General features: G+C 37.3%; 2 protein-coding genes and 1 non-coding gene across 17 annotated transcripts; 2 read left to right on the forward strand and 1 right to left on the reverse strand.

Moving 5' to 3' along the window:
- Positions 1 to 36,013: 36,013 nt before the first annotated feature.
- PICALM (phosphatidylinositol binding clathrin assembly protein) lies at positions 36,014 to 183,970 on the reverse strand. Of its 15 annotated transcripts, none has more exons than XM_037840954.1 (23): positions 183,743 to 183,970; positions 146,688 to 146,830; positions 141,960 to 142,035; positions 136,901 to 137,003; positions 107,000 to 107,093; positions 97,899 to 98,010; positions 96,543 to 96,649; positions 94,383 to 94,424; positions 86,529 to 86,614; positions 76,454 to 76,577; positions 76,085 to 76,221; positions 74,235 to 74,338; positions 68,170 to 68,298; positions 64,735 to 64,794; positions 60,407 to 60,514; positions 58,563 to 58,694; positions 58,439 to 58,469; positions 58,157 to 58,256; positions 55,994 to 56,017; positions 54,528 to 54,587; positions 52,517 to 52,621; positions 38,646 to 38,748; positions 36,014 to 37,378 (listed from the first exon to the last, which is right to left on the reverse strand). In XM_037840954.1, exons 1-22 carry the CDS (start codon positions 183,870 to 183,872, stop codon positions 38,656 to 38,658), a joined length of 2,100 nt encoding a protein of 699 aa, XP_037696882.1. In that variant the 5' UTR covers positions 183,873 to 183,970; the 3' UTR covers positions 36,014 to 37,378; positions 38,646 to 38,655. The 15 variants fall into 15 exon arrangements, with proteins under 15 accessions (XP_037696882.1, XP_037696881.1, XP_037696879.1 ...); XM_037840953.1 differs by having other exon boundaries at positions 58,563 to 58,679; positions 68,170 to 68,319; XM_037840951.1 differs by having other exon boundaries at positions 68,170 to 68,319; positions 183,743 to 183,969.
- LOC119538165 (FUN14 domain-containing protein 2) lies at positions 153,312 to 154,174 on the forward strand. The gene has a single exon (XM_037840968.1). It carries the CDS (start codon positions 153,327 to 153,329, stop codon positions 153,780 to 153,782), a length of 456 nt encoding a protein of 151 aa, XP_037696896.1. The 5' UTR covers positions 153,312 to 153,326; the 3' UTR covers positions 153,783 to 154,174.
- An 89,013-nt stretch (positions 183,971 to 272,983) lies between the features above and the next one.
- Positions 272,984 to 273,085, forward strand: LOC119538967. Its single transcript, XR_005217744.1, has one exon. It is a non-coding gene; the product is annotated as a U6 spliceosomal RNA (small nuclear RNA).
- Positions 273,086 to 288,358: the final 15,273 nt, after the last annotated feature.

The following is a 288,358-nucleotide window of genomic DNA, read 5'->3' on the forward strand; positions in this document are numbered from 1 at the left end:
AAATGTCCTTCAACAGATGAGTGGATAAATAAAATGTGGTATATACACACGATGGAATACTACGCGGCAGTAAGAAGGAACGATCTCGTGAAACATATGACAACATGGATGAACCTTGAAGACATAATGCTAAGCGAAATAAGCCAGGCACAAAAAGAGAAATATTATATGCTACCACTAATGTGAACTTTGAAAAATGTAAAACAAATGGCTTATAATGTAGAATGTAGGGGAACTAGCAATAGAGAGCAATTAAGGAAGGGAGAACAATAATCCAAGAAGAACAGATAAGCTATTTAACGTTCTGGGGATGCCCAGGAATGACTATGGTCTGTTAATTTCTGATGGATATAGTAGGAGCAAGTTCACAGAAATGTTGCTATATTAGGTAACTTTCTTGGGGTAAAGTAGGAACATGTTGGAAGTTAAGCAGTTATCTTAGGTTAGTTGTCTTTTTCTTACTCCCTTGTTATGGTCTCTTTGAAATGTTCTTTTATTGTATGTTTGTTTTCTTTTTAACTTTTTTTTCATACAGTTGATTTAAAAAAGAAGGGAAAGTTAAAAAAAAAAAAAAGAAGAAAAACAAGGGAAAAAAAAAGATTTAGTGCCCCCTTGAGGAGCCTGTGGAGAATGCAGGGGTATTCGCCTACCCCACCTCCATGGTTGCTAACATGACCACAGACATAGGGGACTGGTGGTTTGATGGGTTGAGCCCTCTACCACAGGTTTTACCCTTGGGAAGACGGTTGCTGAAAAGGAGAGGCTAGGCCTCCCTATGGTTGTGCCTAAGAGCCTCCTCCCGAATGCCTCTTTGTTGCTCAGATGTGGCCCTGTCTCTCTAGCTAAGCCAACTTGAAAGGTGAAATCACTGCCCTCCCCCCTACGTGGGATCAGACACCCAGGGGAGTGAATCTCCCTGGCAACGTGGAATACGACTCCCGGGGAGGAATGTAGACCTGGCATCGTGGGACGGAGAACATCTTCTTGACCAAAAGGGGGATGTGAAAGGAAATGAAATAAGCTTCAGTGGCAGAGAGATTCCAAAAGGAGCCGAGAGGTCACTCTGGTGGGCACTCTTATGCACACTTTAGACAACCCTTTTTAGGTTCTAAAGAATTGGAGTAGCTGGTGGTGGATACCTGAAACTATCAAACTACAACCCAGAACCCATGAATCTCGAAGACAGTTGTATAAAAATGTAGCTTATGAGGGGTGACAGTGGGATTGGGAATGCCATAAGGACCAAACTCCACTTTGTCTAGTTTATGGATGGATGTGTAGAAAAGTAGGGGAAGCAAACAAACAGACAAAGGTACCCAGTGTTCTTTTTTACTTCAATTGCTCTTTTTCACTCTAATTATTATTATTCTTATTTTTGTGTGTGTGCTAATGAAGGTGTCAGGGATTGATTTAGGTGATGAATGTACAACTATGTAATGGTACTGTAAACAATCGAAAGTACAATTTGTTTTGTATGACTGCGTGGTATGTGAATATATCTCAATAAAATGATGATAAAAAAAAAAAGTAAATAAAACAGAAAAAAAAAAATGTTGCTTATGAGGGGTGACAAGGGGATTGGGAAAGCCATAAGGACCACACTCCACTTTGTCTAGTTTATGGATGGATGAATAGAAAAATAGGGGAAGGAAACAAACAGACAAAGGTACCCAGTGTTCTTTTTTACTTCAATTGCTCTTGCTCACTCTAATTATTATTCTTGTTATTCTTGTGTGTGTGCTAATGAAGGTGTCAGGGATTGATTTGGGTGATGAATGTACTACTATGTAATGGTACTGTGAACAATCGAAAGTACGATTTGTTTTGTATGACTGCGTGGTATATGAATATATCTCAATAAAATGAAGATTAAAAAAAAAAAAAAAAAGACATAATGCTGAGCAAAATAAGCCAGGCACAAAAAGAGAGATATTGTATGTTACCACTAATGTGAATTCTGTGAAAAATGTACAATGTTTTATACTGTAGAATGTAGGGGACCTAGAGATACCAATTAGTGGAGGGGGAATGATAATCTAATAAGAACAGATAAACTATGGAGGGTAATCTCAAGGTTATGGGAATGCTCAGGAATGATTATGGTTTGTAAACTTTCTTGGATATAGTAAGATCATGCTGGAAGCAATAGAGTTATTTTAGGTTTTTTTTTTTCTCTTATTCCTTTGTTTTCTTAGGGGTTGTTAATTTTCTTGGGGTATGGTAGGAACATGTTGGAAGCAATGTAGTTATTTTAGATTATTTGTTTTTCTTACTCCTCTGTTTGGACATGGTTTATTAATTTTCTTGGGGTATGGTAGGAACATATTGGAAGCAAAGTAGTTATTTTAGGTTATTTGTTTTCCTTAATCCATTGCTTTGTTTAAAATGTTGTGGGGTTTTTTTGGTTGTTGTTTGCCTGTTTGTTTTTAATTTTTTGATAAACAAAGTTAAAAAATTGAAAAAAAATCAGTAGAAAAATGGGAGTAAAAACTAAATGACAAATAGGGTGGGATGGGGGATGGTTTGGGTATTCTCTTTTCACTTTTATTTGTTATTCTTATTCTGATTCTTTCTGATGTAAGGAAAATGTTCAGAAATAGATTGTGGTGATGAACGCATAACTATATGATCATACTGTGAACAGTTGATTGTATACCATGGATGACTGTATGGTTTGTGAATATATTTCAATAAAACTGAATTAAAAAAAAAAAGAAAGAAAACAAATAGCAAGAAGGAGTATTTAAACCCAATAATGTCAGGAATTACATTACATATAAATGGAATAAATACTACAGATAAAAGACAAAGATTTCTGAGTAGATGTTTTTAAAAACCAGACCTACTTATAAAGCTCTTTACAGGAGGCTCAGTTTACATTTGATCTTAGCCAAAAGGCCGAGAAGTGATACAAGAGACCCACTTTAAACATATGGCCACAGATAGACTGAAAGTAAAAGGATGCATAAAGATAAGTCATGCAAACATTAACCAAAAGGAAGGTGGTGTCTAAACTAATATCAAAGAAGGTAAGAAAGTTTTAAGAGAAATAAAGAGAAAATGAAGAGAAGCATCTCATAATAATAAATGGGTCAACCCATCAGGATGATATAACAATACTAAATTTGTATGCACCTAATAAACATGGCCTCAAACTACATAATTCAAAAATTTACCGAACTAAAAGATAAAGAGAAATTCACAGTAAGAGTTGAAAATCCTACCACACCTTTCTAAATGAGGGGCCAATCAGGGAAAAACCAAAGCAAAACAAACAAACAAAAATTAAGGATATAAAATGTTGAACAACTGCAGAGTACAGATTCTTTTCAAGTGCACAGGAAACATTACCAAAAATAGACTATATATCCTGCCCTGTTCAAGATAGTTGAGCAAGATCCTTCAGAGCACAGTCCACCCATTGAAACTTTAAACCATCAGGAAGAACTGGCAGAAACATCTTTCTCAAAGCTCTGGAAAACAATTAAAAGACTGCAGTAACAGGGCAAGCACTGAATCAAGAAAAAGGCTACTTAAAAAAGGTAGGATCAAATGGTGTCCTGGCTGGCCTTTCCACCTCCCCTCACTGGCTGAGCACAGAGGGAGCAGAGTAACTTTTGTACACATACTGGGAACATACATATTTGGCTAAATTTCTCTGGTGGTGATTCATAGAACTGTACTACAGAATTCTAAGGGAGAGCAGTCAAGTCATGCTGCCTGGGGCAAGGGATTGTTGGCTGTAGGACATCTAGTGCAGTGCCCAGAGCCATGAGGAAATTGTTTGCTAGGGAAGAGGGGCAATTCAGAACTGGGTAAACGGGAATTCCTAGGGCCACATACACATACAAAAAAAAAAAAAAAAAAAAAAAAGACACATGCCCAGAAAGGACTAGAGGGGCCCCTATGGCCTGACCTGGAGCTATTCTCTAAACTCATTGTAAGAATAAGTTCTGAAGGAGAGCACTTGCACAGGTCAATTTAGAATGACTGGGAAATGTTTCTTTTTCTTTTTCTTTTTTTTTTTTTTCATCCTTCCCCTTTGTTTTTGGTTAGTTGCTGGCAATCAAGGAAAGTTCTGTCATAATACTAGCTGGATAAAACCTAAAGAACAGACATCTCAGACTCTAAATTCCAGTGATAACACATTAAAATATCAAAATATCTAGGTTTCAATAAAAGGTTACAAAATATACAAAGAAATAAAAAGCAGTTGCCTTGGCAAAGGAGAAGATTAAAACATTAGAAACTATCAAGCAGGAGGACCAGACCTGGGACAAAACAGACTGAAAAAAAAAAAGGTCCTAAATATGGTCAAAGAGCTAAAGGAAAACATGGACAAAGAACTAAAGGAAATCAGGAAAAGGACAGATAAACAAAGAGACTATCAATAGAGAAATGGAAATTGCTAAGAGGGACGAAACAGAGCCAAAGACAATAGTACAGAAATTAAAAATCCCTAGATTGGAGCTGGCACAACAAAGAATCAGTGAGCTTGAAAAAAAGACAATTGAAATTGGAGGGAGGAAGATGGCAGATTAGGAGAGATGGTGCAAAAAAACATCTCCATGAAAAATACTAGATAAAAGAAACTGCTCCAGAACACCAGTTCCAGTGAGGCACCACCTGGACAAGGTCTGCTAAATCCATAGGGACCATGCACTTGGTGAAACTAGGAGTCTGTTCTGAAATGAGTGAGTGAGCCTGCTGGAGAACCCAAAAGCAGCTGTGAATCCAGCAGCAAGAGCCGCACAGTGAAGTGCAGCAGGAACTGCTTCCCCAAATACCTCAATATCTGGTGTGGATGATAGCCTTTTGCACACCCACAGCTAATTGTCCCAGAGCTAGAAAGGTGGAGGTCTGTGTAAAGGGGGAATTTACCACATCCCATACAGCCATCTTTTCAGCGGGCTGGGAACACCCCTACATGGCCGCATGGCCCAGAACTTCCCTTGGGGGACTGTGCTTACCTGTGACATAGCACAGTCTTCCCTCAGCAGAGGCCATAGGAGGGCACAGCTTAGAAGAGGGACCCACTTGGAAATCCCAGGGACCATACACCAATACCAAGGACTTTTGAGTCCATGGCAGAGACAAACTGTGGCGAGACTGAACCAAAGGTTTAGACTCCTGCAACAGCTTTAAGTCTCCAGGAACACCTGGGAGTTTTGATTATTAAAGCTGCCCTCCCTCCCTAACCACTCAGACACATGCCCCACATTCAGGGCAGACAGCACCAACAACACACCCAAACTTGGTGCACCAATTGGACCCCACAAGAATCAGACCCCCACTGACCACAAAAAACAAAGATGGGGAGAACTGGCTTGAGGGGAATAGGTGGCTCACAGATGCCACCTGCTGGTTAGTCAGAGAAAGTGTACTCCACCAAGCTGTAGATCTGACAAATTAGAGATAATTGTTCAAATAAGTCTACATATCCTAAAAGAACCCTATCAAGTTAAGCAAATGCCAAGAGGCCAAAAACAACAGAAAATTTTAAAGCATATGAAGAAACCAGAAGATATGGATTACCCAAACCCAAACACCCAAATCAAAAGATCAGAGGAGACACAGTACTTGGAGCAATTAATCAAAGAACTAATGATAAGCAGCAAGATCATGGCACAGGATATAAAGGACATGAAGAAGACCCTAGAAGAGCATAAAGAGGAATTTGCAAGAGTAAATAAAGAAGTAGATGATCTTATGGAAATAAAAGAAACTTGATCAAATTAAAAAGATTCTGGATGTTCACAGTACTAGATTAGAGGGAGCTGAGTAGTGAATCAGTGACCTCAAAGAGGATAGAATGGAAAGTGAAAGAACAAAAAAAAAAAAAAAAAAAAAAGGAGTATAGGGAAAAAATTTAAAAAATTGAAATGGATCTCAGGGATATGATGGACAATATAAAACACCCAAATATAAGAGTCATTGGTGTTCAAGAAGGGGAAGAGAAGAGTGTTCTAGTTTGCTAATGCTGCTAGGAATGCAAAACACCAGAAATGGATTGGCTTTTATAAAGGGGGTTTATTTGGTTACATAGCTACAAACTTAAATCCATAAAGTGTCCAAGGTAATGCATCAACAATTGGGTACCTTCACTGGAGGATGGCCAATGGTGTCTGGAAAACCTCTGTTAGCTGAGAAGGCACGTGGCTGGCATCTGCTCCAAAGTTCTGGTTTCAAAATGGCTTTCTCCCAGGACATTCCTCTCTAGGCTGCAGTTCCTCAAAAATGTCACTCTCAGTTGCTCTTGGGATGTTTGTCCTCTCTTAGTGTCTCCAGAGTAAGAGTATGCTTTCAACAGCTGTCTTCAAACTGTCTCTCATCTGCAGCTACTCTCAGCTTCTGTGCATTCTTCAAAGTGTCCCTCTTGGCTATAGCTCCTCTTCAAAATGTCACTCAGCCGCACTGACTTCCTTCTGTCCATCAGCTCATTTATATGGCTCCACTGATTTAATTTAGACCCACTCTGAATGGATGGGGTAACACTGCCATGGAAATTATACAATCGGAGTAATTACCCACAGATGGGTGGGGCGTATCCATGGAAACACTCAAAGAATTACAATCTAATCAACACTGATACCTCTGCCCACACAAGATTATATCAAAGATAATGGTGTTTTGGGGGAAATAATACATTCAAACTGGCACAAAGCGTAAAGGTCTAGGAAGAGTATTCAAAGAAATTGTTGGGGAAAACTTCTCAAACCTTCTAAACAACATAAATACACAAATCATAAATGCCCAATGAACTGCAAACAGAATAAATCCACATAAACCCACTCCAAGACATATTCTGATCAGATTGTCAAATGCTGAAGAGAAGGAGTAAGCTCCGAAAGCAGCCAGAGAAAAGCAATTCACCACTTACAAAGGAAACAGCATAAGACTAAGTAGTGACTACTCAGCGGCCACCATGGAGGTGAGAAGGCAGTGGCATGACAGATTTAAAATTCTGAAAGAGGAAAATTGCCAACCAAGAATTCTTTATCCAGCAAAGCTCTCCTTCAAATTGTAAGGAGAGTTTAAATTTTTCCCAGACAAACAAATGCTGAGAGAATTTGATAACAAGAGACCTGCCCTACTTGAGATACTAAAGTGAGCCCTACCAGCAGAGAAACAAAGAGAGGAGAGACAGAGATATGGAGAAAGGCTCAGCATTAAAGAGATTCAGTATGAGTACATTAAGGGACATGAAGAAGACAATTTAAATCAACCAGTCTGAGAAGGAAAAGGAAGAAAGAATGATGAAAAATGAACAGAGCCTGAGGAACCTGTGAAACACCATCTAGAATACCAATATATGTATTGTGGAGTCCCAGAAGGAGAGGAAAGAGAGAAAGAGGTAGAGAGAATATTTTTTAAAAAATACCTGAAAACTTACTAATTTAATGAAATATGTGAAAATCTATATCTATATCTACATCTATGTATTTCCAAAACACTCAATAAACTCCAAACAGGATAAACCAAAATAGACCCACACTGAACCATATTACAATCAAACTGTGGAATGCCAAAGATAAAAAATTCTGAAAGCTGCAAGAGAAGCAACATGTCACATACAAGGAAGCCTCAATAAGATTAAGTTCCAATTTCTCATTAGAAACCATGGAGGCAAGCAGGTAGTGGGATGACATATTTAAAGTGCCAAAAGCAAAAGATTGCCAACCAAGAATTCTTTATCTGGCAAAATTGTCTCTCAATAATGAGGTAGTGATTAAGACATTCCAGATAAAAGCTGACTGAGGCTGCATGAAGAAATAAAGATCTCTGGAGAGGGTAACAACACAGGTAAAAATAAATGCCAGGACTATTGTATTTTGGGGTTGCAACTCCATTTTCTTTTTAAATTCAGTTTTATTGAAATATATTCACATACCCTACGATCATCCATGGTATACAATCAACTGTTTACAGTATGATCATATAGTTATGCATTCATCACCACAATCTATTTCTGAACATTTTCCTTACATCAGAAAGAATCAGAATAAGAATAAGAAATTAAAGTAAAAAAAGAACACCCAAACCATCCTCCCCATCCCACCCTATTTGTCATTTAGTTTTTGTCCCCACTTTTCTACCCATCCCTCCACACACTAGACAAAGGGAGTATGATCCACAAGGCCTTCACAATCACACTGTCACCCCGTGTAATCTACATTTTTATACAGTCGTCTTCAGGAGTCCAGACTACTGGGTTGGAGTTTTGTAGTTTCAGGTATTTACTTCTAGCTATTCCAATACATTAAAACTTAAGAGGTGTTATCTATATAGTGCATAAGAATGTTCACCAGAGTGACCTCTCGACTCCACTTGAAATCTCTCAGCCACTGAAAGTATTTCATCTCATTTTGCATCGCCCTTTTGGTCAAGAAGATATTCTCAATCCCATGATGCTGGGTCCAGATTCATCCCCAGGAGTCATATGTTGCATTGCCAGGGAGATTTACACCCCTGGGAGATGGGTCCCACGTAGGGGGGAGGGCAGTGAGTTCACCTGTCGAGGTGGCTCAGTTAGAAAGAGAGAGGGCCACATCTGAGCAACAAACAGGTACTCAGGGAGAGACTCTTAGGCACAATTATATGCAAGTTTAGCCTCTCCTTTGCAGTAATGAGCCCCACAAGGGCAAGTCCCATGATAGAGGGCTTGGCACATCAAACCGCCAGTCCCAGTGTGTAACTCCACTTGTAACTTCCTACAGGATCTAGAAGAGAGATGCATAAAATATAATAAGAAATTAGGTTTTGGACTCATAATGTATAAATATATAATTTGTGATAAGAACTACATAAAGGTGAGGGGACGGAAGGGAATAGGAAAAAAGTTTGTGTATATATTGAAGTTGGGTTGGTATTGGAACAAGCAAGATTACTGTAGATTTAGAATGCTAGGTTTCAGTCCCATGGCAACCACAAAGAAAATATCAGTGACTATGCAAGCTCATAGAGACAGAAATTAAGAGTACAGGTTTCCAGGGATGTGGGGTTAGGGGGAATGGGAAGTCAGTGCATAATGGGTGTAGGGTTTCTATTTGAGGAGCTAGGAAAGTTTCAGGAATGAGAGGTTACAACATTGTGAATGTGATCAATCCCATTGAATTTTTTGCTTGGGAGTGGTTGAGACTGGAAAGTTTATGTTGTCTATATGTTCCCACGAGTAAAAAAAAAAAAAAGACAAAAGGGCAACTTAAAATGTAATGACAGAACTGACATCATCAACATGGCAACATAAAAGGGTACTGAAAACTTCTCTCCAGAGGTGCAATGTGAAAAAGGACAATTCTGAATTGTTTGACAATCTGGAGGAGGATATAGACTGGAGAAGGACCCAGAAAATGTCAAATTGATAAAGAGAAGAAATATCAGGTAGGATCTTTTGTCCCAGACCAGCTGGTCCTACCCCCTCCCCCTCACTTGGTCACAGTAGGGGAAAGGCACAGAATCACCAGATGGAAACCCCCACCATGGACACAGACTACAAAATCACAGCAGTGAGACATACCCCCACTGTGTGAAGACCCAGGGGACAGGGGAGGACATCTCAAAGCCCAGCTCAGTGAGGGACAAAGAGACTGAGAAAACATGGACAGAGACAGTGTTTCCAGCCCTGGGTCTGAAGGCCCTTCCCCACCCTTGAAGGAAGCAGCAGATAGTGGGCATTTCCTTGCCTTGGGGACTGCCAGAGTACTGGGTCAGCTGAGGGGGTACTTTGCCATATTTTGTTACAGGGAGCATGGTTTGTTGATTTTTTAAACTGTATTTTTCTAGATTAACTGCTGTATATGAAATGTCTAATCCAAATAAAGAAAACTATAAAAGGTTTAGAGATTTTTCCATTGGAATGTATATTTTTGCTTTTCTATTTTTTTTTTTTTTTTTTTTTTTTGCATTTACTGGCTACTCTTATACTCCATTTTAAAAAATCAGCTTAATCCAATACTTTGTGGCAAATATGGTTTCCTCATTTCATACCTTTTCTACTCTCTGCCTTGCCAACCCTTGCTCTCCACATACACACACTTTTGATTTCTTCAGTATTTGGAAGTGAATTATTTGTAACCAAGATTCTTTTTATAGGATGCATTTATAATTTTTTTTTTTAAATCATCATTTTATTGAGATATATTCACATACCACGCAGTCATACAAAACAAATTGTACTTTCGATTGTTTACAGTACCATTACATAGTTGTACATTCATCACCTAAATCAATCCCTGACACCTTCATTAGCACACACACAAAAATAACAAGAATAATAATTAGAGTGAAAAAGAGCAATTGAAGTAAAAAAGAACACTGGGTACCTTTGTCTGTTTGTTTCCTTCCCCTACTTTTCTACACATCCATCCATAAACTAGACAAAGTGGTGTTTGGTCCTTATGGCTTTCCCAATCCCATTGTCACCCCTCATAAGCTACATTTTTATACAACTGTCTTCGAGATTCATGGGTTCTGGGTTGTAGTTTGATAGTTTCAGGTATCCACCACCAGCTACCCCAATTCTTTAGAACCTAAAAAGGGTTGTCTAAAGTGTGCATAAGAGTGCCCACCAGAGTGACCTCTCGGCTCCTTTTGGAATCTCTCTGCCACTGAAGCTTATTTCATTTCCTTTCACATCCCCCTTTTGGTCAAGAAGATGTTCTCCATCCCACGGTGCCAGGTCTACATTCCTCCCCGGGAGTCATATTCCACGTTGCCAGGGAGATTCACTTCCCTGGGTGTCTGATCCCACGTAGCGGGGAGGGCAGTGATTTCACCTTTCAAGTTGGCTTAGCCAGAGAGAGAGGGCCACATCTGAGCAACAAAGAGGCATTCAGGAGGAGACTCTTAGGCACAAATACAGGGAGGCCTAGCCTCTCCTTTGCAGCAACCGTCTTCCCAAGGGTAAAACTTATGGTAGAGGGCTCAACCCATCAAACCACCAGTCCCCTATGTCTGTGGTCATGTTAGCAACCATGGAGGTGGGGTAGGCGAATACCCCTGCATTCTCCACAGGCTCCTCAAGGGGGCACTACATCTTTTTTTTTTTTTTTTTTCCCCTTGTTTGTCTTTTTTCTTTTTTTTTTTTTTTTTTAAATTTCCCTTATTTTTTCAAATAACCTGTATGAAAAAAAAAGTTAAAAAGAAAACAAACATACAATAAAAGAGCATTTCAAAGAGACCATAGCAAGGGAGTAAGAAAAAGACAACTAACCTAAGATAACTGCTTAACTTCCAACATGTTCCTACTTTACCCCAAGAAAGTTACATAATATAGCAACATTTCAGTGAACTTGTTCCTACTACAACCATCAGAAATTAACAGACCATAGTCATTTCTGGGCATCCCCAGAACGTTAAATAGCTTATCTGTTCTTCCTGGATTATTGTTCCCCCTTCCTTAATTGCTCTCTACTGCTAGTTCCCCTACATTCTACATTATAAACCATTTGTTTTACATTTTTCAAAGTTCACATTAGTGGTAGCATATAATATTTCTCTTTTTGTGCCTGGCTTATTTCGCTCAGCATTATGTCTTCGAGGTTCATCCATGTTGTCATAAGTTTCACAAGATCGTTCCTTCTTACTGCCGTGTAGTATTCTACTGTGTGTATATACCACATTTTATTTATCCACTCATCTGTTGAAGGACATTTGGGTTGTTTCCATCTCTTGGCAATTGTGAATAATGCTGCTATGAACATTGGCGTGCAGATATCTGTTCGTGTCACTGCTTTCCGATCTTCCGGGTATATACCGAGGAGTGCAATCGCTGGATCGAATGGTAGCTCTATATCTAGTTTTCTAAGGAACTGCCAGACTGACTTCCAGAGTGGCTGAACCATTATACAGTCCCACCAACAATGAATAAGAGTTCCAATTTCTCCACATCCCCTCCAGCATTTGTAGTTTCCTGTTTGTTTAATGGCAGCCATTCTAACCGGTGTTAGATGGTATCTCATTGTGGTCTTAATTTGCATCTCTCTAATAGCTAGTGAAGCTGAACATTTTTTCATGTGTTTCTTGGTCATTTGTATTTCCTCTTCAGAGAACTGTCTTTTCATATCTTTTGCCCATTTTATAATTGGGCTGTCTGTACTATTGTCATTGAGTTGTAGGATTTCTTTGTATATGCAAGATATCAGTCTTTTGTCAGATACATGGTTTCCAAAAATTTTTTCCCATTGAGTTGGCTGCCTCTTTACCTTTTTGAGAAATTCCTTTGAGGTGCAGAAACTTCTAAGCTTGAGGAGTTCCCATTTATCTATTTTCTCTTTTGTTGCTTGTGCTTTGGGTGTAAAGTCTAGGAAGTGGCCTCCTAATACAAGGTCTTGAAGATGTTTTCCTACATTATCTTCTAGGAGTTTTATGGTACTTTCTTTTATATTGAGATCTTTGGTCCATTTTGAGTTAATTTTTGTGTAGGGGGTGAGGTAGGGGTCCTCTTTCATTCTTTTGGATATGGATATCCAACTCTCCCAGCCCCATTTGTTGAAAAGACCATTATGGCTCAGTTCGGTGACTTTGGGGGCCTTATCAAAGATCAGTCGGCCATAGATCTGAGGGTCTATCTTTGAATTCTCAATTCGATTCCATTGATCTATATGTCTATCTTTGTGCCAGTACCATGCTGTCTTGGCAACTGTGGCTTTATAATAAGCTTCAAAGTCAGGGAGTGTAAGTCCTCCCACTTCGTTTTTCTTTTTTAGAGTGTCTTTAGCAATTCGAGGCATCTTCCCTTTCCAAATAAATTTGATAACTAGCTTTTCCAAGTCTGCAAAGTAGGTTGTTGGAATTTTGATTGGGATTGCATTGAATCTGTAGATGAGTTTGGGTAGAATTGACATCTTAATGACATTTAGCCTTCCTATCCATGAACATGGAATACTTTTCCATCTTTTAAGGTCCCCTTCTATTTCTTTTAGTAGAGTTATGTAGTTTTCTTTGTATAGGTCTTTTACATCTTTGGTTAAGTTGATTCCTAGGTACTTGATTTTTTTAGTTGCTATTGAAAATGGTATCTTTTTCTTGAGTGTCTCTTCAGTTTGTTCATTTCTAGCATATAGAAACATTACTGACTTATGTGCATTAATCTTGTATCCCGCTACTTTGCTAAATTTGTTTATTAGCTCTAGTAGGTGTATCGTTGATTTCTCAGGGTTTTCTAGATATAAGATCATATCATCTGCAAACAATGACAGTTTTACTTCTTCTTTTCCAATTTGGATGCCTTTTATTTCTTTGTCTTGCCGGATTGCCCTGGCTAGCACTTCCAGCACAATGTTGAATAACAGTGGTGACAGCGGGCATCCTTGTCTTGTTCCTGATCTTAGAGGGAAGGCTTTCAGTCTCTCACCATTGAGTACTATGCTGGCTGTGGGTTTTTCATATATGCTCTTTATCATGTTGAAGAAGTTTCCTTCAATTCCTACCTTTTGAAGTGTTTTTATCAAAAAGGGATGTTGGATTTTGTCAAATGCTTTTTCAGCATCTATTGAGATGATCAATTGATTTTTCCCTTTCGAGTTTTTAATGTGTTGTAATACATTGATTGTTTTTCTGATGTTGAACCATCCTTGCATGCCTGGAGTGAACCCCACTTGGTCATGGTGTATGATTTTTTTAATGTGTCTTTGGATTCGATTTGCAAGTATTTTGTTGAGGATTTTTGCATCTATATTCATTAGGGAGATTGGCCGGTAGTTTTCCTTTTTTGTAGCATCTTTGCCTGGTTTTGGTATTAGATTGATGTTAGCTTCATAAAATGAGTTAGGTAGTGTTCCATTTTTTCAATGTTTTGAAAGAGTTTGAGTAAGATTGGTGTCAGTTCTTTCTGGAAAGTTTGGTAGAATTCCCCTGTGAAGCCATCTGGCCCTGGGCATTTATTTGTGGGAAGATTTTTGATGACTGATTGGATCTCTTTGCTTGTGATGGGTTGGTTGAGGTCTTCTATTTCTTCTCTGGTCAGTCTAGGTTGTTCATATGTTTCCAGGAAATTGTCCATTTCTTCTACATTATCCAGTTTGTTGCCATACAGTTGTTCATAATATCCTCTTATAATTTTTTTAATTTCTTCAGGATCTGCAGTTATGTCACCTTTTTCATTCATTATTTTGTTTATATGGGTCTTCTCTCTTTTTGATTTTGTCAGTCTAGCTAGGGGCTTGTCAATCTTGTTGATCTTCTCAAAGAACCAACTTTTGGTGATATTTATCCTTTCTATTGTTTTTTTGTTCTCTATGTCATTTATTTCTGCTTTAATCCTTGTTATTTCTTTTCTTCTACTTGGTTTAGGATTGGTTTGCTGTTCATTTTCTAGCTTCTTCAGTTGATCCATTAGTTCTTTGATTTTGGCTCTTTCTTCCTTTTTAATATATGCGTTTAGTGCTATAAATTTCCCCCTTAGCACTGCTTTTGCTGCATCCCATAGGTTTTGGTATGTTGTGTTCTCATTTTCATTCGTCTCTATATATTTAGCAATTTCTCTTGCTATTTCTTCTTTAACCCACTGATTGTTTAGGAGTGTGTTGTTTAACCTCCAGGTATTTGTGAATTTTCTAAGTCTCTGATGGTTATTGACTTCTAATTGTATTCCATTGTGGTCAGAGAATGTGCTTTGAATGATTTCAATCTTTTTAAATTTATTGAGGCTTGTTTTATGTCCCAGCATATGATCTATTCTGGAGAAAGTTCCGTGAGCACTAGAAAAGTATGTGTATCCTGGTGATTTGGGATGTAATGTCCTGTAGATGTCTGTTAAATCTAATTCATTTATCAGATTGTTTAGGTTTTCAATTTCCTTATTGGTCTTCTGTCTGGTTGATCTATCTATAGGAGAGAGTGATGTGTTGAAGTCTCCCACAATTATTGTGGAAACATCAATTGCTTCCTTTAGTTTTGCCAATGTTTCTCTCATGTATTTTGTGGCACCTTGATTGGGTGCATAGACATTTACGATTGTTATTTCTTCTTGCTGAATTGCCCCTTTTATTAGTATGTAGTGGCCTTCTTTGTCTCTCAAAACATCCCTGCATTTGAAGTCTATTTTATCTGAGATTAATATTGCTACACCTGCTTTCTTTTGGCTGTAGCTTGCATGAAATATTTTTTTCCATCCTTTCACTTTCAATTTCTTTGTGTCCCTGTGTCTAAGATGAGTCTCTTGTATGCAACATATTGATGGTTCATTTTTTTTGATCCATTCTGCGAATCTATATCTTTTAATTGGGGAGTTTAATCTATTTACATTCAACGTTAAAACCGTGAAGGCATTTCTTGAATCGGCCATCTTATCCTTTGGGTTATGTTTGCCATATTTTTCCCTCTCTCTATTAATATCCTTTATTGTACCCATACCGAATCTCTTTAGTACTGAACCTTTCTCCAAGTCTCTCTGTCCTGTCTTTGTTTCTCTGTCTGTAGGGCTCCCTTTAGTATCTCCAGTAGGGCAGGTCTCTTGTTAGCAAATTCTCTCAGCATTTCTTTGTCTGTGAAAAATTTAAGCTCTCCCTCAAATTTGAAGGAGAGCTTTGCTGGATAAAGTATTCTTGGCTGGAAATTCCTCTCTCTCAGAATTTTAAATATATCGTGCCATTGCCTTCTCGCCTCCATGGTGGCTGCTGAGTAGTCACTACTTAGTCTTATGCTGTTTCCTTTGTATGTGGTGAATTGCTTTTCTCTTGCTGCTTTCAGAACTTGCTCCTTCTCTTCTATGTTTGACAGTGTGATCAGTATATGTCTCGGAGTGGGTTTTTTTGGATTTATTCTATTTGGAGTTCGCTGAGCATTTATGATTTGTGTATTTATGTTGTTTAGAAGATTTGGGAAGTTTTCCCCAACAATTTCTTTGAATACTCTTCCTAGACCTTTACCCTTTTCTTCCCCTTCTGGGACACCAATGAGTCTTATATTCGGACGCTTCATATTATCTATCATATCCCTGAGGTCCATTTCGAGTTTTTCAATTTTTTTCCCCATTCTTTCTTTTATGCTTTCATTTTCCATTCTGTCATCTTCCAGGTCACTGATTCGTTGTTCAACTTCCTCTAGTCTTGTACTATGAGTGTCCAGAATCTTTTTAATTTGGTCAACAGTTTCTTTAATTTCCATAAGATCATCCATTTTTTTATTTAGTCTTGCAATGTCTTCTTTATGCTCTTCTAGGGTCTTCTTGATTTCCTTCATATCCCGTACTAGGGTCTCATTGTTCATCTTTAGTTCTTTGAGTAGCTGCTCTAGGTGTGTCTCTTCTGGTCTTTTGATTTGGGTGCTTGGGCTTGGGTTATCCATATCGTCTGGTTTTTTCATATGCTTTATAATTTTCTGTTGTTTTTGGCCTCGTGGCATTTGCTGTCCTTGATAGGGTTCTTTTAGGGTTTGTAGACCAGTTGAAGTCCTTATCTCTAATTTATCAGATCTACAGCTTCGTGGAGTACACTTTCTCTAACTAACCAGCAGGTGGCGTCCACGAGCCACCTGTTCTCCACAAGCCAGATCTCCCCTGCTTAGCCTTTTTGGTGAGTGGGGGAGTGAGTCTTGTGGAGCCCAATTGGTGTCCCAAGCTTGCGTGTGTAGTTGGTGTTGCCTGCCCTGTATGTGGGGCGTGTTTCTGGGCAGTCGGGGAGGGGGGGTGGCCCTAACAATCAAATGTCCCTGATGATCCTAGAGTTTTAAAGCTGCTGCAATAGTCTAATCCTTCAGTTCAGTCCAGCCACAGTTTGTCTCTGCCACTGACCCACAAGTCTTTGGTATTGGCGTATGGCTCCTGAGACTTGCAAGTGGGCCCCTCTTCCAGGCTGTGCACCCCGGGTCCTCTGTTGAGGGATGACTGTGCTATGTCACAGGTGAGTGCCGTCCCCCCAGGGCAGTTCTGGGCTGCTGGGCTGTGTTGGGAGGCTCCCAGTCTGCTCAAATGATGGCTGAATGGGGCTCTGTTAATTCACACTGCTCCCCCTTCCCAGCTCTGGGACATTCAGCTGAGGTTGCAGGGAAGGCTAATGTCCACGCCCAGTTTTGTGGTGTGTGCCTGTTATTTGAAGCACTTCCGTCACACTGGGTTGTCTGGGGCAGCTCTGGGCTATGGGGCTGGCGATGGGCAGGAGTGTTTCCTGTCCACCAGGATGGTGGCTGTGAGCGGACACCCCCCTTTTCTTGGGAAGTTGTGTTGTTTAGTGAATTTCTCAGCCACTGGATTATTGCCTTTTGTCTCAGAGCTCTCTTATTTCTGCTCTTGACTTGACGTGCCCAAATTTCAATTCTTTGAAGCTTTCTGTATTGAGCTTCTTAGAGTAATTGTTTTAGAAAAAGCAAAAAGGATTTAAAAAAAAAAAAAAAAACAAAACAAAACAAACAAAAAAAAAAACGGCCCTCCTCAGAGATCTAATGGGTTATTGAAATGCTAATAGACAAAGCAACCAGGGCCATTAAGGAAAGGTGCCCTGGGCAGAGAGATCAGCCTTGCTTCGGGATTTGCATATGCGCCTCAAGGCCTGATCTCCGCCCTTCCCCTTTCTGTGTTCACCAGAACTCCAAAAATCCTCTGCTTTTACTTTGGAGCTTCTCGTGTTGTTTTCCTTCTATGCCCGTCTCCTCTCTGCTGGGCTGGCTGCTCTCAGAGTCTCTGGTGTCTGGCCTCAGTCTATCTATGGTTGGAGTTTGAATCAGTAGAATGAGTTTCCGATGAGAGCAGCCACTGCAATTCTCCCTTCTCCTTCCTGGAGCTGACAGCCCCTCCTCCCCCGGGACTGAGCCTGGCAGGGAGGGGCGCGGGTCCCCTGGCCGCAAAAACTTACAGATTTCGCTGATCTCAGTAGTTCCACGTTTTCATGAGTGTTGTATGAAGTATGCCCAAAGACAGATTGCTCTGTGGTGTCCAGTCCACGCAGTTCCTGGCTTTTTACCTACTTTCCTGGAGGAGTAACTAAAACATACAGCTCACCAGTCTGCCATCTTGCCCCGCCTCCTATGCATTTATAATTTACAGATTGCCTTCCTTGGGGAAAGAATATTTTTTGTATCTGTCTAGAAACATCTCACCTGAGTTTTGTGGTAAAAATAGTTTGTTATGATCTTGTTAAATTGATAACAAACCAAGCCACTTGACAGCTATAGGAGGGCAGATTGTTTTGAGCAGGGAGAAAAAGCCCCAAATCACAGTGTTTGTTTTGTCTAAAGATGTCCTTAACAACAAACTATGCTTTAGGACTAGACTCTATAGTGAGTGTATACAAGGAAAGCAATTAGATTCAAATTAGTGATCATCTTTCTCTCAGTAATCGTGGAAATATCAAAGTTTAAAATTGTCCCATGTTTCTTATTCCAAAGTACATATGTGTGTATGTGATGACTTAAATATTTTTTTAGTCTACAGCTAGTCAGCTTGTTCTAATAGATCAATGTCTTGTATTTACTTCTTTTGTAAATTAAAAATTGTCACTTGTTTTTGTAATAATAAGAACCGTAATATTTTCCTGTCTTGAGAGCTTGGTTTTTTAGTAGAAAATATATTAGAGGGAGGGAAGGAGGGAGGAAGGAAGGAAGGAAAGAAAGGAATGAAGGAAGGAAGGAAGGAAGGAATAAAGGAAGGAAGGAAGGAAAATCAGATGTCTAGACAGCAAAAGTCACAAGCCACACCAGGAAACACAAAGACATGGCCAAGTCAAAGGAATAAACTAACACCTCAGGTGAGATTCAGGAGTTGAAACAACTAATTAACAATATTCAAACAAATCTTCTAAATCAAATCAATGAGTTGAAAGAAAATGTGCAAAAGAGATGAAGATATAAAGAAGACACTGGATGACCATAAGGAAGAATTTGTAAACTTGAAAACACAAATGGCAAAACCTATGGGAATGAAAGGCACAATAAAAGAGATGAAAAACACAATGGAGACATACAAAGCAGACTTGGAGAGGCAGAAGAAAGGGTCAGTGAACTAGAAGACAAGAAAAATGAAATCTTACACACAAAAGAACAGTTAGGGAAAAGAAAGGAAAAATATGAGCAGAGTCTCAGGGAACTGAATAACAACAAGCACATGAATATACATGTTATAGGTGTCTGAGAAGGAGAAGGGAAAAGGGGCAGAAAGAATAATAGAGGAAATAATCAACAAAAATTTCCCAACTCTTAGGAAAGACATGAAATTACAAATCCAAGAAACGCAGCGTACCCCAAGACACATGGAATCAGATTGTCCAATGTCAAAGACAAAGAGAGACTTCTGAAAGCAGCAGTAGAAAAACAATCCATCAGATATAAGGGAAGCTTGATAAGACTAAATGCGGATCTCTCAGCAGAAACCATGAAGGCAAGAAGGCAGTGGTATGACATATTCAAGATACTGAAAGAGAAAAACTGCCAACCAAGAATACTATATCCAGCAAAACTGTCCTTCAAAAATGAGGGAGAGTTTAAAATATTTACAGATAAACAGACACTGAGAGAGTTCATGAACAGGAGACCTCCTCTACAAGAAATACTAAAAGGGATGCTACAGACAGGAAAAGACAGGAGTGAGAGGTTTGAAGAAGAGTGTAGAAATGAAGGTATCAGGAGATAGAGGGTAAAGATTGGGCATTTGATGCTGAAGGAATATAGAAGGTTCAAAAGGACTGATTGTAAAGATCCAGAAATGGATAGGACAATGCTGTGTGATGGTAAGCACAATACTGTAAATACACTGAACAAAGATGACTGTGAGTACAGTTGAAAGAAAGTTAGGGGTATGAATGACACCAGCAGGAAAGACAGAAGATAGACTGGGACCGTATAACTTAGTGAAACCTAGAGTCATCAATGATTGTGATTAAATATACAAATATAAGAATGTTTTTACATGCAGCAGGAGAACAAATGAATGCCAAATTTGCAAGGTGTTGAAAATGGTATAGTACTGGGAAAAAATACAACCAATGCAAACCAGAGTCTATAATTAATGGTAACATTGTAATATGCTTCCATTAATTGTAACAGAGGCAATACACCAAAGCTAAATGTCTATAAGAGGGGGATATAAGGAAGAGGTATGGGATTCTTGGTGTTGGTATTGTTGTCTGACCTTTTTATTTAATTATTTTATGTTTTTAGTTGTCATTTGTTTGTTTGTTTTTTTGTTTTTTCTTCTCTTCCCCTTTCTTTGTGAAAGAAATGGAAATGCCCTCATATATATTGTGGTGGAGAATGCATAACTATGTGAGTATATTGGGAATGGTGTTTTAAAACATAACTTGTGTGTGAAACCAAAGGAAAAGATGTTTATTTGGTGAAAATCCATATTTTCTGTAGCACACTATATAACTTAAATTGTATGGTCAGTTTATTCAAACACCTTAATTACACGGAATTTTGAATAGGGAGTGAGATCTGGTTGGCTTGTACAGGTTAGTGTGAAGCCCTGATACATCCCAGAGTAATTTGGGCAGAGAATTAAAATGTACTTGCAAAGCCCCCTTGAAAGACAGGGGGAAAATGTGGAAATATTAAACTTCCCCATCTGGGGAATTACCAATATTCTCACAAGCATTGGAGACTACCAATTTAGAAGATCGAGTCCTCGATCTTGGGGCTTGCCCTTATGAAGCTTGTTACTGCAAAGGAGAGGCTGAGCCTACTTATAACTGTGCCCAAGAGTCACCCCTAGAGAACCTCTTTTGTTGCTCAGATGTGGCCTCTCTAAACCAACTCTGCAGATAGACTCATTGCCATCCCCGCTACGTGTGACATGACTCCCAGGGGTTTAAATCTCCCTGGCAACACTGGACACGACTACAGGGGATGAAACTGGACCTGGCCTCAAGGGATTGAGAAAGTCTTCTTGACCAAAAGGGAGAAGAGAAATGAAACAATAAAATAAAGTTTCAGTGGCTGAGAGATTTCAAATGGAGTTGAAGGGACATTCTGGAGGTTATCCTTATATATTATATAGCTATCCCTTTTTAGTTTTTAGTGTATTGGAATAGCTAGAAGGGAATAACTGAAACTGCTGAACTGTAACCCAGTAGCCTTGATTCTTGAAGACAATTATATAACTATATAGCTTATACAGTGTGAATGTGTGCTTTTGAAAATCTTGTGGCTCACGCTCCCTTTATGCAGTGTATGGACACATGAGTAGACAAATGGTGATGAAAAGTAAATGAATAATATGGAGGGATGGGGGGAGATGGGATGTTTTGGGTCTTCTTTTTTACTTTAATTTTTATTCTTTTTTTGCAGTAATGAAAATGTTTAAAAATTAATTGTAATGATGAATGCACAACTATATAATGGTACTGTGAACAACTGATTGTACAACTTGAATGACTGTATGGTATGTGAGTACATCTCAATAAAATTGAATTTAAAAAAAAGAGAAGCAATCAGGAAAAAAAAGATGTGATGACAATTAAAGGCAATACATGATCCTGGATGGAAGCTAACAAGGGAGGAGAAAGGGCTCAAAAGGACATTACTGGGACATGAAAAAATTGGAATACAGATTATAAGCTTTCTATAAATGTGAAATTTCTTGAACTTGATAAGTGAACGTAAGGTGATTACATAAGTGAATATCCTTGTTCTTAGGAAATGTACATGGTGGTATTAAGTGATCATGGAGCATGATGTATACAACATACTCTCAAGAGTCTGGAAAACAGTTTGATAAATAGACAGTTAGATGGATGGTTAAATAGGTATGTAGGTAATAGTTGATAGACAGACAGACAGACAAATGGAGAGATGGAAACATGGATAGATGAATGTGCCAAAATGTTAAAACTGGTAGGATATGGGTATCGGGGTTGGCAGGAGAGGGGGTAGGGTATGTTGGAATTCTCTGTATGGGATGTGTTATTTTTGTAACTGTCCTTTAAGTTTAAAAGTATTTCAAAATAGAAAGTTAAAAAAAATAGAGCACATGTTGGGCCACAGAGGAAACCACAACTATTCAAAGAACTATCATAAGAATGTGTTCTCAGAACACAGTGAAATCTAAACTAAAAACAAAAACAAAACCCAAAACAGCTCCAAACAATTTGAAAGTAAGCAACACACTTATAAAAAGAAGAAGTAATATTTTGCATTGAAAAATAATGAAAATATGACTTATCAAAACATGGGCCCAGCTAAAGTAGTGCTTATAGGGAAATTTATAACTTTATATTCATATATTGAAAAACCAATGAGCTAAGCTTTTATCTCAAGAATCTAGGAAGGAAAAACTAGCAAAAAAAAAAAAAAAGACAAAAACAAAACAAAACAAAAACCTGAAAGAAAGTAGAAGGAAGGATATGAACATAACAACAGAATTCAATTAAATAGGAAGCAGACATACATAGAGAAAATCAAAGCCAATTTATGATTATTTGAAGGGTTAATTAAAATTGATAACATCTAACATCAAAAGAGAAAGAGAGGGAGGGAGAGAGAAATGGAGCAAGAGAATGAAAACGGGAACATCATTATAGATTTTACATTTATTACTAAAATGGTAATAAGAGGAAATTAAGAAAAAACTCCTACAGTAAATTTCACAACTTGGATGAAATGGGATTTATGAAAAAAGGTAGTACAGCAGGATATAAAATTTCTGAATAGTCCTAAATCTGTTAAAGAAATTGAGTCTATAATTTAAAATTTTTCTACAAAGTAAACTTCAAACCAGTGGCATCACCCTTTGAATTTTAGCAAAATTAAAAAAATAATACCAAATGTGTACAAACTCTTTCAGAGAACAGAGGAAAAAGAAACACTCCCAAGTTGTCATATGAGGCCAATATAATTCTAATACCAAACCTGACAAAGTCATTACAATAAAAGAAAATAAAAGGCCAGTATCTCTCATGAACATAGATGCAAAAATCTTTAGCAAAATATTAGTAAATCAAATCCAGCAACATATATAAATATGTATAAATATAATATTTCATGAATAAGATCAGTGGATTGCATCAATGCCAATATCCAGATTGTGATACTGTACTAGTTTTTACAAAATGCTATACTGAGGGAAACTGGGTTAAGAGTACACAGGATCTCTTTGTATTATTTTGTACAACAGCATGTGAATCTACAATTATCTCAAAATTGAATGTTAAAAAAAAACAAATAGCATAATTCTTCATAACAAAACATAAAGTAAAACCCATACAATCATCTCAATAGATGCAGCATTTGACAAAATCCAATGCTCTATTATGCTAAAACTCACAGCAACCTCAGAATATCTACGAAAAACCCGAAACACACATCCATAACTAACACTAGACATAATAATAATGAATTGTAAACATTTCCCCCCTGAGGTCAGGAACAAGACATGTATGTTCACTATCACAATTCTATTCACCAATGTTGAATAGAATTGGAGGTTCCTGTCAGCTCAATAAAGGCAAGAAAAAGAAAGAAATGAACAGCATAAAAGTTAGAAAGGAAGAAGTAAAACTATCTTTCTTATAGAACTCATTGTTTTGTATGTAGAAAATCCAAGATAATAAATTTACAAACAAACTGCTAGGATATAAGGTCAATTTAGTAAAGATCCATTATATTAATATATACTAGTGGGGAAACAACTGGAAAATAAGACTTTAGTACAATATAATTTACAATAGTATCAAAAAACATCAAATATCAAGGAATACATTTAATGAAAGACGAGTAAGACTTCTATGTTGAACATGTCAAAACATTGCTAAGAGAAATTAAAGAAGATCTAAATAAATGGAGAGATACATGATCATGGATTGCAAGACTCAAAATTGTTACGATGTCAGTCTTTTTACAAAATTGACCTATAGATTCCATGCATTCCCAATCAAAATCCCAGCAGTTTTATTTTGTTGAAATTGACGAAGTGAGAGAAAATAAATTTCTTTTCTTGTTTGAATTATTGTTAGGTTTAGTTTTCTGTTATACACAGTCAAACCTGATCCTATTACAGAGAATAAAAGGAACATTTACCTTTACAAGATGGTGGTCTCTAAGACACTAAGTCTGGGACGTCCTTTTTTCTCTGTTAAAAACAAAAAGGGGCTCAAAATATTTAAGAAAGTATTTTGCTTTTCCTGTGGACATTGAAAACTGCTGTTCTAAATACTTACATATGTGGGGCTGACTGTTCTCAAAAAAGTGCTCTATCACTTCAAACTCTTTATAGTATTATTACCAAAGCTGCCTCGGGACCAAGAACTCATGCTTGTGCGTGGGCATGTGGAGTCGGGGGTGCAGGGAAGCACCTCTTGGGACCTCCACCAGCACAGGGCTGATGTCAGCTATGCAAACAGAGAGCAGAATGGACAATTCCAAAGAATTTTATTTTAAAAGACCCACTGGCAAAACTAATAATACCAAGTACTTAAATGTGCCTATTATATGCATTTTACATATTATCTTGTTTGATCCTTATTATAATCCTATGAGGTAGAGTCTATAATTATCACATTTTACAGATGAAGAGAAACATGCAGAGGGAAATTTAGTAACTTTTCTCTCCAAAGCCACACAACTAGTAAATGGCAGATCAAGGATTTCAACACAGGTGGTTTGCCTCAAGTCTACACCCATGACTACAAGCTATTCTGAATCCCACAAAGAATTATTATGTATTGAACCTTTACCATGCGCCAGGGTTTTCTGAATCTTTCTATTCATTAATTCATTAAATACATCAGCCCTATGTGGTAGGACTATATTATGCCCATTTACAGACAAACTGATGCACAGGGAAAGTAAGTTATTGCTCAAACTAGGATTCACACCCATGGCGTGGCAGAGTCAACACTATCACCAGTATGCTTCACTGCCTCATCAAGCAGCAGTTTTCCTTAACAATGGAGATACTATGAGAAGGTAGAGAAGATTGCTCTCCAAGAAACAAGCACCTGTAAACTGTCCTGTGTATGGGTCTGTATTCCAGCTTCTCAATTTGCCTTTCTTCCATCTCCTACCTCATCTCATCTCCAATCCTAACACTCAGCACTTTCTTTCCTTCCAGTGATTTTGTAGCCTATCTGATTCTCTTATTTTTGGCTAATTCCAGCTACAGCTCCCAGGGTCTAAACTTCTGCTCATGCTGGAGGACTATTACAATAGTCTCCTGGCTGGTCTGCCTGTTTCTTCTTTTTTCTATCTACAGTTCATTATCAAGACAGCAATAGAACTATTCTTTTAACAAGAAAAATTTTAAAGAATCCTCTGCTCAACCTTTCCAGTGACTTCCCAGCTCAGAATGAAATCCAAGCCTTGGCCTGGCCTTGCCAGCCATATCCCACTGCCACTTCTCCCACCTCAGCTCCCACCACATTCCTTCTTGCTCACTCTGCTCAAGCCTCACTGGCATCCTCACTGTTCCTTAGAGAAGCCAAGCATAATCACCTTCAGGGCCTTCGCTCTTCCTTCTGCCTGTGTACGTGGGGGACATTCTGTACATCATGCAATCTTGCTCCCTCATTTCATTCAAATCTCTCTGTTCAAGGGTCACCTCATCAGAGGCCTTCCTTGACACCCTTGGCACCAGACTGTTCACATCACACTCTATCCCTTCACCCCAGTTATTCTTCATAGCACTCATCATCACTTGTCATAAACTATTTGTTCATTGTCTATTCCCACAAGAAAATTAAGCTCCACAACAGCAAAACCCATGTCTTGTTTGATTCTAACAACTACAACTACGGGCACATAGAGAGCACTCAATGTGTTCTGCAGATGAACAAATAAGTGAATTTGTTTTCATCTTAAAGAAAACGCTTCCTTGACCTGTATGCTCTTTGCTTATTGTCCTTTACCTTTTAGTTCATAGCTAAGCTTCCTGATACCTCTACATTCTCCCCATTCCCTCAAGTCCATGCAATTTGGCTTCTGCCTGATAGGGATGAGTAAGATTCAAATTCCTAACTGCCAGATCCAGTAGAAAGGTTTTGGCCTTTATTTCACTTGTGCAGCCCATTTTCTACTTCTTCAACTATGCCCTTAGACTCTTTCTCCTTGTTCACTTTTTCTATCTCTGTCCTTTCTTGGTCTCCATGAATCTTTTAATACTCCTTAACTGAGGTGTTCTCCAGAGTTCATTCTTTGCCTTCTTGTTACTCCAGTTGTTCCTTTGGTAGTCTCGATCACTGTGATGGTATTCTTCTGCATAAAGTATTTTCCATACTTTGGATTAAGTTTTTTAGATTTCTAGAAATGGGATTTCAGGGCAAAAGATACAACATTTTAATGACTTTCTAAAAGGGCTGTCCAGTTTACAGTACCCATAAAAATAGCTCCTAGTTTTACCTCCCAGCAGTAATAGGATTAGAACAGGCAAAATAAGATGAGGAAAGGTATACACAAACAAAGGACAGAGAACACGAGTTTTCTCTAAGAGTCAGTGAAGGGACAGAAGAAGATGGGGGCATAGAGAGGAGTGGAAGCTACTTTGTCCCCCTGGAACAAGTAATAAATAACCAGGAACAACTAGTAAATAATCTGGAATAACTGCAGGGGGACAAATGTGACTGTCCACTCATCATACACCAGCCTGAATTAGGAGGAATGCCCAAGATTGCAGAATAAAATCTGTAAGTAAAAACTGCAGATCCAAGCCAGGAATCCCTTCCCCCATGGCCCAAACTGAAAAGCCTCACGGTGCTAGAAAGCAGCACTCTCCCAGCAAGCGAATACAGTTCAGCTGAACTCCAACTGGGGTTTTAATCAACAAACGTGGACTGCTCGATACAAGCTGATTCCCTAACAAGTAGACAGAGGCTTTGGGTGATGACTGACCTTGGAAAGCCAGAGGGTTGCCGTGGACTGGCCCTGAAGGGGGATTTCTGTCCCTTTTTGGCTCAGTGGAGAAAGCCTCAGCCATTTTCAGTTCCCAGCACTCTGACCCAGACAAGGGTGGAGATAGCACAGGCAGAGAGCCCATTCAAATGCTAATGACCTCTCCCTAGGGGGTATATCTTCCCTAAGAAGAAAGAGGTGGGGCCCAGCTCTACTACCCACCTTCCATTCAGAACCAGACCCCAGGACCTGGGGGAAAACAGCCAAGGGCCGCACCTCCTTATACAGTTGGGAGCTACAGGCTGACAGGCACCACTTGCTGGGCAGAAAAGCACAGTGACTTGAGGCCTCAGAGAGTGTACCAATCTTCTAAGACACCCTCAGGGAAACTGGGGATACTATTTCCTCCTTCCAAGACCTGAGCCCATTCTGGTCTGGGAAAACCTGACTGGGGTAATGAAGGAAACTAGATGCCTAGACAATTGAAAACTATAACCTACACTAAGAAAAATGAATTTATGGTCCAAAGGAACAAACTTACACTTCAACTGAGATACAGGAATTTAAACAACTAATGCTAAATCAATGCAAAAAGTTTAGGGAAGATATGGCAAAAGAGATGAAGCATATAATGAAAACACTGGGTGTACATAAAGTAGAAATCGAAAGTTTGAAAAACCATCTGGTAGAATCTATGGAAATGAAAGGCACAACACAAGAGATGAAAGACACAATGGAAACATACAACAGCAGATCTCACGAGGCAGAAGAAAACACTCAGGAACTGGAGAACAAGGCACCTGAAAGCCTACACACACAAAAAACAGATAGAGAATAGAATGGAAAAATATGAGCAACGTCTCCAGGAACTTAAGGACAAAATGAAATGCAGAAGTGTACATGTTATTGGTGTCCCAGAAGGAGAAGAGAAGAGAAAAAGGGACAGAAGCAATAGAGGAAATAACCAATGAAAATTTCCCATCTCTTATGAAAGACATAAAAATTATGGATCCAAGAAGTGCAGCGTACCCCGAACAGAACAGATCTGAATAGGCCTATGCCAAGACACTTAGTAATCAGATTATCAAATGTCAAAGATAAAGAAAGAATCCTGAGAGCAGCAAGAGAAAAGCAGTCGATCACATACAAAGGAAGCTTGATAAGACTATGTGTGGATTTCTCAATAGAAACCATGGAGGCCAAGAAGAAAGTGGGGTGATATACTTAGGATACTGAAAGAGAAAAACCACCAACCAAGAATCTTATAGCTGGCAAAACTGTCCTTCAAATATGAGGGAGCGCTTAAAATATTCTCTGACAAACAATGAGAGAGTTTATGAACAAGATACCTGCTCTACAGGAAACACTAAAGGAAGCACTGCAGACAGAAAGGAAGAGACAGGAATGAGAGGTTTGGAAAACAATTTTGGGAGACAGCAGCACAGCAATGTAAGTACAATGAACAAAGATGACTATCAGTATGATTGAATGAGGAAGGTTAGGACCATGTGGGACACCAGAACGAAAGATGAAAGATAAACATAAACACTGGGACTGTATAACTCAGTGAAACCTAGGGTGCTTAATGGTTGTAATAAAAGGTACAAATATGTTTTTACATGAGGTAGAACAAATGAATGTCAACATTGCAAGGTGTTAAAAATAGGGTGGGATTGGGGGGAAAATACAATCAATGCAAACTAGAGACTAAAATTAACAGAAACATTGTATTATACTTCCTTTAATATGACAAAGGCAATATACCAAAGCTAAATGCATATTGTGGGGGTGGGGTGGGGGAGGAGGGAGGATAGGGTAAGGGTATAGGACTCCTGACATTGGTGATGTTGTCTGACTCTTTATACTACTTTAGTTTAATGCTATCTTTCCTTTCGTTGCTTTCTAGCTGTCATGTTTGTTTGTTTTTTATATTCTTTCTCTTTTGTCTCTCTACCTTCTTTGACTCTTCCTCCTCCTTTGTGGAAGAATGGAGATGTCCTTCTGTAGATAGTGGCGATTGTGCTGAATACATAAATACGTGACTATACAGGGAACCAATGATTGTTTAGTTAGGACAGAATGTATGGTGTGTGAACAAAACTGTCTTAAAAAATGGGTTGATGAAGAAAACTTGAGGGCACTATATTGAGTGAAATAAGACACACAAGGACAAATATTGCAGGGTCTCACTGATATGAACCAATTATAATATGGAAACTCATAGACATGAAATATAAGCTACCAGGATATAGAACAAGGCTAAAGAATGGGGAGTGGCTGCTTATTATGAGCAGAATGTTCAACTAGGGTGAACATAACATTTGGAAATGGACAGAGGTGATGATAGCACGTTATTGTGAGAATAACTAACAGTGCTGAATGGTGTGTGAAGGTGGTGTAAAGGGTAAGCTCAGAGTCACATATGTCACCAGAAGGAAAGGTGAAGGTTAAAAGATGGGAATGTATAAAACAGCGAATCTTGTGGTGGACAATGTCTGTGATTAACTGTAAAAATATTAGAAATCTCTCTCACGAACTACAAAAAATGTATGGCACTATAACTAGAAGATAATAGTAAAGGGACATATAGGAAAAAATATATACTATATACTAACTATATACTACAGTTAGCAGTATTTTAACCTTCTTTCATCAACAGTAACAAATGTACTATACCAAAACTATGAATCAATAATGGAGGGGGGGGGTGGTTATGGGTATGGAAGGATTTGAGTTTCCTTTTTTGTCTTTTCTTCTGGAATAACGAAAATGTTCTAGAATTTGAAAAAAAAAAATTAACTGTGGTAAGGGAAAAAAAAACAAGGCAGTAAAGAGATAAAAGTTGGGCTGAGCAAAAACTTCAAGAATGGAGGTATGAGCAAGGGTGGAACTGTTATAGGCCCTGAGTAGTTGGATGAGCAATGAGCCACACAGACATACTGAAGGATTCCAGCAGTTAAAATGTGGGACTGAAAGAGAGGGGCTGGAGCCAGTAATTTTTCTTGGGCAAGATACTGGATCCCAGACAAATGAATCCACCATTTAATGGATAATTTCAGAAAGCTACAGTTGGGCAGAAAATTATCAAACATGGGTACTCTGTTAAACATGTATGCTAAGGCTTACAATCAAGAAACTGCCTGAGAAGCTGCTTGATAAGTATGAAACTACAAAATGCCTTGGGTCCCATGGTTTCCCATACCACAAAAAAAAAGGGCCTGTGAAGACCCACTTATTTCCTAAACCTTACAAAAGATAAATGTTGATGGGTAAGACGACTTCTCTCTTGGGTGACTAACAATGAATCTTGTTCTCTTAAGTTGTTGGACAGTAGTCCTCCTGTCTGCTGTGATGACCCTCTTTCCATCCCATTATCAGTATACTAGCTCTCCCCTGAAGGGGAAAACATCTTTTTCCCCTTGGTTAGCCTGGGAATTAGCAGTGCCTGATAGTAGACTGGACTCTAATATGGAGGTAATAGCAAAAAGATCTGTAATTGTCTATTCTCTGCTGAAGCAACTGACCTGACCTGTGAGGCTCAAGCTGTTTTGTGCTAGAGTGATGGTCTCAAGAGGTGGCTTCAGAGAGAGATGCTCTCCCCAGTCTAACCTTCTATTCTTTGACAGGGACAATTCTTGTTTTTAATTTTACGTGCTATGCAATATAATTCAAGGCAAGTCCCCTAGATACTCTGCATTCCCAGATAATTTCCCTGGGTAAATTTTCTATAAGTGGAATTAACCATTGCCAATTTCCTTCCCCAGAAAGGCTGTACTGCTTTTATACTCACCTCAGCTTAGACAAGCAAGCAAGCTCTGTGCACTCTGCCTTTATTGTATATATATATAAAGCCTACCTGATAGGCAAAAATGGCATCCCACATGCCAGCATACAGCAGTGTTTAGGAGCAGACCCGGCACCAGACCATAAGTATTCAGGGATCTCACCTAGACAACTCAGTTGGATCAAGATCACACAGCAAGTAACTCATCCATAACGAGGTATAACAAAGGTGCTTACTTCATAGATTTGATTAAATGTGCAAATACATAAACAAGTACTCAGAACAGTACCTTAAACTTGGAAAGCACTTGTTTTCATTTAATTTTGTAGTTACTAGAAAAGACAAACTTTCTTCATAGGTTATTTGTATTTCTTCTTTGGTGAACTATTTTTTTTATCATTTCCTTTCCCCCTTACATGACTGTAGATATTATGTCACCTTTATTTTTTTCATCTTTATAATCCTTCCATTTACTTTTTTTTTTTTTTTTTTTTTTTTTAATTTAAAAAATAATTTGATTACTCCCCTGGAAAAAAAAGTTGTCACAATTTAATTTTTAAAGCTTGTGGCTCCAATTTTTTTTTTTTTTTTTTACATTTAAGATTGTTTCTTAAATGTTTGAGAAACGACAGTAAAATCTCCTGAAATTTAGAAATTCAAGTTAATACCTGCTGTCCCTTTCAAAAAGTATTTCTTAGACTAAATCTGTATCCTGGGATTTGCCAGAGATACATATGACAATAGGATATGATGAGAGACTGGGGCATGGACTTGATTCTTTATAAATCAATAACTGGAGGAGGGGTGAGGGACTGTTCACTTTGGTGATTTCATTTTCAGCCACAGCTGGCCAGATTGTTTTTTTTTTTTTAATCATCATTTTATTGAGATATATTCACATACCACGCAGTCATACAAAACAAATTGTACTTTCGATTGTTTACAGTACCATTACATAGTTGTACATTCATCACCTAAATCAATCCCTGACACCTTCATTAGCACACACACAAAAATAACAAGAATAATAATTAGAGTGAAAAAGAGCAATTGAAGTAAAAAAGAACACTGGGTACCTTTGTCTGTTTGTTTCCTTCCCCTACTTTTCTACACATCCATCCATAAACTAGACAAAGTGGAGTTTGGTCCTTATGGCATTCCCAATCCCCTTGTCACCCCTCATAAGCTACATTTTTATACAACTGTCTTCGAGATTCATGGGTTCTGGGTTGTAGTTTAATAGTTTCAGGTATCCACCACCAGCTACCCCAATTCTTTAGAACCTAAAAAAGGTTGTCTAAAGTGTGCGTAAGAGTGCCCACCAGAGTGATCTCTCGGCTCGTTTTGGAATCTCTCTGCCACTGAAGCTTATTTCATTTCCTTTCACATCCCCCTTTTGGTCAAGAAGATGTTCTCCATCCCACGATGCCGGGTCTACATTCCTCCCCGGGAGTCATATTCCACGTTGCCAGGGAGATTCACTTCCCTGGGTGTCTGATCCCACGTAGGGGGGAGGGCAGTGATTTCACCTTTCAAGTTGGCTTAGCCAGAGAGAGAGGGCCACATCTGAGCAACAAAGAGGCATTCAGGAGGAGACTCTTAGGCACAAATACAGGGAGGCCTAGCCTCTCCTTTGCAGCAACCGTCTTCCCAAGGGTAAAACTTATGGTAGAGGGCTCAACCCATCAAACCACCAGTCCCCTATGTCTGTGGTCATGTTAGCAACCATGGAGGTGGGGTAGGCGAATACCCCTGCATTCTCCACAGGCTCCTCAAGGGGGCACTACATCTTTTTTTTTTTTTTTTCCTTGTTTGTCTTTTTTCTTTTTTTTTTTTTTTTAAATTTCCCGTCTTTTTTAAATCAACTGTATGAAAAAAAAAGTTAAAAAGAAAACAAACATACAATAAAAGAACATTTCAAAGAGACCATAACAAGGGAGTAAGAAAAAGACAACTAACCTAAGATAACCATTTACTTTTTAATCCATTTGAAATGGAGGGATTCCTCCCCATTCCCAGATACATACATAGTACTGGTAAAACTGGCTTACTAAATACTCCATCTTTTCCTTAGTCTTTTGAAAGGCTATTTCCTGTCAGTTATTAGGCTTACTATTCTATTTCATTTGTGCTTCTTTTAGATCAGTAATCACACCAGTTTAATTAATTATACCTTTATAATACAAAGTCAACCCTCATTCCTCCATTTCTACTTTTGACCTGTACATGCTGTAAATTCTGTCCATCACCTATTATAAGTTCTGCACATCAGTACAGCTGTTGTAAAAGATTAGCTCCTAGTGACAACCGTCATGAACACCAAGTCACAATAATAGCAGCCATCCTCATACCTACCTCATAAAACCTGCTTGCTGGGCTTCCTGGATTTCCCTACTGAGTCTTTTCCCTTCTATGTAGTGCCTGTGTCTCCTCCAGCCCTTGAAGCCTCCCTTCAATATGTGAATTAAATGGAAGTGAAGAGCTTTTCAGTTCCTACCTTACTTCAGAATAAAACAGATCAGAAAAAAAACAGATTTCGCTTTGCACTTTTTAAGATGCCTCTCAGATGTCAGTGTCAGTGTGTTGTATTTGATGATTCCAAGTTATCTTAAAAGGCTAAGGGAAGCCAACTTCCTGGACAGCCTGGGGCCCAAGTGTATGTGGCAATCCAAGTATTCTTTTGGTATTTCCTTCCCAACAGCCTCACTCAAAGGCAGGATAACTCGACACTTGTTTATCACGAGTACAAGGCAGCTGCTAAGTGTCCCAGGCTTAACGTTCAAAGAAGGTAAGGTTTATCTCCCAAGGTGAATCTCACACAGCAATTTTTTCAAAACCAACTTTAAAATTAGCTTTGGTGGCAGATAAAGGAAAAGCTATTTTGAATGAGAGTTTACTAGGAAAACAGTTTCCCTAAAACTTTTCCTCCTACTCTTTCTCATAAGCTGTCAGTCTACAATCAGTTTAGCTACTCAGCCTCAGGATAGCTACATTTGCCCCAAAAGAAACACCATGAAAAAAACTCAACACAACTTTTAATGTTGGGGGTAGTTTCTTAGAGCATAAATAACTACACCTGCATACTATGTCAACAACAAAAGGGACATTTAGTAAGAGTTTACATCAAAATTAAACTAAAAATGTAGCTTATGAGGGGGTGAGAATGTGATTGAGAAAGCCATATGGACCACACTCCCCTTTATCTAGTTTATGGATGGATGAGTAGAAAAATGGGGGAAGAAAAAAAAAAAAAGGCACCCAATGTTCTTTTTTACTTTAATTGTTCTTTTTCACTTTAATTTTTATTCTTATTAATTTTGTGTGTGTGGTAATGAAAATGTCAAAAATTAATTTTGGCAACGAATGAACAACTACATAATGGTACTGTAAACAATTGAATGTACACTTTGTTTTGTATGACTGCATGGTATGTGAATGTATCTCAATAAAAATGAATTTAAAAAAAAATGACCCATGTAAATGAAACCATTTCCTCTAGAAGCCAAAGAGACCATTTTCTGGACCTCTTTGTCCCCCTGCTGAGGGATTTCCAGAAATGGTTTGTATTGCTGCCCTCCAGTGGTTGTCAGACTGGGTTCCCTGTAGCCCTGGGGTTCTGAGTCAGCACTCCAGAGGCTGCTAAAAAAAAAAAAAAAAAAAAAAAGAATTTAAACTAGAAAACTAGCTAGAGACTTAGAAAATATTTCTGATTAGTGTCAATAGAACATCACTTAATAGCAAAGAATCAGCTTGAGGTCTTCTGAAAGAGTGCAAGGGAAGATAATATTGTAGCCTTTCCTTTCAAAGACTGTTCAGCCAGAGGAATTCCAGAAGTGTTACGCAGAAACATGGAAGGCAGCAAGTCTGACAGAGCAAAGATCTAAACTGATTGTGCAGAGGTTACTGATGGCAACTGTGGAGCCATCTTTTCTGTTAAGATAAAAGTAAAGTTCACTTGGCTGAGTGTTGTGACCCATTTATATACTTGGTGACCCAGTCACTGCTGAGCACACAGGAGCCACTCTGCATTAATTTATTTTTCTCCATGAAGCTTTGAAAATATGCATTTGTATCAGTATTTTGAATTCTTGGAGTTTGGAAATGTATTTTTTAATTGATGATGAAAAAAAGAGCCTTGAAATTATTTTGATATTAGTTAAAGGACATACTTATTCCATAAGGGCCTATTTTTCAGGGGTCATTCTGTTGGCTTACAGAGAAAAAGCAAGATTCCCAGTCTAACATAAGGCATCTTCCTAAAAATGGACTCTTAAGGTCACTGGTTAAGAAAGGGCTGTCTTTAAAAAAAAAAAAAAAGGTGAATGCTAATAATGAAATGTTAATGCAAAAGCAAAATGTTAATTTTGAAAACTATTTGAGGCAGGACATCTGCCCTCTGCTAATAATTATCTTTCTTCTGAAGCCACTACCAACTTGCTAGTTGGGCAGCAAAATGGTGTGGGAATGTATGGGTTTATATTCTGATGTAGTTATGCATTCAGCAGCTAACTTACCTTAGTCATTATATTTTGGTTAAGGTTGATATTATCATGTGTTTGCATTTTTCCAAGTCAGTGATATCTATGCATCAGAGGCAGGAGGAAGCAGAAAATGTGCTTCCTAAGAGAAGACCAACCTGGGATTAAAGAGTGGCCTTCAGTCTCGTCCACAAAGGAACACTATCTCCTTTGCAGTTTATATCCCCGGTTTAACAACTTCAGGTCACAAAAAAGAGCAATGGACCATGAAACCCAAGACCTGACTCTACCACCTGTTAGCTTATGGATCTGAACAAGTTCCTTTTGGATAAAATGTGGTTAATGTCTACTGCATTTAGTCCAAAAGCTGATTGAACAACAAAATGGAAATGTTTATGAAGCAACTTCACATAATGAAACATACTACATTAAAAAAAAAAGGTAAAAAAGAAACAAGCCACTGCCTCAAATATAAAACTCATTCATACACCAAAAAGGACAAGTCAAAATCTATGATAATGCTAAGGAGACTAATTTACAGAAGCACAATTTCCCAGTTTATATGAAAATGGTTTAATAATAAAACTTAAAAAACTGGTAAAATTAACAAAGTATATTGGCTAAAGACTATATATTTTTTTCCAACCATGGAAAATATGCAGACATTTATCAATTCAAAGCTTTTAATTCTTCTATCTTCATGTACTGTGAATCCTACTTATTATTCAATATGAAATGTGAAACAAAGACTTCTTTGAAAGACATAATCATATGCACCAATATGTCAAACTCAAAGGCATTTTTTCTTTTAAACTTACCTGACCAAATCTGACCAAAAGACAAAAGTGAACAATTTTAACAAGTTTTTCAGGAAGAGTTTAGAAGGTAACAAAAGGGCAAAGATAAATATTTTTGCAAATTAAGTTAAAACAGAAAAATCATGATAAAGATAAGAAAAAGAAAAAAAGGAAAGAAAATGCACCCAGACCAGAATACCATAATAGAAGTTTTGTGGAAGCTGCATTTTATTTGAAAATCCACCCATTTTCGCTAACATACATTTTAATATTGTAAACAAAAATAGAATCTGCAAAGACAATGCAACAAGTATGCTTAAACTCATGTACAGAATTGCTTTCCTACAATGAACTGTCCTTCTTAAGGCCCCTCTCAACCCAAACATTAAGATGTATTTACACAAAGCACCGATCAACAGTGCAGTTTAATTCTTCGTTAACTAAACTCTTGGCTAGACATTAACTTTAAAGATACTATTTCCCCTTATTTAAAAGGTACATGATCATAACATGGAATGAGCCAAATAAAAGGTTTAAGGATTTTGTCCCCCTCCCTCCCCCCATAACACCTCCTAAGAGTTTTACTGAAAAGAAGGAAAGTCTTGAAGTGAAAGCAATTCCTTGCATTCGTTTTGGAAAGGCCCTAATATCAAATGGAAAATGACATGCCAAGCACAAAGCAGTAAAGTTCCTTCCTGATGCACTAATGCTGAATTTAAAATGTAGTGCTTTTCCTAGTCAGTGAACTGTTTCCTTGCAAAATCCTAGGCACAGAATTGACTATAAGGATTAATGCATTTATGATGCTTCCCTATTGCCATAGCGATCAAGAATTCTTAAGAGATTCAGACCTATAGACTTGCCTTAAAATATTTAGTGCTCTGAATGTCAGCTGAAAAGCATTCTGAATCAGATTCATTCTTGTGGATAAAAATCAAACATACTGTATACATCCATACTCATTTTCATAAGGAGGTTTGATACAATATTAATGTTATGTAAATTGATAATCATAAATAAATACAAATACATAAGGAATGTCTACTACAAACTGAATATATAATTTTTTTTTTTTAAAAAAAAGAAAAGTTAATTTCAGTTACTGTTTCTATATCTGTGAGGACTGGAGAATAGATTCTGCATAATTAAGAATTGTGATTTTGATCCCCAAAAAAGAGTCCTGGTGAATTACAGTAAAGGACAAAACTCTTCTCTCCAGACAGCTTTTCCAAATACAAATTTCACACTTTCCAAATAAGGGCTTCTCTTTGTACATTACTGATTATGGTATTAATAGGCGTTTAAAGAACTGAAAGGTTAGTCACCAAAAAGACAGACCTTAGTCTTAAATCATGGCAATTCCTGGCTTTATAAATTGTATTGATACATTTTCCTATAACCTAGTCCCAATTTCCTTCATGGGCCTTGGCTGGGTTACTGTAGCATTCTAATGGAAGAAGAGAGTTTAAGAGACAGCAGTTTGGATTTTGCTGGAAGTAAGGATTCGCCGCTTGAGCATTTGTCTTTTTGGAATAATTCCATTCTCTTCCATCTAGTTACATAAACTGTATCTGGAAAAAAAAAAGAGAAGAATGTAAGTTAATTGATTGCACTGTAGGTTGTTTTCTCACAAATAAGAAATGCTTTATGGCCTTTACCATCCAACTGGCTCAGAAGTGTTCATAGCATACTTCTCACAAATCCTGATTACAAAACAAAGTATTATCTGCTTATGATGTGCCAGAATTTAATATTTGAAACATAATAACAGTGTCTTTCAAACACCTTTCTAATTACTAAAAACCGAGGCGTAGGGAACAGGGAGGGAAGAAAAGACGAACAAGCTATTTTTCCATGACAAGATCAGAAAAACCTCTCTATAAGCACAAGTATTCTACAGAAAATCTAATTTGGCAAAGCAAAATTTGAAATATTATTTCCAAATTAATATAAAATTAGAGATAAAGGGAACAATAATATTATGATTCCTATTTCATTTCTAAGTTACTTAAAAATCAAAATCTGAAGGATCTATAAAGGAACACTTCAAAAGGGTGTCACTGTTCAAAGATACCTCACTTAAGATTTCCCTTAAAATGACCATCCAAAGATATTACTGAAGCAGATGTGCTAATAAACTGTTGCCAAATCAGAAAAGTACAAAATCCCAAAGACCTACAGGTATATCTAAACTGGAAACTGGCATACCAAGAAGAACAAATTATACTGTCTACCAGCAAATAGACGCAGTGTGGATCATATGCAGGATCCTTCTACTGAAAAGGGCTTAATATTTGTTTGCCCTTAAAAAACAGAACAAAACTGATTTTTGAAAACGTTAGCATTTTTAAACAAAAAGGCAAATGTTAAAAGGTATTAACATTTAATAAGATATCACTGAAATGAATTCTTCGCAAGGAACCCTGGCCATTACACTAAAACTAAAGTAACAATACTCCTAATCAAACTCCAATCCAATGTGTAAAATTGTGTTGTTCTCTACCTTTAAGACTGACTAAAACACCCAGCAATTAAGGGTGGCATTTGACCTCATCCATCTGCTGTGTGCGGTGGATGATCATATATAAATGCAAAAGATGGCCCTTTGATTTCACATCTTCCAATTATATTAAAGACATTTTTCCAAAAGTTGCTTCTCCTCATGTCCTATCTTGACCTATTTTTATTTATCACCTAAGGAATAAAGGAGGAGGTGGAGAGAGAATCTAAAGTCCTTTAAAGAAACAAAGAAGAAGAAAGAATTGTGTTTAATGTTTGGTGATTTTTTTTTTTTTTTTAAGTATTTAAGTCCCCATCTCCCCCAACAAGCGGCAATACCTAAAGTGATTTATAAGAAATCCTCCAAAGAGAGCTCTGCAAAAGGGTCCTTTCCTGAAGCTCTGTGAGGACTGTGACTGGAGGGGCTGGATGCTGCCGAAAGCTGGGGGAAAAGAAGACAGAGAGAGGGAAAGAAAAAAAGATCTCAGAATGACAGAACATGAAAGCAGAAAATGTAATGAAAGAAGAAGTGGTTTTGTTTTGTCATCATTAATAAATATAAAGGCAGCTTCTGTAGAAAATGGAATTATTAAAACAAAAGGAGTAGTCATATGTCAAGTTAAAGGATATCCAATGGCATGTGCTTTTCAGAAAACAAATCCTTGCTTCTGAAATTCAAAGAAATAAAAATCTTTTGCCCAAAAAAGGTAGCTATAAGGGTGAACCATGGTTAAGACTTTTATGGGGGGGTGGGGGTGGAGCGTTGGACAGGGAAGGCATTGTGTGGCCTATTTTCTTTTTTAATCATGGGAAGATGGGTTTCTGTGCCTAGGCTATCTGTCAAAAGCCGTGCTTGTTCTGCCCTCAGTCCAGATTTAGCATATCTAGCTGCAATATTCTTTCCTTCCTATCTTCCTTATTAGAGGTGGAAAGCCTTCACACCTCTTACACATGGGTTGATCTCCTACCTGTTTATCTGAACATGTTGCAGCTGACTCGTATAGTCTGTGAGGTCACCCAGTCTAATCATCCAGACACTGAGCTAAATATGGGGAATCCTCACGATCTTTGTTTCTGCTTCTTCGCTTGTCTCTTAGAATTTGCTCCCATAATTTAATTTGAATATACTGTAAGGCAGGCAAACTGTTGAACTCAGTAACAAACTAGTGTTCCTCCAAAGAAAGACAGTTCTTGAAGAACCATGAGTTCATTTTCATATATGTATACCCTCTACCGGGCTGACTTAAGAATATTTCAAAACAGACATGAGCCATCTGAGTTTGGAATAAACTTTTAATTTATTTTCTCTCCCTGAATAAGATTATAGAGGAAGATAAGCACTGAGCTATTATGAAATATAAGCTGTCCTTTCCAGGATATTCACTCTGGCCTTAAGTCAGAGTTGACTAAATGGAAATAGTTTGAAGACATATTTCAACATTCAAATCCTACAAAGAATTTTAAGCCTCAAAATCTGTCTTTGCTGGTTCGAAGTGATATAATTTCTTTCTACCTTTTTTAAAAAAAAGAAAGAAAAGCCCTACTGAGAATAAACAATGATTTGCAGCAAATATTACATCACCAGTATATGTATTACTTCACCAGTATATGGCGTCCTTGTTTTGGACACCAAGGTCGATTTATAGGTTTAGAAGCCATCTTCAGTCATAATAGTGGTTGAGTCATTTTTCTAATTGATACCCTGTTCTCAGGAATAAATGTTAAAGACAGTGGGAAGACTGTGAATGCAATGCCTGCCCGGCCTGAGAGAGCCGTCATGATCTCTCCACAACTTCTCACCCTGTAAGGAAGCCCTGAATAAAAGTTCATGTATCAGTATATACATAAAAAAAAAAAAAAGACACTGGGAAGAGACAGAGGGAAGGAAGATGGAATTATGCAGGCAGCTACAGATGGTAAGGTGGGCAGCATGTCAGGGTTTGGAGTTTCAAATATCATCCATTCAGAGACAGATTAATGTGCAACTTTATTGGAAAGATGCGCCCTTTCCTTCCCCTTCAGCCCAGCCTTGGATGACCATTCAGAAGCAGAATGATTTCAAGTGAAGTGATCATCAGTCACTGAGCTGAAGGGAGTCCCGTGTTACATGTTTATCGCTATAAAATTAACTGAGTTTCTTTCTAAAACAGAGAAAAGTTTTTGTTTTTCACTTGTAGTTAAAAGAAGCAAAAACAACAAAAACTTCCCCTATTTATTACAGATAGACTGCATCCAAAATCATGACTCTCCTAATGAGCACCCCATCACGTATTCATGAGGGTAGTAGTCTGAATACCTACAGCCTCAGAGCAAAATGCCCCTGAAGAATATATCAAAGCGGCAAGGAGACACTTCTATTCTTCTCAATTTGTGAGAATATGGCTAGAGAGAAGTGCTAAAGTCTTAAAAACAATGTTGAAGAGGCTCAATTTTCCTTGAGGAAAAAAAGTGCTAGTTTCTAATAAGACTCTTGGCCTCTTAAATTGGTAAATACACATACGTATGTCTTTAGTAAACAGATACCATCAATGAGAAAACAAGACTTAATATCCCTGCACTAAGTTTCACATCATCAATATCCATCACAAACAGATGAAACCATGGTTCAGATTGGCTTGGGTGATGCAGAGGGCTGCCAAGGATGGGGCCACCTAGCAGCCCTTGACCATCTGGTCCCACCCCTTCCTGGCATAGAAGCACAGTTATCCCTTGGCACTGGGCCCTGATCCTGCAAGAACAAGCGAGAAAACAATCAACTCAGGGAATAAATAAGGAAACAGAAGGAAAGGAAAGGAAATGTTGCAACAGCCCAACTACTGCTCATGGAAAGCTGGATGAACAAAGGAGTGTAAGGGGCAATGAGATCCTGGTAGGTGACAAGCAACAGGATTTCAAAAGCCTGAGAAAGTCACCTGAAACATTCTTGTCAGTTTATTCAAGAACATGTAAGGCTACTAAGGAATAAAAAGCCAAGTTTGAAGCACTGGAGGATAAAGAATTAAAACAAAACAAAAAGCAAAAACTCTATCGTCAATTGCAAAATCACCTAATTTTACAAGCCATAATAAGACAAACCATAAATGACCATTCTAGGCAAATTCTACTACAAATACGCTATCACCAGAAATCTATACAATTAAAATTAAAGCAAAGCACAGCAAAACAAAGCAAAAAACACAGCCTGTAACCCATTTATTTCAAATACTCTCTATACCAAAATTCCCACAGAGCTAAAAAAATTATAGTACAGTTATCAGTTTGTTCAAATGAAAAAGACCTATAAAACAATTGATTTTAAACAATGACATACTTGGCCTTCCTTTCTCATTTGATAGGAAAATGGAATACTGAGAAGCAAGAATAGCATATAAATAAAAATACAACAATTTACAAATAACTGATGAGGGCAACTCAGCTGAAATTCCTACACCACTTCCTCCACTCTCAAAAACCTTTAAAAAATTATTTTGAAATGGGAAATAAAAAATTCTAACATTATCAAAAGAAAAGCCTTTGTATTTATCCCCAGAGCAAACATATTTTGGTCGTCGAGTGTGTTTAATATAGTAAAGACAGAGTACAGAATCGTAAGTTAACTTTAACAAAAGAGGCAAACATACCTAGAATAAAGTTTTTTAAAAGAATTCTATTGGTACACTCAACATTATAAAACAAAAATGGTTACTCCCTCATTATACTTAGTTTAATGAAAGAAAACTTCAGGTTAGTACAAGAAAACAGCAACAATCTCAGAAGGTGATGCAAGTGCAATTAAAATCTTATGGGAGAATAGGGATTGGATATTTAGGGGAAACCTTCTGACATATCATGAATATTCTCAAAATTCTTAGAGAAGCAGCAACTTTGCTACATCTTTATATTTGAATTTTTCAGCCACCCAAAACCCTGGATAGCAAATAGCACTGCTGTAGAGACACATTCTGCCTTCTTTAATCTAATCCTGGCTCTCAAATAAAATGGTTTAGAATACCTAGACCCAATACCCAAGACCTGTATGACTGCCTTGAGGATTAAATGAAAACACATATAAAGCACCCAGTACATTGCCTGGCACATATTAGCTTCCCCACCGCCTACTCTCTTTATATGAGGCCCAGCTAAAATGTCATCAAATCTATGTTGTTCTTGCCCTGGTGCTATGCACTCTACATTTCTCTTAAAAAGGTTCTTATTCTGCCAGCAACCAGTCATTTGTGCTTCCATATTATACTTACCTGGGCTAAAAATAAACAATAACTTCTATATATCAGAAGAGCTCCCAAGGGTAAGAGAAGTCCTTTTTTTAAAAAAAAGTTTTATTGACACATCATACAATCCATCCAAAATGTACAATCAATGGCTGTCAGTATAATCACAGTTGTGCATTCATCACTACAATCAATTTGAGAACATTTTCATTACTCCAAAAAGAAAAATCCCATACTCCTTATACCCCTCTATTATTGACACTTAGCATTGGTATGTTACCTTTGTTTCAACTGATGAAAGAATATTACAGTATTACTGTTACCTGTAGTCCATAGCTTGCATTAGGTGTATTTTTTCTCCATATACCACCCAAAATTAACACCCTGAAATAGTGATGTACATTTGTTCTAGTTCATGGAATAACATTCTTATATTTGTACTACCAAACACTGTCACCTTCAACAACAGGGTTCACTATGTTATATAGTCCCATGTTTTATCCTCTAGCTTTCTTTCTAGTGCCATACATGACCCTAAACTTTCCTCTCAACCACAATTACACCCATAATTCAGTGCTGTTAATTACACTCATAATAATGTGCTACCATCACCTCTATCCATTTCCAAACATTTCCAATCAACCTTATTAAATAAAAGAGAAGTCCTTTTAAGGTTCCATTTGATGGATGGGAATCATGAAAGCTGGCACAGTTTATGTGAACAAAGTGATTGTTACTGATTCCCATTAGATTTTTTTTGTTGTTGGTTTACGTCTTTTTTTAAAATTCATTTTATTGAGATATATTGACATACCATGCAGTCATACAAAACAAATTGTACATTCAATTGTTCACAGTACCATCACAAAGTTGTGTATTCATCACAAAATCAATCTCATTAGATTTTAAATTCAGATCACTCAAAATCAAAGAGAATGATAAACCAAGGTTGATGCCAACTGTTTCCATGAGGAGACAAAAAAACCTAAATGTATCTACAATGAGTCACTTATTTGTTATTTATTGGAAATATTTCAGTTTTGCTTGGTTTAAAAAAAAATTCTAAACTGTCCCATATATGAGCTTGAGGCTACCTGCTTTTATCCAATTTATATATTGTGCTTCCACTTAAAAGTGTCTAAGGAGAGAGTTTAATGATTTTAAAAGAAGATGCTGTCAGATAACAGAGACGTAATTAACATTTCATAACAATGGACTATAAAATTATTTACAACCAAGATGATTTATTGTAATGCAAGGAAAAATATAAACTATATTAGGAAAAGGGACAATTTCCAAAAAAAGAGCAAACAAAAAATGTTGTTATCACCAAATAAAGAAATATAACAAGCCTCCACATTCCTAAACTAATTTCAAGAAATTTCATTTGCTCCTTATACCAACCCTGTAAGTATGCAAAGTAGGATCAACATTTTACCAGATAAGGAAACTGAGATTCATCAAAATTATGTAGACAACTTGCCTTGAAACACATGGTTAGTGAAGAGTCAGGCTGAGACCTGAATGCCACTGCTGACTTCAAGGCTCGAGTTTTTTTTTTCCTCTCTCTCTGTAATCTGCTATCTGAATTAATTTCAACTTGCTAGAATTTATGGTTATATTTAACTTATAAGAAAAAGTCAAAATGAGAATAAAAAAGTAATTTTTTTAAATTGGGACTTCTCCAGTAACGTTACACAGTCAAATACATTCCGGCCCTTTCCATAGATAGATAGATAGATAGACAGACAGACAGAGACAGGGCTATACATGTCTAGGATGTTCATCATGAAGATTTTGCAGGACTTTACAATTACCCAAGATTTTAGCTTTCTGGCTTTGTTTACCAAGGCAAGAAGTGAGATACTCTTTTTTAGAAAGAATGTCATCAGCAAAAGCCCACTTATAGCAAGGCTGATTTCTAAAGATTGTCTTATTAATAATAGTGGTCAGCAGACTATGCTCCAAAAATTCTTATTTTCACTCATTCAGATGTGCACTTGGGACTGAAGAACCAGTTCTGATCTGTGGTACTAAATCCCAGTTCCCCAAGTAAATGGTATCCTCTAGTATGCAAGGATGAATGAGCACAACACACTGCTAACAAGGCAAAAGGCCTTCACAGAAACACAGCTGGGCTGATCAGCTGGCAGCTGAGGCACTGCCAACATCCACAATTAACATACCAAGTAAAACAAACAATCAACCACACAAAAAACAAAAACTGAGCCTAAAAAATCAGAGAACCATTAGTTCTTACACACAAGGAAGTAAAGGCCATTTTTAAAGACTCCAATTATTTCAATATCTATAGCCAACAGTGCTCCCATTTAGAAGGGTAAAAAGCACTCACAACAAGCCATTGTTTCCTTTCAGACACTTAACTGATGTCAGACTTACTTACAGTTGGCCATTACAAACAAACAAACAGCAGTGCCATTTTGCAACTTTACTCATATCCTCTAAAAACAAAACACCTGGCAATCCTCCATAAAAGAAATGCCTGTAACCAATCAAGAAACCAAAAAACTTAAAAAATGCTTATCTTTTAAAATTAAATGCCAAAATGAAACACTATAGTTTTCATGTTAATATTTATTTAGGAAAATAGGCAGATTAGTGTGGGATCACTGTGAATTTCTCATTTCAGAAAGTGATAAGAATACAAGGGACAAGGACAACAAGGACAACTAAATAAACACTCATTAAAAGAAACTGTTACTTAACATTGGAGTGATTTTCAAAGAAATTTGAAATTAACCAGGTTAACTGTCTAGATTCTTGCTCAATAACAGAAAAGCTGCATAATGCAAACATGTAATGAGTTTATAAACTATTAGTCAGCAACATTCCAATTTATATAAATATGCACCAGTAAGAGAAGGTGTAAGAGTCCCCATCCTACTCAGGTTAATGAAAAACACACTAGAAACATGTAAAGTTAAATATTGAGCAAGACTGTGAGAAAGCTAGGAAGAGGAAAAATAGTATAAACCACAGGGACCTAGTACTTTCCATGTAGTCAAGCACAGAGGAAGATGCACTAATGTAGAAAATATTTAAGAAACAGCTACAATTTTAGGTATGAAACAGAAGAATATAATGCCCATCTTTAAGCAGTTAACAGTTAACATGAAATATGTGAAAAATACAGAACAGGGAGCCAGCACAAAAAAAGTGGGGAAGAGAACAGACAATTTAAATGCTATACTACAGTCTACTAAATTAAGGCTATAATGAAGCCAGTCTCCTAAAGAATAAGAACAAATTTTGAGCTAACAACCATCTGGAAAGTATTAGCTGCTTTCTCACTAGCAAGAATTAATGGAGCACTGAGAGTAAGCTAGATACAATGTAGAACACACAACACACTGTTTAAAATGCCTCACTAAATGGCAATAAGATAGATATATCTAGAGAGCTGAGGTACTCTGGAAAATATCAGCTTAATTTAATAATGTCAGGCAGGAGACCAGGAGCTATAAGTTAGCATCTAGGTGAGTGATGGCTCCCAACAGAAATGCTTCAAGGGGCAGGGAGGATATTTTTGGCAGTAATTGTAGAATTGGGATTTGATTAAAAGATTCCACTTTGACGAGATTTTTCACTTAAACTACCACTTACTTTACAATGTACAAAGGTATGTTCACTGCATTCAAAGAATTTTGAGCCCAATAGAAAAAAAGAAAAAAAAAAAGAACAAAATTAATGAGAAAACAATTCAACGGTAATTCATTAGGAAAAATTATGCTTAGAGCTTAGCATTGAATGGACTGGCTAAAAATCATTAAAAGCTGAAGCATAAGAAAACTTCATCTACTTCTAATATAAATAGTTTAATACTTAGCATTCTTAAAAAATAATCATGAAATCAAACATGTCTTCATTCATCAGGTAAGAGTCATATAATATTTCAGCTTACAGTAACTATTAGTCAACAAGTCAAACCAATTTTGAACACTGCTATAAATTATATATTACAATGGTTATAAGCAGGTGAAATGAGAGATCAAAGAGGAACAGAGTAAATTACCCAACTGACAAAGGTATGTTTTCAACCAGATTCACTCATTTGATACTGTTTAAAAAAAAAAAACAAAAACAAAAAACCGGGATACAAAAGTAAACAAGCCACATAGATGCCTGCTTCCATGAAACTTACAATCTAGTAAAGGAATCTCCGAGTAGACTGTATGTATGGATGTCAGGTAGCAGTAAGGTCTATGAAGAAAAATAATTCAGGATAAGGAAAAGATCTCATAAGGACTGCAAAGGGACTAGAGATGGCTGAAAAATGAGTAAAGAGTAAAACCACTTTATGACAAATAAAAGGCCTGGAAAAGAGACATAGCAGCAGAACACCTGATATTGATTGAGAGTTGTAAAGCCTGTGGAGATTGAAGAATCTGAAGATTAGTTTATTTTTATTACTCTTACAAATAAGGAGACTTCATGTGGTAGTTTTAAGATAGAAGGAAAACTGATGGAATGCCTTAAATGTTCACCTGTATTTAAAAATTCACCTCCTTGGAAGGTATTAATAATAGAGTAGTAAATGGGTACTCTGTACTTTATGCATGATTTTTCTGTAAACCTATAACTTCTCTAATTAAAAAGATCAATTGGCAAAAAAAAAAAAAAAGAAAAAGATTTTACCATATTAAAACAAAAACAAAACCCTCATAATATATAAGGTTTCAAGGTTGAAGGCATTATCCAAAACCATAGAGGATGTTCTTGCCAACCACAGTAGTTATAGCCTGAACATGGAAATGTGGTTTATATTCAAACCCAAGGAATGTGCTGAATGGGTCACTGCTGACTAAAGGAAGACAGTACTGTAGCAGCCATCTGGGCTGAGTCCCATCAGCAGAAAGGCACTGTGATACAAATGAACACTGGATCAGGAATCAGAGATACCCAGGGATATGTTGCATTTCATCCACTTACAGTTGAAAAACCTTTCCAAGCCTCGGTCTTCTTCATTTATAAAATGTGGGAGGTCATACTAGACCCATCTACCTTAAAGGTTATTTTGAGAATGAGGTGACATAATGATGTATGTGAAAGTGCTGGAAACTGTCAGGCACTATCCAAGCTTAAGGTAACATTATATTCTGTTTCTAAGACAGACCAGATTCAGGGTTTAGTTACATATCAGAGAAAAACCTTTTGTAGTCAGTGGTTCCTAGTTAAGTTTATAGCTCTGGAACATAACTCTTTTCTTAAATATATTTATTTAATAGATTTAAGTTCTTGTCACATTGTCCCTTAACACAGAAAACCAAATTAATTTTTTAAAATACATGATATATACCAAATTAGAAGTGTGAACACCACGGAAAAAACTAAAGGAAATGAAGATAACTTATAATTGTATAATCTCAAGAAAACAGCTATACTAATAGAAAGGAAAATTATCAATATACTTTTAAAATTATTATCAAAATCTAATGTTTCTTTAGCAAGTTAAACCAGTAATAACTAATGCTAATCAAAGATGAAGAGAAAGATAATTATAAATTAATACCCCTAATTCATTTTATAAAAGCAAATTCATACAAAGTAACTGACATACAAATAATTATTGAATCAAATATCCCGACTCTCAGCTATGCTCATTATAAATACTTAGCTGAAAAAGAAAAGACACTTTAACACAGACAAGAGGGAAAAAGGAGGAATCTGGGCAAATACATGAATTGTGATCAACAAGGATTTTACCTCTCAGCTAAATTTACTATCTATCTACTCCTAACCAACAGAGATGCCGGTTTATTACATCTTTTCAATGCTCAAAAGGGCTGAAAAATGAAAGGCTCTCCTGTGCCTCACTAGTCTATGAAATACATGTAGAAACTAGATTCAACTGGATCAATATAAAATAATTTTGGCAATGTAAACTATATGCATTAGCAAATATAAATACTATATACATTCAAGTGGAAAAGGAATAACAAGTCCGTTACCAACAGCTTTGCAAATGTTTTTAAGCAAGCTTTAAGTATGTAAAGTAACTAATCAGTTGGCATCAGAAGCAATTAAGAAAAGAAGGTGTGCTTTAACAATGACAACTAATTATCTATTTCTAACCGTCAAATAATATAAGCAAAGTCACTGCCAAAGGATAAGCCATCTCATCACTTCAGAGGGTCTCATTCCATGGTATGCCACCAGAGAAGTAAAAAAGTCATTTCACATCTCTTCTCCTAACCATAATGAGCAAAATATTAAAAAAAAAAAAAAAAAAAAATCAATTTCTTCTAATGCCAACAATGGGATGAAAAAACAAAGACTGAATATTGTTTAAATGTATTAAGGGTGGGGGGGGCAAGATGGCGGACTGGTGAGCTGTATGTTTTAGTTACTCCTCCAGGAAAGTAGGTAGAAAGCCAGGAACTGCGTGGACTGGACACCACAGAGCAATCTGACTTTGGGCATACTTCATACAACACTCATGAAAACGTCAAACTGCTGATATCAGCGAAATCTGTAAGTTTTTGCGGCCAGGGGACCCGCGCCCCTCCCTGCCAGGCTGAGTCCCGTGGGAGGAGGGGCTGTCAGCTCCGGGAAGGAGAAGGGAGAACTGCAGTGGCAGCCCTTATCGGAAACTCATTCTACTGATCCAAACTCCAACCACAGATAGACTGAGACCAGACACCAGAGAATCTGAGAGCAGCCAGCCCAGCAGAGAGGAGACAGATATAGAAAAAAACAGCACGAAAAACTCCAAAATAAAAGCGGAGGATTTTTGGAGTTCTGGTGAACATAGAAAGGGGAAGGGCAGAGCTCAGGCCCTCAGGCTCATATGCAAATCCCGAAGAAAAGCTGATCTCTCTGCCCTGTGGAACTTTCCTTAATGGCCCTAAATTGCTTTGTCTCTTAGCATTTCAATAACCCATTAGATCTGTGAGGAGGGCCTTTTTTTTTTTTTTTTTTTTTTAAATCCTTTTTTCTTTTTGTAAAACAATTACTCTAAGAAGCCCAATACAGAAAGCTTCAAAGACTTGCAATTTGGGCAGGTCAAGACAAGAGCAGAACTAAGAGAGCTCTGAGACAAAAGGCAATAATCCAGTGGCTGAGAAATTTCACTAAACACCACAACTTCCCAAGAAAAGGGGGGTGTCCGCTCACAGCCACCATCCTGGTGGACAGGAAACACTCCTGCCCACTGCCAGCCCCATAGCCCAGAGCTGCCCCACATAACCCAGTGTGACTTAAGTGCTTCAAATAACAGGCACACTCCACAAAACTGGGCGTGGACATTAGCCTTCCCTGCAACCTCAGCTGATTGTCCCAGAGTTAGGAAGGTGGAGCAGTGTGAATTAACAAAGCCCCATTCAGCCATCATTTCAGCAGACTGGGAGCCTCCCTACACAGGCCAGCAGCCCAGAACCACCCTGGGGTTCTGGAAGAGGGACCCACTTACAAGTCTCAGGAGCCATACGCCAATACCAAGGACTTGCGGGTCAGTGGCAGAGACAAACTGTGGCAGGACTGAACTGAAGGATTAGACTATTGCAGCAGCTTTAAAACTCCAGGATCACCAGGGAGATTTGATTGTTAGAGCCACCCCCCACTCTCTGACCGCCCAGAAACACGCCCCATATACAGGGCGGGCAACACCAACTACACACGCAAGCTTGGTACACCAATTGGACCCCACAAGACTCACTACCCCACTCACCACAAAAGCAGAGCAGGGGAGAACTGGCTTGTGGAGAACAGGTGGCTCGTGGACGCCACCTGCTGGTTAGTTAGAGAAAGTGTACTCCACGAAGCTGTAGATCTGATAAATTAGAGATAAGGACTTCAATTGGTCTACACATCCTAAAAGAACCCTATCAAGTTCAGCAAATGCCAAGAGGCCAAAAACAACGGAAAATTATAAAGCATACGAAAAAACCAGACGATATGGATAACCCAAGCCCAAGCACCCAAATCAAAAGATCAGAAGAGACACAGCACCTGGAGCAGCTACTCAAAGAACTAAAGATGAACAATGAGACCATAGTACAGAATACAAAGGATATCAAGAAGACCCTAGAAGAGCATAAAGAAGACATTGCAAGACTAAATAAAAAAATAGATGATCTTATGGAAATTAAAGAAACCGTTGACCAAATTAAAAAGATTCTGGACACTCATAGTACAAGACTAGAGGAAGTTGAACAACGAATCAGTGACCTGGAAGATGACAGAATGGAAAATGAAAGCATAAAAGAAAGAATGGGGAAAAAAATTGAAAAAATTGAAACGGACCTCAGGGATATGATAGATAATATAAAACGTCCTAATATAAGACTCATTGGTGTTCCAGAAGGGGAAGAAAAGGGTAAAGGTCTAGGAAGAGTATTCAAAGAAATTGTTGGGGAAAACTTCCCAAATCTTCTAAACAACATAAATACACAAATCATAAATGCTCAGCGAACTCCAAATAGAATAAATCCAAATAAACCCACTCCGAGACATATTCTGATCACACTGTCAAACACGGAAGAGAAGGAGCAAGTTCTGAAAGCAGCAAGAGAAAAGCAATTCACCACATACAAAGGAAACAGCATAAGACTAAGTAGTGACTACTCAGCAGCCACTATGGAGGCAAGAAGGCAGTGGCATGATATATTTAAATGTATTAGGTTACTCAATCTTTTTTTGCTGCCTTTTATACTGTTTTTTAAAACAATCCTATAAGAGGAAATTATTACTTTTTTTAAAATTCAGTTTTATTGAAATATATTCACATACCATACAATCGTATACAATCGTATACAATCAGCTATTCACAGTACTATCATATAGTTATGCATTCATCACCACAATCTATTTCTGAACATTTTCCTTACATCAGGAAGAATCAGAATAAGAATAAAAAATAAAAAGAATAAAAGAACACTCAAACCACCCCCCCCATTCCACCCTATTTGTCATTTAGTTTTTATCCCCATTTTTCTACTCATCCATCCATACACTAGATATAGGGAGTGTGATCCACAAGGTTTTCACAATCACACTGTCACCCCTTGTAATCTACATTATTATACAGTCATCTTCAGGAGTCCAGACTACTGGGTTGGAGTTTGGTAGTTTCAGGTATTTACTTCTAGCTATTCCAATACATTAAAACCCAAGAGGTGTCATCTATATAGTGCATAAGAATGTCCACCAGAGTGACCTCTGAACTCCATTTGAAATCTCTCAGCCACTGAAATTATTTTGTCTCATTTTGCATCCCCCTTTTGGTCAAGAAGATATTCTCAATCCCACGATGCTGGGTCCAGATTCATCCCTGGGAGTCATATCCTGCATTGCCAGGGAGATTTACACCCCTGGGAGTCGGGTCACACATAGCGGGGAGGGCAGCGAGTTCACCTGCCGAGGTGGCTCAGTTAGAGAGATGGCCACATCTGAGCAACAAAGAGGTACTCAGGGGAGACTCTTAGGCACAATTATATGCAAGTTTAGCCTCTCCTTTGCAGTAACGAGCTTCGTAAGGGCAAGTCCCATGATAGAGGGCTCGGCACATCAAACTGCCAGTCCCAATGTTTCTAACAGGACGCTATTTAATGAAAAACTAACATCCACAACTTTCTGGAGACTTGCAGAAAGTTTTACAAATATTTCATGGGCAACACCCCTGTTATAGCATCATTCAAACCATTAGGAAAGGAACTGGAGTTTTGAGTTAATGGTTTCTAGCGTTTACAAAGGGTGGCATACCAGAACAACGAACAGAAAGCAGGTTTCTTAACTCAGACAAACTGTCCTCTGGATCACCAATGATATGTTATCAGGAGTTTTCCATCATTAATATCTGTAATTGGCTTCTTCTTTTCCACCAATAATCAGTAATCCTAAAACCTTTTATATAAGATATGAAGCAAGTAACATCCACAAAGGGGGAAACGCACATAACTTATTTCTCAAGTTGTATAAAAGGATTTTTAATATTATATCCCTTTCAAATCAAGCATATTAAAAGTTACATATAGAATGCAATACCTGTGCTCCTGATACAGGGCCAAAGGGGTTTGGTGGTCTCATGACAGGCTGGCTGTATATTAAAGTTGGTTGTGTCATTACTGGTACACTTCCCATTTGAGGAGGCTAGAAAAAAAAGAAGAATATCAAGTTAAAGGATTTTGACTCATATCTTACTTATTATGAATAAGAAAACAAGAAGGACAACAGGATGAAAAGTACTAAGCATCTTTGCTTTGACTCAAAGGGAAAATTCCTCAGACTACAAATAAAACTGACAGCTACAAATTTTCTTTAAAATATTTTTAAAGGAAAGTCTTTAACATGCTCATTTTAAAAAAAGATGAAATGAAGCCCAATAAGTGTTTCTATTCAATGAGTTGTAAAATTTAAACTTTACTACAGTACAACAAACAAAAATGTTTAGATCCAATACTTCAAAAATTTCCAAATCTGCCAGCTCTGGATATAGAGAAAACTTGAAACTACAAAACTGCTAAGACATTTCAAAGTAAATTGCCTTTGTATATTGAATCAAGTTTTTATCCCATTATGCAAGTGATCACAACTGAAGATAACTGATTCTTTGAAGAAGTTTATTCTCTATGGCTCTTTCATTTTATTTCAGCCACTTGGAAGGAGATTCAAGAAGGGGCCTTAGATTACACACAAAGAGGTTATTTCATTCTTGAGTAACAAAACAGAATCCTAATCAATTATCTATTTTTTTAAAAATCACTACTCCATGGGATAAAATTAACATAATAAGTGACAATATTTAGAGTGAAAACAGAGCATACAAAGACACTACATTATTTTGGTTAAAATGCAGCACTCTAAAATCTTATCTTTCTAGAAATTCTAATTAATCTTTCAAGTAGACTCCTGCTATTCCAAAATTATACTGGCCATTTAGGTAATTATTTGTAATTTCTGGCCAAAGACACAGAAAGCTCTGAACTCATCTTCAGGATAACAAGGAAAGCAGAAAATACGGATGGTAATAATTCTGCAATTTCCAAATCTCTTCAATTCCAACAAGAATGGTTCATATAATCTTAAATTTTAGATATGTGTCTTCATTTATAATGCTTAAGTTATTTTTAGGACAAGACTACAAATAATCTGATTTAATCTCTTTATAATGCGCCTCATTTTCCTTTTCAATACAATTCATTTTTCCCAAGCTGATGAGTGGCCCTACCACCACTGTTAGACCTTCCCTAGCAAATTAAACTTGAAAACAGATGTGAGGTCCACTTTAAGTTTATGGCCTGAGATTTTATGCACAGACTCCCTTTTTAAGGCAATAACCATCAATCCAAAAGTTGTGAAACTTCTTCACATGTATGAAATGAGCCACTTCCATACAATGTACATGAAGAAGTAGCAACATAGCCATAGTAGCAACACCATGGTACTTAGTATTGCCTTCTATCAGCAACAGTTCCTCAAAGATGTACCAGTGGGTTGAAGCCACTACCCCTACTACTTATCTAAGTGAGTTTATATTGAGAGAGTTGGGAGAGTAAGGCAGTCTAGAATGTGGATTGTGGGCAGCCTAAAGGTTAAAAGGGTGTTTTTGTATGATAATAATCATTGTCAAGAGAAAATTTCTCTAGCTTTTACCAGACCAAATTTACTCCAAGACAATTCCAGAAGTGTTAAACCCTCATTTCCCCTACAGTAAGGTTTTAAGACTTCAATGGCATTTAATTTAAGGTCACAACACCAAGGGCTCAGAGTTAACATTAATACTTCAGTGACTTTGTAATGAAGTATAAAATGCCTCGCAAAGTTATAAGGAAAATAATAAGCCAAGAAATATTGTGAACATTTTAAAAAAGTGGTATTTGTTCTATAATGACAATTCTAGAAATATTTATGGAACCATTACTATGATACCAGGGAAGGTGTTAAGCAATAGGGGTATGTGGAACACTAAGTTCTTCTTTCAGTTGAGCTTGTAATAAAAACATGTTAAACATGAATGAGCCTATTTTCAAAAAGCTGTACCTGGAAAAATACTTACGATTCCATATCCTATCATGCCTGTTGGTGTGGTAGCAGGATAGGCCATTACAGGGGGTGCCTGACATGGTGAAAGAAAAAATAAACAAACTATAACTTATGTGTGTCACCTGAATTTAAGGAATCATTAGCTGTAGTGCCACTAAAAAGAACTGCTAAGACAGCCGTGATTAAATGGTAATTGTGATCATTAATAACTGTGTCAATTAATGCCCAATGAAAAAAAGTGTCTTGAAATTAGCAGAAAAGCAAGAATTATTAGAAGGGGAAAATACCACCTAAACTTAAGTAAAACAGCGATCTAAGATTTCAGTGTGCTTTTACAGCTTTAAAAATATTCGGATTTTAAAAAAATGATTAAATTCCTAAGATTTAAAATCTATCATAAAAAATATGTACCTAGAAAAAGTAATAATGCCAAATATTTTCCTAGGTACTGCACTTCTTTAGCACTCAAAGGAAAAAAAGGAAAGATCCCAAATCAATTAATAACCTGGTCTTCCAAAAACTTAAGTTTCTCAGGACCTTACTCACTCTTTTCAAAGAATCTCAAAGATTTCAAACAACTATAGAGTATAACTATTTCTATGAACCACAGTTCTCATAAAACAAGCTCGTATGTTAGCTTTCCTTCTGATTTATTCCATCATATTTAAACTATCTTCTCTAAAGCACCAATTTGGAGGAAAAATAAATTTTTAAGTTTATGTTTCATGTGAAGTAGTTAAAGCAGTCTTGGTTTAAATATTAAAAAGGACGCATCTATCACTAAGAAAGTTTAAGGTCCCTTCCTCCTCCACTTTAACTCATGCTGTATAAATATATAATTAGAGCACAGAATCATTTTAGAGATATCTGCTGTCTTAACAATATTCCTTCTGTGTGTTATAATAAAAACTGAAACTGAATACAGGTGAAAGACCAATAACACTGCTGAAACACAAAATTTGAACATATGCATGAAGAAGTTAAGTGAAGCATAACTTTTAAAAAATAACACTAACATGAATAGTTAAAAGTTTAGTATTTGAGTGAGCAAATAAGACTTATTGGTCTCTCCCTAATTAAAAATCAAGATCTGCAAGAGCAGTAGACAAACTGCCAAGTACAGCAGAAGCCTGTAAGATTTCATGCAGCTGTTATTTTAAACATTACCACAATCAACATTTCCCTTCATTCAGAAGTCATCAAGTGCATAGTGGCAGCACAGATACACACACAGACACCCAGCCATCTGGCAGAAAATGGCAGAATGTTAAGCGAGAAAAAAATTGATATTTTCCATGCTACCATCAGAATCAATTCTGCAACACACCCATGAAATCAGTAGATGCTAGGAAGAATTTTTGACACATTGGAAATCTGAATGTGAAAACAAGTAATAGCTGGAAGGTTATGAGATTCTGCTACAGCAGTGGTTAATAGCATGCCAATTTATAGCAAAAAGGCTAGCTTTTGGTCACTTACGTATGGTGGAAAATGCATGCCATTCTGTTTTTCCCAGGGAGAACAATTACATAATGCAATAACACTGGATTAGAACAAGTACTTACACAACAAAAATACAAACAGCATTTTAGTTCACACGTACATTCACTAAATACCTAAGTCCCTTGTAATTCCAGTATCTACAGAATATCTGTACTAAAACACTATCAAGGTTGACAAGGGAAATACCATCTTTGGCTTCATCCACTTATACAAATTATAGTTTACTGATTACAAGTGTCATTAAAACTTAAAATCAGTCATATCAACAATGCAAAATTTAGTGTAAACCATAAATACGTTTGCAACAGATAATGTCCACGACAGGAAAAAAGCAAGCAGTAAATTTATTAAAATAAATTCGTAATATAACATCACTATATTTTTTAATAAAATCCCAATTTGTTTTAAACTAACACAGACACACAAACACACGCACACACAAAACACCACATTTAAAAACCTTGAAAATGTTTAAGGATTAATTAAAAAGTTAGAAATGTAAAGAAATGTCAGAAGCAGCAGTTTAGTAAATCACATTATCAGCCCTAAACCATTAAGAAGAGATCCTTTATAATACAATATATACAAATATATTAATAAAATCCTTAAGAGATGATCGACACTGCCAAATAAAACACAGCACCATATACTGCTATTACATCATCAACATATAAATTCTACATGGTATGATGCCTACTATATTCTAGCAGTCAATCTTAACTTGAGTGCTGTCTATGAACTAGTATTTCACATGAATGTTAATTTACTATAAAATAAGAAAACATTCATTGTATTTTCATATTAGCATATGTATTTATCTCATTCCTCATACATTATCAATGTATAATTAACATTTAAGACTATAAAACTCCACTACCTATCTACCATCCTTGTCTGTGAGGTGTGTTACAGTGGGGAAAATACTGGATTCAGAGATAGAAGGGATGAATTTCAATTTAAATCTGCTATATATTAACTGCTTTGCTCTTGAAAAAAATAATCACATAATTTCATCCTTAAAGTTGGGATAATGATACATGCTCAAATGACCTCAAGAATATACCATTTACAGGTTCAAGATGCATGTGCATATGTAAACTATTTAAATGCAAGTTTTTATTATTAGCATTGGTAATGACTGCTATCAGTGAAAAATTACTGCCTTAAAAGGTGGCTAAATCTCAATATTTTCCATTTATGAAGTCTGAAGCTAATAAAACTCTTTAGAAAATGTAGCACAAAATTTTATCAGCATACCATTTTTAGCCAGTCCTACACATGATTAACCCACAGAAAAAAAAGACAACGCTCTGAAAAAGATTTAACAAAAAAAATGGCCTTACCAAGGACAATGGAGGTCTCTAACAACAAGGAGGCTAAAATGTGTGGTCTGTGTAATCAAAATACTGCTACTAGCACATTATTAAAAGAAGATACATTTCAAATTTTTTTAAGAGAAGAAATGGGCTCTCTCTGACCCAGGGAGACTTGCTGGATTGGCAAAATAACACTGGCCAAGGATAAAGGGCACCGCTGCAAGGCTACTCTGGGCCAACCATGTTTTAAAGCAATTAAAATCCTGACTAGAACCTCTTCAGTACTAGATGCTAACTAATGAATCAGCAAATATAAATTATATGAAAATATTAATAAGCAAGTATAGTTCCTTTATCAATGGCAAGATAAAAATGTCTTTTAAGATTTTATATTCTAAACAAGTAATTAATAACGTTTAGACCAATGGTATGGAGTAGATTATAAATTATGCTGCCTGAGCTTTAAACACACCCAATCACTTAAGAACTCTGTGTCTATGAGCATACTACTTAAGTACTCTATAGAATGGGGATAGTAATAATTACTATCACATAGGGTTAATCCGAGGATTATATAAAACAATACCATATATTATTTAGTAGAATGATGCCTGGCACAAAGTAATCACTAAATAAATATTAGCTACTAAAATGTACCTGACAACTGTAGTCAACCAGCTTTCTTTAAGAATACAAATTGCTTATAATTCCAAAATTCAATAGCAATTTTCCCATTTATGCCTATCACTTTTAAAATGTTTTGATGTCACACATTTAACTTAATTATTCATGTGTTAGTATATCATGAGCTTTTCAGACTCACCATTGTTGCAGCATTCCAAGCAGTTGTTGGTGCAACTTTTGGTTGCCAGTTAGATCCTCCAGTTAACTTTTTTTCACCTGGCTGACTCCAATTTACATCACTTCAGATAAACATAAAGTGAAAATATTAAACATCTCCAGTTATAAACCTTTTTTTACTACATACTTAGATGGAACAAAACATTAAAGGTTCAGACTTTCCATCTCTATATATACTTTCAAGATGAAAGTCAAATAGAGCTCTAAGTGACACATGGAGAAAGAATACAAATAAAACACTTACTTCTTAGTGGTTCCATTTCCAATGCCAAGATCTAGGACAGGTGAAAAAGAAAGTAATTTAAAACTAGACTCCTTTTTATAAAACAACTTCTTTTAAAGAAGAAAAAAATCCAAAGAATACTTACTGCCCACAAGGTTGGCTAAGGATGAATCCAAGTCATCAGATACTAACTTGTTAGGTGGGAGTTTGGCAACAGGAAGACTCTGGTTCTGAGAGGCCACTGTTGGTTTGAGAAGTCCACCTAATTCATCAAAGCCTTAAAGTTACAAACAGACGAAACAGGATTTGTAAGGAACTTTGTGGTGCTACAGCTTTCTAAAAGGGGTCTCTGCCTTTTCTCCTTGTCTGTTCACTGGAAAAAAAAGTCCTCCAAAAAATGGGTACTAGTAAATGATCTTAAAAGAAAAAAGGAGAAATTATCCATTTCATACTGAACTGATTTGAGAAGCCTATATTCACTTTGACATAAATCACTTACGTCTTACCTCATGACAAAATACATTAAAGTTAAAGGGTAAGATGAGAGAAACATTCAAGTAACCCATTCTTAAGTCATGAAAGAGAAGGGAATGTAATATGATTCTCAATCTTACCCAGAAAAATTTTCTGAAGACTCACTTGTAACTGAGGCAATACAGATTAAAAACAAAAACAAAAACAAAAACACTTCTGTAACTTTTTTTAAAAGTTCCCTTTACTTAAAGAAATAATATTTTATAGATCTTTTTATACTCTTCAAAGTGAAGAATATAAGGTAATGTGAAATAGCACATTACAAGTAAGTGAAAACAAACCATTCTATTATCTCTTTTCTTCTGTCTAAAAAGAGCTAACCTAAATTATACACAGAAACTCTTAACTACTTTCCAATTGCATAAAACCATCTAGTAAACTAGAATATTGCCTGAAAATGGAAATAAAATAAAATTCCTTAAGGTTCTTTACCAGAAGGTAGAAGGCAAAAGTAAAAGCAAATCCAATCAGTCCTCTAAGGAACTTATTAGCATGATCTAGTAACTAGGTTCAGAGTTTGAAAAAGAAAAACGATGGTTTACAAAATATGAATGGTTGGACTCTATTTCCTTTACCATTTTCCCAAGCAAGACAAATTTAAAAGGCAAAAAATAAAATGCATCAAGAAGCATAATTATAAACCTACTAATCTTCAGGAAAAAATAAATTCTCAGTATGTGCACAGTCTTTACCAGCTTGCTTCTTTCTTTTTCAATAACTCATTATGTTATGAAATTAAGAACACTTCAATATAGTCTATTTAGATGGCAAATTTAATTACTAACCAAAATCAAAGGCAATAATAATAGAATTACTGAGTGTCAAAATTTTATAGGAAATCAATCTTTGTAAACTTCAAACTAATACAATATTAAATGGAAACAGTTAAGTGGAAACTTGGCTCTGCAGATTTATAAAGTTCTTTTGAGACAAATGAACAAGCATACTATAATAAGAAATAATCCTGTAAAAGCCCCTTTATCCACAGTTCTGATATGTAATACATTCTAGTTGTTTATATAAAGATTAAATAAGTCAAGGTACCACAGGTTATACTTTCCTAGTTTTCAAAAACAGCTAACTTAATACTTTAAAATACAGTGAGGTTATTATTCATTTTGGTGAATATTGTGACTAAAAAGGCACAATATTCTATACACAATCACAAGTAATTTAGCATTCTAATTCCTTAGCAAAATCTCCTCCTCTTATTTAGTTCTGGGAGAAACAAAATCTTCCCAGAGTCAAAACTGCCACTAAGGAAAGGGTAAGAGTTAATAGTCCCTTGACGTTCTCTTTCAATAGTTGGAGAAGGGAGAGGACAATTCCTTTGGCTACCCTAATTTAATCTACTTATACATGTTCAAAGTACATTATTATTCCTTACACAGAATCAAAATTAGAACATAAGAGTTCTGTTACTAAAAAAATAATTTTTAAATAAAACATTCTTACCCCCAGAATCTACAATAACGTTTGTAGATTTATTTCCAAATACAGATTCAAAGTCAACATTAAGGCCAGCTGAAGGATGTGGCTGTGCAACTGGAGAAGGAGAGAATCCTGAGAAAACCAAAATGGAAAAAAAACCTCAATTCTTTAATAAGTTTTCTAGGGTGTTTTAAAAAACACAACCTACTTAGTATCCCCAAGATAAAGTCTCCCTCTCTCTATCCACCCACCCTCCATTTCTTCCTTTCTCTAAAGGTTAATCAAAAGCTATACGGTTTAAGTTCATTTGAGAAGTGTCAGGATTCTGAAAGTTACAACTCACTAAATCTTACGTCTACTTTATGTCTAGGTCCTTGTAGAACATCAAAGAAAAAACCAGGCATATCACTTTTAACTGCCAACCATCTTCTAACTGCAACTTTCTACTTTCAACAGCAGGGCTGATAAGTATACAATAAAACATGCGAATTTGCCCAACTCGAGCCTGAAACACCAGAACATAAAAAGGTAACCTAATTGTTTCCTGCCCACATTACACTAACACCAGTGGCCTTAAGCAAAGAGAATCAAGCTCATGTCTTTGAGACCAGCCTATGCTGAGGTAACAAGTGTAAGATTTTCAATTGCATGAGATTTTCATTTTTGTGAGGTGAGGTTCTGAATCCCAGGGTCTGAAAATAATAATCAGAATCATCCGAAAATATTAGGGCTGTCACATGACTTGAGAAGCTTTTAATCACTGAGTATATATCTCCAAGTAGGAAACAGTCTAGCAAGGATCACAAAGAAGGGGTTTTTTCACCTTGTGGAAAGTTGTAATAAATGGCTCCTAAGGTCCCTTCCATTTTTAAATTCTATGAAGTCAGAATATGTAAAAATACAAACAAAACAAAAATAAACCTGATATTAGAAGATTAGCAATTATACCATTAGAGAGAAGTTAAACTTTTTTACATTTTTAAATTAGAGAAGTTGTATGTTTACAGAAAAATCATGTATAAAAAATAAGAGTTCCCATATACCATCCTATGAAGTTAAACTTATTAACTCCTAAACATAAGTTCTCTCACTTTTCCTGCCAACTGTCTGCTAAAAGAACCTGTTTGTCAGAATCCCACTCTGAATTCTTAATGTACAGCATCAGAATATAAAGAAGTAAAATGATGTCGTTATACCAGATTGACCTTAAAGAAAACTGTAATAAAACAGGACAAGATTTGGTGAGAAGTCCAAGAAAGTTCTCAAAAAGGGGTCAGAAACTGATTCATTATTAACAACAACTTACAAAAGCTAATAGTTGTGCCAAGAGTGAGCCTTTTTATGCAGAGTCTTTTAAAAGGGATCTGTACTGGCCATCAAAAATATTACTTTATCTAGGTGGGGACTGAGTTATATTTTGCTGCTGTAAAAGCTATTAAGTCATATAAGTGACTACTTTACTATGATGGATTTTCATCTATTAAAAGAATTTAAGTGTTTAATTTTACCTGTAAAAACTGGAAACAATAAGAAAGTATAAGCATGTGTCTAAGTTCAATAATTATTCATATTTTTCCTAAATAAACTAAAATTTTTAAAAAGTACCATTTTATATTATATAATGAATATTTCATAGTAGGGCATAAATTTTTTGAGAATGTACAAGTTGACTTTGTTCCACAATTGCTTAATTCTCTTAAAGACACTGGTAATATGACAAACCACAAACACTATTTTTTTTAATAGTACATACCCAAACAATAATTTAGCATATAAATCTCCTGACAACTCACCAAAAGGTTTCTACAATTATAGACTTACCAATTTTAAAACATTTTAAAGTGTACAGGCTGTTTAAAATTTTCACCCTGGATTTACCAGTTCTTTACAAAACTCCTTACAAAAGACCTATTTTTCTACTCAAGAAAGACAAAAATCTATTGTAATCAATTATATGCTCATGCTACCTTCATAGTTTAAGAGGTATACATATTGTTCTTTCAATCATTCTGGTAACAATACTGGCTATTTAATATCATTTACCTTTAGAACATACACAGAACAAAACTTTATAACTAGGGCAGTCTATCAAATTACTATTTTCTCCTTCTATTTTATCTGAGCTTTCTAGAATTAGATCAATATCATAGAGATAAGACTATCCTTTACAGTAATACTAACAGAAACAACTTCACTACACTTTCCTTAGAGTGAAGGGCCATCTCCTAAGGTCCTCTGAAGGCACCAATCTGTGAAATTACAATACTATCACTTAAAAGCATAAAAGATTAGTAAGGATGTAGAGTAATCCAGAGGTAGTATTTCAAGTTTTAAAAAGACTCTACATAGAAAGGATAAACACTAAAAAGGGAATTTTTAATAAATTGCATTAACTGATTAACTATCAGGAAAGCAAGCAGTTATTATTTTCAAAGTAACAATCTTTTACATAATGCATGAATGCCTGTAACCCACATACTTCCAAGGTAAGAGTTTTGCATCATCATTTGAATGTACATCATCAACTAAACGGCCTTGTGCCCTCTAAGTCACTTTCTGGGAGACTGTCAAGGATGCCGACTTTTAACTTTTTTAAAGTTAAGACAAAGAAACAAATCTAATACCACCATTTCAAAATGGAAATTTTAGATTGGGGGGGGGATGGGAGGATGAACAGGCTCTTTAAGTTAAGTTTAACTCTATGATGATCACTTCAATGTCCTAACCTCTCATTTCACCAGAGCCCAGCAAAAACTTTGTCACTGTCCAGCATCAGTTCACAGATAAACATTTTGAAATCACTGCCCTGTGTGGCAAATCTCAAGTGGACAATAATAAATTAACTATAAGATATAAGATTAACAAGTTGAGGGAAAGGGAAAGAAAGGCATTCCAAATACATTTTAAAAATTCAGTTGGGATATTAATGGATTTTGGTAATGGTTAAGTAATAAATTAAGCTTCATACGTTATGTGAAAAAACTGCTACCATTTGTTAAACTCTATTAAACACTATGCAAGGCTTTACAAACAGGATATTATTTATACCTCAAGACAACTCTACGAGATAATCATTATTATCCGCCTTTTACAGATGAGGAAACTGAGAGATTAAACAACTTAAGCAAAATCAAAGATCTAATAAGTGGCAGGACTAAGACTTGAACCTCAAACTACTTGATTCCAGAACATATCAGGAGTTTTAAGCTTATCCTCAGTATTTCACCTTACATAAACTAGTAGGTAGAAAAATAAGTGTTTAATAGTATAGCTATAATAATATATCCATTCATCAATTCTATTTAAGCTTTATAAACTTCTTTAGCTCTTCATAGCAAAAGCTGGGCAAAAATTAAAATCTATGCAAAAAATATTTGATGTTTAAACTTGTATTGATGATCAAATTATACTTTAATAAGAAGAACATTAGAAATATGAAGTAGTCCATACATATAAGATAGTGTTTAACAGTAGTAGTTTCAGTACTAGTTTTATGTGTCAGGCCAGTGCTAGATGTTATACAGTTACATAAGTAAAGCCTCATGACAGTCCTGAAAGATTAATAACCCAATCTATCCTGATAGGCTTAGAAAGGTTAAATACTTGGTTTAAGTCACACAGTTAAGGGAGTAGTATGACTAGAATTCAAACTCAAGTCCATTAAACTCCAAAAGCCCATATTCTTCCCATCAAATGCCCTTGTAAACTCAGTTGTTAAATATATTTAACAGTACACAATTCTTGATGGCCAAAGTAAAAAAACCTCAATTCTTTAGAAATGTCAAGCTTAGTTTTTAATGATAATTTAACTAAGGTAACCAAGTAAAATGCATTAAAAAAATGCTGATCTTATTTGTGCCCTTATTACTGCTGAACTGGCCTAGAATATATTTGGAGAGATATAGATAAATATCAAATTGGCCATGCCTTCCTGGAAACTGCTTCCCATTTCGATGGTCTTTTAAGCAAGGCTGGGAAAGCCCACTTCTCCCCAACAGAATCTCTTTATACTCATGCCACAAATACTGAAGTCAAAATTATCTACTGTACTATTAATAAGATCTATACAAAGAGCTTTAAATTTTGTAAGTTTATAAAATTCAAGTGTTTTAAGCTCTTCTAACAATTTAAAGTCCTGAATATATATGTTAAAGTAAGAAGATGGTGGGCTTTTTTCACAAAACCACCATATGTTTAATCAAGGCAAACAAAATTAGGCAAAAAATAGTCAGCTCTTCAAAAGAAAGTATACATATTTTTTTACCAAATTAAAAATAATTCATACTAAGGAAAACAATCAAAATATCTCCTGCATAAATAAAATAATAAACTTTGGAGATAACATTACCTACCTCCAAATAAACCAGCTACAATAGAGGGCTCATGGCAGATAAGAGTAGTATTAGGATAAGCTTGAGGGCCACAAAAAGAATCCAACAAAGCATACCAAGAAAAAGAAAGAAAGAAAAATGAGAAAGATGAGGAGGAAGTTATAGGAAAAGCAGGATGGAGTAATTGAAAGAAACCACAAATAAAATAGAAAAACAGGGACATTCTTCAAATTACAACTTACTAAAGAAAGAACTTCAGACTCCATCATGACTATTATATTAAAAAAAAAAAATATTGTATTGGCAATGAAATTTAAGAAAAAAAACAATACTACATCTCTTTAGAAAAAGAAATATGAGGTAGTTGGCTTTTTAGCCAATACTAACCTATCTTTCAATGTCTTCCTTTACAGATGAGGAAGCAGGCCTAGACAAGTTCACAGATATGGGAGAGCTGGGGCCACAATCCATTATTCTTGACTTACAATTCATTATACTTACAGCTTCAATGAGAACAAGCTGCCTATTATACTGAGCAATTCTTGATGGCCATCAGATAAATGTCTTCCTTTGACAGAGTCAGAGGGTATCTTCATGACTATTCCCTAAACTTTACTTGGTTGTTCTTATTCTTATAGAGCAGGGGTTGGCGAACTATAGCCTGTGGCCTGTTTTCATATGGCTGAGTTAAAAAAGGATTTTTTAAAGGGTTGTTAAAAAACAAAACAAAAACACCCCCCCACACCCCCCAAAGAACATACTGTACACCAGAGGCTCTACAGTCTAAAATATTTGCTATCTGGTCACTTATAGGAAAAGTTTCCCAACCACTATTCTAGAGCAGCACTGTCAAAAGAACTCTGCAATTATGGAAATGTTCTATAAATCTGTGCCATCCAATATGGTGGCCCCCAGTCATATGTGGCCTTCAAGCACTTGAAACGTGGCTAGTAAAAGTGAGGAAGTGCATTTTTAATTTTAGTTTAAGTTTGAATGACCACATGTGGCTAGTGGGCTAATTCGATAATCTACTGTAAGAACAGCACAACTTGCGTGGTCCTTGTATGTTCTTATTTCCTTGGGTAGGAAATTATCAGACTTTTTATTACACAATCCTACTTCTCAGGAATTTTTAACTTGGATTGAAAGATTTCTTATTTAAAAGCCTCTTTTAGGCCAGGGGTCAGCAAGCTACAGCCACATATCTTTGTAAATAAAGTTATATTGGAATATAGCCAAGTTCATATGTTTACATATTATCAATGATCTATTTTAACATGGTAATGGCAGAGGTGAACAGCTGTAACAGAGACAGTGGGACGACAAGACAAAAATATTTATAATCTGACTTTCTAAGAAAAAGTGTGCCGATCCTATTCTAGGGTAAAGCCTAATTGGCTGACATCAACAGTTTTTATTTTCTCCTCCGTACTCATTTCCGTAAAAGAATAAGTATTTAACAACAGTTTTTTTCTCCTATTAAGGATACAACTTAAAAGATTTTTCAAATAAAGTATACTTTGTACTTTGATTTGTACTATTTCGCCCTGAAAAAAGAATATGTAGGGATCAAATGAAAGTCTGCAAAAGAGAAAGAACACTGTACGAGGTAAGTTACAAGTCTGCCCCCTCTGGCTTTGTTCCCACTAACTGGCTTATCTTGGACCTAACTTTTCTGCACATCAGCTGATCCATCCATAAAATAGCCATAGTATTCTCTTACCAGCAAAAGAGATGAGAGGTGGACCAAACATTCTCTGGAGGTCTTCACAAACTCTAAATCACCAATTCTATGAATTTAAGCTTCAAATGCACCTCCCACCTTGGAATATTTGACCATCAAATTTACTAATTTGCTTTGCTTTCTAGTCTTTCCCTTGCTCCTACCCACAGGCCTAAACTTAAGAAAAGTTAGGAAAATGATACGTATAGTATATTCTTCTTGTTATATCCCTTCCTTGAAATGATAAACTCTCTCACAATGGCTCCCATACATTTTTACTCTATTTCTGTTTGAATGTAAAGTAGTATAACCTCTAGTTCTTAAAGAAAGCTTTCTGCTCTCCATTCTGCCCCTCTTCAGTGCATATAGATTTGACAGTGTGAAATCTATGCCCTGCTCTGACCTAAAAGCTGGAAATAGCATAGAGACAGAAACAAAGGCTAATCTGTTTCATAATCCCAAAATAAGACAACTGACTTAAAAAGACACTCTCATCTGTATTTATTAAACATTTACTGGTTTATATTCACAGTAAATATAAAGACAACATAAACCTATTAAAAAAAAAAAAAAGGGAAAGATCCAGAAAACCACTCATTACCTAGCAAATAAGGTACAGGTAATTGAGAAAATGGACAAATTTTCTGAAGAGTAAAGTAACAAAAGGGTGAATTTAATTTCAACCATTTTTATATAAAAATTTTTAATGTATTACAATGACACAAAGGAATTCTTACAATCAGTTACTATACTTTGTGCATATTGATGGTTTGTGCTTTTAGATTAGAGACGTATATAACTAGAACATCTGCCTTGGAACTTGAATTGCTGCTATTAACTTATATGCTTTCTAGCTACCTGCCTCCCACTTTCTCTCCCCCTCTCTCATAGATATCTAACAAAATACTCAGAGCAGTCACCTGATCTATTTAGAGTACATAGATGACTCCCTGCTACCACTTAATCAAAAATTTAAATTCACATCATCTTAAGCTATTTCTTTGAATTGAATAAAAAGTTTCACCATATTTTAAGTGAATTTAGCTTCTCTTTAGCAGATTCAAGAAACATTTATTTCAGCTTTAAAATATACTTAACTTACTCATCCCTCTATAACTCTAGTGTGAAATTTTGCCTTTGTATGGATTCCTATGCTGCAATTAAAGATTACTCAAGTCAAGTTGCTTCTCCGCTTCATTAACCACATATGCCCTACTTTTCATTTTCTCTTCAGTCTAAGGATGAAGTAAGACCTCAAAGAATGGGACGGAAGATATGTATGGATTTTAGACAACTTAAAATTGTACTATGTAACAATTTTTAAAAAATTAAGTGATAACCACCCTCTCTCCCAAGCAGAAGGAAAAACACACATATGAACACACAAGTTTAAGAAAGGATACTCTCAAACAACTCTTCTGAACTAATAAACAGGATGCTGTACATCATGCTAGGCAGTTAGCATATTATACAGAACAGCACACAGAACAATACACTAAAAAGTAAGTTCAAACTCACAGGAAAATTTCTTCCCTAAAACTTGCATTAAATAAAGTTAGGGACAGCAGTATCAACTTTAAAACCTCATACATTATTGATGTTAGTTTATTTCAATTTTGATATCAAAATCCAAAGTAATTATTGTGGTGCTTTAAAAATAATTAATGGCTATGTAAAAAATACTTAGGCAGTATAAACATTAATTGGAAAAAAAAGGTTAAATGGTACTTTACCAACAAACATTTCATGAGTAGGTGTCCTAGTAGTAAAAGTGGATACATCTGAAGAAATGGGAAGGTGAACATCACCACTACTTTTTGTGAGGAAAGGATTTAAGCTTGGAATGGCATCATCAACAGCATCTACAGTAGCAGAGAAAGGATCTGTGCAGTCCAAGTGCATTACAGCAAAATGAAGAAAGGAAGTAAATAAATTAGTATTGTAATTAATCAAAAGACGCAAAGTGAAAAGTAGTAGCTATATTATGTTTATTAACTTAAATGCAAAAATACCAAATTATCAAGATTGGAAGAACTGCATTTAATATATTTAAAAATTAATCCTTAGAAAAAATATTTGTGCATATAATAATAGCAGCACAATAAGGACAGATCTGCTCTTCAACTTCAGGAAGCCAACAGTGAGACATCTTTAAAAGGAATAATAATTAAAATGTTTCTATAAAAGAGCCACCTACTCTATACCCACTGTCTCTGCCCAAGGCAGGAGTGTTTTGGCTTTGGTGGCAAAGCTATGTTTACTCAATTGATGTGAACAATTGATATGTGTGTGTTGTAAGTAAAATTTCAAAAAACAAAGGGATAATGGCAAACTAGAGGCAAGAGGCTGTTTCTAGCATGTGCAGTAACTCTTGCATAGGTTTAAAGGTAGGAAATAAAAAGTAAAGGTGAAAATAAGATCTAATGCTAGGGAAAGGGATTTTAGAAAATCAAGAACAGAGACAAAAGACTGGCTATTAAGTAAACTGGGAACAGCTTTATGGTCTAGCTAAGAGTTTTAGATTCTTTAAATGTTTTCCTGAAGGCATAACAAAGGTGTTCCTTAGAATGGTAGCAAATGTGTACTATTATTAAATCTTGTATTTAGAGTTATTCTAGAATCAGACATTCACTGTACCTATACCAAATTCAAGATAATGGTCATTCTAAGAATGGAAAATCCTCTTATTCTACCTTCTTAAGATTTAAGGTGTTAAGTAAATGGGGAGGGAATAAAAAGAACAGTAAAAATACAGTGTCATAATTGTTTCTCTTACAATACAATTAAAAATGAGAAGACATTCCTATGTTAGTTCTCAATTCTCATTCAAGAATACTGAAATAGGCACAGCTTCCTTAAAGTCTGTAAATTCAAGGCAAGTGTTCCACAAACCCAAATACAACCATTTGAAAAAGGGACATATCAAGAAAATACTGTGATCATTGGTTCAAACAAAACAAAATTCTTTTTAATAAAACTTTAATTTTTGTATCAGATGAGAACCTTTCTTGGAATTAAGTACTCCTATGAAAGATCAATTCACAACCCCAAAATAAAATCCTAGATATGCACCCAAATACACTGATATACTATTCATGCTCAAATGACCAGGTTTTCAACATCTTTCCCACCTCTCTACTCCCTAATAAATGGAACTATGGAGAAAAGGAGTTGGGAAAATTAATTCAGAAATAAAAAGCAGAAAATGGTCAGATACAAGGACTTGACATTTTGTACTAAAATAAAAATGTAATAATGGCTACCATAACTAATGCTTGCCTATGAAGGTAATGTATTAAGTTTAGAGTTGACCACTTAGATTCAAAGTATTGTTTTTAAATACTGAATAGTGGCACAGAGTTTTTAAAGTGCATTATACTTTGTGGAGCAAGTAAATAAGACTACACATCTCTTTAGAGTTCCATACAAAAAAAAAATTCAGGAGAGAAGTCACTCAATAAAAAGGACATGTATTCCTATAACAGATCAATTGGTTTCTAAGAACAGAAACCATGTTCAGGAAAGGTTATGAGCTATTTTACTGATTGGTACTATTTTATCCAAGCACCTAGTTTCAATAATTTCCTATTATGTGAAACATTCTAAAGAATATCCATAAACATGTGCAAGCACATCTATACTCAGCTAGATCAAGCAATAAGGAAAAGCAGCTTCAAATTTACTTAGTAAATCACTATAGGTCATCTAATTGTTATCAGGTAATCTAAATGAAGTTAACCTACTCATAGACAAAGTCACATTAAACTACAAATGTTAAAAACAAATTCATTAAAATATAATAATAGGTTCTAGCTATTCCATCTTAAACTTTACCTAAACTGGCAACTCTACGCTAAATCCCTTAATTTTTTAAAAATATTTTTTCTCATTACAAAGTTTATTTTTATATTCCACGAGAGTCATTTAAAACTAATCCTCCCAAAATTAAAACAAGAATTGAAAGAACACCAGTCATTATTAAAGTCTTAAGGTCCTAAATACATGATACCTGCTTTTACACTCAGAAAACTGAATGCTTTCAAAGTGTTGTGTGCATCATGCCAGCTGAGGGTAAAGTAAACTAAGCTTCAGAATGGATGATTCCTTTTCACCGAATTTAAATTTTGAAATTATGTCTAAAATACCTAATAATGCACAGAGCTCATAATACTGTATATTTTTAGATCCCTGTAACTCCAAGTTTTCAGGGTGATAAAAACTTAAGTCTTGCAGATAATAAAAAACATATTTACAGCCTCCCCCTCCCCAGCCCCGAGGATCTGGGGGAAGGTGCGGATGTGTTGGACATCCTCACCTGGACTGGTGTTGATGTTGTCATAAACATTGGGACTGGCGGTTTGATGTGCTGAGCCCTCGAGCAAGGGACTTGCCCTTATGAAGTTCATTACCACAAAGGAGAGTCTAAAGTTGTATGTAATGATGCCTAAGAGTCTCCCCCTGAGTACCTCTTTGTTGCTCAGATGTGGCCCTCTCTCTCTCTAACTAAGCCATCTCGACAGGTGAACTTGCTGCCCTCCCCACTATGTGGGACCCGACTCCCAGGGGTGTAAATCTCCCTGGCAACGCACACTATGACTCCCGGGGATGAATGTGGACCCGGCATCGTGGGACTGAGAGTATCTTCTTGATCAAAAGGGGGATGCAAAATGAGACGAAATAGTTTCAGTGGCTGAGAGATTCCAAATGGAGTCGAGAGGTCACTCTGGTGGACATTCTTATGCACTATATAGATAACACCTCTTAGGCTTTAATGTATTAGAATAGCTAGAAGTAAATACCTGAAACTACCAAACTCCAACCCAGCAGTCTGGACTCCTGAAGACAATTATATAATAATGTAGATTACAAGGGGTGACAGTGTGATTGTGAAGACCTTGTGGATCACACCCCCTTTATCTAGTGTATGGATGAGTGGAGGAATGGGGATAAAAACTAAAGGACAAATGGGGTGGGATGGGGGGATAATTTGGGTGTTCTTTTTTCACTTTTATTTTTTATTCTTGTTCTGCTTATTTCTGATGTAAGGAAAATGTTCAGAGATAGATTGTGGTGATGAACGCATAACTATGTTATCATACTGTGGACAGTGGATTGTATATCATGGATGATTGTATGGTGTGTGAATGTATTTCAATAAAACTGAATTTAAAAAAAAAAAACAAAAAACAAAAAACTTAAGTCTCCTCAGATACTAGTATTCAACCCACTGCTTGTTTAGAGCCCAGACCATTTTTTTAAAAATCAAAGGTTCATTAATAATGCAATGAGGGGGACAGGAAAGCTTGTGTTCTCTCTCTCATGTTCATTTTTAGGTGAAATCTTAAATGTCTTTCATATAAGCAGGAAAACTGTATCTTCCTTTAACTCTACTGCTACCTCATCACCAACCTATCTTTGATTGGGAATAAACATCATCTCTGTGGTGCTTATTATAAGTATGATAATTAAATTAAGTAAAATACCAGGTCTATGATTAGCATTGGTTTTTAGCAAATGAAAGAAGCACAGAACAAGACATCGGGATTACTGAAAATATCACATCTTTGCTTTGTTGATGATCAGCATGATATAAATGTCAGAATTTAATGTGCTTAGGTAAATGTTTAATTTCAAAATGCTTTTAGGAATATACTATTCTTATAAAAGCTTTTTATATATAAGATGTATTAATTTATTTTAGTCTAATTTTAAAGGTATGATATGAACAGTATGTTGACTGAATTAGGAAGTACTGAAAGTACTTTGGCCTTAAAAGAATCTTCAGTTATATATCTTGATATAGAAGTCAAGGCAGACTTTAATCTTCCTTAAATTGAGGGGCTCATAGTAAAGATCACATTTCTTTCCCCATATGTAATGAAATACTTCTGGAAAAATAATGGCCTAATTGCTATTGCCTGGGCTCCCATTGCACTTTATTTGTACTTCTAACACTTAAAAATTTCACTTATATACAGCAAGATGAACGTTAAGACATGGGGAAAATCTTGATGGAAATAGTGCATAAAGCAAAATAACCTAAAACAGAAAACTAAAACATGATTAAATGTATCCCAACATTTTCTATTCACATAAAGACTGCTAAGGAATAATTTCTTCTACTAACGACGTAGAAAAGTTCTTACAGACTGAAATTACTTAAAATTATTTTCCCATAGGAATAGTCTATCTGCCTTTGTATGAGTTCAACAATTACAAGCAAAAACTTTTTTCATTATTAGAATTAATCGTACATGTATCCAGGATCCAGGCAAAACATTTAAGAATTTCGTGGTTTAGTTTCTTGAAATGTTAAGTATATTGTTTCTCATTAAGTCTTCTGTAAAATGTTTAATCTGTTTAGAAAAACAACTTTTCAGCCTTCAAGTTTGGAAAGATACTACATTTAAAAAAAAAAAAAGGAAAAAAGCTAAAACTGCTTAAGTGTCCATGTCAATTCTACCAACCTTTTCTAAAGCAATTCACAATAAGGCAGAAAATAAGTATGTAAGTTTGGGCAGATTCAAAATCCTATAGTCAGGACATATCATTAGGATATTAACAAAGTGCTTTCTTAACCTTAATTTGAAGGCTACAGTTCATTCTGAAATAATTCAAAAGTATTTATTTACTTTAAACTGTCATATCATCTTTAGAAATGTAACTCCCAGATCTCAAGATGATAGCTATCTTTAATTAAAATAACCTTCCCAAGTCAGATCAATTTTTATCAAGGCTCATAAAATTAATCTAAAAATTCAGTGTTTCCCTAGTGTTTCATCATCCCTGTTTCCTTTCCCACCTTGAAACAGAAATAACCCTTCCAGAATAAGAGAAAATGTCCATTCATTCAACAGACATTTACAGAACACCTATAAAAACTCACTTGAATAACCAACAGTTTATTGTTGCTATGTAAGTTAAGCCTATCAAATTCAGATTTTACATGTGAATCAATATTGATTTTAAGGTAGCTTGCCATTCTCTATTTAGATAGTGTCCTTTTTCAGAATATCAGCTTTCCCTTCTAACCAATTTCTGGGTGATTGTTTTTTAAATAATATATACATACATATAAACATAAGTACCAAAACCAACCAAAAGAGAAGTTTTGAAAACATATTAAATATCCAAGTAAAACTGCTTTAAAAATCTATACAAACTGGGCTCTTCTGCCTTCAAAGATGACAGGAAACTGACATAGTTACCTTAATATCAAAGAACTACTCAAGGACAGCAAATATTCTGGTTGGTACTAGAGAAAAATTCTTTGAATAACAAAATCTGATAGGTCTGAATTAAATCAACATTTTAAATACAGGTAACATGAAGTTTATCATGAGATTCCTTGATAGAACTCAGTTTACAGCCTGATAACACAATCTGAGTTTTACTAGAACCTTATTATATATTTATACAAGAACAGATTTTTCCCCTCAAGTGAAGTTTTTTTCTATACCAAAAGTAAAATAACCAATATGCATTATATGATTATAGAGTAGGAATACAACATTGAATAAATGATTTCATACCTAAACACATATTTGGTTCTTCCTCTTACATTTAATTTCATCTTCACTAAACTTCATTTTATACTTTAATCTGAACATAAATTCAAAAATTCCATTTATACATAAATGAAAATATCTTCAAGGGACAAAATTACTTCACTCCCATTTTAATATTTCCCAAGTTCTCCTGTATCAAGTGTAACCAAAACTCTACAAATAATGAAAACACCAAGAGTGGGGAGAGGAGCTAACTATACAACATCAAAATAGAATTCATTAATGCTTACCTCCCCATGTACTTGCTACCTGAGAAGCAGTTGATATAGAATGTATAGGTGGATGAAAAGTTGGCTGTTGCAAATCAAGCAGATCATTTGGCAGCTTTGATGTGCTAGGAAAATAATTTTGAAAGGATGTATCATTTATTAGGTAAACTAGGATACATTTGTTCTCTCCCTCCTCAAAATTAAAACTTTAAAAAGACAAGTGAGACAAAGAACCAATAATGTAAACAGTTGCAGCAAGGAACAGATTCAGCAATGTAACAACTGCATATCCCTTCTATAACAGAATTATTTCTAAGGCAGCCAGGAAAAACATTCAAGCACCATTTCATTCTCATTCAACATTCTCTTCATGTATCTCTCCTAAAACAGACTTGCCCCTCAGTCAAGAACCTGCCCCTTAACATGGGTTCAATGTTATTTTATTGAGGATTAGAAGGCTGGATACAAGAAAAACAACACCAACAATAACACCCACCACCGACAACAACAGACAATGAAAAAAGTGAAAATAAAAACTCAAAACTAAATTTAGCAAACATATACTAAGACTTCAGGGAGTAGGTAGCAATTGCAAATTGTACGGGACAGGTAGCAGTTGAATTAGTAAAACATACTGAAATGTGAAAGGAGTCAGTAGGTGGGAGGGAAGTCCTTTTGAAGCTGAGTAAATAAAATAAACAGCACAACAACAAAGTCAAAGGGAAAAACTCAGCACTCTCTTGACACTTACCATGTGCCAAGCACTGTGCTAAATCCTATACTAGTCACCTGTGAGTTTATTAGAAATGAAAATTCTTGGACCCCACTCCAAACCTACTGAATCAGAAACTCTGGGGATGGAGACTGAAATCTGTTTGAATGATAAATCCTACAGATGATTCTGATCTTGCTAAAGATTGAATCACTGACTAATAACCATACATTACATATAAAGGTTATACATAAAGAACTGTTACAACTCAACAACAAAAAGAAAAATAACCGAATTAAAAACTTGGCAAGACTTGAACAGACATTTCTCCAAAGAAAAGATACAAATGGCCAATAATGAAAAGATGCTGAGCATCATTAGCCATTAGGAAAATACAAATCAAACCCACAACAGATACTACCTCACACTCACTAGGATGGTTATTAATTAAAAAAATTAGAAAACAGTAAGTGTTGGTGAAGATGCAGAGAAACAGGGACCCTTATACATTGCCCTTGGCTTTGTCAAGTGGTTCAGACACCGTGGACATTGATGACAGTTCCTCAAAAAGTTGAAAACAGAATTATCATATGACCTACAATCCCACTTCTTCATATATACCCAAAAGAACTGAAAGCAGGCACTCAAACAGTAAAAAGTGGAAGCAACTCAAGTGTTCATCAACAGATGAATGGGTAAACAAAATATGGTATATAAATACAATGGACTATTATTCAGCCATAAAAAGAAATGAAGTTCTGATATATATGAAAACATGGATGAACCCTGAAGACATCACACTGAATGAAAAGTCAGACACAAAAAGGCAAATACTGTTATGATTTCACTGACATGAAATAATTAGAATAAGCAAATTTATAGAGCCAGAAACTAGGATATAGTTCATTAGGGGCCGAGATGAGGGTAGAGAATGAGGCATTAATACTTAATTGCTACAGAATTTCTAAATAGGCAAAATATAAAATCTGATCACTTTATATTTAGGTATTATATCATTACCACCATTTATCACCACCTCTTGTGTGTTTATTTATGATTACAAAATCATAAATCAAAGTAAATCTGAAAAGCTCTACAAAATTTCTATTAGAAGTCTTTCAACCCAAATACTTAAACGTAACTTTAACTTCTCTCCTACCTGTTTGAAGAACTAGGGGTAGAAAATATGTCGATGGCTGCTGCAGTCATTATACCCCCTGCTGAGGTGGACACAGGAGAGGCTGCTGTTGTTAAAGAGGTATGAGGTTTCTTTGCAAGTTCTTTTAGGCGTTGTTCCTGTTGAGAAAGGAGCTAGCATAAGAAATCCAGAAACCAGATTTCTTTATATGACCTCTGAAGAAAAAACATTTTCTAATTTTACTTCGCTAGCAGAAAGGTATTCTCTGATTTTTTCATTCAGTTTAATTGCCAAGATAGTCATACCCTAAATACTGTCTGTGTAGAGAACCCATTTACATTCTGAACACTTGTACTTACTTTTCCAAATAGAGCGAATACATACACCTACCTTTAAAGCTTTTAAACGAGCCTGTTCTTCCTCTAATGCTGCCTGCTTTTCCCTTTCATCCACTTTGGTTAGAGAAAGGCCAGTGCTTGCCAGGGAAGAAACTGCATTGGAAAGTGTTGTTGCCCTAAGATAAATGGAGAGGTAACTTGGCTTTTTGTAAAACACTTCACGTTACAAACAGGTCATAAAATGGTCTGGCAATCTTGCACTGGATAGGTACTATAATTATGAATTTACAAGGAATGAAACCAGTACTTCAGATAAAATATTCTACCTATTAACCTAGAGGATTATAGCAATTAGAACAATGCTGATTTACACAAACATTCACTACTTTTTTTTTTAAATCTTCATTTTATTGAGATATATTCACACACCACGCAGTCATACAAAACAAATCATACATTTCATTATTCACAGTACCATTACATAGTTGTACATTCATCACTTAAATCAATCCCTGACACCTTCATTAGCACACACATAAAAATAACAAGAATAATAATTAAAGCATTCACTACTTTTTAAACAAGTGTTAGACTTTCGAAAGCGTTCACAATTAGAGTGAAGAACACTGCTTCTTTCAATGCCAACTGAGAGAAACAATGCAACTGAGAAAGAGCTCACATATACCCAGGAAATCTCTGAAGGCTAAGAAGTACTGAGTTTCTCATAGTAAAGACCTGTTGCTAATTCACGGCCTTGGTTTTAGCAGTGGTACTACATGGAAACCAAAGCATGAGTACCAGTAATACAGTGTGTGTTTGTCTAAGTATGTTTCCCTATAATAAAACCCAAAGATGCCATCCCCAGAAGACCTTTCCTTCAGAGGAAAATTGGTTTTATTTTAGTCACTAGTCCATCTGGCACTTCCTTTCTACCTGTTGCCCTCTACCAAGATGGTATTTTCTTTTCAAACACTGTACATGTACAAAGCATCATCTCTCATTGGTAGGTTCACAGCAAGCTACTTCCTTTCCTCTATGTCAGAGCCTTATCCATATGAGAAACCTGAAACATTAAATTTCCAAACTTCAATTAAAATATTACTATTTCAGGCAAAACACAAACATGTGGTAAAGAACTCCAACTTTAAGATCTACTCAGTGACCCGTTATTCATTTTACTTTTATCACACATCAAACATCAATTTCTAGTGTACACACATGAGTGGCAACAACAATTAAAATTTTATTTAAGATCAATACTATAAGTGATCCACTATAAAGATATACCTCAGAGGATAAAGGAAGAGTAGTACAGCTGTGATAGAAACGCAAGAAGCCCAACCAAATTTATACTAAAAGCATTTGAGGAAAATTGGACTTGAACTTCTTGGCTATATTTTCAATACTTTCTCAAACAAACAGGCTTTATAATTTTCATTTTTACTTCTAAAAATCTCCTAGAAAAATTCACATAGCAAATGTGGAATTAAAAATGAATATTAAAATCTGGTAACAAGATCAACTGGGAAAGCCTTTCCCCAGAATCAACTAAAAAAAGGATAAAACCCACTTGCTTAGAATTCTGTAGCACGGTAGATACTGGAGAAGGACTCCAAAAATGCTAAATCAAGGAAAAGTAGAGTAATCTCCAAGATCAAGTAGGGGATTTCCTTCCCAGGGCTGTCAGTCTGGGAAACCTCCCCCCTCATTCAGTCCTGCACAGCTTGGAAGTCTTGCAAAGGCAGCACAGCCCAGGACCCTCCTGCGGTGGATACAGACTATAGAGATACTCACCAAAGTGAGTTAGAACCCCACAAATATCCAGGTACAGGAACCCAAGTCCACAGAAGCCCAGGGTATAGCACAAGCCACTGAGGAGTACCACATACAAAAGGGTCCCAAGTGAGAGACAGAGAGAGAAAGAGAGAGAGAGAGAGAGAGAGAGAGAGAGAGGGAGGGAGGGAGGGAGAGAGAAACTGACCGACCGACCATGGCAGAACATTGGCAAGCGGTGTACTCAATGAATCCAGTCTCTGTTCACTAGACCATCTAAACACAAAACGGACCTTTCTGGGTTGACCCCATCTGTGTCCCAGAAATGGGGGAAGAATACAGAAGCAAAAAGCCTTACAGGAAAAAAAAAAAAAAAGAAGGGGGAGGTGAGAGGGACTGAGCTACTGTAAGACAAGATAGGTCCCAGAACTGAAAAGTGTGAGGAAAAGGCAGAGAGAATTTAAACAAATCTTAGGAGCTGGGAAGAAAATTCTGTAGAAACAGATCAGAATTCCTGGAGAAGGAAAAGAGGAAAGGAAGCTTTCTACTGGGGGTAAAACAATTGCACAAAAAGTACTATCTTGAAAAGTGTACCACCTATCCAGGGTAAGAAACTGATGAAGACAACCTGATAAAATCTGAACAGTTAAAAGGGGAGGCTAAGCCCACCTATAATTATGCCTAAGAGTTACCTCCAGAGAGCCTCTTTGATTGCTCAGGTGTGGACTTTCTCTAAGCATAACTCTGCAAATAAATTCATCACCCTCCCCCCAGCACGGGACAGCCCCCCCCACCCCAAAAAATTCTGAACAGTTAAATACGGGCTACTCTAAAGGTTCAGATAAAATTGGACCAAACGTCAAAGAAGAGCCTTAATATTACACCAATCAACAACAAAATTCTAGACAAGAGGGAAAAACTGATCTTGAGAGTTAACACATCTAAATAAGCAGGTGCCCAGACAACAGCAAAAAATTACAAACCATACCAAGAAACAGGAAGATATGGTTCAGTCAAGGGAACAAATTAAAACTTCAGAGGAAACACAGAATTTGGAACAACTAATGACAGAAGTTCAAAAAAATTCTCCTAAATCAACTCAAGGAGATGAGAAAAATATGGATATACAGCTAAAGATATTAAAAAGCTGATGTATGGGCATAAAGAATAATGTGAAAGTATAAACGAAACAAATTATGGGGATGAAAAGCACAATAATGGAGATTAAAAATACACTAGAATAGAGAACAATTAAGGAAGGGGGAACAATAATCCAAGAAGAACAGATAAGCTATTTAACGTTCTGGGGATGCCCAGGAATGACTATGGTCTGTTAATTTCTGATGGATATAGTAGGAGCAAGTTCACAGAAATGTTGCTATATTAGGTAACTTTCTTGGGGTAAAGTAGGAACATGTTGGAAGTTAAGCAGTTATCTTAGGTTAGTTGTCTTTTTCTTACTCCCTTGTTATGGTCTCTTTGAAATGTTCTTTTATTGTATGTTTGTTTTCTTTTTAACTTTTTTTCATACAGTTGATTTAAAAAAAGAAGGGAAAGTTAAAAAAAAAAAGAAAAAGAAGGGAAAAAAAAAAAGATGTAGTCCCCTTGAGGAGCCTGTGGAGAATGCAGGGGTATTGGCCTACCCCACCTCCATGGTTGCTAACATGACCACAGACATAGGGGACTGGTGGTTTGATGGGTTGAGCCCTCTACCATAGGTTTTACCCTTGGGAAGACGGTTGCTGCAAAGGAGAGGCTAGGCCTCCCTATGGTTCTGCCTAAGAGCCTCCTCCTGAATGCCTCTTTGTTGCTCAGATGTGGCCCTCTCTCTCTGGCTAAGCCAACTTGAAAGGTGAAATCACTGCCCTCCCCCCTACGTGGGATCAGACACCCAGGGCAGTGAATCTCCCTGGCAACGTGGAATATGACTGCCAGGGAGGAATGTAGACCTGGCATCGTGGGACGGAGAACATCTTCTTGACCAAAAGGGGGATGTGAAAGGAAATGAAATAAGCTTCAGTGGCAGAGAGATTCCAAAAGGAGCCGAGAGGTCACTCTGGTGGGCACTCTTACGCACACTTTAGACAACCCTTTTTAGGTTCTAAAGAATTGGGGTAGCTGGTGGTGGATACCTGAAACTATCAAACTACAACCCAGAACCCATGAATCTCGAAGACAATTGTATAAAAATGTAGCTTATGAGGGGTGACAATGGGATTGGGAAAGCCATAAGGACCACACTCCACTTTGTCTAGTTTATGGATGGATGAGTAGAAAAATAGGGGAAGGAAACAAACAGACAAAGGTACCGAGTGTTCTTTTTTACTTCAATTGCTCTTTTTCACTCTAATTATTATTCTTGTTATTTTTGTGTGTGTGCTAATGAAGGTGTCAGGGATTGATTTAGGTGATGAATGTACAACTATGTAATGGTACTGTAAACAATCGAAAGTACGATTTGTTTTGTATGACTGCGTGGTATGTGAATATATCTCAATAAAATGAAGATAAAAAAATACACTAGAGGTATATAACAGCAGATTTGAAAAGACATTAGAATTGGTGAATTAGAAAACGACAGTGAAAATCATATAGTCAGAAGAACAGATAGAGAAAAGAATAAAAAGAAATTGAGCAGAGTCACAGGGATTTGAGTGATAGCACGAAGCATGCAAATATATGTGTCATGGGTGTACAGGAAGGAGAAGAAGGGAAAAGGAGCAGAAAGAATATTTGAGGAAACAATGGGTGAAAATATCCCAACTCTTATGAAATAAATATATAAACAAGTCCAAGAAGTGCAAAGTACTCTAACAGAATAAACCTTAATACATTCACTTCGAGACACATACTAATCAGAATGTTAAATGCCAAAGATGAAGAAAGAATTCTGAAAGCAGCAAGAGAAAAGTGATTCATCACATACAAAGGATCTTCAATCAGACCACGTGCCAATTCCTCATCAGAAACCAAGGAGGCAAGAAGGGAGTACTATGATATATTTAAGGTAATGAAAGAGAAAAACGAATAGCCAAAGTTTCTTTTTCCATCAAAACGTCCTTCAAAAATGAGGAAGAGTATAAAAAAATTGCAGATAAAAAAACTGAGAGAGTTGGTCAACAAAAGACCCACACGACAAGAATTACTAAAGAGAGTTCTGCAGTCTGAAAGGAAAAGACAGGAGAGAATGGCTTGGAGCAGTGTGAAGAAATTAAAGAAAAGGTGAGATAACTACAGTAAAGGTAACTAAAAGAGTGAATGCAAACCCAACAGTACCGTATTTTCAATCATAACTCTACTCTCTAATTCTTATAAAAGTCAGAATACAATTGAACAAGAAATGGCATCATTTCCTGATAATGAGCATGCAAAATATAAAAAGGTAATGTGGGACAAATACAATATACAGAGGGGAAACTGAGGAATATGGGAGCAGAGATATGTATGCTATTGAAGAGTAATTAATATATTTTCATACTAGTAGCTTGTGGAAGAAAGTTGTGTAACCACAAAGAAAATATTTTAAAAATAGATAGAAACAGAAAGGAGAAAGGGATCAGTCAGATACATCGCCAAAGATCAACTATGCAGGAAAGGAGGTTGCAGTGATGGAAAAGAGACCAAAAGAAATGATATGACATATAAAAACCAAAGGACAAAACGGCTGAAATAAGTACTGCCTTTATAGTAATAGCACAGAAAGCTAATGGATTAAACTCCCTAATCAGAAGAACAGATAAGCAGAATGGATAAAAATGCCTGATTCAATATACGTTGTTTACAAGAGACACACCTTAGACCCAAATACACAGATTAAAAATGAAAGGATGGAAAAAGAGAAGAACCCAATTATAAAATGGAGAAAAGACTTAAATACACATTTTTCCAAAGAGGATATACAAATGACTAAGAAGCACATGAAAAAATACTCAACATCACTAGCCATTAGGGAAATCCAAATCAAAACCACAATGAGATACCACTTCATACCTACTAGAATGGCTACTATTAAAAAAAAAAATTACATATTTGCTGTCCTTACTAGTATATTGTATTGTATGACATGTTATTTTTCTTTTTATCATTTTTTTCTTATTGCTAAAAAAAAAAACAATTTTTCTTGTAATCAATATGTTCAAGTGCTGATTGTGGTGATAAATGTACAACTTTATGATGATACCATGAACAACTGATTGTACACTGTGGATAAATGTATGGTATGTGAATATAACTCTATAAAATTGTAGGAAAATACATATATAGGACTAAAAGTATTGGAGAAAACATGGTGAGAGGGATGATGCCTCACCAATATGGACTAACTACAATGTGTAAACTCAGAATTGAATCTTAGAACATAGCCTAACGTGAACATAATAATTGTAATAGTCCCTAGATTGTAAGCTCTTACAGCAGTTAACTCTATCCCTGAATTGTAATGCCTATCTCTAAACTTTGAGATGCTGATCCCCTAGCGTATAACCTGATTGGTCTCTGGAACAATGCATATCTCTGAGACACCTGAAACTCAGAGCTAAAGCTCGGCAGATATGAATGTCAGTATTAGTGCATACAGCCACTGCCAAAAAAAAAAAAAAAAAGCTGAAAAAGAGCCCAGACTTCAATTAGTGATATGAATGAAGCAGGTCTGGTTAAGACCAGGGCAAGCCAGGCCAAAGGGTAAAGGTTGAAACTGATTGTGTTTTAAAACTTCAACTTCCCTATGAGACCAAGGGAAGAGATATCTATTTGGTACAGGATCTAAATTTTCTAAGCGGTACAACTCTACAGGCGATTTGTTAAAACACCACAATTTCATGGAACTCTGAATAGGAAGTGAGATACGGTAGGTTAGCATAGGCTGGAGTGATATAGTGACACATCCCAGAGTAATTTGGGCAGATAATAAAAAATATATTTACAGCCTCCCCCTCCCCAGCCCCGAGGATCTGGGGGAAGGTGCGGATGTGTTGGACATCCTCACCTGGGCTGGTGTTGATGTTGTCACAAACACTGGGACTGGCGGTTTGATGTGCTGAGCCCTCAATCATGGGACTTGCCCTTATGAAGCTCATTACCACAAAGGAGAGCCTAAACTTGCATGTAATGGTGCCTAAGAGTCTCCCCCTGAGTACCTCTTTGTTGCTCAGATGTGGCCCTCTCTCTCTCTAACTGAGCCATCTCAACAGGTGAACTCGCTGCCCTCCCCCCTACGTGGGACCCGACTCCCAGGGGTGTAAATCTCCCTGGCAATGCAGAATATGACTCCCGGGGATGAATGTGGACCCGGCATTGTGGGACTGAGAGTATGTTCTTGACCAAAGGGGGATGCAAAATGAGACGAAATAGTTTCAGTGGCTGAGAGATTTCAAATGGAGTCGAGAGGTCACTCTGGTGGACATTCTTATGCACTATATAGATAACACCTCTTAGGCTTTAATGCATTGGAATAGCTAGAAGTAAATACCTGAAACTACCAAACTCCAACCCAGCAGTCTGGACTCCTGAAGACAATTATATAATAATGTAGATTACAAGGGGTGACAGTATCGTGAAGACCTTGCGGATCACACCCCCTTTATCTAGTGTATGGATGAGTAGAAAAATGGGGATAAAAGCTAAAGGACAAATGGGGTGGGATGGGGGGGATGATCTGGGTGTTCTTTTTTCACTTTTATTTTTTATTCTTGTTCTGGTTCTTTCTGATGTAAGGAAAATGTTCAGAGACAGATTGTGGTGATGAACGCATAACTATGTTATGATACTGTGGACAGTGGATTGTATACCATGGATGACTGTATGGTGTGTGAATGTATTTCAATAAAACTGAACTTAATAAAAAAAAATTACAGAAAATTACAAGTGTTGAAGAGGATGTGGAGAAACTGGAATATTCGTTCACTGCTGGTGGGAACATAAAATGGTGAAGCCGCTATGGAAGACAGTTTGGCAGTTCCTCAGAAAGCTAAGTGTAGAACTACCATAGGACCCAGCAATCCCTCTACTAGGTATATACCCAAAAGAACTGAAAGCAGGGATTCAAACAGATATTTGCACACTGATGTTCACAGGGGTATTATTAACAATTGCCAAAAAAGATGGAAGCAACCCAAGTGTCCATCACAGATAAACAAAATGTGACACAGACATAACATGAGATATTATTCAGCATTAAAAAGGAATGAAGTTCTGATTCATGCAAGAACATGGATGAATCTTGAAGAGATCATTTTGAGTGAAATAAGCCAGACAGAAAGGGATAAACATTGTATGATCTCACTGATATGAAACAATCAGAATAAGCAAACTCACGCAGCCAGAATCTAGCATATACATTACTGGAGGCTGGGTTGGGAGTACAGGATGGGGAGCTAACACTTAATTTGAAGAGAATTTCTATGTGGGTTGATTGTAAAGTTTTGGAAATGGATGGTGGGAAAGGTAGCACAACATTGTAAGTATAATTAAAAGCACTGAATTATATATGTGAATGTGATTATAAAAGGAAAGCTTAAGTCATACATTTTACTAGGATAAGAATTAAAAGATAAAACACAGGACTGTACAAGACAATGAACCCTATTAAAAACAATGGACTATAGTAAACAGTACAATTATAAAAATGTTCTTTTATGAATTCTAGCAAACACATCACCGTAATGGAAGGCATTGATAATAAGGTGGTATACTGGAAAACCAATATACCCTAATGTTAACTATGGGCTACAGTTAATACTACAATTATAATATTCTTTCATCAATGGTAACAAAGGTACCACACTAAAACAAAGTGTTAAAAATTTGAGAGGGAAGGTATCTGGGACTGCTGTATTTTTACATGATTTTCCTGAAAATCTACAACTACTCTAATAAAAAAAATTTTTAATCTGGTAACAAAATTTTAATAAAGATATAATTTCCTTCACAAATTACATAAATTTCGTTACATAAAAAACAAAACAAAAGAAATCTGAGATGGATCTGAAACAAAAAAGGTTAGAAAAGAACCAAAGGAAGATTCTCATTATAATTTATATGAATCCATTCTACTTTTAAAAGGAAGTCTTCACCCAGGGGAGTGACTCTCCCTGGCAACGTGGAATATGACTCCCGGGGAGGAATGCAGACCCGGCATCGTGGGACGGAGAACATCTTCTTGACCAAAAGGGGGATGTGAAAGGAAATGAGATAAGCTTCAGTGGCAGAGAGATTCCAAAAGGAGCCGAGAGGTCACTCTGGTGGGCACTCTTACGCACACTTTAGACAACCCTTTTTAGGTTCTAAAGAATTGGGGTAGCTGGTGGTGGATACCTGAAACTATCAAACTACAACCCAGAACCCATGAATCTCGAAGACAGTTGTATAAAAATGTAGCTTATGAGGGGTGACAAGGGGATTGGGAAAGCCATAAGGACCACACTCCACTTTGTCTAGTTTATGGATGGATGAGTAGAAAAATAGGGGAAGGAAACAAACAGACAAAGGTACCCAGTGTTCTTTTTTACTTCAATTGCTCTTTTTCACTCTAATTATTATTTTTGTTATTTTTGTGTGTGTGCTAATGAAGGTGTCAGGGATTGATTTAGGTGATGAATGTACAACTATGTAATGGTACTGTAAACAATCGAAAGTATGATTTGTTTTGTATGACTGCGTGGTATGTGAATATATCTCAATAAAATGAAGATTAAAAAAAAAAAAAAGGAAGTCTTCATTTAAAAAAAAAAAAGGAATTACTCAGCTCATTACCCAATATAAAAATAGCACTACAAGGTTGATATGAGAAGATTTTTGTCATTTTCAGTTTGGCACGTTAACTGGTCTCATTCTTGGAAATCAGTTCAAAGCTTATCAGCTTAAAGTGTACTATGTCAATAATTAACCCCATGAACTGGCATTAGGAAAAAAAGATGAAATTTGATGTCAGAAAACCTTAGGTTTGAGTCCCAGAATTACCATAATACTTCACAGGCTATCAGGGGGTTAATCAAATTAATGCAGAGATATAATTATAAAGTACCACACCAATCAATGGATTATTATCTTCAGGAGAAATTTTGACACTATGAACACAATCCTAAAGGCAGTGTGAATACAATTATAAACCAAGTAGTCAATATCATCATCAACACAGGTTGACATGTATTGAGAGTCAGGAATTACTGCAAGAATCTATATGTATTAACCCATTGAATCCTGACATCAACTCTATAAGGTTGGTACCATTATCAACCCCATATTGTAGATGATTAAATCAAGATAAAGAGAGGTTAAATAACTTGGAACTTTAACTGGATTTATCCATTCCCTCAGAAACATCACTACTACTCCTTGTCCTACCAAAAATAACGTACCTGCTTGCAGCTGTAGAATCTTTGATTTTCTTTCCTTCCAAAGAGGCTAAATGTTGTTCCAAAGCATCAAGAAGACTGCTGGGGGCCTGAAATGGTAAAAATATTAATAATATTATGATAATCAGGTTACTGGTTAATATAAATCAGATATCCATCTAACATAGAATAACAAAAAAATTCAACTAGGTATGTTCCTCATGTACTAATTAATGGTATAGTTCTAGCTCCATAAAAGAATGAAAATCTTATTTTTATTCAATAAGCATGAACTATTAAGAGGTATTAAAAAACATAATGAAAAGTATAAAAACTAAAGACTATGTAAAAATGCAACATTGAGAGGGGCCTGCAAGTACTTAAATAATTTGAATTTTAAGTGGAATCATACTCCTACAAGCCAGACATAACTGCTGGGCATGCAGGAGGTACTTAATAAGTACTTGCTGAGTAACTGAAGGTGAGCAAACACTACTTTTGAGTAGTTATTGATAAATGAAACTGAAAACTAGCAACAGGAAAATGTAAATTAAAATCACAATGTGATACAACTTCTCATCCAACAGAAAGGCTAAAATTAAACTAACTAGCAATATCAAATAAGGATATGTAACAATTGGATCTTTCATACATTGCTGGTAGGAATGCAACCACCTTGCAAAATGATTTGATAGTTTTTTTAAATCATTTTTTAAATTGTAGAATATAACATATATACACAGAAGTGATGAATTCCCAAGTGCAGTTTAACTAGTTAGCAAATTTCAAAGAATATTATGGGTTACAGTTTCACAGTTTCAGTTATTCCCTTATTGTGAAATATAACATACATGCAAAAAGGTAGTATCTTTCAAAATATGACTTAACAAGTAGTTATATAGGAAATTTCCAACAATGTTATAAGTTACAGTACCATAGTTTGTTATTCCCTTATTGTGAAATATAATACACATACAAAAAGGTGATAATTTTCAAATTACAATTTGACAAGCAGCTATAGAACAAATTTCAAAGGATGCGATGGGTTACAGTTTCACCATTTCAAACCTTTCCTTTTAGCTATCCTAATACCCTAGCAACTAAGAAAAAATTATATATAGATTCAGTATTCATAATCCTTTGTTAAATTCCATCTTGTCTGTTGCTACCCCTTCTTCTAGTTTAATCACTTTCCCAATCTTCAGGGTTGTCCAGGCAGTGACCACACTAACTTGTTCATGTTGAAAAGGGAGGTGGACATTATAGGAAAGGGGGACACATCTAGTTGATGTTCCTGAAGAGGCTATTCCTCTGGATTTTGGGACTTAGCTGGCATAGGAATTCTCTGGAGGATTTACGTTTCTGAAGAATAAACTTAGTGAGTGAAACTTCTATAGTCTCAGATAAGGATTCAGGTATTCTTGAGGGTTTTCAGGACTACTGTTGACTTGGGCTTATCATACTGTGGTCATGTGGCATATCTAGCTGAAACTTGCATAGGAGTAACCTCCAGGACAGCCTCTCGACTCTATCTGAATTCTCTTACCCACTGAAACCTTATTTTATTGCTTTTCTTTTCTCCCTTTTGCTCAAAAAGGCATTCTCAACCCCTCGATGCCAGGGTCAGGCTCATTCCCGGAATCCGTGGCCCCTGCTGCCAGGGAGACTTATTCATCTAGGGGTTCCTGTCTGGGGGATGGTGATGAATTTATTTGCCAATTTAGGTTTAGAGAGAGAGAGTCTACATTTGAGAACCAAAAGAGGTTCTCTGTAGGTGACTCCTAGGGCATAATTATAGGTGGGCTTAGCCTCCCCTTTACAACCTCAAGTTTCACCAGAGCAAGTCTCAAGATTGAGGGCTTGAATTATAAAGTAAGAGTTTCCTAATTCCATAAAGCATACATTCTGTCCACAATAATCAATCAAAAGCTCACATTAACATCACTTGTACACTCATCATCACTCTCCATTTTAACAATTCTCATGACCCAAAACACCTTGCAGCTCTCTTCAGCCCTTAGTTATTTGTCCTTAGTATTTGTGTGTTACTAGTATGATATTCCTATTAATTATAGTCCCTATCATGCAATAGGTAGATTCTTCCCATATACCGTTTTCTTGTCAACTCTCTGTACTAGTGTCATACCTTAGAAGTATATCATGCAAGCATCTATCTATATTTGCAGTGCTGATATGTGGGATACATGCCTTTGAACAACCCCTTTCAATCCTTCTCACCTTCAATACAGCTCTGATACTTAAAATCCTGTTAACAATCATCACCCCTATCCATTCCCATACCTTGGAATGCACCATCATTAACATATCTGAACATATTAGATTATCATTCCCCCTCACTATATTCTGTATATCACTAGGAAGCCAAAATTCTACATTATAAGACATTGATTTCACATTGTTCAGTGAGTTCATAAAAGTGGTAACAATATCTCTCCTTCTGTGTCTGACTTATTTCACTCAGCATTATGTCTTCAAGATTTATCCATGTTGCTAAATGTTTCAGGACTCTGTTCCTTCTTATGGTTGCATGGTATTCCATCATATGTATATACCACATTTTGTTTATCCACTCATCTGCTGGACACTTCGATAGTTTCCATCTCTTGGCAATTGTGAACAATGCTGCTATGAACATTGGTGTACAAATGTTTGTTCGTGACACTGCTTTCAAATCTTCTGGGTTTATACTGAGAAGTGGAATTGTCGGATCGTAGGGTAATTCAGTATCTAGTTTTCTGAAAAACCACTAAACTGTCTTCCACAGCAGCTGTACCATTATACATTCCCACCAGCAATGATTAAGAGTTCCAGTTTCAGTTACAGAATTTTGTTGGTTGCTTTTTTCTACACAATTAAAATAGTACAATTTAAAAAAAAAAGAGTTCCAATTTCTCCACATCCTCTCTAGCATTTGTTGTTTCCTGTTTGTTTAATGGCAGTCATTCTTATTGGTGTGAGACGGTATCTCACTGTAGTTTTGATTTGCATCTCCCTAACAGCTAGTGAAGATGGACATTTTTTCATGTGTTTTTTAGCCATTTATATTTCCTCTTTGGAAAAATACCTTTTCATATCTTTTGCCCATTTTATAATTGGGCTATTTGTACCACTGTTGTTGAGTTGTAGGATTTCTTTATATATGCAGGGTATCAGTCTCATCAGATACATGGTTTCCAAATATTTTCTCCCATTTAGTTGGGCTGGCTTTCACATTTTTTATAAATCTTTTTTGAAGCATAGAAGCTTTTGATTTTGAGGAGCTCCCATTTACCTATTTTTTTTCTTTTGTTGCTTGTGCTTTGGGTGTAAGGTCTAAGAAGCTACCTCCGATTACTAGGTCCTGATGTTTCCCTATATTATCTTCTAAGAGTTTTATTGTGCTGTCTCTTATATTGAGGTCTTTGATCTATTTTTAGTTAATTTTTGTATAGGGTGTGCGTTAGGGGTCCTCTTTCATTCTTTTGGATATGGATATCCAGTTCTCCCAGCCCCATTTGTTGAAGAGACTGTTTGGTCCCAGTTCTGTGGATTTGGAGGCCTTATCAAAAAATCAGTTGACTGTAGATCTGAGGCTCTGTTTCGGAACTCTCAATTCAATTCCACTGGTCAATATGCCTATCTTTGTGCCAATACCATGCTGTTTTGACCACTATGGCTTTACAGTAGGCTTCAAAGACTAGAAGAGTAAGTCCTCCGACTTCATTCTTCTTTTTTAGGATGTTTGTTGTTGGCAATTTGAGGTGTCTTTCCCTTCCAAATAAATTTGATAACTAGCTTTTCAAAATCTGCAAAGTAGGTGTTGGAATTTTGATTGGAATTGCATTGTATCTGTAGATCAGTTGATAGCTTTTTTTAAAGTTAAATTTACACCATCCCTATGACCCAGTTCTGCTCACAACTGTTTACCCAAGATAAATGAAACTGCCAATGGCCTAAGTTTGTCATTAGGAAAATGGATACACATATAGTAGTAAATTTACATAATGGAATCCTATTCAGCAATAAAGAAGAATAAATTAAGGATACATTCAACAACATGAACAAATCTCAAAACATTATTAGCAAAAGAAGCCAGATACAGAAGTAAATACTGTATGACTCCATTTATATTAAGATCAAGAACTGATAAAACTGGGCTATTAATCAGAACAGTGGCTGTGTATGGAAGGGGACAGCAAGTGACTAGTCGTAAGGAAACTTTCTGGGTGATTGAAAGCTCTATATCTTCAATGGTGTGTTGGTTACACAAATCTTTACATCTATCAAAATTCAATGAAATGAATGTTTACCTCAATTTTTTTTTTTAAAAAGTAACACTAGTTTTTAAACTCTCAGGCATGAAAAGTTAATTACTTTCAAAAGGATACCTTTTCAACGTGCATATCCTTAAGTGAAACAAATGCCATCAGTGGCATTTACTTACCTAAATATTTTTGAAGATTTGAGATAGCTTCTGGATTAGAGGGATTTGTAAGAGGCAATGTCTAGCTAATAGTCTACCAATGATAACCTGAACAACTTCCTTCATACAGTATTTTCTCCAAGACATTGGCACAGGCAGATATAGTCGAAAACCATTTAAAAGCAAAAATACTAGCTTTTAAGACTTACTTCTTTGATGGTATGATTATTTCCTCCTTGTTTTGAGTGTGTTTGTATCTGTACAAAAAGCAAGTATCTTTGTTTTCTTCTCTATCCTATCCCCTATGACATAAGTTGTACTGTTCATTTCACAGTATTTAAGTTATAGGATAACAAGTTTAAGAGTGAATGTTACCCAAGGATTTGCACCCTATTATGGAAAGATTTTAGTGTGCTTCCAGTTGTACGCAGGACAGCTGAGTATTGTTTGGAAAAACGTATGTCTGTTATTGTGTTCTATTTAGAGATTAAGTATTGTTTATGGTGATGTGTATAGCTGCCAAGTTGACAAGAGGTGGACTGCGATGGTTAGGTTCATGTATCAACCTGGCCAGGTGATGGTGCCCAGTTGTCTTGTCAGGCAAACAATGGCCTAACTGTTATTGCAAGGACATTTCTGGCTGGTTAATAAACCAGAGGGCTGGTTTATGAAATCATAAGTCATTTGATTGCATCTGTGGCTTATTATATCTACTATCAACTAAGGGAACATCTTCTGCAATGAGAGAAACCAATCAGCTGGATTTAATCCAATCAACTGAAGACTTTTAAGGGAGAAGAAAGAACTCTCACTTCACCTTCAGTCAGCCAGCCTCTCCTGAGGAGTTCATCAAGGACTTTCATCAGAGTTACCTGCCCACAGCTTGCCCTACGGATTTTGGACTTGTGCATTCCAACTGTTGCGTGAGACACTTTTATAAAATCTCATATTTACAGATATCTTCTGTTGGTTCTGTTTTCCTAGAGAACCCTGACTAATACAGCTTGAGATATTTTGGAGACAGCTGTTGAAACCAGTCGTTTGGAGATGTTAAGCTAAGCGATGAAGCCCAGAGTTTGCCTTGGAGAAGCTAAGTGAGAACCCACAGACACTTAAAGAGAAAGTCACTGGAATCAGAAGCTGAAAGCAATACAATCTGAGAGCAAAGGCCCAGCAGATGCCAGCCACATGCCTTCCCAGCTAAAAGAAGTGTTCTGGATGGCATCGGCCTTTCCTCAGTGAAGGTATCCTCTTGTTGATGCCTTAGTTTGGACACTTTTATGGTCTTAGAACTGTAAATTTGCAACTGAATAAACCCCCTTTATAAAAGCCAATGCATTTCTGTTATTTTGCATTCCAGCAGCATTAGCAAACCGGAACAACTTCTTTAAGTGGGAACACGTGCACATTTTCTCCCAATAAAATGTTTGCTAAATTAGTAGGCAAAGCTCCGTTCCAAGAGCTATTGGCAGAGATGATGATGATGACGACGATGATGACAGTGACTAACATTTAAAAATCTGGTATAACATGACATTGAGCTAGCAACCTTGTATGTTATCATTGAATCCACGAGATGGACTACACTAGTATACTCATTTTACAGATAAACAACTTGAGACAGTGGAAATTAAGTAACTTATCCAAAATCAAATATCTGAGACACAGCAAGAGCCAAGATAAGATCTAAGGCACAAATGACCTCAGAGACTACATATTTAAATTAGGATCCTTTACTACAGAATCCTAAATTAAAACTGTGGTCATTTAAACTTTTTCCTCAAGTTCCTTTTTTTCTGAAGAGTTTAAGCTATAGGCTTACAAAAAAATTAAACTACCAGGTTATGATAAAGATAAACCATTTCCAAAACCCCTTCTGAATATTCTTTAAAAGTCAAACCCACATAGCAAACAGTATAGGAAACGAGATGTTTCACATGTTTAAAAGAGCAATTTATGACAAAGAAAAAGAATAATTTCAAATTTCTACTCTTCTGCACTACCACCATTTTCCTTAAAGTGTAAAAACAGCTGTGTTTCAGTTCACTTTTGAAAATTTTCTGAATCCTCAAAGAATGTCTGGCAATTTCCCTTTACTCAGGTATTATCAATAGGGAGAGAGGGGAGGAAGAAGAGAACAAGGCCAAACCTACCCAGTTCCAACACTACGAATATTAAAGGACAGACACATGAAGACAGCCTGTAACTTCTAGGTCTGGACTGAAGCAGACGCTTTTTTAAACAAAATACAGGGGAAGTTGACATGAGAAATGGGGTGGGCAATAAAGAAAAAGCTGAAGCTACCAATTGGTTTATATTCACGCAATGACTCTCCACACATTTAGACCAGAAAAATGTGGTCAATCTTAATGGGGCCAATTTATCTCAGATGGACATATACAGGTGTGCTTTACTTACTTATAACGCATAAATAGATCTACTGCACACACTTAAGTCTTCAGATCAGAGGAATAAGCCAGAACAATGAGTACAGAGAAACACAGTAAGAACCATTAACAAGAAAGTATTTAAAAGATGCCCCAGAATAATTCAAACAAGGTAAAAGAGATATTTACTATTAAAGAGAGGATTCATACGAGTGTTAAATGGATACTTTATATGGTTACTTTAATATTCAGTAAGCAAAACACTGATAATAAGCCATAAAAAAACGCAGATATTGTTCTTTCCTAAAAATTTTTTGAAGATGATGATAAAGATGACATAATAATAGCTAACATTTATTGAGGGCTTAATGTTCAACTCATTTACACATTAACTCATTTAATTCCCAGGAACTACCTTAAGAGATAGGTACTATAATATCTCTATTTTACAGGCAAGAAATGGAGGCGTACAGAGTAACTTGCCAAGTTACAGGCCACCTAGAGGCAGCCACAGGATTCAAACTTAGGGAACTTTGCCCTTAAGCCTGCTTCTTAACCCAATATTTTATTTTGACCTTTACCTCTATCTAATGATCCTATTAAGTCAAAGAACCAAAGCAGAAGGTTCAAATGGGGGGATAAAAATAATTCTGCATAAAATAATTCTGTACCGATAGCATAACGAAAAAAATTGTTTTTTAAATACCATTCTGTAAGTTCAATTCTTGAAAGTTTGATTTTTGTTTGTTTGTTTTTGATGGTGGGAAAGAGAATAAAAGGGAATACAAACATATATAAAGCATTACAAGCCTCACACTCTTTGCTTACAATTCCAATAAACTAAATGAAATGGTACGGTAATAGCTAACTTCACCAATGTAAGAGGTGATTAAGTTATGTTGTGGTTATAATGTTAGAAAAATCTTCAGCAATATACCAAAATGTCAAAATCTGTCAAGAAAAATTACAATGATCTCCTTGACTTCAGAGGCTATATATTATTCATCTTTGTACCCTTCATCCCCAGTAGTATGCAACAGTGAATTGATATTATAATAATACACTTGCCTGTGAAAGATCTGGTATATCACCTCTGTCAATTCCAACTTGCTGTAATAAAAAGAAGCATTGTATTTAATAGAAAAAATTAAGATAAATGTCTTATAAATAAAATACAGGATAATGACCTGTATGGCTGGTACTATGAATAATATTTTAGATAAAACAAAAATCAGAAGAAAATTTAATCTCCAAAGATGACATTCATTAATTCCAGTGGCTTAAATGCTATTTCATCACTCTAAAAGTTGTAGCAGAAGGGCAACTGAATGAAGTTGGAAATGCAACAAGACTATTATTAACTTTGTCTACTAAGTTTGACTTAATTATTAAGAGATTACCATGTCCTCTGAACACCTATAAGCAAGCTACCTTATCACAATATAAAAAATCCATCTCTTCAGATCATATGATAAAATCACTATGGCAGGAATGGGAAAGGCTGACCACGAACAAGTTCCTTATGGCACGAGAAGCAGTTAAAGAACCAATCTGATGGCACTGACTTTCTCTCTCCATAAAGTATGCTTTCCCTGGCAATCATTGTAGGTAACACTTTCTAAAACCTGAAGTTCTGTCAGGTAGACCAGGTTCTTACATAAACGGCAAGTGATACCTAACCAGGATGTAACTGTCTCCACAAAGCAGTGCCAACTCACTTTTATGAATAGCCAGGTACTATATAATTTCCAGGAACTAAGATAAAAACTGTTCCTACCTATTCTGGCACCGAAATTAGAAAACTCTTTCCCTCCTGTGGGTATGATTTATTCACTAATCATTCTCTCTTCCTTTTCCCAATCTCTCAGGACCAGTCCAAGAATGATGCCTGTAGAAAATGTGATAACCTAATTCATACTAAGATGTTAGTAACTAATCACTGTCCCCTTCAAACCTATTTGAAGATGTTACTCTTGCCTTGACTCCAAGAACTAAGGTCACAACAGAAAATGTAAGTTTCAAATAGCTCATAACAGAAAGTTTTATGGCAGGGGAGTCATATTTCTGAAATCACATGAGATAGATGGTCTATTCTATCTCAGAGTAAGATAAGCAGATCTGGAGGTAAATGTAAATAAGGGCTTAAAACTTAAGGAGGTAACTGTAACTACCAAATATAAGAGGTCAAAGGGAAAAGTTAAATTAAAACTTGTTTAAAGAATTTACTGGAGTCATAGCAAAATAATACCTTCTTATGGTTTAAATTAAGTATGTGACTGATCCTATAGAAATGGAAAAAACCCACTGGTTTCTCCTTGAGAGATATTTTAAATCCAAATTAATTTCAGTAGACCTTAGAAAACTGCTGATTAACAAATCTTTTTTCTTCAAAGGTTTCTTTATCCAGTTCCATCTTATTCCATCTACCATAGAATAAAATGAAATACTGCTATAGCAAAATAGAGCCTAGAATCACAAACTTACTAGTCCCAGAATAATGACTTTGATATAATTAAGCAATCATAGCCTAATTAACTTCTAGAATTATCCTACAAAGACATCTCTGGGGGTGATATGGGAACACGGTAGAGGAAGAAAATCTTAAGAGCTGCCTCCGTGCTATCAAGATAATGTCTGCAAACATTACCACAACTGCCCTCTGCGACAATTTCAGAAAATTATTTCTAAAACAGAGTTGCAAAAATAGATTACCTTATAGCCTTCATTCATGGTTTTCACAATCAATGGCACTCAAACACTAAGTACACCAAACTCATTTCCATAAGGGAATGAAAACATTTTGAACCATGTGGCACTAGTTGAAAGTGCCACTGGAAGAAAGGGATTTGCACTCACATTGAATATTCTCTACCACATGTAACACAGTAAATGTCCTAAAATACACTGTTAATTCCAAACATAACATTTCTGCCACCACTGTATGCCACCGACCTAACTGTATAGAAGTAAAAGGTTTAAAAATAGATTATCTTTCAATATTCAGTACTGAATTCATTATCACAGAATGTTATTTTACTCAATATTACATCATATTCACAGTACAGAATTCAATACATAACATTGATACAATTCATTATATACTTTACTTAAATTAAAGACATTTCTTTCATTTGGATACTGAGTGTTTTCTTCAAAATCCACATTTAAAAGCTTTTAAGAAAAGAAAAAAGGCAAGTTAGGAGGTAAATTCACTTAAAGATAGTTTACCTCTGCAACTTTGAGAAACTCTGAGATTCTTGTCATCCTAGTCAGGAACTTCTTATATATGTCAAGACCTTCTTTGCACTGGTTCTTTTTCATATCAAAATATTTTTCTGCCATAAAGAGATTTGAAAATACTTTTACTCACATCAAAATATATCAAAAATGAAAAAGATTAATAGCTCCTAAAAGATTGTATAGGTTTCTCAAAAGAACATACATATTTCCCAGGAAAATACCAATGTTAAATTAACTTAGACATTTAAAGCAAATTAGTATTGATACTATCATATTAAAAGTATAAAACTTATTTGACTTTAGTTATTATTACTAGTTTGTTCTACAATGCTTCTTCCCTCAGTTCCTTAAATATGTATTTCCATGTAAGGACATACCACAACTTACTCCATTTAAACAGCACTAACATCTATTTCCAAATGTTCTTATTCTAGTAATACTTTTAATAAAGACGGCAACTTTACCATATCCAAATGTCCCTTGGTAAACTCATGTAAATTTAATATAAAAACAGCAGTAATGATCTTAATTTATATCAATCATAGGATGAAAAACTATGCCTTCCAAAGCTTTATAAAAAAGAAAAATCTTCATTTTTCACTTGTGGAATAAGCACAATTTCCCTATTCCTCTGGATTAAAACAACCCTGAATGAGTTTGTGTTAACTAGCCTTAAGAAAAAAAAAAAAAGAGAGAGATTTAAATAAATAAAGGAGGGAAAGAGGGGAGGCGGTAAGAGGTGCATGAACGAATGAGTACATCGGAGTAAACATATTTGACACCTGACACTTAATATTCAGCATCCTTTGCAGTTACTTGTCTACTTCATCCAAATCCCACTGAAATAAATGAGCATATTCCAGGCAAATTTGACTACATTCTATAAATACCAAACGTACAATAAAGCACACGAATTCCTAAAATGCCTCAAAAGTAAAAAGCATCGATAAAAATAAATGCTTAATGCATTTAAAATAATTATAGCTTTAAAAATTAAGTTTAGAAATATCAATTTTACAGTCAATCAAAGTTCTTTATAGAGTAAATTATGAGGAAATAAGGTTTTTCTGGGTCAGAAAAATGCCAACATAATTTTTATGGGTTTTCATGTTTCTAAAATTAATAAAAATGATAAGTTCATCTAGCTGAGCATTCTGTAAAAATAAGTATTTGATTACTTAGAACATGTAACCAGGTATAAATTTTTTTCCAAATAAACTATTACAAGGGAGGAATAAATCTCAATTACTTTTTAAAGCAGCTTTAAACAACAACTCAGTCAATATTATTTACCAATGACACAAGAAAAGAAATAAAATGTGTTTAGGCTCCAGTGGTATTTACCCAACAGGTTAATAATTCCTTCATTGTATGCTGCAAACAGTCTAATGGCATCTTTGAACAGGAGCATGAAAGCAGCATTTATTACCCCATTTGTAAGTTCGTTGCTATTAACCTGTGAAAAATTGGAAAATAAGATTAGCTAGTCTTATGCTTTAAATGGCACTAACATAAAGACTTCCTCCAAATTAAAATACAGTAAATTCAAACATCTAGCCATATTACAGGAAAAGGACATTTATTTCTTACAATCAGAGTTATAGCCAAATAGTACAAAAATCTTTGTAAAATGGTTCGAATTTATATAAAAGCCACAGCAAACAAAAATCCTGCAGCATTCTTCAATGAAGCTAGAAATAAATCATTAAAGACAAAGATGATGCCATTTGCCCTTTAACTCTTTAAAATTCCTAGGCTACATCTATTCATTTCAACTTTAAATACTTCTAATTGCAAAATGAAGCCCATTTCTAGATGGTAAGTTCACCATGATGAATGAAAGATTTTTTAATATTTTTAAATCAATAAGTATTGACTAAACCAGCTGCTACAATCACCAAGGCTCTGAGCTGAACTATGTAGAAGATACTTATTTTTAAAAATACACCCTTTCCCAATAGGTGTATCTTTAAAATGGTAATAATATCTTGACCACATACAGTAACTGTGAGAATTAAATGATATGATCTGATTATAAAGAGACTAGTGTATTTCCTAGCACATAAGTGACCAATATTTATTATTTTTTAATTATTTGGTAACCAAAAAGTAGCACTCATTTGTCTATCAAGAAGACTGGAAATATCTTAAATTTTGTCTCAGGGAAATAATAAAATGTCCAAACAAATTAAGTTCTTTTTAAAATAACAGAAAAATCTACATGAAAATTAACATGTCATTAGATATATCAAAACATAAGTATAAAGCTGAAAGGTAAACAAGAAATTGGTAAAAATTACTTACAGAATATGTAACAGGGTTGAATTCTATTTTATAAAGAGAACCTTACTTAATAAACCAATTAACCAAATGACAAAAAAGTCACGTAATAAAAAATACATATGGCTAATAACATAAGAAAAGAGGTTCAACTTCACTAACCAGACAAATTAAAATATAATAAAAATAGTGAAATATTTATTCTTGAGCAGAAAATAAGCAAGTATCAAAATAATAGATAAAAGTTAGTGCCAAAAAAGATGAAGAAAAACAGGTACTCTCATACCCTGCAGACAAATGAGTGGGCTCAATCCTTTTAGAGTGTAAGTTGGCAATATTTATTAAAAATGTTAACATTTATATTCTTTGAATTACCCAATTTGTTTTCTAGGCATCAACTCCATAGAAATGGGTTTACAAATGTCTTGACAGGCACAGGCACAGGCACAGGCACAGGCACAGACACAGACACAGACATACGAAAGTATTTACTGTAGCAATGTTTAGGGTCAAAAAATGGAAAAAAACTCTAAATATTCTAGGAGGAACAGGTAAACTGTTACTATGAGGTACAATACAGACAACGAAAAGAATACATAATTCTATAAAGACGTTCACAATATATTAAGAGAAAAACATTCAAAGTTGAACCCTCTGAGCCTCTATACAAACCAAAATAATGTCTTATAGTTACATCGATCCCCTATGACTTCTAGTCAAGAGGTCCACAAACATTTTTTTGGAAAGGGCCAAATATTTAGTCTTTGCAGGCCACATGCTCTTTGTTACAACTACTCAACTCTGCTGCTGTAGCATGAAAGCAGCCACAGATAATATGTAACCCAATAAGCATGGCTATTTCCATAAAACTATTTATGGGGACAAATCTGAATTTCATATAATTTTCATGTGTCACAAAATATTCTTTGATTATTTTCTCAAAATTTAAAAATGTAAAATCCATTCTTAGCTCACAAGTCATACAAAAACAGGCAGTGGACCTGTGGTAGCTTCGAGCTGTATGTATCACAGAAAAATATGTTCTTAAACCTAATCCATTCCTGTGGCTTGAACTTATTGTAAGTAGGACCTTTTGATGAGGTTACTTAGTTAAGGTGTGGGCCACCTCAATTGCAATGGGTATTACTCCTATTACTGAAGTCCTTTATAAGTGGAATGGAAATTCAGACATAGAGAGAAAAAGCAAGAAGGAGCACCCAGAAGCTGAACATCAGCGGAATCCGGAAGAGAAGGGAGAGAACAGGAGACCCACCATGTGCCTTGCCATGTGACAAGCTAAGGACCACGGATCACCAGCAGCCAGCCTTAGAACACTATAGTCTTCTGGGAGAAAGCTTTGCCTTGATGATGCCTTCTTTGATTTGGACACTTTCCAATCCTCAAAACCATGAGTTAATAAATTTCTACTTTTTAACCCGACCCATTTCATGTATTTGCTTACATAGCCAAGGAAACTAAAATAGGACCAAAGTTTGATAATCTCTGTTCTGGACTATGAAGCACCTTAAAGACTCATTCACTGAATGTTTACTGCCATACACTACTAGCCACTGGGTATGTAGTAGAAAACAAAGCAGGCCTGGTCCATGCCTTTGAAAGCTTAAAACTACAATTAACAGCACAAGTTAAAGGAAAACTCAATTTCAATATGAAATTATCACAGTTCCATTCATTAACTTGCTCTTACAAATTCTAAAATAAAATGTTTTAAGAGAAATGCCCCTAAAAAAGAAATGATTTGAAAATATCAACAACTAACATTTTACAAACAAATCAAAGCTGGCAATGTGGTTCAAGTAACTGCCAGTAAAACAAAAATCCCTGTTGTTTGTTTAATTTTTCCGTAAAATTTTAAAAATTTTAAAAAAATCCCAGAAAACACACTTTTGAGCAATAGCTCCTGTGCTGCTTTGGATGTATTATGTCCCCCAAAACGCCATGTTTTCCAATGCAGTCTTGTGGAGGCAGACATATTAGTGTTGATTAGGTTGGAATCTTTGGATTAGGTTGTTTTCATGGAGATGTGATCCACCCAATTGTGGGTAATACCTTTGATTAGATTATTTCCATGGAGCTGTGACCCTGCCCATTCTGCGTGAGTCTTGATTGGCTTACCAGAGCCTTATAAAAGCTCAGATAGAAAGAGCTCAGTGCTGCTGAAGCTTAGAGAGACATTTTGAAGATGGCTGGTAAAGCCGACAGTGACATTTTGGAGAATGCCATTTTGAAACACAACCCAGTAGCAAGCAGACACCAGCCACATGCCTTCCCAGCTAACAGAGGTTTTCCGGATGCCACTGGTCATCCTTCAGCGAAGGTACCCTACTGTTGATGCCTGTGTTTGGACATTTTTATGGCCTTAGGACTGTAACTTTGTAACCAAATAAACCCCCATTATAAAAGCCAATCCATTTCTGGTGTATTGCATAACGGCAGCATTAACAAACCGGAATAGCTCCATAACACACTAATAAATGTGTTATTTGAACTTCCTTTAATTGTTGTGCTATGAGACCTACAAAGCAGACAAAAGTGAAACATTAAGTTGGCAATTCATAAACTTCTTATACATTTTAAAAATCTAAAAGCCACTGTATTGGTCAGGGCTCTCTAAGGAAACAGAACCAACAGAAGCTATCTGTAAATATGAAACTTATAAAAGTGTCTCACGCAACTGTGGAGATGCATGAGTCCAAATTCCATAGGGCAGGTCTCAAGCTGGCAACTCTGATGAAGGTCCTTGATGAACTTCCCAGGAGAGGCTGGCTAGCTGAGGAAGAAGTGAAAGTTCCCTCTTCTCCCTTAAAAATCTTTAACTGATCGGATTAAATCCAACTGATTATATTATCTCACTGCGGAAGACACTCCCTTAGTTGACTGTAGATGCAATAAGCCAGAGATGCAATTAAGTGACTGATTTATTAACCAGCCAGAACTGTCCTTGCAGTAACAGTTAGGCCAGTGTTTGCCTGACAAGACAATTGGGCACCATCACCTGGCCAGGTTGACACATGAACCTAACCATCACATTCTACCCCTTGGCAACTTTGGAGCTATACACATCTCCGTAAACCATATTTAACCTCTAAATAGAACAAAGTAACAGATATGTTTTGCCTAATGATACTCAGCTGTCCTGCGTACAACCGAAAATGCACTAAATCTCTCCAGGATAGGGTGCAAGTCCTTGGGTAACATTCACTATTAAACTTGATGCCCTATAGCTTTAATACTATAACATGAACAATACAACTTATATCATATGATAAGGGGATAAATAAGATAGAGAAGAAAACATAGATATTTGCTTTATGAACAAATATATACTCATAACAAAACAAGGAGGAAATATTCATGCCATCATGGTCATCCGGTCGTAGTTCCTATATATCACTATATTCTCCCACTACCCATTCTGTATTCCCTTTATCCCCAGCAAGCACTTCAGCAGGCCATGGTTCTTTGCCTGGTGGGGAAACTAAAACTTTCATTCCTGAAATTTCTGGGCCATTGGTAGTCCTGCCTGGATTGGGTTGTTGCAGTTTTCCATTGACTTAATCACAGGGCATGGTAGTACTAAGAGACACCCTAGGGGATCTCCCGTATTCCAGAAAAATTCTCTTTTACTTCCATTGTGTAGCTACACTCCTATTTCTCCTTGATAGTCAGGCTGTCACCCCAGCCAGTACAGTAATACCCTTCCTTGCCTGTTGATTTAGAGAAATGAGAAGCACACAATGGCCAGGTGGTAGTCTCAATTTCCAGTTTAATGAAATCATTGCTGTGTCTCCTGGTAGGAGCACTCCTCCTTTTGAAACTAAGATTTGTGGACCAGCAGAGCTTAAAGTTGCAGGGACAGGAAGCAAAAATTTTCCTGGTGGATCACTAGGGGTGATAGTGAGTGCTGCCACTCCTATTTCCACCCCTTGATTCCTGGACCCGTGAATCCTGGCTATGGGAGAAACAGCATCATAGAGTGGACGTTGATTCAGAGCACACACAGCCTCCTGGAGAACGCTGTCCCAGCCCTGCAAGGTATTGCCACCTAGTTGGTGCCATAATTGAGTCTTCAAAAGGCCATTCCACCATTCTATCAACCCAGCTGCCTCTGGATGATGGGGAACATGGTAAGAGCAGAAAATTCCATAAGCATGTGCCCATTCATGTGCTATGAAGTGGGTTCCTTGATCAGAAGCAATGCTGTGTGGAATACCACGACAGTGGATAAGGCATTCTGTAAGTCCATGGAGGGCAGTTTTAGAAGGAGCATTGCTTGCAGGGAATGCAAACCCATATGCAGAGTATGTGTCTATTCCAACAAATCGCTGCCTCTTCCATGATGAAAGTGGTCCAATGTAATCAACCTGCCACCAGATAGCAGGCTGATTACCTGGGGCAGTGGTGCCATATCGGGGACTGAGTGTGGGTCTCTGCTGCTGGCAGATTGGGCACTCAGCAGTGGCTGTGGCCAGGTTGGCCTTGGTGAGTGGAAGTCCATGTTGCTGAGCCCATCCATGCATAACCTCCATCTCTACCACCATGACCACTTTGTTCATGAGCCCACTGGGCAATGACAGGAGTGGCTGGGGAAAGGGGCTCACTGGTATCCACAGAACAGGTCATCTTATCCACTTGATTATTAAAACCTTCCTCTGCTGTAGTCACCCTCTGGTAAGCATTCCTATGGGACACAAATATCTTCATATTTTTTTTGCCCACTCAGAATATTTCTATCCACATCCCTCTTCCCCAGACCTCTTTGTCACCAATTTTCCAGTCATACTCCTCCCAAGTCCCTGACCATCCAGCCAAACCATTAGTAACAGCCCATGAATCAGTATACAAATGTACCTTTGGCTAGTTCTCCTTCCAAGCAAAGTGAATAATCAGGTGCACTGCTCAACATTCTGCCCAGTGAGAGGATTTCCCTTCACCACTGTCCTTCAGGGACATCCCAGAAAGGGACTGCAGTGATGCAGCTGTCCACTTTCAGGCAGTACCTGCATATCAGCAGAACAACCTGTAAACCAAGCCCAAGTCTTCTCTTCCTCAGTCAACTGATTGTAAGGAACTCCCCAAGAGGCCATCGATCTGGGCTGGGTAAGAAAGTGGATTACCATCAACATGAAAAAGGGCATTTATGAAATACCCAAAGCTAACATAATTCTCATTGGTAAAAGACTAAAAGCTTTGCCCCTACGATCAGAAATAAGACAAGGATGTCCATTTCACCACTGCTATTCAACATTGTACAGTGAGTTCTAGCCAGAACAAATTAAGAACAAGAAAAAAACATCCAAATTGGAAAGGAAGAAGCAAAACCATCTTTATTCACAGATGACAGCTCTTTATATACAGAAAATTCCAAAGAATCCACAAGAAACCTATTAGAGGCTATTAAACAAACTCAGCAAAGTTACAGGATACAAAACAACACACAAAAACCAGTTCTGTTTCAATACACCAGCAATGAATGATACAAAAAGGAAATTAAGAAAGCCATTCCATTTATAATAGCATCCAAAAGAATAAAATACCTAGGAATAAATTTAGCTAGCAAAATACTTACACACTGAAAAGTATAGAAAATTGCTGAGAAGAGTTAAAGACATAAATACATAAATTGAAAGATTTCTCATGTTCAGAGACTGGAAGATTTAAAATTGTTACGATGCTTGTATTACCAAAAGCAATCTGCAGAGTCAATTCAATCCCTATCAAAATGTCAACAACCTTTTCACAGAAATGAAAAAACTAGATCCTAAAATTCATGTGTAACTGCAAGGGGATTCAAACTGCCAAAGCCATATTGAAAAAGAAAAACAAAGTTAGATGACTGACATTTCCCAATTTCAAAACTTACAAAAATTAACAGTAATAAAAACAGAATGATACTGTCATAAGGATAAACATATAGCCAAATGGAATAGAATTCAGAGCTCCAAATAAAACCACACATCTATAGCCAACTGATTTCTGATAAGGATACCAAGTCCACTCAATGGGGAAAGAAAAGTTTCTTCAAAAATGATGCTGAGAAAACTGGATTTCCTCATACCAAAGAATTAAGTCAGGACCCGATATCACACAATAGACAAAAATTAACTCAAATTTATCAATGACCTAAATATAAAAACTAAAAACATAAAACTCTTGTAAAACTCCATGGATGTGGCAATGGATTCTCAGATATGACACCAAAAAGCAAAGCAACAATAGAAAAAATAAGTAAAACTGGACATCATCAAAACTAAAAACTTTGTGCATCAAAGGACATCAACAAGAAGTGAAAAGACAACCTACAGAATGGGAGAAAATATGTGCAAATCATATATATGGTAAGGGTTTAATATCTAGAACTCCTATAACTCAACAACAAAAGACCAAAAAAACAAAACAAAACAAAACAAAAACACCGAAATACAATAGCAACAAAACCAATTTAAAATGGGAACAGACTTGTACAGACAATTCTCCAAAGAAGACAAACAAATAAGCACATAAAAAGATGTTCACCACCATCAGCCATTAAGTAAATGCTTTATTAAAATAAAACGTAAAATAAGTGTTAGAGGGCATGTGGAGAAATTGGAATCCTCGTGCATTGCTGGTGCGACTGTAAAATGGTGCAGCCACCGTGGAAAACAGTTTGACAGTTCTCAGAAAGTTAAACATAGAATTGCCAAATGACCCAGCAATTCCACTCCTAGGTATGTACCCAAAAAAAAATGAAAACAGGAACACAAACAAATACTTGAATGCCAATGTTCATTCACAGCAATTTCACTCACAAAACCCAAAAGGAGGAAGCAATCCAAGTGTCCATAAATGGATGAATGGCTAAACAAAATGTGGTATAGCCATACAATGGAATATTATACAGCCATAAAAAGGAATGAAATTCTGATGCATGCAACAACATGGATAAACCTGAAGACATCATGTTGAGTGAAATTAAGTCAGACAAATATTGCTGATCTCAATTATATTAAACAATGAGAACATGCAAATTCAGGGAAAGAAAGTAGAGTATAGGTTACCAGGGGCAGGGGGCACAGGGAGAATGGAGCGTTGATGGATAATGGGTACAGGGTCTCTGGAGTGATGGAAAAGTTTCAGTAATGGGTGGTGGTGACAGTAACATAGCCCTGTGACTATGATTAATGTCACAGAAATGTATGCTTGGGAATGGATGAGATGAAAAATTTTACATTGATATGTTTCCACAACTTTTTGGGAGGGAGGGAGGGAGGGGGAGGGGGAGGGGGAGAGGGAGAGGGAGAGGGAGAGGGAGAGGGAGAGGGGGAGAGAGAGAGAGAGAGAGAGAGAGAGAGAGAGACCCTGTCTCTAAAAAGACAGTGACACTTAAACGTAATAGATGATCTTGGACTGAATCTAATAACGGTGGAGAGAATACCCAAAAGGACATTAGAACAAATTAAAAAATTTATAATATAGCCTGTATACTCTATAGCAATATTAAATTTCTTGAACTTGATTATTGTACATAATGTGGTCACATAGTGGATATCCTTGTTCTTAGAAAGTATTAAATGGTAAAGGAGCATGATGTTTGCAACCTACTCTCAAATATTTAGAAAACGATAGATTAGATAGATAAGTAAGTAGGTAGGTAGGTAGAAAGAATGATATAACAAATTGTCAAAATGTTAAAAGTTGGTCAATCTAGGTATCTGAGTTGGGCAAGAGGAGAAATCATAGGAGATATCTTAGTATAAATATTGTCTTTGCGTGAATTATATATTTATAAATACATAATCATTTCATTGAAATTCTGAGGAAGAAAAATGCCATAAATGTTTTAGCAGAGTAAAATTTTTAAAAATAAAGTAGATTCTCAGATCAGTCCCTTCACCTCTCCATCACTTTCTTCAGCTTGTACATAAAAAACTCTAGAACTAGAGAAGAACCACTTAGAGAAGTTAAGAGTAAATCAAAACAAATACAGAATAGAAAGTGATATAATTTGGGACCATATTTATAGAAAATTCTTAGTCAAACAGGATATTAGCGTGAAAAATAAGTGTTTATGAAAACTTTAGAATAAAAACTGCTGGTCAATTATAATGACCTAACTTTTCAAAATCATTAAGTTATAAAAAGAATTGGTGCAATCAACTTACATTAAAATCAAGAAGTGCATCCATCTGATTTTGAATAATTGGTACAGTTTTTAGGAGTTTTTCTGTGTTCATTGTTCTCATCACTCCATCAGCCCTGTTTAAAAAGAAAAGAAGAAACAATTACATTTGTTATATCTACCTGTAGAACTCCCATCCGGTTTTCTGTTTAAACAGAGAACAAAGTTGCTATGAAACCTAACATATTTTTAAATTACTATTGAACCTGAAACCTCAAGCAGAAATCATAAAGGGGAAAAAAAGAAAAACAGTAAACACTATATCCCCAATATCAAGGCACTCATTTACAAGTAAAAAGAATACGAACAAGAAAATGTAAAGCATCAGATATAAGAAAAGCTTACACTATACAGCAAGGTCTACAGTGCACTTTTTAGATAAGGAAATATCTGATCCTCACAATCACTTGCGTCTGAAGGATAGTGTTTTTACAGATTTTTACGAATTACAAATAAAATAAATTATTTGATTCAAATCACTGAAAACAGGAGTTGAACTCAAATCTTAGAGCATGGCTTTATAATACTTAAGGTGTTTTATTAATGACTCCAATAGTAATGACTTGTAATAAAGAAAACTGTAACTGAAATCATTACCAAATAAAGGTAATTTTCCAAGGTATTCTGTCTGGCCATTAAAAAAAACGAGACACTCAAGAGAAACACTTTTAATAATATATTTTGTTCAATATTTCCAAACAGATATTTTTGGACAGACATTTCTAAAAATAGACAAATATTTGCAGTACCAAATAAACTAGAATTTTACAAAACTGCTATCCAAAACACCAGACAAGAGGTACTGGGCACCAAGGTCCACAGTTTACATTAAGCGCTTATTATATATCAGTCTCTGTATTAAAGGTTTAATGTATGTTTTTTCAAATCCTTACAAAAATCCCATAGATATACTTGTTCCATTTTATAGATGATGAAATTTTAGGTTTAATGAGGCTATACGACTTGTCTAAGGTTAATGAACTAATCAGTGGTATGGTCACTATACAAACCCAGATGGTTTGGATTCCTAAACAGTATTTTTCATAACGTTTTGGCAGCGTAAAAAGATCCTCCCAAAAGCTGTGTAGGCCTTTCCTAATTTATAAATGACCCATAGTTATAAACAGTTGTTGTACCCTGGGCTACCTCCATCAATCACAAGCCCAGAAACAGGAAAAACAATTAAGCTATGAAAAGCAGCAAAGGCTTTGATGGACACAACAGCTTAATGAACGAACTCTGGACTACATTAGGTAGGCAGCTATTGACCAGCTTAAGTCTAACTCTACTTAATAAGGTATGTTAATCAATGGATACCTGTTTCCTCACACAACTGAGCAAACTGGTATAGCTATAAATTCATGATGATCAATCTCAAATGGTGACTGAACATCAGCAATTCTCTAAGCCTCTTCTAATAAACACTCTTCTAAGTACCTCCTTCTTCCACTCTTCCTCTCCTGACTCCCCCATCCACCAACACACAAACTCTCAGCTCATAAATCTCAAAATATTTCATTCAGAAACAGGAACCAATACAAAAGAGATTTCCAGTCTTCAAACCACCCAATCTACGTCCATCTATTCTGTTCCTGTTACAATGGAGGAAATGTATCTTTCTACAGAAGTTAAATCCCACTCATGCAGGTCCTCTGGATCCCACCTTCTCTCAACCCTTTGGCTGTCTTCCCTTTCTCTAACAGGGTGCTGTCCAATAGAACTATCCGCAATGATGGAAACGTTCTATATATACATTATACAAAATGATAGTCACTGGCCCACATGTGGCTACTGAGCTCCTGAAACATGGCTGATGAGACTGAAGAAGTGAAATGTTTAATATTACTTAATTTTACTAAATGTTAATCAATTGAAATTTAAATTTAGACACGTGGCAAAAGTCACTATACTGGCTAGTCTCTTCTTTTATACTAAATCAATACCATAAGCATGCAAACAAAGGCTCTAAGAAGACCAATCTTGAAAAAACAACCAACCAAAGGATCCAATATGGCTGACCAGGGAGAAGTTGGGTTCACTTCTCTCCCAGAAAAACAACTACAGAACAGAAAGAAACTGTCCAGAGCACCGTTCTGGAGCTCTGGAGATCAAGAGAGGGTAGGGATTGGGATGGAAGGTGGGGTGGGTGCTGTGCGACACCCAGAAAAGTGCAGGATGAAGAGACAGAGAAGCTATGGTGAGAGAACATGAGAAACCACCCTCAGCACCCCCTCCTGGTGCCCTCATCCTGCCTCTACCCTTGGGGCAGAAAGCTTGAGATTGCCGATTCCTGAAGGGCAGTTACCAGCAAACTGAAAGGGCAGCAGAGGTTCACTCTCCCAAGAACAGGGTGGGATATGATCTAGCACTGTTCCAGCTTTTGCAAAGCATATTTGAACTGCAAGGGCTGGTGGTTTCAATCCTGCTGACCTGGCTGGCTAGGCCATTGTCTGGAGTCCATGGCTAAGAATGGCCTGCCTACTGAGAGCTGAGGGGAACAGGTTGCTGAAGAATGCCATCTGCTGGAAGGCAAAAAGCACACCTCCAGGAAGATGTCTAAAAGGCTTCTGGGCAAAGAGGGCCATATGCACGGCTGGCCAGGAAAGTGCACCACTGGAGAGTGGAATTAGAGGCTTTTTGGGAGTCTTTATCTGACCTGCTCCACAGGGCCCTGTAGAACTGATGTGTGCTCCCTTCAGGGGTCCCTGGCCCATCCCTGGTTGGGTAATACTGACAAACCAAGTGTCAAAGGAAAGTATTAAAACAAACCCAATTAGCAACAAAATCTTTGACAAGAGAGAAACCAACCATCAGAGTAAAGTCACCAAGATATCCAATGCCCAGACATCAGCAAAAAATAAGCCATATCAAGAAACAGGAAGATATAACCCATCAAAGAAGCAAATAAAAACTTCAGAAGAGACACAGAATCTGGAACAACTAATCAAAGATGTTTAAACAAAGATTCCTAAACCAAATCAAGAGTTGGGCTAAAGAGATAAAGAATATTAAGAAGACCCTGGGTGAGCATAAAGAATGAGAAAGCATGCAAAGAAAAAAACAGATCTTATGGGAAAGAAAGGCACAATACATGAAATTAAATATACACTAGGGGCACACAACAGTAGATCTGAAGAAGCAGAAGAAAGTATCCATGAGTTAAAAGACAGGGCATCTGAATTCAAACAGACAAAAGAACAGATAAAGAAAAGAGGAAAAATTGAGCAGGGTCTCTGGGAACTGACTGACAACATGCCACACACAAACATTTGCGCCATGTTTATTTTTATTTTTCCCAGAAGAAAAAGAGAAAGGAAAGGGGGCAGAAGGAGTATTTGAGGATATAATAGCCCAGAATTTTCCAACTCAAATGAAAGATATTGATATCCATGTCCAAGAAGCACAGCGTACTCCAAATTGAAAAAATCCAAATACACCTACTCCAAGACACATATTAATCAGAATGTCAAATGCTGAAAATAAAGAGAGAATTCTGAAAGCAACCAGAGAAAACCGATTCATTAAATACAAAGGATGGCTAATAAGACAAAATGTGATTTCTCATCAGAAACCAAGGAAGCGGGAAGGTAGTGGTATAATATATTCAGATACTGAAAGGGAAAAACTGCCAGCCAAAAATTTTTCTTACGGCAAAATGATCCTTCAAAAATGAGGGAGAGTTTAGGATACTCACAGAAATGTAGAAGCTGAGAGAGTTCATAAACAAGAGATCTGCCCTACAAGAAACACTAAAGGGAGTCTTGAAGGCTGAAAGAAAAGGACAGGAGAGAGAGGCTTGAAGGAGAGTATAAAAATGAAGATTATGAATGAGGGTAACTAAAAGGGTATAAAAGAGACAAAAATAAGGTACAACATATAAAAGACAAAGGATAAAAAGGTTGAAGTAAGTATTACCATTACAGTCATATAATTGAAAGTTAATGTATTAGACTCCACAATCAAAGGCACAGACAGGCAGAATGGATAAAAAAATATGATCCATCTATATACTATCTAAAACAGACTCACCCTGCAACCAAGGATACAAATAGGGTGAAAGTGAAAGGCTGGAGAAAGATATTTCACACAAACAGCATCCAAAAAAAAAGCTTATGTAGCTATACTAATATCAGACAAAACAGACTTTAAATGCAAAGTTTTTTTAAGAGACAAAAGCATTATATATTAATAAAAGGGGCAATCCACCAAAAATAAATAACAATCATAAACATATACACACCTAACTAGGGTACCCCAAAATACATGAGGCAAACATTGGCAAAACTGAAGAAATACATGTATTTACAATAATAATTGGAGACTTCAATACACCACTCACATCAATAGGTAAAACATCTAGACAAATAATCGGTAAGGAAAGAGAACTTGAATAATTTGATAAATGATTTAGGCCTAACACACATCTATAGAACACTGCATCCACAAAGAGCAGGATATATACTCTTCTTAAGTGCTCATGGATCATTCTCCAGGACAGACCACATGCTGGAGCAGAAAGTAGGTCTTAATAAATTTGAAAAGACTAAAATTATACAAAGAACTTTCTCTCATCATAATGGAATGAAGCTGAAAATCAACAACAGGCAGAAGACTGGGACATGCACAAATTTACAGAGGTTAAACAACACACTCTTAATCAGTGGATCAAAGAAGAAATCACAAAGGAAATCAGTAAACATCATGAAACAAATGAAAAAAAGAACACCACATATCAAAACTTATCAGATGCAGCTAAGGCAGTGTTGAGAGAAAATTTATAGCCCTAATGCCTAAATTTAAAAGGAAGAAAGAGCTAAAGTCAAAGACTTAACTACATGCTGGAAAGAACTAGGAAAAGAACAGTAAATTAATCACAAAGCAAGCAGAAAGAAAGAAAAACAACAAAGATTAGAGCAGAAATAAATGAAACTGAGAACAAAAACACAGAATCAACAAAATCAAAAAATGGTTCTTTGAGGTCAACAAAATTGACATACTTTAGCTAGAAAGACAAAGAAAAAAAGAGAGAAGATGCAAAAAAAATCAGAACTGAGAGGTGGGACATTACTACTGACCCCACAGAAATAAAGATTGTAAGAGGATACCATGAACAACTCTTTGCCAAAAACTAGACAACTTAGATGAAATGGACAATTTCCTAGAAACACACAAACAACTGACACTGACTCCAGAAGAAATAGAAGACCTCAACAAAATAATCACAAGTAAAGAGATTGAAACAGTCATCAAAACCCTCCTAACAAAGAAAAGCCCAGGACCAGATGGCTTCACTGGTGAATTCTGTCAGTCATTCCAAGAAGAATTTATACCAATCCTGATCAAACTCTTCCAAAAAACTCAAGAGGAGGGAACACTATCGAACTCATTCTATAAAGCCAACATCACCCTAATACCAAAGCCAGACAAAGATGTTAAGAGAAAGGAAAATTGCAGACCAATTTCTCTAATGAATACAGATGCAATAATCCTCAACAAAATACTTGCAAATTGAACAAAATGGCATGTTAAAAGAATTATACACCATGATCACGTGGCTTTTATCCCAGGTATGTGAGGAATGTAAGAAAATCAATTAATGTAATATACTACATTAACAAATCAAAAGTAAAGAATCAAATGATCATCTTGATCAACACAGAAAAGGCATTTGACAAAATCCAGCATCTGTTCTTGGTAAAAACACTTCAAAAGACAGGAATAGAAGGAAACTTCATCAACATGATGAATGGCATTTATGAAAAACCCACAGCTAACATAGTACTCAATGATGAGACTGAAAACCTCCCCTCTAAGACAGGAAACAAGACAAAGATACCCACTGTCACCATTGTTACTCAACATTGTGCTACAAGTTCTAAGTAAAGCAACTAGGCAAGAGAAAGAAATAAAAGGCATCAAACTGGAAAGGAAGAAATTAAAACTTTCACTATTTGCAGATGAAATGATCCTATACATAGTAAGTCCCCCAAAATCTACAACAAAGCTACTAGAGCTAATAAATGCATTCAGCGAAGTGATACGATACAAGATCAACAAGCAAAAATCTGTAGTGTTTTTATACAGTAGTAATGAGTAATCTAAGAAGAAAATCAGGAAAAAATCTCCATTTACAATAGCAACTAAATGAATATCTAGGAATAAACTTAACCAAGGATATAAAAGATATGTATTGAGAAAATTACAAGGCATGACTAAAAGAAATCAAAAAATGCCTAAATAAATGGAAGGACATTACGAGTTCATGGATTGAAAGACTAAATATTGTTAAGATGTCAGTTCTACCCAAATTGATTAATAGATTCAATGCAATCCCAATCAAAATTCCAACAGCCTACTTTGCAGAAATGGAAAAGCCATTTACCAATTTATTTGGAAGTGTAAGGGGCCCTGAATAGCCAAAAACAACTTGAAAAAGAAAAATGAAGTTGGAGGACTCTCACTTCCTGACTTTAAAGCATATTAAAAAGCTATAGTGGTAAAAATGGCATGGTATTACAGAAAATGGCCCCAGAGGAGCTGAAAGAGAAAGCCCTGGGAGAAGCAAGCAAGGGCCTACAGAAACTGAAAGAGCCAGAACCTGAAAGCAATGAAATCCAGGAGAGAAGGACCAGCAGATGCTGGCCATGGGCCTTCCCAGGTAACAGAGGAACCCCAGACGCCAGTGGCCTTTCTTCAGGGCAAGTATCATCCTGTTGATGCCTTAATTGGGACATTTCCATGGCCTTAGAACTGTAAATGTGTAAACTAATAAATCCCCATTGTAAAAGCCAACCCATCGTGGGATAGAGAACATTTTCTTGACCAAAAGGGAGCTGTGAAAGGAAATGAAATAAGCTTCAGTGGCAGAGAGATTCCAAAAGGAGCCGAGAGGTCACTCTGGTGGGCACTCTTACGCACACTTTAGACAACCCTTTTTAGGTTCTAAAGACTTTGGGTAGCTGGTGGTAGATAACCTGAAACTATCAAACTACAAACCAGAACCCATGAATCTCGAAGACAATTGTATAAAAATGTAGCTTATGAGGGGTGACAATGGGATTGAGAAAGCCATAAGGATCACACTCCACTTTGTCTAGTTTATGGATGGATGAGTAGCAAAATAGGAGAAGGAAACAAACAAACAAACAGACAAAGGTACCCAGTGTTCTTTTTTACTTTAATTGCTCTTTTTCACTTTAATTATTATTGTTGTTATTTTTGTGTGTGTGCTAATGAAGGTGTCAGGGATTGATTTAGGTGATGGATGTACAACTATGTAATGGTACTGTGAACAATCGAATGTACGATTTGTTTTGTATGACTGCGTGGTATGTGAATGTATCTCAATAAAATGCAGATTAAAAAAAAAAAAGCCAACCAATTACTGGTATATGCATTCTGGCATATTTAGCAAACTGAAAGATTTTGGTATCGAGAAGTGGGGTGCTGTGATTTGCAAATACCAAAAATGCTGGAATGGCTTTATAAATGGGTAAGCGGGAGATTCTGGAAGAATTCTGAAAAGCTTGATAGAAAGGCTTAGATTGCTTTGAAAAGACAGTTGATAAAAATATGGATGCTAAAGGTGCTTCCAATGAGACCTCTGGTAAAAACAATGAATATGTCATTGGAAACTGGAAGAAGGGTGACCCTTGCTTTGAAGTGGCAGAGAACTTGGCAAAATTGAGTACTGGTGTTGGATGGAAGGCAGAATTTGAAAATGACAGGCTAGAATATTTAGCTGAGGAATTTCCAAACTAAGCATGGAAAATGCAGCGTGGCTTCTCCTTGCAGCTTATAGCAAAATGTGAGAGGAAAAGGATAACCTGAGAACTGAACTCTTGGTAAAAAGAAATCAAAAACTGATAGTTTGGAAAATTCTGAGTTTTTAGAAAACTAGTTTCCAGAGAATAGAGCCCATGTGAGGATTTAACCAAACCTGGAACCTGTCAGTCATTTCAGAACAAGTCAGGATTGGAAATGTAACTATCCAAAAAGGATCTGTAGTAAGTCCTGTTGTCAAACAGTTGGAACCTGTGTGTTGCATGTGAAACCGAGTTTTTAGTGAGATCTGTATGAACACAACCACTGCCAGCCTGGACTAAAAGGGACAGAAAAGGGAAAGACTGAAGGAAAAATGAGGTCTCTTGCCAAGAAACCTCGGGTTAGGAGAGTGGACCAACCCATGCATGTGGAAAGGGTGAGTTTGCCCTGGAGTTTGCAGAGAGTGGACCCTCCTCCCTGTTACTCAGTAAAAGTGTTGCCACCCCAGGGCTCTCAGATGCCTGGGGAATTGAGGGGAGCTTGACCACCCTGTTGTGCTGCTGCCCCAGGGTTCAGAGAGGGTGGAGCACATTCCCCAGGGATTGCGGAGAGCCTGGCCACCACCTCACTGTTCTAAGGGGATGGAGCCCATCTCCTGAGACAGTAGAGCATCTGGCTGCCATACAAATGCCTGAGGAAGGTGAGGCCAAAAACATGGCCATCTCCCCAATGTTTGGGGATCTTGGAGCCCTCGACTCAGTGTTTGGGTGGGACTGCTGGTCTCTCAAGCCCCAAGGATAAAATGTCATTCTGTAGATGACTCTCAGACCTGGAAATCTAATGAAGTATGCCCCGCACATTTTCAGAACTGTTTGTGTCTGGTGACCCGTTTTCCTTCCAATTTCTTCCTAGGGAAATGGGAATGTTTATCCTATGCCTGTCTCTCCTTTGTATACTGGAAACAGATAACTTGTTCTAAGTTTCACAGGTTCACAGCCAGAGAATTTTACCTTAGGACAAACCACACTTGTAGCTGATTTTGATGAGACTCTGTACTTAATATTGTTACTGAAATGATTTAAGGCTTTTGTGATAATGCGATGGAATTTTGTGTACAGAAAGAACATGTCTTTTGGGGATCCTGAGGGTGGGGTATGCTGCTTTGAAGCTATTATGTACCCCAGAAAAGGCTATGTTCCTTTAACCCATTCCTGTGGGTGCAGACCTGTTGTGGGTAGGACCTCTTGGTTAGGTAGTTCAATTCAAGGTGGATCTTAATCCTTTTACTGGAGTCCTTTATGAGAGCATAAAGGACGGAAAAGACAGACAGAGCTTACAGAAAAAGCCCCTGGAAGAGATGAGAGAGAAAAGCCCTGGGAAAATCAAGCAAGGACCCACAGAAGTTGAAAAAGCCATAACCTGTAAAACAAAGAAATCTGGAAGAGAAGAGCCAGCAGACACCAGCCATGCCTTCCAATGTGACAGAGGAACCTCGGATGGACTTTCTTCAGAGAAGGTATTGGCCTGTTGATGCCTTAATTGGGACATTTTCCTGGCCTTAGAACTATAAATTTGTAAACTAGTAAATCCCCATTTAAAAAAGAAAAAAGAAAAAAACCCCAGCATGGACTGGCATAAAGATAGATATATTGACCAATTGAATCGAGCTGAGAGTTCAGAAATAGAACCACACATCTAAGGTCAACTGATGTTTTTTACAAGGCTGCCAAGTCCACCCAACTGGGAAGAACAGTCTCGTCAACAAATTGTGCTGGGAGAACTCGATATCCACATCCAAATGAATGAAAGAGGACCCCTATCTCACACCTTGTACAAAAATTAACTCAAACAGGATCAAAGACCTAAATATAAAAGGCAGAATCATAAAACTCCTAAAAGAAAACATAGGGAAGCATCTTCAAGATCTTGTGGTAGGCAGTCGTTTCTTAGACTTATACTCAAAGTGCATGCAACTAAAGAAAAAATACATAAATGGTACCTCCTGAAAACTGAATACTTTTATGCTTCAAAGGACTTTGTCAAGAAGGTGAAAAGGAAACCTAGTCAATGGGAGAAAATATTTGGAAACCACAATTTTGTGCTCCAAAAGGGCTTTGTCAAGAGGGTGAAAAGGCAGTCTACTCAAAGGGAGAAAATGTTTGGAAACCACATATCTGATAAGGCTTTAATATCCAAGATATATAAAGAGATTCTACAACTCAACGATAAAAAGACAAACAACCCAATTAAAAAATGGGCAAAAGACATGACCAGATGTTCTTCCCAAGAGGATATAAAAATGGCTATAAGCACATGAAAAACGTTCAACATCACTAGCTATTAGGAACATGCAAATCAAAACTACAATGAAATATCATTTCATACCTATTCGAATAGCAACTATTAAAAAAAAAAAAAACAGTAAACTGCACTTGTTGGAGAAACAGGAACACTTATATAATGGTACAGCCACTGTGGAAATCAGGAAACTAACTATAGAACTGCCATATGATCTAGCAATCCCGCTACTAGGTATTACTCAGAAGAAGTGAAAACAGGAACTTGAATAGACATTTGGACACTGATGTTCACAGTGGCATTATTCACATTTGCAAAAAGATGGAAACAACCCAAGTGCCCATCAACCAATGAGTGGGTAAGAAAAATGTGGTATATACATACGACGGACTATTATGCAGTTGTAAGAAGAAATGAAGTTATGAAGCATGCAACAACATGGATAAAACCTGAGGACATATATGTTGAGTGAATTAAGTCAGACACAAAAGACAAATATTTAATATGAGTTAAATATAACTGGTAAACTCATGGTGTTAATATCTTGAATACAACTCACCAGAATATAGAATGAGGGCAGAGAATGGGGAGCAGACGCTTAATTTGTGCAGAATATGCAATAAGGTTGATTGTAAATGTTTGGAAATGGATAGAGGTGATGGTAGCACATTATTGTGAGTGTAATTAAAAATAATGATATGTGGGTGCAATTGTGGTTGAAATGAAAAGTTTAGGGTCATGTTTGTCATTAGAAGGAAAGCCAGAGGATGCAACATGGGACTGTATAAGATAAGGAACCCTCCTGAGGGTGAAAATGATCTAGAATTGATTGTGGCGATGAATGGACAACTCCGTGAATTTATGAGAAGCCAGTGACTGTATACTTCAGATGGATTGTAGGGTATGTGAACAACTGCTTTACAAAAAAAATCAACTGACCATAGATGTGACGGTCTTAAAAAAAAAAAACATACACACAAAAAGTTTTCACTAATCCCAGATTACCATCCAGCTATCACTTCTCATACTTCTCAAAAGAGTTACCACTTCCTCACTGTCCATTCATTTTCAATTCATTCCAGTATGAGCCCCATTTCTACCACTCCAGTTAAGGTCATTTTCTAGAATTTCCATATTTCCTTTCCACTGGGTACTTTTCTAACCTCATCTGACTAGGCTTTTCAACATGATTCAAAATTTTCCCTCACTCTTCAATACTCTACTCTCTTAGCACCCATTATCTCTAACTCCTGGTTGTCATCCTGCCTCTCTATCAATTTTTCAGGTCTTCTTTGGCTCCTCATCCTCTACCCATCCTCTAAAATAGATATTGGTATATCTCAAAGTGTTCCCAGGTCCTCTCTTCTCTTCTCATTCTATTTACTCACCTCCCAGGGGATCTGTCAATTCCAAGGCAGAGATCACCAAAATGCTATTAACAAGTTTTATTTCCAGACAGAACTTTCAATTCCAAGTTAGTATATCCAACTGCTTACTGGATAATGCAAACTTGTATAAATCATAGACATCACAAAACTAACACTTCCAAAACTAAATCCTTGATTTTTTTTTACCACTACACACCACCCTAACCCACTCCAGAAATTCCTCCTATTAAAAAGCACCACTTACCCAGTGACTAATGCCAAGAATTTAGGGGACATTTCTGATTCCTCTATCTCTATCACTAGACTCCATGTCACTTTCACTACCAAATTCTGATAATTTTATTTTCTAATTCCTTCTCTACATCTCTCCATCTCCATCACCATTGCTCTACTTCTAGCCATCTCTCCTACATAGACTACCATCCCCATTCTCCATACCTTAGTTAAAATGATACTTCTTAAAATGAAATCAGACCATGGGAGTCCATATCTTCCAATGGTTTCCCACTGCACTTATAAAGTCAGCACTTCACACTGCTGACACATTTAGCTTACAGCGAAACCTAAATCTCTTCCATGTATGCTTTTAATCACCTTTATTCCATCCTTTGTGAAACTGATGTTTTCAAACTAAGTGAGATGTTTACTTTTAGCCCAAGTAGTTTCCATTTTTCTTCATGTCACTCATAAATGTGATAAGCATGCCATCAACATCCAATGCAAAGTTTAAACAAGAAAAGATCAAGAATGGTGCCTGTTAATATTCCCTAAACAATTTAAAATTTTTTCTCTAAAAAGAATATTATGAACAATGCAGATGTCTGTGTGTGTACACTTAGAAACCATGCTAGAAATGAATACCAGGAAGGAAAAACAAATGAGTTTAGTTGAACAACTGCTGACAAGACAACTTGTTTGATTTGGTAAAATTACTCTTCAATCCAAATCACCATTACTCAAGAGTGAATTATAATATTCTTGTGAAACTGAAGATGCTTTTGTTTTACAACAGAGAATCACTTTCAGTGTATTAAGATCAATGGATAATATAAGGAAAAAGTCTTGAGGGTAAAAACCAAATCTATAAAATTCAAATTCTTTAAAAGATCAGTGTAAATAAGACCCTGAGCAAAGGCTAAATTAAATCACAAAACTTAAAAGTTAATCAAGAGTTAATTCATACACTCATAATAAACAGCTTCCATCTGCTGTGTTCAATTTCTGTCTTTTCAGAACATAGTTCCTCCTTTCTAAGACACTCATACAGGGATCGCTCATTGTCTTCCAATGTCTGTTCCACTGTTTCTTAGCAACAGAATTCCAGACTTCTAACTGGACCTCATGGCCACCATATTTCTCAGTCTCTCTTACAGTTAGGATACAGCTATATAACTAAGTTTTGATAGACGGTATACATATAAAAGTGTCGTGCTATTTCTGGAAAGAAGTATTCTTAAGGCAGGAGATGGTTTTTCAATCTTCTCTTCTGTTGGCTAGAACATGATTGTTTTGGCTGAAGCTCAAGCAGCAAACCCAGAACATGAAACGGTAACCACAAAAGAGAAAAATCTGAGTCCCTAATAATTACAATTACTATTCCAGGCTTGAATTTTATATTCTTGAGGAAGACACACAATCCATATTGTTTAAGCCACAGTTATTTTCAGCTAACTAGACTCTAACTAATACACTATGATCATACTTTCCCAGAAAACTTTAAATTTCTCAAGTAAGAAAAATCTCAACAGTTTCATATGCTTATATCAAGACTTTTATAAAGAAAATCAAATAATTCACAATCCCAAGTCCTTAAATATGAATCAGACCAAAGGCATAACAATTCATTCTACATAGAGAACTCACATTTTTATGATTTCTTGAAAGGAATATAATTAATTTCCAACAAAATCTGATCCTCATTATTCCATGTTTACAAGTGTGCCTATTTGCTAAAATTTATTCTTAACTCCAAAGTCAATATTTGTGGTGCTTTCATGGTTATATGTAGACATGTGCAGAGCAGCAAAAAATCTGAGTGGTGCAATACATATTACCAGCTGAGGTCAAAAAGGCTACCCTCTGCCTTCTTGTTTCAGTCTTCATATTATAAACATGAATCCTTTTTGCATTATTTTTAACGCCACATTTTTCACATTTTTTGTGCTTTTCGTTGGTGATTTTACTGTTTAATATGTTACCTAAACTACAGTTAATAGCAATATCTTAATATTCTTTCATCAACAGTAACAAATGTACCACATCAATACTGGGGGTCAATAATGGAGGGGGATGGGTTAAGGGGTGTGAGATGTTTTAGGTTCTCTTTATTTTTATTTCTTTATCTGGAATAATAAAAATGTTCTAAAATTAATCATTGCGATTGTGTTAGTTAGGGTTCTCTAGGGAAACAGAACCAACAAGAGATATCTGTAAATACGAGATTTTATACAAGTGTCTCACGCAACTGTGGAGATGCACAAGTACAAAATTTCGTAGGGTAGGGTGCATGAACCCAAATTCTGCAGGGCAGGATGCACGAGTCCAAATTCCATAGGGCAGGTAGCAAGCTAGCAACTCCAATGAAGGCAATCCATGAACTCCTCAGGACACACTGGCTAGCTGAAGAAGAAATGAAGGTTCTCTCTTTTCTTCTTTAAAAGTCTTCAAATGATTGAATTAAATCCAGCTGACCGAATTCACTCATTGTGGAAGACATACCCTTTGTTGATGTAATCAGCCACAGGTGCAGTCAACTGACCATGATTTAATAAACCAGCTTTCTGGTTATACATTAACCAGCTACAAATGTCTCTGCAGTAACGGTTAAGCCAGTGCTTGCTTGACCAGATACCTGGGCACCATCACCTGGCCAAGTTGATACATAAACCTAACAGTCAAAGTGATGAATGCACAACTAGGTAATGATACTGTAAGCCACTGACTGTATATTTCGGATGGATTATATGGTGTGTGAATATATGTTATTAAAATTCTATTTTTAAGCTGAAAAAGAGCCCAGACTTCAATAAGTGATACGAATGAAGCAGGTCTGGTTAAGACCAGGGCAAGCCAGGCCAAAGGGTAAAGGTTGAAACTGATTGTGTTTTAAGACTTCAACTTCCATAAGAGACCAAGGGAAGAGATATCTATTTGGTACAGGATCTAAATTTTCTAAACGGTACAACTCTACAGTCGATTTTTTCAAACACCACAATTTCAGGAACTTTGAATAGGAATTGAGATATGGTGGGTTACTATAGGCTGGAGTGAAATAGTGACACATCCCAGAGTAATCTGAGGAGATAATAAAAAATATATTTACAGCCTCCCCCTCCCCAGCCCCGAGGATCTGGAAGAAGGTGCAGCTGTGTTGGACATCCTCACCTGGACTGGTGTTGATGTTGTCACAAACATTGGGACTGGCGGTTTGATGTGCTGAGCCCTCGATCATGGGACTTGCCCTTATGAAGCTCGTTACTGCAAAGGAGAGTCTAAACTTGCATGTAATTGTGCCTAAGAGTCTCCTACTGAGTACCTCTTTGTTGCTCAGATGTGGCCCTCTCTCTCTAACTGAGCCATCTCGACAGGTGAACTCGCTGCCCTCCCCACTACGTGGGACCCGACTCCCAGGGGTGTAAATCTCCCTGGCAATGCAGAATATGACTCCCGGGGATGAATGTGGACCCGGCATCGTGGGACTGAGAGTATGTTCTTGACCAAAGGGGGATGCAAAATGAGACGAAATAGTTTCAGTGGCTGAGAGATTTCAAATGGAGTCGAGAGGTCACTCTGGTGGACATTCTTATGCACTATATAGATAACACCTCTTAGGCTTTAATGCACTGGAATAGCTAGAAGTAAATACCTGAAACTACCAAACTCCAACCCAGCAGTCTGGACTCCTGAAGACAATTATATAATAATGTAGATTACAAGGGGTGACAGTGTGATTGTGAAGACCTTGTGGATCACACCCCCTTTATCTAGTGTATGGATGAGTAGAAAAATGGGGATAAAAACTAAAGGACAAATGGGGTGGGATGGGGGGATGATTTGGGTGTTCTTTTTTCACTTTTATTTCTTGTTCTTGTTCTGGTTCTTTCTGATGTAAGGAAAATGTTCAGAGAGAGACTGTGGTGATGAACGCATAACTATGTTATGATACTGTGGACAGTGGATTGTATACCATGGATGACTCTATGGTGTGTGAATGTATTTCAATAAAACTGAATTTAATAATAATAAAAAAAAAACATTAAAAAAATTCTATTTTTAAAAAAATAATCCCCAAGTGTACAACTGAAGTGGTAGCTAGTGATCCTAAACACAAGAAGGCTATGCTGTGTTTTCAAAGATAAGTGTTATTCAGACATGAGTAACATAGTGCTTCTGGCCTTGAGTTCATTGTTAATGGATCAATATCTTATTTAATGAGCTCTAATTACCAGCCCCTCAATGAGATTCATGATTAAATTGGCTTAAATTTATGTTCAGGGGCTTTGTTTAACTGTTGCTCTAAAACGTTCAGAAGGTGATGATCCTCTTCAAAGCAAGGTTAAATGAGAGAATTTTCTAAAAGCCTAGTGAAACAAAGAACTTTTTAGGGAATCACTCACTGTATATAAATTTAAGGAGGAAACAGAAGATATAAAGCGTCTTTAAACCAAAACACATATAAACAAAGTTATGTAGTGTGCTGGTTTGAATCTGCTATGTACCCCAGAAAAGATCACGTTCTTTTAATCCATTCTTGTGGGGGCAGACATATTATGGGTGGGACCTTTTGGTTAGGCTATTTCAATTGAGATGTGACCCACCCCATTCAAGGCGGATTTTAATCCTTTACTGGAGTCCTTCGTGAAGAGGATAAAAGACTTAAAGGCCCAGGGAGCTGGAAGAGAAACACCCAGAGACATTCAGGGACAGCCACTGAAATCAGAACCAGGAGAGAAGGACCAGCAGACATCGCCATGTGCCTTCTCATGTGACAGAGGAACCCCAGATGCCAGCAGCCTTTCCTCAGAGAAGGTATCTTCCTCTTGACACCTTAATTTGGACATTTTCATGGCCTTAGAACTGTAAATTTATAACCTAATAAATCCCCACTGAACAAGAAAACCCATTTCTGGTATGCTGCATTCTGGCAGCTTTAGCAAACCAAAATATGCAGTGATCAGTGACAAAATGCTCCCGAAACCTAAGCATGTATTTCCGCTAGGGGCAATGATTCAGTATTCACTGATTCAGTGTTGTCTTTAAAATATAACTACTGTGAATAATGAGAAATGATTATACTTATTTCCCAAGTATAAGGGAGTGGTAGATTAAAGGCCTGATATCGATATCCATATCCACAGAAAATGCCCAGATGCTCTTTCTTTTGCTTGATGTACAAAAATGTCTTGTCACTTTGAAACACATCAATTTAGAATTCAAGATAATTCAACAAGGTAAGTTAATATTACCAGAAATGGAATGTTCAACAGAAGAAAATGAAGGGATAAATGTTTAATTACCAACTGACAAGAAAAATTAACAAGCAATTTCTTACATCCATTTTTCATAGAACTATGTAACGTGCTGTTTACAAACCTATCTACTCATCTTTTCAAAAACTATTAAATATGGCATTTTAAGGCCCAGTGGCAAATTATAGAGATATAAATAGGAATTAGACTATACTGTCCTCCTGGACATGACAATGTCATATACAAAATATAAGATTAGAAATTAGTCTTCCTCAAAGAAATAAAGTTTGAGTGAATTCTTAAAAGAATGACTAAGAATTGGCCAGAATAATAAAATGGATTTTACAGAAACAAATTATACATGACTTGGAAAAATTCATGTCCTTTTTTTAATATCCTATATTTCTATTAAAAATTCCAAATAAATCAAGGATTTAAATAAAAATACTGAATCCATAAATGTATCTATTGAAAATATGAATAACTAACTGATCATTTTGGGGTAGAAAAGCCCAGTTTAAGCTTGTTTAAAAGACAAAAGCCATAATAAAGATGAAAATTTAAACACATAAGATTTAAAAACTTTTAGCAATGTTTAAATACACAGGGGACTAAGATAGCAGTGTGAGACACTTCTCGCTGATCCCCCAAAACAATCTTTGAACAACTAGCAAAACTGGCAGTCATCTTCTGCAGAGTGTTGGAAAAGAGATAAGGGGTCGCAGTAATTGAGTGAACACTGATTCAAGAAAACATAACTTAAAATCAAAAGGAAGGAGGAGGGGGCAAGATGGCTGCAGAGTGGAATTTAATTACTCCCCTGGAACAACTCATGAACAACCAGGAACAACTAGTAAATAATTTGAAATAACTGCTGAGGCACAACCATGACTGTCAACATATCATACACCCACCCAGGTTGGGAGGAATGCCTGAGATCGCAGCATAAGATCTGTAAGTAAAAACTGCATTAACTGTGCTGGGAGCCCACTCCCCCCACAGCAGGGTTAGCTGCAAAACCTCGCTGTAGTAGACAGCAGAACTCTCCCAACAAGTGAATATAGCTCAACTGAGCTCCACCTGGGGTTTTAATTAACAAATGTGGACTGCTGAATACAAGCTACAAACCCCAACAAGCATACTGAGGCTTTTAGTGACGACTGACCTTAAAGAACCAGAAGACTGTTGTTACCTCTGGCTGACAAGTGAAACTGAGGGGCTGTGTACTGGCCCTACGAGGGGGCTTTCTGTCCCTTTTTCTCAGTCTCAACCTGAGGAGCTCAGAGGAGAGAGCTGCAGCCATTTTCAGTTCACAGCGCTCTGACCCAGACAGGGATGGAGATAACTAAAGATTTTCAAAGACATGTGCTAAATCAAATCAAAAATCAAATCAACGAGTTCAGGGAAGATATAACAAAAGAGATGAAGGCTATAAATAAAACACTGGGCGAACGTAAGGTAGAAATCGAAAGTTTGAAAAAACAACTGGCAGAATCTATGGAAATGAAAGGCACAACACAAGAGATGAAAAACACAATGGAGACACACAACAGCAGATCTCAAGAGGCAGAAGAAAACACTCAGGAATTGGAGAACAAGACACCTGAAATCCTACACAAAAGAACATATAGGGAAAAGAATGGAAAATTATGAGCAATGTCTCAGGGAAGTGAAAGACAACATGAAACGCATAATGTATGTGTCATGGGTGTCCCAGAAGGAGAAAAGCAGGTAAAAGGGGCAGAAGCAATAATAAAGAAAATAATCAATGAAAATTTCCCACCTCTTATGAAAGACATAAAATTACAGATCCAAGAAGCACAGCATACCTCAAAAAGAATAGATATGAATAGACCTACGCCAAGACACTTAATCAGATTATCAAACGTCAAAGACAAAGAGAATCCTGAAAGCAACAAGAGAAAAGCGATCCATCACATACAAAGGAAGCTTGATAAGATTATGTGTGGACTTCTCAGTAGAAACCATGGAGGCAAGAAGGAAGTGGGGTTATATATTTAAGATACTGAAAGAAAAAAACCACCAACCAAGAATCCTGTATCTGGCAAAACTGTCCTTCAAATTTGAGGGAAAGTTTAAAATATTCTCTGACAAACAGACAATGAGAGAGTTTTTGAACAAGATACCTGCACTATAGGAAATACTAAAGGGAGCACAGATAGGAAAAGACAGGAATGAAAGGTTTGAAACACTATTTTGGGTGATGGTAGCAGAGCAATGTAAGTACACTGAACAAAGATGACTGTGAGTATGGTTGAAAGAGGAAGGTTAGGAGCATGTGGGACACCAGAAGGAAAGAGGAAAGATAAAGACTGGGACTGTATAACTCAGGGAAACCTAGAGTGCTCAACAATTGTGATAAAATGTACAAATATGCTTTTACATGAGGGAAAACAAATGAATGTCAACCTTGCAAGGTGTTAAAAATAGGGTGGTATTGGGGAAAAAAATAGAATCAATGCAAACTAGAGACTATAATTAAAAGAAACATTGCATTATCCTTCCTTTAATGTAACAAAGGCAATACAGCAAATCTAAATGCCTTTAAAAGGGGGAAATAAGGGAGGGGTATGGGACTCTTGGCATTGGTGATGTTTTCTGACTCTGATTCTACTTTAGGCTAACTCTGTCTTTCTTTTTGTTGCTTTTTAGCTGTCATTTTTTTCTTTCTTTCTTTTTCTTTCTCTTTTGTCTCTCTACCTTCTTTGACTCTTCCTCCTTTATGGAAGAAATGGAGATGTCTTTAAATAGTGGTGAATATATAAATATATGACTATACAGGAAACCGTTGATTGTTTATTTAGGATGGAAAGTAGGGTGGGTGAACAAAATTGTATTAAAAAAAAACGGATTGATGAAGAAATCTTGAAGGCACTACATTGAGCAAAGTAAATCAGACACATAAGGACAAATATTGCATGGTCTCATTAATATGAACTAATTATAATATGTAGACTCATAGACATGAAATATAAGTTACCAAGTGTGCCAGTTTGAATGTATTATGTCCCCCAAACGCCATTATCTTTGATGTAATCTTGTGTGGGCAGACCTATCAGTGTTAATTAGATTGTAATTCTGTTAGTGTTTCCATGGAGATGTGCCCCACCCAACTGTGGGTGATGACAGATTGGATAGTTTCCATGGAGGTGTTACCCCGCCCATTCAGGATGGGTCTAAATTAAATCCCTGGAGCCATATAAATGAGCTGACAAACAGAAGGAGTGCCACGCAGCTGTGAGTGACATTTTGAAGAGGAGCTACAGCTACAGCTACAGCCAACAGGGACACTTTGAAGAATGCACAGAAGCTGAGAGAGTAGCTGCAGATGAGAGAGAGTTTGAAGATGGCCGTCGAAAGCAGACTCTTGCTCCAGAGAAGCTAAGAGAGGAAAAATGCCCCAAGAGCAACTGAGATTGAGATTTTGAAGAGGAGCTGCAGCCTAGAGAGCAACATCCTGGGAGAAAGCCATTTTGAAACCAGAACTTGGAGCAGACGCCAGCCATGTGCCTTCCCAGCTAACAGAGGTTTTCCGGACACCACTGGCCATCTTCCAGAGAAGGTATCCAATTGTTGATGCATTACCTTGGACACTTTATGGCCTTAAGACTGTAACTGTGTAATCAAATAAACCCCCTTTTATAAAGCCAATCCATTTCTGATGTTTTGCATTCCGGCAGCATTAGCAAACTAGAACAGCAGGATATAGAATGAGGTTAAAGAATGGGAAGCAGTTGCTTATTATGAACAGAATGTTCAACTAGGTTGAATAGATATGAATAGACCTACGCCAATGGTGTCTGGAAAACTTCTGTTAGCTGGGAAGGCACATGGCTGGCGTCTGCTCCAAAGTTCTGGTTTCAAAATGGCTTTCTCCCAGGATGTTCCTCTCTAGGCTGCAGCTCCTCAAAAATGTCACTCTTAGTTGCACTTGGGGTATCTGTCCTCTCTTAGCTTCTCTGGAGCTAGAGTCTGCTTTCAAAGACCGCCTTCAAAATGTCTCTAAACTGCAGCTCCTGTGCTTTCTTCAAAGTGTCCCTCTTGGCTGTAGCTCCTCTTCAAAACATCACTGACAGCTGCAGGGAGTTCCCTCTGCCCATCAGCTCATTTATATGGCACCACTGATCAAGACACACCCTGAATGGGTGAGGCCACACCTCCATGGAAATATCTCATCAGAGTTATCACCTACAGTTGGGTGGGGCGCATTTCCATGCAAATCTAATCAGCAGCAAAACATCTGCCCCACAAGACTGCATCAAAGAATATGGCTTTTTCTGGGGGACATAATACATTCAAACTGGCACAGATATCAAGGAAACAATATATGAACAAAATGAGAACACCAATAGACATAGAAATTATAAAAAAAGAACCAGAGCTGAAGACCCCAATAACTGAAATTAAAAATTTCCTAGAGTGGTTCAATAGCACACTGGAGCTGGCAGAAGAAATTATCAGTGAATACAGAGCAGACATTTGAAATGATTCAGGCTGAGAAGCAGAAAGAAAAAGGAATGAAGAATTGTGAACAGAGCTAAGAGGATGGTGGGACACCATCAAATGCACCAATGTAAGCAATACAGGAATGCCAGGAAATGAAAAAAAGGGAAAGGGACAGAAAGAATATTGAAAGAAATAATGGCAGAAATTTTGCAAAGTTAAAGAAAGACATGAATATACACATTCGAGAAGACCAATGAACCCCAACAGGATAAACTCAGAGAGATCTAGGTCCAGACACATTATAATCAAATTAATCAATGTGAAAGTAAAACGGAGAATCCTGAAAAGTGCAAGAGAAAAGTAAAATGTAATGTACAAGGGAGCCCCAATAAGATTAAGGGCCAATTTCTCATCAGAAACTCTGCAGACAAGAAGACAATGGGAAGAAATACTTACAAGTGCTGAAAGAACTGCCCACAAAAATTTTATTTCTGGCAAAATTCTCTTTCAGAAATGAGGGAAATTTGGCAGGTAATTCACTGCCCTCCCTATTATGTGGGACATGACTCTTGGGAGTGTAAATCTCCCTGGCAACGTGGGACATGACTCCAGGGGATGAACCTGGACCCAGTATCATGGGATGCAGAAAGTCTTCTTGACCAAAAGGGGAAAGAGAAATGAAACAAAATAAAGTTTCAGTGGCTGAGAGATTTCAAATGGAGTCAAGAAGTCATTCTAGAGGTTATTCTTATGCGCCCTATAGCTATCTCTTTGCAGTTTTTAGTGTACTGGAATAGCTAGAAGGAAATACCTGAAGCTGTCGAACTGCAATCCATTAGCCATGATTCTTGAAGACGACTGTATAACTATGTAGCTTACAGGGTATGACTGTGTGATTATGAAAACCTTGTGGCTCACACTCCCTTTATCCAGTATATGGACACGAGTAGAAAAATGGGGACAAAAAGTAAATGAATAATGGGGAAGGGAGGTTATGAGATGCTTTGAGTGTTCTTTTTTACTTTATTTTTACTTTTATTCTTATTTTTATTTTTATTGTTTGAAGTAATGAAAATGTTCAAAAACTGTGGAGATGAATGCACAATTATATGATGTTATTGTAATCAACTGACTATACATTTCAGATGACTGTATGGTATGTGAATGTAACTCAATAAAATTGCATTAAGAAAATAAGAATGAAGTTCTTATATGTCACCAATTAACTCTACAAATATAAAAGTTCTTGCATGAGCCTGTACAAAGAGTTAAGGGTGGTATATGGGGAAAAATTACCTATTACAAGCTATGGACTATATTTAACCGTAATACCTTAATACTCTTTCAGCAACAGTAACAGTTGTACCACACCAATTCTAGAGGTCAGTAATGGGAAGGACAATAGATATGGGTTGTTTTGAGTTTTCCTTTTTTGTGTCTGTTACTTTTCGGAGCAATGAAAACTGTCTAAAATTGAGTGTGTTAATGACTGCACAATTAAGTGATGATCCTATGAGACACTGTACACTTTGGATGGAATATATGGTATGTGAATATGTCTCAATAAAACCTGCAGATTAAAAAAAAGTATATAACTGTTAAAAAAAAAAGGAATGAAGTTCTGATATACGTGAGAACATGGATGAACACTGAAGACATCATATTAACAGAAATAAGCTGGATATAAAACGACAAATATTGTGTATGGTCTCACTGATATGAAGTAAGTAGAATAAGCAAACTCATAGAGTCAGAATCTAAAATATAGGTTAAGAGAACAGGGTGGGGCTATGAAATAGAGAGTTTGAAAATGTACAGTTTCTATTTGGGATGTTTTGGTATAATAGGAATATTTTGGTAATGGAGTGCTGATGGTACACAACATTGTGAACATAATTATTAGCACCAAAATAAATATCTGAATGTGATAAAAAGGAGAAATGTTAGGTTTTACACATGGTTCCAGAATAAAATTTTTTTAAAAAATCCACAGAACTGCACAATACAGTGAACCATAGGTTAAACCATGGACTATAGTTAATACTACAATTATAAAAATGTGCTTTCAACAATTGTAACAAGTGTACAATTGTAACAACTGTAACAACTGCAGGATGTTAATAATAGGGTGGTCTATGGGAATCCTGTATTTTATGCATGATTTTAAGCTCACAATTTCTCTAATAACAAAAAAATTATTTTTTAAAGAAAGAATGTAAAAAGATAACATGCAGAATGGGAAAAAATATTTGGAAACCAAATATCTGATAAGAGTTTAATATCCAAAATATGTAAAGAACTGTGTTGGGATTGAATCATGTCCCCCACAAAAGGCATGTTCTAGTCCAACCCCTGATCCTTTGGTGTGAACCCATTTGTAAACACGATCTTTGAAGATGTTATTACTTGAAGTGGGCCCAAACTGAATGAGGGTGGGCCTGAATCCAATATGGTTGAAGTCTGTATAAGCAAAGGAAATTGGACACATAAGGAAAATTCACAGGAGAAGCAAGAAGCTGGCAGTCAATGGAACCCAAATATAAAGAGAAGACACTGTTTTGTGCACTGCCATGTGATGAAAAGCCAAAGAACCCAAAAATTGCCAGCCAGTCAGAATATACCAACCCTAAGAGGAAGACAACCTTCTAGTCTCTGAAACCGTGAGCCAAAAAATTCAGAGTACGGTAGGTATTAGCAACTAGGAACTAAACCAAAATGCTACAACTCGACAACAAAAGACAACCCAATTTTAAAATGGGCAAAGGACTTGAATAGATGTTTCTTCAAAGAAGATATACAGAGTTTCTGTTTGGGGTGATGGAAAAGTTTTGGTAACAGATGGTGTCGATGATAGCACAATGCTGTTAATGTATTTATCACTAGTGAATTGTTTACTTGAAAGTGGTTAAAATAATTTAAGATTGTATATATTTTACCAGAATAGAATTGTATAACACAAAGACTAAATGCTAATGTAACTATGGATTACAGTTAATAAGATGATTATAATAACGTTTCATCACTTGTAACAAAGGTACAACACTAATGCAAAATGTTAATAATTGGAACACTGAGTGGTGGGGGTTTATGGGAACTCGATGCTTTCTGCATGATTTTTCTATAAACCCACAAATGCTCTAGTAAAATATTTTTAAATAGAGAAAAATATTGTAACCCATGACAATTCACTTCCCTAATACACAATATCATGTGCTAAGCATTAGATACAATATTTCATTTTAGTTTCACAATGATTCTATTAGATAAGTACTATTAAAATCATCAACATTTTAGAGATGAAATAATTCTGAGCTTAAGTCAAGGTTTCCTAATTATGTCACAGCATATTAGTAAGGACATAAGTATGTGTTTGCCAAAATATTGATTCCCTAACCTGTCAGCCTCAAATAGCCTTCTTTATGTTCTGCAGTAAACTGATAGTATCAGTTGTGGGCCATGACGTGAAAAAAGTTAACAAGCTAATGGATATGTAATGAAAGATCTCTCTTCTTAAACAAAAGAAAAAAGCATATACATAAGAAAAAAGTATATACATATATAAAGAGAATGATTAAACAAATGTGTCAAAATGTTAAAAACTGGTGAATTTGGGTAAAGTGTATTGGAATGCTTTGTAGTAATATTGCCGCTAATCTGTAAGTAAAATTTTTTCAAAATAAAATTATTTTTTTTAAAAGTCAACAAGGTGGAGAGACAGGGCAAGATGGAGGCATAGGGAAGAGTGGAATTTAGTTAGTCCCCTAGAGCAACTAGTAAATAGCCAAGAACAACTAGAAACTAGTCTGGAACAACTGGTGGGGGGACCTCAGTGACCAGACAATAGTACACCAGTCAGGAATGGGTGAAACAACTGAGATCGCAGCATAGAACTGTAAATAAAGTTCCCCAAACTGCAGAGCTGGTGCCCCTCCTCCACTGGCATGGCAGGCTGAGTTGCAAAATTTTGCTGTGGGAAAAAGAAGTAGTCCCTGCCGGGAGCAAGGGAATGCAGCTCAACCAAGCTCCAACTATGATTTTAATTAACAAATCTGGACTACTGAAAACAGGCTAAGAGCACAGATAAACCTGGAGCAAGCAGGAAAGGAATCCAGAAATTTATCCTGGCAGAGAGGAGGGAAGGTTGATGGGGGAAAAAAAACCATAAATAAATAAAAACAGGGCTTTTGGAGTCTGCTGAAATCAGAATACTGGGAAAGAGCTGTGCCCTAAGAAAAGGGGCACACTGAACCAGGTACCAATTCCAGTTCTTGTCTGGTGAACTGGAGGGTTGGGGACTGGCACTGAAATGGGGACTTCTTGCCCCCTTTTTTCTCTCATTCTAAAAGGTTCATTAGAGAAAGCCTCAGGCATGTTCAATTGTCAGCACTGCACAGGCAAGGGTGGAGTTAAAATAGAGAGTCAAAGGAAAACCTCAAGTGAAGACAATTCCCTAAAGGGCTTATCTTCTCTAAGAAATGTGGCAGCTCTCCCTCAAAGAACTCAGACCCCTGGGCCTATGGTGGGGGTAAGAAACAGCTAAAGCTTGGCTTCTGACACCCTCAGACCCTGGCTAGGACAGAGTCCACTAAGAATTAAATACACAGCACCTCTTTACACTGGTGGGGAGCTGTGGGCTGACACGTGCCTCCTGGTGGGCAGGATAGGAAAAGCACAGAGTCTAGAGGCCTCACAGGAAAGTATGACAATCTGCTAGGTCTCACCCTCAGGGAAACCTGATACTGAATTCAGCCTCCTTCTGAGACCTGGGCCATCTGGTCCAGGAAAATCTGATTGGGGTAATCAAGGAAACCAGATGCCTAGACAACAAAAAATTACAAAGAACACTAGGAAATAACCTGGTCAGTCCCTGGAACTTGGTATCTGTGTGACACCTGAGACTCAGAGCAGAGTTCAGCAGCTATGAATGTCAGCATTACCCCACACAGCAAGCGTTAAAAAAAGGTGAAAAAGAGATCAGACTTCAAATAGAGATATGAATGAAATGGACTTGATTAGAACTAACGTAAACCAGACTAAAGGGAAAAGGATGATACTGACTGTGTTTTAAAACCTCAACTTCTATGTGAGACCAAATGAAGAGATGTTTATTTGGTGCAAAATCTATACTTTCTGTAGCATGCTATATAATTTAACTTTTATGATCTGTTTATGCAAACACCATAATTACACAGAACCTTGAATAGGGGGCAAGAGCAGTTGGTTTCTACAGGGTAGTGTGAAACCCCAATCCATCCCAGAGTAATTTGAGCAGAGAATAAAAAGTACTTGCAAAGCCCCCTTGAGGGCATGGCGAAGAATGTGGGAACATTAGTCATGCTTATGTTGTGTAAATATTTTAAAAGTTCATTTATTTCTTTTGTAAGCATAAGAAATTATTACACCAATAAAGAAAACTTAACTTCTTTACCATACAAGTCCTCTATAAGACTGATACAGTCTACTAAGGTTTTTACCACAATATAATATATTCTGTGTGTCTTCTTGGTTCCCACTCATTAATGGCACCTCCTTGATTCACTTTCCTTTTCATTAGCATTAACAATAAACCATTATTTCTTTAAATCAAAATGAATTGTATTGTCCATAATCAAGGGCTGTTCACATCCAACTAATAAGAGTTTGCTTCTAATTGATATAGAAACTCAGTAAGTATCCTCAGTCTCAAGATCAGTCCTTCAGATTAGAAACAAAAAGTTACTATTTCTAAAATCTATTATTCTATAATCTAGAAATAAGTTAAAGATCAGCTTCACTGAAACACTGTACAGTGAAGTATTAATACAAACCCAAACAGAAAATTATGTATTGGACAGTATATTGGGTTAAGAATTAAACTTCCAAGATGAACCTCTCTACAATAATCTTCCACAAATTACCAAAATCTATGAAACAAAGTCTGTGGGATTTAGTTTTGGTAAGTTTCAAACTAATAACCTCCTGATTAAATTTAGAATAACAACGAATAATATTTGAGTTAAGCTTTAAAATTCTCTGAATAACTAAGTGGTTACTTCCACATTTGTATTAAATTTTCCACAGCAACCTAGTAATTTAAAACTTCAAAAGAACAATTTAAAGGAACATATGAAATTGCTTAGAACTCCAGTACTCCAGCAGGAGGACAGCTCAGAAAGGCTTTCACCAGAATATTTCTGCAGGTGTCAGATTCCCCTCAGGGTAGGCCTTAATAGCTATGAAATTAAGAATTTAGCCCTTAAGAATTTCTTAGTGGCTTTTTCCTGAGGACTCATCATGCATTATAGGAAAAATATGCACACCAAACTTTATCAGGTATAGATGTACTGACTGTATCATTCTTGTGAGAAGTTCATGTGCTTAAGAAAAAATGTATTCTTCTGCATTAAAGATTATAAAAAACCCTAAATACAAAACATCACTGAAAGATTAAGAAAGATCTAAATAAACAGAAAGATGTTAGATGTTTATGGATTAGAAATTTATTTTGTTAAGATGGCTGTATCTGCAAATTGGTCTACAGATTCAACTCAATCCCTATCAAAATTTCAGCTGCTTTTTTTGCAGAAATTAATAAGCTGATCCTAAAATTCATATGAAATGCAAGGGACACCACATAGCCAAAATCATCTTGAAAACAATATGAAGTTGGAGGACTCACACTTTCCTATTTCAAAACTTACTACAAAGCCACAGTAATCAAGACAATGTGATAAGTGCATGAGGACAGACCTATAAATCAGAACAAAATTGAGAGTTCATAAATGAACCCTTATACAAATGGTCAGATGAATTTCAACAAAGATGCCAAGACCATTGAGAAAGAAAGAAGAGTCTTTTCAACAAATGATGCTGGCACAACTGCATATTTACATGCATAAGAATGAATTTAGATGCCTAATTCACACCATATACAAAAATTAACTCAAAATGGATCGAAGACCTAAAATGTAAGAGCAAGAAATACAAAACTCTTAGAAAGAAACATAAGAGCCCACCCCAATGAAGATGTCAGAGCGAGACACTTTAGGGCCTCAATAAGATTTACTGCTAATTTCTCATCAGAAACCCATGGTGTCAAGAAGGTAGTGGGATGACATATTTAAAGTGCTGAAAGCAAAAAACAGCCAACCAAGAATTCTATAACCAGCAAAAATATCTTTCAAAAATGAGGGAGAAATTAAGACATTCACAGATAAACAATAGCTAAGGGAGTTCATCACCAATAGACTGGCTCTACAAGAGATACAAAAGGGAAGACACTAGACAACTGACTGAAGCTGCATGAAAAAATAAAGATCTCTGGTAAAGATAATGATATGAGTAAATATAAATGTCAGTACTATTGTATATTTGGTTTGTATCTCCACTTTTTACTTCCTTCAGGATGTAAAAGACAAATGCATAAAATAAGAAATCAGTGGTTTTGGACTCATAATGTATAAATATGCAATTTGTAACAATACCATGCAATTTGTGACAATAACCACATAACGGTAGGGGGACACAGGGTTATAGGAACAATTAAGTTGGTATCAAAGTAAGTGAGAATGTTAAAGATTTAGGATGTTAAATTTAAGCCCTATGGCAACTACAAAGAAAATATCAGCAAATATGCAAGGTCATAGAGACAGAATTAGAATACAAGTTGCTAGGGGTGAGGGGCAGGGGAAATGAGTTAATGCATACGGGAATAGGGTTTTCTGTTTGGGAAGATAGGAAAGTTTTAGTAATAAAAGTTTACTGAGGGTACCACTACACCGAATGTGATTAACTCCACTGAATTTTATGTTTGGGAGTGGCTGAGATGGGAAAATTTATGTTGTATCTAAGTTCCCACAATTTAAAAAAAGAGAATGTAACTAAAAGACAAGGAAAATTAAAGGCAATATATCATCCTAGAAGAAATCTAACTGGGAAGGAGAAAAGACTCAAAGGGATATTACTGGGACATTGGAAAAAATTGGAATATAGATTATAAAGTTTATATCAATGTTAAATTTCTTGAATTTGAAAACTGCCCTTAATGTGGATACATGAATGAATATCCCTGTTGTTAGGAAATGTAAATGGCAATAATAAGTGTTCAAGGAGCATGATATGTACAGCCTACATTCAAGTGTTCAGAAAATGAATGACAGACAGACAGATGGACAGACTGACTGATAAACTGATGGACGGATAGATAGAATGATATGGTAAATGTAGCAAAATGTTAAAACTGGTGGATCTGGGCATCTGGGGGGATAGTGTTATGTTGGAGTTCTTTGTATGGGGTTTTATATTATTTTTGTAACTGTCCTGTAAGTATGAAAGTATTTCAAAACAGAAAGTTTAAAATTAAGAAGAAGAAAAAGTATCTGATATGCCTCTTCAAAGAAAAATGAAGTTCATCTGTTGAAACTGACCTGAAAAGCCCATATTCATATTCTAATAATTCCTAAAGTTTTCATTTAAAAATAATCAATCTAATTAAGATTCAAAAATAAAGGTTTAACTCACCCTCTTTTCACTTTTGTGAAATCAAATGCAACTTGTCTGTATGAAACTGCTTTTTCATTTAGATATCTACTATACCGCCTAATAAATGTAGACATGTCATATCCTGTAAAAAATGAAATAGAAAAAGTTTTCATAAATTATTGTAATTTCATTTTGCCTAGAAAATTAACTAATTACATAACAATGGCTACAATGTCTTAATATCCCAACTCTTACTTAGTGATATAAATTAAGCAACTAATGAATCACATTTAATTCTCTAAGACTTCACATTTTTGAAAGGTCCTCTGTTAAAGGGGATATACTACCCATCTTTCAAGGTTCAACCTCTTTGAAGTATTCCCTGAAACCTTTGTGGTCCCATATTATTCCTACCCAAATACAGCTTGTAGCAGTTGGCTATACACCACATCCACCACATTCACTAGACTGAAAGCTACTTACATTTATATGAACCCAGTTTAACAGCACTAAGTCTGGCATACAACTTAAATAACCAATTTAAACAATCAAACTATTTCCTTAAATTATGGATTAAAAATTTTTAAAGTACCAACTCAGCAGATGAATTTCAACCCTGAAAATTTTCTCAGGTCTTTCTGCTGTATATTAAAACTTTTTGTTTCTGCTGAGTATATTAAAACTTCTATAGAATAATTTTTAAAGGTTTTTCATATTAGAAAAATACATTTCTATTTTAAACAAGTTGTTTCAAACCTGTTCCCCATGAGTGCCAGGCTTTCAATCCTCTCTACTCACAAAAAAGCTCTTGACTTCATTCAAAGTCTGATCAATGCTTCTTCTTTCCTCTGAATATACTACTCCTAAGAAAAAGCCTAAGAGTAACCTATATACTTTCAAAGCAGTAGTACTTTTAACAGATACCTTGGAGATCACAAGCCTATTCCAGAAGTATAAGACACCAAAATGATTTCATAGTACTAATAAGTTATTGACTTTCTTTGACTGAGTTCACATTTGTGCTGATAGTACAAAAGCAAAGATGGGTAAAAAAACTTCCAGCATCTAATAGCACAAATCAAGGCAGTGGCAACACACTGTACTAGAAGATGTTACATTCTTCAACATCACACATTCATAATAAAAAATGAATAAGCCAGTATCATTTAAGAATGCTGTTGATGAAGCACTAAACATTAACAGACTTTATTAAAGCTTCAGCCTTGAATATACATCATTTTAATATTCTGTCTGAGTAAATGAAAATGCTTAAGAAGCACTTTTGCTGTTTGTTGTCTCAAGGAAAAGCATTTGAGTGATTGAGTTACAAGGTCAAACTAGCTGCTTTTTTTACAAATACATTTTTACTTGAAAGAATGACAGAAAAACTGGATATTCAGACTAGGGTATTAGGCAGACATTCTCTCAAAAAATGAGTAAAGAGAGCCAGTTACTTCAAGGAAAACAACTGACAATATTTGTTACTGATGATAAAATTCAAGGTTCAAACAAAAATTAGAATCTGGAAAACTGAAACCTGCTACCATGCACTACAAGCCTTTCCAATAACAGTTTTTCTGATAAGACTGGTGGTGAAATTAATATATATGATTTTTTTAATATTGCATACTGAAAGGTTATCAACATTTGGAAGATCTGCATAACTAATTTAGTGAATCAGTATCTTCCAAACGACCAAGGTATGATGATACAAAACCCATTTTAAAGTATGGATTTCATGTAAATGAATATGAAAATGTTATTTATAGGGTTTCAGATTCTACATTGCAATAAATCTTTACGAAACTACCCACTTGTAGAGTTTATGTAATATTCAAAAAAAGATATCACCAAATACCTGAAAAGGTTGTTAAAATACTCATCCCTTTCCCCCTAAGTATCTATATGAGGCCAGATTATTTTTAACCAAAAAAATAGTGCAATAGATTGAATGCAGAATCAATTATTCTGTATCAATTATTTGAAAAAAAAAAAGTTTGTTTATGCTATCATAATAATTCATAAATGCTAGATGGATTTACAAATATTATTTTAAATAAATAATACTTCTTTAATTTTTTAATTTTAATTTCTAACATAGTCAATACCAACAGATTTAACCAACATAAACCTTTGGTATCCTCATTAGTATCAGTGAAAAGGGATCCTGAGACCAAAAAAGCATGAGAACCACTGTTTTAAAACAAATCACCTCAAAGATCATCCATTTAAATAGCTTTTGAAACCTTAATCGTTTCCATTAAATGTTATTAAAATGTTCAAAATTTACATTGAATTGTTTCCTGTCCCAAAACTGGTCTCAACACGAAACTATGTGACTAATTTTCCAAGAAAACTGTGAACTAAAACCCTTGCCTAAAACCCCTAGAAAACACTAAACTACAGGACCACATTTATGATTTATGTTGGCTCTAGTAAGCACACTACACAAGTTTCTTAATAGAATTCTACTAAAACTTCTAAAATTCTACTAAAACTTCTAAAATTTTTATTTAATAAAATTTACCAGACTCCACCAAACAAAATACATCAGCAATCAAAATTACTTTCAGCTGAATAAAAGTATGGTCGTAAGAGGAAGGCTAGAATCGTTTATGTCACCAGAAGGAAAACTAGAAGATAAAAACTGTGACTATATAACTTAGCGAAACCTAGAATGGACAAGGATGGTGGTTAATTGTATAAAGATAAGAAAGTTCTTACATGAACTAGAACAAATGTACATCAATATTACAAGATGTTAATAATAGGGTGGAATATAGGAAAAAATACAATTAATGTAAATTAAGGTCTATAGTTAACAGTAACATTGTAATATTCTTGCATTAAATGTAACAGACACTCTACCAAAGTTATATGTCAATAATAGCGAGATATAAGGAGTATGGGATTTTGTTCTTTGAAAGAAATGAGAATGTTCTCATATTAACTGTAGTGGTGAATGTGTAACTGTGATCACACCAAGAGCCACTGACTGTACACTATTAGGATGGATTGTTTGGTGTGTGACTAAAACTGTTTAAAAAAATAATAATGGGGGGGTGGATAAAGGGTATGGAATGTTTTGGGTTTTCTATTTTATTTTTATTTCTTTTTTTGGAGTAATGAAAATGTTCTAAAATTGACTGTGGTGATGAATACAAAACTATGTAATGATACTGTGAGTCACTGATTGTATAGTTGGGACGGATTATACGGTGTGTGACTATATCTCAATAAAATTGCATTAAAAAATTACTTTCAAAACCCCACAGAATTATAAGCTTTCAACTACTGTCTGTCTGATCTTTACAATCTCTTTACAATATGAGTTTTTTATAAAGGCTTAAAACTGTTCTCTACATAAAAGGAATGAAAGTCTTAAAACTATCACTAGAACTGTTCAATCTCCATATAAATAAAATGTAAAATTAGTAACTAATAAGACACAAAAAACCCCACTTGGATATATGCATGTACTCTGCTCTAGCAATGGTTTGCATATTGTTTTCCAGAGACTCCTACAGTTCAACATTATTGAATGGGGGATGTGGGGAAACAAATAAAAGGATGAGCAGCCAGGACTTCCTCAATTACCCTGAAAACAGAGCAGCCCCATTTTCATGTTATATGTATATATCTGGCTTCTATGCAAGACGCAATTTAAAAAGAGGGGTTCTACCACTTAAATTTTTTTTTTCTTAACAATTGTTTTCAGAAAAATACAACTTGTTAAAGTCAAAGCAATCTTGTAACACTTGGTCCTATGTATAACTGGTCTTCCAGAATTTCTGGAAGGCAAGATATGCAATTCAATCTAAGTAATACCTCCACCCATCAAATATAGAGAAGCACTGAACTGGATAGCCCTAACCCAAACATGGCTAGTCGCTAGATTCTATTAATTTTATCTCTACAACAGCCACAATTCAGGTCCTTATTAACTCTCTACTAGATGACCGGAATAATCTCTACGCCTTCAAAACTTCACTCATTCTAACCCAACCTGCACTGAACTATCTAATTCCCCCTCCACCCCTGCTCAATCTTCCCTCAACTCAAAAAATGATGACAGTTCCCCCACTGTGTTATAAAATCCAACTTTGTCAAAATTTTCTGGGCTTGACTTAGACCCCTGAACAACTTCTTGAGAACTATATTTCACTACATGTTCTCCAACACACATTCCATTCACATCACTGGCCCTATAAATGTTAGATACTCTATGTACATGTACTTTCACATCTGTGTACATCTGTGTACCTTTGCTTAAGCCAACTTATCTCCTTGTCCATCTTTCAAAGTTCAGTTCAAATCTCATCTTCTCTAAAGACATTTCTCAGATTGAGCCTCACTGGTGAATATTCCCAAGTTACCTCCTTTATGAGGTCCCTCCTAGGAAGAGTTCATATTCTACAATGTCCTAGTTCTGGAACTAAACACAAGAGATCCCATTAAGAGAGAATGTGCATTAAGGGCTACAACGAGATTATAGCAATCTCAAGTCATTGAATTAAAAGTAAAAGAAACAAATAACAGATATCAATGAGCAGTTCATTTGAATAACACACTATACTTACCCTCTGTCTACTAAAACATTTGGTATTCCAATCACATTTTTTAGAATATAGCATAATATAATAACAATAAGGAAAACACATGTTTACACAGCATTTCTTCTGTGCCAGGCATTCTTCTAAGAACTTTACATAAATTAACTAGGTTAAACCTCCTGACAACCATATAGAGAGTAGGTGCTACCATTATTACCTATTTTACAGATGTAGAGAGGTGAAGTAATTTGCTCAAGTTCATATAGCTGGTAATTGGTAGAGATGGAATTCAAATCCAAGCAGTTCAGCTCCAGAATCTAGGCCCTCAAAACTACTACCCTATAATGCCTATCAAAGAGTTTTTAGTGCCAAGTACTGAAGTCAATATTAATCTTCATCTTGATAGACAGTTGTTCTTTCCCACAACGTTCACTAAAATTTTGAGATTCCTTCATAGCACATGTTGTAAAAGGCAGAGCTCCACTGTGTAAAAATCACCATATTGTGTCACTCTTGATTTTCTATAATGAGTAAGTTGTCTTTACCTTGCAATCCACTTTTATCCAAAAAATTGCTTAAGTTAAACAACGTGTTTCTTGAAGCCAAATACTGAATAAAACGCTGGAAAAAAACAAATGAATAATCATGTCAAATTAAGGTACTGCAATTCTGTAAACTCTAATTTGGAAATTAGGGGAAAAAATTATGGTTAACACAGTCCACTAAGATAATCTATTTTAAATTTCTCAGCCTCACTCCTATTATCTAGTTACCAAAGCTAAAAGTGTAATGCATATTTTAAACTATCATATGAGAATTAAAGCCTAATGACCACAGCAATGATATTAAAGTCAAAATAAAAGGAAACAGTCATTTTTAAACTGGAACTAGTTATTTTGACTTTGAGTAGCATATTTGTGCTAGAGCTAGTCATACACAGATGGCATCTGTATTTGAAACAGCAATCTGGGTGTCCCAAATTTTCATACTTATTTTTAAAACAAAAAACTTCTAATCATGCAAGAAAATGATATTAGACATCTGCTTACCCACTGCCCAGATGTAACACATTAATTTATTTGTTTCAGATCTTCTTTTAGAACCAAAACATTATAGACTCTGTTGAATACACATACCTTCAATCCCATTCCCCTCCCTCCCTCTTCAGAGGTAACTTTTTTGAAGCAGGTTTATAACACTTCTACACAAGTTTTTACAATTTTACTACATATGTAAGTATCCATAAACTATACATAATTGTTCTCTATATTAAATTTATAGAAATAGCATACTGTACTTATCCTTTTGCAATGTACTTTTTAACTCAATTTTCTCCAAGAATCACCCACATAAATATAAGTATATCTAGTTCAATCATTTTCAAAGATGTTCTAATATTCCAATGAACTAATAAATCATTATATATCTCTTTCTTAATTTATGGATATTTAAGTTCTTTCCAATTTTCCCTATTGGGAACAACGTTGCATTGAACATCTTTGTACTTGAGCGCCATGCGCAAACATACAAGTTTCTCAAAATATACACTCAGGGGTTGAATTGTTGGTCAGCATGTATGTACAAGTTCTTCTTGAAATACTGTCAAAACACCCTTCCAAGTGCTCACCATAATACATTATCTTAATTTTCCTTTACATACAGACTCTAAGTAGGTAGCCACAGAAATTCCTTTTCACTTCATTTCTCCTTAGGAGTTCCATTCATGATGTATGCAAAGGCTTACAATCAACTCGGATGCACACCATTACCCCTATGATTCAATCTTACTCACCTGAGATCACTTCAAACAAACAAACCAATTTGTAAATCCAAGTCCTTTTAAGTTTCATCATTTATCCTAAACCTATCCCTTTCAATAAGTATTAAAATATCATAAGACAGTAATTGTCTACTAGACTCTGTGGCTTTTTTTAGGCTTTGGTAATACTTTTCTCCTCAACCTTTCATTTCTTTAATGGATGCAAATATTTCAGTCTAGCAGATCATTTCACCCATAGCTTTACAGATAATAAACCTGAACTGTCCTTTTCATTTTATTAGCCCTCTCTACATTCATCATAGTTATTTGGCTGCAAAGACGTTAACGGCTTCGATCAAGTTTTTACTTGTTTTCAACAACATCCTAATAATATTCAAGATGGTATTAAGTTAAATTAAATGCCATACTGTCTATTTGACAAATGATAAGGCTTCATAGGTTCCTGTTTGGGGTCATCACCGTACAACTCATTTAAAGAACTGCAAAATGGTGATAAACGTTGAAGCTAGGGATAGGCACATATGTATAGATTATACTACTTTCTCTACTATTGTGGATGTTTGAAATTTTTCATTGTAAAATGTTTAAAAGATAGAGATTATTTTCCCCAAATACTTTATTTTATACTAAATTCATGCATGGCCCTATACTTGAATTTTCGGACCTTCATCTAAATCATTTTAACTCTGCATTTTCATTTATTAATCGTCTACATCTTCTTATGCTAAAATAGGTATCTTGGTCAATTCTATTTATCCCTCAAGGCATTATATTATGGATAAGGAAATGATAACAGGTATCTTGGTCAATTCTATTTACAGTTCAAGATATTATCCTTATATTATGGATAAGGAAACGAAAGCTCAGAGAAGTGACTTGCTCAAGTCACCCAGCCATTAAGTGGGGAATGGGATAAGAGCACCCAGCAGCCTGACTTCAAGGCCCCATGACACAATGCCCACTTAGCCTCAATCTTCTGAGATTTTTCTCTGTGACCAGGTTTCTCAATCTCAACACTACAGGCATTTTAAAACAGATAATGCTATGTTATGGAGGACTGCCCTGTGCATTCTAAGATATTTAACAGCAGATGGCATTGCCTCTAGTTGTGACAATCAAAACTGTCTCTAGATATTGCCAATTGTCCCCAGTGGGGAAAATCACCCCCTGCTCCCCACCCTGTTTGAGAACAAATGATCTATGGTAGTCCCATCACCAGAGCATGATGAAATCCTACGCATACACTCTTGAAGACTAATCACACCTGCCAGTGAGAAAACCTAAGAGTTGGAAAAACTAGTACAAAAAATGAACAGAGAAGAAATTTGACTCAACTGCTTATAGGAAACTAAACATGAGCTTATCTAAAAACTACACTGAAATGTTATTTTTGTTCTCCTGTCCATCGATTAAAAGGATGTCAGTAATTTTTTTTTTTGCCTTTATCAATACTTTGCATCTAGTATTATCACCTTGTTTACATCCTCTGAAAGCTACCAGTGATACTTTTCTCTTTTTCTGGCATTTTAGTTGGTTACATTTAAGCTTCTTCTTCTTAAAGAGTAAACTACACACACAAAAAAATTTTTAAGGTGAAACACACCCATCAACCTAAAATACTTTGGAATAAATTATCATGATTTTAAGTAAATGTACTCCTGATAAAAGCAGAAAGTATCATCATAGCCAAGATCAAAATATAAGCTATTACATCTAAACATTTGAGCTATTATATCTAAACATTTCTATTGGCTTTGTAAACTTGTTACAATAAATTAGAAAGCAAGTGAACAACATATAGCCATGTCTGTTGGCACAGTAATCACATCTCAGAGAACACTTGTGAAAATAATTTAAGTTAAAACCTACAAACAAAATCACTCAATGTAGTAGTGTAATAGTGAATAATTAGAAAACTAAATTTCCAGCGAGAGAAACAGCTAAGAAAATTGTGGAAGATTCGATTAACCAAGTAGCCATTAAAGATGGTAGAAACAAAAAATATAGAACAGACAGATGTTTATAGTGTGATGTTATATTTAAAACTAAATATAATATTTTATCTAAACTATTATTATAGCTATAAAAAATTAAAAATAGTTTTGGGCAAGGACCAGAAGGGAATAATCAAAAAGTGCAAATAGTAAGATTCAATGGAATGATAACATTGGGAGTAAACTGCTGCTTTAATTCTGAGCATTAATGATGCTCTATCAAAAAAAGACAGTGGAGTCTCATGACTGTAAAGGTCAAAATGATGACTAAAATAATGGATGCCAGAAAGTCATATATGCTCAGAGGTGCAATACCAATGACTCAAGTCCCTCTCCATCTCAGAGAGCAATTTCTCATCAACCAGTGGGTTTTACTTTTCTAAGGTATATATTAGCACAGATTTATCTTCTAGCTCCATTGTAATGTTCTTGTAAAGTTCCTTTCAATACAACTTTTACAAAGAAGTGCACAGAGTTGAGAAAATCACTCATGATAAGAACTCAAAAATTAGCTGCTAGACTATCATGGGAAAAAGGTGATTATCTCCAGAGAGAAAATAACAAAAGCTTATTGATCCAATTTGCTACCCCTTTGAATAACAAAGGCTAAAGAAGGCATTCTTCAATCAGTGCCTCTCAGCAAAATGCCATCATGATCTTCAATATCACAGCCTCAAACTAGGCAAAGTGCTTCCACAAACAACTACATGAAATCAGATGGAAATCATATCAGGTTATAATAAAAAAAGTAAATGTTCCAAGTGCCTTTCAACCAATGAATGGATAAACGAAATGTGATATACAAATACAATGGAGTATTATTCAGCCATAAAGAGGAATGAAACCTAATACATGCTACAATATAGATAAATCTCAAAAACATACGTTGAGTAACACAGACACAGAAGGACGAGTATTATGACTCCACTTATATGAAATATCTACAATAAGCATAGAAACTGAAAGTAGATTACAGGGTACCAGGGGTCAGGAAGTGAGTGGAGTAGGGGGTTAATGTGTACAGTTTCAGTTTGAGGTGCTGAAAAAGTTCGGGTACACGGATATTCATTAGCACAAGATTTTGAATGTAATAAACAGCACTGAATTGTACACTTAAAAAAGGTTTAAATGGGAAATTTTCTTTCTCATCTGTTACCACAATTAAAAAAAAAAGAAAAGGCATGTAGGCAAATATATAATCTATAAATGAGGCCTATAAAGACCAGTCCTACTTAGAGAAACTACTTTTTAAAGTACTAGCTATTCTTCTTGAGCCATCAGTCAAGTCCTCTGTGCTCTGACCTTACCCTTTCTGCTTTAAGGCTTACATGACATCTTTCCTCAAACTAGAGAGTCTACAATTATGTTTATGGCTAGGTACCTTGCCCTTTTTACCTCTATTAGCCAGTCATTGAAGCTATTCCTGAAGATTAAGTGGGAGAAGCAAGCTGAATAATCAGCCATCACACAATATACTGTTAACCAAAAATTTTACTTACCTCATTTCCATATACCATCAAATGATGAGTTGTAATGAGAGATTTGAAGACCACCACCCAACTACTGTTAGCAGTTCTTTCAAATAAACTGTCTGCCAACTGTGGGATGTTCACATTCATCTCATTTGTGCACTGAATTAAATCTGCAATATATAAAAAAAAAGATTTATGTACTCTCTGGTTTTAATTTATTAATGCCAGACTTGCATATTAACAGGTGGAAGCTCTAACTGAGTGGAGCAACAATAGTTTAGGGAAGTTGTTAATTATCTCTCAGGAGAACAATGGAAACCATTATAATCTATATAAGAAATAAAAAGGATACTGATTATATAAATAATCAATAATAACAGAAAGTAAATCATACTCCATCCTCAAGGAGTAATTCTCCCTCAAGTAATTTGTTCCTCTCAAAAGGAACAGTTTTGACTTCTGGGAAAAGGGCAGAATAGGGAGGTAACTACAGGGCTCACTGCTTTCTCAAGAGCACCAAGTGGACAAGCAGAAATCATCTAAATCAACTGTTCTGGGGCTCCAGAGACCGGGGAAGTGCTGTGCAGCATCCAGGGAAGTGCAGGACAAAGAGACGGAGAAACTGGTGAAAGACTGTGAATAATTCCAACCGTAGCTCCTAGTCCCTACTGCCCTGCCCACCCTCGAGGCAAGAAGCTTCAGGTGGTCCAATCCATGCTTGGAGGGCTGCTGCAGTCTGGGACAGCCACGGGAATCCTCCGTCTCAAAAAATCTCAAGTCCAGAGGGGGATACAGCCCACTGGCTGGTGAATTTAGACCGCTGGACTGCGGTTCTAGCCCATCCAGGTCAGGGGCGGCTGCACCATTCTTTTGACTGTGTCGTAGGCTGACCTGGCAAAGGGCTAAAAATACCCAGTCTTTGGAGGGCTGAAGAGAATAGGCTGCCCACACAGTAATAACTTTGAATGTGAATGGATTAAACTCGCCAATTAAAAGATACAGACTGGCAGAATGGATTAAAGAGTATGACCCATTGATATGATGTTTATAAGAGACTCATCTGAGACCCAGCACCACAAAGAAACTAAAAGTGAAAGGATGGAAAAAAATATTCCATGCAAGCTACAACCAAAAGAAAGCACGAGCAGCTATAGTAGTATCAGAAAAAATAGACTTTAAATCCAAAGATGTCATAAGAGACAAAGAAGGACACTGTATATTAATAAAAGGAACAATTCACCAAGAAGAAATAACAATCATAAATGTTTATGCACCCAATTCAGGAGCTCCAAAGTACATGAGACAAACATTGGCTAAACAGAAGGGAGCAATAGATATTTCTACAATAATAGAGGGGGACTTCAATACACCACTCTCTTCTATAAATAGAATGACTAGACAGAGCACCAATAAGGAAACTGAAAACCTAAACAATGTGATAAATGAATTAGACTTAACAGACATATATAGATCGTTACATCCCAAATTACCAGGATATACATTCTTCTCTAGCGCTCATGAAACATTCTACAGGATAGATCATATGCTGGGGCACAAAACAAGTCTTAATAAATTTAAAAACACTGAAATTATTCAAAGCACATACTTTGATCATAATAGAATACAACTAGAAATCAATAACCACCAAAGTGGCAGATCGAGGTTAAACAACACACTCCTAAACAATCAGTGGGTCAAAGAAGAAATTGCAAGAAAAATCAGTAAATATTTACAGATGAATGAAAATGAGAATACAACATATCAAAACCTATGAGATGCAGCAAAGCTGCTGCTGAAAGGAAAATTTATAACTCTAATGCATACATCAAAAAGGAAGAAAGAGCTAAAACCAAAGACCTAATTGAACAACTGAACAGGCTAAAGCATGATCAGCAAACTAATCCTAAAGCAAGTAGAAGAAAAGAAATAACAAAGATTAAAACAGAAATAAATGATCTGGAGAAGAAAAAAAAAACAGAGAAAATAAATAAAACCAAAAGTTGTTTCTTCGAGAAGATCAACAAGATTGACAAAGTCTTAGCTAGACTGACAAAATCAAAAAAGAGAGAAGACCCAAATAAACAAAATCATAAATAAGAGGGGGGTCATTATTAGGGATCCCGAAGAAATTTTAAAAACCATAAGAGGACACTATGAACAACTATACGCCAACAAACCAGACAACTAAGAGGAAATGGAAAATTTCCTGGAAATACAGAAACAACCAATATTGAGCCGAGAAAAAATAGAAGACCTCAACAAACCAATCACTAGCAAAAGAGATCCAATCAGTCATCAAAAATCTACCTACAAATAAAAGCTCAGGACCAGATGGCTTCACAGGGGAATTATACCAAAGGTTCCAAAAAGAATTGACACTATTCTTGCTCAAACTCTTTCAAAAAAATTGAAGAAAAGGGAACACTACACCTAACTCAATTTTATGAAAGTAACATTACTCTAATACCAAAACCAGATAAAGATACTGCAAGAAAGGAAAACTAAAGACCAATCTCCCTAAAGAAGAAAGATGCAAAAATTCTCAACAAAATACTTACAAATTCAATCTAAAGGCACATATAAAAGAATTACACACCACGACCAAGTGGGGTTAATTCCAGGCATGCAAGGGTGATTCAACATAAAAAAAATCAATGTAATATATATATATATAAATATATATAACAAACTGAAAGCGAAAAATCAAATGATCATCTTGATAGATGCTGAAAAGGCATTTGACAAAATTCAGCATCCTTTTTTGATAAAAACTTTAAAAGGTAGGAATCAAAGAAAACATCCTCAATATGATGAAGAGCATATATGAAAAACCCACAACCAGCATAGTACTCAATGACAAAAGACTGAAAGCCTTCTCCCTAAGATCAGGAATGAGACAAGGATGCCTACTGTCACCATTATTCAATATTGTGCTAGAAGTTCTAGCCAGAGCAATTCCCAAGACATAGAAATAAAAGGCATCCAAATTGGAAAGGAAGAAGTAAAACTGTCATTATTTGCAGATGATATGATACTATCTTTGGAAAATCCAAATTGATGACAAAGCTACTTGAGCTAATAAATTCAGGAAAGAGGCGGGATACAAGATTAATGCACAAACATCACTAATGTTCCTATACACTAGTAATGACCTAGCTGAAGAAGCAATCAAAAAATTCCATTCACAATAGCAACTAAAAAAATCAAGTACCTAGATATAGACTTCACCAAGGAAGTAAAAGATCTCTACACAGAAAATTACAGAATTTTACTAAAAGAAATCAAAGAGGACCTAAATAGGTAGAAAGACACCTGTATTTATGGATAGAAAGGCTAAACGTTAAGATGTCAATTCTACCCCAACTTATCTAAAGTTCAATGCAACTCCAATCTAAATTCCAACAACCTACTTTGCAATTCCAATCTAAATTGCAACAACCTATTTTCTTAGGTTGAATCACCCTTGCATGCCTTGGAAAAGCTAGTTATTTGGAAGGACAAGGGGCCTCGAATTGCCAAAAACATCCTAAAAAAGAATAATAAAGTGGGAGGACTTATACTTCCTGACTTCAAAGCCTACTATAAAGCCACAGTAGTCAAAACAACATGATACTGGCACAAAGATAGACTTACTGATCAATTGAATCAAATTGAGAGTTCGGAAATAGACCCTCGGATCTACGGTCAATTGCTTTTGATAAGGCCCCCAAATCCACCGAACTGGGACAGAACAATCTCGTCAATAAATGGGGCTGGGAGAACTGGATGTCCATATCCAAAAGAATGAAAGAGGACCCCTACCTCACACCCTATACAAAAACTAACTCAAAGTGGATCAAAGACCTCAGTATGAGATCGTACCATAAAACTCCTAGAAGATCATATAGGGAAACCATATGATCTAGTTAATAGGAGGTAGCTTCTTAGACCTTACTCCCAAAGTACAAGCAATGAAAGAAAAAACATAAATGAGAACTCCTCAAAATCAAAAGCTTTGTCAAAAAGGTGAAGAGGCAGTCAACTCAGTGGGAGAAAATATTTGGAAACCACATATCTGATAAGAGACTGATATCCAGCATATATAAAGAAATCCTACAACTCAATGACAATAGTACAAACCTCCCAATTACAAAATGGGCAAAAAATATGAAAAGACATTTTTCCAAAAAGGAAATAGAAATGGCTAAAAAACACATGAAAAAATGTTCATCATTTTTGATTTGATGCAAATCAAAACCACAATGAGATATCAGCTCACACCAACAAGAATGTCTGCCATTAAACAAACAGGAAACTACAAATGCTGGAGAGGATGTGGAGAAAATGGAACTCTTATCCACTGCTGGTGAGAATGTAAAATAGTACAGCTGCCATGGAAGACAGTTTGGCGATTCCTCAGAAAGCTAAATATCTTGTTTCCCCATGAACCGGCAATTCCATTACTTGGTATATAATCAGAAGATCTGAAAGCAATGACACAAACAGACATTTGCATAGCGATGTTCACAGGGGCATTGTTCACAATTTCCAAAAGAGGAGTGGATAAACAAAATGTGGTATGTGTATATATATATATATGTGTATATATATATAATATGGAATATTATGTAGCAGTAGGAAGAAATGAGGTCATGAAATATGTGACAACACGGATGAACCTTGAAGATGTAATACTGAGTGAAGTCAGACACAAAAGGAGAGACACTGTATGTTATTCACTAATATGATCTCCCTGAATAATGTAAAATTGGTGTCTTATAATGTAGAATATAGGGGACCTAAGACAGAAAGATGCTATTGAGGGGGGAAGGATTACCTAATATGTACAGACCTGTTGATAAGGTTGAACTTAAAGGTATAGGAATAGACAGGGCTGATGATAGCTCGTTAATGGAATTATAGGTATCAGTGCCACACTGAAGGTGAACATGATTGAAAGGAGTTGGTTAAAGGCATATCTGCCACAGTTTAGCACTACCAATATAAATAAGTGCTTGTATGATCTACTTCTAAGGTACCACTCTTGTACAAAGACTTAACAACAGAGAGGTATATGGGAAAACTACCTATTGCATATCATGGACTATATTTAATAGGAATACCTTACTAGTACCACACTAATACCAGGGATAAATAATTAGGGGGTGAGAGGAGCTTTAGGGTGTTTTGGGTTATGATAATTGTTTAAAATTGAGAGTGATGATTGTACAACTAAGTGAAGACAATGTGAGACACTAATTGTTTACCTTGGTCAGAATATATGCTATGTGAAATTAGGAACCCCCTACTTAATAAATCAAGCCCTCAATCTTAAAGCTTGCTCTAGCCAATCTAGTATAAAGGAGAGGCTAAGCCTATCTATAATTATGCCTAAGAGTCACCTCCAGAGAACCTCCTTTGTTGCTCAGATGTGGACTTTCTCATTTCAAGCCCAACTCTGCAAATAAATTCAGTACCCTCTCCACTATGTGGGAAATGACTCCGAGGGGAGTGACTCTCCCAGGCGATGTGGGACACAACTCCCAGGAATGAGCCAGGCCCTGGCATCAAGGGACTGAGAGTGCCTTCTTGATCAAAAGGGTGGAAAAGAAAGGTAACAAAATAAGGTTTCAGTGGCTAAGGATTTCAAATAGAGTCAGAGGCTATCCTGGAGGTTACTCTTACCCGAGCTTCAGCTCGATATTCCAAATGGCCACAGTATACCAAGCCCAAATCAACAGTAGTCTCAAAAATACTAAAGAATACCTAGGTCCCTATCTGAGATCCTTTAAGTTTCACTCACTAAGTTTACTTTTCAGAAGCTTAACACCTCCAGAGTATTCCTATGCCAGATAAATCCCAAAACCCAGAGGCAATAGCATCTTTAAGAAAATCAAACAGATGCATCCCCCTTCACCATAATGTCAATGCCCCTTTTCAGTTTGAACAAGTTAGGGTGGTCATGGCCCAGATATCCATGAAGATTGAGACAGTGATCTAATGAGAGGGAGGGCTAGCAACAGACAAGCAGGATTTAACAAAGGATTACAAATACTGAATCTTTATATAATTTTTTTAGTCTCTAGGGTATTAGAATAGCTAGAAGAACTGAAAAGCTGGAACTGTAACCCATAACACTCTTTGAAATCTGCTCTATAGCTACTTGTTAAATCATACTTTGAAAGTTATCACCTTTCTGTACATATGTTATACTTCACAATAAGGAAATAACTGAAATTGTGAAACTATAACTCATAACATTCTGTGAAATTTGCTCTCTAACTACTTGTCAAATTGTACTTTAAAAGTTTTCACTTTTCTGTAATATGTCATAATAAAAATGTAAAAATTAAAAATAAATAAAACTACTGAATAAAGTCACACAGACTTTGCAGTGTTCAGCCAGTCATCATCTCCATGCAGAAATTTTTCCTCTGCTCAATGTTTCTACTATAGTAGTAACCTGAGAATGCTTCCAAGTCTGAGCTCTAACAACTCAGGAAGGAAAATGTTTTCCCCATCTCTGATTAACCAAAAGCAAACTGTTTCAAACAATCATAGGGATCTATCTCAACAGCCACTGTTTTTCTCCACTCTTAATCCAAGAGACATCATTTCTTAAAAAGCAAAAGCTGAGGCTTCCATGCCGAGCCTGTGAGGGTGTCCTCGTGAGACGAGCTCGCCGAAATGGCCGCGTCCAGTCAAGGAAACTTTGAGGGAAATTTTGACTCACTGGACCTTGCAGAATTAGCTAAGAAGCAGCCATGGTGGCGCAAGCTCTTTGGGCAGGAATCTGGGCCCTCTGCTGAAAAGTATAGCGTGGCAACCCAGCTGTTAATTGGAGGAGTTACTGGATGGTGCACAGGTTTCATATTCCAGAAAGTTGGAAAGTTGGCTGCAACAGCTGTGGGAGGTGGATTTTTTCTCCTTCAGCTTGCAAACCATACTGGGTACATCAAAGTTGACTGGCAGCGAGTAGAGAAGGACATGAAGAAAGCCAAGGAGCAGCTGAAAATCCGTAAGAGCAACCAGATACCTACTGAAGTCAGAAGCAAAGCTGAGGAGGTGGTATCATTTGTGAAGAAAAATGTTCTCGTGACAGGGGGATTTTTTGGAGGCTTTCTGCTTGGCATGGCATCCTAAGGAGGACGACTTCATTTGCATTGTTCCTATTTTTTGTTTTTCTTCCATCATTCATCAGAAAGTATCAGTTGTGTTTTTGCAGCCAGCAGCCTCTACACTCTGTCATAGGACACTGAGCCTCCTCCTCCCCTTCTCCTCTTCTCTCATGCCTTCCTCCCTGCAGTGGCTGGACTGAATGGTTTTCTGTAGGCATCTTTCAGTACAACTTAACTATTGGCCCTAACTTGAGCTTGATGGTGATGGAAGACACTATAGACATTACTGTACACTCCCTACTTGGCTAATTTGTAGGTCAGCAAGAATGTTTCTTTCCTCCCTATATAAGATACTTATCAGAACACATCACAAGATGGCTCACCGTGGAGGATGAATGGATCCTGAAAGGTTGTCCCAAACTGCTGGTTTGGAAAAAGAAATAGCAAGCACATAGATACCTTGTTGTTATGGGTTGCTTGGAAAGAAACTGAATACATTTGCTTTTAAGCATGAAATGTCTTGGTATATCTGTGTCTATTTTGTTCTTTACTTGGTTGGTTTTAGACTACAGAAAGAGAACTATTCATACTTGTTATTATTATCCTAACAAAAATGACAGCATGAGTGCTGTAATTGAAAAATTTGAAAATAGAATGAGCCTGTGCTGAAGGTATTGTAGTTGATGTAAAGGGGTTTAGGAAGCCAACCTACAGAAATGCATTGTGGAATGGACAGACTTAGGGAATCATTGAGGGGCATGAAGATACTGTTCACAGGATGTTTTCCTCCACACAGGATGTTCCAGTTTGCTAATTCTGCCATTATGCAAAATACCAGAAATGGATTGACTTTTATAAAGGGGATTTATTAGGTTACAAAGTTACAGTTCTAAGGCCATAAAAGTGTTCAAACTAAGCCATCAACAAGAGGATACCTTTACTGAAGAACAGCTGATGGCATATGGAAAACCTCTGTTAGCTGGGAAGGCACATGGCTGGCGTCTGCTGGTCCTTTGCTCCTGGGTTGCATTTCAAAATGGCTTTCTCCAAAATGTCTCTGGGCTTCTGTCTCTCTTAGCTTCTCTATCTCAGCTCCTGTGCATCCTTGCTTCTTTCTCCCAGGGTGTTTCTCTCTAAGCATCTGGGGGGTCCTCTTTTAGTTTCTCTGAGTCAAACTCTGGGCTTCATCTCTTAGCCTAGCATCTCCAAACATCCTTCTGCCTACGTCTCCAGGAATCAGTGTCTGTGTTGGCTCCTGAGCTCTCTTAAGTACTGCAGTGAACCAATCAAGACCCACACTGAATGGGTGGGGTCACACCTCCATGGAAATAACCCAATCAAAGGTCTCACCCACAGTTGGGTGAGTCACATCTCCATGGAAATACTCAGTCAAAAGGTTCCAACCTAATCACAAGACTAATAACTCTGCCCTCACAAGATTGCATCAAAGAACATGATTTTTCTGGGGGACACAATATATCCAAACCGGCACACAGGATAATGAACTTCATGGCAGTTTCAGAAGTGATTTATTAATGGCAAAACAAGTGACTTTAGGTAGGGATGGGAAGATGCTCTCAGTTTTATATTTCATGAAAAAGGATTTAGGCTTTGAAATTTAAAGTTTTCTTTATCTCTTGTCAGCACATTAGGGGTAGCCATAGCTCCTTGTACCAATTCCAGTATTTCTTTATTCTGTTAGTATGAAATAACATTTTCTCCTTAATACAATACAATATTAGAAGGCAACATAAATTACTTTACTTGCAAAGTGTAGGAATCATCCTAGAATGAGACTCTCTGCTGCATATTTTTCTATTAAAACGTATTTTTTTCACACCATTATGGAAACTTTAAAACATTTGTAAAACTAGAGAAAATAGTATAATGAACCCCATGTATCCATTTCCCACCTACAACAATCATCAAATTTGTTGCCATGTGGCTCTGTCCCTATGAAGATGGCAGAATGAGATGCTTTAGGGCTCTGCCCACTCCCCCCGAAGCTTTGAACAACCAACAAGAACTGGCAGAAACATCTTTCTCAATGCGCTCCAGAAAACAGTTGAAGGACTGCCGTAACAGGGTGAGTGCCAAGTCAAGAAAAAGGCTACTTAAAATGGTAGGATAAAAACAATTTTTTATAAAGTGGTAGGATGCCATGGTTCTATGGGTGCAGGTCTGTTGTACACATATTGGAAGCATGTATGTCTGACCCAATCTGGTTGTGGCCTGAGGAACTTGCCATCCTAGAACTTGCCAAGCATATAGACGGTAGCTCACAGAATGCTCTTATAGAACACTGGGAGAGTAATCAAGTGCTGACTGGGACAAGGGATTGCTGGCTGTAGGACATTGAGTGCAGCGGTGGGACTGTGAAGAAACTTTCCTAGGGAAGATGGGACATTGGTAACTGTGTAAACAAGGGAATTCCTAGGACCACATGCATATGCCCAAGACAAAATGCATGCACAGAATGGATCAGGGAGGCTCTCAACTCCTTGTATGGGTAAGCCCTGAATAAGAACACTTGCCAAGGTCAATCTGAAAAGAATAGGAAATGTGTTTTCTTTTTCATAACACTAGCGGGATACAAGCTTAAAGAACAGAAGCCTCGTAAGTCTAAATTGTAGCAGCAACACCATCAAATTATCAAAATATCCAAGATTTTTGAATCTACAAATGACTCAAAAAAATGACAGGATTTTTGAAGACTACAAAACATAGAAACAATCAGGAGATGGCCCAGGCAAAGAATAAAATTAAAGCATTAGAAACCATCAATGAGGAGGACCAGACCTTGAATAACCAGACTTTTTAAAAAATGGTCTTAAATATGCTTAAAGAGCTAAAGGAAAACATGGACAAAGAACTAAAGGAAAACAATAGATGAAAACAAAGAGAATATCAATATAGAGATGGAAATTATGAAAAGGAACCAAACAGCTGAAGACCACAGTAACAGAAATTAAAAATTCCCTAGAGGAGTTCAACAGCAGAGTGGAGCTGGCTGAAGAATGAATCAGTGTACTTGAAGATAAGACAATTGAAATCAATCTGAGAAGGAAGAAAGAGTGGAGAAAAGTAAACAGAGCCAGAGGAACCTGTGGGACACTATCAAGCATACCAATATATGCATTGTGGGAGTACCAGAAAGAGAAGAGAGAAAGGGGCAGAGATAATATTCAAAGACACAATGGCTGAACATAGCCCAAATGTAACGAGAGACATGAATATACACATCCAAGACGCTCAATGAACCTCAACAGGATAAACCCAGATAGACACATGTCACGGCATATTATAGTCAAACTGTCCAACACCAAAGATAGGGAAATCTGAAAGCCATGAAACCAGTCACATACAAGGGAGCCTCAATAAGACTAAGTGCCAAATTCTCATCAATAACCATGGAGGCAAGAAGGCAGAGGGATGACGTATTTAAAGTGCTGAAAGCGAAAAAGTGCCAACCAAGAATTCTGTATCTGGCAAAACTATCTTTCAAAAATGAGGGAGAGAGTCAGACATTCCCAGATAAACAAAAGCTGAAGTTTGTCACCACTAGACTGGCCCTATAAGAGATGCTGAAGAGAGCTCTGTAAGTTGAAAGGAAAGGACAATAGATCAAAGCCGCATAAAGAAATAAAGATCTCTAGTAAGGGTAATTACACAGGTAAATATAAATGCCAATACTATTGTGTTTTTGGTTTGTCACCCCACATTTTACTTCCTACAGGATCTAAAAGTAAAATGCAATGATAAATCAGTTTTGGACTCAATGTATAAATGTTATTTATGACAATTACATAAAGATGGGAGGACAGAGGGGTGTAGAAACATAGTTTGTGTAGGCTGTTGAAGCTATTGCAAAGGTATATCAGAGCGAACAAGATTGTTACAAATTTAGCATGTTAAATTTAAGCCCCAGAGTATAACTACAAAGAAATTATCAGAATATGCAAGTTCACAGAGACAGAAATTAGAGTACAGGTTGCTAGGAGCAGAGAGGAGGGGAAATGGGGAATTAATGCAAAATGAGTTGTAGGGTTTCTGTTTGGGAAGATGGGAAAGTTTTAATAGTGGAAGGTGGTGAGGATTCCTCAACATAGTGAATGTGATAATCGCACTGAATCATATGTGTGGGAGTGGTTAAGCTGGGAAAGTTTATGTTGTATATATGTTCTCACAATAAAAAAAAAAAAGGCAAGTTCAACTAAAGAGACAATGACAATTAAATGCAGTATGTGATGTGGGACAGGATCTAACAAGGGAGGAGAAAAAGGCCCAAAAGGACATTATTAAAAATTGGAATACAGACTGTAAACTTTATATCATTGTTAAGTTTCTTGAACTTGGTAACTGCATTTAAGGTGGATGATACATAAGTGAATGTCCTTGTTCCTAAGAAATGTACATGGCAGTATTAAGTGTACAAGGAATATGATGTATTCAGCCTATACCCAAGAGTTCAAAAAATGGATTGACAGATAAATGGATAGATAGATGGACTGATAGGTTGATGGACATATAGGTGGAATGATACGGCAAATGTGGCAAAATGTTAAAATTGGTGGATCTGGGTACCTGGGGAGAAGGGTATATTGCAGTTCTGTGTATGGGGTGTGTATTTTTGCATGTGTGTGTGTCTTATTTTTGTAACTGTTCTGTAAGTTTGAAAGCATTTCAAAATAAAAAGATTTAAAAATTAAAAAAAAAAAAAAAAAGCAAAAGCTGGATAACAATTTTCCTTTACCAATCAAAAAGATTCCCAAGGAAAGACACACCTTATATTTTCTTTTAGTTATCTATTTCGAGGAAATAAAAATTGAAGTACTTTCTTGACCTCTTCATTATTTACAATTCCTTAATCCCACACTCAAAAAAAAAATTAGTACTAATGGCAGATAGGATCTTTGCTGTAGGTATGGGGGAAATTTTACAAGAATTTCTAGTATTTAAGGGCAGGAAAAAAAACAGACCTGCCATGTAAATAAAAAGCACTTTTCTAAGACAAGTGCTCAGAAATCATATAAACAAAATGCAATCATTTTATTATTTAATATGCCTCTTCAACAAACACTGTCTAAGGTGGATAAGGAGATGTTAACTGCCTTTACATAACATCCCAATAGTGAACCATTAAGTGACAGATTTAGGACTAGAATTAAATTTTTGAAAAGGATAAGGATTCTCTGAAATATATGTATTTGTATCAAGTCAATACCTAACTAATTTAATGCAAGTCCTAAATTTCTAACTAATTTAAAACAAAAAGAAAAAGAAATAGTAAAATGAGAAATAACATTTTTGTATTAAGACGAAATTTTTCAGCAAAGTACAAAAAATTTTAAAGTATCCTCAACTGGATGACTTCATTAATCTGACAGCCAAATTTCTAATGCAGACCACCCACCCATACAGATCAATCCCAGAAAGAGTTCAATAACTTTAGAAAGTTAATATAGGCACTTAATTTTCATTTCCTCAGCAAATTAGACAACCTAGCCAGTAGCATACACTATTAGCAGAACACAGAGACCTCTAGTTCCCATCTAAACAGGCGCTAGCTAGGATAAATCAAAACTATGCTGCTATCAAAGTCAGATATTTAAATACATGAATTTAGCTAAAAACAGTATTACTGTTTTTTTAAAAAAACCAATATACCATAATCATACTACTCCTTTAAAGGGTCACTATGAAAGACTCTTTTTGCAACTGCCTTCAGAATCTATTTCAGTCACATAAGATGGTTTCATTTCTTCAATCATCTAGGAAATTGGAGCTACACTCAACTTAGAAGGCAAATTAAGTGGTTAATCAAACGTTATTTCACTGATCAGGTATTTGAAATTTTTCCTAAGTGAGAGGAATACAAATAAAAATATTCACCAAGAAACAATAACCAGAGGATAAGAAAATAGTTCCTGAACTTTTGATACAAAGTATCAGCAACATTTTTTATACAGTAAAAATGTGGAAGTATTTAGAAAATATGCAAGTTGAAATCAAACTTAAAGCCCCCTCCCCCCAAAAATTATACATAGATATGTACACTTTTCCTCATAAAAAGCGAAATGTCTGGGAAACCCAACAAACAGTCTTTCCTACTTCATTAGATCTTTTGTATAAGGGGTCATAAAGTAGGGTCCAAATTAAGATGTAACTATTACATCTTTAAAGTTTGTGGAGTCCTATGTTAGAAAAACAGTGTTATATTTCTACATAATTTCCACCATAATTAACACAAAAATCTGCTCTTCACAGATTAAATCATACCTTAAGAAATAAATCTAACTAACATGCTAACTGGACTTCAAGGTAAAAACAGGGGAAAGGCTTTTAAAGACAGAGAAGCTTAAAAAAGCAGAAGGTTTAAAAGGACACACAAAACAGAAAGAAAGCCACAGACAGAGAAGCCAGAAGCTGAAAGCAATGAAATCGAGGGGAGAAGGCCCAGCAGATGCTGCCATGTGCCTTCCCATGTGACTGAGTCCAGATCAACTGCAACCTTTCTTCAGGAAGAAGCTTTGAGTAGTGGCTTCACAGACAAGAAGGATTACACATCTATCCCGGTGTTACTGCAGTGAAATGGGCCTAAATTGCAGCAAGAGAGATTTATGAAGAACCACAAAGGACCCAATGAAAGTTTTTGATTTTCTATTAGAAATTAAAGAATAGAACCCAAAAGGTCAGACTTAGCATTTTAAAAGAATTAAACACTGAGATAATAAAGAAAATTATCCAAAACTTGGAAATAAAGCAAAGGATACTGCAAGTCCTTATAATGTAACAGGAAGCATTGTGTACACAGGCTAGTTTAAAGCTCTTGCAGAATGTACCTTTGTTTGATTTACTGTTTTATATTGCTAAGTGCCTAGACTCTGGGAAGTTAGATGATAACTTGCAGATTTCTGTTTGAAGAAAAGATAATCACAGTGATTAGTTTTATTGCTGGGTTGCACATTAACCAATTTTATATCTGACTGTACAATCTTATTTCAGCATTCTTTTTTTCATTATAAATAGCCACACTCCCAAATTATCCTTTGATAAGATTTACCAAACTACTAATTTAGATTCACCTACCCCTCATAAATGAGCTAAATAATTATTTAACACATACACACTATTGTTGTATACAAGTCTTTTTTTTAAGTTTTTGAAAAGCTTACTTTTACATAATGTTACTGTTCTATGATTTCCTTAAGTTGGCACCTTTGTGATTCAGATAGAAATGAATATAAGCAAAGGAAACTGTTAAGTATCTATGCATTAATGAAATAAAAAAATGAGAACATAAAAAAAAGGCACAACATGGAATGCTCAATACAACTTAACAGAAATTGAGTTAATTTGATAAAAGGGGAAAAGGGACATTCAGGGTACTAAAAAGACATAAAATGGAAGCAATCCAAGTGTGTTAAAAAATGAATGGATAAACAAAATGTGGTATATATATATACAATGGAATATTAATTAGCTGTAAAAAGTGATGAAGTTCTGACACATGATATAAAATGGATCAACCTTGAAGACATTATGTTGAATGAAATAAACCAGCCACAAAAAATCTCCCTGGCAATGTGGGACATGGATTCTGGAAATGAGCCCGAACCTGGCACTGAGGGGTTGAGAATGCCTTTTTGACCAAAAGGGGAAAAAGAAAGGCAATAAAATAAGGTTTCAGTGGCTAACAAATTTCAAATAGAGTCGAGACACTGTCTTGGAGGTTACTTCTATGTAAGCTTCACCTAGATATGCCACATGACCACAGTATGATAAGCCCAAGTCAACACTAGTCCCAAAAACCCAAAAGGATACCCAGGTCCCTAACTGAGACTCTATAAAAGTTTCACTAAGTTCATTCTTCAGAAACTTAAATCCTCCAAAGAGCGTCTATGGCAGATAAGTCCCATAACCCAGAGGCAAGAGCCTCTTCAAAAACATCAACTAGTTGCATCCCCTTTTCCCATAATGTCAACAACCCCTTTTCAACATGAACAAATTAAGGTAGTCACTGCCTAGACATCCCTGAAGACTGGGAAAGTGATTAAACTAGAGGAAGGGGAAGCAACAGACAAAATGGAATTTAACAAAGGATTATGAATACCAAATCTCTATATAATTTTCTTTTTCTTAGTTGCTAGGGTATTAGAATGGCTAGAGGGAAAGAACTGAAATGGTGGAACTGTAACCCATAACATTCTTTGAAATGTGCTATATAGCTACTTACTAAATTGTAATTTGAGAGTTATCACCTTTCTATATACATATTTCACAATAAGGAAATAACTGAAACTAGAACTGTAACCCATAATATTCTTTGAAATTTGCTCTCTAACTATTTGTTAATTGCACTTGGAAAGTTATCACTTCTATGTAAATAGGTTACATTCCACAATAAAAAAAAAAAAAAAGATATTGTACTGTTTGACCTCATAAGAAATATCTAGAATAAGTAAATTCACAGAGACAGAAAGCAGATAATAGGTTGCCAGGGGCCAGGTGAGGAGAATGGGGAGTTACTACTTAATGAGTCAGAGTTTCTGTTTAAAGTGATGAAAAGGTTTGGGTAATGGATGTTGGTGATGGTAGCAAAATATTGTGAACGTAATTAATACCACTGAATTGTACACTTGAAAGTGATTAAAATGAGAAATTCTAAGTTGTATACAACTTTTACTACAATAAAAAGTTAAAAAAAAGAAAAAGAAAAGAAATAACAGGATCCAGATGGCTGTAATAAAAGTTATAGGAAGCTAAGCGACCTAAGTTACAATGTAAATGGACATGCCCAATAATAACAGTTAATTTAAATGACAGTACAGTCTAATGATGAAATACTTCGAAGTCAACAAATATATCCCAAAAGAAAAGGAAGAGGGGAGGGGAGGGGAGGGGGGGGATGCAGTATATTATATCAAAAGCCATGTTAAGAATAATACATAGTATGATTTCCAATTCTTAAAAATTTAATTTGTATAATGTTTATACTGTATTTGTCCAAATTCAGTGTGGTTTATTACTCAGCAACTAAGCTATATGTGAAGAGATAGCCAAAACCAACTACAAAGTATACAGCTGTTTATTTCCATACTTTTACAAATCTCACATAACTACATCTCATATCACACGACATGTCACTGTCAATGGGGGAAACAGTATCCATCACTTATTCCTGGATTTTCTCACGGATGGTAATGAAAAGGTAGTACAAGCAAAGAGTTACATATCATGACAGCCAGGAATTTGGTGGTCACTGTTCCAGAGGTAGGTCAATACACTGAACATGAGTTCAAACTCTCACCAGGGAAGATGACCCAAAAGGAATATCAAGACCCCGCAATGGTTGAGATAAAGCACCACCTTACTGAAAAAAAAAAAAAAAAAAAAAAAAAAAGTTGCAGCTGCAGGAATACTCTCAGAATTCATTATCACTGACCTATATTTCCAAGTGAAGGAGTTGTTATTCTTTTTTTTTTTCCCATTATCAAAATGCTTTAAGCCTACTATGTAAATATTCTTAATACAAGAAATTTTGAAAGCCTAGAGCTTCGGCTTGGTGGGTTGGCATATTCCACATTCCTACCACTAGATGTCAGACTGTACGAAGAAACAATAGAACCCTGACGAGAACAAAAGTTCTGTTCAACACAGTCTCATCTATAAACAAACTGCTTAATTTTCAGATTGTTTAGGACTACCACTCTACTTCTCTAATGCAGTGATTTCCAAACCTATATACTCTAGTTCCATCCCATATGCCAAATAAGGTTCTCAGGGATGAGGAGAACTGTATTTTGGTAAGCACTACCTCAAAGGGTAACTTCTATGTTAATTTTTAAATCTTCATAAAACACAAGATGTTACCAAAAAGTAATCAGTGGAATAAAAATTAGAGGAATAAAACTCATCACTTGATACAAGAATAAAAAGAAATATTTATTTAAAATGAATAAGAAAACAAAAGGAGAGTATTACAGTGCCCCAACATCAAAACTACATGTTAACGGTATAAACACAAGATGTTCTTCCCTTCTTTGAAGAGCTGAAGTTTCAGAATTACAAACACACCTGCAGGAAAGAAACCATAAAAGCATCAAACAATTGAAGAGCAAATGCCAAATTTCAAATTCTTTTTTGTATTACATTCTAAGAACTTTTTAACAGTTCATCAGCCTTATTAAGGAGATATAGCCAGAATTCTCAAGAACAATCTTATGCTCTATCAGAGACACACAAAATGTGACTTCCTAGGCAAAATGAAAGATTAACATACATTATGAGTACTGTACTTACCTCTACCAATGCTGTAAACCACAACAGTACAGGAGAAAAAAATGAGAAGAATTCTCCTTTCATTCAAACAAGACCAGGAAAAAGGAACCAAAGCTTGAGAGGCTCAATGAGTGCAGATCAGAGTACAATAAAGAGAAAAAATCTGGCAAAGTGAAAGAAATTGGGACTAAATCTAAAGAAAAGTACTCTGAAAGTAGGGGGTGATCAGTGTCCTGACTTGCCTAGAACAATCTTGGTTTACATCTTGTTGCCACACTGTCCCATTCAGACAGTATCCCTTTCGCGATCAAAATGACCCAATCTGGACAGCAAATTATATGTCATCTTAGTAGTAAGTGACCTAATAACAATGTACATATAACTAAGAAATCCAAAAGAATTTTCAGGTCTCCTCTTCAACAATTCAAATTCTGCCTAGTCACAGAGTATACTGGGTAGCACTTAGCCTCTCTCACAGTCTCCCTTATCCAGAAAACATAAGTGCCATGTCCCCAATGCAATTAGAACAATGAAAATCTTATATATTCCACCATCCCATAGCTTTGCAAACCTCGGTAAAAAGAAACAGAAATCCCATTTATTCTACATATAGTCACTGTATACTATAATATGACAAATAGCATCTTAGGAGTTAGGAATATGGTGAACAATGAAGTTACTGCCATCAGTGAGCTTATATTCTAGTGGGAGGAGACAACCAATAAACAAACAAATATAAGGCAGATGGTGGGTGATAAGGGCTAAGGAGAAAATAAAGAAGACTAAGAGGGACTGTAGAGCACTTGCTGGGAGAAGTTGCTATTTATACATGATGACCAAGGAAGAAGTCTCTGATAAAGAGACTTTTGAAAATGACGGCAACACTGGTAGTGTGTCATCAGTGGCATGGAGGCCCATGGAGCTGACCAAGATGATCAACTATCACCTTTATTACACTGGGGAAGTACGAAGGCATTCCATTCATTCGACATCTCACGTGTCTTCTTCCTTCTCTTTGCCAAACCAAAGTCATGTTGAACAGGATCTACTTTACTGGTTCTGCAAAGCCTCCAGTTATATGAAGAGTAAGTATAGACAGCGCATTCACGTACTTCACAATTAAATCAAAGCAATCTATCTACCTTAAATGAGTCAAAATTACATTGCCGTTTACTACACTTCGAAGGCCTCATCTGTGGAAAGTAGGCATTGAGAGAACCCTCTAAGGCAATGAGGAACTAGTGAAAGCCTTTCTCAAAAATCATTTTTCAATGATTTTTAATGCTGTTAACAGTAATGACAAACGTAGCCAGAAATAGTAATGGCCAAATAATAACCTATGGACATGGCTTAAATTTTGAAATAATGTTTTATAATTGGAAACTGTGAGTAATTTTAATACATTATTGATAAATCACCATAAAATAAAATCAAAAAATTTCTCCTAATAATCACTAAGAATATTTTAAAAAAACTCTATCCATACACAATTCCTAACCTTATAAGTGTGCTTACAAGATTCCAAATGACCTATTTTAACCTATCTCTCAGCATAAAGAAAAAACTAATAATTTCATCCCCCAAATATGCCTTTCTTAAAAGGCATAATGAAATAGAATATCTTCTGAGATATAAATCTGCCTTCGAAGCTGTCGAAGAAGTGAGGATATTTGTTAACTTAAAAATTCCACATAATTATACTTCAATAAAGTTGAGTAAAGAAAAAAGAAAAAAAACAAAAAAACACCGGTTAGAATCAAAAATTCTAAGCTTTAGCCATCAAAAAGTTTGGTGTGTAGCTCAGAGACCATAGCAGCAGGCGGCAGCGGGCAAGCAGGGTGTGGGATTGGTGTACATTTAAAAAAAAAAAATTTTTTTTGTAACTATATACAGGTGTAGAAATTTTGGGATTTTCTTAAATTCCAAAATCAAAAATAAAGTATTATTAGATTCACTCAAAGTTTAAAAATGAACTGAAGAAAAAATTTAAGAAGATTTAATACTCTGAAAAACATTAAAAAAAATAGATTACTTTATTAAAATTTAGACATGATCACAACTTATTTTGCGCACTGAACTGTTAAGCATGGACTTATTTTCCCTAAATATAGGCATTAGATATACAAAGATATACACAAAACAAAGATATATTAAAAATACATAAAGATATAAAATATATAAGGATAAAAGGATATATAAAATATATTCTCTAATTCTGCTTGAAAATTTAGAAACAATGAATTTAATCCTTAATTATAATGTACATAATACAGTGGGTTTTTATTTATTTCTGCTTTTATGTGCCAACCACAATAACTGCAGTAATGCTAAGAAAAAACCTTGAGAATAAAACAGTTGATTCTTTCATGCAACTAGAACTATAATGATCAATAATAGATACACATTTTTCAAAAACCATATGCTATCTGTGGATGTTCGTCTGAAGAGTCCATTGTTAAATTTTTGAGCGAATGTATCTTTTTGTTGGTTTATCATAAGAAGGTAATATAAATCTTAAATGGTCTTGACAAGTAGTGAGGAAAATGTAACCATCTTTCTTCATTCTCTAGAGCCAATGTTTTACTAATTTCCATTTTTGCTATGGTAACAAACGATTCCCCAAATAAGCTTTCTACCCAGTTAAGTGCTACTATTTTAAATACTACTACTTTTCAAGCACAATCCCTCCCTAAATTGGAGCCACTAACTAGCTTTTTCTTTCACTGCTATATGGGACACCCTCCAAAATGAGTGGGATTCCCAGATTAGGGAAAGGATTATCAGGCATGCTAAGTAGCCACTCAGTTTCCATGTCTACATTTAAATATAAGAAAATTAATACTTGATTTTCACAACATCCTTTAGCAAGACAATACATTTAGGGTACCTTATAAGATTTAAAGTATCCTTACAAATATCAGATATTGTTATTTTTACTTAGCATCATATTTTATTCATGAATGCTTTTTAGCAGGCTATTCCTCCATCACCTTTTCCAAAGAGTATTATGAAACCACCTCAAACTCAGTGACTTCTTCAAAATCTTCTCTAAAGCCTAATTTCTTCATCACCTTGGAGGTATAACCAAAGTTACTTACACATGATCTGAAGAGTGGCAAAATCTTTATACAGGTTGATTTCTTTATCCTTTACAAAGTTCTTTCATATCCTTAGTCTTCTGATTATTAAAACAGCCTTGTGACAAGGCAAGGAATGGTCCGTATATCCATGGTACAGATATAAGTATTTGCATAACTAAACTAACACAAAGTGGCTGTGCTAGAATTAGATTCTTACACAGCAATTTTCCCAGTGGGGGTGGTATACAATTTTTTTCCCTCTCTTCATTCTTAGTGGTCCAGGTCTTGTCATCAGCTTCTCTAATTATTCTAACATCCACACATTCTCTCCTCTTATTCCTCACAAATCTAATTTCTAGTGTAGACAGTAGCCGCATCCTGTCTGGGGTAGTATATCTGCTCATTGGCATCATCACCTTCATTTTAGCTACAATGAACAAAAGTTGACAGAATAATAAGGAAGGCATTATACTACTCAATGGACATTCACAACAAACAGGTTTCAAAACCTTTAAGCATCCCCATCTCCAAGTGCCTCAAAAACTACTGCTGCAAATCTTATTTTATAAGCACACTTAAAGAAGCCAAGACTATCAAAGAACATGCTAAGTCAACTCACCAGATTTCAGGTGAATAGGCCTTATAAAATTTTACTTGAGAAGAACAGTTTTCTAGTCATCTTATGCCCCAGAGATGTAATCGATCTCAATTCTAAGAAATACTAGAAGAAATTATTTTTAAAAGGGGCCTCAAAAGTTACAATAAAGTCTTGGTTTGTCACTGGTTAAATTAGGAAAACAACTCTGATGAAGAAACTTAAAGAAAAAGCAAGTCTAGGTTAAGTCTACAAGGATAGGAAGCAGCTTAAGGTTCTCTCTTGAAAGGATTCCATCTCCTGGGAGGAAGAAATGGTTCTCTCCCTGCAAACCACCTTCAGATAATATTTCAAGGAGTAGCTCAATCTCAGGTTCCTAAGCTGCTCTATAAATAGTTCTCTAATTTAGCCACTAGTAGCAACCCTATAACCAATTTTTAAGTAAGTTATCCATGATTGTTCTTTACTGCCACTCAGCTGTGTTTAGGCAGTTTCTTGGGTGGGCTATTAAAAACTACTTAAACATAGATAATGTCTTGGTCCACTCTAAGTCAACCAAGTCAAAAATTATTTTGAAAGAATATGAAGAACATAAATAAATAAGTTTATACTCTATAAAGTCTAAAATCTTACAATGAATGAATATCTTACACAAATTCTAAACCTGATAATAAACAATTACATAGTTCTGTGAAGGAAAGTTACAGAAGTTAACATTACAAAAAGGAAAGTAAATGAAGAAATACCATGGACTAAATTTTAAATTCTCAGTCATTCAACACTTTGGTTTAACCTTTAAAAGGAAATGTACAAATGGCAATAAGGACAATGTATCTTACAATTCTGTAAACAGAACATAAAGTGATCATGCAAAGGATAAACCAGAGCTTTCTTCCAGTCAAATCAAATGCAGCTATCCTCTAATTTACTTCCTGTAGGATATGCAGTTTTTAAAAACAAAGTCATTGCAGGGCAACCCAGTCCATTTTGTATTTACCATCAAATCTTTACAGGCCTTTTAAGTCAAACCAGGCCAATTCCCTCATGACAGCACATCTAAAATAGAGCTAGGTAACTGCAATTAGAGAAATCAGTTTTCTCTTCAGCGCACTTAATAGAAATGCTATCTTTCCAAAATCCTGTCCTTCTTCCAAGGACATTCTCTGAAAGCACACAAACTTAGCAGCTAAAGGTACCAACAATTATTAAAACATGTTTTCTAATCATAACCACATATTGAATAAAAGTAAAGATTATTCTACACTAGACTGAGTTCCTTATTTAATGTGGTCACAAAAAGCCAAAAAAAAAAAAAAATTAAAATTAAAACAACAAAGAGAAAGATAGTTTGTACCATATTTGATAAATCAATTCCAAACTAACTGAAAACTATATGTTTTTATATGTAAAAGCAAATTTATTTTGTTCTTCTCCTAATAGTTGTCACAGGTACACATAAAGGCTGCAAGCCAAAAATGGGCAAGCAGTTATGGCCAAATAAACTGATGCAGCCTTTGTCTATTAAGGTACAAGCCATTAGTGTTCCAGTTTGTTGATGCTGCCTTTATGCAAAATACCAGAAACGGATTGGCTTTTAAAAAGGGGGGTTATTTGGTTACAAAATTAAAATTTACCTGTAAATTTTAAGGTCATAAAGGTGTCCAAACTACGATATCAACAAGAGGAAACCTTCACTGCAGAACTGCAGATGGCGTCTGGAACATCTCTGTCAGCTGAGAAGGCATGTGGCTGGCGTCTGCTATTCCTTTGCTCCTGGGCTGCATTTCAAAATGGCGCGCTCCAAAAGGTCTCTGGGCTTGTCTCTCTTAGCTTCTCCGGAGCACACACTGGGCTAGCATCTCTTAGCTTAGCATCTCCAAATGTCCTTCTGTCTGCATCTTCAAGTGTCTCCAAGGGTCAGCGTCAGCTTTTCACTTCTCTCCAAAATGGTCTCTCTCTCCTGCTGTCTGTGTGGGCTCTCTTTAAAGGACTCCAGTGATCTACTTAAGACCTACCCTAAATGGGTGGGGCCCACATCTTGACAGAAATAATATAATCAAAAGATCTCACCCAGAGTTGCCACATCTCCATGGAAACAACCTAATCCAAATATCCCACAAAACTGGATGAAAACATGGCTTTTGGAGGGACATAATATACCTAAACTGGCACAATCAGTAAGTAGACACATACAACCCCCATTCGCCACACACACACACACACACATTATACATATACTTTAAGAAACACAGTCCTTCCAACAAGCAAATGAAACTGTGGATTGCTGCAACAACAATGATGCTAAGTCCCATAGTTCTAGTCAATTTAAAAAAGGATAAAAATAAGGTTGGAGACAATCATCCATAAATTCACCACTTAACCAAAATAATTTTAAAATGATGATGTTACCACTGTAGAGCATATGTTTTTGCTCCATTATACACCCTCAAACAATCTCAACTATGACAAATAGGCAACAAATACAATTAGCCAGTGTAGATCATTTAGTCTGTCACCATAGAAAAGAACCATCTTCCGCCTTCCTTTTTCAGGTAACAAATTCAGAATGCTGGTTCAAACACTATGAACTGATCAAATGAACTAACTAGAGACCAAGATCATACGTGAATATTTTCAAGATAAGGGTTAAATCTATTCAAGAACAACCTCATGTTTAAAAACAAAACAATTAAAAAAAAAAAAAACAAAACCTGTTGACTAAACTGTTCATTCACCAGCCCAATACACTAAGTCTACTATCTTCATCAAAGATATATTACATATTTACTAAGATACTCTCATCCCCCAGACACTGTATTCTGGGTACTGGGGATACCAACATGAATAAAATAGAGTCCCTGTTTTCAAGAGAGATAAACATGCAAAGGATGCTATGAAAGCTAAAAAAGAGAAGAAAAGAGAAAAAAGAAGAGAAGAGAAAAGAAAAAACAAAGCATTTCTTTAGAAGGATGAGAGAACAATTCAACAATTAGTTTCAAGATTACCCATAGCTTGCCAGCTATGGCTCATTAGCCAACTGGGGGTGTGGTGGGGGTGGGAGGGTCTTGTCCTCCCTCACCAAACAAGGATATTCAGTCCAAACCTACATGCCCAGATAGAGCAAACCTGAAAGGACAAGGACGGTAAGACAGTTAACATTTTTTGGTCAAAGGTGGGCAATAAGTTTTACTCCCCTGCTTAAATTTACAATTGCCTCAGGTCAAGGAAAACATCCAAGAATTAATGCCTGGGAGCCAACAGCAAATAGAAGTTGGAAACAAGAAGCTGGTTCCCATCTTCATCTCTACAGGCACTACCATCTCTGACCACAACAGCTCCCTAATTAGATCCCCTCTCACCCATCCCTGATGCCTCCAATTATTCCCCATTGTACAGTAAGAGAAAACTTTCTAAAATACAACTTTATGTCACTCCTCCAATTAAACTTTCGACTCTCTTAAAATAAGGCCAGACCTATAAAGCTCTCCAGCCGCGTAGCACCTCATACTTGCTGGACTTTTCAGTTTCATGCTCCTACCTGTCTCCAGGCTTTCTAGACTCCATATCACAGTAAATATAATAATCCTCTCTCCCTCTTCACCCAGCTAACTCCTTTCATCCTTCAGGTCTCAGCTGAAAAATACTTCTTTAGACTAAGTTTGGAGCTCTTATAATTGCTCTCATTGTACACTGTACATCCCTTTCATAAAACACATAATTACATAATGAGTGTTATTTTATTTATTCAACAAACATTTTAGACTTGAGGTAGTCCAGGAATATATGAAAGATGATTCAGATTGCAAGGATGAAACAATATGAATATTCTCCAAAATATGAGCAAAAAACAACCACCAAAAAAACTCACAAAGACAGGACAGCACAGATGTGGGGGTACAATAAACCTGGATGGCTGGAGTGAAAATTTCACAAAAGTATTTGAGACATGGCTGGAAAGGCTGGTAGGAAGTTTTTATTATCAAGTATTTTTTATATTTTAAGATATTTTTCATAAAGGTAGAAGAAAATTCCCATTTTTTCTTGGTCATTTCCTCCTAAAACAGAATCACATAAAACAATGCCACCTCTTCTCCCTTACCAATGATAGTAAAATATGCAAGTTCAAATTGTTTTTTTCCCAGTAATGATAACATACTGGAAGGTGGAACAGAATACTCTGATGGAGAATGAATTGAATGCTCATGGAGAAATTGTCCCTGATCTTAAATTTCCAAAGCACCAAGCCAAAAACAAAAAAAGCTAAAGGGGCATAAATATAGCTGCACAGAATAAGAGAGCAAGGAGGCAAGTTAAAATATAAGCAATTTAAGTAAGAAATTTTCCTAATGTCACATGGAGCTGGGACCAGGACCCCATATTCTAGTTCATAGCTCACGTATTTCAGTTCACAGCTTGTTCCTTGAGAAGTGTATTAACAATTTACCCTAAAAACAGCTGGAAGCTGCTGTTTCCAAATGTAATCTTACACATTTGTAGAAAGTGTATTTCTCAAAGATTTTCTCCTAACTATAGTTTATTCCATAAAGGTTCTCTGTGAAATAACAGTCCCCCACCCCCTCACTGCCTGACTTCCAGTTAAGGGGCTTCATTGCCATTTAAATTTAAATTCATCCTCCATTTCCTCTTACTAGCAGTGTCTCAATTTATGTATCCATACAACAGAGATAATAAGGCTACTCAAAAAGTTTTTATAATGATTAAATGTTTAATGAATGTCAACTGCTCAAGACAGAAAGCACTCCATAAATCTTATCTATTATCCCTATTATACATATTATGTCCTAACTAAACTGATTTTTATCAGGTTTTGTACAATACTGAAGACTGAAAAGTTTCCTTAAACTTTAATAAAACCTAACTTTAGATCAAATTTAGGCATACACTATTTCTGTTTAGAAGAATTTTTCAACGATTCCTGTTCATTTAGAATTCAGAATTCTCCAAACCTCAGATATTGCCACTTTTAATGCAGTCTATAATAATTAAGTTAAAATAAAAAGTTTGAAGCAGTAAAATCTCATACTCAGCTTCAAGATCAGCAAAACTCCTTGCCTTCCCTATTTTAACACTGGCAACAGAAAATAAAGTGCAATTTTGAAAAATCAGCTCTAATTGCAGTCCAACATTACCTACAGTAGCCAAAACCTAACTGGCAATAAGATATATCTAAAGGTCATTTGATTACAATCCAAGCTCCCTCCACAATGTAGCCTCAGACAATTGCTCAAACCATATTTCTCATTACACACATGTTCCTCTCCCAGACCTCAAACACTCCATTTACCCTCTATAGTCAAACAGGCCCCTTGTTCACCAAACACAATTCCAGCCTATCAATCTATAAATGTTTGATTGATATTTATATCAATATATAAATATTGATATAAATTTTTCCTCCATCTGAAATGTCTATTGCTCCTTATTATTTATCATTTAAGGCCCAGTTCTCCCCCTAATCAAAAGCAGTATCTCTTTCCTCTGAATTTCAATGGCATTTGATTTGTACTTAATTCATATTGCCATGTAATACAGCTATCCTTGTATTTCATCTTCCCTACTAGACTGAGGACATGATCAGCAATTTCATGTTTCGATTTTTCAATAATCTCAACACAGGTACTTGGAAGACACTCAGTATGTAATTACTAAATAAACGAGTATGTTAATTTCCACAAGACTACACAAAGTCCTGGTTTGGTAGAGTTCTTTAGGATCCAGCCTTACAAACAGGTAAGAATGACTGATAATGTATCATTTGCAGATACATGGATGTCAATAGTTAAATCACATAGATCAAACATTCCCCCAACAATCTTACTGACTTTTATTTATCAAACCTTTTTTATTCACATTGATTATCACCAGATAATAAAGACACTTTGCATTTAAATTCTTAATCAAAAGCATAAGCAACCAAAGAAACAAAAGATAAATTGTACTCCCTCAAAAGTAAAAACTTTGGTGCATCAATAGACATTAGCAAGAAAGTGGTAAGGCAATACAGAGAATGGGAAAAAAATTTGTAAATCATGTTTCTAATAATAGCCTAGTATCCAGATTATATAAAGAACTCTTCTAGTGTCCAGAACACGTAAAGAACCCAATTAAAAATGGGCGAAGGATCTCGATAGATGTTTTTACAAAGAATATATACAAATAGTTAATAAACTCATAAAAAGATGTTCAACATCATTTGTCATTAGGAAAATGCATATCAAAATCACAGTGAGATACCGCTTCCCACCCACTATGATGCTATAATTAAAGAAAAAAAAAATACGTGCTGGAAAGGATTTGGAGAAATAGGAGCCTACACACATTGCTGGTGGGGATGTAAAATGGTGCAGCCGCTGTGGAAAACAGTCTGGTGGTTCCCCAAAAAGTAAAACAGAATTATCATAAGATCCAACAATTCTACTCTAAGGTATATATCCTAGAGAATTCAGAACATATGTTCACACAAAACTTGTAAACAAATGTTCTCAGCAGCATTATTCATAACAGCCAAAAAAGTAGAAACAGCCTAAATACCCATCAGTTGATGAATGGATAAACAAAATCTGGTGTATCTGCACAATGAAATATTATTCAGCCATAAAAAGGAATGAAATTCTGATACTTGTTATAACATGGCTGAACCTTGAAAACATTAATCAAAAGTGAAAGAAGCCAGACCATATGTTGTATGATTCCACTTATATGAAATGCCCAGAATATGCAAATCCATAAAAAGAGAATGTAGATTTGTGGTTGTTAGGTTCTTGGGGTAGGAGGGATTTGGGAGTGACTGCTGACAGGTACAGGATTCTTTTTGGGGTGATGGAAATGTGCTAGAATTAATAGTGGTGATAGCTGAAAACAACATTGTGGATATACTAAAACTCACTAAACTATACACTTTAAAGCGGTGGAATTTCATGTTATATGAATCATATCTCAATTTTTTTAAATTGCAAAAAAAAAAAAACTGCCTTGCTGCACAATCCTCCTTTTAAAATGAACTTCAGTTAGTTAACTGCTAACATTTCAAATTATTCAATATGATGCATGAATCAAATTTCTGAGAACAACTGTAATATATCAAAAAGGCCTGCCAATCCTCTCCAATGTGAATACCACCCCACGCTTTACTTTTTGGACATATTTGAAACATTAAGATTTCCATATATGAGATATATTTAAAATATTGTACATTTGTAGTTCTTAAGCATCCACAAGATAACTAACTCAAATAGCTCATAAAATTTTAAACATACATGCACACACTAAGCCCTTGTTCTAAGCATTTATAGTCTAATTGAAGACACCCAACAACAGGAGAAACATGTACATGAAAACATAGCAATTAAGTACATCAGTATATCCTGTCACTTCACTTCAATCTTTAATGAAGGAAGAAGTTTGGAAAGCATGCCTAGCTTCTTCAACCACACCTTGGAAAAAATGCCCCTTGGGTACAATTTGGGCCCCTGGGATGTTTTTAAATAACAAGTTTATAGCGATAAATAACAGCACAATCCTAAAACCCACTGCTAGAATTCCATGCGTTTAGAGAAAACTGTCAGCAATTTCCAATGGCCCCTGGAATCAACTGATGGTCTAGATTCAGGGATCCTACAGGACTATCAACCACTACCATCCCAATCCTAGTCTCATCTCAAAAGTCACTGATTTTCTTTTGCATTTGGCAACAGATAATTGTCCTGTCCTTTATCTTCACATCTAAAATGAGTCTACCACACAGTTAAACTCTAGAAGTCACTGTTCATATAGACTATAATGTGACTGGTACCTCCTGGAGTTGTGCAAAGAAGCAGTTCTGATAAACATTTCAAATCTATTTCTGATCCCCCATTTAATTCTTCAAATTACATTACCAGCTTTCAAGACTGTTTTAGTTTCCTAGGCTGCTCATGAAATGGTCTGGCTTAAACAATGGGAATTTATTGGCTTAAAGTTTTGAGGCTAAAAGGAAGTCCAAATCAAGGTATCATCAACGTGATGCTTTCTCCCCCAAAGACTGTGGCATTCTGGTGCTGGTTGCTGGCAGTCCTTGGCTCCCCAGTCACATGGCAAGGCACATGGCAATATCTCCTGATCTCTCCCTTCTCTTTCAGGTTCCATTAAAGTCCACCCTGTGGCTTTTTCTCTGTCTGAATTTCACTACACTTATGAAAGACTCCAGTAATAGGATTAAGACCCATCTGACTGAGATGGGCCACACTGCCTGAACTGAAATAATCTCATCAAAAAGTCCTCTTTACAATGGTTCACACCCCCAGGAATGGATTAGATTTAAGAATATATTTTTCTGGGGTACATACAGTTTCAAAACACCACACTCTACCCTCCGGATCACCCTCTCCGAGCACTGGGGTGACAGCACTCTTCCTGAACAAGGAGGTCAAAGACCTGCCCTCTCTAAGTGCCGGGCAGACTCCCTCTCACCACACACATGGACGATGTCTTCCGTCCAGACCTCAACTTCCATAATTCTGCCCTTGAAGTGATTCTTCCTTCAATTTGTCCCTTCTCTGTCCCTTTCAGTCCAGGCTGTCAGTGGTTCCATTCATACAAATTACACAAAAAACATGCTGAGCTTGCATGTAGCTCACAGGGGTCGAAACTGTCAGACAGTATCTTTCCTAAATAACTGCACCTCCAATCCTGACTTGCATGGAAATTACTGATTGGTTGCAGATTCAATTAAACCATCACATGGAGCACTATTCTTTGGGGACTCACTTTCTGGAATCTCAAAATTTTTCCAAATCATCCATTTCTTGTTTCTTTATGCCCAGAAGTTCAGTTCTCACCTTATCCCTTTCCTCTCCCATTTTCCTATAAGCTGCAAGGAGAAATCAGGCTGTACTTCCCACACTTAGCTTGGAAATCTCAGCTAAATATCCAAGTTCATTACTCTCAAGTTCTGCCTTCCATCCAACATCAGAACCCAATTTTTCCAAGTTAACTGTCACTTTAAAACAAGGCTCACCTTTCCTCAAGTTTCCAAAAACACATCTGTCATTTCCTTCTAAGGTGTCATCAAAAGTACTTTTAGCATCCATATTTCTATAAACAGTCTCTTCAAAGTGAACTAGGCCTTTTCTACCAAGCACCTCACAATTTTTCAAGCCTCTACTCATTACCCAATTCCAAATCTGTTTCTACAGTTTTGGTATTTGCAATGGCGGCATCTCACTTCTGGTACCCAAATCTGTTTTAGTTTCCATGGGCCACTCAAGCAAATAGTATGAAATAAGTTGGCTTAAACAATGGGCATTTATTAACTTATGGTTTTTGAAGCTAAAAGAAAGTCCAAATCAAGACATCACCAAGGCAATGCTTTCTCCCCAAAGACTGTGGCATTTTGGAGCTGGCTGCCAGCAATCCTTGGCTCCTCTATCACATGGCAAGGCACATGGTGACATCTCCTGGTCTCTTCCTTCTCTTCCAGGTTTCATCAATGCCCAACCTCTTCCTTCCTGTGGCTTTTTCTGTCTGTCTGAATTTCACTCCATTTATAAATGACCCGGGTAATAGGATTAAGACCCTTCCTGACTGAAGTGGGCTCTTGAAAGGTTCTTTTAAGTTAAGCAACCCCATCATAAGGTCCTACTTACAATGGGTTCATCCCCACAGTAAATGGATTAGATTTAAGAACAAGTTTTTCTGGGGTACATACTGCTTCAAACCTTGACAAAAGCCATGTCAACAAAAATGTTCATTCTAATATAGTGTTCAAATAGAGCAGCTGCAACCAAAAAATTTTTTTTTGCTATAACAATGTTTTGAAAAAAACACCTAATATATAACCAAAACTGACCCTCTGAATGTCTTATGGATTCCATGAAACACAGCATTTTTAAAAATGTTTTATCGATGCTACTGATTAACTTCATATATAAATTTATAAATAGGTAATCATATACTACAATGAAGATAACCACCATAAAAAATTATTAAATGTCTCCTTGAATAAATCTCTATGCCGTGTCCATAAATTGTTCATGGAATGGTCTGAGCTCTGTAGGGAGATTATATATATCATTCAATATTTACTGAGCACACACAGGGTCACTCACTAGGTACTTCAGGAGGAGATACAGAACAGTACAGAAAGAACCACTCCTATTCTATAGAGAAAACACACATGAACCCAAAATATATATAAATGTATGAGAGTAACTACAGTTTAACAAAATTACACACTTTAGATGATGATAACAATGTTGTAATGATGGGTCCAGAGGGAGTTACTCAGTAATGTTTTTATAAAAGAGGCTACTTTAAATGTTAAGTGTTAATGAAAGCAAGTTAGTTTAAACAAACTTTAAAAGGAAGAAGGGATCTATTTGATGGAGGGATGAGGAAGACATTTTGTGTCCAAGGAATGGTATGTGGAAAGGCTACTGGTTTGGGAGTCAAGAATTTATTTTGGCAAATTGGTACCTAACTTGCCTGGCTGAAAGGGAGTATCTTGGAGGAAAAAAAAAAAAAAAGAAAGAAAAAAAAAAAAGTGAGGACAAATGAATCAAGTCCCAAGTCATAAAGGACTTTCAAAGCCCATGGGTAAAAATATTAGATACTACTGTTAGACTCTTTTTGCCACCACTACACAATCCTTCCAATCTATTTAACTATATGCTATAATCAAAGGATCATGTCACATCTCTTGCTTAAAGTCCTATGTTATGAATAAATGAATATGGTTTATTCATTGTCTTGAACAGAAAGGAATTTAGGTAAAAAGTCATGCTGAGATGAAAGCATAGAGCTTCTGGATGGGTATGTGTGACCTTGGGCAAATTACTGAACTTCTCAGTGCTCTATTTTCCCTGTCAGTAAATTGGGAATAATAATAGAATCTCCCTCACACAAGGCTGTTAAGAGGAATAACCAAATCATAAATGTAAAGTATTTAGTACAGTACCCAATACAAAATAAGAATAAAATGTTTGTTAAATATAAAATCAACCTAGGCATCAGTACAAAGAGCATGCCTACTTTAAGTATCGCTACCTACATACTAATATAACTTGAGAAATCCTCCATAGTCTGATAATCTGTCAAATCACAACTCTGAACATAATTTTTAATAGAAAGATTTAGGCTCATCAAAATTCCCTTTTAAAATAAAATCATTACTCAAATCTAACAGCCCAGGAACAATTCTCCAAGAGAAGAACCATATACACAATGAACATACAAAATTCTAAAAGGTCAAATTCAAAATTTCAATTTTCTAGAGAAATGTATAACTGGGAACATACTGAGACAAAACACAAAGTAACGGAAATGCCACTTCAGCCACCAAAAGAACAGGAAGAGCTAACACTAAATCTTTATTTGAAAATCTAACCCTCCTTCTTCTTGGTAGGGCTCTAACCTCTTGCCAACAAACTTAAGTTTATTTTTCTAACATCTTTGATTTGAAGTGAGAAATAATGAAACAACAATCTGGTACGAAAAGAAAATAACAGAACAGAAGCTACGTTCTATGCATTATGGTGAACTTTCACATTAAATATTCTAAATGATAATCAGGATCAAAAGAAACAATTTTATTTAAAATAAAGCAATTCTAAGAACTAATTAAAATGGATTTTTTAACTACTGCAATTTTTAAACTTGTAATATTTCATGCAAATGCTTCAAAAATCTAATGAGAAAAAAGCCAGTAAAAATGTTAAGTCACCTCACATGAAGTGTTTTGCTTCTCACCTCCCATTCTAAATTAAATTCAAAGACACCTGTTAAAAAGTATTCATATACATAAAATATGTAATAAAGTAAACATAAAAAGCATTGTTTATAAGATTTAAAATAGATGCCTAAAATAAACTTTTAAGTATTTCTTGAAATAAATAAGTCCATTTAGTGAAGCCTATTTACAGAGATATTTCAGAATTCATTTACCAATTATAAATAAGTCAGCTACCAAAATAGCTGAATGTCAAGTTTTCCTTAGAGCTTCTCTCTTTAAAATACATACTATTGAGAAACATAGATATATAGCAAGAAGGAAAAAACACTGTATCATATGCCATGGGCCTTTGACATATGTAGTCAAATCTTACCATTACTCCCACTTTGATCACTCCAATACCATTTTCTGTATTTCAGAACTATTAAAGACTATTAAGAAACAGAACAGGCCAAATAAGGAAAAGTCAAAATATAAAATCATATGGTTAATTCTTATGAGAAAGAACAGCGAGCCCACACTTGAACTACAAAATAATTGTTTCTTTAAAGCAAGATTCTTTCAGAAATTTCAGTTACTTTATTTCTAAATAAGAGACATCTTGAACAGATCCTCCATTTACTGTTTTCCTCACTGCAAATCAGATCCCATTACCAGATATTCTTCACAATATGCAAAGTAAGCACCCATAGGATGTCATTAATCAATACATTTGCTTAAAAGGATAGTTAATTCAGGTACTTTTCAAAATTTTTTACATATTTTTCAATGGTTATATGAACCACTAACCCAAATACAAATTCTACCTTCTGTATATTAAAAACATTTCTAAATTCTTACTTTTAAAAAAAAACATTGCCATACTTAAAATTAGACAGGGTCTAGACCAACACAAATACCCAGGCTGTATCCACCACAGAGATAAGCTCACAATAGATGCCTAATAAGCAACTGATCCTTATCTTGTTTTACAGCATATAAGGAGGACGGTGGTTGAAATGAAGATTTCTAGAAATTAACTGAGAAAAATATGGATAAGAAAAGGAAGTCACTGTAGCCATTAATATAAATATTACATTTCAACAAAACATGTCACAATGTAAATGCCCAAGAATAGTAAATTAAACAAGAATAGTAAAAAGAAAAATTAGGTATTCATATCAAAAAATAGTATGACTAAAGATAAGTCAGAAAAAAAAGAAAAGTCAGCAGAGATAAGTCAGGTTGTCAAATCAGATAAGAATGTTTTTTACATTAAGAATTTACAAATTAAAAAAATTGTGTTTTGTCTATACATTAATCATTATGGATTTTTAAGCATTCTGTATTCTCTTTAAATGGAGCTATTTAGAGGCCTTATATTAAATGCAAATCATGTTCATTTTTACACATACGTTTAAAGTTTCACAACTCTTCATACCAAGGACAATAGTTAACAGTATCATCCACTGACACCTACAGGCAAAGCAAAAGTTCTTTTTAAACAAATACACAAAGAAGTAAGAATTAAACCATAATTCAAGGATTATGATAATCACTTCCTGATGTGGAAAGGAAACCTATTCCATGCTATCAGGGCCTACAGGAAAAACAACAATCCTAAGCATATCTTCTTTAAAAATTGACATTTAAAAACTAAAATTATTTTCATTAGGTTCAACTAAGTAGGCTTTAGTTTCAAGGGAAATTAAAAAGTGCAATGGAACTAAGCCTCCACCATAAAGAAAAGTCCCTAAAAGAGGAAAATTTACTTGAAGTGATGAATCTCTACACTGAAACCTAAAGTTTATAGTGCCAAGACCAACAAATGCCTATGGAAGCTTTTCAATTTTCTCAAAGCATGTTAAAATGTGTGTGAGAGGAAGGTATTTGAACCACACACTGGTCAGACTTAAATCTATTTCACTAGTGAGAACAGGGCATTTTAAACAATAGTACAGGGAAAATGATATCACTGTATTTTAAAACCTTGTTAAAAAGAGATAAGAATAGTAACACCTTATTTATATGGATTTTTTAAAAAAATCAAGCATTATCAGAAATATTCACGTTCTAAAAATGTCAGGAACTTATAGAGACAGCAGTGGTACAGTTAAAAAAAAAAACAACTATAAAATGAGGTTATCCTCTAAACCTAATCCCAGTTAGGATCTGCAGTAGCTGCTATCAAAATAGAAAAGGCTATCATTTGTATAAACACAAGCAATCATCACCCTTCTAACTTAACTTACCTATTTTCAGCCTTTTTTGGCAATGTGTCAAAAGAACTGCTATTTGAAATAAGACAAAAAGCCTTTATTTTAGGGCTTTAAAAAAGCTCTATTCTTGCTATAATTTTGAATCGAGGAGGAGAAAAATAGTTCGCACAGTAACAAATAGTTTCTTCACACACACACACACACACACCCCACAAAATCTAATAAAATAATTAACCCAACTGCCTAGGCAAACCATAATATTCCTAGCTTCCAAGAAGTCATCTAGGGAAAGTAAATAGTAGGCGTGTTTATGCAAAAATAGTAGATAATCAAAAAGTCACTACACAGCTTCACAATGTATTTTAATGAATTTCTGTTTACAAGTGTCAGCATTTAAATATATTCTGCCATTCTCTAAATACACGACCGATTGTTTAAAAGTAACAGGCAAGATCGGGTATCAGAGAATCAAGCAGTATTTTCTTTTTTTTTTTTTTAACTTTTCCGCAGCGAAGGAACAAACCACACTGAATAATGGGACTGTCTGTATCAATAACTTGTTCTAACAGTACTTCATAAGCAAAGTATCCTTAACTTACATTTTCACAAGTGTTTTTAAAGTGAAAACCTTACGGCCAAAGTCCAAACGAGAAATCAAAACAGAACTCCTGACAGAACTCCCTTTCAGGACATGCTCACTCTTGCTTTAAACAGTAAAGCAAAGTAACATTCATGGAGGATGAAAGTAAGTCAGGCTAAATGCGTTCCAGTAGTCACTTATAGAGGAAACTTAGTATTGTGCCAATTTCCTTATTTTTCTCTGAAAAGTTTCAGGTGAAAGCTCCGTTGAGTTAATGCTTGAGTGACCCACTGAGCTGTGTGCCTTGAGGTAAGAGTGGAAAGAAAAAGGATATTATAGGTGGCTTCCAGGTTTGGAAAAAGTTGGGAGGCGTTAGTTCTATTAACATCCAAGATAGTGAATGCAGTAACGTTATGTTGTATAAGAAAAGCTAGTCCCCCAAAAGATTATCAGCATGAAGTCAGAATGAAGCATTATCACTGACCATGAGCAAATAAGGTAAATAAAAAAAGCAGTTTACCGAAGCTTGTTAAGAGATGTTATTTGTAGCTAAGTTTGATTATTAATCTATTTTGAATTCCAACAGTCTACGCTTCACACACAAGCTTCTAAATTCAAACCGCCAGAGTTAACAGTTCCAGGAACTGATACCAGTATCAGTCAACCTTTTCCCTATATCCCCATTTGGGGGGGGTGGGGGGTGGAGGGAAACGCGGGGGGGGGGTGGGGTCTGACATTCACAACTCACCCCAGCCAAAAAATGGACAATAGAGTTTCATTAAAGTCCACCAGAGACAAATAAAAATCACAACTTTCCACAAAGCTTTCCCTACACCAAAATGAATCCTTTTACTTTCACTCCTACGAAGAAAGTAATCTAGGATAAAGGTCGGGTATTGGCTATGATATCTAAAATGGGACAAAGTAACTTAAGCGACCGAGAAGGCAACCCAAACGGGTAAGGAAAGGGAGAAGAGAAACCCGGGAAGAGAAGGGAGAAGAGGCTAGGAGAGGGAAGGGGGCAGTTCTCAAGGCTGCGGAGGAACAGGAATCCGGGTCCAAAGAACCGGGCGTTTACCGAAACCCGAAGGCGGCTAATAGGGAAACAATGGGGACTTCAGACGGTGAGCGAGGGGAGAGACAGAGCGAGGGCAACTAGGCAGCAAAGGACGGGTGAGATGGACGAAAAGAAAGCGGCTGCAGTAGGAAGAAAAAGCTGGGTGGTGAGGCAAGTTTGTCGGGTGTCACTGGGTATGGTGGCGCACCGGGCAGGGGGGCAAGGGTCTCCTAGGAACCGGGAGGGGAGTGGCTTGTCAAGATTTTTAGACAGGGAACAGGGGGAACGGAAGCCATAAAGAGAACTGTGATGGAAGCAAAAAGAACCCAGCTCCAACGAGCACAGGACCCGCCGTGCCAAAAAAGACGCAGGGAGGGAAAAGGCAGGTGAAAAGGAGAAAGAAAAGATAATGGGAGAAGGTCGCAAGGGGGCGGGGAGTGGAGGGTCCGCGGTCGACTTCACTCACAGTCCAGGTGCTTTTTTTTGGGCCCCATGATCTCGTGGGTCGTTGCCTTGCATACTGTCTTGGATACCGCGGAGCCGGTGACACTGTGCTGGGCGGCGGTGATTCGGTCCGTCAAGCTCTGGCCAGACATCTCTGCGGCTCCTCCGCTACCCCTCCCGTTCAGCAGCCGGCGGGGACTGGGAACCCCAAGCGCCGGAGGCTCCCACCCCCCACCGCACCCCCTACCCCCACCGGCTCCTTCCCCGCCTGCCGGCCTGGGGCGGGGCTCAGGGCCGCACGGTGCCCCCCAGCCCAGAGAGAACGGGCTTGTCACCCGCGGAGTCGGGCACGGGGTCGGGCACTCCCCTGCCCCCGCCTCAGTTCAGCCCACCCCTCCCTTGGTCAGCTGGAGTCCGGCAGAGCAAGAAGGACAGGCAGCTGCAGGAAAATGGCGGCGCCAGGCTCCTCCTCGGAGCTTTCCGGGCTGCCCCCGGGCCACGTGACTCGGGCACCGCCTCTCCTCCCTTCTCCCGCCCCTTTTCCCTTCCCTTTCCTCTTCGATGCCCGCCCTCCCTCGCTGGGCGAGGGAAGAGCGGGGCGGCGCCGGCGCGTTACGTGATGGACCCGCCCGGCGGGCGCGACAGGAGGCCGGGCCTAGAGGAGTGCGCGGCTGGCCGCGTCACGTGACTCTCCATGCCAACAGGTCGCTGGAGGCCGTTCCGGAGCGGGGGGGGTCACAGAGGGAGGGGCGGGCTGGTGGAGGGACCGTGAGCCCTGAGCTCTAGGGCTGGGGCGGGGCTTCGAGTGGCGGCCGGCTTCTCCCTTCTCCCACCCCACCCCGAGGGCGTTCTCTTGCCTGTGGTTGAAACCGACGGCTTGATAAAGAGGAGGTTCCCCTGCACAGCTTAAGCTGAGGAAGGGGGTGTCAAGGTTCTGTTCTCCGTACTTTCCCAAACCAGGGAGGAATGTCTTTAGGGACGCCCCGAAAACCGGCTTCCTGGCTCTCAGGAAAAGAAAAAGGCTCCAATCGGTCTATTTTCTGAACCTGCCAGGAGGCCTCCCTACTGTGGGACTGGTGAAGCTCTTCCTGCTTACTACCCCAGAAAGGTTTTTAACCCCCTTTTCTGGAGAGGCTTTGAAATGTCACCTGTTTTTGTTTATCTCTGAAAACTCGATGCGTTGCTGCCAATCTAAATTTAGATACTAACCGGCAAGTTTTCATTCTCTAGGATGTCAAATAGGACAGGAAACACATAGCTTCGCTGGAATTTGAAAAGGGAAGTAGTAGGATGATGTCAATAGCGATTAACTTGACCCTACAAGGCCTACTGCTGTGGTTATTAAAGGTCCAGACCATAGAAGGAAGTGAGGAGGTGGTAAATGGAGAAGTCCCATTCAAAGAATTGAGACATCACTACCTGACATCTCCCCTGGTCTAGTCTTTTTTCTCTCTGGCCTCTTTTCTCTTGCTGGGTAAGCCAAATTTTCAGGGAAAGAAGACATTGACACTGCCCTGTGGGCATTTTAGAGGAAGTGTCATATCCTGGGAATCTGTTCTATGAGATCTAGACGATCTACCTACAAAGCCTGCTAATATTTTATTAGGGACCTACCTTTAACCCAGGTTTAGAAATAAGTTAAAAAATCTCTATGAATATTAAGTTACCATGATAATCATATGTAATTTTGCTACTTTCAAATGGAATGCTAACATACTCAGAAAGTCTGTGTACACCATCTGTCAGCCAAATCCAAAATACTGTGCTTCAATCTGGTGACAGAAAGGATGCAAAGCTAATAGATATTTAAAATTTTATATATCAGATCAGGAATTTTGTAGTCTTCTCCCATTTCCCTCCCCCTCTTTTCCACTATGGCTGGTGAAATTCTACAATATCATGCTTTGCCAAGAACATACAGTTCTTAAACCAGCAGCCTTCATCTATGTCAAGCCGGCCCCAAATTGTATTCACAAAAATGTAATGACTTCTTAAGTGCATCTGCAATCCATCTGTGGTTTGGTGCCCAGATTGCTGCCCCCTGTCCATCAGGCAGTACAGTTACCTAATCCTCAAGACATGTTGTCAGTCATCATTGTTCTTGTTCCTGTGAGTTCCACTGAATATGTTATGGATTGGCCTGAACCTCTGCATCGGTAAACCCCCATTTAAGATCAACATGAGCATGATGAACCTGTTAATAACTAAATATTTCATCTTTAGGGAAAAGTGAAAGTTATTCCTAAGCACACAATAAGAAACTCATAAACTTATATTTTTATACACTACTACAAATGACATTCAAGGAAAATATTTCACTATTATTTTTACCAAAGAGGTTTCTAACAGGTCACCTTTATGCAAAAAAAATTGTGAACATGTTTGCCTTATTAACAAGCATGCTTCTGTTTGAAATATCACTATCCTTTTTTTCAAGTGCACATTTTAGAAGTTTCTAAATTTGGAAACAGTGGTCATTATGTACAGTTATGAACTGAAAGACACAGAGGAGTTTAGAGGAAAATGGAGACTTGTTCTAAAGATAAGAATTACTGACCAGCCCTATCTTATATGCTTAAGTTTTCTTTATGTTCAAATTTCCCTAATCTATTCAAGAAATATCCCTACCTGCCGTCCCACAGATGCCTCAAACTCTGTGGCCCAAACTGAACTCTTGTTGTTGCCCACCATCCTGCATCCTTAATCCACACCTATCATCTCCTTTGATCTGTTTACATTAATGGTCTCACCACCTGCACAGAAGCTCATGTCAGAACACTGATTCGTTCTTAACTCTACTTCTCTTTTATTTCCCTAATCCAGCTTAATATACTTATAACTCTCAAACCTATCTTCTCTATGAGACTATTTGTATTGCCTTAGTTCCAGCCTTTATGATCTCTATTCCACCTAGACTATTCTAATAACTTCTTAGCTGATTTCTCAGTCTCTCACACCCCTACCCTACAATCCAGAACTTTCTGAACTTAAAATGTTTTTTTCACTTATTTTCATTAAAGTTCTTAAGTTGTAGCCACATCATTACCTGAGAGAATAAAATCCAGGTCCCTCACCCTAGCACATACAAGGCCCTTCAGGATCTGGCCTCTGCCTAACCACTGCTTGTTGAGCCTTGAGCCTTCTTTTCACCTATCCCCCATGTACATTCCAGCTATATCAAACTACTTTCCATTCCCAGATGTGCCCTGCTATTTAACACTCCATTAAGCAGTCAGGGGTTTCCTTTTATAACTTATGTAGTATCATGTTCATCCTCCTGTAATCTAGTTATTTTTACAATTATCTTATTTGCACTAGCATGGGGAGCAGAGCTATCTCCATGCTAGTGTTGTGGCTGATGCATAGTAGACACACAACAGAATAATTATGGAATGAATGAATGGGAACCCTTGAAATCACACATTTGGACACACCATCGTTCCAAATCTCTGAGTTGATAAAATCTGCCTACTTTTTCATGTTAATCCCATAATTATCTACCTGGAGCATCATCTTAGTTCAGTACTTTATTAATTCGTTCACACATTCAAAAATATATATATATTGAAACAGACCAATTACACATAGAGATGGAAACCATCATCTAAAACCTCCCAACAAAGAAAACCCCAGGACCAAATGGCTTCAAAGGTGAATTCTACCAATCATTCCAAGAAGAATTAATACTAATCCTGCTCCAACTCTTTCAAAACATCAAAGATGTGGTAATGCTACCTAACTCATTCTATGAAGCCAACATCACCCTAATAACAAAGCCAGATAAAGATACTACAAGAAAAGAAAATTACAGACCAATTTCTCTTATGAATATAGATGAAAAATACTCAACAAAATACTAGGAAATCAAATGGAACAGCATTGTTTCAGTTTGCTAAGCTGCCAAAATACAATTTACCAGAAATGGGTTGGCTTTTACAATGGGGATTTATTCAATAGCAGCTAAAAGAATCAAATATCTAGGAATAAATTTAACCAAGGATGTAAAGGACTTGAATGCAGAAAACTATAAAACATTGCTAAAAGGAATCAAAGACCTAAATAAATGGAAGGACATTTTGTGCTCATGGATCAGAAGACTAAATGTTGTTATGATGTCAATTTTACCAAAATTAATTTACAGATTCAATGCAATCCCAATCAAAATTCCAAAAGCCTGCTTTTCAGAAATGGAAAAGTCAATTATCAAATTTATGTGGGAGAGTTAGGAGTGCTGAATAGCCAAAACCATCCTGAAAAAGATAATGAAGTTGGAGGACTCATACTTCCTGACTTTAAAGCATATTGCAAAGCAACAGCTGTCAAAATAGCAGGGTACTGGCATAAGGACAGATATATTGACCACTGGAATCGAATTCAGAGTTCAGAAGTAGACCCTCACATCTGTAGCCAATTCATTTTTGACAAGGCTGCCAAGTCCACTTTACTGGAAAAGATAGTCTCTTCAACAGATGGTGCTGAGAGAACTAGATATCTATATGCAAAAGAATTAAAGAGGACCCCTATCTAACATCATGTACAAAATTTAACTCAAAATGGATCAAAGACCTGAATATAAGAACCAGGACTACAAAACTCCTAGTGGAAAATGTAGGGAAACATCTTAAATATCTTGTGGTAGGTAATGGTTTCTTAGACTTTACCCCCAAAGCACAAGCAACAAAAGAAAAAATAAATAAATGGGCCCTCCCCAAACTTTTGTGCATCAAAGGACTTGATCATGAAAGTGAAAAGACAACCTACTCAACATTAGAAAATATTTCCAATAAGGGCTTAATATCCAGAACATATGAATAAAGAAATCCTAGAACTCAACAACTAAAAGACAAACAACCCCATTAAAAACGGCAAACCTCCCCCTCTATGTGGGACCTGACTCCCAGAGGTGTAAATCTCCCTGGCAACACAGGGTATGCCTCCTGGGGATCAATCTGGACCTGACATCGTGGGATTGAGAACATCTTCTTAGTCAAAAGGGGGATGTGAAATGAAACAAAATAAAGCTTCAGTGGCTGAGAGATTGCAGATGGAGTAAAGAGGTCACTCTGGTGGACATTCTTAAACACTATATAGATAACACATTTTAGGTTTTAATATATTGGAATAGCTAGAAGTAAATACATGAAACTACTAAACTCCAACCCAGTAGCCTTGACTCATGAAGACAATTGTATAACAATGTATTTTACAAGGGGTGGCAGTGTGATTGTGAAAACCCTGTGGATCGTACTCCGTTTATCCAGTGTATGTATGGATGGATAAGTAGAAAAATGGGGACAAAACCTAAATGAAAAATAGGGTGGGATGGGAGGTGGGTGATTTGGGTGTTCTTTTTTTATTTTCATTTTTTATTCTGATTCTGATTCTTTCTGGTGTAGGGAAAATGTTCAAAAATAGATTGGGGTGATGAATGCACAATTATAAGATGGTACTGTGAACAGTTGATTGTACACCATGGATGATTGTGTGGTATGTGAATATATCTCAATAAAACTGAATTAAAAAAAAAAATGGGCAAGAGGCTTAAATAGACATTTCTCCAAAGAGGATATCCAAATGGCTAAGAAGCACATGAAAAGATATTCAACATCACTAGCTATTAGAGAAATGCAAATCAAAACCACAATGAGATATCATTTCACACCAATTAGAATGGCTACTATTAAATAAAAAAAATAAAATTACAAGTGTTAGAGAGGATGTGGAGAAATGGGAATACTTACTCATTGCTGGTGGGTGTATAAAATGGGGCATCCACTGTGAAGACAGTTTGGCAATTCCTCAGAAAGCTAAGTATAGAATTACCATATAACCTGGCAATTCTGCTGCTAGGTATATACCAGAAGAATTGAAAGCAGGGATTCAAACAGATATTTGCACACAGATGTTCATAGTGGCATTATTTACAATTGCCAAAAGAAGGAAGCAACCTGTGTCCATCACAAATTGTTAATTCTCATTATAATAACAATGGACAAAAACTATGCTATATACATACAATGGAATATTGTTCAGCATTGAAAAGAAATGAACTTCTGATTCATGCAACAACTTGGATGAACCTTGATGTCATCATGTTGAGTGAAATAAGCCAGATACAAAAGGACAAATATTTTATGATCTTACTAATATGAAAGAATTCAAATAAGCAAATTCATAGAGTCAGAATCTAGAATACAGGTTATCAGGGGCTGGGTTGAAGGTAGGGAATGAGGAGTTAATGCTTAAATTGTAAATTTTGCATAATTTCTGTTAGGGTTGATTCTAACATTTTGGTAATGAATGGTGGTGATGGTAGCACAACATTGTGAATGTAATTAACAGTACTGAATTATATATGTGAATGTAGTTAATAGGTCAAATAAACATTAAAAGAAAAAACAGGTCTATACAATACAGTGAACCCTATTGTAAGAGACGGACTGTCATTAACAGTACAATTATAAAAATGTTCTTTCATGAATTATAAGAAATGTACCTCACTAATGCAAGGGGTTGATAATAGGGTGGTATATGGGAACTCTGTATTTTATGTATTTTATGCATGATATTTCTGTAAACCTACAACTTCTCTAAGAAATTAATACAATATATATATATTTTATAGATTATATATAGACAGAGATAGCTACTGTGTGATAGGCACCATTATATATAGGTGCTGAATAATATTCTAATAATGAACCCTTTAGCCCTTTGGGAACTAATCAGTTCTTAACTTGTAGGCCTATTGCTTTAATTACTTAACAAATCAACAGAACCAAAAACAGAATTAAGGAAAAAATTTGAGCAGCATGTATTTCCTAGGCTCTTCAAATTAAAATATAAGTTGTTGAGAGGCAAGAGGTGAGAAGGAGGGAGCATGTTTTTTGAGTATCTTCTATGTGATAGGCACATGGCATAAATTGTTTCGCTTAATTTTCATTACAATAACCATATAAAGTATTGCACCCATTAATAGAAGGAAAAATGTTTTAGAAGTTAATTCCCCAGAATTCCATAGATACAAAGTAGCAGAACCAAGATTTAAAACCAGTTCCCTCTGATTCAGAAACTCATTTGCTCTTCATTATTCTATCATTCCCCTTAGCCAGATTTGAAGCAACTGCCAATATAAATTAAATTTATTCAACAAATAGTTCAGGCCACATATGTATATGCTGAATTGCTAAATGTTAGGACATAATAATGTATGAGATAACCATGGTCTCTGTTCTCAGAGATCTTATAATCTTTTAAGTGTGAAGGAGAAAGTGCATATGTGAGGATGAGAAAATGTGCTGCACCTGAAGAGCCTTGATGCTATCTATTACTTTAAAGAAAATGAGAGTGAAAAAGGCTCTCAGCACACATACCTGTGATAATGATAGTAACAGGTAAATTTGTTGATTACTTACCTCTGTACTAAGTACATTACATGAATTATCTCAATTGAGCCCTAACACATCACATGAGGCGGCAGCAACGGCTTTGTGTTTGCCAAACTCTGTTTCCTTTTCCTACTAAGCACACAGATTGTATTTCCCAGCATCTTTGCAGTTAGTTGGGGTCATGTGACTGATTTCTAGCTAACAGTTCATGGGCAGAAGTGATGAAAGCCATTTAAGGCTTGGCCCACTGTGCTGGTTTATATATTATGTCGCCTGAAAAAGCCATATTCTTTGATGCAATCTTGTGGGGGCAGATTGATTAATGTTTTTGATTAGGGTGTGACCTCTTGATTGGATGTTTCCATGGAGATGTGACCCACCCAACTGTGGGTTATACCTTTGATTAGATTAATCCCATGGAGATATGGACCCTGCCCATTCAGGGCAGATCTTGATTAAATCACTGGGGTCCTATAAAAGAGCTCACAAACAGAAGGACCTGAGAGCTGCTGCAGCTAAGAGAGAAATTTTGGAGACGGCCATTGAAAGCAGACTTTTGCTGATGCTTTGGAGATACTAGCCCAGAGTTTGCCCCAAAAAGCTAAGCCCAGACATTTTGGATAACGCCATTTTGAAATGCAACCTGAGAGTGAGCAGACTTGGAAGCCACATGCCTTCCAAGCTAACAGAGGTTTTCCGGTAGCCATCACTGTTCTTTAGTGAAGGTACCCTATTGCTGATGGCTTTGTTTGGACACTTTATGGCCTTAGGACCATATTTTTGTAACCAAATAAACCCCCTTTATAAAAGCCAATCCATTTCTGGTGTTTTGCATAACAGAAGCATTAGCAAACTGGTACACCCACTAAAACCTTAAAACTTCCTACACATCCTCCACATTCTCTTTCTTTCCTGATGGACTAGGTGAATGAAGACCAAAGAATCTAGGGGAAGTCAAAACCACAAAATGGGAAAAGCTTGGGGCTTTGATGAATCCTTGGAGGAATGCTGCCCTGAAGACCTGTATGACCAGGAACACTGGGTTAAGTTTTTACTTGCTTAAGAAATAAACTTGTATTCTATTGTGTTTCTGAAATTTTAGGCTGTTATAGTAATTAGCTACTCTGTCTAATACATTTCTCTTCCCTATATTTACTGATGTAGAAACTGAGGCTTAGGAAAAGTTAAATAACTTGTTTAAGTTTGCTAAGCTATTAGATTGGAGAATGAGGATTACAACTCAGATCTGTCCTGACTCTAGAACCCAGGCTCTCACTGCTTTGAATTCCTTATGAAACTATTTCAGGTACTTCTAACACTTTCATAAAAGTTCCATATGGCCCTTTAACACACACTGCTAAACCAAGCATGACCGAAAATACAATAACCAGGGTGACCTCCAGCTTCACTCACATACCTGAGGCTGTCTCTAACTCACTCCTACCACATTTTCCTTTCTTTCAGATATATTAAAATTATAATGTTAATATGACTTGTAATGTGTTTGGACCTTTTATAGCTGTTCAGAGATGATATGTAGATTGGATGTTAAAGAATACAATCCTTCCCTTAAAAGGGAAGATTAACAAAGCTTGACCCTGCATAATCCTCTCTAATTATGAAGCAGAATAAAAATAGAACACATGAGATGTTAAGATAACTGGGGTCCATTTCCTCCGTAATGTAAGAGACTGAAAGAAGTAAAAAAAAAATGTATTGGAACATGCAACATTGAACTAAAATAAGATAAGAGGTTTAATGTTAAAATTAGGGTACTGAATTTTGTCCAAAAGGTATCACTGAGTAAAATGAAGATTTATTTATTCATCTGAGGCAATGGGAGAAGCACTGGATTTGGAGTCAGACACACCTAAATTCAAAAATCTAGGAATATTATTTAATCTTCTCATATCTCAAACAGGAATTATAGTATACATATCTTACAGAAGTCAAGATTAAAATAATGTACATAAAAAATTACTACAGTACTTGACCTGAGTTTTTTTTTGGGGGGGGTGAGGTTTTTTTAAACTGAGATGAAAGTCACGTAACATAAAATGAACCATTTAAAAATGAACAAATGAACAATTCAGTGGCATTTAGTACATTCACAGTCTTGTGCAACCACCACCTCTATCTAGTTCTGAAACATTTTCATCACTCCCGAAAGAAACCCCATACCCATTAAGCAGTCAGTCCCCATTTCCTCATTTCCCCATCCCCTCAGAATCTGGCAACCACAATTTTCTTTCTGGATCTATGGATTTAGACTTCAACACAGAGGTTATTTATTAAGTAGATGATTGTTCTCAGTACAAGTTACAAATGAATAATGAAATTGAAATTTATTCACCTTATACTTAGTAGATCTCGAGTCTGGATCCATGTAAGAATCATCTGAAGATTCCATGGCCCCACCACCAGAGAGTGTGATTCAGTGGTTCTAGAAGGAGGAATATTCACTTTTTTAAAATGAAATTTTATTGAGATATACTCACATACCATGTAAACCCTCCAAAGTATACAAGCAATAGCACACAGTATCATCATATAGTTCTGCATTCATTGCCACAATCAATTTTTGAGCATTTCCATTACTCCAAAATAAAGAAAAAAATATTTTAAAAATATTTAAAAATTAAAAACATAAAAAAGAAATGAAAAAGAACACCTAAACCATCCCATGCCCCCATCTCCCCTATTATTTACATATTTTTTGTCATTATTTTATTACTCATCTGCCCATACACTGGTTCAAGGGAGTTGACACAAGGTTTTGCCAATAAATAAAATCAATAAACAAGACTTTACTCAGCAAAGCACTCTGCTAGATTCTCGGGATACAGAGATGAATTAGACAAAATACTAACACAATGTGTTAAATAGTATGATAAAGGTATGCATAGAATACCATAAGAACAGTAATTCTGCCTGGAGGGATCAGTGAAGGTTTCCCAGGGGCAGTGACACTTAAGCTGAGTCTTAAAGGATGATTAGGAGTTGTGAGGGTATCAGGGAAAAGTTATTCCAGGCAAAAAGAATAATTTGAATATAGCAAATAGTTTTATATGGCTGCAGCAAAGTGTGTATGAGGATTTTATTTATTTATTCAATCAGCAAGAATTTATTGAGCACCTATATATGCTGGATATTGTTTTGGATCCTGAACATATCAGTAAACAAAACAGAAGTTTCCTGCTCTGGTGATGCTTACATTCAAGTAAGGGATATAGCAAACAAACAAATGTGGAACAGATGCAGATAGTGAAAAGTGCTGTGAATAAAATTAAGCAGGGTAAGAAAAAAAAGAAAAATGATAGGGGAAGAGGGACTTTAAAATGAGTGATAAGGGAAAGCCTTTTGAGGAGGTAACATTGGACTTTAGGGGACTGTGGGAGTCAGCAATGCAAATACTGAGGGGAGGAGCATTTCAGATAAAGGGAACAATAAGCATAATGCTCTGAGGCAAATACAAGATTAACTTGTTTGCAGTACAGCAAGATGGGCAAGATGGCCAAAGAAAGAGGTTTTGATGAGATGGACCAAATCATGAAGGATTTGATAAGGCATGATGAAGAATCTAGATAATCTCCAGAAGTAGATGGTCCAGAGAATAGACAGCTAAATCTAGATCCCTGGAACAAGCTGATGACTGCATGAAGTAGACTGTTTTCACCCAAGACCAGTGGAACAAGACCCTGCTGATTGCCACATGCTTCTTTGCATGTTTATCCTCTTGGCTTTGAATCTTTATCCTCTTGGCCATTTTCTACCCCCTTCTTCTGTTTTAAGTTTCTTGATTGCTAAAGAACAGACAACCTTTCCTTTACTCATGGTATTACTAAGACCCAAATCCTTGACATAACTAGATATGGAACTAATTCTTCAGACACTGATAAAGCTGAACAAACTCTATCCAAATTAAAGAGGGGAAAAGACACACCTGATTAGATAAAGGAGATACAAATAGATTATATAAAGAAGATCTGAATAATTCATGTTTTCATTGTCCAATTAAAAAAATCTAGGGATATGGCTTTGAAATGCCTTGCAAACTCTAATAATTTTGCCTCCGTGTTTGTGTTACAGCTATCACACATGTGATCATCAGAGTCTTAAATGCTGCTGCATAGCCACTGTTACACTAGATGCTTTGACAAATGATCATCATTTGTAAGCCTACTTACAAATGTCAAAATTATTAACATGAAAAACTCAATACACTAATTGCTGCTTATTAAATAGCAATGTAGTGATCATGCTCTAAAAAATAATGGCCTTATTTCCAATTTAGGTTGAAGATTGACCAAAAAAGGGGGGAATGAGAAATGAAGCAAAAACTACAATGTTTTGCAAAATGGATTAACCGCACCATTCCATGACATGCAGTACAAACTATCTCAGCTCTTATTGTTTTAATATCAGCTTGTTTAGACTCATATTCCAAGATAAGACCATAAGTAAACTGATTTAACTGTCACTCTGCACAGACTCGTATGTCCTAGTAATTTACCTAGCTTACAAATTCTAACTAATCCCTCTCCAGGCTACTAACTTCCACCATAAAGCCACACTGTGATTAATACCAGCCCCCTCCCAAGTCCTCTTTTGAGACACTATTGAGACTATGTTAAGGTAGTGCTCCCCCTTGTCAGCAACTTTAACAAATCCAGATTTTATGATCAATGGGTTTTCTTTGTGGTCTTCATATGGAGTATGGAAGGCTGAATAATGGCTCCCCAAAGATGTGCCTATCCTAATCCCCAGAACTCATGAATATGTTACTGTACATAGTACAAGGGACTTTGCAGATGTGATTAAGTTAAGACTGGGAAGAATATCCTGGATTATCTGGGTGGGCCTGATGGATTCACAAAGGTACTTAAAAGAGCCAGACAGAAAGTCAGAGGGAAAAGGCTAAGTGACAATGGAAGCAGAGACTGGGGTGATGTGGTCACAAGCCAAGGGATGCCAGCTGCCACTAGAAGCTGGAAGAGGCAAGGAATAGATTCTCCCATGGAGCCTCTATAAGAAACCAGTCCTGCCAATACCTTGATTTTCATCCTATTAGACTGATTTTAGACTTCTGACCCTCAGAAATCTAAAATAAGATAACAGAATAAATTTCTGCCATTTTAAGCCACTAATTTAGAGGTGTAATTTATTATAGCCACAATAGGAAATTAAAAAAGGGAGATTTGGTCAGAATTTGGATTTTATTCTGAGTAACAGGAGAAGTCATTGGATATTTTGAACATTGGAATGATGTGAACTCAAATTTTTTAAAAAAGTATATCATTATCACTGTGTGGAGAATAGAATGTAAAGCAAGAGCAAAAGCAGGGAAACGAAGCCATTGTGGTAGACCAGAAGAGCAGTCATGGTGACTTGGATTTCAATAGAAAGCATGAAAATGAAAAGTAGACAGTTGTAGGATTTATTTTGGATGCAGAATCAATAGAATTCCGTGGTAGGTGAAATGACAGGGAGTAGAATATTGAGACCATGGCTCAAGGGAAGAAGAGTATGTAAGGATGACTCCTAGGATTTTGGTCTGAACAACTGGGTAAATGGGGAATGAGGGCAGAAGAAGTTGAAAAGAAGATTCAGCCAGATCATGAAGGAACTGTATACCACATTAAGGATCTTGGGTATTGTCTTAAAGGCACTAGGAAAGCACCGAAAGAACGACATAGAGAACTGACTGATCATTGAGATTCCTTTTATTTCTGAAATTCAATTAATCTATTCAAAAATGTTCCTGATCCAGAAAACATTATTCCATCTTTTCCCCTCATTTCTCTACCTGTGGCTTTTTTTTTTTTTTTAATTAAAGCTCTGTTATGAAATTAGATATCAAAAAAGTTCTGGACAGCTAAGTTTTACATTTTATGGTCTATATTAGGCCTGATTTACAGTAGGCTTATCAAAGATTAGAAAACAAAAAGCTCATAAAAATAGCTGTGCTTATTTGTAACACTTAGCCCAAAGGCAGACCAAGAGAAAATTAGATGGTGAGGGCATGATGGCAATGGCATTACTGAAGGAAGGAAGGACATAGATATTGGAACTAGGAAGTAATATGCCCAGGCTTTGATAAAGAGATTGCATGAAATGGATAAGGGTGAACACAAAGTCTAGGTTGATTCCTATGTTTCTGGCCTGTGTTACCTAGAGTATCATGATGCTATTCATTGAAAAGGTGACTACTGGGGGAAAAAGAATTTGGGAAATAGGGAGGGAGAGAATGATGTAAACAGTTTGGACATATTGATTTTGAGGTGCTTATGAAACATTCAAATAGAGCTGTCCTGTATGCCTTTGGATATTAACATGGCATTCAATAAGCTCAAGATGCAGACCCAAACAATATGCACAATGAGTGTACAAATGTTTAGTGAGATCATGGAATGGATGAAGTTAAATTGGGAGCAAGATAAAGGCAGTGCCCTGGGGAATTCCAACATTTAAGAGAAGAGGCAGAATACAATTTCAAAAGAGCACTGGAGATATGTATAGTCAGTCACCATCTGATAAAATTAAGTTTCCCTGGTACTGTGTTATTTCTCATATAAATTTATCAAAGTTCATTACCTTTTACTCTTTTACACCCACACCTCCCACACCCCAATTAACTAAAGCAATTATATTACATAATCTGCTCATCCTGGGGCAATTTTTAAGATGGAGACTTTTTAAAGTTGAATAAATTATTTCAAATCACCTTTTAAACAAGGTTCTATAGATTATTTGTAAATCTGTCTTTTTAAAATATCATTTTAAAGCAAAGATATTTTATTCCATTTGGCAGGCCAGAGAAACTCTTGAGCATAAAATTCTAAATCTCCAAAAGTAGGATTAAAATTTTAGATGCTGAAAGATTCCAGGAAACACCAGCATTTCTGCATGCTACAGTAAAATGAAAGTAGGAGGGACATGTCTGCCACACTTTATATTACAATTAAAGCACTTTGTACTGACATAGCTTTAATTTAGGAGAGAATGTTTGCGGGGATTTTTAATCAGATAAAAATAGGCTTGCTGTTTTCTCTGTGCTAATTAACATAGTTGACACTTAGCCAGATCTGCCCTGGACACAGCAGGGGATGTACAGTTTGCCCTGATTCTATGGAAAATGAAAAATGCAGTTCTTGGCAGAAGAAAAAAATATGTGAACCCCCAAAATGTTGTCAGATACAGCAAGTCAAATTAAGTAAATCGATTTACTGAAGGGCAGTCTATGCTTTTGAGAGAACAAACAGGATGGCAGACTACTGAAAAACTTTAGGGATCTTCAGGTTAACTGTTAATACTATAAGTTAATAAATAAAAATATTTAGTTGAAGACACTCTGTTATAACTCAATTAAATATGAAATTCTTCTTACTATGGGTTTAAGCAAGGAAACTGTTAGTGGCTCATCAACAGCATATAAAGATGTTAAAAGTTTTTAGCACAGAAAGGCTGCTTAGATGTCATCTAGTCCAATTCCTTCATTTACAGATGAGAAAAACTGGTCCCAGAGCTCTTAAATTATTTTCATAAAATCACATTGATACATTGCTTCTCAGAACTTGTGCCACTGATCTTTTGGCTCATGGACTGAAAACTTTCTGGGAACATCAAAGCTATAGTAACATTTCAAATAAACACACAGCTTGAAGAATAGTTTATTCTAGTTCATTTAAAGTTCTGGCTAACTAATAGTTTGAAAGAAAAGTGATTTAAAACTTCTTAAAATTTTATCTAAGATGTCTTAGTCCATAGTCCTACCTTTGTAAGTAGCAGGTTGAAAACATGATATTGCTGATATTGGATAATGTTTTACCTACAAAAATAGCATATTTCATATGGTTACCTAAAATATGAAAGTAAACAATTGAATATTTTGAATAACCTGTAGTATCTCAAGTTCATCACACCAAACAGTGTTTTATATTGTTTAGCATTATGGCTGCAGATATAGATGGTTCAGGTGACTATGTAGAAAATATTCTGACTCCAGAAATACCCTGAAAACTTAGGGACACAACGATGGACTAAATGATCCTCACCTCCTGGAATTCATTCCCTTGTATACTTCCCTCGCATATTGAGTAGGACAGACCTGTGTAACCAAAAGAAAATCAAGGAAATTATGGGGTGTGACTTAAGACGTTAGGTAAGAAAATATATTGCAGCCTCCACTCTGCTTTCTCATTGCTCACTTACTCTGGCAGAAGTCAGCCACCATGTCATGAGAACACTCAAACCGCCCAGTGGAGGCAGTCCACGTGGCAAAGAACTCAAGCCTCCTGCCAACAGCCTGCACTAACTTGCCAGCTTTGTGAGTAAGCCATCTTGGAAGCAAATCCTTCAGCACCAGTTAAGACTTCAGAAGCCTGACCAACATCTTGATTCCAACCTCATGAAAGACTCTGAGCCAGAGCCACAAGTTACCACAAACTTGCTGGCTTAAAACAACAGAAATTTATCCTCTCACAGTTCTGGGGCCCACAAGTCTGAAATCAAGGTGTTGTCTGGACCATGCTCCCTCCAAAGGCTCTAGGGAAGAATCCTTCCTTAGGATTCTAGCTTCTGGTGGCTCCTGTTCTAGCTTCTGGTGGCTCCAGGTATTCCTTGGCTCGTGGCTGCATAACTCTAATCCCTGCATGATGACTCAAGATCACACCAATCTTTCTCTACTTTGATCCTTGATCATACTTGTTTGGATATCACAGCTTATCATTATTATTATTATTATTATTTTAAATATAATTATTTTTAATAATTTCTTGTCTAATTGCTTCAAGTATATATGTGGTTTCTCTCTTAAATTAGATGGTAATCTCCCTGCTGGCAGGACCATGTCTTTTACTTGTTTTGGATTCCCTTCTCTCAACATTGTCTATCAGTGCTGGGGCACATTACATAGGCATCATTTAGTGATTAACTTAATTAATAGAAACACTTCTTCAAGAAAAACCCATCTGATATGCTTTTCCTCCTGGAAGATCATTTTGTCTTAGAAATCATTTTTTATTTCAAAATATAGTATAAAGATTTTCCACATGGACTTACACTTCCCCAAGAAAACAGCATGGTACCTAAAACATCTAAGTCTATCATGTAATTCTCTTCAAAGTTATTCATATTTCAGAAATGTGTTGAATTTTTTGCTATTAATTTGCTTTCTCAGTTTCTTAATTTATGAATCTTCTCTATTTGTGAAGCTACTGATCTAATTATATTATTTTAGATCAGCTAAAATACCAGTTAGACCAAAAAGTGCTTGCTTTGGCAATTGTATATGGGCCCTGCCTGACAGGCTCACTTGTAACATTTGTGAAGGTGGAACCAGACTACATAGAAAAGCCCAATATCATACATATAAATATTTAAAAGTTATATATCATGCAAAAAAATTTTAGAAAAAAGTAGGTCCTATCTTCCTACCTTGACAAAATTTATTTCTTTTTTGCTTTTTCTTTTCTGAATTTCAATTTCATATTTTCTGTTGCTGTCAAGGCCTTAACTTTGACTCATTCTCAATGACATAAAATATTAAAAATAAAATATAATCACATTCAGAGTATTCAAAATTTAAGTATATTTTCCATTGAAAATGTAAAGTAAATGTAAAAATTAAAAATTAAAATATTTTGTTGAAAAATGGTTTTCTAAAGTATTCAAAATTATTTCACTTAAAATTGAAAAGAAAAACATAAATTGTACTTATTGAATAACAAAAATTTTTAAATCAAAATTACTGAAGAAAAATTTTCTGAAAATGTATTTGTATCTATTTAAATATTTTAATAAAAATAAAACTATTCTCAGTTCTCATATTCAATGCCCATCCAGTGTCTGATGTGAAGAATTGATATCACACTTCATGCATGTTATGTCTGGCCTACATACATACATATTTAAGTGTAATATGATTGTTTTACATTGCAAAATGTTCTACAGCCACCATGTTCAGTTACTGCAAATAAGTAGTTCAATTCACTATAGCAATTCACTAGTTCATGAATACTTCTGGAAACACAAGTTACAATGTAAAGAAAAGCAAGTAAATGGATGGTTGGCACACTGGGTAAAGAACACTGCATTATGCAAAAATCTCCTGCTATTTGAGAGAAGGACCAAAAAAGTTAATCTTTTCTCTTACCCAAGTGCTCTAGCTATTCAAACCTGCCCCAAATTACTCGTACTCATCTCCAAATTTGGCAGTGGAACAATCCACAAATGTTCATAGTATCTAAGATATACTCACCTTTTCATTCAAGGACATAGGAGAAGAGATGTAAAGAAGCATTTTATTGGGACCTGAATGCCATTAAAACATGGTTATGGGGACACACTGTGCCAATGCTGGGCACTGGGTCCCAACTGCCAAACATGGCCATGTGTTATTTAATAAATTTAATTTTTTTGCATTTGTGATATGTGGGGCCCTCTGAGGCACAGGGCCTAAGGCAGGATCCCCTGCCCAGGGTGTTGCTAGTGTCCCTAAATTCAATCACTGAAAGACAAAAAGTTCTTTCTAGTCTCACATATTATTCATGTATTAAATTATTAAATTATTTGTGGTGATAGAGTATAATCATTGAGAGAACAGTTTCTGGAGAACAGGTTCTGGAGACGTAATCTCCATAACCTGCGTCTCAGTTTCCTTTTATGGAAAATGGGGATGATAATAATGGTATCTACCTCAAAGGATGGTTGTGGCTACTTAAACACACCTGTCTCATTGAGTAAAGTGCTAAGAATAGTGTATGGTTCATAGCAAGCACTATGTATGCATTGTTATTATTATTATTTTAGATGCACCTTTCAAAGCTTTGGAAATAGCACAATTAACAATAATTATAATAATTACAACCAGTTTTTGAGTGCTTTCTATGGGCCAAGTGCAGCATCTACAATATCTCATTTAATCCTCAGAATGGCCCTAGAAGGTAGGCATTATTCCCAATTCTTAGAGGAGGAAATTGAAATAAGAAAGTAATCTGAGCAAGGGCACAGGTAGTAAGTGACAGGGCAGAGCTTCAAATTGATTTTACCTGAATCCTTTTGTTCTTGGTAGACGAACTATGTCTCTTAATCTCTTATCACAGAGGACAATGATACTGCTATTCATAAGCATGAAAATTTGGTGATTTGTAATCACCAAACCTTGAGAGTTGTAAAGGCTGGTTTGTTTTCCAGCTCTAAGCATGATGCTTGGAAAATGGTAGCCATTCAATAAGTGTTTTTTGAATCAGTGGTGGGATTAATCAGATTTATCAGTGATTAATCCAGAGCCAACAATGTGGTGCAGAAATTAACAAACATATAATCTTTTGTGAATTGACAGTCTAACATACATTCATAGAGAGTACTCCCTCTACTTCATCTAACAATTTTTATATGATAAATAATAACTTTATAAGCTTAACATATCTATGATTCTTAGCTCTTACTTTGATATTTTTAACCATGGCATATGGACCTTTACTCTTCCATGAATCTTTTTGAAATGAACACTGGGCCTTCTGGCCTCGACTATTATTCCCATGATCTTTGCTGGAAGACAAATTACAGGATGTTTTTTGTTTGTTTGTTTGTTTGTTGTTCAGGATATTTGAAGATGCTTTCCCTGTTTAGCTTTCAACTGCCCTGGGTGAATTTTTTTTTCTCATAAAAATCTCAGGTTCACATAGGTTCCTACTAGCTTGGAAAATATTTTTTTGGTCCAATTTCAATAACGTTTAGGTTTATATATTTATGGATATAGTGGTGATGCCATGGAGCTTTATTCTGGGAGTTTCAGTTCTTCATGAGTTTCATAGGGAGCAAACTGTACCTAGTACTGAATGCCATTTAAGATGCATTTCCCAGTAAGTTGTGAGGGGAAAAATTATCCCCCTCAAGTGTGCCTGTCTTCTATTAGCCCAGAAGCAACAGCTGTTTATTTACACTTGAATCCTGTCTTAGTTTGCTAATGCTGCAGAATGCAAAACACCAGAGATGGACAGGCTTTTATAAAACGGGGGTTTATTTCACTACACAGTTACAGTCTTAAGGACACAAAGCATCCAAGGTAACACCTCAGCAATCGGGTACCTTCACCGGAGGACGGCCAGTGGTGTCCGGAAAACCTCTGTTAGCTAGGAAGGCAGCTGGCGTCTGCTCCAAAGCTCCGGCCTCAAAACGGCTTTCTCCCAGGACGTTCCTTTCTAGCAAGCTTGCTTCTCTTCAAAACATCACTCCCAGCTGCACTCTCTTTCCTCTTTGAGTCAGCTCATTTACATAGCTCCACCGATCAAGGCCCACCCCGAATGGGTGGGGCCAAGCCTCCATGGGAACATCTCATCAAAATTATCACTGACAGCTGGGTGGGGCACACTCCAAGCAAATCCAACCAGCACCCAAGGGTCTGCCCCACACAAGACCACAAAGATAATGGCATTTGGGGGACACAGTACATTCAAACCGGCACATTCCACCCCCTGGACCCCAAAATGACATTATCTTTCCAAATACAAAACACATTCATTTCATCACAATATCACAGAAACTTACATCATCTCAGTAATAATAGTCAAGTACAAAATCCCATCAAAATCAATTTAGGCATGGTCAGTCCTAAGGCATAATTTTTCTTTAGCTGTGGATCTGTGAACTTAGAACAAGTTATGTGCTCCCAATATACAAAGGAGAGACATTCATAGGATAAACATTTCCATTGCCATAAGGAAAAACAGTAAGGAAAACAGGGTTAACAGGACCAAAACAGTTCCTAAAACCTGCAGGACAAACTCCATTAGATTTCAAAGTCTGAGAGTCATTTACAGAACAATGTTGCATCCTTGGGGCTTGAGAGAGCGGGAGCCTAACCCTTCCCAAGGGCCTTTTTGGCAGCTGTTTCCTCTCCAAATGCTTGGGTGAGTGCTCCAACATATCTACACATTGGGGAGACCACCTTCTCGGCCCCACCCTCCTCAAACATCGGGGAAGCTCCCGGATTCCCTTCCATCTCCGGGGCACACGCTCAACCCCTTCAGAACAGTGTGGTGGCAGCCAGGCTCTCCCCAATTCCCTGGGAATGTGCTCCAACCTCTTTGGGACCTGAGGTGGCAAAACTCTTCCAGAGCATCGAGGCGGAAAGCCCGCCCTCGACCTCCAGGGCAAACTCACCCTTTCCATGCGTGTGGGCTGCTCTGCTCTCCCAGCCCGAGACCTCTTGACTCCAGACCTCAACCTCCATGGCTCTGTCTTTGAAGAAATTTTTCCTTCAGTTTGTTCCTTGTCTGTCTCCTCCAGTCCAGACCGGCAATGGCTCCGTCTATAAAGATCTTGCAAAAATTCTGTTGGCTTTGCATGAAGCATGCAGGGGTCAAAGCCATCAGACAATAGGAGTTTCCACAAATCCTTTCTGCTTAACTCCTTATCCAATCTTGGCTTCTCCTCACCTTGGGCTGTAGCTTCTGGGATTCTACCCACTGGAAGCCCGTAATTTTCCAAGCCATCAACTTCTGGTTTCTTTGAACCCAAGAGTTCAGTTCTAAGTTTATCTCTCTCTGCTCGCATTTTACTATAAGCTGCAAGGAGAAGCCAGGATATATCCTCCACATGTAGTCTGGAGATCTCCTCAGCTAAGTATTCCAGGTTGTCGCTTTCAAATTCTTCCTTCCATCTGACACCAGGACTCAATTTTGCCAAATTCTGTGCCACTTTAAAACAAGGATCACCTTTCTTCCAGTTTACAACATATTCATCATTTCTGTTCAAGGCCTCATCAGAAGTATCTTTAGAGTCCATATTTCCACAAACAGTCTCTTTAAAGCAGTTTTGGCCTTTTCTATCAAGCTCCTCACAATTCTTCCAGAATCTTCCCCTTATCCATTTGAAAAGCCGTTCCAACATGTTTGGTATTTGCAAACTCAGCAGCAAAAGCACCCCACTCCTGGTACCAAAATCTGTCTTAGTTTGCTAATGCTGCAGAATGCAAAACACCAGAGATGGACAGGCTTTTATAAAACGGGGGTTTATTTCACTACACAGTTACAGTCTTAAGGCCACAAAGCATCCAAGGTAATACCTCAGCAATCGGGTACCTTCACCGGAGGACGGCCAGTGGTGTCCAGAAAACCTCTGTTAGCTAGGAAGGCAGCTGGCGTCTGCTCCAAAGCTCCGGCCTCAAAGCGGCTTTCTCCCAGGACGTTCCTTTCTAGCAAGCTTGCTTCTCTTCAAAACATCACTCCCAGCTGCACTCTCTTTCCTCTTTGAGTCAGCTCATTTACATAGCTCCACCGATCAAGGCCCACCCCGAATGGGTGGGGCCAAGCCTCCATGGGAACATCTCATCAAAATTATCACCGACAGCTGGGTGGGGCACACTCCAAGCAAATCCAACCAGCACCCAAGGGTCTGCCCCACACAAGACCACAAAGATAATGGCATTTGGGGGACACAGTACATTCAAACCGGCACAAATCCCAATTGGGAGGAGAAAAGGAATTTCAAGTATACTCACACAACCATAAGCCCAAGTTGTTGCCAACTGCTAACTGACATGGTGGTATAAAAAGAAGGATTATGTCAGACAGAACCCCCAATATCCACTCCCTCACCCTTCCTTACTGATAGAAACTTGATTTTAACTGGGCTTAAGGCCACTCAGGAAAAACTAACTAACAAAAAAACAAAAACTTCTCTTTGCAGTTAGGAATGTCCTTGTGACTGAATTCTGACCAATGGGATGTTAGCAGAATTATCCTTTTTTTTTTTTTTTTTTTTTTTAATCATCATTTTATTGAGATATATTCACATACCACGCAGTCATACAAAACAAATTGTACTTTCGATTGTTTACAGTACCATTACATAGTTGTACATTCATCACCTAAATCAATCCCTGACACCTTCATTAGCACACACACAAAAATAACAAGAATAATAATTAGAGTGAAAAAGAGCAATTGAAGTAAAAAAGAACACTATGTACCTTTGTCTGTTTGTTTGCTTCCTCTACTTTTCTACACATCCATCCATAAACTAGACAAAGTGGAGTTTGGTCCTTATGGCATTCCCAATCCCACTGTCACCCCTCATAAGCTACATTTTTATACAACTGTCTTCGAGATTCATGGGTTCTGGGTTGTAGTTTAATAGTTTCAGGTATCCACCACCAGCTACTCCAATTCTTTAGAACCTAAAAAAGGTTGTCTAAAGTGTGCGTAAGAGTGCCCACCAGAGTGATCTCTCGGCTCGTTTTGGAATCTCTCTGCCACTGAAGCTTATTTCATTTCCTTTCACATCCCCCTTTTGGTCAAGAAGATGTTCTCCATCCCACGATGCCGGGTCTACATTCCTCCCCGGGAGTCATATTCCACGTTGCCAGGGAGATTCACTTCCCTGGGTGTCTGATCCCACGTAGGGGGGAGGGCAGTGATTTCACCTTTCAAGTTGGCTTAGCCAGAGAGAGAGGGCCACATCTGAGCAACAAAGAGGCATTCAGGAGGAGACTCTTAGGCACAAATACAGGGAGGCCTAGCCTCTCCTTTGCAGCAACCGTCTTCCCAAGGGTAAAACTTATGGTAGAGGGCTCAACCCATCAAACCACCAGTCCCCTATATCTGTGATCATGTTAGCAACCATGGAGGTGGGGTAGGCGAATACCCCTGCATTCTCCACAGGCTCCTCAAGGGGGCACTACATCTTTTTTTTTTTTTTTTTTTCCCTTGTTTGTCTTTTTTCTTTTTTTTTTTTTTTTTTTTTTTTAACTTTCCCTTCTTTTTTCAAATCACCTGTATGAAAAAAAAAGTTAAAAAGAAAACAAACATACAATAAAAGAACGTTTCAAAGAGACCATAGCAAGGGAGTAAGAAAAAGACAACTAACCTAAGATAACTGCTTAACTTCCAACATGTTCCTACTTTACCCCAAGAAAGTTACATAATATAGCAACATTTCAGTGAACTTGTTCCTACTACATCCATCAGAAATTAACAGACCATAGTCATTTCTGGGCATCCCCAGAACGTTAAATAGCTTATCTGTTCTTCTTGGATTATTGTTCCCCCTTCCTTAATTGCTCTCTACTGCTAGTTCCCCTACATTCTACATTATAAACCATTTGTTTTACATTTTTCAAAGTTCACATTAGTGGTAGCATATAATATTTCTCTTTTTGTGCCTGGCTTATTTCGCTCAGCATTATGTCTTCAAGGTTCATCCATGTTGTCATATGTTTCACCAGATCGTTCCTTCTTACTGCCGCGTAGTATTCCATCGTGTGTATATACCACATTTTATTTATCCACTCATCTGTTGATGGACATTTGGGTTGTTTCCATCTCTTGGCAATTGTGAATAATGCTGCTATGAACATTGGCGTGCAGATATCTGTTCGTGTCACTGCTTTCCGATCTTCCGGGTATATACCGAGGAGTGCAATCGCTGGATCGAATGGTAGCTCTATATCTAGTTTTCTAAGGAACTGCCAGACTGACTTCCAGAGTGGCTGAACCATTATACAGTCCCACCAACAATGAATAAGAGTTCCAATTTCTCCACATCCCCTCCAGCATTTGTAGTTTCCTGTTTGTTTAATGGCAGCCATTCTAACCGGTGTTAGATGGTATCTCATTGTGGTCTTAATTTGCATCTCTCTAATAGCTAGTGAAGCTGAACATTTTTTCATGTGTTTCTTGGCCATTTGTATTTCCTCTTCAGAGAACTGTCTTTTCATATCTTTTGCCCATTTTATAATTGGGCTGTCTGTACTATTGTCATTGAGTTGTAGGATTTCTTTGTATATGCAAGATATCAGTCTTTTGTCAGATACATGGTTTCCAAAAATTTTTTCCCATTGAGTTGGCTGCCTCTTTACCTTTTTGAGAAATTCCTTTGAGGTGCAGAAACTTCTAAGCTTGAGGAGTTCCCATTTATCTATTTTCTCTTTTGTTGCTTGTGCTTTGGGTGTAAAGTCTAGGAAGTGGCCTCCTAATACAAGGTCTTGAAGATGTTTTCCTACATTATCTTCTAGGAGTTTTATGGTACTTTCTTTTATATTGAGATCTTTGGTCCATTTTGAGTTAATTTTTGTGTAGGGAGTGAGGTAGGGGTCCTCTTTCATTCTTTTGGATATGGATATCCAACTCTCCCAGCCCCATTTGTTGAAAAGACCATTATGGCTCAGTTCGGTGACTTTGGGGGCCTTATCAAAGATCAGTCGGCCATAGATCTGAGGGTCTATCTCTGAATTCTCAATTCGATTCCATTGATCTATATGTCTATCTTTGTGCCAGTACCATGCTGTTTTGGCAACTGTGGCTTTATAATAAGCTTCAAAGTCAGGGAGTGTAAGTCCTCCCACTTCGTTTTTCTTTTTTAGAGTGTCTTTAGCAATTCGAGGCATCTTCCCTTTCCAAATAAATTTGATAACTAGCTTTTCCAAGTCTGCAAAGTAGGTTGTTGGAATTTTGATTGGGATTGCATTGAATCTGTAGATGAGTTTGGGTAGAATTGACATCTTAATGACATTTAGCCTTCCTATCCATGAACATGGAATATTTTTCCATCTTTTAAGGTCCCCTTCTATTTCTTTTAGTAGAGTTATGTAGTTTTCTTTGTATAGGTCTTTTACATCTTTGGTTAAGTTTATTCCTAGGTACTTGATTTTTTTAGTTGCTATTGAAAATGGTATCTTTTTCTTGAGTGTCTCTTCAGTTTGTTCATTTCTAGCATATAGAAACATTACTGACTTATGTGCATTAATCTTGTATCCCGCTACTTTGCTAAATTTGTTTATTAGCTCTAGTAGGTGTATCGTTGATTTCTCAGGGTTTTCTAGATATAAGATCATATCATCTGCAAACAATGACAGTTTTACTTCTTCTTTTCCAATTTGGATGCCTTTTATTTCTTTGTCTTGCCGGATTGCCCTGGCTAGCACTTCCAGCACAATGTTGAATAACAGTGGTGACAGCGGGCATCCTTGTCTTGTTCCTGATCTTAGAGGGAAGGCTTTCAGTCTCTCACCATTGAGTACTATGCTGGCTGTGGGTTTTTCATATATGCTCTTTATCATGTTGAGGAAGTTTCCTTCAATTCCTACCTTTTGAAGTGTTTTTATCAAAAAGGGATGTTGGATTTTGTCAAATGCTTTTTCAGCATCTATTGAGATGATCAATTGATTTTTCCCTTTCGAGTTTTTAATGTGTTGTAATACATTGATTGTTTTTCTTATGTTGAACCAGCCTTGCATGCCTGGAATGAACCCCACTTGGTCATGGTGTATGATTTTTTTAATGTGTCTTTGGATTCGATTTGCAAGTATTTTGTTGAGGATTTTTGCATCTATATTCATTAGGGAGATTGGCCGGTAGTTTTCCTTTTTTGTAGCATCTTTGCCTGGTTTTGGTATTAGATTGATGTTAGCTTCATAAAATGAGTTAGGTAGTGTTCCATTTTTTTCAATGTTTTGAAAGAGTTTGAGTAAGATTGGTGTCAGTTCTTTCTGGAAAGTTTGGTAGAATTCCCCTGTGAAGCCATCTGGCCCTGGGCATTTATTTGTGGGAAGATTTTTGATGACTGATTGGATCTCTTTGCTTGTGATGGGTTGGTTGAGGTCTTCTGTTTCTTTTCTGGTCAGTCTAGGTTGTTCATATGTTTCCAGGAAATTGTCCATTTCTTCTACATTATCCAGTTTGTTGCCATACAGTTGTTCATAATATCCTCTTATAATTTTTTTAATTTCTTCAGGATCTGCAGTTATGTCACCTTTTTCATTCATTATTTTGTTTATATGGGTCTTCTCTCTTTTTGATTTTGTCAGTCTAGCTAGGGGCTTGTCAATCTTGTTGATCTTCTCAAAGAACCAACTTTTGGTGATATTTATCCTTTCTATTGTTTTTTTGTTCTCTATGTCATTTATTTCTGCTTTAATCCTTGTTATTTCTTTTCTTGTACTTGGTTTAGGATTGCTTTGCTGTTCATTTTCTAGCTTCTTCATTTGATCCATTAGTTCTTTGATTTTGGCTGTTTCTTCCTTTTTAATATATGCGTTTAGTGCTATAAATTTCCCCCTTAGCACTGCTTTTGCTGCATCCCATAGGTTTTGGTATGTTGTGTTCTCATTTTCATTCGTCTCTATATATTTAGCAATTTCTCTTGCTATTTCTTCTTTAACCCACTGATTGTTTAGGAGTGTGTTGTTTAACCTCCAGGTATTTGTGAATTTTCTAAGTCTCTGATGGTTATTGACTTCTAATTGTATTCCATTGTGGTCAGAGAATGTGCTTTGAATAATTTCAATCTTTTTAAATTTATTGAGGCTTGTTTTATGTCCCAGCATATGATCTATTCTGGAGAAAGTTCCGTGAGCACTAGAAAAGTATGTGTATCCTGGTGATTTGGGATGTAATGTCCTGTAGATGTCTGTTAAATCTAATTCATTTATCAGATTGTTTAGGTTTTCAATTTCCTTATTGGTCTTCTGTCTGGTTGATCTATCTATAGGAGAGAGTGATGTGTTGAAGTCTCCCACAATTATTGTGGAAACATCAATTGCTTCCTTTAGTTTTGCCAATGTTTCTCTCATGTATTTTGTGGCACCTTGATTGGGTGCATAGACATTTACGATTGTTATTTCTTCTTGCAGAATTGCCCCTTTTATTAGTATGTAGTGGCCTTCTTTGTCTCTCAAAACATCCCTGCATTTGAAGTCTATTTTATCTGAGATTAATATTGCTACACCTGCTTTCTTTTGGCTGTAGCTTGCATGAAATATTTTTTTCCATCCTTTCACTTTCAGTTTCTTTGTGTCCCTGTGTCTAAGATGAGTCTCTTGTATGCAACATATTGATGGTTCATTTTTTTTGATCCATTCTGCGAATCTATATCTTTTAATTGGGCAGTTTAATCCATTTACATTCAACGTTAAAACCGTGAAGGCATTTCTTGAATCGGCCATCTTATCCTTTGGATTATGTTTGCCATATTTTTCCCTCTCTCTATTAATATCCTTTATTGTACCCATACCGAATCTCTTTAGTACTGAACCTTTCTCCAAGTCTCTCTGTCCTGTCTTTGTTTCTCTGTCTGTAGGGCTCCCTTTAGTATCTCCAGTAGGGCAGGTCTCTTGTTAGCAAATTCTCTCAGCATTTCTTTGTCTGTGAAAAATTTAAGCTCTCCCTCAAATTTGAAGGAGAGCTTTGCTGGATAAAGTATTCTTGGCTGGAAATTCCTCTCTCTCAGAATTTTGAATATATTGTGCCACTGCCTTCTCGCCTCCATGGTGGCTGCTGAGTAGTCACTACTTAGTCTTATGCTGTTTCCTTTGTATGTGGTGAATTGCTTTTCTCTTGCTGCTTTCAGAACTTGCTCCTTCTCTTCTATGTTTGACAGTGTGATCAGTATATGTCTCGGAGTGGGTTTTTTTGTATTTATTCTATTTGTAGTTCGCTGAGCATTTATGATTTGTGTATTTATGTTGTTTAGAAGATTTGGGAAGTTTTCCCCAACAATTTCTTTGAATACTCTTCCTAGACCTTTACCCTTTTCTTCCCCTTCTGGGACACCAATGAGTCTTATATTCGGACGTTTCATATTATCTATCATATCCCTGAGGTCCATTTCGAGTTTTTCAATTTTTTTCCCCATTCTTTCTTTTATGCTTTCATTTTCCATTCTGTCATCTTCCAGGTCACTGATTCGTTGTTCAACTTCCTCTAGTCTTGTACTATGAGTGTCCAGAATCTTTTTAATTTGGTCAACAGTTTCTTTAATTTCCATAAGATCATCCATTTTTTTATTTAGTCTTGCAATGTCTTCTTTATGCTCTTCTAGGGTCTTCTTGATTTCCTTCATATCCCGTACTAGGGTCTCATTGTTCATCTTTAGTTCTTTGAGTAGCTGCTCTAGGTGTGTCTCTTCTGGTCTTTTGATTTGGGTGCTTGGGCTTGGGTTATCCATATCGTCTGGTTTTTTCATATGCTTTATAATTTTCTGTTGTTTTTGGCCTCGTGGCATTTGCTGACCTTGATAGGGTTCTTTTAGGGTTTGTAGACCAGTTGAAGTCCTTATCTCTAATTTATCAGATCTACAGCTTCGTGGAGTACACTTTCTCTAACTAACCAGCAAGTGGCGTCCACGAGCCACCTGTTCTCCACAAGCCAGATCTCCCCTGCTTAGCCTTTTTGGTGAGTGGGGGAGTGAGTCTTGTGGGGCCCAATTGGTGTCCCAAGCTTGCGTGTGTAGTTGGTGTTGCCTGCCCTGTATGTGGGGCGTGTTTCTGGGCAGTCAGGGAGGGGGGGTGGCCCTAACAATCAAATCTCCCTGATGATCCTAGAGTTTTAAAGCTACTGCAATAGTCTAATCCTTCAGTTCAGTCCTGCCACAGTTTGTCTCTGCCACTGACCCACAAGTCTTTGGTATTGGCGTATGGCTCCTGAGACTTGCAAGTGGGCCCCTCTTCCAGGCTGTGCACCCCGGGTCCTCTGTTGAAGGATGACTGTGCTATGTCACAGGTGAGTGCCGTCCCCCCAGGGCAGTTCTGGGCTGCTGGGCTGTGTTGGGAGGCTCCCAGTCTGCTCAAATGATGGCTGAATGGGGCTCTGTTAATTCACACTGCTCCCCCTTCCCAGCTCTGGGACATTCAGCTGAGGTTGCAGGGAAGGCTAATGTCCACGCCCAGTTTTGTGGTGTGTGCCTGTTATTTGAAGCACTTCCGTCACACTGGGTTGTCTGGGGCAGCTCTGGGCTATGGGGCTGGCGATGGGCAGGAGTGTTTCCTGTCCACCAGGATGGTGGCTGTGAGCAGACACCCCCCTTTTCTTGGGAAGTTGTGTTGTTTAGTGAATTTTCTCAGCCACTGGATTATTGCCTTTTGTCTCAGAGCTCTCTTAGTTCTGCTCTTGACTTGACGTGCCCAAATTTCAATTCTTTGAAGCTTTCTGTATTGAGCTTCTTAGAGTAATTGTTTTAGAAAAAGCAAAAAGGATTTAAAAAAAAAAAAAAAAAAAAAAAAACCGGCCCTCCTCAGAGATCTAATGGGTTATTGAAATGCTAATAGACAAAGCAACCAGGGCCATTAAGGAAAGGTGCACAGGGCAGAGAGATCAGCCTTGCTTCGGGATTTGCATATGCGCCTCAAGGCCTGATCTCCGCCCTTCCCCTTTCTGTGTTCACCAGAACTCCAAAAATCCTCTGCTTTTACTTTGGAGCTTCTCGTGTTGTTTTCCTTCTATGCCCGTCTCCTCTCTGCTGGGCTGGCTGCTCTCAGAGTCTCTGGTGTCTGGCCTCAGTCTATAGATTTCGCTGATCTCAGCAGTTCCACGTTTTCATGAGTGTTGTATGAAGTATGCCCAAAGACAGATTGCTCTGTGGTGTCCAGTCCACGCAGTTCCTGGCTTTTTACCTACTTTCCTGGAGGAGTAACTAAAACATACAGCTCACCAGTCTGCCATCTTGCCCCGCCCCAGAATTATCCTTTGAGGTTTCTTGGAAGATTCCTTACAGAGAGACCATGCAAACTTCATCTCTATCTCCTTCATGGGCTGGAAATACAATGTGATGGCTGGAACTCAAGCAGTGATTCTGGGCCATTGGGTAGAAGCTACATGCTGAGTGTGGCAGAGCAACACAAGATAGAAAGTCAGCATCCTTGATGATTGTAGAGATGCCACACCAACCCTGGACTGCTTACTTCCTGACCTTTTTTATGTTAGAGAGAAATGAATGGATATCTTGTTTAAGCCATTGTCATTTGCAATTTTCTGTCTTTCTCATCTGTACCTCATACCTCTATTAGAGTCCTTGTTTTGGTTTACTAAGGCAGCCAGAATGCAGAATACCAGAAATGGATTGGCTTTTACAATGGGGGGTTATTAGTTCACAAATTTAGAGTTCTAAGGCCATGAAAATGCCCAAATTGAGGCATAAAGAGGTAGATACCTTCTCGGAGGAAAGGCCGATGGCGTCCAGGGTTCCTGTCACATGGGAAGGCACATGGCTGGCTCTACTGAACCTTCTTTCTCGAGTTTAGCTTCTGGTTTCAGTGGCTTTCTCCAAAATGTCTCTGGGCTCCTGTCTTAGCCTCTCTCTCTCTCACCTCCTGTGTATCCTTGCTTGTTTCTCCCAGGGTGTTTTTCTCTAAGCATCTGGGGGTCCTCTCTTAGCTTCTCCAAGAGAAACTTTGGATTTCATCTCTTAGCTTCTCTCCTGGTTCTGGTTTCAATGGCTCTCTCCAAAATGTCTCTGGGCATTTTCTCTCTAAACCTCTCAGTCTGTATTGGCTCTGAGCTCTCCTAAGTACTCCAGTAAACTAATCAAGACCCACCTTGAACAGGTGGGGTCACACATCCATGGAAATAATCTAATCAAAAGTCCCACCCACAACTGAGTGGATCACATCTCCATGGAAACAACCTAATCAAAAGATCCCACCCACAATAGGTCTGCCCCCACAAGATTGGATTAAAAGAACATGACTTTTGTGGGGGTACATAATAGATTCAAACCAGCACAGTCCTAGTCCTGGTTTGCTACAGTTCTCTGACAATATCACACAATGGATTGACTTAAACAATGGGGAGTTATTGGCTTACAGTTTTGAGGCTTGGAGAGCTCCAAAATCTAGGTATAGGCAAGGCTTGCTTTCTCCCCAAAGACAGTAGCATTCTGGTGCTGGTTTACCAGCAACCTTGGGGTTCCTTGGCTTTCCCTTCACATGGTGATGTCCTCTCTTTTCTTTTCCAGGTTCCCATTGACATCTAGCTTCTCCCTGTGGCTTTCTCTAAATTGCCTTTATAAGGCCTCCAATAATCCAGATTAAGACCCACCCTCATTCAGTTGGGCCACACCATAACCAAAAATAACATCTTCAAGAGGTCCTATTTACAATGGGTTCACACCCACAGAAATGCACATAAAGATTAAGAGCATGTCTAAATTGAAGTATATACTTAAATCTACCACAGTTGTCATATATTGTTCTCTCTTAGGCAAAGTAAAGAGGAGGATCTATCTTCATGATGTCTTATTTTTCTACTCCCTACTGCAAATATTATCCTATTTCTCCTTGCCCATAGAAGCCAAAAACACCTAGACAGGTTCTTCAAGGAGAGAAAACTTATCAATTGCTTTGCCCAAGCTAATGAATACAGTAGCAATTTTTCAAATAATATGCTTATATTCTCCCCAGATGGCCTAATTAAATATTTTGGGTTTTGTTCTGTGAAATTAGTTTAAATGATTACCTGCATTTTACACAGTTCATTAATTTCATCCCTTTAAGGGCCCTAGAACCTTTTCATAGAGTATCTAGAAAAGCAAACTAGCCAAATATAACTTTTAGCCTCAAATTTCAAACTGGTTTATACATTACATTGAAAAGTACCACACAGCTCTTCCCCCAGAAGGCCTAGTTGTTCTTTTCAAATGTTTCCTCATTTTCACAATTTAATCTCTAAAATATTTCAATCTATTGTTATATATTGAGTCCTATGTTGTAAGGTTATAAATTAATTTATTTTTAGGTTTTAATTTTACCCTGGAAATAAGATTTACATATTCAACAATGAATAATTATTAGGGAAGTAGATAAGAATAGAGGATGGAAGGAGAAAAGAAAATGAAAATTAGACTTTAACACAGAAGAAAACTTATTTACATGCACATTAAATGTTTTGGCTAAATAAATTCTTATAAGAAATACCAAAGATTTTTAACCAGCAAGAACAAAAGTCTGATAAAACCAAAAAGGTAGGTTTCCTTATGATCTAATAAGATAATTCTGTCTTCATAATTAGCAAATTGATGTTGCTAAAATAGCATATGCTCAAATGTTCCCCCAATGGAACAATGCCCATGATTCAGAACTATGAGCAATGGCAGCATAGGATGACTTTAAGGAAATGCACACAATTGCCAAATCATATCCTCAGGAGCAGAATGTGTGACTCCTCTACCCACTACAGACTCTTGTCTCTAAGATATGCTGACACATTTATTTGTCATGCACCTTTAGTCTGCAGTGTGGTCTAGTACAAAAAGCACTGAATTCAAGGTCAGAAGGCTTGAGTTCTAGTCCAGGCTCTAACCCCTATGCCCTTGCACTTGCTACTTGACCTTGCCCAGTGTCAGTTTCCTCATCTGTAAATGGGGTTTAATAATACCTGCATTGCCTGCCTCGCAGGTCTGTTGTGAACATCAAATAATGCTTATGTTTCAGTGCTTTGTAAGTTATAAAAGTTAAGCATTATTCTATTACTGCAGGGTTTTCCACCTATACCTTGAGATCTACTTGTGCAATTTCTTTTCCTGAAAATCTTTTTTAAAAATTAGGAGTCAGTCCAGGAGATCTTTCAGTGGCCTTTCTCTCAAGAGCAAATCATGTAACCTCTTGAACCTCTTTATTCATGAGAAGTTGTACTAGATTGATAGGTCAAAATTTCATTTAACAGCAAAAAAATTTTTTTTTAATTTACTTACTTGTAAGATCAACATGTAAAATGGCAAAAGCAGATTTTCCATTGGTTGAGATGGTTGAAACTGGAGTGAGAACTCAGAGTCCTGCCTAATTATGCCACTATACCCCACTCAGGCAGCGACTTGAGGCCCTTGCAACAAACTTCAGACTCCTCCACTTGCTGTTATGACTTCGACCTTTATGTTTCTACAATTCTTCAAGCAAAACTGTCTCTACTATAAAGGGCTAAAGAAAAACTGTAGTATATTATGGGTGGACAGTTGCCCTGGCCTCCTCAATGACTTTAAATACCAGATAGTCCATCATCTGTGTCATCCTGAACTTACGTTAGCCAACAAACACATTTGTTGAATTGTATCCAAGTCAATCCAACCAGATAAGGGCCAAATTCCTTGAGATGGAGGATGTCTTTAAGAAGCCGGGTGAAAAAGCTCGGCAGCTCTCGTGGAGCAGAGTTCTCTGCCTGAAACGATAAAAGTAAATATTGAATGGGCAATTCTCCAAGTTGTTCTCCAGTAAATACACAGCAGTGCTGCTGGCTCGTTGAAACTGTTTTCAGTAAGAATGACTCAGAGATGAAGAAGCCACTTATAACAAAGCAAGCAAGGCAATGTCATTTCTTAATAACCCAAACAAGAGAGATTGCTTAGGGAAATTGGCTTCAGGATATACAGATCATAAAATCACAGAATGTCAGAGTTGTGATGTTAGAGAATATTTGCAAAATAGACTGGATATTCAACACTGTGAACTGCCCAAAGTTAGGAATTCATTCAAGTTTCACTACATAAACATAAATTGAGTACTGATTATGTACTAAGTGATAGGAATAAGAAGGCAAATAAAATATGATCCCTGTCCAAGTAGTGGAAGAAGACAAATCAACAAATGCAATCAGATGGTGGCAGACCCAGGACTCAAACTCTGTGTCCAGGTTCTTAAGCCAGGTTCAGTCCCATTCCCTCACACTGCCTCTCAAATTAAAAAGTTTGAATGTTTTGGAGTAATAAAAATGTTCAAAGATTGATTGTGGTGATCAATGCACAACTATGAACAACTGATTGTACACTTTGAAGGACTGTATGTTATGTGAATATATCTCAATAAAATTGCATTAAAAAAATTTGAATGATTATTCGTGAGGAGTCATGGCCAAACCTGCTCAGAAATATATTAAACCTAGATCTTTGGGGTGCACTGGTACTTATCCACATTTCTTGAGGGCCAATGAGTAGTAAAGGAGTCTCTATCCTAATATAAAAGAAAACTTTTGCAAAGATTTTTCATCCATGCTTATAAGGACTTCTTGGAACACTAAGGAAATTAGTAATGAAAAAGTCTACAAAGATTGCTCAGATATGGCCTCTTTCTCCTTGCCAACTCTGCAAATAAACTCACTACCCTCCCCCCATGTGGGACATGACTCCCAGGGGTATAAGTCTCTCTGGCAATGAGGGAAAGGACTCCCAAGGATGAGCTGGCCCTGGCATCATGGGATTGAGAATACCATTTTGACTAAAAGGGGGAAAAGAAATGAAACAAAATAGTTTCAATAGCTGAGAGATCTCAATTAGAGTTGAAAGGTCAATCTGGAGGTTATTTTCACACATTATATAGATATTCCTTTTTAGTTTCTAGTATATTAGAATAGCAAAAGGAAATATCTGAATCTACTCAATGGTAATCCAGTAGACTTGATTCTTGAAGATAATTGTATAACTATATAGCTTTTATCATGTGACTGTCTGATAGTGAAAATCCCTTTAACCACTGTATGAGCAGATAAAATAATGACAAAAAATATATAAAGAATGGGGGGGGATGTGGGGTATGGGATGGTTTGGGTGTTCTTTTTTATTTCTTTTTGGATTTTTATATTTTTTAAATATATTTTTTTCCTTATTTTGGAATAATGAAAATGCTTGAAAATTGTGGTGATGAATACACAACTATATGATACTATATGCCACTGATGTATACTTTGGATGGATTATATGGTGTGTAAGTATATCTCAATAAAATTGTATTTTTTAAAAAGTTTACAAAGAAAAGTTATTATAGCATACCTTTTATTCCAACTTTTGAAGAAGACAACATCAAGTTCAAAGTCGTGAAAAATTTCATTAACTGCTGGCATACTTTTCAACCTACTTAAGTAAGAAAATGAGAGTTTAATTAGCTGCCTGCATAGCTTTATTTTTCTTTAGTACATAAAATACTGAAGCAATATACAGTAAACAAAGATCTGTGCCTTCATCCAGAAAAACACATAAACAAAAAACAAACCAAAAACTGTAGTCACGCCTGTAAATTTTCATTTCTTCATTACTGGCAAAACTCTAACATGAATTCTTTCTTGTCACTTTCTGCTTATCATGTCCTTTCTAAATTGCAACGTGGTTTTCATCTACAATGAAGTAAATAAAACCTACACATATACCTAACAGGAAAACTCTAAGGAACAACATCAGTATCCCTTCATTTATTTTATAAAAGTACTGTATAGGTAGACCTGGGGTCAGGCTACTTTTCAAGGAATCCATTATCTATCCATCCATTTATCCATTCATTCATTCAGCAAGCATTTATTGACCATCTTCTATGATACCAGGATCATGATAAAGACAGAACAGTGCTTCTGAGGTGCCGTTTGAAGGACCACCTGTATCAGAGTCAGCTGGAGAACATATTTTAAAAATGTAGGTTCCTAGACCCTGCTATTATAATTCTATTATATTCATTATACCTTCTGGTTGCAAGCAACAGAAACCAACTATGGCTACCTTGAAAAAGAAGGAACTGACTAGAAAGATATCAGGAGTTCACAGAATTTACTAGAGATTGGAACCAAGGGAGCTTTTGCGGAACCTATGGCACAAATCACAGAACGGTCAATTGTATGAAATGTTTCATACCAGTGCAAGGTGTTGGTGGAGTGGTGGTATATGGAAATCCTGTGTTTTATGCATGATTGTTCTGTAAACCCCCAACTTTCCTAATAAAGACAAAAAAGCACACAACAGGAACAATGTGGTTATGAATGCTGACATTGTCATTGTCCCCATTTCTCACCTTGTCACTGCATCACTGCTTTAGATTGAAAGTCCTCAGAAAGAGCTTCCAAATAATGGTGCCTAAGGGACAGATACAGGTGACTTTTCCTAAGACTGTACAGAAAGAGAAATTCCACAAAAGGGTGATAGTAATGCAATTGGGAAGTGAAGTTAAATGCTGGTTAGTCAAAACTGACAAATGCCAGTTACCTATTGAATCAGAATCTCTGAAGGGTAGGCTGAGGATTTTCTACATTTTAACATGCTTCTCAGATGATTCTAAATTGTTCTAAAGTCTGAGAAATACTAACATAAAGTATTATTTAAATCTAGCATAGATTTAAATCAAAGTGAAAAGCACAGATAATCTTATTTATGAAATTGAAGAATAATTCCAAGGTCCTAATCAGATGTTATCTCCCTCCACTTCTCATTCTCATCAGCTATCCATGTAATAAAAAAAAGGTCAACTTTATAAAAGGAGAACTTATGTTTCTAAAGTCAATTACAATAGAATATAAATGTAAGGCACCTTTTTTTCAAAAAAAAAAAAAATATCTGTGCATAAAAATAAGTTTGAAAGACTACACACCAAAATGTTAACATGGAAATAAAAGAATAGTGGAAAATATAAACAAATGCTTGACAGTTACATAGAATGTATGCATAATAAAAGTAACTAAAATAGTTTATTTCAAACTCTTACAGATACTTTCTATATTTTCTAATTTTTCTGGAATAAAAAAAAGATGACCCAAATCCAACTCATTGGGACTACAATTGATCATTGTTACTGACTATGTTCAGACTTTCATATGGCTGGTAGTTTCAGGCCTTCCAAAAACACTACATGCAAAATTTGTAAAGTTACAGAAAATTTTATCAGCATCATTTACTGAATGTCAAATAAAGAGAAATGGTTACCAACAAGATTTTATAGTGCAATTAATGAAATAAAGTATTTATTTATTCATTCCAACAAGCATTTGAATGCATTCCACAAATAAAGTTTTATTCTAGGCATTATGTTATAGCAAAAAATGTGAAAGGGTCCTAGCTAAGGTTAAAAATGCTTTTTAACAGGAAACAACTACAGAATAATGTAAAAGCAACTTGTAAACAAATACATGATTGTGTAACCTAGATTCTAGACAGTGTCTAAGGTCTGGTTTAACAGCCCTGAAGCATATTCATGCCAAAACAACTCCAGTGGATGAGAGCAATATAGAAAAGCAGCTCTTTCGTGTTGTATTGGCATGAGATAGACATAAGCATAAAATAGAAGACTGATAAGCAGTTCTGAAATAGGGCATCAACCACTGTGTGGTAGCTTTGGCCCAGGGCAACTAAGAACTGCTTGACTCTTTTTTACAGAAAAATATCTATCAGGCACTGTCAATTGCTATGCTTCTAGCTGATTACAGAGCTCAGATGCAAAACTGAAAACAGTGAACCAACACTGCAGTCAGTAGCTATGTTTAGGCAGTTAGGATGATGGTAGGCTCCTACTGGGGGCTCAGTAAATGTTCTTGTTGAACAGTCGTTCACTTTGAAAAAGCTGCTGGTGTTTCATTGATCATTTATTGATTCCTTTCCCATCCTTTCCTTCTCATTTTCTCTGCTGCAGACAACACATGAAGAGAATAATCACCATTCACAGTATCATCTTTGAACATTTGTCTGATGCCAAACACTTAAAAATACAAAGGTATTTAAATACATTGCAAAACATAAATTAAAATGGCATTTAGCTAGAGGCCCATCTGAAAGAAAGAAAAAAAAAGAAAAGCAATTTGGATTACAGCAAGAAGGGATTTGCATAATATTTTTATGCATAATATTTCAAGCTTTGTCTCTATGAAGCTTAGATAGATTTGCTAAAAGTATATTAAAATGCAACCAGCTGGTTACCTCACAAATAAAGTCTTGTAGGTATAGACCATTATTATTATAATTATTACATTTAATAATTATTATAATAAACATTTATGTAGTGCTGTACATTACCAAAGTGCTTTACAATATTCTTGGTTCTTATTTCACTGATACTAAATCAGTCAAAGTCAAAAGTGTTATTTTTATTTATTAGTGAGAATGAAGTTTGTTTTGTGGCACCTATGGAGAAAAATACAGATGAACTAAAATTTTAAATATTTAAAGTAAATTTCAGTTAAAATACTCAACTGGATAATTTAACTAGGAGCATCATTGAACAATTAAATTATTAAAACAATGTTTTTTATTTTGAATTTTGCTTATAGTTATAAAATATAACACACATTGACAGTCTATATCAGTGTTTCCACAATTTTTCTGACAGTATGGATCACAAGAGTGTTTGTTAAAAATGTAGTTTCTTAGGTCCCAAGCCTTAGAGTTTCTGATTCAGCATGTCTGGGGTGAGACTAGGAAATTTGTATTTTTATCCAACACCATAAGAAATTCTTACTATCAGGGAAATATGGGAAACAGTTTCTGTGAACCAGTATCCAACATCTGAACCCCATAAGAACTTGGAATATGTAGTAAACTTTACTTATATTCTCTTTTGGGCACTAGGCAAGACTTTCAAAATCTCTCTTGATCTTTACAATACTCTGTACGATAAAGGGCTGTTGCAACTTCCAGGAATCAAATTCTGAAAAGTTGAATAAATAGAACAAGGTCATAAATCTATTAAATAGTTGAAGCAGCATTTGAACCCAGGTCTCTCCGGTTCCAAAGACTACTCCCAATCAGTGTATTGTCTTCTGTACTGTCTTGTGTATTTTCTTCTGTACATTGTTCAATCTTATGTCTCCAAAAATAAAGAAGAAAAGAAGGGAGGGCAAGAAAGAAGCAAAATTCCAGGAAGTGCACTCAGGTTTTCAAGAGCTTATTGAATACACATAGTAAGTTAAAAAGTTAAATCGTCCTTAAAGTTTTGTATTTGAAAAGTTAAAAAGGATAATATATATAATATAATATAATATAATATAATATAATATAATATAATATGGATAATATGATCTAGAAGTCCCAAGAGAAGACCACAAAGTAGATTGAGGATTATAGTTGATTTCTATTTTGGTGTTTAAGGTGGATGTTAGTGGTGGTTAAATTCACGTGTCAACCTGGCTAGGTTATAGTATCCAGTTGTTTGGTCAAGCAAGCACTGGCCTGATGATTTCAGCAGTGAAAAAGAAGAATTTCTATCTCTACTTCAGCTAACCAGCTTCTCCTGGGGAATTCCTGGAAACTTCTGAAGTTCCCAAATTGCAGCCTGTCCTACAGAATTTGGACTTCCCAGTCCCCATGATCTCCACAAGCCAATTCCTATAGTAAATCTCATAATATTTACATAAATACATACCTTTCAGTTCTTGTTTCCCTGAAGAACACTGACTAATAAGATTTTGGTACCAGAAGTATGTTGGTTCTTGAGAAAGAGAATTTTAAGGATGAGATTTCTGAGTTGGTTCTGGGCTTTAGGAATTGGTTCTCTAATCTGATTAGATTAAAAGCTACTAATGACTCTATTTCCAATGATTGAGATGGCATTGATAGTCCATGGCATGATTTGGCAATAGAGATAGGCATAATATCACCATTGGATACTGCTACTTAAATACTTATAAGAGACAAGGCTCTGGGTGAGACTGTATTTAACCCCCAGTAGAGTCTTGTGGAGTTGAAAAGAACAATGATGTTGACTTTTGTTCCTAAATATGAGGGATACAGTTGTTAAAGAAAAGGATGAACTCAAGGATTCAAATGCCCAGCTCAAATACCACATGAAGGACATGAAAGTTTCTATGCATGCCCTGAAATAAACTCTTATTTTTTATAGCTGCAGACTTGAGATGTCTGAAAACCAGGCCCAGAGTCTCATTATGCAAGTGGCCGAATTACAACATAAATTGAATTCCAAACCTTGTAGCGTGTCTGCTGTTAAAGTGAGGGCACTGATGGGGAAGGAATGGGATCATGAAAATTGGAATGGGGACATAGGGACTGATAATGATGACTATGGGGACAATGAAACCCTAGAGTCTGCTGAGTCTTCTTTGCCAGACAAACCTGTAATGGGCTACCCTGAGAAATCATCCACACAACCTCTGATCTGCCCTGAGGAATCAGCCATTCTACCTTCACCTGAAGAGATTAGCCTTGTTTTACCAGATGAAACTGTAATGGAATCACCTGAGGTAATTGCCTTGCAATACACTGCTAATTCTTCTCATGACCCACCCACACCACCCCTCTTTTCTTCCAGACCTATAACTACACTGAAGTCCCAAGAGGCCCTGAAAGGTAAGATACAAAGGATACCCAGCAGTTGGAATTTATAGCAAAGGGGACACCATAGATGGGTAATGAACTTAGCTCAGGGGAGTTTCCACAAAGGTAACAGATCCATTAACAAGTAAGCGGACAGTTATAGAAGGCAAAAGTATGTACAGTATCTTCACCCTCTTGTTCTGCCCTAATGACGCTGAGAAAGGAGACTCTCCAAAGTCTCTTGATAAACAAGTCTAGTTAAAGAATTAGGTTGGCTTGTACAAATGCAAGAAATAACTGAGTTGAGCCAGCTCCTTCAGAGAACATAAGCTCAGTTAAGCTGGTTTTTGGGCTGAACACAAGTTCTAATGTTCCCTTGAGAGGCCCAGCACAAAAGACCTTCATGCCTTTGATGTAGAAATGGTACACAGTTCAAGGCAAAAAAGAATGGAATATGTTAGCAAGTTGCTATTTAAACTAATGCCCACCCTCCCTTTTAGTTTGTGGTAGTGCTATGAATGTAGACAATGGTGATTACTTTCCAGTTTTATTACAGGATGTGGCTACTTCCTTGACTTTCAAAAAATTCTACTTCCTTAGTTGTTGTTTCCAAGTCAATGTGTCATAACATTTCTGCTCTACAACCAGGAGGGGAGGTGGTCTTGAAGATAGACTGGTATGGGGTGGGGCAGGTGGTGATATTAGTGATGGCAGTTGGAATTTATAGCATAGGGGACACCATAGCTGGGTAATGAACTTACCTCAGGGGAGTTTCCACAAAGGTAACAGATCCATTAACAAGTAAGTGGACAGTTATAGAAATGAGTCTGTTTAATGAGAAGGCATTATAAAAGAGTCTGATAAGCTGGAAGGGCCCAACTATAAAACAACATTCAAAACCACATTAATTCCAATCCTTCTATGTAGATGGGATAGGCCAGAAATTAACCTAAGAACTTTGTGTTAGAAAAGCAAATGAACGGGTCATACAAATAATATCCCAGGGTGTATGTTTAAACACTTGGGGGAAAAATGGTTTTTCAATCTATTTTGAAGCACAATTTGTATATGAGGAAGTACCCTGGTGATTACAAACCATACTAGGTCCTAAAGCACTAGGACTTACCACTACTATGTTAGCTTTGAAGGTGTTGGGTGATTGCTGGTCTGTAGGATGTGCTTAGCCATTAGTTTGATTCTATTTTGCCCCAAGATAATTTTATTCTGGTCACTGCCACAGTTGGTATACTTTGGTGGGTTGATTTGATTAGCACCTTGGAAGGCAGGCTGAAAGACAAAGAGAAATTAAAGGGCTATGGATAGTGGGTAAACAGCTATTTTATATTTCAAAGGACAGTGGTGAGAAGAAAAAACACTTTGAAGGCCACAGCTCAAGTGAACTACAAGGAATAAGTAGAATCATTTTCTTGGTCACCACCAGTGTTGCTCTCCCAATTTTTTTCTTTTGCTTTCCCTTTCTCTTCCTCTTCCACTGTCTATTTTTCTGTCTCTTTGTATGTATATATCTTTATGTCTCTTATCTTTTTTTCCTTTCTCTGCTCTTTTATCAACTGTTCTTTTTCCCTCCCAGTTTGTTCTTTCTTTAACTTTCTTTTATCTCTTCTCTGTCTATCGAACTCTACCCCCACACTCATTCTTGAAACCAACTGTAATGTGGAATTTAATATGCCATATTTTAGATATTAATATTTATAAAAATAATTTTGTTTCTAATTCTTAATTTTAAAGGCATATGATAACTTGGTATATGTCTTTTTTTAAAAGAAAATTTCCTCAACCTAACAAACTTTTGAGGAGATCTTTTATTTTTATGCATGTCAGTGGGCCTTAATGGCAAAATATTTCCTAACAAAGTATTTGTTGTTGATACTTTTAAAATTTGAGATTTTTTAAATCATAATTTTAAAAATAAATATTTAATAACTCCTTTATGGGCAGACTTTCTTCTAAGTATTTCTGTTTGGTGACATTTCGTTATATAAGTAAATATACTGTTTATATTAGCACAAATACAATTATCTAGATATGTCATAAATTATTTTAATGATTTTGTCTATATTGAATTTATTTCATTTACACTTGATTTTTAACTGAAGATAGGTCTTAATGAACCTGAATGCCTAAAGTAAGAAGGTGGAAGAAAAGCTCAAGTTTTCAAAGGCAGAAAATTCTATTACAGAAAGTGGTGTGATTCTTCTGGGCGTTTGCTGCCTTGATGCCATGTGAGCCCAAGATCAGTGGCTAAACCCAGTGTTCCTTGAGGTCTTCCCAACTTTAAGAGCTATAAATCTATGAACCAGGATCTGAAGGTGGAAAAAATAAAACCTTTACTCTTCAGTATGACTCTGTTTAAGAAATATTTTCCAACTAGATTTTATTATTTTTTCATATCATACCATAGTCGGTTTACATGCCAAGTGGAAAATACAGTTGGAAATGTTTTTTGGTCAAATATATCTCTGTTCTGGAAAACCACTTTCTTTACCAACCATAGTTATCCAGACACATCTTAGAATGTTGTACAAGTATCCAAGGAATCCCTTTCTCTGGTCCCCTGAGCCCCTGAATCCACTCTCAGGAAATTGCAAATTGATTACAAAGGTGTTGGGGATCGGCTCATGTCCCCCATAAAAGGCCTGTTCAGGTCCCAACTTCTGGTCCTATGGGTATGAACCCATTTGTAAATAGGACTTTTGAAGATGTCATTAGTTAAGGTGTGCCCAAATTGAATGAGGGTGGGCCTTAATCCAATATAGCTGAAGTTCTTATAAGCAAAGGAAATTGGACGTGGAAGAAGAAGCCACAGGGAGCAGCCAGAAGCTCATAGTCAACAGAACCCAGGAGAGAAGGGAGAAGATTCTGCCATGTATACAGTCATGTAACAAAAAAGTCCAAGGAATCCCAAAGATTGCTGGCCAGCCCCAAAACACCACAGTCTTCAGGGAGAAAGTCTCACCTTGCTGACACCTTCATTTTGGACTTCTCCTTGTCTCAAAACCATGGGCCAATAAATTCCCATTGTTTAAGCCAACTTATATTTATATTATAGTATTTGTTCTAGCAGCCGAGAAACTAAAACAAAAGGCATATGGGACTGACATTAGTGTCTGCTCCTTTTTCTTGCAAGTCCCTAACCTAGCCAACCAGTTGGGTATGTAGTGTGAGAGGGAGGAATGGAAGCATCCTGAAACAGCAAAGCAAGTTGTCTTTTAGACATCTTCACCTGATTGTCTCATAAATCTATCAGCCTTAAAATATCAAAAGAAAAACCAAATTGCCAAAACATCTTCCACCCCCAATCTTTCCAATGTTAGTAAATGGCACCAAATTACTCCCAGGAGTTCAAGCCAAAACCTAGGGCTCCTTCTTGTTTTCTCCTTATCTCATTCTCAGAATCCTGTTCTTTGACAAGTTTGGGAGGCTGTTCCTACAAAATAAAGCCTGAATTTTACCATCACTACTATCATTATCCTACTTTAAGCCACCACCATCACCAGCCTAGACTACTGTAATAGCCTCTTGACTGTTTTCATTGCTGCCCTGCCACTCCATCCTCTATCCTGCATATAGAGTCATTTTTTATAAAACATGAATCAGTCCATATCTCTCCTCTGCTTAATCCAACCCAATCTATGGCTTCCCACTATCACTAGATCACAGCCTTATAAAAACCCTACATGATCTGGCTTCTGCAGTCTCAGCTCTACCTCTACAATATCAGCTCCTACCTCTCACCCCTTTGTTCAATTCACCCCAGCCACACTGTCCTTTTCTCCTGCCCCATGCACCCGAACACCAAGCTCCTTTACATTCAGGGCCTTTGGGTTGCTCTTCCTTCTGTCTGATAGGCTTTCCCCCTAGCCTTCTTATAGCTGTCTCTTCCTCATCGTTCAGATCTCAGTTCTGTTACCACATCTTCAGAGAGGCCTTCCCTCCTCCCTTCTCCCTATTCATTAGAAGATTTTTGGGGGGAGGAGAGGAGGTCAATTTTTTTAAGTTATGTGCATCTATTACTTCGATTTTTTAATTGAGTAAAAATAAATATAAAAACAAAACAAATAAAATAGCCTTTCCAATGACTATCATATCCTTTTGTTTTTTAATTCATAGCAGTCATCTCAAATTATTTTCTTAATTTATGTGTTTACTTGTTTATGCAATATAAGCTCCGTGAGAGGGGGAATTTGTTTCAATGTCTGCCATGTTAACCAGTGTATCTCAGCACCTAAAAGGTCTTTAGTAATAGTAGATTCTCAATAAATAAATTTTGTTAAATGAATGGACTTCAGTTGCATAAGAGAGAGGAAGTGTCCTTTGGGTTAAGAATGGTCACATGCATTCACTTGAAAAGAATGTTTCAGTGAAATAGTTTTTCTCATGTTTGGTATTGTTCACATATTTAAACACTGTTGCCAATGCTCACGTACTTGGAATGGTTCCTTGCTAAAAATGAGAAGTTGTCAACATGCACAAAGAGTTTATAACTAGATGGCAAATAGATTAGTATCTAAATCTATTTCAGCATGTCAGTGGTGAGGTTCACATCAAAGTGAAATTTGAAGAGCAAACTAATGTTGATTTGTATCTGAAAGCTAATGTCTGCGTTTTGCTTGCTAGGCAGAGGTGAACTGTGCGGAATTGCTGATGCAGGAGGTGAACCCAGAATATCAGGACACTACAGGCTGTTTTGCAGCACAGAAAATGGAAGAATGAGAGGTAAGGAAGGCTGTCTGTAGACATCAAATAGGATATAAAGCTATGAGAAAGTGTTAAGTCAAATGGTTTAGAACTAGGGACTTGAAAAATAGTAGCTCTCATTTGTCAAGAACCTACAATGTGCCAGACTATTATCTGTAATTTTTATAGACATTTCTTAGGTAGGTATTATTTCCCCATTTTACAAATGAGTAAACTGAAAGTCAGCTACATAAAAAGTGTAGTGATGATTTAAACTAATTTTTCAAATCCCAAAGCTGGCATGCTTTCTATTACACCATACTGTCTTCCTTTGTGATGGTGAACTCCTTTCATTTCTGAGACTCCTGGTACCAAATTTAGAGCTGATATAGCATCCTAATGGATCCATAACTAGCTAGGACTTCTGCTGCTGTTAGAGGGGCAGTCTAAGAGAAACATCCAAGAAGAACTGAGTCCAAGGTTTACTAACTAAGCAGGTCTCAAGCTTCATGCTCATACTCCTTCTTGCTCACGTTCTCTCCCAGCATTCCCCTGCAGCTCACCTCTACTTCTGTCCACTGGGGAAAGTAACTGCCAGGTGCTAACAGGAAAGCTTCTGTGGCCATGGCATGAGGGGAAAAGGTAGTTCAGCAAAATCACTGCTGAGAGCCTGGATAGGCTTAGGCAATGTGATCTGAAGAGCTGACGTGTGCAGCCCACAAGGAGAAGGAATTGGATAAAATGCAAAATTGAAGAAGACGATGAGCAAAAGAGGAAACTCTTCCTGACAGGGATGAATTAGTTACAGGACTAATTCCTCAATGGAAGATATGTGTCTCCATTCCCTGAGACTTTGCCTGAGCAGAAAATATACTATAGAGGACAAGGAGGGTGGGGGGAATCAATGACTAATAGGTGCTTTCCACCTCTGAGTTTTATGAAGATGAATGCAGTATTTTTGAATGGAGGAAGAAATAATAAAAAATTAAATGGAGAGATAGAGCTGGCTAAGGCATTGCAAAGATGAAGAGGAATGGAGACTTTAAGCTCTCACAATGAGCAAAGACAATTATTTTTTCCAGCTGGGGGTGGCACAGCTGAGAGGTTCAGAGTTTTGACTTTGGAGTTCAGGCTTTGCCACTTACCAGTTGTATGAACCTGAGCAAATTACCTAGACTTTCTAACCTACAAAACAGGAAAAATAGCCTATTTTATAGGGCATTTCCCATTATGAAATAGGGATAACATCCTTGGAAATGGTTGTTGTGAAGATTGAATGAGAAAACTCATGTAAAAACAGGGTCAGACACATAGTAATCACTCAATAAATGACAGTAATTATTATTGGGTCATGGCTTTGTGTAAGGGGATGTTCAGGTTTGCTAAAGCTGCTGTTATGCAAAATACCAGAAATGGATTGGCTTTTATAAAAGATTTATTAGGTTACAAATTTATAGTTCTAAGTCCATAAAAGTGTCCAAACTAAGGCATCAACAAGAGGATACCATCACAGAAGAAAGGCCAATGGCATCTGGAACACCTCTGTCAGCTAGGAAGGCATGTGGCTGGCATCTGCTGGTCCTTTGCTCCTGAGTTCTGGTTTCAAGATGGCTTTCTCCAAAATGTCTCTGGGGTTCTGTCTCTCTTCATTTTTCTCTCTCAGCTCCTGTGCATCCTCGCTTGTTCTCCCAGAGTGTTTCTCTTTAAGTGTCTGGGGGGTCCTCTCTTAGCTTCTCTGGGGTAAACTCTGGCTTCATCTCTTAGCTTAACATCTCCAAACATCTTTCTGTCTGTATCTCCAAGTGTCTGGGTCTGTGTTGGTCCCTGAGCTCTCTTAAGGACTACAGTAAACTAATCAAGGCCCACGAATGGGCAGGGTCACAGCTCCATGGAAACAACCTAATCAAAAGGTCCCACCTATAATAAGCCTGCCCCCACAAGATTGCATTAAATAGCATGGCTTTTTATGGAGTACATGACAGATTCAAACCAGCACAGGGGGAAATACAGCTAGGTCATCATTATCAGGGTCAGATTATGAGAACAATTCTCTCCTTTAAGCTTAATGATGGTGGCCCCTTGGCTTATTTACTTGCTATGTTGATAGCACATGCCCTCTTAACTGCCTTGGCCTTCAACTCACAGGGAAGGTAGAGCTCAAATATGATAGATAACACCTCTACTCTTGAGAAAGCTTGCCAAATGACAATTCAGCCCATTTTGATACTCTGAATCATTCTGAGGATAAAGCCATCACCCCATGGAAGGGTGTTATGGACAGGAGATACTACAAATGACACTGTATATTTATTTCCTTCTTTATAGTTTAAAGCACGCTTACCTGCGAAGGGTTACTATCTTCATTTTATAGATGAGGAAACAAAGACTTACAGTGGTGAAGCAACTTGATTAAAGTAATATAGATAATCAGTTGGTGGAGGTGGGATCCACTCCCAGCTCCAGTGACTCCAAGTCTGGAGTTCTATTAAACCACAAGATACTGTTGGAGAAATGAACAGGTAGCTGATTAAAAAGCTAGTTACTTTCAATCATAAAAACATTGAATTTTATAACAAGAATGAGCTTTCAGATTACCTAATACTGTGTTTTTTTATTGTGTTCAGGAACTCCGGTAGGAGGTGGGGGGAGCCAAGCAGGAGGAGGGCATATGCATATAGACAGCCCCCCGCACTAAAGGAAATTAGCTTTTATCAATTTAATTTATTACATTAAGAGGTCCTTTGAATCAATGCTTAGAACATTACAACTCTCCTTAAAAAAGAGGAAAGTTTGAAAATTCCTGATCTAGTTCAATCAACTGTCTCATTTCTGAGAGAAGGATATTGTGGCCCAAAAGAGGTTAAATGACTTGTCCAAGTCTCACTGCTAGTTAGGGGCAGAGCTGGAACTAGCATTAACCCTTAGTCGCTGCATATTTGATAAGCACACCATAAATATCCTCATTCTCTGAATATTTTTCCTTGATTACCTCAAGCAAGTTGCTTGCTTGTGACAGGCAAATTAAGGAGAAATTAGCTGATGACTCACTATGTGACCTTGGGTCAGTAACTGATCTCTGAACCCCCAGGTTTTCCATTTGTAAAATGGGGATGATAACTCTTGTCTAGGCAATCCTCAGTAGAGTTGATGTGATGATTGTGGAAAAGAACACGTGGAGGCTCACAGGGTTCTTCCAGGGAAAAAGAGTCAGCAAATTCAATCTCTTCTTATTTACAGATGCCTACCAAATGTGTCACTGCTTCTAAGCTGATCATAGAATTGTTCCTCATTCTGGAGGGCAATATAGTTTACTTTAGTAACAATGTCAAGCTCTACTGGTTTATGAAATAGCCTCAAAAGCTTCTTATCACACTGTCTTTCTGATAAGATTTTGTGATTCTTTCTATTTGCATGTGGAACATAAACCTTTTAAGGTGTTTTCAATGCCAGATAGGCAAGTTAAAGAGGCAGCCATTGCTCATAAGGTTATATAGCAAGCCTGGGGAGCCCAGCTGAAGTCAAAGGACTTCTGTGCAGGGTTACAGAGTTTGGAACTTCCTAACTGTCAGTTCCTCCTTCTTCAACAAAGAGTACTAAGAAAATATTATCACAGACCTTCAGGATGATCTTGAAAGCAGCCTAATTTGCTGTGACCATGGCCAAAAGTTCTTAATCTCTGTGAGCTTTAGTTTTCTTATTTTTTGTAAAAGGCAGGTATTGCCTGCCCTTTCCACTTCATAGGATTGTCAAGGATAAAAAGACAGAACACAGAGTGACATGCTTTTAGAACTATGAGGCATATGTTAACTAAAGAGATTGTTATTTTTAAGAATGTGTAAAATGCTACAATTATTTACAATGTACACTTCATCTAAGTCCTCTCAATTTGTTAGAAGTACCCATTTGCAAAAGATCAAATCAGGTTGAAGAGAGATAATGTCTCAATTTATGTTGATTTTTATGAAGAAAGTCAAATGGCTATACTGAGCAGGGCAGAGTGAGGGGTAGGGACCTAGTTACCTCTTTACTTGGCATTATCACAAAAGAAGAGTTTTTTTTTAATTTTCAATTAAGAATATTAAAAATGTTTTTAATTAAGTATTTAAAAAGGCCCTTACCAAAATTCTGTTCTGGGTACCCCAAATTTGTAAATAACATTCCTTGGAGAACAGCAATTCTGTTGCTTACCTATATAGCTACTTTTAAAAATCAGGACCTAGTTTCTGCTGTACAGACTGCCCAGCCACAGAAGCTGACCAGTATTTTAAGACTGCAGTGTTTACTAATAGATGTCTGGCTAGAAACAATGTTAGCAGAATCCTGGTGGAGGCACTTACTCTCATTAATGATGTGGATCAGGGCTGCATAATCATGTCCACTGTGTTAAGTCTACTCAAGACTATCATGTTTTGCAATGAAACCAGAAATAAGCACCCTGGGTTTTTCAAGCAAGTCCTGGATTTTTCCTGGAAGAGGTACTGCATCAGAACTGGTTCAAATATTCCCCAAGTCTTTGCCTCAACCATTCATTTCATTTAGGACCTTCTTTACAAAAATGACTTCAGAGAATACAGTGGCTGTCACACTGTTTTGCAGAATATTTAGAGACATAAAGACAGTATATGCCATATATGAACCATCCTAAGCCAGGGAAAAACTTTCAAACATTTCCTTGGGAACCACACCAAGTACTTTTCTTGCACATACACCAACAGATCGTTAAGGTAGAAGGTACAGTACAGTCAACCCCTCAAACCTCAGGAAAAGTATTGCCAGTTGTGCTTCATAATTTTTCTTTCCCAGATGTACCTGGGACTAGAAGCAGCAGCAGTGATTCATCAATAAGGAAGAACAAGAGCATTCATTTCAACTGTCTGGCCATTGTTACTGGGAAGACTAATTTCTTCTGTTAAAAGAGACAAATTCTAAACTTAGATATGTGGGAAATCATTTGGTATTTAATAGAATTCAAGTCATGCACATACCATAGAAAATTTTAATTAATAAGGAGCTAGACAAAGAAAATGAATAACTGCAAGCCTTTAAAATAGAAATCCTTAGAATAAAGGAATAGTTGCTGTTATTCTGTTAGTATTACTCAGTATTAAAGATGTCAGGATAATATCATCTGATTTCTTTCTCTTTCACCTAGTTCCTGGACTTCTAAAGCACCTTCAGTCCATTTTCTGAACTGGGGTGCTCCTTCCAAGATTTTAGAAGTATGTCATGAAATGAGGACACTAAAGAAGCATTAGTTTATGCAGATTACTGTTAAATAACACATTTATTCCATATTAATAATTTAACCACAAAATTTATCATATATTTCAGAGATTTGACTACTTCTGAAATATCCAATATTATCTGAAACCAAAGCTGCTGATTATCTTGAATATAATTCGAACTTGGATCTGAGGTTAAAAAAAAAAAGGCCTTCCAGCCTTCCTTCTTTCCCACCTTCCTTCCCTCCTTTTCCCACTCTTATGACCTTTTGATGCTTCTTATCTATACGTAAGTCAACATTTCAACAGTAGGGGTACCTCAGGGAACAATGTGCTAACATGCTGGTGTGGTGGCATTGAGACAAAGAAATGTATTTGCAAGGCAAGATGCTGTCATTGCTGCCACTCCCACAATCCTATATCAAGATGGTTTTTGATATAGGATGGATCAATTTTTGATGGAGATATAGTAAAAAATTATCCCTTTAATTTTTAACATTGTTTAAAGTTAATATATACCCTTGTCTTTTCAACATTGCCAATGTTAATATAAACCTTCTAATTTTTAACATTTTCAAAGTTAATATAAACCCCATTAATGCTTCCCAGTTGATCAAACACAGGAATGATCACTATGAACTAGTTGTACCAGTAGTTTTTCCAGTAGGTAACCAGTACATTTTTTGGTAATGTTACTCTTAACCATCATAATGATAACTACTTTCATTATAGCACTGAAGTATTAATGAAGTACTCTCCCTCACAAAACCTCATTTGAGACTCTCCTCAGACCACCACTCCAGGCTTCTTCCCCAATTGCCTCTTCACCAAGCTGCTCCTACCACTAACCCTCAGGCATCACTCCACAGATGTGCACTGACTGTTTCCTTCATTATTCCAAGTATAGTTAACAGGTTATTATGTGTAATAGACTTTACTAAGACTTGAAGGTAAAATATGGAAAACACAACATAGAAAGGAGAACTTAAACTGAATCTCAAGTGTCATTGTCATGGAATCCATTGGCCATGCCCAGTACAGAGCCTGATTGTATCTCCTATGTTCAACCTGCCACCATATTTCTGGGGCAAACTCTTCTCCTTGGATGGAAATCTGATTATATACATCCCCCTCTCCCTAAGACCAAGTCCTACCTAATGAAGACCAATCACAAACAACATAATTATCTTTTCGAGACAGGAACCCATCTGCTAAAGAGTAAGCCCTTTATAACTTCTAAACATAATACTCTAACCTGTATAACATGCTATAACTCCCCTAATCTGTAGCCAATACATATGAGATATTCCTCTGGGTTTCAGTCATCTTTGTGACTAAAAATTCTTTTTCGTTAGTATCCAGGAATAAAGCAAGCCTGCCCCAAAGACAAATTTCAGCTTCCAATCTTGGCATAATCACAGATTGAGAAATACTGATGTCCAAACTCAGAGCACTCTGCTATGTGAACAAAAGTCACATTTCTTTATATACATTTCAAACAATTGAGGACTTTCTCAAATTCTCTTTATTTAATTTCATTTGGGGTTTTTCATGCAACTAGACAATTCCTTTACCAAGCATATGTTTTCCCTCTCTCTTTTTTTTAATTGTGGAAAAACATATACAACATAAACTTTCCTGTCTCAACCACTAACAAGCATACCATTTGTAGGATTAATCACATTCACAAAGTTGTGCTATCCTCACCACCATCCATTACTAGAACTTTCCCATCACCCCGAACAGAAACCCTGTAGCTATTATGCATTAACTTCCCATTCTCCCTCCTCCTCTGCTCCTGGTAACCTGTACTCTTACTTTATGTTTCTGTGAATTTGCATATTATAGTTATTTCATATTAGTGGAATCATACAATATCTTTCCCTTTGTGTCTGGCTTATTTCACTCAGCAGGATGTCTTCAAGGTTCATCTATGTTGTTGCATATATCAGAATCTCAATCCTTTTTGATGGCTGAATAATATTCCATTGTATGTATATACCACATTTTTTTTAATCCATTCATATGCTGATGGATATTTGGGTTATTTCTACTCTTTTACTCTTGTGAATAATGCTTCTATGATTACTGGTGTACAAATATCTGTTCCTAGTCCTTAATATCAGGTATGTGTGTCTTTGTCAGGAATTAGTCTTGTCTAATTAAGACTCAATACAAAACTCTCCAAACTTTAAGCAAATCAGAGCTGAACCAAATCAGACTCTGAAAGAGTGCCTCAATGTTGGAAGATGCTAAACCTACTCCCCCTGACCTTGTGGCCCAACTCTCATCTCTACCCTGGGTTCTGTTTTCTAGATTCTCCATCTCACCACATCACCTGTGTCACCTTCCCCCGAGGCTGTGTGGTTGCCCTTTAAAAGCTTCAATGTGGACAAAAATGTGTCCTCTTGGCATAACTGAGACAGGCTGGTATTTTCAAGAACAGCTTTACTAAACATAAGGAAAACAAAAAAGAAATAATTACAGAAAACATACACTGTAAAAATAGCAAAGTTTCCAACTGCATGTTTTTGTTTCTAAAAATTCCATCAGAAGCAGGGAAGCTTCACTGGGCCTCAGTCTCATTTATCTTTTTCATTATGTATCCTGCCTGGACTCCCTTCGCCCACCCCATCTTCCTGCCCTGTCCCAACACCTTATATATCTCTGAGCCTTGTGATCTTGAGCTGCTATCTTGATTTTATTTTTTTTAACTTCTTTCTCAAAGGAAAAAGAATACTCAAGAACTTAATTTAAAAACTAGTCTTCTCCTAATAAAAATATCCTGGACTCCTAAAGAGCTGCCAAAATGCCTGGCTCACGACAGATTTTCAAGTTTTGATGTTTAAGACATACTGGATCTCAAACATTGGCTCTCCTCAATATTGATATTAAACCAGCCCAAACCAGTGTATTCTTGGAAATGCTCTCTGGGATAACAAATATTCCTTACAACAACAGGTAGGGTTTATATGACCAAATAAGTTTGAGTAATTCTGGGTTAAACTAAGTTTCACAGCTTTCTCCACTGCATAATTTCTCAAAACATCCCATGCACTCCACAAATAAGTATTAACACATATTATGTGCCAGGCACAGCTCTAGATGCTGAGAAATCCTGGTGAAGTGTGAACAGGACAGATAAGATCCCTAGCCTGCCCTCATGGAATTCATTTTCTAGGTGGGGTTCACCAAAAAAGTGAACAAACAAGATCATTCCAAATAGTGGTAGAGACTGTGAAGACTTTAAGGGGTGATGTTATAAGGAGTAGCTAGAAGTGGGGAACAACTTGAGTTACTATGGTCAAGGAGGGCATCTCTGAGGAGCTGACATTTAAGCTGAAACCTGAAGGATCTAGCCAACCATGTGATGAACCAAGAAAAGAACACAGTAGGCAGAGGGAACAGCAAGCTGTGACGGGCAAAAGCTTGGGGTTTTGGGGAAAGAGAAAGAAGCCTCTGGTATCCAGAGCTGAGTGATTGAAGGGGAAAGTGTATGCGATGAGTTATGACTGTTGAGGCCATTGTCGATGCAATGGAATGTGATTTGAAGGGTTTAAAGCCTTGGCATGATCTGACTTATAATTTGAAAAGATATCCTTGGCTGTTGCATGGGGAATGGAATGTAGAGCCCAAGATTGCAAGTGGAAACCAGTTAGGAGGTTCTTGCAGTAGCTCATCTGAGAGGAATAGAGCTAACAGGACTTTCTGATGGGTTGATGTGGGAAATGGGGATAAGAGAGAAGTCAGTGATGATTTTGAGCAACTGAACATATGTTCATATCATTGATTGATCTGGGAACGACTAGGTATGCAAGGCTTAAAGGGAAGAAGAAAGTCAAGAGACTGTTTTATCCACGGTAAGTTTGAGATACTATTACACATTAAGAGACATTATCAAGTAGGTGGGTATATATTTATACATATGAGTCTGGAGCTTAAGAGAAAGGTTTGTGGATATAAATTGGGGAATCATTAGCATACAGATGACATTTAAAACCATGGAGCTGGATGAGATCACCTAGAGAGAGTGTAGAGAGGAGTTAAGTCCCAGAGCCAAGCCCTGAGGCACTGCAAATTTAGAAGGAGGAGCCAGCAGAGGAGACTTTTAACATGTTTGTGTGCATTATCACTTTATAAAAGGGAGATACAGAATGCAGCATTTTCCAAATTTATTTTACCTTGGAACCTTTTTGTCACAGAGCATCTCACAGTGCTAGGGTCCAAGGAAAACACTTTGGGAAATACTGTGCATATCCTTTTAGCTGCACTCCATTGTGAAATAACATGTTAAATTCTAAGGTGGCAATAGGCAAGTCTTCTCCCTCTGGACAGAGAGGTGATTCTGTAAATGTCCATCCACAGCAGAGCAAAATACTGCCCTGATGATCCTGGTCATGGACTATTCCTGCAGGAAAGGCACTTGTGCCACAGGCAGTAAGTGGGAAGGAGAGGGATGGTCCGCCAAGGGCTCACTGAGCCAAATTGCAAATGCTGGTGGTTTTTAGCCTTTTTTTTACATTCAAAATAGTTATTTTGGTGGAGGAAGGTGATAAAGGGTCTGGGGAGAGGCCTCAGAAATAACTGCTCTTTTCTCATGAAGTATGTAACATTATTCAGGGTACTAGCATTTGGGTATTTCTACCTATATAAAGTATACCAAGGGTGACATCTGATGCACTGGAGTTTATTTATTAATGTTGGTCTTCTTTGGTAATAAGGAACAGAAACCCACTCAGAGGCCCACAAGTAAAAAATGTGTCAGGGAATTCCTGAAAGGGGAACCATGGTCTGGTGCTGGGAAGTTATCAGGATCTGAGACAGCCCTAGGGACAGGTATCTCTCCAGTACACATTCTCTCTTTGCCACACACACACACACACACACACACACACACACACACACACACAGGCTCAGAGACTGTATGGTCTTTCTCTCATAATTAAACACAGAGAACTCAATAAAATCCTCTACATTTGCATACCACTATCCAAGTGGACTACACAATGAGTCTTAGAGATTTGCTTTATAAACCAGGAGATTGAGGCCCAGGAAAGAGAGAGATTATCCAGTGGAAGGAGCTCTAGATAAGATTTGGTAGAGCTGACTTCTGGTCTGGTGTGACTGTAGGCAGAAGGCTTTTCTGGGTCTCTGCTGGGTCTCTGAAGGGGCTAGGTAAAGATAGGTGATCTTCAAGATCCATTTTTCAACATTTATACTCTGATTTTATGATTTTGAGACAGAGTGACTCGGATCTGGTCAAATAGCTGGCTGGATCATGGCAGAGCTGGAACTACATCTTTTATCAACTGGTCCATTGTTTGTTTTTTCCATTACACTGCACTGCATTTCCATTTTTAAATGTTTTTATCCCAACCCATTTTTTTTTTCTTATCTATTTGGGTGGCTGTGAAAACACTGCATGGAAGTAGCATTGTGCAGTGATGAAAGTATAAGCTTGGAAAGCAAAGAGTTTGGATTTAGATCTACTGTCAGCTTTGTAGTCTTGGAGCAGTTACTTAACCCTTTCTTGGCTTCAGTTTCATCATCTATAAGAGAGGCATAAAAATACCTGCCTCATAGGGATGCTGATCAGATAAATTGTGTCTATAAAGCATCATGGCCATAATAGCTACAAACATTCCATCTCACATTCCACATCTCCCTCCCTCTTAATTATTGGGGGGGGGGGGTAAGGAATTACAACAAAGCATTCATAAACCAGTACGAGGATGAGATATGTGGTAGCTTCATTTTCTGTGTATATAATATTCACTCAAGAAAAGTTTTTTAGTTCAACCCCTCTTGTTGGAAACCTTTTCCAAATATTAGTTCATACCCCTTCTTTGGAAAGTACAAAATTCAGAATATAATTGAATCTTTCTTGATGATTGAAGACCTTGCCATGCCTCAGGCTTATTATCCAGAACCTGAATTAAGATTGTTCAACTGCTTGGCTAAACATGCAGAAGGTGTAAAATGAGTTAGAATCTGTTGAACTCAGGAAATCTAGAAGTTTGTTGTTTGTTTTGAATTGAAACCCCTGATAACAATTTCTTTGTGGTTTAGGCTTCTAAATAGTGCGAACATTCCAATTATAGTTGAACATCTTGGTTATTGCGTTCTGGTTAAACAAATGATCAACATTTTTTTTTTTTTTTGAATGTCTACTTTGTTTTTAGGCACCATTGTGGACGTAAGGAAATATCAAAATTAGTTTGAGTCCTTAAGGAATTTATATTCTCATGGAGGAGGCAAAATATAAACTCATAAAAAATTACCTATCACAAGAGCTAAATAAATGACAGAAGTCTTTGTAAAGAAGCCAGGTCTTAAAATGGATCTTGAACCACGGTAGGATTTGGACCAGCAGTGCATGTTGCTGGGAGGAATGTCTGATTGGGAAGGGCCTTTAAAGCGAAGGGAAAAATTTGAATAAATGCATGAGGGTGGGAAAGCTTGGGATAAATTGTTCATTTCAGAGATAATTAGGACAGGAATACGAAATGTGTAGCTGGGACAATTGTTGATAATATGTTTTTGATAATATGAACTGAATATCAAGATATCTTAGGTTACCGTAGTTATGGAAAAGTGTGGTCTGCTGTACATTCCTCAGTAAATTCCGTAGCTCTGTGGGCTGATAATATGAAGGTCACAGAGAAGTCTCAGGACTTGCAATTTGCCTGTTGTTAGAGGCTAAACTCTTCACTTGGACACCAAAGATGTCAAAGATCCATTCTCCTTTGTAGAAAACAACCTTTAGAACCATGGAGTAGCTCCTGGATTTGGATCTCCATTCCCATCACTCCTTCTTAAACATCTCAAGCCAGGAGTGTAGAGGAGGGAGATAAACAGGTTACTGTAACCTCCTCTCTGCTTGCTTCACCTGCCCTTCGGTTCCTGGTCAAGTCCTGTGCCCTCTTCCAACCTATACTGGCTCCTTGAAACCCAAGGTCACTTTACTCTGTGGAGAAGAGAGCATCTCACCTACTGGTCAGTGAACTAACGAACTCCCTCTTTATGAAAGTGTAAATGAGGGAAAGGAGGGAACATCTGTGCAGGACCCTGGCATTGTGGGAGATGACTCAGTCTCTGTTGAAGCCATAGCTCCCTGCAGAGATAAAAAGCCAAGGCACACCCATGTGTATTCCACATGGAAGTATCTGGGCAGCCAGCCCCTTGTGAAAAAATGCTGGATGGATAATTGCTGGAACAATTCCAAGCATTGATTGATCCTGATGAAGAAGAAAATGATGAGATTCTCAAACTCAGCTTTCCACTTGTAAAGCAATCTAGGACATGGTGTTTTGCTTTTTAAAGAAGGAAACATTTTATCCAGGTTGAGGAAGGCACTTGGTGTTATTTCCTGTCTAGGGCCAAAGTTTCCATCTAATATTCCTTTTTTTTTGTTTTGATGTTTCCCAAACCCAACTCCTTTATTCTTCCCCTTCATCTTCAAGCATATTGCAAAACTACTCACTATACACAGAAAAACCCCATTCCTAACATGGCACAGGGTCAGAATGGTAGAGCTGGGAGGAAACTTAAAAGATCATTGGTTTCACTCTGCTGGCTTTTCAGATAAGGAAACTGAGGCCCAGAAAGATAAAGTGGCTGTGCCAGTTTGAATGTTTTATGTTCCTCCAAAAGCCATTATCTTTGATGTAATCTTGCGTGGGCAGATATTATCAGTGTTGATTAGATTGTAATTCTTTGAGTGTTTCCATGGAGATATGCCCCACCCAACTGTGGGTGATGACTCTGATTGGATAATTTCCATGGAGATGTTATCCCACCCATTCAGGGTAGGTCTAAATTAAATCACTGGAGACATATAAATGAGCTGACAAACAGAGGGAACTCAGTGCAGCTGTGAGTGACGTTTTGAAGAGGAGCTACAGCCAAGAGGGACACTTTGAAGGAAGCACAGGAGCTGCAGATGGGAGACATTTTGAAGATGGCCATTGAAAGCAGACTCTTGCTCCGGAGAAGCTAAGAGAGTGACATGTTTGAGGAACTGCAGCCTATAGAGGAACATCCTGGGAGAAAGCCATTTTGAAACCAGAAATTTGGAGCAGACACCAGCCACGTGCCTTCCCAGCTAACAGGTTTTCTGGACACCATTGGCCATCCTCCAGTGAAGGTACTCGATTGCTGATGTGTTACCTTGGACACTTTATGGCCTTAAACAGTAACTGTGTAACCAAATTAACCCCCTTTTATAAAAGCCAATCCATCTCTGGTGTTTTGCATTCCAGCAGCATTAGGAAACTAAGAACAGTGGCCTAAGTGAGCGTAGGAATAGAAGGGGGTGGCAGAAGGTTATAAGATTCATATCATGTTTTATAGTTTACAGAGTGCTTTCACAAGCATGATCTCATATGATCTCATTAAAACCTGTGATGTGGGTGGTATTATCATGTCCATTTTACAGGTGAGGAAATTGAGGCCCAGAGAATTGATCTATACTTTATCAGGAAAACTGCCGCATGACAAAACCTAGTGCCTCTGAAGTGCCAAATCCCAATCTTATGGGCTAGACATACAAAGTTTAATAAGATATTGCCCATGCCCTCCTATCTAATAAGGGAAAGTGGTCAGTCTTCTCCAAGTCTACATCCAGGGCACCTTAATGCTGTCAAAAAAAAATCACCTGAACCCCTATAGGGACCAAGTCCTCTACAGCCAGCTGACTCCCTCTAACCATGGCTGTGTGGAAACTTTGGAAAAGGCTAGCTCTTCTACAAAGAAACCCACATTTCAAACTTCACAAAATTGAGAGTCTTTGTAATGTGAAATTGAATAGATTGTAGAATCATTTGGGGTTTAATTCATAAGGGAGGTGTGACAAGGGCTTTCAGAACTCTTCCTGTCTTGTCTTTTACTTTTCTTTGTGAACAGTACCCACCTCTGTGGTCCTGTCTTTTCAGCGTGACACAAACAAGCACATACTTTTTTCTTTTCTTTGTTTCTTGGTAAAAGAATCTGATTGATAACTGGATTATACCTTCATGGTTGGTGAAAAAAACGCTTGGAATTTTTGTTCTTCTAAGACTAAGGTCAGCAAACTACTGCCTAAGGGTCAAATCTGTCCTGCCTCCTCTTTGTGTATGGCTCACAAGTTAAAAATATTTCTTAACATTTTTAAATTGTTGAAAAAAAAAATCAAAAGAACAATGTATGACGTATTACTATTACATGAAATTTAAACTTCAGTGGCTATAAATAAAGTTTAATTGGAACAGAGCTACTCTCATCATTTACATATTGTTTATGGCTGCTTTTGTGCTACAATGATGGAGTTGAGTGGTTGTAGCAGAGACTCTATGGCCTACAGAGTATAAAAATTTACAATCCAGCCCTTGACAGAAAACCTTTGCCAATTCCTGTCTAGAGTACTCATCATACTGTATGAGAATTTGTTCTATTCATATTCATCACCCCAGCTAGACTTTTCAGCTTATGGAAGGAAGGGGCCCTTTTACCTGAAATGATGATTTTACTCTTGGTTGACACTCAGCAGAGGTTTTGTGGAAGGAAAGAGAAAACTTAATGAATGGTGTGGGCTTAGACAAGTCAATTCTCTCTGGGCCTCAGTTTCCTCAGTGAAATGACAGAGTTAGCTAAGATGAATTTGGTCCTTTCTATTTCCAACATTCCATATTTTATGTTAGGGTTACTGTAGTCCAAAATAAACATCATGTTCAATTAATTGAATCTTCATTTCTCCAACTTTGAGTTTTCCTTTGTTGGCCTTCTGACTATTGGTTGGTTTCATGAAGAGGATGCCCTAGCTGGCTAACTTTTACTGAGGTATATATTAGTGTGTGCGGTGTGTTCATTGCACGTAGTGCATAAGTTCATTATAAAGCTATACCTTCCATTCCTCATGTCTGCCAGTCTTGTGTTAGTTTAGTGACAGAACAGTTTTCTCAGAGCCTGTTCACTATTGAGAATCTGAAATTGTAGAGTCCAGAGACTACTTTCAGGTATTGTGGCCACCTCCTTGCATCCGTCAAGATGCATACACACAGTAGGCCCAGAAAACAGCCATCTGCCTTACTTAGAAAATCTTACTACATAGTGAAACATTACTTAAAAATCACAGCATTTTCAAACCAAACAGAGTTTGAAATTCCAAGCTTCTCAAGTGCATAGGGCCACGCTTGAAGGTGGTATTCAGTCGGCACTTTCATGATGAATGGCAGGAGTGTGGAGCAGGGTCAGAGCCAGTGTGTTGTCAGAATGATTTGATTTAAACCATAACCCTACACTGTTTTCTGCCAGAAGGGTGGTTGCCTCTTTCCAACCCCATCATTGTTAAGAAGTGGACGGATTCTTAGAGTTGAGACACACCTGACAAAAGGCAACACTCTTGTCTATAAATGTGGCCCTATATGAAGGCTTCCTGTGCTGAAGTCAGACCAGCCCTCATGCAAAAAGTGAAGTTTGCTTTCTGGACTTCTTTGTTCCCTTTCCCGCCCCTTCCCCCACGAGGTTTCTAACATACTCACTAATTTTTCTGGGCCTCTGCTGTGATGCGCCCAGCATGGGAAAAAACCAACCCTCCACTCCAGTATCTGCCTTCCCTTCCCTTTTTAAATGAAAGGTGCAAAGCCTTTAGAGTCAAATTAGTCTGAGCCCCAGCTCCTCCACTCATTGGTGGAAACTCAGTTTCTGTGATCTGCTAAATGGAGGTAATACTCATCACCTCCTCCACAGGAAAGGACCATGCAGTTTTCTTTCTTGTATCTCACACTGCTCATTATCTAGGATGCAGCAGATACTTGACAATCATCCAGAACTAAATTGAACTGACTTTATATATAATCTTGAATGGATCATGAAATGCAGGATATTTGAGCTAAAAGGAACTCAATGACCCATTTAATTCAGTGTCAGCAAATGTGAGGCAGATACTCCTCACTCCCCATTCCTGTCTCTGAGCAGAAATAGCTAAACAGTCACAACATTCTTTCCAGTTGAGTGTCCTTACTGACTGACTTGAGCATCACACTATTGTACGTGGCTCTCTGGGAGACCACTACCATTCCATTGAAATAATCACTGGAGAAAAAAAAAAACAAAGCCTATTTACCATTCTGGATTGAGTACAGTTTCCACTTTATAAATGAAGAAATCCAGACCTACAGAGGTGACATAATTTGGCCAAAGTCACAGAATCATTTGCAAGGTGAAATGAACTAGAATGTAGGTTCTAGGCTCTCTCTCTAGTCAGTGCTCTATCCACTACACAGGCTTTTATTCTAACAAAAATCTCAATGCCTTCAAGTCAAGGAGTGAGCACTGGGGGGAACTGCCAGCAAAAGCAAATGAGGTTTTTGCTTTGTTTTGTTTTTGTTGTTGTTGTTGTTGTTGTTGTCATTGTGTGTGTGTGTGTGTATTTAAAGACAGGAGGGCCTTAGAAACACCCTCACATGTGGCTGTCTCACTGTTAATTCAGAAGACAAGTCAGTTGCTCAATACACTTTCACTGAGGTCCTCTTAGTTCCAGGCAAAGGTGCAAGATTTCAGAGACCCAAGTGGTTAAAATGAGGACTCTGCCCTCAGGACTTATGGACCCAAAAAACAAACAATGCAAAAATAGTATGATAAGTGAGCTAACAGAGATATGCTAAAGCTCTGCAAGGGCCAGAGGGCATTACCCCTCATTACCCAGAGAAGTCACTGAGGGCTTAACAGAGGAAGTAACCTCAGAACTGATTCTTCCAAGAATAGATATGGTTCTCCCAGGCAAAGAAGAGGAGAAAGGTATTCCATCAGTGTTTTCACCAAGAAATTGTGTGTACAAAGGCGTGGGGCTGTGAGAGAGCCTGGCATGTGTAGGGGCTAGGAAAGCATTCTAGGTGGAAGGAAAGGGGAAGCAGAAGGGAGGGAAGGCAGTGGGGGAGGGAAAGAGAAGGAGGGGAGTGTCAGGAGAGGGGTCTGGAGAGATAAGCTAAAGGAGCCTGCTCAAAGTTAGTCTACAAAGACAGATAAGAACATATGCATAAATAATTAAAACACATGATAGAGTGATCCAGTGCTTTTTAGAGGATCAAAGAAGTGCAGGGGAGCTCAGAGAAGGGAGAGATAACTTCCCACTGGGGGCTAGGGACCATATCACTGATAACCAGGCAGAGTTTGAATTGGTTCTTTTTTTTTTTTTTAAATTAGAGAAGTTGTGAGTTTACAGAACAATCATGCATAAAATAAAGGATTCTGTCAAAGTTCAAGTTAGAAGTTAAAGATCAGCAATATAATGACCTGCCCAGTTGAAGGTGACCTCAGAATTAAGTTCTTAAGGGACCATATTATTAACAGATCTGAGCCTAAATCCCAACACACTACCCTGCAGGGTACCCATCTCCACTGCATAACATGTCATCTGTTTTGTTCACACTCTATCACCACTGTCTAGAATGGAGCTTGGCACCTAGTAAATGCTGAATACATATTTGTGGAATTAGGTTTTAAGATGATGCATTTTTACTATGAAAACCACACATTCTAGATTTCTTTCCGAGTCTCTAAAATATCCTGACCCTTAGTTGCCATTAGTACAACTGTGTTTGTCATGCAGCTGGATTTCTGATTTAGAAGACACAGTAACAGAACCACAGACACAACATAGGAAAACTTCATTCTCATTTTTCAAAAACTCTCCCTGTGCCAGCTGGAGTGTTTGGGAAGGAAGGTGGGAGGGAATGTGGTTTGGTGGAGAGTACGCCATTTCTGGGCTGGAGGCCTCAGCCACTCCCTGCTGCATAGCTGGCTGTCCTGTGGTCTCGGACCAGGGCAGTCCCTCTGTCTTGTTCTTTGCCCACTGAACTCACAGGCTTTGGGAGTCTTGGATGAAAATGGAAAGCACTGGCATCTTTGGAAAGGAATAGTTGGAGTGCTTGTGGCCTTGTTTGGTTCTTCCTTGGGCTCTAGCTGCTCTCTTGGGAGAGGAAACGTTCCACATCTGCAGGGATGAAAGAGTGTGCTGCTTTACGAACTTAGCATCTGCCTGACATTGTCTGGAATATAACTTTTAATGTGCTTGATTATCTCTGTCAAATCTTAGCATCTGCTTGACACCGTTTGGAATGTAACATTTAATGTGCTTGATTATCTCTGCCAATTCAGTGAAAATCATTATCAACCCTACATGTTCTATTTTTTAACCATTTCCATTTTTGTTTAGTGTTAGGTTCAGATGTCAAAAGCACTGGGTTGTACTAGGTTTTTGTTTGTGTGTTGTATGTTTTTTTTTGTTTTTTTGTTTTTTTTTTTTTTAAGCTGAGGAAGAGGCTTCTTGGAACTCTGACTTTTCATAGTTTTTCTCCTTCTCTCCACCCCCCCACCTTAAGATTTTTAATCCCTTCTGTATTTAGAAGAAGGCTGTCCTGTCTAAATAGTTTCACCATCCTCTCACTCACCCAAACTAAAAACTTTCAGAATTATCTCCTCCATTTCTCTCACCACTCCATTCTCAACTTCTCTTGATTCTACCCTAAATTATTCACACATGTATCTCCTCTTATCCAGCCCTTAACTGATGTTTCTCAATCTGAGTTATTATCTGATCTTCCTAACTGGTCTCCTTCTCAGTCCAACCTTCCCACTGCTACCTGACCGAGCTCACCCAAGACACAGTTCACTGTGGCACTCTCCTCCTCAGAAGCCGTCAAGCAGCTCCTCATCACGCAGAGAATAAAATACAAAATCCTTACTATGCTATTCAAGGCCAAGTTGAGTCTTGCCAATTCTTTATTAGCCAAACTTTTGCAAGGTAAAATGAGTAGAAAGAAATAAATTTATTAAATAAACTGGATATGTTACATAAAACTGTTGTCCAAAAATTGCTGCAAAAAGAATATATGTTGTATGTATATGTGTGTATATGTACAAATAGATAGATACAGATACGTATATACATACAGGGTGTTATAAATAGTTTTTAGAATCTGTAGGCAAGCCCCAAAATACTATTGAATATATAATTGTAGGCAAGCTACTGTGCATGTACAGTAAAAATAAAGAGAGAAAAGAAAACATTACTTGTGTAATGCCAAAAGATAAATAAAATGGGAAAACCACTAAAATTTAAAATAATATTTAAGAAATATATCTTGACAGCTGGCTCTTAGGGGAGAGGTGGACACGATGGGCAAACAAATACATTTGTCTTAATAGCTAACATTTAATATGTGTTTACAGTAGGTCAGACCATATTCTAAGACCTTTAAAAGCTTTAGCTTTACAAGTATTTGATCTCACAACATCCTTATAAAATAGATATTATTATTTTCTCCATTTTACAAACAAGGAAACTGAGGTACAGGGAAGCTAAGGAAACTTGCCCAAGGTCACCCAGTGGGTGGTAAAGGTGGAATTTGAAGTGAGGTTGGCCCCAAAGTTCCTGCTGTTAATGACAGTTCTGTATTGAGAGCCACCAGAGAATTATCAGAAATAGTCAGAGATAGTTCATAGTGGAGGATGTACACATCAGTATCTAAAACTGTCACGACTACATTGGCTGGGGAACAAAGCTGTGTAGGCAGGACTGGGTATTGGGTATATAATGCTTTGTTGAGGCCATTTCGATGCTAATGTTATGCAGACGTTCACACTTCATTCATTACTATATAGAATCAACCATTAAATTTTCAACTTTAAAAAAGAAACCTTCAAGTAATCAGTGCAAAAGAAACTCTGCCACATTGCCAGGATGAAGTAAGGGTCAGATACAGGGGATTCAAGGCTGGGACAGAAGGCAAAGATATGGTGAAAAATAGTATGAGATTGTTACACACACTATTATTTTTTAAAAGTGATCTATTATTGGCTGGAATCTTAGGGTCTCAGAATGTCCGTGGTGTCAAAAGGGCCTAATCAAAATGTTCTACTTCAAAGAGGACTTGCAGGAGGAAGAGGTTAAGCAGTGAGCGCTAACCACAGCCGGCCTCAAGCAGAAGCAGGAGGACGCCTCAGGCCAAGTGGTAGAATGATAGTCCCTTTCAGTTCTGGTTGTCAGAAAGGGCCAAGAATCAAAACACCACTTTCGCAATGAGTGAATTTACAAAATAGCAGGAAATGTGACAAGACTCAAAAGGCAGGGACACATTTTGAAACATCTTTATGTAGTATCTTTTTGCTTTGGAGTTGTTTTTCATTTGAAAATTGGGATTATTGATGTGAAGCAGCATTATCTCTGGTATTATACATGGATAAAGAGAGATAAAATATTGTGAGAAAATTGGGGTATAGAATCAGGTTCAAATCTAGACTCCACCACTTGCCAGCTGTGTGACTTCAGGCAAATCTCAACCTCTCTGGACCTCAGTACCTCCACTGATTAAGGAGGAATAACCCTACTATCTAAATCTTAGGGTTGCTGTGGGCCTTACATTATTGTGCCTCAGCTAGCCAGCAGTAAGTAAATATTCATCAAATGGCACAAGAATGGTTGTTGGGATTAGAGTTGAATCTTATTTATTTGTATATTTTATTTCTCTGTATTTCTTAGTATTTCCACTAGGAATATATATTGGTTTTGTAATTAGAAACAAAACAATAGAAACATATTCTTTTTTTAAGTGGCAGGAATATTTTCTATTTTCATATTTGACCACCACCCTCCACCTTTGTCTTTCATGTCTATGTTCCTGCTGCATAAAGCGTGGGTCCTCTCTATGTAGCGATATTCAGAAGACGCCATGGGATATCAGTTGTTCTCTACACCTCAGCATGGCTTTAACTGGGGTCAGTTCACAGTACCCAGGCTTATAGCACTTAAAGCTGAGGTCAATGGTAGTTCAGTGCTCAGAGGAAATCTCTGTTCTCTCCATTATGTATTGATTCTCATCTTGACATTCCCTCCATCTGCCACTCAGCTGGATTCTCCCCAACTACCCCCAGTCCTTGGGGAGCTCCATTTTTTTCCCCTTCTAGTTTCATTTATTCAGCACTGACATAGGCTGCAGGAGGGGAGCCTGCAGTTAGTCTTTGGAAACCAGGGAGAGTGTGGGCGAGTGCACTAAATGAAGCAAAACTTTGGCAGGAAACCAGCTTCTAAACTTGAAGCTTCCCCTGGTTCTTTTATTTTTCTTTGTAATTTTAGATTTGTGGATCCCAGATCTCCAATATTTGCCTTCTGGAGCTGCCTTAGCAGTGAGAGAAAAGAAGAATGTATGGATTTAGGGCTGAGTTACTCCAGCCCCAGAGAGAACTGGGATAACCAGGGGGCTTTGTCACATTTGAAGCTACCTGGTCTGCTCCAACTCTCACCTAGTAAGCCTATTCTTGGAATCATGGAGGTAGGGGAAAAGCCAAAGGGCCAGGATCTTCCTAAGTATGCGGTTTTCTGGGAGTCAGAGGTGTGGTTCATCAGCTTCCTCACAAATCCCATCTGCCCGTTTGTTCCAATCTCAGTAAACATCGTGCCATCCAACTACCTAAATCAAAAGTCTGGGAGTCATCCTTGACTACCTTCCCACCCTCACCTCCCTCATCTGATCTTTCACACAATTCTACTTTCTCTACCCCTGTAAAATGGTTCTTGAAGCCATCTACTTCTCTATTTCCACTGCTACTAACCAGTCTTGACAATCATGCTCTCCTAACTCTACAGCTGTGTCAGATAGCCCAAAATGACAGCTAGAGAGGATAAAGAACATGGTAAGGTCACACAAACAAAAACAGAGGAGAATCAGGTTTCCTGATTCTGAGTCCAGTACTCCTCCCTGACACAACCCTGCTCCATTTGTTCACTCATTCAAAACATTGACTTGATCCCTTGATAGGTGCCAGACACAATCATTTGTCTTCCTCTGGGGTTCCTCCTGTTGGATTATAGTATTTCACCTGTTAATTTATGTCCCTTCATTCCTGAATATTCACAACAGCAGACAGTAGGGAATCTCTCAGGCCCCTTCTGGTCCTCTCATTCCAGGAATCCACAAGTTGGCTTCTGCATGATCTGTTCACAAACATCTTCTGAGCTAGTGTGGCTAACAGAAAATGCACACATGGAGGCATGTCTCCCGAGAAAAAGACTCTACATCAGGCCAACATTCAAACTACAAATAAGTAAAAACTTCTTTTCCTCTTGAATCATAAATCTATATAGGAAAGAACAAGAAGGTTGATTTGGTTCAGTTTTCATTCCTATCATACTCCGTGACTACTTAGAAAGGAGGAGTCAGTTTCCCCAGTGTACCCAGAATTCCACAAATTCTTCCAACACATGTTAATAAAGGTGTGCTATGTATCAGCCACAGTGATAGGTGCTGGGAACACAGTGGTGTATCACGTGGACAGAGATCCTATCCTAGGGGAGGTTGTAGGCGAATGGGATCTGACCTAATCTATTATTAGTTTCCTTTCAAATATGTTCATTTTTGTATACAAATTTCAAATATACGATTAAAGACTCATGGATTCTAGGAGACATAAAGGAGATATTCATCTAGCCCAATGCCCTTCTCCCCTTAGCCAATGTGTGAATTCCTTTTACAATATCTCTGTCAAGTGATCATGTGGTCTCTCCTTGGACACCTTCAATAGTGAGGGGTTTACTAGCTCAAGATGACCTATGCTATTTCTAAACAGCAGCAGGGGTTAGAATGTTTTTCCCTATGTTGAATCAAACTTGGTTTCCCTAAACTTATACTATGTTCTGCCTCTAGGCCTCTAAAGGACAAGAATCTCTTCTGCTCTCAGTTTGCCCAGGGCTATGTGAAGATGGTTATTATGTCCCCCAAGCATTCTCTTCTCCAAGTCAAACATATCTAATAAGCATGGTTTCAAGTTCCTTTTCTAGTCAAATGACCAACAGAGCTTCTCCCTCCCACTTTGTGGAAGCCTGAGAAGAGTCTTCATATAAACAACATTATTTTCCTTGATTTTCCCATATTAAGCTCAGAGAACACGTGGCTTTAGAGCAAGCTTCTCCCATCCCTGCAATACCTTATCGCATGTACAACTCTGTATACAACTTTGAAACACACAGGCCAACTTTATTTACAATCAGGAGCTAATAATATTCAGCTTTTGGGGTTTGGGGGTTGTTGTGACTAAAAGAGAGATAATAAATGTTGAATTAAATACTTCAACAAGATTGATTGAACACCTCTCATTGCTAGACACTGTGCTGGATGCTGAGTGGGGGTATAATCCTAGAGAAGTTAGAAAAGACCTCTGCTCTTATGGGATTTAAAGCTTAGAACCTGAATATGAGCCACCCTCCAAGGGTTGTGAAATCTGAACAGAAGCTGGAGGGTTACCCAAAGGCAAATTCTCGTGACCTAAACTTCTCTATCTTGCAAGCACACTAATGGTACCAGATGTTATGACTATCATCATAATTAACATATATTCAACCATTTAAATTCCAATAGAGTCTCTAGGTGTTACAATCCTTATGAAAATAATGCTTTTACAAGTGGAGGCCACAGGTTCAGACATTTGGTGCATGTGCTTGGCTGATGAGCCAATGGGAAGAAGCCACCATCTGTTGGATTACGGCTGAATGCCTCGAAGTCAGAATCCTGCACAGATAGAATGATACAGCACCTCAGGACCTCAGTTGGCCTTGGATATCTGGTTCCTTGCCATCCCAGCCAGCAGGCCATGGCCCCTGTGGGGCTCAAGAGCCTCTGCAACAGGGAAACCAGTTGCAGATAAAAAGGGAGCTGTCCTCTTGCTGGTCATGCACCACAGGTTTATGGGCAACCTGGTGCTAAATTATTCATAGATGACCTGCTTCTGGGTTTCCTAAGTAGCAAAGCAGCTTCCTCACTGCGATCTGTTGAAAGTCAGCCCTCAACACAATAGTTTGCTTTTTTTTTCCCAAGAAAAAATGAAAAATAAATAATATAAAATAGTTAAAAAAAAAAAAAAAAGAAAAGAAAAGAAAAAAGAAAGAAAGAAAAGAAAAGAGAAGAAAAAGAAATGGAGGAAAGACATAGTGGTGGTATTTCTTATGAATAAGAATCATTATCTCACCTATTAACTCATTTCCCCTCCTAGACACCCCATATTTCCCATAAATCAAGAAGTTCTATAATAAATGAGCTGAGTTAGCTTCTGCTCAGTGGTTACGTACTCAAATCTGGATTACTTTCCTAACTCTGTTAAACTGATTGTGAGATTCTATTGCAGAACAGCAGCTTCACTGAGGACGGTGCAATTGCACTCTCCTCCTTCCATCTCTGCTGGAGCAATTATCCTATCCACCAAGCTGTCTTCGGCCATCATCTTATTCAGCATGCTATGGACGACAGGAGTTGCTTCTAACACTAACAAGGCTTTCAGCTTTTCTGAAAGCTGTGTCTTGGCTTCCTTATCCTTTCACGTCACAGTTTACTCAGCATTTGGTCAAGGAACTGATAGAAATGGAAGAATCGTTTACTGTAAAATATGCAGTCTCTTCTCTCAGTTGAAACCACGTTCTTCCTGTTTCTCTGTTACCGTCAGATAATCCACCATCTTGGGAGGGGTTCACATGAAACCACCACCTAACATTTGACTAAGGGAGGGAAGTGACCACAGGATGTCACCATCTGTGTCAGAAGAGTGGCAAGCCTTTAGCTGGAAGGACTTTACATTTACGAGTAAAGCAGAACTGTATATCTGGGAAGATGCTCCACACAAACTATTTCGCTACGATGAGAGTTAAGATCACTTTTCATAAGCCTCCTCCACTGACCCTGTATGCTTACAAGAGTTGTTAATACTACTTATGTCTTGAGGTATTGATCATACTGGTATTTATAATAGCTAATATTTATTATCTTCAATAAGCCCAGCAGTATGCTTTGTACTTTATGTACTTTATCTCAGTTAATCCTCACAACAATCTTCTGAAGTAAATAATGTTACTCTTTTTGTACAGAGTAGAAAACAGGCTTAGAGAGGGCAAGTGCCTTATTTATGGTAACTTAAGTAATAAGGACAGGTACCAGGATTCAAGTCTGGACAGTGATACACAGTTTAAACTTTTTACTCCCTTACCCCACCATCCTGTAGACTTGATCCCAATCCAGAAAAGAGGGGATCACACTCAGCACATCCTGCCTTCCCTGCTTGTTCATTTCCTTCCGTTATTTTTGTCTTTCCATCTACCACATAGGATTATAAGTTCTTATGAGGGAAGGAACCATGACTTATTCATCTTTTTATCCCTCCCAGAGAATAGAACATAGTCGAGTTTCAATAAATGCATTTAAAATGCAACATACACACACACACACACACACACACACACACACACACCAGAATATAATGCTATAGCTGGAATTTCTGGCTCCTAGTTCAAAATTACAGAAAAGCCCCCTTTTAAAGATTCATAATAAATCAAATCACCTTATGCAGCCTATGTGATAGCAGCTTTGAAATGGCTAAACAGTAAATCTCTTTTTCACTTTGGCTCTAAATTGCACATCTTCCTGCTGTCCAAAGTCAAAGAGTATAAAATCCTCCCATCCTTGTGTTTCAGTCAAAAGTAGCTGAGTAAAGACATACAGTTGCTCAACTATGGATAGAAAAAGTTGCTGGTCTGCACAAATAGGGAAGCATCCCCAGAAATAAGAACTAATGGGAGTCATTGTACAGAAAGCACAGGAAGAAATCTCTCCCCCTTTTAGAAGGCTGGCTTCACTTGGAGCACTTGCAAATTGTGAGACAGAATTCTCTACGTGAAAGCCATCATTCCAATTGGAATGGAACAAACGTGGAAAAAATAGGTGTATCGGGATCAGCAAGCCAAGAGGCAGAAGAGGAGACTTGAGATGGTACTAACCCCACCACATTTACAGAGGGTTTCCTATGTGTTAGGCCCTTACTTACATTATTTGCTTTAACCTTACAACATTCTGAGGGGAGATACTTTCATTACTCTCATTTTACAGATGTAGAACTGAAGTTAAAGAAGTTAAGTAACTGTGGTAAATATAAAATTAACGAATTGACCCCAAGTCTGTCTGATTCCAAAGCTTAAGCTGTTAACCATTAATGCTAATCATTAACTACATTTAAATACACCATTTGTCGTCCCTTGGTGAGCAAGGACTAGAGGTTAAATAGCTAGCAACGCTCTGCTTGGTATTTATTGTCTTTTATATCATAGCTAATTGTATAGTTATTCTGTATAATGGATGGTCTCATTCTAAATTAATCTTTTTTTTTTTTTTGTCAGTGTAGGTCCTGGGCTATAACCTCCCTCTAGATAATATAACAGGGACCATCTGGACTCAGCTCCAAACCCGACAATTTTACTCAAGAAACTAATGCCCAGAGTGGCAGCCAGATAAGCCATTACAGACTGGACCTGATAAAAAATGCTTACTTTTTTTCACTTAGATTTGTAGCATGGATTATGGTCTACAACGCCTTCATATATATAAACTATATGAGGTAGGTAAAGTAAGTATTATTATCCATATTATTTCAGGGTGAGGAAATGTTACCTAGAATTATAAATCGAGAAAGTCAGTAGAACTGGGACTCTAGTTCAAGTCCTGTAATGGAGTGAATTGGTCCCCAGAAAAGATATGTTGAAGCCCTTACTTGCTAGCACCTCAGAAGGAGACTTCATTTGGAAATAGGGTCATTACAGATGGAAACGTAGACAAGTTCAACCTAGGTCAGATGGGCAGTAGATGTGGCCCTTAATTCACTGTTGCTGGTGTCCTTATAAGAAGACGAAAATTTGGACACAGCAATACAGGACAGAGAGGGGATTCATTGATGCTGGTCAGCCACCTCCAGAACCCAGAAGATGAAGCATGGAAATGCTTCTTCTCTATAGACTTTAAAGGCAACACATGGCCTGACTAACACCTTGATTCAGACTTCTAGCCTCCAGAACTGTGAGACAATAACTTTCTGTGGTTTGTGATTCTTTGTTACAGCAGCCCTAGGAAAACTAAACCAGGTCCTCAGGATCCAGTCCCAAATAAAGGAACTCTAGTCCTTTCAACAATGCAGTTGGAACTGTGTTCAAATCTTGACTCTACCACACATCTCTCTGAGATTCAGTTTTCTCATCTGTCAAACAGGGGTGAGGATGACTACCTCACAGGATAGTGTGAAAACTAAATAAAATAATATAGGGAAAGCCCTTCTAAATAGCAGTGAATAGAACAGACATGGACCCTGCCCTCATGGAGTTTACAGTCTGGGGTTAGAAGGTGGGGAGTGGGAAACAAATATTCAATAATATTTGATATGAAAGAATGCTGGAGAGAGAGGCAGCCACCAGGCCACGTGGGACCTTGCAGGTCAAGTTAAGAATTTTGAACTTTATCCTAAGAGCAATGGGAAGCCTTCAAAGGGCTCTAGGCCAGGGGAAACATGACTAGAATTGAGCTTAAAAAACTCACAGTTCCTAACTAGGGAAAGCTGTGGATGTGATCTTTTAAGAAGTCTTCCTTTCTCTTTTTTTAAATAAATACTTCCTTAGCACCCCTTACATTGCAGAGAGAACGGTAGGATAATTTGTTTGAAATGTAAAATCAACAGATTTAGAGCAGGGGAAGTACTAGCTCCTTCCTTTTCTACCTCCAGGATCTAGGACATCTCAAAGGCGGTCTTTGCTCCTGCCACCTAATGCAGGTGCTTCTTTCTCTAAGAAAAATTACCCTCCAAATCCAAAAAGCACTTTCAGAACCTGTGTACATCTCTGGGAAGCTCATTTATCCGTTCTTTTGCGGACCACTTATGAAGCATCCACTATGTACGTAGTTGGGTTCTGCAGGTACAAATGTGGCGAAGACGGAGGCCCTGTGCTTTAAGAACTCATGGTTTGGATAAAGGTAGGCCAGAAAAATTAACACGTAATTACAGTAAAGTGGTATCTGTTACAAGAAGAGGAGCAGTGGGGGAGGGAGTGACTCACAGAATCTAGAGTCAGGGGAAGTTTTTGGAGTAAGTGATTGGCACATAGTAAAAGTTTGAACTGAGTCTTGAAGGATGAGGGAAAGCTTAGCAGAGAAAATAAGAGGAGTAGGGAATGAACAAGATCCCAAATGCCATAAAAGTGGTTTTCTGAGATTATTTTATTGGCAATAAACTGGAGGTTTGTAAGGGAGCGATTACCAGCAAGGAAACCAAGGAGAAGGCAGGGGCAGTAATCCAGGTGGAAGGTGAAGAGGGCTTTATGTTCACTCAGCAGCACCTGGGACTGTGCTCAGTATACCTAACGCTAAGTTGTACTTGGTAGTAAAATGTATGAATGTAAGCATATTTCGTCTTCCCATTGATGAATGTCTACTCTCTCTCTCACTGGGGCAGAGACCATGGCATTTATTGAAATTCTTATAGTGCCTGATACTGTGCTCTGCACCCTATGTAAACCATCAAAAGTTGTGTTACCAATGGGATTCACTGAGCTGGGGTGGGGTATTGGGTACAGAGGAACAGGGAGAGATGAAAAGGAGAGGACCCTCCTTCTACCTCATAGGCATTCTTCCCTCCCATAAGAGAGAAGGCAGCCTCTTAAGCTCAAAGTTGCCTGTTACCTCTCCTCCTCAAACCTGGTATGTCCCTTTTCTTATTCACTTGCATACCATCCACCATAGCTAGAAAATTCAAGATAACACTGGAAGTCAAGAACAAAGCTAAGGGGCAAAAACACATTTTTCAGGCTTTCAAGGATCCAACTTTTTCCTCCAGGACCTTTGAGTTTTTCCTCTATTCATACATAGAAAGGAGGTGGCCCTAGGATCCAGCAATGTCACTTTCTGAATCTATTCTAGAGAAACAGTCACTCATGTACACAAAGAAGCATGCATAAGCTTTTGTAAGACCGAAAAAGTGGAAGCTACCTAAAGGTAGGTTAATAAAATACAGGCTAAATAAACCATGGCCTATTCATAACACAGAATACTCTGTAACAGCTAAATTGAAAAGGTAGATCTACAGACATTGACACAGAAAGTAGTCCAAGACATACTGTTTATGGAATAGACAATTTGAAGAATGATGGATATTGTATTGTACCATTGGTGTAAAAAACTACAAAATAGTGTGTCTTAGTTTTCCAGGCTGCTATAAAATATACCACAAAATGGGTTGCTTAACCAATGGGAACTTATTGTCTCATGCTTTCAGAGGCTGCAAGCTTGCTTCCTCCCCAGGAAGGGGGTGTTGGCTTGCCACAATCTTTGGAGTTTCTTGGCTTTCCTGTCACATGGGATGTCCTCTCCTTTAACTTCTGGGTTCCCATTGACTTCCTGCTTCCAGCTACTCCCCAAGGCTTTCTCCAACTCCTGGCTTCTAGTTTCTTTCTCTTTATAAGGCGTCTAGTAATTCAGATTAAGACCCAACTTCATTCAGTTGGGCCACCCCTCAAGTAAAAATAACATCTTCAAGAGATCCTATTTACAATGGTTTTTACCACAGGAATGCAAATTAAGATTTAAAACATGTCTAAATTGGGGTACATAATTCAATTTGTTCAACACAGTAATTTGTGTCCTTATGGCTGCATATATATGCATGCAAATGCATAGAAAATGGTCCAGGAGAATACACACAAAACTGTTAACAGTGGTTACCTCTGGGAAGGTGGGAAGGGAACCAGGGATGGGAATGACAGTCAGAGGGGAATTTAGTGTTATCTCTATTTTTTTTTACAAGTGTAGTGTATTCATATGTTTATGATCTAATTAAAGAGTTTTTTTAAGTAAGAAAATCATTAAGGATGTACAGTACTGTTATTAATAGTGAAAAATTGAACTACCTATATATCTAGCAATAAAAATATGATTAAATCAATCACAATACAATCCATATGGCAGAATTTCATGAAAATTATGCTGTGGAGTTATGTTTATGGATGGCAAGAAGTTAATAACATATAGTTATGTTTAGAAGAAAGTATATACTAATTATTATGCATTGAATTAATATACTTTTTGTTAACAAATAGATGCACAAAAAGATCTGAGAAATTTTTATATAAAAGGTTTACAGTTGTTTCTAAATGGGTGGGATTCTGGTTGTGTTTAACTTTCTTTAGCTTCTCTATTTTCTAATTTTTCTATAATAAGTAATAAGAAAAAACTATTTTTAAAAATTTAAATGACATGAGGAAATTGGTCTGGGAACATAAAAAGAACAAATGTGTGATGGTGGATGAGGATAATAAAGAAATAGGGAAAACATGTTATTGGGATTGTTCTTTAAAGAACTTCTCTTATTTTCCAGAAAGTTAAGGGGAAAAATATTTTTCTTTTCAGAGTTTTTCAGTATAATTTCCAAGCCAACAAATTCCTAAATATAACCAAAGATGAAAATTTTACAAGCAAGCCAATATAAACATAGACGTTTATATTTCTACATTAAAAACATGATATTAGAGCTGCAAAAGATCTCACAAATTGGCTATATTTTATTTTTCCAAAAATGTCCATACTGAGTTTCCTTTCAAAATATACCGCTATGGCTTTAAATTTTCAGGAAAAATGACATATAAAGGCAGAACAAGAGTAACGTAGCAACACTTGAGAGTGGGGATGGCAAAGAAAGGAGCAGGAGGAAAGTGGTACAAGGTTAGGCATTTGGGTGGAGAGAGGTGAGACTTTTGCAGAGCCATACCGTAAACTCAGTATGTATGCAACTCTTCCAGAGACCGTGTTAAAATGCAGATTTTGATTTAGCATGTCTGGGGTGGGATTCCCAGGAGAACCCAGGCTACCAGTTCATAGAAAACTTGAGTAGCAAGGTCTTAGAGACTGGGAAATTGCTGTTCTACCCTGGTTAGTCCACATTTCACATCGACAGTCTCCGGTTGTGATAACCTCTTTCTTTCTAAAATGTTTTGTTTTTTTTTCCCCATCAAAATAACAAATAGTGAAAACTTTTCAGAGAGTCATTTTATCAGATGCAAGGTATAGTTCAAGGCGTTGTGCATGGAAGTGAGCAAAATGGGAAACAGGGTGTGGGATGAGCAGGAGCCCCTGATATACAAATGTGATTTGCTATAAAGGGCTGTGGCATTATGGAAAAAGTCCTGGACTTCTTGTCAGAACACCTAGTTTCCATTCTAGTGATCATTAACTAGCTATGTGCCTTTATGCCAGTCTCTCTGGTTCTTAGTTTCCTTTTCTGTCAAATAAAATAATTTGTCTACATGAGTTCTAAAGTTGTATTTTCAGCTCTGACACTTGATGGGTTTAAAAAGAGATCCTATATCAACAACAAGGGAAGAAAAGAAAGACATGCCACCACATACACAGCTGCCAAGAATCCTATGCATGTGATATTATAATGGAGGAATTTTCCCCTTGTCTGCCCAGATGCAAAAATGTTATTGGAGTGAGAAACTGGAAAGTTTGCCTGGTATGAAATCCTACTACCCCCCACTTCCTGGCTGGCAGTTTAGAGTCTTGGGAATCTGTCCTAGCCCCTGTAAAATAAGACAGGCTGTGTAAAGAAGCCCTCCATGAGCCTCGATATGGCTCTGGCAGCTTTCAGATTCCAAGGTCCTCAATCCCTGGAGTCACCCTCAGATTTAACCTCATTCCCCTACACTGATCAGCAGCCAAATTCTGAGTCCTCTTGAGCTTGATGTCCCAACCAAATGGCCCTTATTTTTGAAAGCCTACAATTTCCATCCTGTGGCCAAATCCAATTCTCATAGCTCCTAAAAGCCTCTCTCAACAGCACCAGCTAGACTCTGAGTCTCTACATCTTCCATCTAGCCCTGTGGCAGCCAAGCCAAGTAGATTGAGCAGGCCAGGGACACATCTTTCTCTGTTTAAGAGAAAGTGGGAATCAGCCCCACTTTGATAAGCACAGTTTGGGAAGGGGACCTGCTAGGATGAGATTACCCAGACATTAAGGCAGTCTCCTGCAGCAACGCCTCACTCCTCCACAGAGTTAAATTACTAAACAGGCCTCTGCTGTTCTAACAAAGACTTGCCAGGAGCCTACATAGACATGCCAGCTTCAGACAGCTTCCTGTGGTTTGCCTAAAGCCAGCTGGGAGGGCAGCCGAATTCCATCCCCGTTCCTGAGGCCTCCCTTCCCACAGCAGACACTGGCTCAGGGCATGACCTCCTGAGGTGCTCTCTTGGGATACAGCCACCCTACCGATTGCAGGAGGAGTAATTTCCCCTTTAGCGCCAGTCTGGATTGGGCTGAATGATGTGGTTAGCTGGTACAAAGACTGCTTTTTATAATGTTCTTCCTTGGTATTTTTGGTGTCTGGAGAGGACTTCCTTTCCTCCTGTGGTTAATTAGCAGCATCAGAGCATTTCCCTTTCCTCAACAGAAAGTCTGTTCCTGCCCCTGAGGCCAGGCAGAGGGGGCGCAGGTGTGGCTAACTGCTCCCTCAGGTTAACCTCAAACTTTAATTTAGAGCCATACTTGGCTAAAAGCAGTGTGAAGGTGTAGGACCAGCTTCCATTCTGGGCAGAGCCGGCAAGTGGGCACAGGTCCCTGGCTTGTTTCCTTAGCATCAGAATCAGGTGAGGGAATGAAAAGAAGGGTGTGGGGAACCAATGTGTGTTTGACACGTTTGTGAATTGTTCCTATAACAAAGACTTATTTTAAACAGCAGAGTGAAGCTTTTTATGTTTGAATGGGAAGCATACAGAAGGACCTATTGTCAGGAGGAAAAATTGCATGAGTAATTGTGCATGACTTCAGTTCTCCCAGTTAAAGTGTTAGGCATGTTCAGGATAAATTGATTGTGGGCATTCCAGTGTTTTTAGTGTGGGGAGGAGGGAAGAAGGAACCCCTAGAAGGTGGAGGCAGGCAAGGCAAGGGAGGCAGGAATCTGAGGAGCTTCTCCTTGACTTTGGCTTGCTGGTTCCCATTCTTCCTCTATTTAATTGAGGTACCACCTCCTACAGGAAGCCTTCCTGACCCTACCTCCCCACCTCCCACCCCTGTTTAGGTGTTCTTCTTGACATATATATCCTGTCTTTTCATTATTTACTAGACTATGAGCTATTATCAGTCTCAGAGCAAAGAACCAGACTGCCAGTTCCTAGATATGTAACTTGGGCAAGTCACTTATCCTCTCTGTATTTCAGTTTCTTCATCTATAAAATGGGAGTAATACCTTCCTTTTACGGTTGCTGAGAGCATGCTTAGAACAGTGCCTAACATATAGTATGAACTCAATAAATGTTAGCAATTATTTTTATTTGCATCCCCAGTGCTCAGCATAGTTCACACTGTATCATGAACTGTGGGCCTGTAGTTTTCAACCCTCATAGGCATTATAATTACTTGAGGAGCTTTTCAATTATATGAGCCTGTGTTCACCCTCCTGGTGAACTTGACTCCTGGTGTCCCAGCCCTACCTAGCCTCCCTCAGGGGGAAGTTGGGGCTGGGCTTAGGTGACATGCATCTCTGGGTGGGGCCTGATGACACTATCCTAGCCCCAGCCTGGCAGCACCACGTTGGTGTTGATTGGGGGGATCACTAAGCAGGGCAAGCCTCTTTGACCAAAGGTGGATTTTGATGCCTACATCACAAGATTGTAGTGAGGATCCAACATGATAATATATGTATCTGGCACATTTTATTAAATAAAAGTTTTTTCATTAACAAAGAACGTATATTCCAACAGCATTTTGTCACAAGTTTCGTTATCAAAGGGAGAACATAAGAGAAGGAAGCAAATCAAAATGGAGAACTAAGCACAAACATATACCAGCTCTCCCACCACAAATCCTTTAAAAGAAAAGATAGAGGTTTTTTGAAAATTAAAGTAGTTGTAGGTTTACAGAAAAATCATGCAGGAAGTACAAAGTTTCCATATATCCCCCTCTCTCACGCAGTTTTCCCTTTAATTAAAATTTTGCATTAGTATGGTAACTTTGTTACAATTGATGAAACAAAATTATTATAATTATGCTATTAACTTTAGCCTACTGTTTATATTAGCGTTTACTCTTTTGTGTGTGGTAACTTACATACAAACTAAAATTTCCCTTTTTTTCCCTTTTCAAATATCCAATTCAGTGGTGTTGGTTGCATTCACAAAGTTGTGCCTCCAATATCATCATCCATTGCCTAAACTTTTCCATCACCCCAAATAGAAACTTTGGACCAATTAAACATTAACTCCCCATTCCTCTCCCCCACCCAGCCCAGGGTAACCTGTATTCTAGTTTTTGGTTTTATGAATTTATGTATTTTGCTTATTTCATATGTGAGATCATACAGTATTTTTCCTTTTATGTCTGGCTTATTTCACTCAACATGGTATCTTCAGGGTTCACCCAAGTTGTAGTATATATCAGAACTTCATTCCTTTTTATGGCCTACTAACACTCCATGGTATGTATATACCACATTTTGTTTATCTGTTTATCTATTGGGTTGCTTCCACCTTTTGGCTATTCTGAATAATGCCACTATGAACATCACTATGCAAATATCTGTTCAAATTCCTGCATTCAATTCTTTTGGGTATATACCTAGAAGTGGGATGGCCAGGTCATGTGGTAATTTTGTACTTAACTTTCTGAGGAACTGCCAAACTGTTTTCTACAGTGGCTCTACCATTTTACATTCCCACCAACAATGCAAAATTTCTCCACAACCTCTCTAACACTTGTTATTTTCCATGTTATGAAAAGTAGCAGCTATTCTAGTGGTTGTGAAATGGTATGTCATTGTGGTTTCAATCTGCATTACCAAATGGCTAATGGTGTTGAGCATCTTTCCATGTGCTTCTTAACCATTTGTTTATCTTTTTTGAAGAAATTTCTACTCAAGTCTTTTGCCCATTTTTAAAATGAGTTGTTTGTCTTTTTGTTGTTGAGTTGTAGGATTTCTTTAGATATTCTGGATGTTAAACCCTTATCAGATATATGGTCTCCAAATATTTCCTCCCATTCTGTAGGTTGTCTTTTTACTTTCATGGTAAACTCTTTTGATGCACAAAAGTTTTTAGTTTTTATTAAGTCCCACCTATCAATTTTGTGTTGTTGTTGCTCTGCGTTCCAGGTAAAGTTTAAGAAACTACTGCCTAATACAAGGTCCTGAAGATGTTTCCCTATGTTTTCTTCTAGGAGTTTCATCTTTCGGGTTCTTATATTTAGGTCTTGGATGCAATTTTGAGTTCATTTTTGTATGAGGTAGGGATCTACCTTCATTCTTTTGCATTTTGTGATCCAGTTCTCCCAGCACCATTTTTTAAAGAGACTATTCTTACACCATGCAGTGGATTTGACTCTCTCGTCAAAGACCCACTGGCCAAAAGTTTGAAGGTTTATTTCTAAACTTTTATTTCAATTCCATTGGTCTATATATCTGTCCTTGTGGAAATGCCACACTGTTTTGATTACTGTAGCTTTGAAATAAGTTTAAAAATCAGGAAGTGTGAGTCCTCCAACCTTGTTCTAGTTCTCAGGATGGTTTTGACTATTTGTGGCTGCTTGCTGTTCCATATGAATTTTTTTTTTCCTTAGGGTTTTTCTTTTTTTAATTTTATTTTTAAATAAATTCAAACTTACAGGAACAGTTGCAAAAACAATACAAACCCCATATACAGAACTCCAGCATACCCTGACCACCCCTCCCCCAATACCCCGATCCACCAACTTTAACATCCTGTCACACCATCATTTCTTTCTTTCCCTTCCTCTGTCCCTCCCTTCCTCCCTATCTATCATCCATCATCTATTGCTCTGTCTTCTGAACATATGAGAGCAAGCTGCACACATCCTTGAATAAACACTATAATTCACATATACATTTCCCATGAACAAGAACATTCTTTTATGCTTTCCCATTAAGCACAGCTAAGAAGTTCAAGAAATTCAACATTGATACAAAGCTTACATTCTATAGTTCCTTTTTTTCCTTATGTCCCAACTGTGTCCCTTTAAGCCTCCTCTCCTCCATCCTCAGAGCCCATCCAGGATCATCCTTGGCATTTAATTGTCATTATCTATTTAGACTGTCTTTGTTTTTCACTTGTGGAAACATATATACAGCCTAAGTCTTCCCATTCCAACCCCTCCCTAGTATTCCATTAGTGGGATTAATCACATTTAGAATGTTGCAATGCTATCACCTTCCCACCATCCATTACTAGAAATTTCCCTTCACCCCAAACAGAAACCCTACACTCATTTCTTAACTCCCCATTGCCCCTTCCCCCACTTCTCGTAACCCATACTCCACTTTTCATCTCTATGGTCATATTCTCTGATACTTTCTTTGTGTTTACCATGGGGCTTAAATTTAACCTCTTAAGTCTATAACAATCTTGTTTTTCTTTGATACAAACTGAATTTCAATAGGACACATAAACTATGTTCCTTTACTCCTCCATTCCCCCACCTTTATGTAGTTCTTGTCAAAAATTACGTATTTTACATTGAGTCCAAAACCACTGATTTATCATTACAGTTTATGTATTTTAGATCCTGTAGGAAGTAAATAGTGGCATTACAAATAAAAAATACAGTAGTATTGGTATTTATGTTTACCATGTAATCTTTACTGGAAATCTTTATTTCTTCATGTGGTTTCAGCCTGCTCAATTCCCTTTAGCATTTCTACTGGTAATGAAGTCCCTCAGCTTTTGATTATCTTGGATTGTTTTCATCTCCCCCTCATTTTTAACCTTCAGGTGTTTGTGAATTTTCTAAGTCTCTGATGGTTATTGACTTCTATTTGTATCCCATTTTGGTCAGAGAATGTGCTTTGAATAAATTCAAATTTTTAAAAAAAAATCATTGAGGCTTGTTTTATGTTTCAGCATATGGTCTATTCTGGAGAAAGATCTGTGATCACTAGAGAAGAATGTGTGTCCTGGTGATTTGGGATGTAATGTTCTATATATGTTCATTAAATTTCTCTATATCTCTCTCCTTTCTTTGTTTCTCTGTTGGTAGGGCTCCCTTTAGTATCTAAAGTGGGGCAGGTCTTTTATTGGCAAAATCTCTCAGCATTTGTTTGTCTGTGAAAAATTTAAGCTCTCCCTCAAATCTGAAGGAGAGTTTTGCCGGATAAAGTATTCTTGGTTGGAAATTTTTCTCTCTCAGAATTTTAAATATGTCATGCCACTGTCTTCTTGCCTCCATGGTGGCCGCTGAGTAGTCACTACTTAGTCTTTTGTTGTTTCCTTTGTATGTGGTGAATTGCTTTTCTCTTGCTGCTTTCAGAGCTTGCTCCTTCTCTTCAGTACTTGACAGTCTGATCAGAATATGTCTTGGAGTGGGTTTATTTGGATTTATTCTATTTGGAGTTCTCTGGACATTTATGCTTTGTGTATTTACATTGTGCTGAAGGTTTGGGAAGTTTTCCCCAACAATTTCTTTGAATACTCTTTCTAGACCTTTACCCTTCTCTTTCCCTTCTGGGACACCAATGAGTTAAATTTGGATGTTTTATTTTATCTATCATATCCCTAAGATAGATTTCGATTTTTTCAATTTTTTCCCCATTGTTTCTTTTGTTCTTTCATTTTCCGCTCTATGGTCCTCGAGGATCCTGAGTCATTGTTCAGCTTCCTCTAATCTTGTATTATGAGTATCCAGTGTCTTTTTAATTTGGCCAACAGTTTCTTTTATTTCCATAAGATCTTCTATTTTTTTATTTACTCTTGCAATTTCTTCTTTATGCTCTTCTAGGGTCTTCTTTATGTCCTTTATATCCTGTGCCATGCTCTTCTTCATGTCCTTTATGTCCTGTGCCATGCTCTCATTGTTTGTCTTTAGCTCTTTGATTAATTGCACCAAGTTTTGTGTCTCTTCTGATCTTTTGATTTGGGTGTTTGGGTTTGGGTGCTCCATATCATCTGGTTTTATCATATGCTTTAAGATTTTCTATTGTTTTTGGCCTCTTGGCATTTTCTTTACTTGATAGGGTTCTTTCAGGGTCTAAAAAATACCAATCTCTAATTTGTCAGATCTACAGCTTGGTAGCGTACACTTTCTCTAACTAACCAGCAGATGGCATCTGCAAGTCACCTATTCCCTCAAGTCTGTTCTCCCCAACTTTGTCTTTGTGGTGTGTGGGGATCTGATTCTTGTTGGGTTCAGTTGGTGCACTAAGTTTGGGTGTGTTGTTGGTGCTGTCCGCCCTGAATGTGGGGCATGTGTCTGAGTGGTTAGGGAGGCAGGGCAGCTTTAATAATCAAACCTCCTAGGTGTTCCCAGAGATTTAAGGCTGTTGCAAGAGTCCAAGCCTTCACCTCTGTCCCACCACAGATCGTCTTTGCCATTGATCCACAAGTCCCTGGCACTGGCGTAGGGTCCCTGGGACTTCCAAGTAGGTCCCCCTTCTCAGCCGTGCTCTTCCAGGACCCCTGCTGAGGGAAGGCTGCACCATGTCACAAGTGCACGCCAGCCCTCCAGGGAAGCCCTGGGCCACCGGGCCATGCAGGGGGATTCCCAGCCTGCTGTAAAGATGGTTGAATGGGACATGTTAATTTCCCCATCTTCCCAGCTCCAGGACAATTAGCTGTGGGTGCACTAAAGGCCACTGTACATGGCCAATATTGTGGTGTGTGCGCGGTACTGTGGGAAACACTCCTCATCACACTGGGACCCTTGGCGCGGCTCTGGGCTATGGGTCCAGCCCTGGGCAGGAGCATCCCCAGCCTACTGGGGAGATGGTTGCAAGGGGTGCAGTTTCTTTCTCCTTTTGGCTCCCCTCTACCCCCCTGGCCCCAAGACAATCAGCAGCGGGTGTGGGAAGGGCTATCCTCCACGCCAGACACCAAGGCGTTGGGACAGCCCACTCCTGTCGTGCTTCACTGCGCGGTTCTCACTGTCGTATCCGCAGTTGGTCCCAGGTTTTTTTTTTTTTTAAAGAACTAGTCCATCTCCAAACGCCAACCCACAGTTTCCCCACACTGCAGAGCAGCCGCCAGACTTTCAGCCGGCTCACTCACTCGTTTCAGAATGCAGACTCCTGGTTTCACCAAATGCACGGCCCCTGTGGATTTTAGCAGACCTTGTCTGACTGATGCATTGCTGGAACTGGTATTCTGGGTCACTTTCTGGCTTTTATCTAGTATTTTTCATGGAGGTGTTTTTTTGCCCTGTCTTACCAAGCCGCCATCTTGGGTTCTCCCTGTTCCATATGAATTTGATGATTGACTTTAGAAAAGATAGTTTTTAAAATCAGTAAATCCCTATTAGCACCAGAAAACAAGAAAATAGGCAGAATTTATTATGGAAACCTGGATAGAAAGCAGTTGGAATCAAACTGATGGAGAACCAGGAGCAGAAGTATTAACACATTCCAAACATCCTCCAGAGAAAATTACTTTGAAGGTAGGTGCAGAGAATCTTCAAGGTCCAAGGAAACAAATATAAAGAATAAGAGAGAGTTGTGGCACAATCATCCAGTTAATCTTTAAACTGCCCTCTGTGTACCTTATAGAGAAGTCTGCCAGTCAAAATGTCCTAACTACCCACAGAGTCTGGGCTCAGAGAAGCCTACTGGGGGAACAGATCACTCAAAACTATAGCAAAAACTTACCCAAGATACCTACTAATTAACCTGTCTTTCAAACATAGACAGGAATGGAAAACCAGGGATCACCAGATACTTGAGAAAATTCAACAGCTCTAAAGAAAAGATCTAAGATGAGCAAACATAAATTGATCCTAAAGGAAAGACAGCTAATTAAGGGAACAGAAAAGCATATTTTAAAAATTCTAAATAACAGTCTTAGAAAGATACAGGAAGATATCATAGCAAGCTGCCATGAGAAAGGAAGAAACAACAAACAAACAAAAAATTTTTAATTATGATAGTAAAACTAAACAAAGGAATAGATGGAATGAAAAATAGAATGAATATGGCAAAGACTGAGAAATAATGCAGAAGTTAAAGTGAGGAAATCTTTCTGAATGCACAGAAAAAGATCAAGAATGGAAATTTAGAGAGAGAAATTGAGACATGAAGGATCGATTCAGAAGGAGCTCCATTCATTTAAAAGAAGTGCCAGGAGAGAACTGAGAAGTGTTGGGTGGGAGCTCTGCAGAGAAATAGTAGAAGAAAATTTCCCCAACCCTAAGAATGGCTCAAGACTTCAGAGGGCTTGCCAAGTGTCATGCAAGATAATTTTAAAAGATCCATTCTTAGACAAATCCTAGGGATGTTTGAGACAAAAAGACAAGGTGAAAATCCTAAAAGTATTGAGAGAGGAAAACCAGGTCACCTAAAAGGAACAAAAATGAGACATTTGAAAGGTAACTCTGGAAGCTGGAAGGCAATGAAGCAGTAACTTCAAAATTTGAAAGAACATATTTTGAACCTAAAATTATGTACCATGTTAGTCAAACTGGTATTCAAATAAGAGAGCAAAATAAAGACATTTTTTAACCCAAAAGGATTGAGAACAATTATTTCCAATGCATCCTCTGTAAAGAATTACTTAAGGATGTACTGCCATGAAAGAAAAAAAATGAAATTCAGGAAAGAAAGATGTTATATACAAGAAAGAGTGATAAGGAGAGAAACTTGCAAATTTTCAGTTGTTTAAATAGTTCAGAAACTATTTCATAAGCAATATGGAAAAAATTAATAACAATCTGGAATTAAATCTCAAATGAATAGAATATAGGAAGTGTTGAGGAAGAATATTTTGGGGGGTAAAGGGGATTCCATTTTTAAAAGCAACTTCATCTATAAAATACTTAGATTAGACTTAGCATGAAATATGTTTACTGAAGAACAAAAGAATAACTGGAGAAATGTACCATGTTCCTGGATGGAAGATTCAATATTGTAAAAATGTCAATTCTTCCCAAATTGACCTATAAACTTAATAAAATCTCAGTTAAAATCCCAGAAATATTTTAAATGAAACTTGGGAAGCCGATTCTAAACCTCATTTGGAAGAAACAGATGGTAATAAAACAATACACTAATTGAGCAGGCTCAGCAGAACTAAATCTAGAGTCTAGAAACAGGCACGTGCATACGTGGGTTTTTGGTGTAGATAAAGGCGATATTTCAGATTGGAGAGAATGAAGGATTATTCCATAAATCACACTGAACAATTGATTTTCTGTTTGGAAAACAAAATTGGATTTCTACCTCAAATCACACACAAGATAACTTTCAGCTTGTTTAAAGAGCTAAATAAAGAGAATATTTAAATAGTAAGAAAGAATATAGAAAAATATTTCTATAATACAGAAATGGGGAAGACCTTCTTAAGCAAGTCACAAAATACAGAGGGCATCATAAAAGACGAGATTGACAGATTTCATTAGACATTTAAAACTTTTTATTTTTAGAAAAGTAGCAAGAACAGTGCAATGAACCACTCCACACACATCACCAACCTATAACAACCATCAATTACAAGGCCAGTCATGTTTCTTCTATCCCCCACCCTCCCTGGGATCATTTTGAAGCAAATACAGACATCATGTCATTTCATTTATTAACATAGCTATCACATCCAAAAATATTAATAATTCCTTAATATAATTAGAGTTTAACAAAAATTTTTCATTGAAGACATTCATACAATACAGAAACTATAAACGAGTTTAAAAAGAATGAAAGTGGAAAATTATTTATCAAATATACAACAGAGGATTGATATCCTCAACATATAAACAGGACTGACAAATGAATATAAAAAGACAAACTAAACTACTAAAAGTGGAAAGAAAGTGAACAAGTAATGATCAGAAGAAGAAATATAAGTGGCCAATAATCATATAAAAATGCCCAATCTCTGGATACTGGGGAAAATGTAACTTGAAATATGAATGGGATATTTTTACCCTTCAGATTATCAAAAATGGGTAAGCTCGATAAAATGTATCACTGGTAAAATTCAGAGGAAATTATACTCTCATACTCTGTTTGTGGGAATGTAAATTGGCTCAGCTGTTTTTAGAAGGCAAAATTTTCCAATTTTAGGTGTCCAACCTGAAGAAATTTTTGCACAAATGTATGGAATCTCACAGAGCATGGCGAACTAAATACTGCAAACTCTGGAGTCAAAGCACTGTAAGTTCAACCCCAACTGCGAGAATTACTAGTTATGTGACTTGGGGTGAAATTACAGTAGTTGCTTCAGCAGTGAAACGGGATGATAATGGGATGCGAAGTGCTTAGAACAGAGCCTGGTAGGCACCAATACATCATGTATCATATATAAGGACATTAGACATTAGGTTATTTCCAATTTTGTGCCACTGGAAATAAATGATGCTGCAGTATTTGGAGTGGCAGAAAATTGGACAACATATTATCTATTGATAGGGGAATTGTACAACATACTATAGATGCTACACAATTGTTAATAAAAAGGTAATACAACTATACTGATTCTATGTGCTATCATGGAAAGACCTCAAGGACATATTGGCAAATGGGGGCAGTGGGGAGTAGGGCAGAGAGGGGAGAGAGAAAGCAAATGGCAGAACAATAAGTGCAGAATGATCCCATAAAAAAATAAATATGTGTATATATTGTATACGTATCCAGGCATACCAAGGTGGGGCGGTGCAATGGGAACGGTCTACCCTGGGTATAGGCAATAAAGGGAAGCACCAACTGAAGACAATTTAAAAAACTAATTTTAAACAATAACTTAAAAACAAAATAAACAATAATAAAACAATCTACTTTTTTATTATCACCTTGTGCTGCAAATCTAGACAATGTCAGTGATTAAATATTTCTCCCTGCCAGTGCAAGCCATTCCTCTTTCTCCCCACACCCTAACTCTATTCACCCCTGCGTGTTCCTATATGTGTAAGTGCATAGAAAAATTTATGGTAGAAACTTATTTACAGTATTTAATAAACAGGAAGATAATGTATAGAAGGAAGTGGGATGGGGGTGGTATATGAGTAAAATTTTTACTTTTTTTACTCTCTACTTGTTTATTTTTAAAAATTATTTTGCAAAGAATGTATTCATTTAGTTACAATTACTTACTTGTAAATTTTTTATTTGAAAAAATAAATAACATGGTGGGCAAAACGATTTATTCCCAAGAAGTCAGAAAAATGGAAGGCAATGATTGCATATACCATGTCCAGATATATTAGATCATGGAATGTAGATTAAGTGTAGAGACTGCATTTTCAGAACTAAAAATTAGAAACCTGTGTCTGCCAAAGGATTTTTGGTACAACTTTTGAGTAGGACAGTTTGGTTATCTGGATGGTTTATGGACTATCTGGGACAATCTGATGGTTTATTATTACCAATAGACTATTTGAAACTGGGCTGTCCACAAATGCTCAATCCTGCTGACATTTTTGGATCTCACTGGAACTGAACTCCTCCTGACACAATACCAGCTTAAAGCCTAGCCCTCAGCTTGCCTTATCCTTACTTCTCTGGGTCCAAGGCCTTGCAGGTTTTGCTCCCCACAAGACCTCCCAGGAGCTGTGACAGAGAGTTCCTAACTTCTGAATTGCCTTAGCAGCATCCCCGGCCACAGTGTCTGTCCCCACCTGAGAGGGCAGCTCTTTTTCTATTCTCTGTCAGCCCCTCTGGTTCACTGCTAACCACACCCCGCTGCGTGCCGTCTGCAACACTGGCATGGAGTTAAGTCCAGCCCCAGGTATGGGTTACAGATGCCAATCCTGCTGAGGCTAGCACAGACATTCCCAGTCACAGGATGAACTGAATCTATTACTTTTTTGCTGGTTACAAAAAGGAGGAAGGTGGTAGGCCCAGAGAAACAGGAAAGAGGGTTTCCCAGGAAACCAGACAGAGGGGAGCTGAGTGGAAAGGAGAAGCTGGACAGGACTCAGAACATCCTGGGGCCGGTAAAGGAAGTGAAAGGAAGGTAAGAACTAGATGAACACAACATTTTAGCTCTAAGTGTGGGAAAGGATGACTATAATAGAAATATCAAGGTAAACTCATGGATGCAGCACCGAGAAGGACAAAATAAAAGGCTCCGGTGAGCCTCAGCATGTTCTGCTGGAGAACAGGGAAAGAACATGGGTCAGAAAGACCTGCCCCCCACCCTGGCTGTGTGACATTGAACAAGGTCCTTAACCCCGGAGCTTTACTTGTAAATGCTGATCCTTCTAAGCATTAAATGATTCCAGGAATGTAAAGCATTCAGTCCAGTGTTCAGTAAATCTGAATTTCTTTCTGCTTCCATCAAGATGTTGATGGTGACATGAAAACTCAGGTGCAGCTTCTCATTACCCACATCATTCTCAGTGTGAGCAGTGAACATGGCAAATAGTAGTTAATTATGCTAATACTTGCTTTGCAGCACATATAGTAAAATTGAAACAATACAGAGAAGATTAGCATGGCCCCTGCACAAGGATGACTTGCAAATTCATGAAGCACTCCATATTTTTCTCTAATAAAAAATTATTTTAAAAAATGAAATAACAATAGTTAATTATGCCAGCTAACATTTATTGAGTGCATATTATCTGTAGACTCTGTCTTAAACACTTTGCAAATTTTAACTCAATCCTCACACTAACCTTAGGAGGCAGTTAATATTATTATTCTCAGTTTACAAATGAAAAAATTAAGGCTCAAAGAAGTTAAGTAATTTTCCCAAGATGCATAGCTAATAAGGGGCAGAACAGGTTGAAAATCCAGCTGTAAATGCAAAGGCCATGTTCTTTACCACCACACGATATTCCTTCCCAATAGTAAAACAGAAACTAGAGAAAAGGTAAAACAAGTGAATGTCCTAATGCAGACTCTGATGGAGGTAAGAGGACTCCTACCCCATGTGGGAGCAGTTGCTGCAAGAGTCTTCCGAAAGATCTTGCATGGACAGTGGAATCCAGGGGAATATGGTACCGCTGAGATGAAGTTATAACCTCTTCTGCCCAGAGATGGGCAATGGCATCCCAAGAGCAAGCTGAACACATATGTAACCAGTGCAAATAAAGCCGTAGGCTGGGGCATTGCCTCATGTTCTGAAAGCATCTTGCAATAAAAGAGGGTAATGTGGTAATAAGTCCAAACAGAAGAGAGATGGGTCAACAGGCAGTCTGGAAAAAATGAGTCAAAGTTTGCCCATGTGTCTACAGCTCTGCCCACTCTGATTCAAAATGTTCCATCCTGATTCTCTAGGCAGAAAGCCCTCGGATGGAGGAGGGTCTGAGGAAATAGGGCCTGTAGAAGGTTAAAGCACTGAATAAGCAAAAGAAATTACAACCATATATAGAATGTTAAGAGATTTTCATTAAGGTCAAAAGGGGGTGAGGTCATAATCATCACGACCACTTCATTCATTTACTTACTCATGCATTTATCTAGGAAACATTTATAAAGAGTCCACTATGCTCCAGTTCCTGTACTAGGTGCTAGGAATGCTATAAGGGATCCTCAGGAGCTGACAGCACAGTCAGGAGACAGCCGAATGCAGAACCTTCCAGCACAATCAGGTAAAATGAGAGCTGAATCAGGTTATCAATGAGAGCCTGCCAAATGTACTACATGGTCCCTTCCTGCAAGGTGGGGATTGTGCCAATGGGAAGTCGGAAATAACATTCTACAATCTGCAAAGTCTGAAGAGAGCCTTTGAGAAGTAGTCCAGCTCCCTCACTGAACAAAGAAGGAAACCGACGGCCTGAGTTACAAAAAGGATAATCTACAAATCAGCACTACATATGGTAAGTACCAGTGGAATGGCACCATCACAAGTGCCACAGGAGTATAAGGGAGACAAGCATCACAGTGAGTCAAGGAAGGCTTCCTGGAAGAGGTGGCGTATAAGCTGGGCCTTCCTGGAAAAATAAGTGTTTATATGTGTGTGTGTGATGGGGAGAGAGTGCTTTTAACTGGCTTTTTGATATTGGTCAAACTGCTCTTTAAGGCTGTTTAATTTTTTTTGTCTGGTTTATAAATCACCAAATGTCCTTCACATCTGAAATTCTTTGTGTTGTTAGTTTGTTTGAGAAGATCTGCCAGCAGATATGACATGGTTAACAGCACAGCCTTTGGAATCAGACAGACCTGGGGTCAAATCCAGACTCTGCCATTTTCTAGCTGTGTAATCCTAATTTCCTCATATGTTAAATGGGGATAATAATACCTACAACATGACTGTTATGAGTATTAAATCAAATAATATGTGTGTAAAGCATGTAGCCTGATACTCAGGAAATACTTGGCATAGCTCAATAAAGATTGCAATACTCACCTGCCTTGACCCTGTGACATTCAGGACAGCATGCCTTGTGTGCATGCATTTTCCCATGAGTTCACCAATGAAACAGGAACAGTGCCAGGCACTGTGCTAGGTGCTGGAGACAAAGCATCCTGTCTCCTGCCTGCTCAAGGCAATCTAGAGGGATGTCAGACACATAAATGCATGATTGCAGTACAGTGTAAGATGTGCTGGTAATAGTGTTGGGTAGTAGTTATTAGTGGTCATCTCTGGGTTGGCTGTGGACTTGCAGGATCACCATGGCCTGTGGGTCCTGACCTTACCAGCGTGCAGAGCCAACTGGAAGATGTTCCCACCAGCAAAGTTGCTACCATTTCCAGACAGCTCTAAGCTTGCTATGTATCACCTACAGTGTAATTTCTATTTGACAGCAGAATACCCTCAATAGAAAATAAAGTTCTCTTTTACTGGTCCAATATCCAGCAGAAACTGCAAAAAGCAGTAATAGTACACCTGCACTTAAGCTTCAGAGAACTTTTCATGACCCCTCCCCTCTCCCAATATGTTGAATGCCTGTGGGAACATGTGTTTGCAATGGCTCCCAATGGTCCCTATCACCTGGTATTTACATTCTTGTACCCCGCCCCCTCTCACACTGTTCCAGGGTTCATCTGTGTGGCTAATAGAAAACTGAAGAAGTGATGATACATCACTTCTGAGATTAGATTATAGAAGACACTGGCTTCCCTCTTGGGTGCTCTCTCTCCCTTGTATCACTTGCTTTGGGGGAAGATTTCCATAGATCTCAAGCAGATCTATGGAGAGGCCCACATGGTGAGGAACTGAAGCCTCCTGCTAACAGCCCCATCAGTGAGCTTGGAAGAAGATTCTCTAATCCCAGTCACATCTTCAGAGACTGCAGCCCTAGCCAACAGCTTGACCCCATGAAAGACCCTGAGCCAAAATTACCCAGCTAAGCCACTCCCAGATTCCTGACCCTCAGAAATTATGTGAAATAAGTGTTTGTTGTTTTAAGCTGCTAAGTTTGGGGGATAATTTACTATGCAGCAATAGATAACCAATATGGTGCCCCTTCTTTGTGCTTCAAGCATTCTGTTCATCGCATCATGATACTTAACCACACTTTGTTGTAATTACCTGTTTACGTGTCTGTCTCCTCATCAGACTGTGAGCTTCATGGAGACCATGTCTTATTGTCATTGTACCCTTATCACCTGGCATATGCCTGGTCCATAGCAGATCCTCAAAAAAGTCTGTTAGCTGAATAACTTGCATACATATAACACATTTGAATGACAAAGCATTGGTTCATCCATTTTCTCATATTGTCCTTATGGCAACTCGTGAAGGTTAATACTAATATTCTCATTCACCAGATAAGGAAATTGAGGCTCAGTGACTCACTGAAAAATCTTACAGCCAGTAAATAATAAAATCAGAACTGAAGCCCAAGCCATTCAATTCCTAGTCTATGCTCCTCTCTCTACACCAAACTGACCTTCATTTGGCTTGGGAGATAGAGGTAGGGGAAGAACTAATCTGGAGAATGAGGTGCTGCGCAATGACGGATGGAGCTCCATAGAAGGGAAGTGGAATAAAGTGGCTGATTTATGAGTAGGGTTAGTCTCTGAGGGCCTTTTCCCCTCCCCACATTAAGCATCTTATTCAATACTCATAAAAATCCTGAGGTAATTGATCAGTTATTTTTATTCCCACTTTACAGGTGAGAAAACCAAGGCACAGTCTCACATCTGTTAAGAGAGCTGGGACCCAGCTAAAGGTATTCACACTCCTAGTCGAAGGTTCTCATTGTTAAACCCAAACTGCCCCCTTCTCCCAATTCTGGACAGCTAGATTTGGGGTCCAAATGCAATTCCTGATTCCAGCAGGGGCACCCAAGGGTGAGATATCACAGAGTCTCAGACAACAAACAGGAGTGCCTAATACAAAGATTCTACCTCTACGGCTATGTCCTACGTCACCTCAGGCTGAGCTCAAGTCACTGATCCCCTGGTTCAAGGTCAAAGGTATCCTTTTTATTATCATGATTTTTATTTTTAGATAAGTTGTAGGTTTACAGAAAAATCAAGTAGAAAATACAGAGTTCCCATATACCACCCCTCCAGACACACATACTCACACAGTTAAAACCTTGCATTAGTGTGGTATATTTGTTACAATTGATGAAAGAGTATTATTATAAATTGTACTATTACCTATAGCCCAGGTTTTACATTAGGGTTCTCTGTTTGAAGTCCTATGTTTCTTGTTTTTAAATTTGCATTCTAATAACATATACACAGCCTAAAATTTCTCCTCTCAACCACATTCAGATATAAAATTCAGTGCTATTAATTACATTCACAATGTTGTGCTACCATCACCTCCATCCATTACCAAAACTTTTCCATCACTCCAAATAGAAACTGTACAATTTAAGCATTAACTCCCCATTCCCTACCCCTACCCCAGCCCCTGTAACCTATATGCTAGTTTCTGACTCTATAAATTTGCTTAGTCTAATTATTTCATATCAGTGAGGTCATACAACACAATATCCTTTTTACTAATGAGAGGAAATACAGGAAATATGCTAAGGTGCTTAGAGTCAGCTTCAGTTTGCACGTGTTTAAAATGGGAATGATAATTATAGTGGAGATTAAATGAGTTGATGTATGTAAAATGGCTGGCACATAATAGGTATCCACAAGCATGTGAATACTTTTCCCCTCTCTGGCTTTCTGTCATCCTCCTTTGGGATATTTTTCAGCATAGGAGCATACATCCTTTTGTGAGCCTCTCTTCTTCCCATAAACTGAAGGCTTAGCAGCTGCACTGAAAAGCACAAGAAGAGGAAACACATGAGGGCTTTGTGCACAGTCTCCAGCCTGAAGGGAGGTCTGCAGGGAGATTTCTGCTTTCTGTCAGCTGTGCAGTGAGGCAGGAATCCCTCCACTCGTGGAGGGCAGGAATCATGCTGAGGAGCAAACACTGAGAAGAAGCCCCCAGCAGTTCTGTGGGCCCCAGTGGAATGTGGCTCAGGGCTGCTTGACTCCATGCTGGGTTGAGTAAACTTGGCCTGTTCACTTCCATCCAAAAGACCTTTCACCTTGAAGGCTCACTGACTAGAAAAAACATTCCAGAAGCCAAATCTTTCTCATTCTCCAGGGAGCCAGGGAACAGACAGTTTCTGGACTGGACATCCGGCACGAACCCATGAGAGAGCCTCTCTGCTGAAGGCTCCCATCCCATCCCAGGAAGTAGAGGGCAGTTCCATGTGCCAGAAGACTGTTTCCAGACAAGAAGAGGATCTGGGCTTAGTCTCCATGTGTGCCAGCATTTAGATGTGTCTGTCTGGGGTTTTAGGCAAGTCAGGGGGAGTCTCACTTTTGCCATTCTATTCAATGCGGTCAGAACAATTATGCAGCCGAGAAACTACTAAGTGTGGGCCTTTGGAAAAACAAGGGATATTATTGAAGGCCATGAGCTTTGAAGTTTGAGAGGCTTCAGTTTGAATCGCAGCTCTACCTCCTACTAAGCTTGACTGGGGGTAGGTACTTAACCTTTCTGGGCCTCAAGTTTCTTTTTCTTTAAAGCAGGGATAATAATCTCTATACATAAAGGATTTAGAACAGTGCCTGTTGCCTGGTTAATGCTCAACAAACCGATCTTTATTATTGAGTTTCATGGGAAAATGGAGAGGTGAGTAACAGTAACAGATAGGGAGATAGGACATGTAAAAGTCAAAATAATTCATTTGATTTATTCAACCGGCATATACTGAAGAATCTCCTAAATGCTAGAACTAAGAGGAAAATACAAGAATAATAGCCCCTGGCCTAGAGAATCTCGAGAGTTTTGCAACTGAGATAGATGGATGAGTAAGCAAATAATTTCAGTACAGGGTTACAAATGATCTGAGATAAGCAAGTGAAAACGCAATGGAAGCAGAGTGGAAGAGGTATTTACATTGTCTAAAGGAGTTAGAAGAGGCCTTGCTGAGAAAGCAACCCTTGGGCCCGATTAGCTGGGTCTTAGCAATGAACAAACAGGAGCTTACCAAGTAGAATGAGAGTGGCAAGTCATTCTTGATATAGGGGACAGCAGGTGGAAAAAACAGAGAGGCATGTAAGAGGTTGAGGGGAAAGGGAACAAAGGAGTAGTTGGATATAACGTACATGATAAGGGATGATCAGCTTCAAGAGATATGTAAAAGACCTTGCTTGCCTGCTGAGTAGGGACTTTGCTCTGGAGGCAACAAGAGGGTTTTAAAACAAGAAACAAGATGATTAATTTGTTTTCGGAAAAGGTAACTGGGTGGAGGAGGGATTGCAAAGGGGAAAGACTGGAAGCTGGGAGACTGGAAGCATATGGAGATAAGAACCTCATCTAGGTTTCATAATCAGGAAGTTGGTGGGGGATCAGGAAGAGAGGCTAGACCTCCTGGCTCCTGGTCCAAGCTTTTTCGATTAGATTGCTCCTCCTTCTGCATCTTTGAATCTTGCCTTCTAAGCAAACTCTGACCTAAAATTACAGCACTCATGTGAACAGGAAAATCAAGCACACAAAATTGCAACTAGGTTTGAACTGAAACTGAGGTACATGCTTTTTATCCATGTTTTGCCTCCACATTAAAATATGTTCACCATTTTTCTAAGCACACTTTCCTGAGGTCTGTATTCCTTAGGAGAACGCAAACTGTTACTGATTTTGCTCAAATCATTTGTCAATTCAAGCAGTCAATCAGTCCAGCCATCCATCCACAGAAACGTACAGGCTACTGCAAAGTTCTCCTCCTTGGCTAAGCCCTGGGGATACAGAGATGAAAGGCAGTCTGCCCAATGGCCTAGTGATGAGGGAAGGCAGAAAAGTAAACACACAAGGACAATCCAATGTAAGGAGAGCAATGAAAGGGATGGGCTAATTGCTATGCACACTTGGAGCAGGAACACCCAACAGTCTGAGCCATCAGGGAAGGAGGGGCCTTGAATAGCAAAAAAGAGGGGATAGAGATACTCTAAACAAAAGGAAGAGCCTATGTGCTTTGGGGGTACAGTGTGGTGGTAGAAAGAATTAGAATTCTGGAACTCGGCAGACTTCCTAGTCTTGAATCTAAACATATGCTTTGCCTATTTTCATTGCATAAGCCACAATAATTCAGATTTAATGTATGGCTTCCCTCCAGCACCTCACTGTACAAGACTGCAAGCCAGGGCCCACCTTCCCCAAATAGACAAAGTTGGCTTAGCATTTTTTGACCTCCTCCTTGCTCCTCAGCCCCTCATCCCCCACCACACACATACCTTTGGCCCCGGTTTCCTACATTTTTCCTCCCACAGACCAAGAGCCCCACTTCAGTGCCTCCTGGGCAGTGCCCCTGGTTCACGATCTTTGTCTGTGCCAGTTTGGATGTATTATGTCCCCCACCATTATCTTTGGTACAGTTTTGTGGGGGCAGACATATTAGTGTTGATTAGATGGGAATCTTTGGATTAGGCTGTATTCATGGAGATGTGACCCACCCAACTGTGAGTGACATCTTTGATTAGGGTGTGACTTCTTGATTGAATGTTTCCATTGAAATGTGGCCCCACCCATTCAGGGTGGGTCTTGATTAGTTCACTGTAGTCCTATAAAAAGAGCTCACAGAGGGACCTCAGAGCAACTGAGAGTGACATTTTGAAGAAGAGCTGCAGCTAAGAGAGGACAAAATGCCCCAAGAGCAACATTTGGAGAACGCCATTTTGAAACACAACCTGGGAGCAAGCACACGCCAGCCACGTGCCTTCCCAGCTAACAGGTTTTCCAGATGCCAATGGCTTTTCTCCAGTGAAGGTACCCTATTGTTGATGCCTTCCTTACCTTGGACACTTTATGGCCTCAAGACTGTAACTTTGTAACCAAATAAACCCCCTTTATAAAAGCCAATCCATTTCTAGTGTTTTGCAAAACGGCAACATTAGCAAAATGAACACTATCTATTGTCCCTCACTTCCTTGTGGGTCAAATTCTGCCCAGCTTTCATATGAGTCTTACATAGTGAACTGGAAGGCTATTGTTCACCCTATTCTGTTCATAACTATTGGACAGCTTAAATCATCCTATCAGAGGTGTTTGCACTCAACATTTTCTTTCGCTTCTTTTTTTGCCTGTAAGATGAATGATGCCATCATTCCTCAACTATGCACACACTCTCCTTATGGTTTACTGTGACACTGCATTCTCTGGGGACACCTCATACCTCTCTGGCAGCCCCGGAGGTAGAGCTCTACCATGACACTTGTCAAACACACAGAATTGTAACCACCTACCTATTTCAGTCTTCCCACCAGACAACACTGAATGTCCTATTCATTTTTCTCTCCAGCACCTACCACAGTTCCTGACACATAGTAGCACTAATAAACATTTCTTGAATGAATGAATTAGTAAAGGAATGGATAGAACTCTCTGGAACAAACTTCTGCCAGCTGAATGCCACTCTAGTGGCAGGAATGCCAAGCATAAGTGGCAGACTAGAGAACCAACTTTTGAGACTTCTGGCGCACTCTCTTCTGTAGACCAGCACCTACTTGGCCTGTATTTAAGGCTAGTTGAAAGAAAAGAGAAAAAAAAAATAAAAAAAAAAAAAAAAGAAAGAAAGAAAGAAAAGAAATGGTGCTCCTGAGAGCAGGGAGAAGGCAGCATCTTATACCTTAATTTCATTGAGCCCTGCCTGACCTCATTTCTCCAGGCCCATTTCCGTGGGCCTGTGCTACTTTGTATGGCTCTTTTTCATGAATTAGAAACTATTAATGACACACCAGGAACTGATATTTTACTTGACCTGAATTATATTTTAACATTAATGCAGTGAAATTTCACTGAAGAGAGGAATTAAATTGAAGTTAATACTCACTAAAAAGAAAATGACTAGTCCCTGGGTTATTATTAGAAAAATCCTGGCCTTTTTCTTAATTGCTTTTTTGTATTAACTTCCAAAAATCTAAAAAGTCTGACTGACTAGCCACATAAAGCATATTCTTAGATCTCAGCCAAGGCCAAATATGGGGAAAGTCAAACAGTGTATAGCAAACAAATAAATGAATCACAGTGTTGGGTAAATTGCTGTTTGGCACAAATCCATGAACACAGACCAAAGAAATGTCTCTGCAAAATGGAAAATATCTCAGAAATAGATCTGAATTGGACCTGAAAACTTGACTAGGACTGAACTTTGTCCTGTGGGGTAGCACATAATGTTTTCCATTAGTAGAGTTTTGGTATGATTTGTCCATGGATCACAGGCGAGGCTGCTCCCTGCAAAGTGAACTGTACTCCATGATGGCCTTAGTCGTCATTGTCCATGGCCAGCCAGGGCCAGGCCAGCCCCACAACTGTGGGAAGCAATAGAATCCAGCTGCTTAGAGCCGTGGAATGGGTGCCAGACTGGGAGTCAGGAACCCTGGGCTCCAGTCCTGGTTCCACTGCTAAAGAGCTGTACACCACATGCAGCATTCTTCAAAAAGCCCTGTTCTTACAACATGAATTAGCATGTAACTAACTGTAAACTCTGTAGTCTTATGTCCAATTTGGCACATAATTACAAAGCTGCCTTATTCATGGAATCACTTATTTCATGGTTAAACTCACTTAGTGAACACAAGGCATGGAAGGAAGGGGAAGGGCTTGGCTTTAAGGTTCCAAATCTGTCAGATAAAAAAACTAATTTTGTGCGATGACTACATTCTAGGCACTAAAGGAGCTATAAAAAATGAACAGATATATCTCCTCCTGCTGTCAAGGAGCATAGAGTCTAGGAGGGAAACTAAGACAGGGATATTATATCTATTCTGTAAGGTAGAAGGAGAGGAGTACAGATGATAGCCAGCATTTGTTATACAGTCACTATGTGCAAGACACTGCTCTAAATGCTTTACATTTATTGGCTCAAATAATCCAACAAAAACCTTTGGGAGGTAGGTCCTACCATTAGTTCCATTTCACAGATGAGGAAACTGAGATATAAAGGTTTATAACTTGCCCATGATCACACAGCCAATAGGGATTTGAACTCAGGTGGCAGGACTGTAAATCCTGTGTGCTTAACCAGTGTCTGCTGAGGACCAGCTGAGAGGTACATACCAGAAGTGCTTGGGGAGCTCAGCAGAGGGAGATATTCACTCCACTCAAGGAGAAAGAGTACCCACACCTCATGGAGAGGTGAATTTGAGCTAAACCTTGAAGGATGAGGAGGATTTGAACATATAAATGTTGGCTTTGCATGTGGAGGCAGAGCTCAGAGAAAGGGAGAGATTTCCCAGGTAGAAAGAAGTACCCACCCGAGAAACTGCTTTACAGCATTAAAACTGCAACACACACAGGACCTGAAGAAGCAGCCAAGATCAGTCTGATGTATGAGAATGTGTGGAAGGTGAGTAGTGGGGAAAAGGGTTGGGAGAGAAAGTTAGGGCCAACCTGAAAGGTTTGCTCATAATGATGGTCTTTCTAACCTATTTACAGTACTTTGCCAACCTGATATACTTATCACCAAAAACCACTCAGAAGTAAATGTTGACGAAACAAATGAATGGTGAGAAAGTTCAAAGAAAGTCCCATCAAGTGCAAGTGACTCAAATTCTGCTTTGTTTTGACTATCCCTCCAGATGTTCTAGGTGAGCTGTATACTGTCAAATCAAGTGCATACAACATAATAATGGATAATTGTCAGATTCTTAGCAATAATCCCTAATAATCATTGAGTGTTCTAGAGCTTCTTTGGAAATAATTGGGATTTGGCTTACTGTTAAAGCTATGCAAGTAATACATAATTAGTATATAAAATAAAACCATGAGTTTATTTTAGAATGGGTAGGGGCTTTAAAAACTATATAAGATATGTCTACTTACTTTGCAGAGGGAGAAAATGTAGCTAAAAAAGGTTAAATGGACTTAAAGTCACCCAGCAAAATCACTTTTGAATACAGAATTTTTGAAAAGTAAAACAAATGTTTTCTATTGCACATTGTTCTGCTCTCCCACCACTCATTCATTAATCTTTAAAATTTGGTTAAAATGAAAGTCCTACACAGGAGGCTTTAAAAAATGTTAAACACATACAATGCTTCAGTAATCAAAATAGTATGGTATTGGCACAAGGATAGATGTATAGACCAAAGGAGCAGAATTGAGATTGCAGAAATAAACCCACATATCTATGGCCAATTGATTTTTTTTTCCACAAAGTATGTTGGATTCTCCTTCAATATGACATTATTTATTTTTTGTTGATATGTGACTAGTTGTTTATATTTATTTTTAAATTATTTTAATGCAATTTTAGAGAGCTACTCACACACCATATAATCAATCCAAAGTATGTAATCAATGGCTCACAGTATCATCGTATAGTTGTGCATTCATCACCACAGTCAATTTTTGAACATTTCCATTGCTCCCCAAAAAATAAAGAACTAAAAAAAAAAAATTAAAATTAGAAAGAACACCCAAAACATCCCCTCCTGTTATTTATTTATTTTTTTGTCTTTATTTTATTATTGCCCATACACTGGATTTGGGGAGTGTCAGTCACAAGGTTTTCACAATCACACAGTCACACAATAAAAGCCATATAGTTATACAAACATCAAGAATCAAGGCTACTGCATTACAGTTCAACAGTTTTAGGTATTTCCCTCTAGCTATTCTAATACACCAGAAACTTAGAGGAATGTCTATGCATAAGAATAACCTTCAGAATGACCTCTTGACACTATTTGAAATCTTTTAGCCACTGAAACTTTATTTTTTTCCATTTCTTTTCCCTTTTTTGGTCAAGAAGTCTTTCTCAATCCCACAAAGTAGCCAATTGATTTTTAAAAAGGGTGCCAAGTCCACTCAATGGGGAAAGAATAGTCTTTTCAACAAATAGTGCTTAGAAAACTAGATATCCACATGCAAAAGAATGAAAGTGGATCCCTACCTCATATCATATTCAAAAATTAACTCAAAATGGATCAATGGTCAAACTATAAGAGCTAAACTATAAAATTCTTAGAAAACAAGGGGAACTATCTTCAGGACCTTGGATTTGGTGATGGATTCTTAAACTTTAGATAAAAGCATGAGCAACAAAAGAAAAAACAGATACTTTGGACTTCATCAAAATTTTAAACTTTCGTGCATCAAAGGACATTATGTGAAGAGACAAGCAAGAGAATGGGAGAAGATATTTGGAAACCTTATGTCTGATAGGGGTTTAATGTCCAGAATATATAAAGAACTCCTACAACTCAACAACAAAAAGACAAACAACCCAATTTAAAAATGAGCAAAGGACATGAATAGATATTTCTCCCAAGAAGATATATGAATGACCAATAAGCACAAGAAAAGATATTTAATGTCATTGGGGAAATGCAAATCAAAACCACAAAGAGATATCACCTCACACCCACTAGAATAGCTATTACTTTAAAAATGGAAAATAACAAGTGTTGGCCAAGATATGGAGAAACAGGAACCTTAATACATTATTGGTGGGAATGATGCAGCCACTGTGGAAAACAGTTTAGTAGCTCCTGAAAAAGTTAAACATAAACTACCATATGACCCAGCAATCCCACTTCTAGGTGTATACCCAAAAGAATTGAAAGTAGGAACTCAGGCAGATATCTGTACACCAGTGTTCATAGCAGCATTATTCACAATAGCCAAAAGGTGTAACCAATCCAAATGTCCATCAGCAGAAGAAAGGATAAACAAAATGTGGTATATACGTTCATTGGAATGTTATTCAGCCTTAAAAAAAGAAATGAAGTTCTATACATGCTACCAAATGGGTGAACCTTGAAGACATCATGTTGAGTGAAATAAGTGAGACACAAGGGACAGATATTGTATGATCACACTATATGAAATAGTTAGAATATGCAATTTCATGGAAAAGTAGAATACAGGTTACAGGGGTGAGGAGGGAGGTAGAAAGGGGAGTTAACGCATAATAGGTGCAGAGTTTCTCTTTGGGGTATTGGGAAAGTTCTAGCAATGGATGATGGTGAAGGTAGCACAATGTTGTGAATGTAATTAATCCCACTGAATTGTATGCTTGGGAGTGGTTGAAATAGGAGAGTTTATGTTGTATATATGTTTCCACAATTTTAAAAAGAGAGAGACTAGAGAGACAATGACAATTAAATGTGATACATGGTTCTAGACTGGACCTAATAATGGGGGAGAAAATTCTCAAAATTTGGGCATTTGGAAAAATAGAATATAGACTGTAATTTCTTGAACTTGGTAACTGTACTTAGGTAGTTACATAAGTGAATATCCTTGTTCTTTGGAAATGTACATGGAATTATTAAGTATTCAAGGAGCATGATTAATTCAACCTATTTTGAAATGCTTAGAAAATGGATGGATGGATGGATGCATGGACAGATGGATGGAGAGATAGACTGATATCGCAAATTAGCAAGTTGGTGGATCTGGTTATCTTGGTAGGACTACATTGGAGTTTTCTGTATGGGTTATCCAAAAAATTATTTGAAATTTTTTCAAAATAAAATGTTTTAAATGAAAAGTGTTGAGAATTTTAAAAAATAAGACTGAAAAAATGTTGAACTTAAAATTCTTTATTCTTAGCATACCATGCTACAAAATAATTCAGTAGCTCAGTTGTTGACCCTGACTGAGCACTTGCTATGTAGCAAGCATTGTGATGAGCACTTAAAATGTATTATCTCATATAATTATGACAATAATTCTCACAAACATATTTATATTATCCCCATTTTATGGTTGAGGAACTTTAAAGAGGTTTAGTACCTTGCTGAAGGTTACACAGCTAGGACACAGCAGAGTCTGGACTCAAACCCAGGACCATCTGACACCAAATTCTGTGTTGCTAACTGTTACAATACATGAACTTCAAAGCTAGTTGTGGATGGCACCTAACTTTATACCAGGAAATTTTAATTTTCTGGACAAGGTGTAGGAACTAGCAGGTTCAATTTTTAGAATGTTTGCCCTTAACTGGAAGCCTCCAGGTAGATAGCACTGCTCACAGGACTTCCTATCTGCATGTCACAGCCACCCTGCCAGGGAAACAGAACCCTTGGTTTATTGCAGTCAGAATTTGCGATGACTGTTGGTGGCAAATCCCACTCTGCAGCCAGTGGCTTGTCCAGCACTGTGGCTGTGAAATAGCTGTCTCTTCCAGGATTGAAGCCTACCTGGTTAGATTGGGTCCCTGGACAGGAGAATGAGATCTTGAGAAGTTACACTTCAGTTGGCCTTTGACATCTGCCCTATCCCACTTTCCCTGTCGCTTCACATTGAGTGCATTTAATAAATGACTTTTGGATCTCCAGCTTCTTCTTTATCCTTACTGTCACTACCCTTAGGAAGACCTCCCTCTTTCATCTCTTACCAGGACTGCTCCAAAACCTCCTAAGTTATGCATCTAACCTGACACTTTCTGAACCATCCTCTGCCTCTGCTTTGCTACCAGAATGATCTGTTTAAAACTGATCATGTCAATCCCCTACTCTGAAATCTTTGATGGCTTAACATTGCCTAAAAAAAAAAAAAAAAGAGAGAGAGAATCCACACTTCTAAGCATGGCTCCTGATAACTTCACAATTTGGCCCTTACTTTCCGGGGCTCAGTAAATATTTGGTAAATGAGTGATTGCTCTCCTGCTCAGAAATCCTGTTAACACACATTCTCTACACTTGTTATTCAAAAATTAAATTTGTTGAATGCCCACTATGTGTTGAATTTTAACAGTAACTATTTCTCATAGGATAATGGAAATATTTGTGGACATGGAATATAGAGACCTGGGTTTGGGTGCAATTCTGGCCCTTTCTATGTGAATTTTGGCAAATCATTTCGCTGCTCTGTGCCTCAGTTTCCCCATATGTGGAAAAGAGTGCAGATCCAAATGATCTCTAAGGCTCTGACAGCGCATGTCTGTACTAGTTCCAAGAACCCGCCTGTAGAAAGAACTAAAAATGTTAGCCCCTAAGCACCCAAAGCTGTGTGTCCCACAGTTGAGTCTTGTGCTCAGCAGCTTAGAGGCATTCTTACTTTACCCTCCTCACCACTCCAGCTCTGTCTCTTAGAATCTTCTGACTGGCCCTACTCTGAATCATAGCACTGGAGTTTAAATCTTCAATATAATAGACCCTGGAGTTGAGACAATGAAGCTCTTAAAGCCTTCAGCTATGATCTCATCTGACCAACATTTTTCTTGGCCTATGATTGCTCAGGCTGACCAGGGAAAAAAAAAAGAAAATTTCCTATTGCAGGAAGTGATACTGCTAACTCGGCATGCTGCCGGTCTGGTATTGGAGCAGGAACTTGTATGGTCGTGAAGGGAACTTGCAGGCTCAAGTAGGAAATAGGAAAACGTCAGGAAAGCCTAGGAGACAATCCTGAGGGCAAGGAGATTTCAAGAGATGGAAGGTGGCAGGGTTGGCATGAGGGGAAC

This window comes from Choloepus didactylus, chromosome 6, assembly GCF_015220235.1.
Source record: "Choloepus didactylus isolate mChoDid1 chromosome 6, mChoDid1.pri, whole genome shotgun sequence".
In the NCBI taxonomy this organism is placed as follows: domain Eukaryota; kingdom Metazoa; phylum Chordata; class Mammalia; order Pilosa; family Megalonychidae; genus Choloepus; species Choloepus didactylus.

Excerpts from the sequence above, each read along its gene's own strand:
- LOC119538165 (XM_037840968.1), top strand. The coding sequence starts at position 153,327 with ATGGCCGCGTCCAGTCAAGGAAACTTTGAGGGAAATTTTGACTCACTG.
- PICALM (XM_037840951.1), bottom strand. The coding sequence starts at position 183,872 with ATGTCTGGCCAGAGCTTGACGGACCGAATCACCGCCGCCCAGCACAGT. Across the intron at positions 94,425-96,542 it reads AGTTTCTCAAAGTTGCAGAG|CAAGTTGGAATTGACAGAGG; the intron begins GTAAACTATCTT and ends TTTTTATTACAG. Across the intron at positions 52,622-54,527 it reads GCATGATAGGATATGGAATC|CCTCCTCAAATGGGAAGTGT; the intron begins GTAAGTATTTTT and ends TTTTTTTTCTAG.